At 45.8% G+C, this 247,462-nt stretch overlaps 5 protein-coding genes across 15 annotated transcripts in view; 3 read left to right on the plus strand and 2 right to left on the minus strand.

Moving 5' to 3' along the window:
* Positions 1 to 1,410, minus strand: part of LOC121271805 (nitric oxide synthase interacting protein) — a 20,299-nt gene extending 18,889 nt beyond the window's left edge. Inside the window, exon 1 of the mRNA XM_041178090.1 lies at positions 1,284 to 1,410. The gene's annotated coding sequence lies outside the window, so the exon portion shown is untranslated. The remainder of the gene's footprint in view (positions 1 to 1,283) is intronic.
* Positions 1,411 to 12,756: 11,346 nt separating this feature from the next.
* On the plus strand, positions 12,757 to 35,723 carry prrg2 (proline rich Gla (G-carboxyglutamic acid) 2). Of its 5 annotated transcripts, none has more exons than XM_041178148.1 (7): positions 12,757 to 12,980; positions 21,291 to 21,409; positions 21,954 to 22,117; positions 24,105 to 24,144; positions 26,097 to 26,226; positions 29,896 to 30,066; positions 33,206 to 35,723. In XM_041178148.1, exons 2-7 carry the CDS (start codon positions 21,301 to 21,303, stop codon positions 33,234 to 33,236), a joined length of 645 nt encoding a protein of 214 aa, XP_041034082.1. In that variant the 5' UTR covers positions 12,757 to 12,980; positions 21,291 to 21,300; the 3' UTR covers positions 33,237 to 35,723. The 5 variants fall into 5 exon arrangements, with proteins under 5 accessions (XP_041034082.1, XP_041034078.1, XP_041034079.1 ...); XM_041178144.1 differs by lacking the exon at positions 12,757 to 12,980 and adding an exon at positions 14,644 to 14,702; XM_041178145.1 differs by lacking the exon at positions 12,757 to 12,980 and adding an exon at positions 14,644 to 14,702 and having other exon boundaries at positions 33,209 to 35,723.
* A 6,093-nt stretch (positions 35,724 to 41,816) lies between these two features.
* On the plus strand, positions 41,817 to 107,771 carry LOC121271718 (proline-rich protein 12-like). Its single transcript, XM_041177903.1, has 16 exons — positions 41,817 to 42,141; positions 72,326 to 72,438; positions 74,029 to 74,190; positions 76,453 to 80,027; positions 82,337 to 82,856; positions 85,343 to 85,653; positions 87,934 to 88,050; positions 89,562 to 89,819; positions 90,896 to 91,012; positions 92,210 to 92,343; positions 93,663 to 93,865; positions 96,459 to 96,584; positions 96,982 to 97,079; positions 98,621 to 98,773; positions 99,988 to 100,083; positions 106,905 to 107,771. Exons 1-16 carry the CDS (start codon positions 42,047 to 42,049, stop codon positions 107,043 to 107,045), a joined length of 6,219 nt encoding a protein of 2,072 aa, XP_041033837.1. The 5' UTR covers positions 41,817 to 42,046; the 3' UTR covers positions 107,046 to 107,771.
* A 15,982-nt stretch (positions 107,772 to 123,753) lies between these two features.
* Positions 123,754 to 165,246, plus strand: med25 (mediator complex subunit 25). 4 transcript variants are annotated; one of them, XM_041177899.1, is made up of 20 exons: positions 123,754 to 123,912; positions 126,485 to 126,664; positions 127,355 to 127,400; positions 128,818 to 128,942; positions 133,369 to 133,467; positions 137,264 to 137,384; positions 138,737 to 138,893; positions 140,627 to 140,802; positions 141,475 to 141,583; positions 143,218 to 143,447; positions 145,324 to 145,443; positions 145,842 to 145,927; positions 147,396 to 147,453; positions 148,625 to 148,732; positions 152,461 to 152,649; positions 153,256 to 153,363; positions 154,798 to 154,881; positions 160,262 to 160,438; positions 163,068 to 163,272; positions 164,704 to 165,246. In XM_041177899.1, exons 2-20 carry the CDS (start codon positions 126,531 to 126,533, stop codon positions 164,805 to 164,807), a joined length of 2,436 nt encoding a protein of 811 aa, XP_041033833.1. In that variant the 5' UTR covers positions 123,754 to 123,912; positions 126,485 to 126,530; the 3' UTR covers positions 164,808 to 165,246. The 4 variants fall into 4 exon arrangements, with proteins under 4 accessions (XP_041033833.1, XP_041033835.1, XP_041033834.1 ...); XM_041177901.1 differs by having other exon boundaries at positions 160,265 to 160,438; XM_041177900.1 differs by having other exon boundaries at positions 145,327 to 145,443.
* A 7,447-nt stretch (positions 165,247 to 172,693) lies between these two features.
* Positions 172,694 to 229,808, minus strand: si:ch211-51c14.1 (protein kinase C and casein kinase substrate in neurons protein 3). Of its 4 annotated transcripts, none has more exons than XM_041178065.1 (10): positions 229,530 to 229,808; positions 204,924 to 205,040; positions 198,988 to 199,144; positions 195,188 to 195,423; positions 192,610 to 192,765; positions 187,521 to 187,696; positions 181,025 to 181,145; positions 178,913 to 178,998; positions 176,905 to 177,017; positions 172,694 to 173,649 (listed from the first exon to the last, which is right to left on the minus strand). In XM_041178065.1, exons 2-10 carry the CDS (start codon positions 204,981 to 204,983, stop codon positions 173,537 to 173,539), a joined length of 1,218 nt encoding a protein of 405 aa, XP_041033999.1. In that variant the 5' UTR covers positions 204,984 to 205,040; positions 229,530 to 229,808; the 3' UTR covers positions 172,694 to 173,536. The 4 variants fall into 4 exon arrangements, with proteins under 4 accessions (XP_041033999.1, XP_041034000.1, XP_041034001.1 ...); XM_041178066.1 differs by having other exon boundaries at positions 204,924 to 205,037; positions 229,530 to 229,802; XM_041178067.1 differs by lacking the exon at positions 176,905 to 177,017.
* Between the last annotated feature and the right edge of the window lie 17,654 nt (positions 229,809 to 247,462).

Below are 247,462 nucleotides of genomic sequence, written 5' to 3' on the forward strand. Positions count from 1 at the left end.
TCATTTAAATAAATTGTAGAGTTGAGGCCCCAGCACTGATCCCTGTGGCACACCACTCGTCACGTCCTGCCAGCCAGAAAATGTGCCATTTATGTGTATACTCCATTTCATGTTAGCTAGCCAATCTTCTATCCATGTTTCTCCCTACACCATGAGCTTTTATTTTCTGTAATAACTTTTGATGTGACACCTTATCAAATGCCTTCTGAAAATTTAAGTACAGTACATCCACCAGTTCCCCTTTATCCACAGTAACTCATCTTACTTCTTCAAAGAATTCCAATAAATAGGCTAATGTGGTGAAACTATGACACATATGACTCGAACCTCACAACTCTCCTACAACAAGATCCCTCGCAAAATGGGATAATTTATAAACTTTTACAGTCAGTATTTCATATCAGTTCCAGAATATAATTTAGAGGCATTCCCTTAACTATCAGTATCAGATAATTAATGAGAAAAAAAATGCCGAGGATGAGATACAGTTTGCTGAAACTAAGAAATGTTGTCAGCATATTGAACAATAATTTTATCACTGTTTAAAACATCATTGTTAGCTGGTAAGGAATAAACTTAAACATAATTACTCCACTTTCATGCACAAAGAAACATCCATATAGGAACTCATCACCTCTCAGAAACGTCCAAAGCACTTCCTATACATTGAACTTCAGAATAACTCACTTACATAGACAAACACACAGCAACCATTTTACCTAAAGCAGGGTCCTAGAAACTGCAAACGACCAGTTAAACTTTTTTTTAAAAAAAAACTTTTGGTTGGTTAAGGAATACATACTGGCCAGGATGCCAGGATGCAATAACCTTTGATGTGACACCTTAACAAATGCCTTCTGAAAATCTAAGTACAGTACATCTTTTTCGAATAGTGGCCATGGGATCTTTCGCATCCACCCGAGAGGGCAGACAGCTGGCTTAACATCTCATCTGAAAGACAGCACCACTGACAGTGCGGCACTCCGTCGGTACCCGCCTGGATTACGGGCTCCTTAAAGCTGGCAGTATCTCCAATGGGCAGCCAGAAAGATGCATTAAAAATCTAATGCAGAATAAAATACAGGAAGAGGCCATTCGGCCCATAGTATCTGTACTGGCTCTTTGAGCGTTATCCAATCCCATAGCCTTGCAAATCTTCCCCTTCAAGCGGATATTTAATTCCTTTTTCGAAAGTTATTATTCGATCTGCTGCCTCTACCCTCGCAAGAAAATATTTACAAAAATCCCCCCTTGTTAAATATTTTTTCAACCCCGAAATGTACCTTTAATTTTGGTCTCAGATTCTCCCAAACACGGGACCTCCAGACCGGAAGTGCGCAGGATTTGACCCGAACGGAAGGAAGGAAAAGACGGCAGGTTTCCTTCCGGCGTAAGCGGACGGAAGCAGATGAAAGGGTGGTGGCAGCCGCTGAGCATGCGCACACGCATCTCACTGCGTACGGGGTGTAAAATATCAATTCGAAACCCTCGCTGACGGGGCCTGATCGGTAACCGGGAGTGTGGCTAGGTTCGCGGCTGGTTTTAAAACGAGCGGATGGCCGGCCCGCTGGCCCGCTGTCAGCTAGCGCGCCCCCTACTGCTCAGGAGGACCGCTGACTCCCACCAGCCCTGTAGCCCCATCTGAAAAGTGGCCAACCCCCTTCCTAAATATCACTTAACAGCTAAAAGAAGATACAAAGTGGGATTACACAGCATCTGTCCATTAAACAAAATGGAATGCATGGAACAAAAGTCCAGTTTAGGTGCAAGCCCAGTGTTTTTTTTCTTTCCTCTGCTCTATTTTGCTTCAGATTTCCAGCATTGGCAGTTTCCATTCATCTCCAAATCCCATACACAGTTGTTAACAAAACCGATTCCTACACATTTTTTTTAATACATATGTCTATTTGGGGACCAGAGGAGGTCTTGTGGCGCACTGGGTAACCGCCCTGCCTCTGAGCCAGAAGCTCCAGGTTCAAGACCTAATTCAAGATTTTATGGCCACAGAACCATGACCAAGGAGGTTGATTATTAGTCTGTATATCCTTCCGTATCAGGCGTATCACCTGATGGCAGGCGGTGAGAGTGGGGGTGTTTCCTGGTCAGCCATACTGCAGGGCATCACTGGTATTTATTGCCCATCCCTAGTTGCCCATTGAAATTGAAAAGGTGATGTTGAACCCCCTTCTAGAATCACTGCAGTCTGTATGGTGCAGGTGCTCCTGCAGTAGTCTTAGGGACAGAGTTTCAGGATCTTGACCTGACGATAGAGAAGAAACAGTCACTATATTTCCAAGTCAGGATGGTGTATGACTTGGAGGTGGTGGTCTTCTTGTTCCTGTGCACATGCTGCCCTTGTCCTTCCAGGTTTTTGAGGTCGTGGGATAGAGAATTGCTGTCAAAACCTATTGTGCAGGTGTTGAGTTAGTTGAGCTTTGAGAGAGTTGCATTTGGGATACAGTTGGACTCAGTGCTTCTGGTTTATGAGAGAAAAATGCGCCAAAGCTTTCCCCTGCTGATCCCTATCTGTTGGTACTCGTTGGAAGCATGTGTATGTATGTGGACATTGACTCACAATCAGGCATGGCCTTATTTCACACCCCTTGGTCTTTTTTAAAATTTGTGTATGGGGTGTGTCCATCGCTGGCTAGGCCAGCATTTATTGTCCATTTCTAATTGCCCTTAAGAAGGTGGTGGTGAGCTGTCTAACTGAACCACTGCAGTCCATGTGGTGTAGGAACATCCACAATGCTGTTAGGGATAGAGATCCAGGATTTTGACCCAGCGACAGTGACAGTCGAAGAGAAACATTGAAAATAGGAGGAGGAGTGATCATTTGGCCCTTCGAGCCTGTTCCACCATTCAATATGATCATGGATGATCCTCTATCTCTACGCTGTACTCCCACTCTCTCCCCATATCCCTTGACGCCTATCAGCTTACTGACTGTCTGGAATGACAGGGGAAGAATGGCCAGTAGGGTGGGATACTGACATCCATGGGAATCTACGTTGCAAGAAAAACCAGAAGAGGTCGGAAAGTTATAAAAGAGCGTTAAAAAAAAGGTTCATGAAAAACCTTCTGATGGACCCACTTATTGCAGAAAATTGCACCATGACAAGCATCATGATGTCTAGACATTTCAACAATGTAAACCGGGTACCAAGGAATCTGGATTGTGAAAACAGCGCTTCTTTGTTTGAAAATACCTGTGTGTCTTTTAATGTGGAGGTCTCAGCATATAGAACCAAGTCAGCATGAGTCAGTGTCTAAAGAGGAGCAGGATTGGGGGGGTGGTAGTTGTGGGGTGGGGTGGGGGGGGGAGGGCGGTCAGTGGTGAGGGGGAAGGGGAGGACAAAGGGGCGGTGGGGAAGGGGAGGAGCAGAGTGAGGGGGGCAGGGGGAGGAGAGGGGGAGCAGGGTGAGGGGGTCGGGGGAGAGGAGCAGAGTGAGGGGGTGGGGGGAGAGGAGCAGGGGGTGGGGGTGAGGAGTAGGGTGAGGGGGGAGGAGCAGGGTGGGAGGCGGTGGCAGGAAGAAAATTGGGGAGGGATGCCATCGTAACAGGCCATGTTTTATACCAGTGAGCTACCTTCTGTATGAGAATTACTTGTCCTCAATTGGAAGTGTAGAACTGAAGACACGAGAGTGAGACAGAGATAAGGTTGGTCTGTGGTTAGCCTGATGACTGGAGTGAGATGGTGTGGTGACAGTAATTCATACACTGATTCATCGGAAAAGAGCTATTCAAACACTCTCGTTATCACAGCACGACACCCAGTTGCAGATAGGATCCCACCACTTCCACTTTTCATAACCTTTACCCATTATAGAAAAACAGCCTGCCCCCTCCACACAAAAATAAACCACTCATGTAATTTTGCATGACAAATTTAGCATGATTTTATATATATATATATGTGTGTGTGTGCGCTTGTGAGAGAGAGCTGGGGCTCAGTTGGTAGGAGAAACATCCTCCTCGAACAATACTACTGGCTGACAGCTAACAGAGCACTCCCTCCCACTGACACAGGACCTCAAAAAAAATAACCCCGTGCTTGTCTGAAATCACATAGTTCCAATTGGAACACATGCCACTCCCTGCAAACTGACCACAACCCCAACTCGTGCTGATGCAAACAAACATCATCGACTGCAACCTGGGAACTGGTCCGAGCAGCGAAGTCCCAGGCTTCAACCTTTCACACACATGCACAAAAAAAAAATCAAGCACTTGAGGACAGGCCAAGCAGGGAAGATGTGGTCACTTGCTCCACGAGTGGAACATGAGGAACAGCTCAAATTGTGACCGTGGTCATCCAAATCAGGCCATCGCCCACATACTGAACTCCTGCCCCGAGAGATCCACTCCTGGTGGCGTCGCAACCATTCACACTGCCTCAAGAATGGATTGTTAACCACAACGTTGAAATATAACTGCTTCCCCACCCATACAAATAAAATAAAAAGTTGGTAGCATACTCGCCTCTGAATCACAAGGTTCCGGATTTAAGTCTCACTCCAGGGCTTGAGCACAAAAATCTACATTATTTCAGAAGGTGCCATCCTTCAGATGAGATGCTAACCCGAGGCCCCATCTGCCTCGAAGAAGAGCAGGGGCGTTCCCCCTGGTGTCCTGGCCAGTATTTATCCCTCAATCAACATCATAAAAAACAGATTACTGGCCATTGTTACATTGCTGTGTGCGAGTTGCCTGCCCTGTTTCCTACATTATAACAGTGACTACACTTCAAGAGTACTTCATTGGCTGTAAAGTTCTCTGAGACACCATGTGGTTGTGAAAAGTGCTATATAAAGCAATTTTTTTTTTTTTGCTTTATATTTACAATCATCTCTTCTTAGGCAGTACCTCGGAATCGAGGATGACTTGCTTCCACTCCAGGTCAATGGGCTCTGAGGTGGCTGGTAAATCCAATGCATAATCTGCAGGCCCTGTCGCATGTGGGGCAATTGGTGCATGAAGGCTCGGCTAGATCAGTTGTTGGGAGATTTGTGCACTCCCTCCGACGCCTCGACATCGTCTCTGCACATTCCCGATGATGTCGCTCGATGTGGTCACTTCCTTCGCAAATGAATCTTCTGGTCGGTCACAGGCCAGCGTCTCCCATGGGCTAGCTGGGTATGTTTGATGTCTTCAGAGATGCTTGGAGAACGGCATCTACAATACTGTCTGTGGGCTACCGCTGATCTCTGCTGACTAACCAGTTGAACGTTACTCATGTGTGGCTGGACGTAGAGGGTTAGTGGGCAATTCGACAGAGGGGGGTTAGCGAGAAGCACATTTTGGAATCTTGGCTGATTGTATTCCACACACCTGACCCCCCACCTCACCAAACTCTTTAGTCCTGATGGTCTTGTAGCTAACCAGTAGGATTCCCAGCCCTCCAGGATTGGCCTGGAATCTCCAGGAATTGAAGGCCAATCTCCAATACACTGCTGTGTACAACCCTGCAGAAAATTATCGGGACGTTCAAAAAGATTTGGGGTTTTTTTTGTCACTTTCTTTGAACATTTCTCTTTACCAGATATAAAAATATTGAAAATGGGGAAAAGGCTGTTTAGCTGACAGTCAAACATCATCCAATTAGGTAATGAGTCTTCTTGCTTTCCAATTGGCATAGGAAGGCCATACGTCACAAGGATGGATGTGTCTGCCGACTAGTGGCTGGAGGGTGGGGAAAAGTCATGTGGTGAAACTCCCAGGAATACATTTAATCACAGTTGGCAATGCTAAGTATCAATGTAGTCGAAATCAGTTTATCTCAGATTAGGAATACAAGCTGAGGCTATAACGTCATGACTTGTATTTTTATTTCAGCCCACAGTTTTTTTTTTATGTAGCTCACAAGGAATTATAAAGCTGGAATAGCTATCGCCAAGGTGACAGGCAATGTCTGGTGCCGTAACTGAACACGACCAGCACAATTTTCTCCCTCATTTCCCCACTTAAATCTTAAAAGAAAGAATTTCATTTATATAGCATCCTTCCTCCATCCTGGAGGCATCACAAAGTGCTTAACAGCCAATTAAGTAGTTTTGAAGTGATAGCACTGTTGTAAGAAATTTGGCAATTTACAGAAAGTAAGCTCCCCCCAACAATGTCCTATTGACCAGATAATTTGTTTTTGTGATGTTGGTTGAGGGACAAATATCACCATCTCTGGTACCATGTCAGCAGGACTTGGTTTATGATCTTGTTCGAAATCCAGCACCTCTGACAATGCAGCACTTCCTTGCATTGGAGTGTCGGCCTAGATTATGTGCTCAATTCTTCAGAACGTAACTTGAACCCACAACCTTCTGACTCAGACAAAGTTTATTCCAACCGAACCACGGTTGATAGCAATAAGGGCCCCGACGCTTTCCTGCAGCTTGGTGGCAAAATTGGCAAAAAATGTTAACCACATATTACCCCCAGCCCAACTCATCAGAGAATAAGAATTTAAGGATTAGGGGCAGGTGTAGGCATTCAACCCCTCGAGCCTAACCCCTCTAATTGTGGCTGATCTACCTCAACACCATATTACGAACATAAGAAATAGGAGCAGGAGTAGACCATATGGCCCCTTGCGCCTGATCAGCCATTCAATATGGTCATGGCTGATATTGGGCTTCAACTCCACATTTCTGCCCGCTCCCCATATCCCTTGATTCCCTGAGAGGTCAAAAATCTATCTATCCCAGCCGTAAATGTGTTAAATGATGGAGCAGCCACAGCCCCCTGGGGTAGAGAATTTCAAACCACCTGAGTGAAGCAACTTGTCCTCATCTCAGTTCTAAATGATTGACCCTTTATTCTAAGACTGTGCTCCCTTGTTCTAGAGTTCCCAGTCAGGGGAAACAAGGCCTCAGGTGTCTACCCTGTCAAGCACCCCTTCATAGTCTTGAATATTTTAATGAGATGTCCTCTCATTATTCTAAACTCCAGAGAATATATACCCAATTGACACAGCCTCTCCACACAGGCCAACCTTCTTATCCTAGGGACCAGTGTACTGCTTCTTCACTGTACCATCTCTAATGCAAGTATATCATTCCTTAAATAGAGACCAAAACTGCACTCAGTATTCCAGGTGTGATCTCAACAAAACCCTGTACAATTGTAGCAAGACTTCTTTATTCTTGTACTCCAATCCCCTTGCAATAAAAGCCAACTTGCCATTTGCTTTCCTAATTGCTTGCAGTACCTGCATGCTAACTTTTTGTGTTCCTTGTACAAGCATACCCCAAGTCTATCTGAACACCAACATTTACAAGTTTCACATGTAAAACTCAGCAGGTCTGACAGCACCTGTGGAGAGAAAGACAGAGTTAACGGTTCGAGTCCACATGACTCTTCATTTACAAGTTTCACATCTTTTAAAATATATTCTGCTTTTCTATTCTTACAACCGAAGTGAACAGCCTCACATAAATAAAAGCCAAGTGCCGCAAAGGCTAGAATTCTGAAATAGGAACAGAAAGTGCTGGAAAAGCTCAGCAATTCTGGCAGCATCTGTGGAGAAAGAAACAGAGTTAACGTTTCGAGTCCAACATGACTCTTCTATGGAATTCATCAGTGTGAATAACCTCACACATCCCCATATCATAATCCACCTGTTCCTTGTTGCCCCCCTACTTAATCTGTCTATATTTCTTTGCAGCCCCTCTGAGTCCTCCTCACAGCTTCCATTCCTACCTAGCTTTGTAACATCAGCAAACCTAGATACATTACTCTCTGTCTAAATCATTGATATAGATTGTAAATAGCTGAGGCCCCAGCACTGATCCTTGTGGCAGTCCATTAGTCATAGCCTGCTAACTAGGAAATGGCCCATTTATCCCTACTCTATGTTTCCTGTCCATTAATCAATCCTCTATCCATGCTAATAAATCAACCCCAAGTCCATGAACCCTTACCTTGCATATTAACCTTTTGTGTGACACCTTATCAAATGCATTTTTGAAATCCAAGTCTACTGCATCTATTGGTTCCCCTTTATTTATCCTACTAAAAAAGCTCTAATAAATTTGTCAAACAAGGTTTCAATTTCTTAAGACTATGTTGACTTATTCTAATCATACTTTGCCTTTCTAAATTCAGTGATAGGACTTCCTTAATAATAGATTCCAGCACCTTCCCGATGACCGATGTCACGCTAATTGGCCTGTTTTCTCTTTCTTCACTTTCTTGAATAGTAGTGTTACATTTGCAATTTGAAGTTACAAAGCAGGTTAAATTAATCTGGGCAACCAATATTGCAGCAAGTGAGTGGTCAGTGTATGGGACAGGCTGCCGGAGGAGACAGTGGGAGCAGTTAGTATAATTGATTCAAATGCAAATTAGATGGATTGCTTTCAGAAAATAGCATTTTGCAATACAGTATATGGGTAAATTGAGACATGATGTGTGGTGAGTGTAGTTTGGGAGCAACAGGTGACTTTGGACCTATGGTTCCCAAAGGTCTCCACCGCTGGGGGTTCCCCTTGCCTCAAGACAGATTGGAGAAGTTGGGTCTGTTTTCCTTGGAGAAAAGAAGGTTGAGAGGAGATTTGATAGAGGTGGTCAAAATGATGAGGGGTCTAGAAAGAGTAGAAAGGGAAAAACTGTTCCCATTGGTGGAAAGGTTGAGAATGAGAGGCCACAGCTTACAGGTAATTGGCAAAAGAAGCAATGGTGACATGAGAAAAACCTTTCTCACACAGCAAGAGATTAGGATCTGGAATGTGCTGCTGGACAGTGTGGTGGAGGCAGGTTCAATCAAAGCATTCAAAGGGGAATTGGATTATTATTTGAAAAGGAAGAATGTGCAGGGTTACGAGGAGAAGGCAGGGGGAGCGAGTGGCATTAGGTAAATTGGTCACTCAGTGAGTCAGCATAGACACGACAGGCGAAATAGTTTTCTTCTGTGCTTTAACCAGTCTATAATTCTAAGCCTGGGTCTGTTGTGGACTCATTGAGAGAGATTGATTGCTGTGATTTAATCAACAACTCCATTATCATTGTCTCTATTAGAATGGTAGATGAACTAGATTGATCTTTGTTTCTTTTGCTAAGGTCAGGGCTTTATGGCCCCACCCCAGTGTCTCCCCCAGTGGATGCAAGGAGTCATTTAAATCTCCATTCAGTTCAGTGAGACCGTAATATCCCGCCGGGTGGGAAGGGCCATAAAATCATGGCTTTAGAATTCCAATGTCCCTATGTTCATACCAACATAGGAATGAGGAGCAGGAGTAGGCCACTCGGCCCCTCGAGCCTGCTCTGTCATTCAATAAGATCATGGCTGATCTGATTGTAACCTCAATCCCACATTCCTGCCTACCCTCAATAATAACCTTTCACCCCTTTGCTTATGAAGAATTTACCCACCTCTGCCTTAAAAATAGTCAAAGACTCTGCTTCCACCGCCTTTTGAGGAAGAGAGTTCTAAAGACTCACGACCCTCAGAGAATAAAATGTTCTTCACCTCCATCTTAAATGAGCGACCTCTTATTTTTAAACAGCGACCCCCAGTCCTAGATTCTCCCACAAGAGGAAACATCCTCTCCACATTCACCCTGTCAAGCCCCCTCAGTATCTTAAAGGTATCGATCAAGTTGCCTCTTACTCTTCTAAATTCCAGTGGATACGAGCCACTCACAGGGGAACTATTAGGACATGGAAGTGGGAAAGGATGGAATGGAGAGGAATTGTGTCAGATGGGACAGTGAAATAAGCTGTTGAAGTAAGGGTGAGTTGATGCACTGCATCAGATGGATCTGCAATACCACAGCCATAATGCATCAATACAGAGTGGGCTGATACAGTCCAGTGGCAGACACAAGCCATTCTGGATGGCATCAGGATTCTTGAATGTTTTTACAGCTGCACCCACTTACCTTGAGCTATGTAGGTAAAGAAGAAAGAGGAAAAAGAAAGTCTTGCATTTAGATAGCACCTTTCACAACCACCAGATGTCTCAAAACACTTTGCAGCCCACTAAGTACTTTTGAAGTGTTGTTACATAGGAAACACAGCAGCCAATTTGCACAGAGCAAGCTCCCACAAACAGTAAAGTGATAATGACCCAGATAATCTGTAAAAAAAAAGTATATCTTTAATTTTCAAAGTTTTAAAGTGAACAAATAATGGATCAGTGTTGTCCAAATGGCTTGCACCTGCTCAAAGTCGTATAGCTTTCTTCTGTAACGGAAGACGATGATGTATTTTTGATTTGTGGTATGCCCACACATTGTTACAGCCGGTGATACATATAAAAAATAGAATTATATACTGGAAATAATCTTTGAACTGGAAAATGATATCTCAATTTACACAATATTCAAAACATTCCTCACTCCTTATCTCTCAACATTCATATTAAACCCACTTACACTCTCTCGGTTAATGACCTTCCCTGATAGCTTAATCCCAGCTTGATTATCCTCGGGAAAATGCTGCCCCAGATTTTTGCCTCTTCTCCTTTTCTCACATGGGGTCCCCTCTACTCTCAGCAGATTTTTGGGGGAAAGAGAATTCCAGATTTCCACTAGCCTTTATATGAAGAAGTGCTTCCTGACATCACCCCTGAACAGCCTGGCGCTAATTTTAAGGTGAGACCATCTTGTTATCCACGTGATGATAGTGACCATGTTTCGATAGTACTTTATTAGCTGTAAAGCACTTTGGGATATCCTGAGGTCACAAAAGGTGCTATCAAAATGCAAGTCTTGTTTTCTTCTTTGTTCTCAACTTCCCCACCAGAGAATATGGATTTTCTCCATCTATCCAATCATAAACCCTTTCATCATCTTAAAAACTTCAATCAGGTCAGCTTCAAATCTTCTATACCAGAGGGAATGCAAGCATAGTCTAGGCAATCTGCCTTCATAATTTAATTAGTTTAGCCCCAATACCATTCTGGTGAAGCTGCATAGTACCCCCCTACTAGGATGGTGGAAGCAGACACAATCAATGATTCCAAAAGGAAATTGGATGGGCACTTAGGAATAAACTCACAGGATAACTCCAATAATTGTATACATGGAAAAAATGAATGTGAAGCTAGTCCTTTACCACAAGCAGATTTATTCTTCAGCCAACTCAGCAAAATGACAATATCCCAGTTTCTTTCCCCACTGGAGTGTTACAGCTGTACCCATTTATGGGCGAGCCAATACCCATCACCTGTTTTAACAATGCAATTGTCTTAACAATGTAATTGCTAGTCAACATGATGATTGTTATTGGACCTTGACAATGTAATTACTGATACATTGACAGGATAGAGTGGGGGAATGGGACTGACTGGATTGCTTTACAGATGTGATGGACCAAATGGCCTCCTTCTCTATGACTGTATAACATGGCATATAAAGGGCAGCCTATCCAGTATCACTGCCTTACACTTCTTGCTAAAGTTGGAAGTTGCATCCCAAATACTCTCCACTTGCCTGGATGAGTGCAGCTCAAACAGCACTCAAGAAGCTCGACACCCTCTAGGATGAAGCAGCTTGCTTAAGTGGCACCCCAACCACCACCTTCAACTTCACTCCCTCCAGCAGTGTGTACCATCTACAAGATGCACTGCAGCAAGTCACCAAGGCTCCTTTGTCAGCACCTTCCAAACCTATGACCTCTACCACCTAGAAGGACAAGGGCAGCAGATGCATGGGAACATCACCACCCGCAAGTTCCCCTCCAAGCCACTCACCATCCTGACTCAGAACTATATTGTATTTCCTTCACCATCGCTGGGTCAAAATCCTGGAACTCCCTTCCTAACAGCACTGTGGGTGTACCTACACCACATGGACTGCAGCGGTTCAAGAAGGCAGCTCACCACCACCTCCTCAAGGGCAATAAATGCTGGCCTAGACATCAGCACTTACAGCCCATGAATAAATAAAAAATAATCTAAGAAAACAAAATGTTACTCCAAAATTCTGGACAATATATAAAATCAAGGCTTAAAATCAGTACTTTATGAGGTGAGGGGGATCACTTCTAAAATAGCTACTGAATTTGGGGATTTAACCAAATATCGAGAGGAGCAATAGGACATATTTGAGGGACACTGCGTAATTCAGCAGCTTGAATTTAAAATGAAGCCAGAGGGAAGGGGGACAAAAAAAGGGGGCTGAGACACAGATTCCCCTTAAGTGCTTGTTATGGGTTGGTCACGTAGCCACTCCCTTAGAAAAGTAAAGCTTCTATGGTGAACTGGAGTCAAGGGTGTGGTCTTATGGTGGTCAAAGAAAGTGCTACAAGGACACTATGGAGGCTTCACTTAGGAGTTTTGATATTGACTTTGAGTCCTGGGAGTAGCTCGGCCAGGATCGCTGCACCTTGGCGCAGACAAATCGAGAAAAGACGCAGCCTCCTTCGAATGCGGACGCATGCCAGGGGCAGGGAGAAAATCCAGAGGCAGCAGCTCACCCAGAGCTCGGCCGCCTGCGCTATCCTGTCCTGGTCGCAGCTGAGCCTTCCGGGCACGGACCGGCCTCGGGCGGTCACCCACGTGCCCACCGGAAGGTGGCCGAAGGCATGGGGCGATGAGCATAGCCCTCTTCACCTTGAGAGGACGAATGTCCAGGCCCAAAGCAGAAGCAAGGCGATTGGTGGGATCTTGCTGTGCGCAAGAGGGTAGGCTGCCTCTTTCCCCGCCTCAAAGAGCAAGGGAAGTGCTTTGAGTCGGCGGAGAGCGCTGTGCAAACTTCAAGCCTTTGCTTTCTTTTTGTCACTTTTGGAGTGTTACTTTTCCTGGTTACCTGCAAGCACGTGATTGGCGGATGAGTCATCCAGTCATAGTCTTGTCCAATTTTCTCTCTCTCTCTCTCTCTTCCCTTGGCTTGTTTGTTTCCTCTCCTGCTACACCTGACTATTAGGGAGCGGAGGAGGGGGGGGGGGGGAGAAAAAGACAGAGGAAGAGGGCGATTCCTTTCATTCACCAGTTGCGTTAATCGCTGTGAAACTGACCAGAAACTGGACAAGACGTCAAGTTTGTAAGTTCCACACTTTTGTTTTGGGGAGGGAGGGAGGGAGGGTGTGAATAGTTCTGTTTCAATGCGGGTTTATTTTTTGTTTTGGCGGGGTGGGGTGGGTGCTGAAAGTGCCTACCGATCCTTCTCTCCTCGGGATCCTTAAAAGAAAATAAGATTTTGATTTTGAAGACGTTTGTTCTTTAGTTACTTTTTAACAGAGGAGAGAGACGCTGGGGATCGAGCCAGGCGAACTGACTCCAGTGTTACACTAGGTTGTCTAGTTTTTCAATCTTTACCCTCTTATTAATTGTTGCAGGCAATATGTTAAAGTTTACCCCCCTCCCCCCCGGGGGAAATTGAAAATATTTTCTCTTTACAGGTTACATTTTATTTCGTAAACACAACCTCCCCTCCCCCCTGCTAATGGACGGGGGTAATTTCGATTGTGTATATATATATATATATTTTTTTTTTAAATCCCCTGAAAGTTGGACCTCAGTAAATCTTGGGGAAGGCCGCGGATTTGTCTAAGGCAGCCAGAAACCCCCCCCCCCCCACCCCGCCCCCACAACAAACCCTGTGACTTTCCCTGGGCCACCCGGGTTCATATTCGACCCCCACAGGCTCAGGATCTGCTGTTGCTTCCATGCCCCGTTTCAACTGACAACAGCGCTCAACTGGCTTTTATTGTAAATTGCGTTTCCCTGTTCAGTTGTTGTGTAAATCGTGTTTGTAATGTGTGTGTCTGTCTGTGTGTGTGTGTGTTTGTGGGTGGGTGGGTGGGGATGGGGGAGTTCAGGGTTTGGTCAAAGAATGACTTGAGGATGAGGGAGGAATATTCATTTTTTTCACTCCATTCACAAGTGGATAAATGTCTGAAGGGGGAATTTTTACAGGGCTATGGGGAAAGACCAGGGCAGCAGGACTGATTCAGCTTGCCTATTTTTTTTCAAGGAGCTGGCATAGGTACGATGGGCTGAATGGTCTCCTGTGCTGTATAATTCTAAGATGCTTCAGGATTCTAAAGTCGTCTACTCTTGCCACATTGAATTGACACTTCAAGTATTCCAGGATATTCCTTTTAGCTGGGATCTTATTCCAATTGTCCATCTTTGCAGGGGAAAAGATTCACCTTTTTAAGGTGCAGTAGAAATGACTGCCCCTCTCCTGTTCCTGAGATTTAATTTAAATTAAATATTCCAGGTTTACCTTCCGCCACACCCCCCCCCCTCCCCCCACCACAATCTTCTATTTATTTGTTACCCAAGAAGAAATCGTCGTCAAATGCCTATAATCAGGCTGGAAGTATACGAAGGGGCCTATCAGCTGTGGCCTGCTGGGAGCCTGCTGAGTCAGGAGCTTGTGGGTATCGGAGACCTGAACATAAAATCCAGTCTGATGCTGGCCGCGCCAAACTGAGGGAGTGCCACACTGCCGGAATTGCGGCCTTTCGAATGAGACGTTAAGCCGAGGCCACATCTGCCCCCTTCGGATTGGTGTAAAAAATCCCATGGACACTATTTTGAAGAAGAGCAGCGGAGCTCTCCCCGGTGTCCTTGCCAGTGTTTACCCCCTCAATCAACATCACAGAAACAGAATAGCTGGTTATTACCACATTGCTGTTTGTGGGAACTTGCTAGGCACAAATTGGCTGCTGTGATCCCCGACATTACAACAGTGACTACACTTCAAAACATACATGATTGGCTGTAAAGTGCCTTGCGATGCTGTGAAAGGCTCTATGTAAGTGCAAGTCTTCTGATTATGTTTTTCACCTGGGGACCCAGGAGCAGAATCCCTGGCTGATTGCTATGGGGGGGGGGGGGGTGAGGGGGGCAGCAGGGATGCTGAGTCTAATTTTCGCCCCCTAAACGTGGGTTAACTGAAATTAGATAATTTGGTATAGTGAAGGGGAAGTCAAACATGAAGTGTTCATGCTTGGTTAGGCCCAGCGACTGGAATATACAGGATTGCACAATTCTGCTTTCAGTTTGTTCATGAGCCATATCCACAGTCGGTTTTTATACCCCTAGGTTAATGAGGGACTGAAGTCCATCAGCACCATGAGTGGTTTTGGTTGACTAACGGCTGAAGACGAGCATCAGGCTCACGATTGGAAAAGGTGGGCCAAAAGAAAATGGAAACCGAAACACTGTCCAATCAGATAATGAAGCTTGTTCAGTCCTGCCAAGAGTGCTGACAGCAGTAATGGAATATTTTGCCACAGACTAATTACAGATGAGGGTCGCCTTTTGACTCTTTCTTTTTAGTTCATTTATCCTGATGGAACCCTAACTCAATCCATTGCATTGGTTTTAAAGGATCCCATGGTTTTGACTTCCGCCTCTATGGAAATCATTCTGTCCATTGATCACTCTGTGGCAAACAGAGTTTTCCACCCCCAATCCTAAATTCACCTTCTAATAGCGGGAACCTATGTCTTATGCTTAATTTATTTTGTGTTAATATTCAGATGAAGTTTTTTTGCTGCATTCTATCCCTCTGTCAGACTGCCCTCTGAAAAAGGAAAAGACTTGCATTTATATAGCGCAGTTCACAACTTCCATGTCCTTACAGCAGTAATTTTAAAAGTACTTTATTAGCTGTAAATGCAGGGATATGCGGCAGCTAATTTGTGCTTGGCCAGCTCCGACAAGCAGCAGTGAGATAATTGACCAAATCATCTGTTTGGTTTGAAGTGATAAAACAAAAACAGAAACAGAAATACCTGGGAAAACTCAGCAGATCTGGAGTGTTGAAATGGCAAACGACAGGGAGGTCTGGGTAATGCTTGCGGACAGACCGAAGGTGTTCTGCAAAGCGGTCACCCAGTATGAGTTTGGTCTCTCCAATGTAGAGGAAACTGCATTGGGAGCATCGAATGCAGTAGACTAAGTTGAGGGAAGTGCAAGTGAAATGCTGCGTCACTTGAAAGGAGTGTTTGGGCTCTTGGACGGTGAGGAGAGAGGAAGTGAAGGGGCAGGTGTTGCATCTTCTGTGTTTGCATGGGGTGGTGCCATGGGAGGGGGTTGAGGAGTAGGGGGTGATGGAGGAGTGGACCAGGGTGTCCCGGAGGGAACAATCCCTACGGAATGCCGCCGGGGGGGTGAAGGGAAGATGTGTTTGGTGGTGGCATCATGCTGGAGTTGGCGGAAATGGCGGAGGATGATCCTTTGAATGCGGAGGCTGGTGGGGTGATAAGTGAGGACAAGGGGGACCCTATCATGTTTCTGGGAGGGAGGAGAAGGCGTGAGGGAGGATGCATGGGAGATGGGCCAGACACGGTTGAGGGCCCTGTCAACTACCGTGGGTGGAAAACCTCGGTTAAGGAAGGAGGAGGACATGCTATTTCAAAACTCCACCCTGCTCTCTTGCCCACATGTCTGTCCTTGGCTTGCTGCATTGTTCCAGTGAAGCTCAACGCAAACTGGAGGAACAGCATCTCATCTTCCGACGAGGCACTTTACAGCCTTCCGGACTGAATATCCGAGTTCAACAATTTTAGATCATGAACTCTCTTCTCCATCCCCACCCCCTTTCCATTTCTTCCACCTCCTTTTTGTTTTTTCGAATAATTTATATAGATTTTTCTTTTCCCACTTATTTCAATTATTTTCAAATGTACCCATCTTTTATCTATACCTTTTATGCCCTTTTAGTCTTATTTCACCGCACCCCCACTAGAGCTATCTGTACCTTGCTTGTCCTGCTCTTCACCCTTAATTAGCATATTCCTTTAGATAATATCACCACTTTCAACACCTCATTGTTCTTTTTGTCTGTGACATCTTTTGATTATCTGCTCCTATCACTGCTTGCTTGTCCCAACAAGCCAACCACCCCCCCCCCCCCCAAAAAAAACCAGCTTATATTTCACCCCTTTCCTATTTTTACTTAGTTCTGTTGAAGGGTCATGAGGACTCAAAACGTCAACTGTGCTCTTCTCCGCTGATGCTGCCAGACCTGCTGAGTTTTTCCAGGTATTTCTGTTTCTCTTTTTGTTTTGGATTTCCAGCATCCGCAGTTTTTTTGTTTTTATCTCTGGTTTGAAATGATGTTGGCTGAGGGATGAATATTGGCCAGGACCCCAGCACTTTTACAAAATAGTGGCCGGAGGATTTTTTATGTCCAGTGGAGATGCAAAATCTGTCTAACACCTGATTCGAAAGATGGGATGTCTGACACTGCAGAACTTGCTGAGCCTAGATTACGTGCTGAAGTCTCGACTTGAAGTTGAATCCACAATTTTCTGTCTTGGACGTGATAGTGGTACCCACTCTGACTCCAGAATACCAGATACTTCCTTTGCACGCTTTAAAAACCATTGGGAAATTTGTAATGTAGGAAACGTGGCAGCCAATTTGCACACTGTAAGCTCCCATAAATAGCAATGTGAAAATGACCAGATCTTAGTGACGTTGTTTGAGGGATAAATATTAGCCAGTTCACTGGGGCTAACTGCTCTCTGGCATGGCAGCATGAGACATTTTCCATCCACCAGAGAGAGAGAGAGAGAGAGAGAAAGCAGGCAAGGCCTCAATTTAGCATCTCCTCTGAAAGACAGCACCTCCGGCAGTGCAACACTCCTTCAGTGCTTCACTGGGGGTGTTAATGTAACCTTCTGACTTGGGGACAAGTGTGCTACCATCTGAGCCATAGTTGGAACCCCAGGGGGCAAGGTGGTGAGGGGGGGACGGTTTTGGCCTTGCCATGATGCCTTCCACAGAGGAACATTCACTGTCAAAAGTTCATTCATGAAGGACAGAAATTCAGTCAAGGTACTTGAAGCTGCTTGGTAAGTCAGAGTTTGGCAGAAAAGTATATATATATTTAAAAATAATATCTGGATGCGCTTTGGAGACAGTTCTTTTGTTTTGTGGAAACGGCGCAGCCTCTGAGGGTGTCTGAATGGGAATTGGAAATAGTTTGGAGTTGTCAGCACTAATGTCAGGCTAGGTCTGATAGTTTATTTGTGCCAGAGGTGAAAGGTCAGTGGTCTTAACTCTTGGCAACACCCATATCTCCATCAGAGAGAGAGAGAGAGAGAGATTGGATCTGAAACCAGGCACTAGAGGTGAGAGAAAGGTCTTTCAGCATCTGCTTGTTTGACACATCTTTTAAATTAATTTATCCTCCGTTTGTTTTAAAACTATTCTAATTCAGTTTGCGTGAGACGGCTGGGGAGATGCCTGATGAAATCTGCCCACAGTAACCGCGTTTGATAGTTGGTTGTTCTAGCGGCCTATTGGGTTGCAAACTTGTCTTTTTGTGGTTGGCCTCCCAGCCCCTCTCTGAATATCTGTCTGTCTGCACAGTGAGCCTTGACAACTGGACTGTCCAGGAAAACACTGAGCTCTGACTGCACCAGGCAGCTGAGTCAGTGGAGATGAAGCCATTGGCCTGAAGGGGCTAATGCAAGTTGTGTAATTTGGATCACCTTTTCTTTTGCTGTTGAGAACAATTTAAATGCATTTCTGTAGCACCTTTCACAACCAGGGGATTTTGACTTTTTTTTAAAGTGTAGTTGCTGTTGTACTGTAGTGAACACTGGGCTCAAGTATCCACCCCAGACACTGGAACAAGGAATGTGGAAAGGAAACAGAGGAGGTAGAACTGCACCTTCCCCTCCCCGCCATCTCTATCAGGAGATGCATCTTCAGCCTGTATCCTTCTCTCCTGCTGCACCACAGGATCTGACTGTCACAGGGCAACATTAAACCAGTTGCTTCATCCAACGAGGCAGGCATCCCATGTAATCCAGACCACCAATTTTTGTCAGGCTGCTTGTCTTTGCTCAGTTGATGTACAGGGACATTGAGGGTGGCTTATGCTACAATGTGATGTACTGATAGACTCTTAGCGAATTATGTTTTAAAAGTTGATGTACTGAGACCAGTCTTGGTATCGTAGGACTTGCCATAACTTGCTTGGTTATACGTAGTAGGCTGATTTTGATCGTGGTTAATTTCGGGGCGTGTCCCGAAAGAGTGAGTCATGTGTTGTGTGCAGGATCTCAAAACTTGAAAGCGATGACAGAAAGGAAACAGCGGGCAGGACATTTCAGTTTTACTTTCACAATTGTGGTCTTGACATTGTATTAGGACCTTATGGCGATCCATGTAATGTGAAAATGCAGAATTTTGCACGTTTGTTTAAAGGTTCCACCTCTTAATGCGGGGGAGACATTTTTTTCTCAATTTAAGGTGTGTATTATCCCTCCTTAGGTATGATAATTCAAAGAATATTTATCCATCAGCCAACATCAAAAGTTGACCTCGTCATTTATCATATTGCTGTTTGTGGGATCTTGCTTTGCACAAGTTGGTGGTCACATTTCCTACATTATTACAGTGACTCACCTGAAAAGCACTTCATTGGCTGTAAAGCACTTTGGGACGTTCGGAGGTTGCAAAAGGTGCTATAGGAATTAAAGTTTTTTCCTCTGTTAATTTCTTTGCTTTAGTTTCTTTCCCCTTTTCCTTTATCTCCGGTCTCTCACTAATTGGTTCATTTGTAATAGGCAGAGTACAGACCGTACACACCCAGCCCATGCTTACAAAATGTCTGCTGTTAGATGTGATTCTGTGATTGGGCAGCACTTGCTGAACAATCCTGAGTGCGCTAATAGCTACACTGACAACCAGTTTAAGATAATCAGTTGAACTTGTAACATGGCTTATTGTCACTTACTAGAAGTGACATACATTCATATGCAGGAACCTGTTCTCGTGCAAGCAAAAGGAATATGTTCAAGCCTTGCACCTTTTTTTTAAAAATCACCGGGGAGCCTATAGTGCCCTGTCGCTTTCTTCATGGCAACACCTCAGCTAATCAGAGTCAACTTGCCAACCTTTTTCTCTTGTGGTATAAATTGTTGTGATCGTTTGAAGTTTTGTAAAAAGCTTTGGAAATGTTCAAATTCTGTACTACAAAGTGACTACTTGGTTGAAATTTTAATGCGCTTTGTGGGTGGGGTGGGGGGGGGTATTTGTCAACCACTCGATTGTTCTTTAAAACAAATCATTACAAAGTGAAAAAGGCCCATCCCTGGCATGGAGTCCGGCACGGATTCAATGGGCCGAATGGCCTCCTCCATTGTCTGCCAGCTCAGGCTGCCATTGATCATCCCAAATTCACTGGGAAATAAAGATTAATCTCTGGGATCCTGTTGCAAGCCACCCAAGTGTAAAATCATAGGGCGTTTTTTTTAAAAAAGCACATGTTTTCATTTTAAATTTATAACATGTTTATTATTTTTAAAACTAGGGAGATGAGATGAGGGGAGGGGTATAAGATGAAATGAGAAATATGTGCAGCCAAACTTGGCAATCCAAAGCCAGAGCTTTCTGCCTGGCATGTAGGTGGAGACTGGCTGAAGGAGACTAGAGGTCATCTGAGTTTGGACAGTGGGAGACATCCAATTCTTTCAACAAGAACTTATAGCACCTTTACTGTAATAAAACATCGCAAGGTGCTTCATGGGAGTGTTATAAAACAAAACATGACACCAAGCCACTTTTTTAAAAATTTGATGTGGGTGTCGCTGGCTGGGCCAGCATTTATTGTCCATCCCTAGTTGCCCTTGAGAAGGTGATGGTGAGCTGCCTTCTTGAATCGCTGCAGTCCATGTGGTGTAGGTACACCCACAGTGCAGTTAGGGAGGGAGTTCCAGGATTTTGACCTGGCGACAGTGAAGGAACGGTGATATCGTTTCAAGTCAGAATGGTGAGTGGCTTGGAAGGGAACTTCCAGGTGGTGGTGTTCCCATGCGTCTGCTATTAAGGTGATATTGGGTCAGATGACCAAAACCTTGGTGAAAGAGGTAGGTTTTAAGGAGTGGCTTAAAGGAGGAATGTGAGGGAGAGGCGGAGAGGTGTGGGGAGTGAATCCCAGAGCTTGGAGCTCAGGCAACCAGAGGCATGATGAACTGATTAAAGTCAGGGATGCAGAAGAAGCCAGAATTAGATGGGTGTAGATATCTTAGAGAGTTGTGGGGCTGGAGGAGATGACAGAGATGGGGAGGGGGCGAGGCCATGGAGGGATTTGAAAACAAGGATGAGGAATTTAAAATCAAGATGTTGCTTGACCGAGAGCCAATGTGGGTCAACAAGCACTGGGATGAAAGGGGAATGTGACTTGCTGCCAGTTAAGACATGGGGTAACGAAGTTTTGGATGGTCTTGAGTCTCTGGAGGGTGGAATGTGGGAGAACAGTCATGAGTGCGTTGGAATAGTAAAATCTAGAACCTTTCAAAGAATAACCCAGTTTTCCTCGCTACAAGTAATCTAGTGTTAACATGTGTACCTTCTCTCACTTTTTGTCCGGGTCCAGGGCTTCCAGCATGGTTACAAATCGGTTACTGCACTTTGTATTTCTGAATTGTGCCCTCATCCACACCCGTTTGATCGAAGCACGGACTCTGTCACAGCAAAGAGACGCTCAAGATGAAGGTATGTTCCCTTTCTGTTTCCCTTCCCCTTCTGCACATGTTTCCCCAAATAAAATCTTCCAAAAAAGAAAGCTTAGGCATTTACTGATGCAGGACATTACAGAAGGTGTTTCAAAGAGTAGACGAGGTGAAGAAGTTTCCAATTGCAGATCTCTGGACCATAAAGATAAAAATCACTAAATCCAATAGGCAATTCTGGAGAACCCTCTTTACCCCAAGAGTGGTGAGAATATGAAACTCGCTACCACTTGGAGTTGAATAGCACAGATGCATTTAAGTGGAAGCTGGATAAACACGAGGGTGAAAGGAATAGAAGCTATGCTGATGGGGTTAAACAAAGAGGAGATGGGTGGAGGCTAATGTGGTGCATGGACCAGTTGGGCCAAATGGCCTATTTGTGTGCTGTAAATTCTGTGGAATTTTCCAGTTTTCGTAACCTAAGGTTTCTGTGACTCCAATCGCACAGACCTCAGTAAGACTCTGTAAAAAGTGTTTTGGAGTAAGAGTTTAAAACAGAAATTATTTTTCTCTCTGATTATGTTCAGTGTTCCTGGATAAAAGTCAAGCAGCTGTCTTCTTGAGCCGGAAGCTGATGTACAATAGCTGGGATTTTGAACTTATCACCCCTGGAAATCTGGAACGAGAATGCTATGAGGAAATATGCAACTACGAGGAAGCTCATGAAATCTTCGAGAGCGATAAGAAGACGGTGGGTATCATTTTGTGAGGTGAGGGACAATGAAGGCTTTGAAGGGCCAGCACATGGTGTCTTTTTGAGAAGGTGTCCTGTAGCACAATGGGCCCCACACTGGCACCTGGTGTGGAGGGGGATCTGGGAGGGAGGAGGACCTCATGAGGCTGCTCCTGGGCCTGGCCAAGTTGGCCATTAACAGGTCCAGGCAGTGGGTGATTGAGGGGGTCATTTGGCCTGATTGTCTGCCCCTCTTCCACAGCTATGTTTGTGGCCAAGTGTTCCTGGAGAAGGAGCACATGATGTCCGCTGGCACCGTGGCCTTCTGTGCTTGCTGGGGACTGGGCTGCTTTATAGACCATTTTGATTTAATGTTTGTAAGTGTCCTTTTCAGGTTTTGGTTTTCTTTTTGCAGCTTCCCTTTAAGGGGCTGCCTTTTTAATTTGTCACTTAATTTGTTAATTTAGTTTATTTTGTTTGATGCAGAAAAAGAGTTACGCAGCCATCAGCCAATCCACCGTTGGCCAATTTTGTTGTGATTGGGCTTATTCAATGGCAGCCCTCTGCTCGCCATGTCACAGGGTGTTGTAAAGTGGGTTTGTGTGGTTTTGAATGATGTAAAGGCACCATCTTCCATCCTGCCTCATCCAAAACGCCCTGCTGCTTTCCATGACTACTTATTCATCAGGAGAGGTCCTATTTATTTTTCAACCAGCTTCTGTTTGTGGCTGGCTGGCCAATGGGACGGGACCGGTGGCTGGCTGGCCAATGGGACGGGACCGGTGGCTGGCTGGCCAATGGGACGGGACCGGTGGCTGGCCGGCCGCTCAACTTACTAGATGTTGGGAACGTATCGATCGGAGTAATGCCTTTAACATCATAAAACATCCTGAGATGTCCCACAGGAGCTTTAACAGACCAAAAAAAATCACTCCCAGATAAAGAAGCAGATAATTAGGAGAGGTGAAAATGGTTGGTTTTAAGGAGAATCTTCAAGGTGGAGAGGCTTAGGAAGTGACTTGCAAAACTCAGGACCTAGACAACTGATGACTAGGGTTGCCAACTGTGATTAAACAAATTCCTGGAGGTTTCATCATGACATTCCGCCACACTCCAGCCATTAGTCGGCCAGCACATCCATCCTTGTGACCTATTGCCTTCCTACGCCAGTTGGAAAACAAAGAGACCAATTGGATGATGCTTGCCTCAGCCAAAAAGTGTCTCTTCCCCCATCTTCAATATTTTCATATCTGGTAAAGAGAAATGCTCAAAGAAAATGACAAAAGAAATGTTAATGTCCCAATGATGATTTTTCTCCAGGGTTGCACACACAGCAGTGTCCTGGGAGATTGATCCTCAATTCCTGGAGAGTCTATGCCAATCCTGGAGGGTTGGCAACCCTACTGGATGACATGGCCTCCCGTTGTCAGGCAAAGGAAGGGAGAGGGAGTGATGGACAAGAGGTTGGAGGAATGCAGAGTTCTTTGAGTGACCAATTCAAGTCAGTTGGGTTGGAATTTTATCGAAACTCAAACCCCGAAGATGAAGGAACAATGTCTAACCACAGGGCCCCATCAGCACAGGCGAAGACTTATATTACCTCTAGGACAAGCCTGGCATGACCAGATACTCAATTTCTCAGACCTTGAAAGATTGTGAGTTTAAAAAGAAGAAAGACCTGCATTTAAAAAGCATCTTTCACAACCTCAGGAAATCTCAAAGCGCTTTACGGCCAATGAAGTACTTTTGAAGTGTTGTCGCTGTTGTAATGTAAGAAATGCAACAGCCAATTTCTGCACAGCAGGCTCCCACAAACAGCAATGCGATAATGACCAGGTCATCTAATTTGAGGGATAAGTTTTGGCCAGGACACTGGGGAAAACTCCCCTGCTCTTCAAAATAGTGCTGTGGGATCTTTTACATCCACTTGAGAAGGCAGATGGGCTCTCTGTTTAACGCCACGTAATTTTATTATTAAAATTTACTTTTTTTAATCTTTTTTCAGCTTGAATTTTGGAAGAAATACACAAAAGACCAGAAACCAGGTAAGCAGCAGCAAAGTACAATGTAGCTTAATGTCTGTGTCTAGCTTCAGTATGATTTATATATGTTTCTGAACCTTAGCTAAGTTTAGACTGTAGCTGAAAGCAATTCCAGGCACCACACTCTAGGAAGCATATCGGAGTGTTGGAGAGGTAGAGAAGAGACTTACTGGAATGGTAGCTGGGATGTAAGTCTTCAATTCAAGTGGAGACACCAGATTAGCGTTGCTCTCCTTTTAAAGGAGAGGAGTTTAGGGGGAGATTTAATAGGTGTTTAAAATCTCGAAGAGCTTTGATGGAGTGAGTGAGGAGAAACTGTTTCCACTGGCTGGAGGGTCATTAACTAGAGGACACGGGCTTAAAATAATGAGCCAAGGAAACACAGGTGACATGAGCAAAACATTTTTATTGCAAAGCAAGTTTATGATGATCTGCAACGTGCTGCCTGATAACTTTCCCTTCCCTAAGTGACCATTTGAGTTGGATGAATAGTTGAAAAGGAAAGTTGGAAGGGCAGTGGGGAAAGAGCAGGGGAGTGGGGCTAAATTGGCGACCACCTCCTGCCATTCTGTTGGCCTGGTCGTCTGCTGCCACCTCGGAGTAATGGTCTATGGGTGGATCACACGAATTGGCTGGGATATGTCAATTAGCTTCAATGTTCCCATGGGGGGGGTTGTGGGGGAAAGAAATGAAATTATCTTTCTATAGTGCCTTTCACAACCTCAGGACAAGCAACATCACTTTACAACCAATGAAGTACCTTTGAAGCGTGGTCACTGTTCCAATGGATGTGACATCTAACTTTGCACACAGCAAGATTCCACAAACAGCAATGTGATATTGACCAAATAATGTCTTTTAGTGATGTTGGTTGAAGGGTAAAGATAGTCATTTGGTAGTACAGAACTTAGGTATTGCTGATTAAAAAAGAAACATGCTGTCGAAGCTTTTCACCTAGCACTCACCAGGACAGATGCAAGAATGCCAAATTTCAAAGGGAGCAGCAATTTGTGCTGCATGAGAAACGGGTGCTGATTGTTTAGCAAGTCAACTCTGGATGAGGCGAATGCACATGGAAGCTATTGTCCCCAAGGCTTTTGTTTAATTCTTAAAAAAGGCACAATGCCTGGACATGTTCCTTTTGCTTGCAGAGGACAGGTCCTTGTGTATGAATATATGTAGGATTTTCATATGAAAAGCTTGGACAGCATGGTTCAACATCTCGCTAGAAAGACGGTGCAGCACTCCCTCAGTACTGCAGGGGAAGCATTAAAAATTTTACGCTGAAGTCTCTAGAGTGGCACTTGAACCCCCAACCTTCTGACTCTGAGGCAAGAGTGCTACCCATTGAGCCATAGCTGGGGAAAATATTTGCCCTTCCTAACTAATTTCTGCAACATGACCCACCCTTTCTTTCACATAAAAGTACCTTTGATGTGGTTAACCATATATTGTTGCAATTAGGAAGAATTTTTGGGATTGCGCTTGTGTAACTGCACCTTTTTAACGTGAGTTTTGGGTGCCCTGGTTCCCCTCTTCCCTCCAGCTCTCCAGTCAAGCTTTGGATTATTTTTACCATTTGTTCTGAGTTTGTCCTTGAACAGAGTGCCTTGCTCGGCCACTTCAGAGGGCAGTTAAGAGTCAACCACATTGCTATAGGTCTGAAGTCACATGTAGGCCAGACCAGGTAAGGGTGGCAGATTTCATTCCCTAGAGGGCATTAGTGAACCAGATGGGCTTTTATGACAATTGATGACAGTTATCATGGTCACTACCTTTCAATTCCAGATTTTTATTAATTGAATTTAAGTTCCACCAGCTGCCATGGTGGGATTTGAACCCATATCACCAGAGCATTAGCCTCTGAATTGCTAGTCCAGTTACATTACCACTATGCCACAGCCTTCCCCTGAATTCCGACCGTCCTGACTGAGTCTGTCTTCTCTGTTCCTCAGGCAGCCCCACTGCCCATAAGTTCGACGTGGCTGGGCTGGTGGCTGGTCTGATCGGTGGATTCGTCCTCATCATTCTCATCGGGCTGCTTGTCATCTACTTCTGCAAACAGAGGGGGAAGAGAGCAGACAGGTTGGTACTGGGCTCCGAACTGGAGACAGATCACAGATCCCAAAGTGGGCTGGTTAGGGGCTAGAATACGGTTGCAAGCTGCACTTACTTGGATGGGGCGGGGGGGAGAATGTCATGAAGTCACTTATGCCCAGAAGGAGTCCATTCAACCCATCCAATCCATGCCAACTCTTCACAGAGCAGTCCAGTCAGTCCCACTTCTCCCCTCGATCTCTGCAGCCCTGCAAGTTTATTTCCTTCAAACTCCCCTCCTTTTGAAATCATTACCACCGCTCCCGTTGGCAGTGTGTTCCGGGACATTACCACTTGCTGCGTTTTTTTTTTAAAAATTAAATCTTCCTCACTTTCCTCCGGCATCTCTTGCCCAAAATCTTAAATCTGTGTACCCCTAATCCTTGACCAATCAGACAATGGGAAGAATTTTCCCCTGTCTGCCTTATCTAAACCTGTCATAATCTTGTGCACCTCAATCAAATCTCCCCTCAATCTCCTTTGCCGCAAGGAGAACAACCCCAGCTTCTCCAACCTAACCTTGCAGCTGAAATCCCTCATCCCTGGAACCGTTCTGGTAAATCTCTCCACACTGTCTCAAGGACCCTCACATCCTTCCTAAAGTGTGGTGACCAGAACTGGACCCAATATCCTAGTCAGGGTCTAACCAGAGCTTTATAAAGGTTCAGCATAATGTCCCTCCTTTTGTAATTGATGCCTGTACTTATGAAGCCCAAGACCCCATAACCATGCTCCCAAAATGTCCAGTCACCTTCAAAGATCCATGCAGCCCAAGGTGCCTCAATTCCTGCACACTTTTTATAGAATTGTGCCCTTTAGTTCATATTGCCTCACCCTATCTCTTCTGGCAGAATGCATCACCTCATACTTCCATAATAAGTTGCATCTGCCACTTGTATGCCCATCCTGCCAGCCTATCTATGTCCTCTTTGCGCTGTGATGGGCAGAGCAGAAGGCAAAGACCGACTCTGTTATAGAATTTTGCTGCACAGGAAGCTGCCATTCAGCCCATCTTGCCTGTGCTGGTCCTTGGGGAAAATTCCACCCAATTTGTCCTATTCTCCCTGCTCTTTCCCCACAGTTCTGCAAGTTTTTCCTTTCCAAGTATTTTTCCCAATTCTCTTTTGAAAGTTTTATTGAACCTGTTTCCACTGCCCTTTCAGGCAGCGTGTTCCAGATCACCACAACTCACTGCGTAAAAATATTACTCCTCCTTTAGCAAATTATCTTAAATCTGGGTCCTCTGCCGGAGTGAAACTGTTTGTTTCTCCTTGTTTACCCCATCAATACCATTTATGATTCTGAAATCCTCCATCAAACCTCCCCTTGATGTTCTCTACTCAAAGGAGAACAATCCCTGCTGCTCCAGTCTCTCTTTTTCTCAAGCTCATTCTTGAGATGTGAGCAAGGTTGGCATTTATTGGCCATCTCTCGTTGCCCTTGAAGGTCACCACCTTGAACCACTTCAGCTCATGTGGTGAAGTCACTCCTACAATGCTGTTGGACGAATTGGTCCAGAGTTTTGGTCCAGTGCTGTTGAACGAATGGCCGATTTTATATCATCCAAATTGGGATGCCATATTCCTGTGCACCTGCTGCCCCTTGTCCTTCTGGGCAATGGTGGTCCAGGGAATTGGGACTTTGAACTCCTGCAGTTTGCCAGTGCACACTTAGGCCACAGATCTGTGGAACCAATTTCTTAGGGGTTAACTAAACAAGGTATGTAACCCATAGGGGAAGAGCGAACCATCTATAATCTGGTGAGTTCTTTATTCTTTAATGGAATATAAGCATCACAAGTCAGCATTTGTTGCCCATCCCTAATTGCCCTTGAACTTAGAAACATAGAACCATAGAACACTACAGCACAGAAAACAAGCCATTCGGCCCTTCTAGTCTGTGCCGAAATATTATTCTGCTAGTCCCATTGACCTGCACCTAGTCCATAACCCTCCAGACCTCTCCCATCCATGTATCTATCCAATTTATTCTTAAAACTTAAGAGTGAGCCCGCATTTACCACGTCAGTTGGTAGCTCGTTCCACACTCTCACCATTCTCTGAGTGAAGAAGTTCCCCCTAATGTTCCCCCTAAATCTTTCCCCTTTCACCCTAAAGCCATGTCTTCTCGTGTTCCTCTCTCCTAATCTAAGTGGAAAGAGCCTACTCACATTTACTCTGTCTATACCCCTCATAATTTTGTAAACTTCTATCAAATCTCCCCTCATTCTTCTATGCTCCAAGGAATAAAGTCCTAACCTGTTTAAACTTTCCCTGTAACTCAACTCCTTAAGACCCGGCAACATCCTAGTAAACCTTCTCTGCACTCTCTCAATCTTACTGATATCCTTCCTGTAGTTAGGCGACCAGAACTGCACACAATACTCCAAAGTTGGCCTCACCAATGCCTTATACAACCTCACCATTACATCCCAACTCCTATACTCAATACTTTGATTTATGAAGGCCAGTAAGCCAAAAGCTTTCTTTACAACCCTGTCTACCTGTGACACCACTTTCAGGGAATTATGTATCTGAACTCCCAGATCCCTTTGTTCCTCCGCACTCTTCAGTACCCTACCATTTACTGTGTATGTCCTACCTTGGTTTGTCCTTCCAAAATGCAACACCTCACACTTTTCCGCATTAAATTCCATCTGCCATTTTCTGGCCCATTTTTCCAGTTTGTCCAGATCCCTCTGTAAGCTTTGAAAGCCTTCCTCGCTGTCCACAACGCCTCCAATCATAGTGTCATCAGCAAACTTGCTGATCCAATTTACCACATTATCATCCAAATCATTGATATAGACAACAATGGTCCCAGGACAGATCCCTGAGGCACACCACTAGTCACAGACCACCAGTCTGAGAAGCAATCAACCCCTACCACCCTCTGTCTTCTCCCACACAGCCAATTTCGAATCCATGGATACCAACTTGAGTGGCTTGCTAGTCCATTTCAGAGGGCAGTTAAGAGTCAACCACATTGCTGTGAATCCGGAGTCACATGTAGGCCAGAGCAGCCAAGGATGGCAGATTTCACTCCCTAAAGGGGCATTAGTGAACCAGATGGATTTTTATGACAATCTATGATAGTGGTCATGGTCGAATTTAAATTCCACCAGCTGCCATGGTGGGATTTGAACCCTTGTCCCCAGGGCATTGGCCTAGGCCTCTGGATTACAAACCCAGTGAAATTACCACTATGCTACCATCTCCCCCTAAAGTAGGACCTCTGCTAACTAAGAGGAAGCCAGTTTTGATGCAATTCCAAGTCCGAGCTCTCGTTTTACTGCTGTTGCCAATCTGTCCAAGAGTTGGTTAACTAGGCTTGCTGCAGATGATGTATTTCGAAGGGAGGCAGAATCAGTGGGAAGCCAATGGCCCAAGCAGTAGAATCCGGGCAAGTGCGTTGGACAACGGTGAGGATGAAACCAGGGTGGGCTGCGATTCCCACCACAGTCAAACAACCTGCCGACACTGGCATGGGTGAGAAACGGCTGCTCTGGTTACTTACTGGGGTGAGGGGCGAGTGGTGGATAAGGCAGCATGGGTTTATGGAAAATCTAAAAATGGAACAAGGGGGAAAAACATCTCCTCAGATCCATTACGTTTCCTCCCCTTCCTGTTTCTTAGCATGTGTTTCATTTTCTTCCAGACCACCTGAGTATCGGGGACAAGGCCCAACCCCAATCGCCCAACCAGTCAGTGTGCCAAGTGAAGAGGTGCCCCTGACGAATCTGGAGACCAACGCCCCAGGACTTCCCTCGTACGAAGAAGCATTGAGGAGATCAGGACATTATGACGCCCCTCCCCCACCATACACCGGGTTTGTACACTTACTCATCTCTCTTGTTCACAAGCAAATTTTTGTCTCCACAAGTCAAATAAGTAGATTCCCAGAACCTCTGTGACTGGATTGCCAAGTGAGAATGGTACATGTTAGGGGCATTCCTGAAAGTGATGTCACATGACCTCCTGCCTCATGCTTGTGCCGTTGGTGGCCAGACATGCCGATCATTGTGACACCCCATCTTTCCACAGCCAATCAGAAAGTGAGCAGATACTTCATCACCTGATTGGTTAACACAAATAAAAATATCTGAGATAAAAACAAAAAAACTGCGGATGCTGGAAATCCAAAACAAAAACAGAATGACCTGGAAAAACTCAGCAGGTCTGGCAGCATCGGCGGAGAAGAAAAGAGTTGACGTTTCGAGTCCTCATGACCCTTCGACAGAACTTGAGTTCGAGTCCAAGAAAGAGTTGAAATATAAGCTGGTTTAAGGTGTGTGTGTGGGGGGCGGAGAGATAGAGAGAGGTGGGGGGGGGCAGTGTGGTTGTAGGGACAAACAAGCAGTGATAGAAGCAGATCATCAAAAGATGTCAACGACAATAGTACAATAGAACACAGAGGTGTTAAAGTTGGTGATATTATCTAAACGAATGTGCTAATTAAGAATGGATGGTAGGGCACTCAAGGTATAGCTCTAGTGGGGTTTTTTTTTATTTTTTTTTTAATAATGGAAATAGGTGGGAAAGGAAAATCTTTATAATTTATTGGAAAAAAAAGGAAGGGGGAAACAGAAAGGGCGTGGGGATGGGGGAGGGAGCTCACGACCTAAAGTTGTTGAATTCAATATTCAGTCCAGAAGGCTGTAAAGTCCCTAGTCGGAAGATGAGGTGTTGTTCCTCCAGTTTGCGTTGGGCTTCACTGGAACAATGCAGCAAGCCAAGGACAGACATGTGGGCAAGAGAGCAGGGTGGAGTGTTAAAATGGCAAGCGACAGGGAGGTTTGGGTCATTCTTGCGGACAGACCGCAGGTGTTCTGCAAAGCGGTCGCCCAGTTTACGTTTGGTCTCTCCAATGTAGAGGAGACCACATTGGGAGCAACGAATGCAGTAGACTAAGTTGGGGGAAATGCAAGTGAAATGCTGCTTCACTTGAAAGGAGTGTTTGGGTCCTTGGACGGTGAGGAGAGAGGAAGTGAAGGGGCAGGTGTTGCATCTTTTGCGTGGGCATGGGGTGGTGCCATAGGAGGGGGTTGAGGAGTAGGGGGTGATGGAGGAGTGGACTAGGGTGTCCTGGAGGGAGCGATCCCTACGGAATGCCGATAAGGGGGGTGAAGGGAAGATGTGTTTGGTGGCATCATGCTGGAGTTGGCGGAAATGGCGGAGGATGATCCTTTGAATGCGGAGGCTGGTGGGGTGATAAGTGAGGACAAGGGGGACCCTTGTCCAAGGAAGACTTTACAGCCTTCCGGACTGAATATTGAATTCAACAACTTTAGGTCGTGAGCTCCCTCCCCCATCCCCACCCCCTTTCTGTTTCCCCCTTCCTTTTTTTTCCAATAACTTATAAAGATTTTCCTTTCCCACCTATTTCCATTATTAAAAAAAAAATTAAAAAAAAATTAAAAAAAAAACCCCCACTAGAGCTATACCTTGAGTGCCCTACCATCCATTCTTAATTAGTACATTCGTTTAGATAATATCACCAACTTTAACACCTATGTGTTCTATTGTACTATTGTCATTGACATCTTTTGATGATCTGCTTCTATCACTGCTTGTTTGTCCCTACAACCACACCACCCCCCCCACCTCTCTCTCTCTCTCTATCTCTCCGCCCCCCCACACACACACCTTAAACCAGCTTATATTTCAACTCTTTCTTGGACTCGAACTCAAGTTCTGTCGAAAGGTCATGAGGACTCGAAACGTCAACTCTTTTCTTCTCCGCCGATGCTGCCAGACCTGCTGAGTTTTTCCAGGTAATTCTGTCTTTGTTAAAAATATCTGAGATGGGTTCCATAAAATTAAAATTAACCTAGTGTACAAAGAAAAGAAATCTGAACACTTATTGTTGTTTAATGCCTCTGAGTTGCATGCCAACTCTCCAGGATATTCCTGAAGAGTCCACGGCAACCCCAGCTGTTTCAGACTCCACTCTGTGTTGATTAGCAGTGCATTACCATGGCAATTAGGAAAATCCTGAGGCCTTGACCCCAATGATCTTTTGCTGGTAGATATTTGTAGATGCCAGAGGAGGTTGGCTGTGATGCTCCCTGCTGGCTAAACTGGAGCATGATGAGGCAGTAGAGTGTGGGCCCTATGAACATGGAGATTTAGTCCAGCATGAGTCACTGCCCTCAGGCAAGGAGGACGTTTTGGGACCCTGACCCTATCGGTGGATCCATTGGATGATCTTGGAGAGATTACAAGGGCATTGAGTTTCTGAAATTATTTACGAACGGGCCATTTGTTGCTATGTATTGATCCTACACATTCTGTCACTAACATGAGTATTGTTCTGGGATGCCTGATGTTGTTTGAGTGTCAGCTGGTAGCACCGGAGTTCCAAGGTTCTGGCTTCAAGTCCCATTCCAAGGCTCAAGCACAAAAATCAAGTCTGCATTACCGAGGGAGTGCTGCATTGTCAGAGGCGCTGTTTGCTTTTTTGGTGCGCTTGCTCTGGTGGATGTAAAAGATCATTTGGCACTACTTTGAAGAAGAACAGGGGAGTTATCCCCAGTGCTCTTGCCAATATTTATCCCTCAATCAACATCAGATTATCCGGTATGACCACATTGCTGTTAATGGGATCTTGCTGTGTGCATATTGTGTTTCCCATATTACAGCAGCAGCTACAAAGTACTTCATTGGCTTTGAGACGTGAAAGGCGCTATATAAACGCAAGTCTTTTTCTTTACTTCAGAAGTTAGTATTGAGGGCTCCTGGGAGTGCCTCAAGCAGGAGTTCCCTGGGACAGTGTCAGTATTTTGTCATGGTCTGAAAGGGAGGGGAGATGAGGGTGGGGGACGGATTCCCAGTAATGTGTCGATATTCACAGGATGTGATCTGGGGAGTGTGTTGATGTTTCTGGGTGGTGGTAGGGGCACAAGGAGGTGAAAGGTGCTTGTATAAGACAAAGTGACTATCCCCTAACCTGCCCCCTCTCTCTGCAGCAGGTCTACACGTGAGTCACAGCCAAGTTGAAACCTGGGATGATACTCGTGCGTTTACGAAGCTGTGGACAAAGCCTTACCAACGGGGGGAAAGAGCTACCGGATAGTATTTCGAAGATCATAAAATAAGCGAAGACTATTTTTAAATTAAAAAAAAAACACCCTCAAATATCTGGGATCGCATTCTTCCGGAGAATCTTCATGAACCAATGAGCTCTTCTCCTGTCACCGGTTAAATTGTAGTTCACCTCTTTTTTCACTTTGTAGATAATTTGTCGTTCCAAAACTGAACACTGGACTTTGCCGATTTTAGGTTTGCTGTTGAAGTATCTTTCCCAGCATGACCTGTTGCCGGGGCAATGGGTCAGAAGCGTAGCTTTGTTAGTGTACAGTGAAACCAATCTGGTGACAGAAACCTCCATTGCACTCAAATGGAATTACATCCCTCGGGTCGTCTGGCTGCTCTTGGTCAAGGTGGCTGTACAAGGGGAGATACATTTGGAATTGGTGCCCTCATCCATTTCCCCCCCCCCCTCCAACAACCATCATCCTCCCCTAACTTAGGGGGAGTGAAATGGAATTGGGCGCATTTGGATATGGCAATGCATTTGTTTCGACTGTGATGCCTGCTCAGCTGGCAACATGTGCACTGGGCAACTTCCCCTGAGGTACCAAAGGTCTTCCAAGAGCTATAGGAGGTTGTTCCTCCAACCCCATCCACCCATGGGTGCAGCACCTTCAGGAGTGAAGGGTAGAACCTCATCACTCTGTGAGCAGACCTTTTTAATTTTTTGTTTTTTGGTGACTCAGGACTTCCCTCTATAGTGGAAGATTCAGTCCCTCTGGCTGCTGAATTGGTTAACTTGATGCCAGCTCACCTTCAACAACCCCCACCCCGCTCCACCACCCAACCTCCCTCCCTCAAGCTGGGAGGTGCACGGCAACCAATCCCAATGAAAGCTTCCCTCTTGATAATTACCTTAATAACCTGCTCTATCTATTGTGACTAGGATATTGCTGAAAAGAGAGAGAGAGGCTGCCAAAGCAAAACACAATACCTAATGTGGGATGTGGCTCTCCGATTGGACAGCACTTGCTGAACAATCCTGAGTGCGCTAATAGCAGCAATAACGACCATTTTAAGATAATCGGCCAAACTCGTAGCGTGACTCATTTATACTTGGTAAAGGAGACATACATAAAAGGAATATGTTTGAATTACCCCGGAGATCAGGGGGCCTATAGTTCCCTGTTGCTTTTTCCACGACAACACCATATGGACTGTTGTCGAGCACTTCCTAGGGATATGTTACAAGTGGCAGGGGCCTGGGATAGGGTGACCAGCCTGCGCTGTTGATTGAGCAGTGGGGGTTGGTAGAGGCGAGCAGAGAGAATGGGCCTGGAATCTCTTACGAGAATGACTAGTGTAAGACTGGTTTCACTGTATTTGAAGTAAAGTCTTGCTCAAGGTCTTTGTGTTGACACTGCCAGATCTAGTAACTAGATACTCAAAACACTCCACAGATACAAGGTAACGATGGCCGTTTAGAAAAAGTTATCATGTGCCCTCTATTTAATGCTATATTGGTGTCAATGATTCGGGTGGGGAGGGACAAAGAATCATCCAGCGAGATGCTGTGTATGCCACAGGCCTCTGTTTGGATCCACGGGCCTCGACTGAACTCTGAAATGAGGGCTTCTCGTGTGAGGCCTCCCCAGGGCATGTGGCATTGTCCACCAGGAATTAACTGGCAGAGCTGCTACAATTCTCCTCGGCAGTCTCATTCGAGCTGGGCAGGGACGGGTGGAAAATCAGCCAGAATTGCCGCTTCTGCTGAGGAGAAAACACATTTGTGGGCGTGGGACCAGAATGTAGAATTGGCTATGATACTAGGGTTGCCAACTCTGGTTGGGCCTACATTGGAGGCTTCATCTGACAACCCCCCAACTTACCCAGGAAAATATTACTTCTCCCACCACCCCCAACACCAAAAGGCTTATGACAAAAGTCTTCAAAGAATATGAAAAACAATGTTGTTTTCTTTGTCTTCTGTTATTTTTCTCCCAGGTTGCGGGCAAGAGGTTGATTTTTTTTTCAAATCCCTGGAGCCTCCAGGACAGTCCTGGAGGGCTGGCATCCCTACCTGATTCTTTGAATGGTTAAATAGAACAGTGGTACTTGCTGCATAAGCTCACAAGTGAATAATAACCTCTGGGTGTGGTATTAGAGGCTGGTAGTGCTTGTGGAACTACCTGATGGTGCCTTTTTACATAAGGAAGAGGGGTTGAATAGAGACTAAACCACTCTGACCCAAACTTGCACCAATCAGAAAGCAAATCGACCACTGTTAATGGCATTTGTCCCCGCAAGCAGAATTTAAATTGCTGAAATTTTATTGATTCAAGATTTCGGACTCTTCAAGAGAACAATCTGCATGTTTACAGAAAACAAGTGATTAACACTCTCCCGGCCAAAAAAAAAACCCCAAAAAGCCCGACTTGGACCTAATCCCGGAACTATAAGGGAGAAACCAGTGACTCTTGTGTATCCAACTGAATAAAGTTTTGGGGGGGTGGGGATGGTGTGGGGTTGGGGGGGAGGAGGAGACGGGGTTGGGGGGGCGGTGGAAGGTGGGCAGTGAAGCAAGGTTCAGAATTGTACCATAAACTGTGGAGGGACAGGGCCTCAATCTTCATGTTTGGGATATCCATGGCAACCAGTACCTAGCTCTTGCCAATAGATTGAACAGAGGTAGAGGAGCAGTTCTGAGGACTTAGACCAAGTGAGAAAATTGCACAAGAGTGGACTTTTTTCCAGAAATACTCCGTCAATAAGATGGGGGAATATAATTCGAGTGTGTTTTAAGTGATTGTTAAAATGGAAGGAGAGAAGGCTGCTTGGGGTTTTTTTTTTTGCTGTAATTCCACTTTCTGCCTACAGAGGGTGGGTTTAAACATGATGGCTCAGAGCAGGGTGGGGCTGGGGGCAGTTGGTGGGAGGGGGTGGGGGGCAACACTGCAGCTTATTACAACTTCAGTAAATCCTGCGAGTTATTTGTTAGACAGTACATTGTGCTTGGTGTCCTCAATTTTAACAGGGCATTGCGTAATTCTCACACATTTCACTGTCTAGCTTTGTTGGGCAGGAGGGGAGGGGAAGAATGCTGTACGAGAGACTAATTGCCTTTTTAATTAAAAAAAAAACCTTAAAGTGGTCCCACTGGTATGACTTTTTTTGATTCAAAATTTGTCCTCTGCATAAAGGTAACGTAACCAAGACTGCACTTCATTATCTGCTGCTCCTGAGAGCATTGGGAGTTGACCTGCTCATGTGGGCTAACCCTAGGCCAGACACGGAAACAAAATAAAAACTCACCATGAGAAATGAAAGAAACCAATCAGCCATGTTGGGAATTCTGAACTCTCAGCCTCTTGGTTGTAAGTGGTCCTACAGTTCACTCCGGAAGTCCGAGTTGCTGTGGCTTAAGTGCAATTTCTTTTTATTATTTGTTCATGGGATGTGGGTGTTGCTGGCTGGGCCAGCATTTATTGCCCTTGTTCAGAAGGCAATTTAAGTAGTCACCCACATTGCTGTGGGTCTGGAGTCACATGTAGGCCAGACCAGGTGAGCACAGCAGATTTCCTTCCCTAAAGGACATTGGGGAACCAGACAGGATGGGTTTTGGCAATGGTTTGGTGGTCATCGTCAGATGTTTTTATTGAATTCAAATTTCACTATGTGCCATGGTGGGATTTGAACTCAGGTCCACGGAGCATTACCCTGAAATACTAATCCAGTGACAATATCACTATGCCCCATATGTATTGTAAGCTGATGTGATGGATAGTGATGGCCAAAACTCCAACGTGTTTTCCTTCACATGGCTGACCAGGAATCTCTCTCGCTCCTACTGCCTGCCATAGGCGTGTGTTCGAAGGGTTTGCAGGTTGATACTCAACCTGCTTGGCCGAGTTATGAACGCACCTTCCTTGGCCGTCACATCCTGGGGTGAGTCTCAAACACTGGGCTTCTGGCTCGGAGGCAGAGACGCTACCCACTGTGCCGCAAGACCTCCCATGTTGTAAGGGCAAGACCATTAAAACTAAACCATGCTAGATGATCCACGTATCACTAATTCCATACAAAATGGATGAGCAGGAAAAGACCAACTGGTCCACTATGACTGGGTGCTCAATCCCTCATCATTCTGCCCTTCGCAATCATGATCTCCTGGAGGGGCAAAATAACTCGAGAGAGCAATGAGGGGGGAAATCTAGAGAATTTGAAACCTGTGCAGGTGATCGCATGCTTATCTGTAAGGACACTTGCCTTCCATACAATGTGATCTCTACCTCAGTAAGGAATCAGTCCAGCCACCTCTGAAAGGCATAATTCCTAAAGAATTTGTCAAAAATGAACTGGACAACAGGGTATCTTCATTTGAAACTGTTTGGTTGGGGAGGCGGGCGGGGGTGGGGGGGGCATGGGGTTGTGGTTAGGACCTTGGCTTGTTGCCTTTCTTGAAGGCTGTGGAACTAGCTGTGTCCAATGGCTGGTTGAGATCTTGGGGATAAACCAGTGCTTCCTACAGTGGGCCTGGTAGCTTAGTGGGTAATTACAGGGAACTGGGGCATACAAATTGAAGGTGTTGTCTTCCGTACCCAGGTTATGCCAAGTTAGCTGATCTCAGTTGTGTTAGCAGTTGGAATGCCACAGTTGGCCTCAGGACACCAGGTGTTAGGCTGAGGGAAATTCAGTCAGGCCTCCTTGTTGGATTTAAGTGGAGGCGCGATAAACCCATGAGGGAGGATAAATCAGCCAGGTTTCTGAATTCTGATCATTATCCTTTGACCTCCTGACAGATAGGATTGAATGAATATCGGGCCCTGGTTTCATGCCAACACTGGTTCGAGGCCCGCACTCACTCAGAGCTACCCATGAGACCGTACCCCAGCAAGAGTCAATGGGGGCAATTTTAATCTAACCTTCCCATTGAGAAACTGACTGGATGGGGTACAGCATTTATTTCTCACCCCCTTCTGATTTTACTGTCTGTTGAGGCCAAGGACGATTAAAATCAGCATTCCACCTAGCCCTGTGGGTTTTCTCCCTCTGTGAGTTCAGTTAAACTTAGCTGCCATGTCTCTGGGAGTGGAGGGAAGAGAATTATGGTGGGGGTGCAGGAATATGGAAACAAAAATTAAATAAATTCCAAGTAACTAGGCCTCAAAACAAAAACAGAACCACATTGCCTTGTACTTGTTATTATGTTAGTGTTTTATGTACTTTAATATATATGGAGTTATGTAAGGGCTCTGTAATAAAATGGCTTTGAACTTCACTTCTGTTGTTTAATAAACTCTTCAAAAAATATTCCAATACTTCCAGGGCAAGGATTACCATGAATGATTCCCAACCCTTCCTACTTTTCCCAAGGTGATCCCACAATTTCTCTTAATTATTCCGCTAGTGTCGGTCCAAAGCTGTCTTTGGAATTGATGACAATTATCGGTCTCAACTTGGCTCCATTAACACCCCAACTCAGAAAATCGTGGATTCCAGCTCCAAACCAGAGCTTTAAAATAATTTTTCAAAAATTTGTTAACGGGATATGGGCATCACTGGCTAGGCCAGCATTTATTGCCCATCCCTAATTGCCCCTTGAGAAGGTGGTGGGTGAGCTGCCTTCTTGAACCGCTGCAGTCCATGTGGTGTAGGTACACCCACAGCGCTGTTAGGGAGGGAGTTCCAGGATTTTGACCCAGCGACAGTGAAGGAACAGCCGATATATTTCCAAGTCAGGATGGTGTGTGGCTTGGAGGGGAACTTCCAGGTTTTGGTGTTCCCATGTATCAGCTGCCCTTGTCCTTCTAGCTGACAGTGGTTGTGGATTTGGAAGGTGCTGTCAGGAGCCTTGCTGAGTGCTGCAGTGCATCTTGTTGATGGTACACACTGCTGCCACTGTGCATCGGTGGTGGAGGGAGTGAATGTTGAAGGTGGTGGATGGGGTGCCAATCAAGTGGGCTGCTTTGTCCTGGATGGTCAAACTTCTTAAGTGTTATTGGAGCTACACTCATCCAGGCAAGGGGAGAGTATTCCATCACACACCTGACTTGAGCCTTGTAGATGGTGGACAGGCTTTGCAGAATCAGGAGGTGAGTTACCTGCTGCAGAATTCCCGGTCTCTGACCTGCTTTTGTAGCCACAGTATTTATATGGCTGGTCCAGTTCAGTTTCTGGTCAATGGTAACCCCCAGGATGTTGATAGTCAGGTATTCAGTGATGGTAATGCCATTGAATGTCAAGGAGAGATGGTTAGATTCTCTTTTGTTGGACATGGTTATTGCCTGGCACTTGTGTGGTGCCATTGTTACTTGCCACATGTCAGCCCAAGTCTGAACATTGTCCAGATCTTGCTGCATAAGGTGATAAGAAATAGGAGAAGTAGGCCATTCGGCCCCTCAAGCCTGCTCCAGCATTTGATAAGATCGTGCCTGATCTGATGTATCTTTAACTCCACTTTCCTGCCTGTCCCCCATAACCCTCAACTCACTTGTCAATCAAAGATCTGCCTAACTCCGCCTTGAATATATTCAATGACCCAGCCTCCACTGCTCTCTGGGGAAGAGAATTCTAGAGATTAACAACCATTTGAGCACAAAAATCTAAGCTGTCACTCTCAGTGCAGTACTGAGGGAGTGCTGCACCATTGGAGGTGATGTCTTTGAGATGAGACGTTTAACTGAGGTAAAAACAAAAAAAACTGCGGATGCTGGAAATCCAAAACAAAACCAGAATTACCTGGAAAAACTCAGCAGGTCTGGCAGCATCGGCGGAGAAGAAAAGAGTTGACGTTTCGAGTCCTCATGACCCTTCGACCGAACTGCTCAGTCGAAGGGTCATGAGGACTCGAAACGTCAACTCTTTTCTTCTCTGCCAATGCTGCCAGACCTGCTGAGTTTTTCCAGGTAATTCTGTTTTTGTTTAACTGAGGCCCTGTTTTGATATAGTGAATGGATCCCAGGGTACTATTTAAAGAACAAAGAACACTCTCCTGCTTATCTGGCCAACAATTGTCACTTCACTAACACACCCAGAAGAATCCCTTAATTATCTGGTTATTAATTAATTTTCTGTTTATGAGATATTGTCATGTGCAAACAGGCTCCATTAGCCCATTGGAAGAGGAAATAAAAATCAATTGGTTGCAAAACACCTTGAGACACCCTGTCGATCAGATATAATTTGAATGCAAGTTACACATGGGCATGGTGATTAGGAGCAGAATGGATGGTCCATCAAGCCTGTGTCACACTTATGGCGGTTGGAGCATCACAATTCAACACTTCCCACCCCACAGCCACATAATCTCCCGGATGAGTTGACCATCACGGCACAAAATATCGTCTGAAGAGATGGAAGGCTGCTACACCGTCTTCATCAATCACTCCCAGGACAGGTACAGCACGGGGTTAGATACAGAGTAAAGCTCCCTCTACACTGTCCCCATCAAACACTCCCAGGACAGGTACAGCAGGTGGTTAGATACAGAATAAAGCTCCCTCTACACTGTCCCCATCAAACACTCCCAGGACAGGTACAGCACGGGGTTAGATACAGAGTAAAGCTCCCTCTACACTGTCCCCATCAAACACTCCCAGGACAGGTACAGCACGGGGTTAGATATAGGGTAAAGCTCTCTCTACACCGTCCCCATCAAACACTCCCAGGACAGGTACACCACGGGGTTAGATACAGAGTAAAGCTCCCTCTACACTGACCTTAACAATGCAGACGAGATACAACCTCAGAACAGTGTCCCCTTCTGTGCCAGTTTAACACTTTTTTAGCCATTTCGCTCAGTGTGATCACTGACATTACTGAGTTAGCACAGGCCAATGAGGAAAAGGGTTGAATATGCCAAACCCATTCACACCGGCCTCCTGATTGACCGGGGGGGCCAAGAAGGCCCTGGTGGGCAATGCATGCTCACCCTCCGAAGCTACCTGAGCATGGACAAGACCATCAAAGTGATTCTGACACAAAGGACCCTTACACACCAGGTGTCCATCAGGTGAAGGGTTTTGAATGCACCAGAACACGGGTGTCAAAGCCACTTTGCACTGGTGCAGATTCTCCAGATGTTAGTCCAGATGTCAGAATCTAATCTCTGATTCCTGACATTTGACGTTTGCAAATGTTTCCCGTTTGTCAATCTAATGGGTGTTTTGTTTTTAAATCTCTGTGACTTGGTGTCGAATCTCACCTCCCCCCTCCACCCCCTGATTTGAATTTCATGTTTCTGTTTTATCTGGTTTCCTTGCTTTTGTTTAACTCTTGACTTGGGAGCGCGTGCATTTAAGGGTGTTGGATTTTTGTCTCCATTCTGCTGTGTGTGTGTGTGTGTGGTGCTGGGTGAATATTTTTGCATGTGTGTGTGTGTGTGTGTGTGTTTGTTCCCTGTTATTGGTGGGATAGCTCTGAGATATGTAATCCTCTTCCCCTCCCTCTTTCTCTCTGAAATGTATTCTGGGTATTCAGATCACAGACAGGCAGAGAGAGAGAGAGCCTGAAAGATGGCCGAACTGTGAGTTCCCCCCCCCCCCCCTGCAAGAATTCTTTTAAAAAAAAATATACACACATTGCAAATTTTTTTTTTGCTTTAAAACTAAGAGCAAAATAGGAACCCCCAGACGTACCAAAATAAAGTAGCATTAGATTCAGTCAGTCAGTTCTGGGGGAAAAGTGCAATCCAAGAACGTCTCGAAGGCTTGCAAAAAAAAAACCCGGGTTTCAACAATTTAAAAAGAGCAAAAATAAAACAACTCGAACTAAATTTAATGGATAGAAATTATCCTGCTTCTGGATTTGGAGATCCACTAGGCGCTGGGCAAGGATGGACTTACGACAGATCACCGTCAGGAGTAAAAGCCAGGTAAAAAAAATATAGCTTTCGTTTAATTACACCCCCCCCCCCCCCCCAATAAAAAGCCGGTGTATCTCGGATCTGAGGGGAGTTGGGGGTGCTAGTCTCTCCTGCGAGTCCATTTCAACTCGTTGGTCGCAAATATCGGCTACAATTTAACGAATGCAAAGTTAACAAGCGATACAAAAGGGGTTCTCTCTCTTTTTTTGGGAAAAAAAATATATAACGTAACACACAGACACACAAAGAATGGAATAAAGGGCCTTTAATGTATCTAAAGAAAAATCATGGAAGAGAGAATTACAAAAAATAGGAGGGGGGGTGGGGGTAAAACGAGGGGAATTGCAACAAATGTTCGACACAATGTAGCGCCTGTGAGCGGCTGGAAACTGATCAAAGGTGGAAGAGAAATAGATGCGAAATGAGATGGGAAAGGAATGGGATGTTATTGATAATAGAGCTTGGGGCCCAGCTTTGCTTCCTTAGCCTACCCCCTCCCCCCCCCCCCTCCACATTCCCCTCTCTTTCAATAACTGCAACCTTTCTTTTCCAAGATTGTGTGTGTATGTGTGTGTGTGCATGTTAAAAACGCAACATTTTTTTTTTGTTGCTTAAGCACATGCATTCTCTCGTGGTTTTTAAAATGTAGACATTTCTTTCCCTTTCTCCATTGCTAGGCCCCGTTGCAATCTCTGTGCCTGAGAAAGTCCAACCCACTTTCCCTCCCGCCCGCTTACCAAATGAGGTTCAAATGCTGCACTTGGAAATGGTATTACACCGTTAACATTTTGGAAGGGGCATTGGGGTGGGGTGGGGTGGGGTAGGTAGGTTTGGTGGTGGGGGGGGGGGGGTGGGGGGCGATGGGTGGTAGAATAAAAACCCCAAGTTTTAAAATTAAACATTGCAGCCTTGCTAGCGTTAAGCTGATGACGAGAGAGTTGGCAGATCTGAATAAGGATTGTAATAAAACTGGGAAGTTGGATTATTTGTGAAGCTGAGTTTGCTGCCTCTTTGTTGACTCCCTCCCCTTGTGATTTTTTTTTGGGGGGGGGGCGGTACGGCGGCGGGGGAGAAGGAGGAGGAAGGTGGGCAGAGGAAGAGCCCATCTGTCCTTGTAAGTTTCTCGTAGACTTGGTCAGTTTCAGGATGGGGTGCACGGTATTTTTAAAAAGTCGATGTGGGCCAGGTGGGTGCCGAGTTTGATCCTGTGCTGAGATAGATGGGCTCAGTTGGGATCGTGGTTTGAGCTCAGTATCATTGAGCTGTGGGTGAGCAGGGGAGGGGGTGCATGTTAGTTGAGGTTTACATTCTTAATCGCTTTTGGGATGGGGCCTCAGGTGAGGGATGGGACACAATCACAGTGATGCTCCATATAGCCAAATAGTCTTTCAGGAGTCACTGTCTGCCCTTGGATGTGAATAGCCCGAAGAAACTATCCCAGCGAGACACTGTCTTCAGGTGACCAATGGCTGTTGAGGAGCAGAGCCATCGACACTGAAACTGACCACAGCTTTGCTGTGTAGACAATGAGGAGCAGGGCTCGTCTGCTCGAAATGAGCAGGGTTCTTTAGCTAGTTTTGCAGTTAATTTCTCTTCCCAGTTCTTCTGATGCTCTATAAGTTTAGATGAACTTGAGGGCTGAGATGCAGCGAGTTGTTGAGATCTGGAACAGTACTGCCTGAGAGGCAGATTCAAGAGGAACTTTCAAAAGGGAATTGGATAAAGACTTGAAAAGAGCAGGGGGACTGGGTGTAATTGGGGAGAACCTGCAAAGAGCCGAGCACAGGCACAATGGGCTGAATGAGCATCTCCTGGGCTTTCATATTCTATTACCCAAGTTCAGTGTATTAATCCCCCTTTTTAATTGGACACAGGCTTAATTAAGGCATTATAGTTTTAAAAAAAAATCACTGGTCTCTAACTGAAGCCTGTGGTGTAAATATCCCACGCTCAGGGCATTCGTCACCCTGTAGTCAAGATTCAGGTGACAAAAGTGCAGTTGGATTGATTGCAAAGTAAGGCACCAGGAGCCAGTCTGCTGAGTTTGTAGTTATTCAGCAATGGAGGGCTTAATTTCTTGCACTGCAGCCCAGAGCCCTGGTTTCTTTGACCAATTTTGGGACCCCTGCAGCCTAGAAGGACGAGGGCAGCAGCTAACAAGGTTTTCCTCTAAGTCACCCACTGCCCTGACTTGGATAAATATCCTCAAAAATAGTGGCAGTTGGGAGAGGAATTTGTTTTTTTTCTCAGACAGGAAGAGCGAAAACAGGCAATTTAAAAATTGCCTGAACTCAAGTTGTTTGAGGTTTGAACACTCTGTCCAAACCAGGGTGGTGTATGTAAATGCTGCAATAATTATCCTTCATATACTCGGCAACTTAGGAATCAGTTCACCCAGGGAGACTCAGTGTTAGTTATTTATGGCAAAAGGATTAGAGGGGAGGTGAGTTTTTTTTTTACAGTGAGTTATGATGATCTGGGAAGGTCTTTACTAAGACTTTTTAAAAAAAAACATTTTTGGGATGTGGGCATCATTGGCAAGGCTGGCATTTATTGCCCAATCCTAGTTGCCCTTAGGGTGGTGATGCATCTTCATGGCAGTCTGTGGTGGTAGAGGTTAGCTAGGGAGCTCCATGATTTTGGCAATGAAGGAACAACAACATATGTCCAGATTGGCACGCGTGTGTGACTTGCATTTGGTGATGTTTCACCTGCACCTGTTACCCTTGTTCTTGTAGGTGGTGGAGGGTTGTGGCTTTGGAAGGCTCTGCCCAAGGAGCCTTGGTGAGCAGCTGCAGTGTATCCTGCAGTTTTAGTCCCTGCTTCAGCCACGGTGGTGGAAAGAGTGAAAGTTTAAGGCAGTGGGTGGGGTGCCCATCAAGGGGGCTGCGTTGTCCTGGATGGTTTTGAGCGTTTTGTAAGCTGCAGCAGCCACTGGCAAGTATTCCATCACACTCCTGACTTATACCTTGTAGGTGGTGAAGAAGCTTTGGTTTAGCGAGAGGGTGAGTCAGTCACTATTGAATGTCCAGTCTCTGAGCTCTTCAAGCCACTCTATTTATGTGGTTGGTCCAGTTGAGTTTTTGGTCACTGGTGACCTCCAGGATGTTGACTTAGCAATGGTAATGCCATTGGATAACAAGATGAAATGGTTAGACTCTTTCTTGCTGGAGATGGTCATTGCATGGCACTTGCCTGGCACAAATGTTGCTTATCAGTTATTATCCCAAACCTGCTCCAACATTGTTCGGGGCATACAGCATGAGGGCACAGACTGTCTCATTAGCTGAAGAGTTGCAAATGATAATGAATATTGTCCAATTGTAACGGAATATCTGACTTTATGTTAGACGGAAGCTCATTGATGCAGCAGCTAAAGATGGTTGGGCCGAGGACACGACCTGAGGAACTCCTGCGATTGTGATTACCAACCTCAAATGATCGCAGCTCTCTTCCTTTGTGCCAGCCAATGGAGATTTTTCCCCTGACTCCCATTCACTTCAGGTTTACTGGGGCTCCTTGATGCCACATACAGGCACAATGCCACAGGATGGTCCAATACCCTTGATATCAAGGCCAATGACTCGCTTCACCTGGACCAAGGTTGTAATGAGGTCTGGAGCAGAGTGGCCCTGGCAGACCCCAAACTGAGCGTCACTGAGCAGGTTATTGCTGTGGTAGTGCCACTTGATAGCACTTTCGAAGACCTCTTCCATCACTTTGCTGCTGGCCGAGCAGAGACTGATGGGGGGGTAATTGGCTGGAATGGATTTTGTGACAGAATGTGTCTGGGCAATTTTCCACATTATTGGGTGGATGCCAACGTTTTAGCTGTACTGGAACAGCTTGGCTAGGGGTGTGGCCGATTCTGGAGGACAGGTCTTCAGCACTATAGCCGGGATGTTGTCGGGACTTGTAGCTGTTGCCTTATCCGGTTCGCTTAGCCATTCCTTGATATCGTGTGGAGTGAGTTGCGTTGGCTAAAGACAGGCAGCTGTAGTGGCAGAGACCTCGGGAGGAGACTGACAGGGATCAGCTACCCAGCATTTCTGGCTGAAGATGTTTGTGAACCCTTAAGTCTTGTCTTTCATGGTCGTGTGATGGGTGCTGGCAGCAGATTGAATAATAACTTTCAGAAAGGGAGCTGGATATATATTTGAAAAGGGCTGGGGAGTGGGATTAATTCAGGGTTGTCAACTGTGATTAAATGAATTCCTGGAGGTTTCATCACATGACTTGCCCCCACACTCCAGCCATTCATTGGCCAACACATCCATCCTTGTGACGTATGGCCTTCCTATGCCAATTGGAAAGCAAAAAGACTCATTACCCAGTTGGAGGATGGTTGACTGTCAGTCAACCAGCCTCCCTCCCCACCCCCACACACCATTTCAATATTTTTATATCTGGTAAAGGGAAATGTTCAAATATGAAAACAATTTTTATTTAATGTCCTGATGATTTTTCTCCAGGGTTGCACACAGCAGCGTCCTGGAGATTGATCTTCAATCAGGCCGATCCTGGAGGGTTGGCTACCTTGGATTTATTGGATGGCTCATTCAAAGTGCTGGCACAAGCATGATGGGCTGAATGGCCTCCCCTTGTGCTGTAAGTTTCTATTCACAGCTAAACACCGCCCTGGTTTGTTGCTGTACATTGAATCAGGGAGTGGGCCACACAGCCCCTTGAGTCTGTTCCATGGCTGATCTCTCCCTTGACTCCAGTTACCTCCCTTTGATCCATATCCCTCGATGTCCTTACCCAACAAACTTTGGGCCATCAAAAGGGGGGGCAAATGAACCCTGTTTGCCTCCGTTCCCCTCTGTCACACAATCAAAGCTTCTTTGGTAGAGTCCCACAAACAAGGATTGCAAAGTGTCTGGATGAGGGATCCCCATCCCTCCCCCTTCTCTCCCAGGTTCCCTGGAAGTGTCACAATCCAGGGATGATACCCAGACCGCCGTGCTAGCTTCCTGGCCCCTGATATCACAGGCAGGCAGGCCTCCTGACTGCAATCCCGCCTCTTTCCCTATGCAGAGAGGTGGGTCTGCAATGAACACAAGCCCACCCAAGATCCCAACCTGTTGAGGTTTAACGGAAGTGATGGTGGGCCTGTGGGGTGCCTGGACAGGGAACTCTTGATTGAACACTGCTCGGGAAGCGTTGGGAAGGAGTGCATTGGGAGAGGGAGCCAGAAAACATTGTCCCTGACCAAGTTGACGTCTTTCCAGCACATTTTTAAACATTCAATCTTGGGATGTGGGTGTCGCTGGCATGAGTGACATTTGTTGCCTATTCCAAGTTGCTCTGGGAAAGTGGTAGTGGCATTGGCCTGGATTCTTGAAAGGTTTGACACGAATGAGTGGCTCGCTGGACCATTTAAGAGGATGGTTAAAAGTCAACCACATTGACATGGGACCGGAGTCATATAAAGTCCCGGAATGGGTGAAACTGGCAGATTTCCTTCTCCAAAGGGTATTTGTCAACCAGTTGGCTTTTTGACAACAATCCTGGCAGCTTTGTGGTCACTTTAACTGATGCCAACACCTTAAAAAACTGAATTCAAATTTTCAAGCGGCCATGTGAGTTTTGAGCTGGACGATGAGTCCAGTAACATACCCACGACTCTACCGTCTGCTTACATTACCACAGACAGACTGCAGACTGAGGTACCTTCGGGACAGACTGAGGCAGAGAGAGTTCCCAGTTCTGTTGCTGCTGTTTTTATTACTTTATTCCTCTATTTTAGCTGCTGGCAGTGTTTCTTTGAACAGCAGTTTGTAGTTTGCCACAGGTCAGAAGTTACGCCTGTGGATTAGAGGCAGGAGCAGCAACCCCAAGGTGAGCAGCTGCTTGTACTGAATTTAGACATTTTTAAAAAGTAAAATCAGTTTTTATCCCTGTCTCTCCTGAGGCTGTTGATTTGTGCAGAGGTACAAGGCTGAATGTCTGGCACCTCACACCCAAGCAGCAGCAGCATTCATCGTCTGCACACTGATACAGCAAGTGTAGGCAGGCTATTCAACCACAGAGTGCTTCACAGTTGTGCCTGAGATCTAGCCACATGTATGCACGCCATTGGATAGTAACCAAGAGTGGGAACACTCGCTGATTTTTCCCCTATAGTGACTACGTTGCCCTCCCACCGCCCCCCTCATTCCCCGCGCAGCAGTCCCCCTTTCCCATGTGGCCCCCCCTTCCCTGTGTGCCCCCCCCCCAACTCCTCCTCTCCCGTGTAGTCCCTCCTCCCCTGCACAGCCTCCCTCCCATCTGATTATCCTGTGATCAGGTGAATATTAACAAAATGCTGTAACTACAAAGCAGGAAATTCCCCCAGTTTGTACTCGGTTACCCAATCTCCCTCTCTTGGTCTGATGATTCGCAGCCATTGCACCCTGGGCTTAGGGAGGGGAAGAATAAGCTGAGTATTGCACTTCTAACCATAGGAACATAGAACTTAGGAGCAGGAGTAGGCCATTCAGCCCTTTGGTCCTGTTCTGCCTTTCAATAAAATCGATGCTGATCTGATAGTGACCTCAACTCCACTTTCTTGTCTGCCCCCATAACCCTTGACCCCCTTGTCGATCAAGAATCTGTCTAACTCAGCCTTGAATCTATTCAATGTCCACTGCTGTCTGAGGACAAGAATTCCAAAGACTAACGGCCCAATGAGAGAACAAAATTCTCCTCATCCCTGTCTTAAAAGGGAGACCTCTTATTCTTAAACTATGTCCCTTTGTTCTAGTCTACCCCACAGGCATCCACCTTATCAAGTTCCTCGAGGATCATGTGTTTCAATAGGATCACCTCTCATTCTTCTAAACTCTAATGGGTACAGTCCAACTTACTCGACCTTTCCCTGTAATATAACCCCATCATCCCAGGAACAACTTAAGTGAACCTACTCTAAACTGCTTCCAACTCATCTATATCCTTTTTCAAGTAAGGAGGCCAGAGCTCTTCGTAGTATTCCAGATGTGGTCTCACCAAGAAACAGGAGGAGGCCATTCAGTCCTTTGAGCCTGCACCACCATTCCGTTAGGTTATGGCTGCTCTGCGTTTCAACATGTCTTTGCCCTATCAAATCTTGTTCTCATCTTAAACCCTGCGATTAAATCACCCCTTTGATGGTCAAAAATCTTGGGAATGTGAGCCAAGTTTATGGTCCTGATAATTCAACCTTTTCAGTTCCAGTCCTGTGGCAAGTGTGGTTGCTGGTGATGTGAGGTTGGGTGGGGGGGGGGGTTGGGAGAGAAGAGATGGACTGGGCTGTGAAGGCTTCCACTGTTGAGCAGCTGTCTGGGGTCACTCATGAGGAACATGCTACTAGTGTGAGGTGCTCAGTACTTGTAGAGCTATACTTCAGGTGAGACAAGGCGGGGCATTAAAAGGACCTTTGAAGATGGTGCAGGACTGCGTGTGGATTTGAGTGTCAGGACATACCTCGATGCCTCAATCTCCCTCCTAACCAGTCATGAGATCCTGAATCAGCCATCTTCCTCCCCACACTGTGGCCCCCTCGAACTGTGCCCCATCCTGCTGTTCCCCCGCTCCCAGAGGAGTCCCATGGGATGTGGAAAAAAATTCAAACAAAATATCCCATCATGTTCACTGGGTCCCACAACACTGGGACCACTAATGGGAAAACAAGAATTAGGAACAGGAGTAGGCGTTTGGCCCATCAACCCTGCTCCGCCATTCAATAAGATCATGGCTGATCTGATTGTGGCCTCAACACCCCCTTCCTGTCTGCCTGGCATAACCCTTGACTCACTTGTCAATCTAAGATTTGTCTAACTCCGCCTTGAATATATTCAATAACCCAGCCTCCACTGCTGATGAGAATTCCACAGATTAACGACCCTCTGAGAGAAGGAATTCCTCCTCATCTCTTAAATGGGAGACTCCTTATTTGTAAACTGTGCACCCTAGACTCCCCCACAAGGTGGGGGGTGGGGCGTGTGTGTGTGTGTGTGTGTGTGTGTGTCTGGAGGGGAGAGAAAGCATTCTCTCAGCATCCACCCTGTCAAACCCCTTCAGGATCTTAAATGTTTCAATCAGACCACCCTTCATTTTTCTCAACCCCAATGAGCATAGGCCCAACCTACTCGACCTTTCCTCACACGATAACCCCTTCACCCCAGGAATCAGGCAGGCGAACCTTCAGGGCGAGGCCATTCAGCCCCTCAGGCCAGTTCCGTCATTCAGTTACACCGTGGCTGGGTTCCCACCTCGATTCCAGATCCCTTGATGCTCTGTGCCTGACAAATATCTCATCAATCTCAGTTTGAAATTTTCACTTTCCACTAGCCTTTGCGTGAAGAAGTGCTTCCTGACGTCACCCCGAGTGGCCTGGTTTTGCGGGTACCACCACCCCACCCACCTCACCCCAACCCCCCCTACCAGAGGGAATGTGCACCACGTGTGCATTTCAATAAAAGCGAAGTCTCGGATATCATTTCGAATCACCTAGGAGAAATAAAACCCACGGGATGCACCCAAAATCCCAAGTATTTGTCCCGTAATGCTCACTGGAAACTGGATCCCCGAGGTCCATTGAAATGCTTCCATCCGAGAGCTTAGTTGGGATCAGGTAGCTGAGCACAGACTAGGGACTTTCTGGCCAAAGCACAGATATAGCTGTGACAGTGTTTCAAACTGCGCAGGTTGAGTTTCCACCTCTGCGGCGAGACCATCAGAGTAAAAGAATTTGGGTCTTTTTCAGAAGAAGCCAAAGGAGATATGAGGGAAAGCTTTTTTTTAATGCGGCGGGTGGTTGCGGCCTGGAATGCGCTGCCTGAGAGCGTGGCGGAAGCAGGTCCAGTCGAAAAGCCCAAGAGGGAATTAGACGGTGACCTGAAAAGGGAAGAATGTGCAGGGTTACCGGGAAAAGGCGGAGGAATGGCATTGGGTGAATCGCCCTTTTGGAGAGCCGGTGCAGACATGATGAGCCGAGTGGCCTCCTTCTGCCCTGTTGACTATTGCGATTCGGTGACAGTGCTGGAAGAGTTCAGCATGTCGGGCAGCATTGGTGGAGAGAGAGAAAAACAGAGCTCACATTTCGGGTCGATGACCTCTCATCAGCCCGAGAACCCTCTGCTTCTGCCTTGAATGAAGGCCCAAATGGCCTCCGTCCAGCTCTGTCCTCCTCCACCTGCCTGAACTTGTTCTCAAATTGGACAACTTCTCCTCCAACTCCACTCACTTCCACCAAAAACTAGGTGCTGCTACCAGGACCCGCATGGGTCCTAGCTACGTCTGCTTCTTTGTGGGATGTCCGGAATGTTCTGTGTTCCAGTCCTACTCAGGTCGCCACTCTCACCTCACTGAGGTAAAGATGGAGGAGACATTAGGATGGCTGCCTCTAGGGGCACCTCTAGGTGACATGGTGACGTAGTGATAATGTCACTTGACTAGTAACCCAGAGGCCCAGGTTAATACTCTGGGGACATTGGTTCAAATCCCACTATGGCAGCTTGTGGAATTGAAGTTTAATTAATAAAAAAAAAATCTGGAACCAAAAGCTAGTTTCAGTAATGGTGACCGTGAAACATTGTCATAAAACCCATCTGGTTCACTAATGTCCTTTAGGGAAGGAAACCTGCCGTCCTTACCTGGTCTGGCCTACATGTGACTTCAGACCCACGGCAATGTGGTTAACTCTTAACTGCCCTCTGAAATGGCCTAGCAAGCCACTCAGTTCAAGGGCAGTTAGGGATGGGCGACAAATGCTGACCTTGCCAGTGACACCCACATCCTGTGAAGAAACAAGTAATGAAAACACTTTGCCAAAGAGGTTTATGGAACACCTTAAAGGAGGAGAGATAGAGAGAGAGGGGGGGATGTTGGTGGAGAGGTTTTGACAGAGAATTCCAGAAACTTGGGGCCTAGAAGGCTTGGCTGGAGGAAAAAGGGCAATGTGCAAGAGGCTAGAATTGGAGGAATGTGGAGATCTTGGAGGGCTGTGGGGCTGGGGAGTTTACAGGGACAGGGAGGGGTGCAAGGCCATGGAGGGACTTGAGCTGGAGGTTGAGAATTTCAAATTGGAGGCATTGCTAGAGCAGCCCAATAACACACGGATGATGGGTGGAGGAGATGTCGTGTGAGTTAGGATGTAGCAGCAGAGTCCTAAACGAACGGAAGTTTATGGATGGTGGAAGCGACGAGGCTGACCAGGAGAGCTTCGGAATAGTCTAAATAGGCGGTGAGGGTTTCATCAGCAGATGAGCTGAGGCAGGGACAAAGACAGAATATTGTGGAGGCCTTTGTGAAGCAGAGGACATGGGGTCCGAAGCTCGGCTCCAGGTCAAAGGCTCTTATCGTCCTTGTGATGAGAGTGTTGCTGGCAAGGCCAACATTTATTACCCAACTCTAGTTGCCCTTGAGAAGGTGGTGGTGAGCTGCCACCTTGAACCTCTGCGGTCCGAGTGGTGTAGGTACACCCACAGTGCTGTTAGGGAGGGAGTTCCAGGATTTTAACCCAGTGACAGTGAAGGAACGGCAATGTATTTCCAAGTCAGGATGGTGAGTGGCTGGGGAAGAACTTGGAGGTGGTGCTGTAGGTGGTTGAGGCCACAAGTTTGGAAGGTGTTATTGAAGGTACTTTGGTGAGTTACTGCAGTGCATCTTGTAAATGATACACACTACTGCAATTGTGCATCAGTGGTGGAGGGAGTGAATGGAGTGGCAGTCAACTGGGCTGCTCGGTCCTGGATGGTGTTTTCTCACGTGTTGTTGGAGCTGCACTCATCCAGGCAAGTGGGCAGTATTCCATCACACTCCTGACTTGGACCTTGTAGATGGTGGACAGGCTTTGGGGAGTCAGGAGGTGAGTTACTCTCCACAGAATTCCCAGCCTCTGACCTGCTTTTGTAGCCACAGTATTTATACGGCTAGTCCAGTTCAGCTTCTGGTCAATGGTAACCCCCAGGATGTTGGTAGTGGGAGATTCAGCGATGGGTAATGCCATTGAATGTCAACCGGAGGTAGTTCAGTTCTCACTTGTTCGAGATGGTCATTGCCTGGTACTTGTGCAGGGCGAATGCAAACAGTCTGAAGTTAAGTGTGGATGAGAGAGGCTATTTGGCTCACTTTGTCATCTGTCCATTCAGTTCTACAATTACTTTGCAAGCATAAGTAAATAAATAATAGGTTTTGAAGGATGTATAAATTGCATGGATGGAAGAGCAAAGCTGGAATGAAAAAATGTGAGTGGGAATGAATAAGGACATCACAAATTTCATGGCTCGCTAGTGATGAGATTGTTCACTCCCTGTAAGTACATGTTACCACGGAAAAAAATGGGATAAAAATCTATAGACAATTCTGGATAAAATTCCGGGGAATTCCTCTAATAAAATAGCAAAATACCGTGGATGCTGGAAGTTTGAAAGAAAAGCAAAAAAAAAGATGCCAGATGTAACTCAGCAGGTCAGATAGCAGCTGAGGAGAGAAAACAGAGTTAACGTTTCAGTTCAACAAACTTTCATCAGAACTCCAGAAAGATAGAGATGTAAACGTTTTTAAGTCAGTGGAACAGGTGGGCGGTGTGGGGGCCAGTAAGAGCAAAAAGGAAGGCCTGTGATAGGGCGGAGGGCAGGAGAGACTAACGGACAAAAGATTTCATGGTGCAGTAGCCCAGGAGAGTGGTAATGGGGCATAGACCAGAAAATAAAGTCAGGTCCGAGGGAATCCCTCTGACTCCCGAAAGGAACTGAACGGAGCACGGGGTTGGGGTAAATGGGACCCGGCACAAGTCAGGGCAAGGGCGGGATTATGATGGTCGCCCACATGATCATTCTCACAACTGGGGCCAACTGGGAGCTGGGTCTGTCGAACTGGAAATGTTCCCTTCACCCTGAACCTTGCCAAGTTCCCTTTGGAAGGACAGCAGCAACTCGACAGATGGTGCCAGAGGACAGTGACTGGGTGAAGAGTTGAGCAATGTTCAGACTCATATTTAAAATTATATTATAATTATTTAATTAATATTTTAATAATGAGATGGCTCCAAGCAGCTTTATTGTTTAAAGCATTTAAGGAGAAGCTAGATGAACGCGAGAGGGAGAAAGGATTAGGATAGAGTGAGGTAGAGGAAGCTCATGTGCAGCATGAGTACATAAGAAATGGGAGCAAGAGTAGGCCATTCAGCCCCTCGAGTCTGCTCCACCATTCAATAAGATCATGGCTGACCTGATCGTGGCCTCAATTCCAATTTCCTGCCTGACCTCCCCATAACCCTTGATTCCCTTGTCGATCAAAAATCTGTCCAACTCAGCCTTGGATATATTCAATGAGCCAGCCTCCACTGCTCTCTGGGGAAGAGAATTCTAAAGACTAACAACCCTCTGAGAGAATAAATTCCTCCTCATCTCCGTCTTGAATGGGAGATCACTTATTTTGAAATTGTGCCCCCTGGTTGTAGCTTCCCCCATGAGGGGAAACATCCTCTCAGCATCCACCCTGTCAATACCCCCTCAGAATCTTGTGTGTTTCAATAAAATCACCTCTGATCCTTCTTCAGGATAGGCATTAATTACTTGGGCTGAAAGGTCTGTTTTTATACTGTATGTTCCGTGGTTTGTTTTACTCTCTCTGCTTCTGACTGGAAAGATTTGAAAGAAAATCAATTGTGCACTGCGAGGGTCAGTAGGTCCCCCACTTGTGGCTGTCCCTATGCGCCCACTAGTTTGGGCCACATAGATCGAGTCTCCCAAGAGGTGGCTGGTCTTGGGTTGGGTGGGCAGTTGGCTGCATTAATTGGCTTCAATTCTGGCATGGAATGCGACTATAACTTTGCCTCTATTCAGGTATTTCAGGCCCACTACAGGACAGTAAAGAGAGTTGGCACAATTTTATTGTTGTGTTTATAGAGGGGAGAGCTGTCAATGCTGCTGCTGAATGCTGTTTTACCCTCTCAGGTACAGCATGGGGTTAGATACAGAGTAAAGCTCCCTCTACACTATCCCCATCAAACACTCCCAGAACAAGTACAGCACAGGGTTAGATACAGAGTAAAGTTTCTTTTCAGCTTCAGAAAAATCCCCTGCAAAAATGAATTTGACATTTCCAATTCACACTGCAATTATTGCAGCTGGTTTGAGTGAGTTTCCAATTTGTTGCTGAACTGAAGTGAGCCTGTCCTGTAACAGCAGCTAGCAGAAACACTTGCGTTCTTCGGTCAAGGCTGGATTGGCTCACTGGTCCTGAAGATGCAGTATTGTAAATGATATCGCCCTGTTCCTTAGATCTTGTTTCTTTGTCCCCTTCAAGTTCTAACCCCCATCACCTGATCCAACCCCATGGTCACCTTAGCCATACAGCCATGCAACATGTGGGAGAGTTTTTGTTTTATTCATTCTTGGATTGTGGGCATCACTGGCAAGGGTGGCATTTATTGCCCTCCCCATTTTCCCTCAAGAAAGGTGGAGGGTTAGCCACTTCATTGCAGTTAAGAGGCAGCCACATTGCTGTGGGTCTAGAATCACATGTAGGCCAGACCAGGTAAGGGCTGCAGATTTCCTTCCCTCACGGACCTGATGGGTTTCTATGACAATCCGGCATCTTCCTGATCATTATTACTGATACTAGCCTCTCATTTCAAACTTATTTAATTAATTGAGTTGCCCGGGCTGAGATTCGAACTTGTGACTCCAGACGATGAGTCCAGGTTGTTGGATTACGAGTTCAGTAATGTAACCACTGTGCTGCTGTATCCTTATTTGACATTGGAGCATCTCATTGGCACGCTTTCCTAAAGGAAGATGCAGCTCTTGTAGCCCGAATCACCAAACGATGATCAGTTGTAGGAACGTTGGCCATTCCCTTCCCATCATCCCCTGTTGGTATAGTGCTAATGTCACCCGAGTAAAAACCCAGAGGCTCCGACTAATGCCCATGGGGACATGGGTTCAAATCCCACCACGTGGCTGGTGGAAATTAAATTCAATTAATTAATAAATCTGGAATTGAAAGCTGGTCTCTGTAACGTAACCATGACAACTATTATCAATTGCTGTAGAAAACCCATCTGGTCCACGAATGTCCTTTAGGGAAGGAAATCTGCTGTCCTTACCTGGTCTGGCCTACGTGTGACTCCACGCCCACAGCAATGCACTGCCCTCTGAAATGGCCTAGCAAGCCACTCAGTTCAAGGGCAATTAGGGATGGGCAACAAATGCTGGCCTTACCAGTGACTCCCACATCCCATGAAAGAATTTTTAAAAAAAAGCCCTCAAACCCTTTCGCCCAACAGTGGATGAAATCAGGTAACTCCACAGGAAGGGAGCCTGTACCCTGCTTTCTGGTACAGTAAGGTAGTGCCCAGAACAGTGTCTTTACCAACTAGACAATTGGGGGAGCACCCTTTAATTATTTTACTTAAATAAAGAATCTTTAATTTATTTCGAATGTGAATCTGGAGGTGCAACTATCACAATTGTCATTGTTGCTGTTAAGATGTCAGCAAAGTGTGACAGTGGGTGTGTTAAACACTCACGCAATGCCCCTTTCAACAAAGCAAAAGCATTCAGCAGTATAATTAAAAATAAAAACAGAAAACGCTGGAAATATTCAGCGGGTCTGGCAGCATCTGTGGGGAGAGAAACAGAGTTAACGTTTCAGGTCGATGACCTTGTTATTCAAATAAATTTACCGGAGGTTAACTTACAAGGCGAGATTACTCAAACTCACTTTTCCAGAACCGCTTTATCCAATTCGGGGTCAGAGGGTGTCGGAGCCTATCCTGACAGGCAGTGGGCATGAGGCAGGGTACACCCAGGATGGGATGCCAGTCCATCACAGGGTGCACACTTACATGCACACCAAGGAGCAATTTACTGTCGCCAGTCCACCTAACCAGCACGTCTTTGGACAGTGCACCTGGCAGAAACCCACACCAAGACGGGGCGAACGTGCACACTCCACACAGGCAAACACCCGAGGTCAGGATCGAACCCAGGTCCCTGGAGCTATGAGGCAGCAGCACTAACCACTGCGCCACCATGCCTTATGTCGGAGCAGTATCAATGTATATTTCTCATTCTGAATTTAGGCTGTGCCCAGAGCGGCCCCTTGGGCATCCCCGATTCTAATCGCTCCACGATCGGTGACCCTGCCTTCGGCTGCCAAGGATCTGCCAAGGATCTGAGCTCTGGAATTCCCTGCCTAAAACCTGTCCGCCTCTCTCCTCCCCTGAAATCTACCTCCCTGACTAAGCTTTTCACCACCTGTCTTAATATCTCTGTGTGCAGCTCAGTGCCCAATTTTGCCTGATCCTGTGGAATTCTGCCACATAAATGGCGCTATATAAATGCAAGTTTTGTCGAGAGAGCATGTCGAGTTATGTGAAGTGTCAGTGGTTACAACTCTGTCAACCTGAGAGTTAGAAGAGTGGCAGCAATCTGTCAGGATAAATTAAGATGGTCGCTTGAGGCACAGCATTAGAATACAATACCATTGGTGTAAAAGAAAAAGAGAATTACCTGGAAAAACTCAGCAGGTCTGGCAGCATCGGCGGAGAAGAAAAGAGTTGACGTTTCAGAATTCAGAATGATTCCAAGCTTGGACTCACTCAAGTTCTGTCGAAGGGTCATGAGGACTCGAAATGTCAACTCTTTTCTTCTCCGCCGATGCTGCCAGACCTGCTGAGTTTTTCCAGGTAATTCTGTTTTTGTTTTGGATTTCCAGCATCCGCAGTTTTTTTGTTTTTACCATCGGTGTAAAACGAGTTGATGTCCCGTGGCATTGCTCCCTGGTGATGTGGCGCCTGGAGCACAATTATAATGCTTGGCTGTGGGCATGCTTTAACCTGGCCATTCCCTGTCAAATCCCTGTTCAAGCTACTCAGTGGGGAAAGTGGTCCAAGTGTGCACTTCCCAAGACTAGCTAGAGGCAGATGTTGCTGCTGGTTGACGATTGCTTGTAAGCCAAGACTAGCTAGAGGCAGATGTTGCTGTAGGTTGACGGTTGCTTGTAAACCAAGACTAGTTAGAGGCAGATGTTGCTGCTGGTTGACGATTGCTTGTAAACCAAGACTAGTTAGAGGCAGATGTTGCTGTAGGTTGACGGTTGCTTGTAAACCAAGACTAGTTAGAGGCAGATGTTGCTGCTGGTTGACGATTGCTTGTAAACCAAGACTAGTTAGAGGCAGATGTTGCTGCTGGTTGACAATTGCTTGTAAACCAAGACTAGTTAGAGGCAGATGTTGCTGCGGTCAACGGTTGCTTGTAAACCAAGACTAGTTAGAGGCAGATGTTGCTATAGGTTGGCGGTTGCTTGTAAACCAAGACTAGTTGGGCAGATGTTGCTGTCGGTTGGCAGTTGCTTGTAAATCCCCAGCTCCTGTTCTTGAGCAGAGGCCCAAATGATTGTCTCAAAAGAAACAGGAAGTGACTAGCTTTCTTTGCTGTATAACCTGTGTTGGATTACGATATGTTTCATGGTAATCTTGTGACTATGTTATTGGACTATTAATCCAGAGACTTTAAGTTCAAATCCCATCAGAGCTGTTTGAGAATTGGAATTGTCAGAGTAGCATTTGGAAAATATCAGTAAAAGTGACTGTTGCCATCAGATTGTTCTAAATTCCCGACTGGCTCACTCTAATGTTCTTAAGGGGAGTTGGTAGGCCCAGGCTAATGCTCTGGGGACACGGGTTCAAATCCCACCACTACAGCTGGTGGAATTTAAGTTCAATGAATTAACAATTCTGGAATTGAAAGCTAGTCTCAGTAACGGTGACTATGAAACCATCATCGATTGTCATAAAAACCCATCTGGCTCACTAATGCTCTTGAAAGAGAGAAATCTACCATCCTTACCTGGTCTGGTCTACACGTGACTCCAGATCCACAATAATCTGGTTGTCTCTTAAATGCCCTCTGAGATGACCCAGCAAGCCTCTTAAGTCCAAGGGCAATGAGAGATGGGCAACAAATGCTGGCCTTGCCAGCGATGCCCACATTGCATGAAGGAATAAATAAATATAAGGAATAAGGAAACCAGTCGTCCTAATCCGGTCTGGGTCTATAAGTGACTCCAGTCCCACACCAATGTGGTCGACTCTCACTCGCCCTCTGAAGGGGGCCAGTGAACCTACCTGATGTATCAAAAATTTTGACCAGCAGATTAAGGGGGCAGCTCATACCACTACCTCCCAACCCCTCTTTGGCAACCGGGGTGGAGGCAATAAATGGTGGCAATAAATTGCCACCATTACCCCAAGAGCGACTTAAATAAATGTGAGCCTGGCAATAGTGTAAATTGAAACTGGAATATTCTAGGCTGAATGGCTCAACAACCCATGACCTACTCCATCAAAAGCCCTTGCACAAGTTTGCTTAAATAGTCTTATCCATATTGGATTACCGTTTACAAAATTGTGACATGGTTATTAATTTGCTATATTTGCAGAAGTACTCAAGTCAGCCAGTACACACAGAATGGAATGGTTTGCCTCTGAGAGAGCGAAGTGTGTTCAAGCATCTCCCCAAGTGTCTGTTTGTCAAAACAACATTAAACTCTATGGTTGCCAACTCTGACTGGATGTGTTCCTGGAGATTTCATCATATGATGCCCTGATCAGTCAACATCTTTAATTCCCCACCTTCCAATATTTTTATGAGAAAAATACTTAAAAAAAGGGTGGTGGGGTAAGAAAGCAATTTTTGCTGCCTCCATGGTTTTTCTTGTAGCAGTATCCAGGAGATGAATATTGAACTCCTGGAGACTCCAGGGCAATCCTGGAGGGTTGGTAACACACTACCCAACACAGGTAGCTGTATCCCAGGTATCAATAGATCATTGCAAGACACTTTTTAAAAGAAAATAAACAAACCCTGCCCCCTCCCACTTGGGTAGACGTGAAAATCCACTGACTGTATTCAGAGAAGAGACTTGATTCTCATGGGGCTTACTGTTCACCCACAATCAGCACCACCAGAAACATTTCTGCCACTTATTCCCTTCTCTCACTGGGTGCAAAATGGCTGCCGCGTTTGGCCGAGGGAACAGCAGCAGTTTGTTGTGTATAAAGCGTCTCGAGGTGTTCCCCAAGGCTGTGCAACATGGCACCGTTTAACTGCTGGGTCTTCCTTTCAGAGTCTCTTCACAAATAAGGAAAAAAAAAGCTCCCTGAGCAACCGCTGAGGGGGGGGAACATCCTGTTGGCGCCGCCTCCCCCAGTCACTCAATCACACAGCGGGAAGAACCAGGGCTCAAACACTGGCCCTTGCTGAGTGAATCTCAGTGCACAACAGCATCTTGCACTTGTACAGCGAGTTAGCCTCTGCTCCAAGGTCAGGGTTGAGAAAGGACTACTGGGGTTCGACTTTCCTGGTTGCTGCCCTTTGACCTCCACTGGAAAGGACCAGTATGGTGGACATTTTGGGGCCTGCAAGGATTTGTAATGGAAGCTGTACATCTTAAAAACTTTCTGTGTTGTTGGTATGGGCGTCCATTGCAAAGGCTAGGAAGCTGTAAAAGACAGTCTCAGATACTTGAAAGGGTATTTGCCGAGGTTTTGGAGTATTGACAACAGTCAACACATACAGAGATCTGATAACCTCAAAGGCCAATGTTTGAAAGCCTAGGGCCTGACTCCCACCGAGGGCAGAACGAAAGGGCTGCCAAGGAAAAGTTACTCCCAGCCCAAGGTCAGCAGGGGTGATAAGGGTCAACAGTTTTGGAATCACCAAAAGTTGAAGGTTACTCTGGTATGAACAATTCTAGGAGCCATGAGAGAAAATTGTGTCATTTTAAAAATTATTTTCTTTAAACACTTCATAATCAATTTGCTAAAAATATTGGCCCAGCTCTTCCGGTCTCCAGATTGTCAGAGACCGGATATACGAGCCAAGGTGCACGTCTGGACCCTGTGGAAGTCCTGACATGCTGACCTAAATGGGAAGTTTGAACTTCCTATGGACAATTCCCCTGCTCCCTGGGACCCTCCAAATATTTCTGACTTACTTACCTGGATAGTTAGCCAGAAGATGTTAGACAGGAAAATCCTAGTCTGACTCCTGGGTAACTATAGAGCTGACCTCCCCAGTCACCCTCACTGAATCCTCTGACTACACCCCCCTACCCCGCCCCAAACCAATCCGACTACCCCCCACTCACCCGCTTGCCATCCTATTGCTTACCCACTTACCTCACGCACCCTAATGACCCTATCACCCCACACATTCACTAAAACTTACTCTGGACATTTAAACTTTCCTTATGGCAGCTAGTACATAAACAGCGAGTAAGAAACCTAAGAAATAGGAACATGGGGAAAACCATTCGGCCCCTCGAGCCTGCTTTGCCATTCAATAAGATCATGGCTGATCTGCTTGCGTTTCGAATTCCACATTCCCATCTACCCCCGGTAATCTTAGATTCCTGTTAGCAAAGGGAATCTATCTGCCTCTGCCTTAAAAATATCCAGTGACTCCACCTCCACCACCTCTTGAGACAGAGTTCCAAAGTCGCACAACCCTCTGCGAGAAAAAATTTTTCCTCATCTCTGTCCTAAAAGGGCGGCCCCTAATTTTAAAGCAGTGACCCCCCTAGTTCTGGACTCACCCACAAGGGGAAACATCCTTTCCACATCCACCTTGTCAAGGCCGTTCAGGATCTTGTAAACTTCAACCCAGTGACCCCTCACTTTTCCAGTAGAAACAAGCCCAGTCTGTCCAACCTTTCCTCATAAGACAACCCACTTAGTGGCCTCTCTCTGCCCAACGCTCTAGTGCTACGATGGAGTTCTGCATGCGACTATACGCCCTACAATTCCGAAGAAGCTGGCCTTGGAAGAGCCAGCCAGAAACGTGGAGCAACATTGGGGTGGGTGCAGATAAGTAGGAGCGGAGCGGCAATCTTACAGTGATTGCTGCTTCATGGATGAACCGGACCATTGGAGCTCCTCATCACCACCTCCTCCCCGACCCTTACTACCCCCAAAGACCCCACAACCCCCAAACAGTCAAGATTAATTGGGTGACAGAATCTGCCAGCTTTCCAATTAGCTGTGGGAAGGCAGTGGTGCGTGGAGGGTGGACCAATGGTGGGAGGGCGGGGGTGGGACCAGGAGATCATGTGATGACGCCTCCAGGAATGCTCCCAAGTAGAGTTGGCAACACTAGGGGTGGGTGACTGGAGATCTAAAATAACCGGCCATCAGTTGTGTTGTAAGATGTGCACTCAGTGAGTGTCGGTGCCCTCGCTCGGCCTTATCCCAATGCCTGTTTTATTCTGAACTCGATGAACTTGTGAAACTTCAGTGGTTGTTGAATTGTGTGTTTGCACGAAATGATCTCAGTGCAACTATAGCAACAAAATGAGACGGATCCATTTTTTTGCCGCCTTGTCCTAGGTTGTGTGCTTGTTTACTTAGACATGAGGGGAAGGGGGGGAAGATCACCTTGACACACAAACGAGTGTGTCTCCAGTCACGCTGTGCGTGCAGTTTCTGATTGTAGTCTTCAGCTGCAGCGGGGCTATAGAAGCGGATATAATTGGATCAGGAAGCACAAACTTGGGTTTGGCCCCATGTTGCAGTCAGCTGTGGCCCAGTGTGTAGCACTCCTGTCTCTGAGTCAGGTGGTTGTGAGTTTAAGTCCCAGTTCAGGGTTTTGGAGGTGCTATTTCTCAAATGAGATGTCAAACTGGGGCCCACCTACTCTCTGATCCCACTCTCTCTCAAAATCCTATGGCCACCATTTTGAAGATGTGAAAGGAGTGTTCTCCCTGGTGTCCTGGGGTCAATATTAATCCCTCAACCGACATGAATAAACAAGAGCAGATGATCTGGTCATTGTCACATTGCTGTTTGTGGGAGCTTGCTGTGTGCAAATTGGCTGCCAGGTTTACTGCATTGCATTAATGACTACACTAATGTACTTAACTGTAAAATCTTTGGGATGTCCTTAGGTCTTGAAATGTGTCATATAAATGTGCGCCCTTATTATACATTCCATTCTCATTGATTTAATGTTTGGATTTTGTTATTATTGGTAATAAAATAGTTAAAATTGGAGCCGCTTGAGAAGCATTGGAGAGAAGAAGCTTTTCTGAACTAAATGCTGAGGAGTATGGGGACGTTAAACTGAGGCAGTATTGCGCTACCTCTGCTGGGAGGCTGTAAATACAGTGTGACCTGTTTACATAGGTGATTTGTTATAAATGTGGGCACAATTATTTATAGTGGCAGTGCTCACAGTTGGAAGATTTCTAATATGGTAAAAAAAAACCAAATTCCCGTTTCCTGGAGCCAGTTCTCGCTATGGCACCTCACTAATACAAACTTAGTTGGTGAGCTGGCTGATCAACTGTGGAGGCCGTCAAGGCCGAGCCAGATCCACAAATGGGCCCGCTGTAGCAGAGAGCTGCAGGTTTGCGATTGTGAACAGCTGGAATTCTGGCTGCGTGCCCCTCTTCAGTCTGTGGGTTCCACAGGTCAGCTGACATGGCACGAACACAAATTGAATACAGGACTCTCAAAGCTCAGTATTGCACCAGCGTTTCCCACTGGTCCCCTTGGGAAAGGATATTCACTTAAATATAAACATTCCCCCCACCCCCCTCCAGGATTTATGCAGAGGTAATTTTAAGACAGACACGAAGACACCTTGAACAGACAGATTAAGACATAGACCACATTAATAATGTAGATCGAATTTGTTATTACACAAATGTCACAGAAACATGCCTCTGATTGTCAGGGCCTCAGAATAGTGGCTGATTATGTGTTTGTTAAGCAAATACATTTCCCAGACACACACACAACCCAGTTGGACCGTGCATTGTGGAGTTGTGTGAAGAAACTGTGGACACACTGGCAGCGAGGAAGATGAAGGATCGGAGAGGAGGAGGAGGAGGGAGTAACAAAGGCTCAGAGAGAATGGCTCAGCTGGAGGGCAGAAGAACATAGGAGCAGGAGTAGGCCATTTAGCCCCTTGAGCCTGCTCTGCCATTCAACAAGGTCTTGGCTAATCTGATTGTGGCCTCAATTCCACTTTCCAACCCCACCCCCCCCCCCAACCTTTGACTCCCTTCCAGATCAAAAATCTGAATTTACTCAATGAGCCAGCCTCCACTGCTGTCTGGGGTAGAGACTAATGACCCTCTGAGAGAAGGAATTCCTCCTCATCTCCATCATAAATGAGTGACCCTTTATTCTGAAATCATGTCTCCTCGTTCTAGATTCCCTCATATTGGAAAACATCCCCTCAGTGTCTATCCTGTCAAGTCCCCTCCGAATCTCCTATGGTTCAATAACATCACCTCTCGTTCTTCTGAACCTGAATGAGTATAGCCCCAACCTGCGCAACCTTCCCTCAAAAGGCAACCCCCTCATCCCAGCAATCAGCCTAATGAATCTTCTCTCAGTTGCTTCTAATGCAAGTATATTCTTCCTTAAGATCAAAACTGCACACACTGCTCTACATATGGTCTTATCAAGGCCTTGAATAATTGTAGCAAGACTTCCCTACTTTTATAGTTGGCAGGAGTAAGTTACCAAACAGAGGGCCTGGTCTGGAGGTTATTAGCTATGAGGAGAAGTTGGAGAAACTCGGATTGTTCTCACTAGAGCGCTGGAGATTGAGGGGCGACTTGATAGAAGTTTACAAAATTATGAGTGGCATGGACAGGGTAGATAATCAGAAGCTTTTTCCCCAGTGTGGAAGAGTCAATTACTAGGGGACATAGATTTAAGGTGAGAGGAGAAAACTATAGAGGAGATATGCAGGGCAAATTTTTTACGCAGAGGGTAGTGATTGTCTGGAATTCGCTGCCAGAGGAGGTGATGGAAGCAGGTACAATAGTGGTGTTTAAGAGGCAGCTTGACAAATACATGAATAGGATGGGAATAGAGGGATACGGACCCCGGAAGTGCAAAATGTTTTAGTTGACGGGCAATATGATCGGCGCTGGCTTGGAGAGCCGAAGGCCCTGTTCCTGTGCTGTACTTTTCTTTGTTCCTTGAAGGAATTGGAAAGATTTACAGAAAAATAACAGGGAGGTGCAGTTGGAGGTAGAACGATCTATATGTGGGGAAAGGGTATATTATGAAAGTTAACTTGGCTCAGTTAGTAACTCCTGTCAGCGTTGGAACTTTGCGGGTTCACCCTATCGTATAACTGCGGCTGATGAGAGCGTGTTTAGCTTCTGATGAGATGTTAAACGGAGACCATCCCTGGATGGTGCCTGCGGACGTCACTGTCCACCCTCACCCTGTTCCAGATTAACCAGTTGTTCATCCCGCTGCTGTGTGTGCTGTGCAGAAAGGGGCTAATCCACAACCAAGTAATTAAGAACTTTTGGTGGGGTTTTTTACTGAGCGTGCAATAAAGCACATGTACGTTTCCCCTTGTCCACATTGTACCAGATTAGTTGCCGCTGCTTTCTTGCACTAGACTGTATGTATGCGTTTGTCATCGATTGTACAGGGCTCCAGTGAGAACGCAGTACTGCATGCAGCTTTGGTCTCTATATTTATATATTCACTGTGCATTGGAGGCCGCACAGTGAAGTTGCATTAGGTTATTGTTGAAAAAGGCGACGTGTCGAAGCTTTTTGCCTTGCACTCATCAGGACATTTCGCAAGAATACCAATTACGGGAAAAATAATACTTTATACTGTATGTGAAGAGAGTGCTGATTGGTTAGCAAGTGGACTCTGATTGGTCGAGGCGTTACCATGGAGAGTGCACCAGTGATGGTGACTGATGTTTAACTGCCAAGCATTGTTTGAAATTTAAGCCAGGCAGCTTGACCCTGATTGGTCAAGGCATTGCCCCGAGGAATGAGTCAGCGAATGGCTGTCACGTATTTTGTTTAGCTGAAGCAGGCGCATTGTGTGTACATTTTCTTTCTGTCTGCAAAGAACAGGGCCCTGTGTATTCATATATGTAGCTTCCAGTACATGCAAAGTGCGCCTCACCGTCCGCCCGGCTGACAATCGTAAATTGGTTGTCAGCGAAATTCTCAGCACACTGAGGATTATTTAGTAAATGTTGTCTAATCACTGACCAAAATTAGAAGTGATTCTTTGTGTTTTTAAAGCATGGACTGGTTGGGTATGGTCTGCACCTTGCCTGTTGCGAACAGCAGCTGGGACATGCTGTTTGATGTGACCCACCAGTTCCTGGCTGGGAATCCAGAACATGGGGGTATTGTCGGGATTAAGGGATCGATTATTTAGGGCTGAGACGAGGAGAAATTTCTTCACTCAAAGGGTTGTGAATATTAGGAATTCCCTATTCCGGAGGGTTGTGGATGCTCCATCATTGAGTATATTTAAGGCTGAAACAAACTGATATTTGGCATCACAGGGAATCGGGGGATTTGGGGACTGAGCGAGAAAGTTGAGTTCAGGCAAAAGATCAGCCTTGATCGTATTGAATGTCCGAGCGAGCTGGAGGGCTGAATGCATCCTCCTATTTATGTTTGCATGTATGCAACATCTTCTATCACAACCAGCCATTAAACATGTTAGCCCCTCGACCAATAATGTTTGTAGGCTATTTGACTGTGAAGGAATCACAACCAGTGGAATCACTGTATAGAGACTACAAGCAAATTTTCTCTAACCCTGGGAGCTGGGGGTAAAAAGAAAGACTTGTATTTATGTATTAGTGTCGATGTGGGTTTGGAACACGAACCTGTAGAGACTGGGAGTTGAACCCGTGACATTCTGACCCCGAGGAGAATCAGGCGGCCTAGCTGAGGGCAGACTCGGGTGTCGGTGCTCTTGCAGTAGAGTTTGAGTTCTAAGTTCCACGAATGTTCCCAGAGAATTCAGCTCCCGGTGCTCTTATGGGGTGTGATGTCTACCCATGTTGCTGAAAAATCGTCGGTTTTATTCTTTGCCAAGTTTATTCCTGTCCGGAGTACACCGGCCCTTGCCGGGATGTAGTTCCATAAAGAATGCCGTCATCTAGTGCCTTAGCAAATGTGTAAGCAGGGGAATTCTCCCCTGAGTTCTGGCCAGCATTTATTCCTTAACCAATATCACCATTTTAAAAAAAAACAGTATTACCTGGATGTAATCACGTTGCTGTTTGTGGGAGCTTGTTGTGCGCAAAATGTCTACTGCATTTCCTACATCGCGACAGTGACTGCATTCCAAAAGTACTTTATTGTTGTAAAGTGCTTTGGGACATCCTGAGGTTGTGAAAGGCACTATAGAAATGCAAGTCTTTATTGGCCACTTATTAGACCAGTGGTGCTCAGTCCCAGCCTGTGTCTTCTTTCAAAGCTTCTGGCCTTGCATTTTGCAGTAGCCATCACTGGAAAGTGGCAGCGATGGCAGACTTTCTCTCCTCTCCCTGTAGCCTGGGGCACTGAGGCCAGTTGAGACTTTGGGGTTGACTCCTGCAAAGTGGCTCAATGAGTGGGTCATTCGCCTCGGAGCTATTGACCTGCGAGGCAATGATTAACTCAACGTGTCAACTGCTGTGTATAAGGGGCAGAGATCAAGACCGTGATGTCAAGTGGATAGCAAAAGGTGAGAGAGAGGTCCACAGACACCAGAAGTGGTTCTGTGACACTTGACTGCTGGTTTTGGAGGCTGACTGGATTAATCACACAGTGCAGCCTCTCTAGAAGTAATGTGAGGCTAGAATTGTGTTGCGTTTGCTGATAGCACTAATAGTAGTATTTAGCCTGTGCAGATCTCACCTACTGGAGTTGAGTGCCATCAGCCTTATCTTTCTGATGTTGTTGCCGTTGGACTCTGACACGGATCAGGCTGCCATCTCTGTGCTTGATCTCGAGGTTGGATGGACAGGACCCTAGAAAGTGGAGTTTCCTTAGAATGAGGGCCACAGTATTTCATTGGAGCAGGTTGTGGTTTCAAGCTCCACTCCAGGCACTTGAGCAGTTAATCTAGGCCGACACTCCTGGGTGGGGGGGGGGGGTGGGGTGTGGTGGTGGTGCTGCTGCACTGTCAAAGGTGCCGTCCTTTGGGTGAAGCATTAAGACAGGGCTCCGCCTGCCCTCTAAAGTGGACGTAAAAGATACTGTAGGGGCCTTGGCTTTTAACCCATAAAGCCAAGAAAAGATCTGGTCATTATCACGTTGCCATTTGTGGGAGCTTGCTGTGCACAAATTGGGTGCCGCATTTCCTACATTACAACAGCAACCACACTTCAAAAATGCTTTATTGGCTGTGAAGAGCTTTGGAACGTCCCGAGGACGTGAAAGGTGCTATGTAAACGCAAGTTTGTTCCAGACACAAGTGTGAGCCTGTGTATTATTGATAGACTCTTTGGAAAAGAAGGTTATAACCATCGAGGCTGATCTGGCCCTCACATGAACACCTTAGACAAAGGGGCTACATACCCTTCGAATCTCTTGGCCCTAGTGGAAGGAGTTTTCCCCACTTTCTCGGTGAAGATCCCCATTAGCCCGGACTGGTTTTGTGCGTTTTAAGCAAATAAACAATACCCTTGGGATGATGCCTTGGACTGAGGATAAAGAGTTGTCAATGGGATGATGGTGCATTGTGCAGGGATTAGAGAGTGACACAAAGCAGGAGGGGGTAACAGAAGATAGGGAAGAATTGAAGAGAGGCAAAAGCAACAGAGAGGAGAGACAGGAAGGAGCCACACGTGAAAGGGAGGGAGGGAGGTAGAGAGGTTGCAAGGAGAGAATAGACCCTTAGTTGAAGGGGCAGTCATGAGGGGACATAAGTTCAAGGTGAGGGGCAGGAGGTTTAGGGGGATGAGGAAATACTTCTTTACCTAGAGGGTGGTGACGGTCTGGAATGCACTGCCTGGGAGGGTAGGTTGCCTCACATCCTTTAAAAAGTGCCTGGATGAGCATTTGACATGTCATAACATTCAAGTGCTGGTCAGTGGGATTAGGTAGGTAGGTCAGGTGTTTCTCACGTGTCGTTGCAGACTCGATGGGCCGAAGGGCCTCTTCTGCACTGTGAGATTCTGTGAATAGTAAGTCTAAAGGAAGTGGATGTATATTCCAAGTGATGGCTTGGTTCAGTTGCTGGGTCTCTTATCTTTGAATTAAATTATTGTGCATGTGGACTGCACCCTCCACACCCAAGGCTGTCGCTCCAGTGCAGTGCAGGGGAAGTTCATTGTTGGAGGTTCAGGGGCTGTGTTAAACCAGGCAACCCTCCTCCTAATGGGAAAAAACTCCCATTGTTCTATAGACAAAGAGCTGCGACGTTTCTCCCTCAACCAGCACAGCCGAGAAAGGAGCTTAACTGGTGGCTCCCCTCGTTCTTTGTGGGATTTTGCTGTGTATTTTCCTGATGTAACTGTTCAAGGAGCTCGTTGTCCTCCTTTTACATTAAGTCATTAGGCAGCAAAGAGTGGGTCCAACTGGAACCAAGCAATCAACCTTCTATGTATATTTGCATAAAAGTCAAAAAGGTTTTAAACCAATTTTTTTGGCCACAAGTCATGCGGTCAAACTTTACACGGGTAATGTTTTCGAGGGGTTGACATGGGTTTTGATTTGGACCCAAGTGAAGCCCAAAAAGGAGCGTCGCAATGGAATAAAGTAAAAACCGACAACCTCATCTAAATTATCATTCATAATCTGATCACTAATCATTTGGATAAATAAAAAGCAAAACTCAAACATACAAACTTTTTGCGCATTTTTTTACCGGTCGCTTGGATGTACGGAATTAGCCGGAAAAAAATTGTTTAAGTCGAGCTCGTAACGTAGCTCGTTTATACCTACTAGAAGCAACATACATTCATTCTTAATGACCCGTTCTCTGCAAACAAAAGGAATATGTTCAAGCCTTGCGCCTCCGTGGCAACGCCTCGGCCAATTAATTAGAGTCGAATTATCAACCAATCAGCACTCTATCTCCTGTAGTATAAATTGTTGTAATTATTTGAAATTTGGCATTCTTGTGTTTGTCCTGATGAGTGCAAGATGAAAAGCTTCAGCGACACCTCTCTCTTATTTACCAGTATTCATTTTCATTGGTATTTATTCGTTCAAATAGTGCTAGGAGATCTTTTACCTGTGAGGGCAGACAGGGCCTTGGTGTAATGCTTCATCAGAAAGGCAGCACCCCAGATACACTTTGGGAACTAAACAAGGCTCCTTCAACATCACCTTCCAAACCCAACACCTCTACCATCTGGAAGGACAAGGGCAATGGATACAAGGGAGCACCATCACCTGGAAGTTCCCCTCCAAACCTCTCACCATCCTGACTTGGAAATATATCACTGTTCCTTCACTGTTGCTGAGTCAAAATCCTGGAACTCCCCCCTTAGCAGCACTGTGGATGTACCTACACCACATGGACTGCAGCGGTTCAAGAAGGCAGCTCACCACCAACTTCTCAAGGGCAATAAATGCTGGCCTCACCAGCAACACCCACACCCCAGGAATGAATTTTTAAAAACTCCCTCTGTGCTGTTATTGGGGGCGTCAGTCTAGATTATGGGCTCAAGGCTCTGCACTGAGCCTTGAACCCTTTGGGGCAATGTCCACCTACATGGAGCCTGACCAGACACCAGTCCAACTGCTTATTCCAGGCAACTGGGCAACACAAAAGGGATGAGAAATGGAAACTAAGTGAGTTTGACACTGGCAGTAGAGTAAACTGCCCAGTCTCATCTGAGGTCAACAACAGTCCAGTGTTTGTTGCAGTCAGTTCAGCCCAGTTAAATTGTTGCCTGTGTCAGGTCTGCTTTGTATCATTAATACAAGATGCTGAAATAGGCCAGAATATGTAGTCTGAGCATCTTTTTTTTAATTCATTCACGGGATGTGGGTGTCACTGGCTGGGCCAGCATTTATTGCCCGTCCCTAGTTGCACTTGAGAAGGTGGTGGGTGAGCTGCCTTCTTGAACCGCTGCAGTCCATGTGGTGTAGGTACACCCACAGTGCTGTTAGGAAGGGAGTCCCAGGATTTTGACCTAGCAACAGTGAAGGAACGGCGATATATTTCCAAGTCAGGATGGTGAGTGGCTTGGAGGGGAACTTCCAGGTGGTGGTGTTCCCATCTATCTGCTGCCCTTGTCCTTCTAGATGGTGGTGGTCATGGGTTTGGAAGGTGCTGTCAAAGAAGCCTTGATGAGTTCCTGCAGTGCATCTTGTAGATGGTAGACACTGCTGCTACTGTGCGTCAGTGGTGGAGGGAGTGAACGTTTGTGGATGTGGTGCCAGTCAAGTAGGCTGCTTTGTCCTGGATAGTGTCAAGCTTCTTGAGCGTTGTGGGAGCTGCACTCACCCAGGAAGGTGGGGAGTATTCTCTTGTGCTTCCATGTAAAAGGTGTGAGGTTGGACAAAGTTCTGACTGTGAGGCTAGGGTTGCCAAACCTCTAGGACTGACCTGGAATCTCCAGGAACTGTAGGTTAATCTCCACAATGTTGCTGAGAGAAAAACCCAGGAGAAAAGTCACAGAGGCTTTGAAAAATAATTTAAAAAACAGTGTGTTCTATTTTCCATTGTTGTTGAGCCTTTTTATTTATTGGTTGTAAAGATGTTGGGGGTGTGCAAAAAAAGAAGCCTTTTAACTGGCAGCCAGATGTCATCCAATCAAGTTGTGAGGAGCCTGCTTTCCAGTTGGTGCGGGTAAGCTCCGTGACAATGAAGATGTCGGGCAACAAATGGTAGGGTTGCCAACTCTGCAGGATTGGCCTGGAGTCTCCAGGAATTGGGGATCAATCTCCAGGACACTGCTGTGTGCAACCCTGGAGATAAATCATCGGGACGTTAAAAAAGATAGCTTTTTTTTTGTCATTTTCTTTGAACATTCCTCTTTCCCAGATATAAAAATATAGAAAATGGCGGGGGGGGAAAGTTGTTTGGCTGGCAGTCAAGCATCATCCAATTGGGTAATGAGTCTTTTTGCTTTCCAATTGGCGTAGGAAGGCAGTGCGTCACAAGGATAGATGTGTTGGCTGACTAATGGCTGGAGCATGGGGGAAAGTTATCTGGTGAAACCTCCAGGAATACATTTAATCACAGTTGGCAACTCTAACCAATGACAATGAGCAGGGACAGTTCAAGGTGGGAGGTCACATGACAAAATCTCCAGGAATTTATCCAACCACAGTTGGTGTCTCTCTGCTGGGGGGTGGGGGGGTTGTGGGGTCGGTGATGGGTTAACTGAGGCCAGTTCAAGACTCTTTCCTTCTTCCAATATGCCAATCTTTCGCTGCACACTTAATAACTGCTTAATTTTAAAAAAATTTAATTCTTATCTAGTCTGGTGTATGGCGGATCTCGCAGTTCACACCCAGAAACAGACATCCTGCATAGACAAGCGTATGCAACGCCCCATCCTCTCCAAGGCTATGCGACCAACCATCATCCTGCTGGTGAGTAGCCATTTTATTTATTTTTTTGCTTTGTTTGTCAGATCACTGGTTAGGCCAGCATTTTTATTGCCCGTCCCTAATTGCCCTTGAGAAGGTGGTGATGAGCTGCCTTCTTGAACCGCCTCAGTCCCTGTGGTGTAGGTACACCCTCAGTGCTGTTAGGGAGGGAGTTCCAGGATTTTGACCCAGCGACAGTGAAGGAACGGCCGATATATTTCCAAGTCAGGATGGTGTGTGGCTTGGAGGGGAACTTCCAGGTGGTGGTGTTCCCATGTATCTGCTGCCTTTGTCCTTCTAGATGTTAGTGGTTGTGGGTTTGGAAGGTGCTGTCAAAGGAGCCTTGGTGAGTTGCTGCAGTGCATCTTGCAGATGGTACACACTGCTGCTGCCACTTTGTCAGGGATGGAGGGAGTGAACGTTTGTGGATGGGGTTCCAGCCAAGCAGGCTGCTTTGTCCTGGATGATGACGAGCTTCTTGAGCGTTGTGGGAGCTGCACTCATCCAGGTACGTGAGGGGTATTCCAGCACACTCCTGACTTGTAGACGTTTGACAGGCTTTGGGGGAATCAGGAGGTGATTTATTCACATAGTGACATTGGATTAACCATTAAACGCGCAAGAACACTGGGTTGGGGCGCTAACCTGTGAAGCTAAGGAATAGAAAACAGCTTCTACCCCATCACGCACCACAGTGCTGTCACTTAAGATTTCAGTGTTGTCATTAACATTTTGCCTAACATGCAGTGAGGGATGTCCAATAGCAGTGCAGTTATAGATTTTGTTCTATGATTGGGTTTATGCCTTGAGGGCACATTTTGACTGTGTGAGACACCTCATTATATTGAAATATTGGCTACAGACCCATCATTGGCAATGGGAGCAATCTGAGACCAAAACTCTGCCGATGATTGTACATGGCCTGTTTTGCTCTTCACTATTTTTGCTTCATTGTGGCTATTAATATTTCCCCTTCCTGCCCCCAGTGCGAGTGTTAGGAGATTGAGTAGGCCTGGTGTCCAGAGGCTCATTTCCACTTCATTGCTGTGGAGGAAGTAGAGGCTTACGGAAGAAAAGCCGGTTATCAGCCATGGCTGAGTGGGTCGCACTCTTGCCTCTGACTCATACGGTTGTGGGGTTCGTGTCCCATTCTGGAGACTAGGCTGCCTCTCCAATGCAAAGTTGTCTGATGGAGTGCTGCGTTGTCTGAGGTGTCCCCTTTCGGATGGGATTTTAAACCAAAGCCCTGCCTCCTCTCTTGGGTGGGTCCCACAGCACTATTTCAAAGAAGAGCGGGGACGCTCTGTCCTGTGTCCTGGCCAATATTTATCCCTCAATCAACATTACAGAAAGTGGTTGTCACATTGCTGTTTGTGGGAGCTTGCTGTGCGCAAACTGGCTACTGCGTTCCCTACATTACAACGGTGACTACATTTCGAAAAGTACTTCGTCGGCTGTGAAGCGCTTTGGGGCATCTTGAGCCTGTGAATGGCGCTATATAAATGCAGGCTCTTTCTTTTCCTCCTACACACTTCCAACAAAATGCATTTGTGGTTTCTAAACTTAACGGATTTTTCATTTGTTCTGTCTTAGGCCTGTCGGGCTTGTTCGAGACCGGGCTTCACCATGCTGGCAGCACCACCCCAGACGCATCTGTCATGAACCTCATCTCCGCTCTGGAATCACGGGCTCCGCAACCTGGACCCTCTGCCTCCTCCCTCCTCTCACAGTTCCGAACTCCATCCTGGCAGACAGGTAAGATGCAATGTGAGGTGTTAACTGTCTTTCCTCTAGTACACTGCAGTGATGGTTTTCCAGCTCTTTCTCACCTCCCCCATTATTTACGAACTAGTCTCTCAGATAGGAGGTGGGGGAGGGGGGTGTGTGGTCAGCAATCTCAATAGCAGCAAGAGTCACTTGTAAACCAGTTAATAATCATATAAATATGTTTGATTGATAAGAATTAATGGTAAATCATAATGTGATTGGGCAGAGTCAACATGGTTTTGTGAAAGGGAAAGTGTTTAACTGGAACTTTTTGAGGAAATAACAGCCAAAGTGGATATAGGGGAACCTGTAGATGTGCTGTACTCAGATTTCCAAAAGGCATTTGATAAGATGCCACACGCAAGATAAGTGCACATGGTGTAGGAGGGCAATATATTAGCATGGATAAAGGATTGGTTAGCTAATAGGAAGCAGAGAGTAGGGATAAATGGGTCTTTTACGGGTTGGCAAGCTGTCACTTGGGGAGTGCCATAGGAATCAATGCTGGGGCCTCAGCTATTTGAGGAAAGGTTGAACAGGGTTGGGCCTATACCCATTGGCGTTTAGAAGAACGAGAGATGATCTTAGTGAAGCATATAAGATCCTGAGGGGACTTGATAGGAGGATGTTTCCACTTGTGGGGGAGACTAGAACTATGGGGACATGATTTAAGAATAAGAGGTCTCCCTTACAAGACTGAGATGAGGATTTTATTTTCATGTAGAGAGTTGTTCATGTGTGGAATTCTCTTCTTCAGAAAACAGTAGAGGCTGGGTCGTTGATTTTATTCAAGGCTGCGTTAGATTGATTTTTTTTTCTGATAGGCAAGGGAGTCGAGGGTTATGGGGGGTGTGGACAGGATAGCCGAGTTAAGATCACACCCAGATTAGCCATGATCTTATAGACTGGCAGAGCAAACTCGAGAGGCCAAATGGCCTAGTCATACTCCTAAGTCCTTTGTTCCCTTGAACTGCACTTGAGTCCTCAATGAGTCGCATGGGGGGCCCCTGCAGTTGCAGGTCGCAGACCCCAGTTCTAGGAGGTGCAATCTGATATTGCCCCTCCCCCACCCCCATCCCTCCTCCATCATCTGCCTTTGATCCTCAGTTGGTGAGTGCACTGAAGCAGCAAGATCTCGTCACCAAACCACCCTGGGCTCTGTCAAGTTGGCTCATCAGAGCCGAGGCATCAGTCGTAATGGCTTGGGGAGTGGTGGAGAATAAGGGTGAGGACAGGATGGGGCGCACTTACAGTTCCCTCCTTTGGAGATGTGGCTCACGAACGCTGGGGCCTATGTTTACTGGCCCCCACGCTGACCCACTAAGTTAAGTGGACCTAACGGTTGAAAGGTCTGAGCCTCAGTGCCTTCATCTCACCTTATCCATATGTCCTTCTATTCCTGTCTCGGCTAATAAAGGAACTCCTGCACCAGTCAAAACCTTCAGGACAGAAAGCATGAGCTAAACGATTATTTTACGTAGCACATTATCACCTGGGATGCGCTGCCTGAAAAGGGTGGTGAAAGCGGCATCGTTCATATCAAGGGAACTGGCTAGACACCTGGAAAGGAAAATAATTGCAACAAGTGGATCAAATTGGAAAAGCTCTTTCCAAAGATTTTAGTCGATGTAAAGACGATATTCCCACTTGTGGGAAACTGGAACGAGAGGCCATCAGATAGTCACTGATAAATCCAATCGGGAATTCAGGAGAAACTTCTTTAGCCAGAGCAGGGTTAGAATGTGGAATTCACTACTGCAGGGAACGGCTGAGGTGAAGAGGTAGACGCATTTAAGAAGGAGATGGATAAACTCACGAGTGAGAAAGGAATAGAAGGATATGTGGATAAGGTGAGATGAAGTAGGAAGCGGGGGGGATGCTTGTGTGGAGCGTAAACACCTGCATGGACTTTGTTGCATATTTTATATATTTGATTTTCAGATCAATGCAGAGATGGTTTCAAAGTGTGCAGGAAATTTATTTACAGAGTTTTATACAATTCTTTAAACGGTCTACACCATGCTTACAGCTCAGTATCTAATAGCTTCTCTGTGCCTGTTTACTTTGCTCTAAGTCAACACCCAGGCTTAACCAATCAAGCACAGAGAGCATAGATCAGTTAGACCCACATAATTAAACACAGAATATTTAACACCGCAGACCTGTTGGGCTGGAAGGCCTGTTTCTGTGTTGTAAAATCTATGCCAAATAATCTCTCTCTCTCTCTCTCTCTCTCTCTCGTCTTTGTAGCCATGCACACCCCGGGACCAGCGGAGTTATTCATCTCCGGGGCCATTCCTGGTTCTGGGACTTTTCCATCTTCATCTGCCCTCTCAGCCTATCAACACCCGGCTTCATTCAGTGGGCGGAGTTTCCCGGTGACGTCATCGCTGACCCTTCAGGATGCCACCTTCAGCCCGAGCTCCAATGGGTTGCTGTCACCTCACGACCCCCTCCTCCACATCAAGTCCTCACAGTCCAGCGTCCCGTCCTCGTTGACCTTTGACCGCCTCGGCAGCGCCGTCCTGGGCACCGGCTTGCCATCTCAGAGCTCGGCCTACCGCACGGCACAGGAGTCGGCCTCCCGGCACCTACAGTCACAGTTCAACCTGCTCTCCTCGCCGCTGGGGCCTTCGGAACAGGCCTCGCAGCTGTACAACACCTCGGTCTTCTCCAGCTCGCCGGCCTCCGGCATCGAGCGAGCCATCCCCCGCCAGGACAGCGTGATTAAGCACTACCAGCGGCCCTCCAGCGCGCAGGCCCAGCTGCCTGCCTCCCATCACTCCTTGCAGCACTACCTGAGCTGCGGAGGGAGCCACAGTTTCCAACAGATGCCGCGGCACTCGACCCTCTCCTGCAGCCCCCTCGGTGACCAGTCCCCGGTGAGCAGCGAGGGCAGCCAGAAGAGTTCCCAGGCACGTGGCGAGCACTCGCAGAGCTACAGACCCATCATTCAGTCGCCGGGCTACTCCTCGTCCTCCTCCTCCTCAAAATCGAAGAGTTACTCGGCTTCGAGGCAGGCCCAAAGGGCCACTGCCACCCCCAAGTGCCAAAGCATCTCCTCCAGCGGCCAGTCCCACAACTTCTCCTCCTCGACGCCCAAGGCCAGCTCGGTGATCTCCAGCCAGCCCCAGGCCTACTCCCCGGGCCAGTCGCAGAGCCTGCTGAGCATGAGCCAGTCGCAGAGCTACAGCGTGACGCAGGCCCAGAACCTGGCCGCCGTCACCCAGTCGCCGGGCTACACTTCCAGCCAGTCCCAGGACCTGACCACCGTGAGCAAGGCCCAGAGCTACTCCAGCGGCCAGTCGCAGGCCCTGCAGACGTGCGTCAGCCAAGCGCAGAACTACTCGCCGGAGCAGCTGCAGGGCCTGTCGTCCGTCGGTTCCATCCAGAGCTACGGTGTCCAGTCGGAGCCCCACTCGTCGGTCACTCAGGGCCAGAGCTACGTCCCCGCTCACTCGCAGGGGATGCCGACCGCCAGCCCGTCTCTCAGCTACGCCACCGGACATTCCCCTGCCTTGAGCTCCCACGGCCAGTCGATCGTTTATTCTTCAGCCAGCCACGTTCAAAGCCTGCCAGAGGCCAGCCCCTCTCAGATAATCCGGCCCCTCCAGTCCCCGACTGGGAGCAGGTCCCAAAGCGTCACCTCCCCGGAACAGTCTCAGAAGTACCTGTCCTCCGTTCTGTCCCCTTCGTTCATACAGTCGTCCCACTCGCAAAGCTTCCAGTCCTCCCAGCCACCGCTGGAGAGAACGCCATCTTACGGCAAGACGAAATCTGACTCGGACTTGCTCTCGTCGGAGAGGACGGAGGACGAGGACTTCCTCATTCAGCACCTGTTGGACTCCCAGAGCCCGCCCCGAGTCTCGACCCAGAGCCTGGTGGAGTGCGAGGACCGGGCCCCCAAGAGCATCGTTTACGAAATGTCCAAGTCCGAAGAGAGGTACCACCTGCAGAGCGTCATCAGGACGAACTCGAGCCTGGACAGTCAGGTTCTGGAGATGTCCTTGCAGGGTCTGAAGGAGAAAAAGAAAGGCGAGAGGCAGAAAGAGTACGGGCACAGCCGCTCTTCCGCAGACGCCTTGGTGACCTCGGTGGTACACTACAGCCATCAGCCCAACAGCATTGACAGCCTGGCTCAAGACATCAAGAAGTCAGTCGATCACCTCCAGACCCCCCACCTGGACGGGTCCAGCAAAGAGATCAACCCGGCCCACTCTTACCTGCAGAAAACGCCGGAGCAGAGCTCCCGGGCCCATCACATGGCGTCCGAGGCCTCCCAGCTGGAGCCGCACAGCATCCTGCAGAACCAGCAGAGCTCGCAGATGATGCTGGACACCTCGCCGGAGATGCAGCTGCCCCTGGCGCACCAAGCCCCCAGCCAGCAGTCCCAGCTGCTGCAGTCGGTGCTGACCCACACCCAGAGCCAGATGCAGGCGCAGCAGAGGAAGGTGCAGACCCCGCTGGACGTGCACATGATGGAATCGCAGCGCCTGCATTCCGAGGCCCAGTCACCCCAGCTGCAGATGCTGGAGGTCCACCTGCAGAGCCAGCAGATGCAGGCCCACGTGCGCTCGCAGTCGATGGACGTCCACCCGCACGCGCCACCCATGGACTCGCACCTGCTGGACTCCCACCAGATCCAGGCGGACCCCCAGTCACCTCAGCTGCAGGGGTCGCTCCAGTCCGAGCGCCTGCAGTCCGAGGGCATGGAGGGCCTCCCTCAGCCAGAGAGCATGCAGCCCCAGGAGATGCAGGAGTTCCTGGAGCCTGACCTCCACCTGGAGAGCCACCTTTCCCAGACCGGCCAAGTCCAGTCCCAGCAGCACCTGCTTCCCGAATCCGGCGAGACCTTGCAGCTGGATACCTCGGAGCCTTCCCAACAGGTCTCCCAGCAGCAGATGGAGCCCAAGGACCAGTTCAGCTCGGCCAGCCCCCAGAGCACCAAACAGAGATTTGTCCCCCTCACCTCGATCTGCTTCCCGGACTCGCTCCTGCAGGACGAGGAGCGGAACTTTTTTCCGGGAATGGAGGACATGTTTTGCTCTGCGCCTTGTGGCAACGAGGAGTACAGCAAGCAGCCGTGCGGCGATGAGGGCAACCAGGCGATGGACAGGAGCAACGGCATGAAGTCCAGCTTCGAAATGATGCACTCGAACCAGAGTTTCCAGGGCTACTGCGCCTCAGAGACCGGCAACAGCCAACAGAACGTCCACTTGGACCTCGACTCGGTTGCCATGAAGCCCGAGCTGGAGTCCACCGTTCAGACTGAGCACCTGGGCCTGACTCAGCCGAGCCACGGGCCTACGAGCGCCGATATCAAGTCGCCCCTGACGACCGCGAGCTTCTGCTCCATGAAGACCAAGAAGTTCTTGAAGACCTCCTCCCTGCATCTCCTGAAGAAGAAGGACTCTCCCCCTCAGCCGCCAAAGAAGAACTACGCCCAGGAGTACGAGTTTGAGGACGAGGAGAAAGAGGACGTGCCGGCCGACATCCGGCTGAACAACCGTCGGCTCCCGGATCTGCTCCCCGACCTGATTTCCAGCTGCCGGACCAGGACCAACATCAGTCCGGTCTCCGACATCGACTTCTGCTCTGGCAACAACCTCAACGGGGGCAAGAAGAAAACAAAGCGGGCCTCGAAGCCCAAGGAGAAAGGGCCTCCGAGGCCGAGGGGTCGGCCGAGAATCCGGCCCCTCGAGCCACCTCAAGGTGTGGCCCAAGATGGGCCCAAAAAGAGGGGGCGCGGCAGGGGAAGGGGCAAGAAGATTGCAGAGAGTGAAAACGAGGGCTTTAAAATGGAAAAACAAGTAAAATCCAGCAAGGTAAAGGCACCTTTCACTTATTTCCCTATTTTAAAGGCAGTTTGAACCAGGAGAGTGTGAAATTTCATGTTGAATAGCTTTATTAGAAAAACACAGGACATTTGTTTTTTAGCGTCATAGAGGTCGACAGTAATGAAAAAGGCCCTTCGGCCCATCAAGTCTGCGCCGGTCAAATAAGTATCGAACTATTCTAATCCTGTTTTGCAGCACTAGGCCCATAGCCTTGTACGCCATGGCATCGCAAGTGCACATCCAAATACTTCTTAAATGTTATGAGGAACGTAGCCTTTTATGTTCTGGAAGACGTTGCCTGAGAGTGTGGAGGAGGCAGGGGGGGTATTCGTGAGGGAATTAGACTGACATCCGAAAAGGGAGAATGTGCAGGGTGATGGGGAGAAAGTGGGGGGGGGGGGGGTTGGTGGTGGCATGAATTGGTCCTTTGGAGAGCCAGCGCAGACATGATGGGCTGAATGGCCTCCTTCTGTGCTGTAGCCCTTCTGCGTTGCCTGAAAGGGCAGTGGAAGAACTTAAGAAGTAGGAGTAGGCCGTTAGGCTCCTTTAATGCCCTGGCATCTCTGTAGGATCATGGCTGATCTGCCCTTGGCCTCAAATGCGCTTTCCTACCTGCCTCCCATAAACCTTTTAAATCAAAAATCTGTCTAATTCAGCCTGGATTCATTGACCCAGCCTCCACTGCTCCGTGGGGAAGAGAATTCCAAAGATTAGCGCCCCTCTGAGAGAGGAATTTCCCCCTCATCTTCACCTTAAAAGGGAGACACCTTATTCTGAAATGGTGCCCTCATGAAGGGAGAAAGGATCTACCCTGTCAAGCCCCAGACTGAATAACTGTCAAAGGGACATTGGATGAAAACTTGCAAGGAAAGAAATTGTGCAGGGCTGTGGGGAAAGCATGGGAGAAGTGGACTATTTGGCTAGCTCAAGAGCCAGCACAGGTATGATGGGCTGAATGGCCTGGGTCTGAAGACGTTTCCCACAGCCTCATCCCTGTGGCCCTTTTTCAACAACGGCTTTCATTTATATAGCGCCTTTGAAGTAAAAACACACCCTAAGGCGCCTCAGAATAAGGGGCTGATCATTTCGGATTGGGATGAGGAGAAATTACTTCACTGAAAGGGTTGTGTATCTTTGGAATTCTCTCCCTCCCCCCCCCAGAGGGTTATGGAGAATATGTTTAAGGTTGGGATAGACAGATTTTTTGATCTCTTGGCTATTTTTTGGGATGAGGGGAGCAGGCGGGAAATTGGAGCTGAGGCCCAAGATCAGCCACGATCGTGTTGAGTGTCTGAGGGCGCTCAAGAAGCCAGCTGTCTCTTCCTCTGACCTCTCGTTTTTTTATTGCTTAAAAATATTAAATCATGCCTCTCTTTGTGTGTGGACCACTCCCCTGTGAAAGTGTCGTGAGCTGAACCAGTGTGTTGAGTGGCTAAAAGCAAACTTATGACGTTGTTGCTAGCTTATTCTATTGGCCCCTGAGATGAGATTATCCAACGATGAGTAAACTGGGCCTATACTGTCTGGATTTTAGAAGAATGAAAGGTGATCTAATTTAACATACAAGATTCTGCAGGGGCTTGGTAGACACTGAGAGGTTGTTTCCGCTGGTTGGGGAATCTAGAACACGGGGGCATATTCTCAGGATAAGGGACTGATTATTTAGGACTGAGATGAGGAGAAATTTCTTCTCCTTTGAGTCTCTGGAACGCTCTACCTCAGAGGGTTGTGGATGCTTCATCGTTGAGTAAATTTAAGACTGGGATAGACATATTTTTGGTCCCCCAGGGAAAGAAGAACATAAGATGCCAGGGGAAGAGATGTTGCGAAACTTGGCCAAACACTTAGTCCAATAAGTAGATTTCAAGTTGTGTCTTGAGGAGGGAGAAGCAGAGAAATTTTGGGAGAGAGAATTCCAGAGCTTGGGGCCTAGACAGCTGAAGGCTTGGCCACCTGTGGTGGTGCAAAGAGGTGAAGAATGCCCAAGAGGCCAGAGTTGGAGGAACCAAGTGTTCTAAGGATGCAGGAGGACCACTTGTAATCTCGATTCACTGTCTTCCATCTCATTGCCTCCAAATGAAGACTCTTTCCAATGCCTCCTGTTTTTAACTCATTTTTTCACGGGTGCTTCTTATCTCCTCCTGTCCTCGAAGCTTAGCATCTGTAAATCATTCATTTTTAACTAGCCTGCTTCTCCTTGCTGTTTCTAGCCTTGTTGCCTGTCACGATAATCTTGCCTCATCACTCAATTTAAAAAATAAAAACATGGTTATGTGTGTATTTTCCCCCCTTTAAAGGGCAAGGTTCAAGGGTCAAAGGCAGGTGACCTTTTATCCATCGAGGCTCCAGAGTCTCTCCCAACGGAAGGTGTCTTAGAGAACAGTCAAACCCAAGAAAAGATCAAGAAGAAGATAAAAGAGGTTGAGGAGAAACAGCCGGAGATGAAATCAGGATTCATGGCATCGTTCCTGGACTTCCTGAAGTCGGGCAAGCGGCAGCAGCTGCCGGCCACGACCTCCAGCCCGCAGAAAGGGCGGCCTTCGTCGGTCATTAACCAGCCCTCGCAGGCTTCGTTCGGCCTGGCGCAGTCCATGCTGTCGGGGCCCCTGGACGCCTCGGAGAGCGACAGCCTCATGAGCTGCACCAGTCCCTGCAAGAGGTTCGACGATGACCTCAAGAAGAACCTGGAGACCCTGCCTTCGTTCTCGTCCGACGAAGAGGATTCCGTCAGCAAGAATCAGGACTTGCAGAAGAGCATCACCTCTGCCATCTCTGCCCTCTACGACCCAATGGATCGCAAGGAGAATGACGGCACAGGTAACGTGTTCTGTTTGGAAAAGTGAGGGAATCAAGGGATGTGGCGATCAAGCAAGAAAGTGGAGTTGAGTTAGAAGATCAGATCAGAGCAGGCTCAAGGGGCCCAAAGGCCTACTCCAGATCCTATGTTATGAGTACAAAAGCAGGGGAGTTATGCTGAACCTTTATAAAGATCTGACTAGGCCACAACTACAGCATTATGTCCAGTTCTGGTCACCATACTTTAGGAAGGACGTGAGGGTCTTTGAGAGGGTGCAGAGGAGATTTACCAGAATAGTTCCTGAGGTGAGGGATTTTAGTTTTAAGGCTAAGATTGGAAAGGCTGGGGTTGTTCTCCTTGGAGCAAAGGAGATTGAGGGGGAGATTTGATAGAGACGTAAAAGATAATGACAGGCTTGGATAAGGTAGACAGAGAAAAACTGTTCCCATTAGCTGATGGTACAAGGACTAGGGGATGCAGATTTAACGTTTTGGGCAAGGGTAACATAGCGGGATGCGAGGAAGAACTTTTTTATGCAGCGAGTGATAATGACCTGGAACTCGCTGCCCACGTGGGTGGTGGGAGTGGAGACGATCAATGATTTCAAAAGGAAATTGGATGGACACTTGAGGAAGATAAACTTGCAGGGTCACGGGGATAGAATGGGGGAATGGGACTTGACTGGGGTTGCTCCACAGAGAGCTGGCATGGACTCGATGGACCGAATAGCCGCCTCCTGTGTCCTAATGACTCTTTTCGTCAACCACATATTGTTTGCGCTGGGTTTCATTTTGGAGGGGAATGTGGTACATTTTGTGCTTCTGAATGTGAGGGAGGGGTGGGTCTTTTTTTAACTGCTTTCAATCAATTAACTATTTAATTGCCAGAAATTCTGGATGGGGTTCAGACTACTTTGGTCGCAGGCTTGCTCTCGGTAATTCTGGAGTGTGTGAGTTTAGCTTTAGGACTAGCCACAAGAACCAGAGTTAGTGTGAGAAAACTTTTTGTTTTATACAGTGAGTTGTTAAGTCCTGGAATTCACTGGCTGCAGTGTTGAAGGAATCAGGACTCACGAGTAACTTTCAAAAGATAATTGGGTGAATCCTTGAGGGTAAAAGTTACAGGGCTATGGGGAAACAGCAGGACAGTCAGATTCATTGGGTAGCTCTACCAAAGAGCCAGGACAGGGGCGTTGGGTCAAATGGCCTCTTTCTGTGCTCTATCATGATGAGTCTATGACTGTACTTTGTGTGATGGATGAACATTGGGCAAGAAAGGCTTGATTCTGTAAATGCAGTGCAGAGCTCTCTCGACACTGCCTGCCACTGATTCCGTAATCTAGCTGGCCCGTTTTGGCCCTGACTCCAAATGTTTCGCCATTTCTGTTTTGCAAGGGGCCGTTGACTGAGTAAGATGGGTAACACAACGCCAGCCTTGGTGCCTGGGAAGAAAATGGAATGCGTTGGCCCAAGCTTTCTCTCCTTTAGCCCGACCTGCCAACTTTACCTGGAGATGGTGCTGAAAAAGATTCACTAAAGGAACTGAGAAGTTATAGCTGTCAGGATTGACTGAATTCGCTGCAGAGCTTTGAGGGTTGTCCGAATTTAAGTCTTTAAAATTATGAAGCGATTTGAGAGGGTTTTTTTTTAGCAAAGACATTTAGACTCCTGGAGGAGTCCAAAACTAGAGACCCATCAATACAGAATAGCCGCTAATATATCCAGTAGGGAATTTGAGAGAAAACTCTCTACCTAGAGAGTTATGAGAACGTGGAACTTGTTTTCACAGAGAGTAGCTGAGGTGAATGGTGTAGATACATTTAAGGGGAAACTGGATGTTCAGCTCGGCTGGAGTTCGTGGGAGAGAAACAAATGGGTTTATGTTGGTGTGGTGAGATGAAGCTGGTTGGGAGGGTGCTCGTGCGGAGCATAAACACCAGCACGGACCAGTTGGGCTGAATGGCCCGGTTCTGTGCTCTAAATTCTACATAGAACACCATACCCTTTTGGAGATCACCTTGCAGATGAGGGGATTGAGTTTTTCCTGGTTCTGGTCCGTGGGGGATTTATTTTGCCATGGCACACAGTGAATGCCGGAAAATTGAGCAGGGAGGAATGCGCGCCCATAAGTAGTCCCCCCGCGCACACTTTGTTCCATCCATCGGCATTTGAGAAAACAGTTGATGCAAACCAAACTCGGAAGAAACCTCTTCACCCAAAGAGGGGTGAGAATGGGCATGATCGAAGTGAATAGTAGATATACTTAAGGGGAAGCTGGACAAGCATACGAGGGAGAAAGGAATAGAGGGTTACAACGATGGATTTAGACTAGGAAAGATGGGAGGAGGCTCAAGTGGAGCATAAAGACCGGCATGGACTGGGCAGGCTCCATACCTTTATATCCTATGAAAAATCAGGTTACTTCAAAGAGGAAAAGAAAACTAGGGAGACGGTAAGCCGCTCCTTCGATCTGACTGTTTCCATTTCAATCTGCGTTGCTTTGTCAGATAATATGGTTGTCGAAGATAAAGAAGTGAGCACCTCACCTTCTGAGGCCTCCCAGCCGGAGCAGGCCGCACCCCCATCCCCAGTCTTGCCTAAGGAGCCTATCCCAGAAGAAGAGCCTTCTCCTGCCCCAGAGTCCCCACCGCAGCCGGAAGAGAGGGAGGCACCTTCCCCGGTCAAGCTCGCCAAGAAGCAGGACTCTGTGGCCATTTGTGGAGAGACTGACGAAGATGACGAGGAGAGTGGCGGAGAGGGCGCCATCCGGAAGTGGGATGAGTTTGTCATCAAAATCGACGACATTAAAGAACTTAAGGTAAGAAACAATTTTCACACATGTACAACACTTAGCATCAAATTAACCAGTCAATCCAGCATTGCTTGTACCTCCTATTGACCACTCTTGATGACATCATTGATGGGGCGGAACTTCCTGCTTCTTGGCAGGAAGTAGATCAAAATGGCTGACATCCAGCAGGCAAAAAGGTGGAAGTAAGAACATATTTTTGTGATTCTAGCATTTTTTTTTTCCCCCATGTAGATACTGAGGGAAGAGCTTTTGAGTAGGAAATATTTCCTTAAATCTCCCGCTCTTTGCAAGAGAGTGCTGGGGCAGGCCCCTAGCTGCCGCTCACCAACCCCACCCCCTTTTAGTGGGGTATAATTTAGTCCTTCGGTAGTGTTTCCTATTGGGGCATGTGGCCCTTTGGGAATTGTATAAAAAGTCGTCATTATGGCACACAAGGAGGCTATTCGGCCCATTGAGTCTCTATGAAGGTTTGGAAGGTACCCAACTGCAAACAGTTTGTTATTTTCTCAATGTTAAAAACCACAAGCTAATCTCTCTTGAGATCTGCATGTTTGTGGGGTTGAAACATAGAATGTATTTTCATGTAGAAACATGGGTTAAAACTTGAAACCTTTAGCCCACTTATCGAGAGAGAAATCTTAATAGGGAGTGGCGGTTATGTTAGTGGGCTAGTAATCCAGGCGTCTGAGTGAGTCCAGAACTAGGGAGCACTGTTTTAAAATTAGGGGTCACCCTTTTAGGACAGAGATGAGGGGAAATTTTTGTGTGATTTTGGAACTCTCTGCCCCAGAAGGTGGTGGAGGCGGGGTCATTGAATATTTCTAAGGCTGAGGTAGATAGATTCTAAGGGAATCAAAGGTTGTCGGGAGTGGATGGGAATGTGGAATTTGAAACACAAAACAGATCAGCCATGATCTCAATGAATGGCAGAGCAGGCTCGAGATGCCGAATCTACTTCTGATCCTATTTCGTATGTATAAAACAAACAAGAATTCTAATCCCACCATGGAAGTTTGAGAATTTGAATGAAGTTTAAATAATCTTGAAAATTTAAAAAAAATTGGTATCAGTAAAAGCAAAGCTGTTGAATTGTTTGTTTGCAAATTGAATGAAGGGATTCGATGACAGGATGGGTTTATAATATGATCAGTGAGTAATAATATGAATTAAAAATTGCCTCAACCTCTTTTATTCACTCATTCCAAAAAAATCAATAGGTTCCTTGGTCTGGATTACTAGCCCATTAACATAATTACTATGCTACCATGTCCCTGTAGTTTTGAAGGAGAAGTAACATCCTCCTCAGGCAGAGGAGGTTACAGAGAAATATAATGGGAATGTTCAAAATTACAAAGGGTTTTGATAAGAGTAAATAGGGAGAAAGATTTTACCCTGGTTGGAGAGTTAGTAACCAGAGGTCACAGGTTTAAGATAATTGAGCAAAGAACTAATGGACTGGTGAGTACATAAAATAACATTTTTACAAACTGCTTTAAAGACATTGATTTTCTTATTGATATGATATATTACATACTAACCTATAATATGCGAACTATCGTGCTGTTTTGAGGGGAAAGGAAATTGAATAAATGCTTAGAATTTTACAGCCCAGAAACTGGTGTCACACAAACTTTCTTCTTTTTCTTTGGGATTTGGCAGTGTTGGCAAGGCCAGCATTTGTTGCCCATCACTAATTGCCCTTGAACTGCGTGGTTTGCTAGGCCACTTCAGAGGGCAGTTAAGAGTCAGCCACATTAGTGTGGGCCTGGAACCACATGTAGGCCAGACCAGGTAAGGATGGCAGATTTCCTTCCCCGAAAGGGCATTAGTGAGCCAGATGTTTTTTTTTTAAACAACAACAGATGATAGTTTCGTGGGCCACCATTACTGAGACTAGCTTTGAATTCCAGGTTTAATTAATTGAACTTAAATTCCACCAGTTGCTGTGGTGGAATTCGAACTCATGTCCGCGATTTCTAGTCCAATGACCACACCACCATCCTCCCGCCCTAACGCATCTCCTGGTTAAACTTGAAAAGGAATAGACTTGCAATGAGAAAAATATTATGTGGAAGGATCAGGGGTGTGGACTAGTTGGAAAGCTCTTTCAAAGAGCCGGCACAGGCATGATGGGATGAATGGCCTGCTTCTGTGCTGTTTCATTCTCTGGCCCAATGCCCCGTCGGTTGGAGGGCTTTTCTGTTGCATGGAATTGTTTGTTGCCCCCCCCCCCACCACCCCGAGTTTCGTTGTGGCTAACCGCTCAACCTACCTTCTGTTTCACAGCTCGCCATGCAAGCGGGAAGCGAACCTCCGCCAATTTGGCGGGTGCAGAAAGCCTCTCTACAGCAGTTTGTGCCTGAGGTGCGAGATGGGCAGCGCCACTTCTCTTCCAGCTCTCAGGTAAGCTCACCTGTCTCATTCTCTCTGAAGAAAGGAGAGCTTGCATGTCTTATGTCGGGCATGGCTCAATGGGCGGTGCTCCCACCTCTGAGTCGCAAGGTTGTGGGTTCAAGCCCCACTCCAGAGCACAAAAATGTAGGCCGATGCTCCACTTCAGTACTGAAGGAGTGCTGCACTGTCGGAGGTGCCGTTTCCCGGAATAGATGCTCAACCGAGAATCCTTTTGGCCCCTCAGATGGACGTAAAAGATCTCATGAAACTATTTCTAAGGAGGGCAGAGGAGACCTCCCCTGGCAAATACCTACACCTCGACTGACACTGCAGATACACAGATGGTCATTCTCACATGACTGATTGTGGACACTTGCTGTGCGCAAATTTGCTGCTGTGTTGGCTACATTACAACAGTGACAACACTTCATAAGTGCTTTGTGACACCCTGAGGTCATGAAAGGCACCATATAAATGCAGACCTTTCAAGCCTTTCCTTCTAGGGCTCCTTTCACAACCTCAGCGTTCCAAAGTGCTTTGAAGTATTTTCGAAGTGTGGTCACTGTTGTAATGTAGGGCATGTGGCCGCCAGTCTGCGCACAGCAAGCTCCCACAAACAGCAATGTGATAGTGACCAGATCACCTGTATTTTCAGTCGTGTTGGTTGAAGGATAAATATTGACCAGGACTCTGGGGAGAAGTTATTAGTTCCTTTTATGCCCAACTTAGAGGGCAGTTGTGGTGGGGCAGTGGGGAGGGGGGTGGGGGGGGGGGGCATTGGGGTCTGTGTAATGTCTACTTGCTCTTAAGGAGGATAGGGATGGGAGGGGCTTGGGGAGAGAATTCCAGAGGTTGGAGCAATCATTGGTCACCCTCTCATCCCTCCCCCAAACTGTGAGAAAAGCAGTTACTGCCAGCCGGGTTTTCAACAACAGCAGCTGGGCGCAGCAAGAATACTAACCTGATATGGAAATCCTACATTTTTGTCTCTCTCAGAGCCCATGGCTGCTGAGGTTTGAGTGCGGCTGATTGTTAGCCGGCCAGAGGCAGCTAACCCAGCGCAGCTGTGGGATCGAACCTGATGTCTGAAGTTTACAAGAAACAAAAAGAAAAATCATTCTTGGGATTTGGCTGGGCCAGCGTTTATTTCCCACCCCTAATTGTCCCGGAGAAGGTGGCGGTGAGCCGCAGTCTCGAGCCGCTGCAGTCTGTTAGGGAGGGAGTTCCAGGATTTTGACCCAGCGACAGTGAAGGAACGGCGACATATTTCCAAGTTGGGATGGCGCAAGTGTGGCTTGGGGGAATTTGGAGGTGGTGTTCCTGTGCACCTGCTGCCCCTGCCCTTCCTGGCGGTGGGTTTGGGAGGCGGTGATTGCTTGTTTTCTTTCTGGCAGTCCCAGCTAAGCCTCTGAGGGGAGGGGTGGGGGGTGAGCCCGTCTCGAAACGCTCGATGATGGGATTGTGAACCGAGCAATGAAATGTTCTCCCACCCACCACCCCCCGCTCCTCTTTCTCATTAGTACATCGAGTACCCGGATGAAGTGAAGACCGATTACCAGCGCCTGTACGTGAAGTTTCTGGAGAACATGGACAAGAAGGACTACGTGCGGATTTGCTCGAAGAAGCCCTGGCACAGGCCCCTGCACTTGGCCAAGAAGCAAGACTCCGTTGCCATCTCTGGCGAGACGGACGACGATGACGAGGAGAGCGGCGGCGAAGGGGTGTTCCGGGAGCGCGACGAGTTCGTCGTGAAGATCGACGACATCAAGGCACTTAAGGTAAAACCAAACCCCAGGTTAAAACGGCAACTTGCGCCCTTAACCCGGGAAGAAGCGACTCCCCCTCCCCCCACAACACACACAACGCACGTCCGACACAATTTGACGTAGAGTCACCGAGGGGGATGTTAGGGCAGATGGTGGTGGTCAAAAGGGGGAAGCATCTTAAAGAACAAGCGAGAGGCGGGGTGAGGCTTGGGGAGGGATTTGCAGAATTTAAAGCCTAGTTGAAGGCACGGCTGCCAGTGGTGTGACAGTGAAAGTTTGGGCATTTTCAACAGGCCATGATTGAGGCAGTGCCCATATCTCAGAGAGCGATAGGCCTGGGGGGATGACAAAGATAGGTGGAGGGGTGGCAGCATTGAGAGATTTGAAGACGAGCAGGAGGAATTTAAAATTGAGGTGCTGCTGGACCAAGAGCATCACTTCCGCCCCCTTGTGTCCTAACCTTCTACATATAAAGACCAGCGTTCCATTAGCCTTTTCGTGGGTCAGTGGGTTTGAACACTGAGGCAGTGATGGGGCTAATGGACTGTTCCTCGAGACGTTAAGCTTCTGTCTTAAAGGTGCCAACTCTTTGTTGGAATGTGGAGTTGGCGCTGGTGGCATATTCCGCTACAGCAGGCATCACTGCCTGCTTGGACAAGATATTGGCGGGGCGGCTCTCAACTGTGCCCCAAAACGAGTTGCTGCTTTCAGTAGAGAGGAGGAGGGGACATCTGGGGCTGTGGGACAATTGGAAAATCGATGAGTTTTTCACAGCTGGTGTTGCCAACCCTTCAGGACTGCCCTGGAGTCTCCAGGAGTCGAAGATTAATCTCCTGGACTGTGTAAGCAGCTTGGGAGAATAATTATCTGGGGAGAGAGGTTGTGTTTTTTTTTGTTCCATTTGCTTCAAATGCATTCGTTTATTTGTTTATAAAAATATCGGTGGTGGGATGAAAGGACGGTTAGGCGAGAGTGATTGGAGGCGGAGATAGTCATGTCATGAAACCTCCAGGACTATGTCTCAACTGGAGTTGGCAACCCTCTGACGATGCCCAAGAGGCGATTGATATGATCTTGTTTTTCCATAGCTCGCCATGCAAGCAGGACGGGAACCTCCTCCCATCTGGCGAGTGCAGAAGGCCTTGTTACAGAAGTTCACCCCGGAGATCAGAGATGGGCAGCGGCAATTCTGTGCAACCAGCAAAGTAAGGACGCCAGAAAGAAAAAGAGCTTGCATTTATGTAGCGCCTTTTGTGACACCCCCCCCCCCCCCCACCCCCCCCGCAGTGCTTTACAGCCAATGAAATACTTTCGGAGTGTGGTCGCTGACTTAATGTAGGGATTTGCATATCAATTTGCACGCAGCAAGCTCCCACAAACAGCAATGTGAAAATGACCAGATCATCTGTTTATTTGTAATGTTGACTGAGGGATAAATATTGGCCAGCACACCCGGGAGAACTCCACTCCTCTTTCAAGTAGTGTCACGGGGCCTTCTACCTCCACCAGAGAGAGTGACTTGACATCTCTTCCAAAAGATGGCGCCTCCAACAGTGCAACCCTTCAGTTCTGCACTGGGAGCGTTGGCCTAGATTTTGTGCTCGAGCCTCTGGATTGGGACTTGCACCCACGACCTTCTGAATCGGGGAGATGGAGTGTTACCAGCTGAGCCTCGCCTGACCCACAAGCCACTTTGCTGTCGCAAGTCAGCTAGCAATGGGCAATAAGTGCTGACTGCGCCACATCCTGAAGCAGGTTCCAGCCAAAGAACATGCTTTTCCTTAATTCTTTAATGGGATGTGAGTGTCGCTGGCAAGGCCAGCATTTGTTGCCCATCCCTAATTGTCCTTGAATTAAATGGCTTGCTAGGCCATTCAACGGGCAGTTAAGAGTCAACCACATTGCTGGGGGTCTGGAGTCACATGTAGGCCAGAGCAGGCCGAGGGTGGCAGATTTCCCTCCCTAAAAGGGCATTCGTGAACCAGGAGGGTTTTTGCGACAATCGATTATAGTTGTCGTGGTCACCATTACTGAGACGAGCTTCCTATTCCAGATTTATTAATCGAATTTAAATTCCACCAGCTGCTGTGGGATAAGCCAGAGCATTAGCCTGAGCCCCTGGATTACACGTCAAATGACATTACCACAACACCACTGTCTCCCCTGTGAGGTTTGGAAACCAAAATGAAAAGGCCCACTAACCGTATGGTAATTTTCCAAAATGGTTTCCTGACCTCCTTTATTTCCACCCCCCCCCCCCTCCCCCCCCAAAACACCCCCAACCCTCCAAGCATTCAGTGTAAACACCGTGGACAAGGTGATAATTCTACTCCCTTCCAGTTGACAACTGTTAAGCAACAGACAGATTCACAGGCCTAACATTCTGTCTTTTCCTGTTTCAGTATCTTGGGTACTTTGGTCATGCAAAAAACGAATACCAGCGGCTCTACGTTAAGTTCCTGGAGAACGTAAACAAAAAGGACTACGTCCGTGTTTGCTCCAAGAAGCCTTGGCATAGGCCGCAGCAATCCCTGAGGTACAGACATCCTGTCACCGGGACGACAGCTTTCGGTTTGCACTGGCGTTGGCGGTTGTTTGAGCTTCCTCCTTTTATAAAGAATGATTAAAGGATTGTTTGAAAAAGGGTTTTCGGGGGAGTGCTCGGGTGGTAGGCCCCAGTTTGTGCCTACAGGGGCTGTGAGGCCTAATGATAGCGTGGGAGTCAGAGGCCTTGATTAGAGCGTGAGAGGGTCTCACTGAGACTTCGACTGGAGAGTCCACACCACACATTCCAGTCACTGGATCAGGAGTGGGAACTCTTGTTGATATCCTCCTTCCACTTTACTAGAAAGAGAAAAAGAATTGAATTTATATACTGCTTTTCATGGCCACCCAGGTGTCTCAAAGCACTTTACAGCCAATGAAGTACTTTTTGAAGTGTAGTCACAATTGTAATGCAGGAAATGAGGCAGCCAATTTGTGCACGGCAAGCTCCCACAAATAGCAACGTGATAATGACCAAATAACCTGTTTTTTGTAATGTTGATTGAGGGATAATTATTGGCCAGACATCAGGGATAACTCAAAACAAAAACAAAAACAGAATTACCTGGAAAAACTCAGCAGGTCTGGCAGCCTCGGCGGAGAAGAAAAGAGTTGACGTTTCAAGACCTCATGACCCTTCGACAGAACTTGAGTTCGAGTCCAAGAAAGACTCGAACTCAAGTTCTGTCGAAGGGTCATGAGGACTCGAAACGTCAACTATTTTCTTCTCCGCCGATGCTGCCAGACCTGCTGAGTTTTTCCAGGTAATTCTGTTTTTGTTTTTGTTTTGGATTTCCAGCATCCGCAGTTTTTTTGTTTTTATCAGGGATAACTCCCCTGTTCGCCTTTGGAATAAAGTTATGGGATCCTTTACGTCCACCAGAGCAGGCAGATGGGGCCTCGGTTTAACGTCTTATCCCAAAGACGGCGCCTGTGACAGTGCAGCGCCCTTTCGGTGGTGCACAGGAGCGTCAGCCTTGATTTTTGAATTTTCCGCAGGTGGGGTTTTGCGGTTCCGCTGAAGTCAATAGACTTTTGAATGGTTTGACGCGTTTTATGGCCCCACCCCCACTGCAGTGGGGCTGTAAAGTTCCGCCCATGGAGTGGGACAAACCTGGGGAAGCGGAGAAAGGCGCCCCCCCCCCCCCCCCCCCCCCCCACCACCACCACCACCACCACCACCACCGGCTCCCCAGACAGTGAACTCCCTGGTTGAGATTGCAGAGCTTTGCCCTGATGGGGGCAGGGAAATTTTATCTGTTATGTAACATTACTTCTCTTGGTGCTAACTAGTCGTGCCTGGCGTTTTAGGCGGCAGAGCCAGACGAAGACCACTCCGAATCGGGTACCGGTCGTAGTTAAGCCAGAGCCACCAGCACGTCCGGCGTCAAAACCCAAGCAGAGACCGTCCAAAGCCAAGGCCGAACCCCCTCCGAAGAAGAGGAAAAAATGGCTGAAAGAGGTTGCTTCATCATCAGAATCAGACTCCACTCCCAACCAGCAGAGTGAAGAAGGTGCACGGCTTCGTTTGAATTTGATTTTCTCCGCCATTTTGTTTTTATGCTGTGTTGCGTTGACTGTTGGGTCATTGTATTTGGATTTTTAGGAGGAAGTTTTCAGGAGGTCACTGGTGCAGGTGTGGGGGTGAATGAAGCAATTTCTACTTTTGGGTTCCAGTCCTACTCCCAAGCAGTTCCAGCTCAGGAATAACAGTGGTTTTGATGCCAAGTTAAGTTTCCTTCCCATTGAACACGCACAGCATGGAGTTAGATACAGAGTAAAGCTCCCTCTACACTGTTCCCATCAAACAATCCCAGGGCAGGTACAGCACGGGGTTAGATACAGAGTAAAGCTCCCTCTACACTGTTCCCATCAAACAATCCCAGGGCAGGTACAGCACGGGGTTAGATACAGAGTAAAGCTCCCCCTACACTGTCCCCATCAAACAATCCCAGGGCAAGTACAGCACGGGGTTAGATACAGAGTAGTATATGTCTGAGTTGAAATGGTTTATGACTCAGAGGTAGTGGCATTCATATGCAGCTGCTGCCATTGTCCTTCTAGATGGTAGTGGTCATGGGTTTGGAAGATGCTGTTGAAGGAGTCTTGGTGAGTTGCTGCTGTGCATCTTGTAGATAGTACACAATACTGCCGCTGTGCATTGGTGGTGGAGAGAGTGAGTGTTTGTGGATGTGTTGCCAATCAAGTGGATAGCTTTGTCCTGGGTGGTGTCAGGCTTCATTGTTAAGAGTTGCATTCATCCAGGCAAGTGGAGAGTATTACATCACAATCCTCATTCATCCCCATCAAACATGCCCAGGCTGGTATAACCTGCTTTAAGCTGAATCTACATTGGACCAAAAAATACATTAAGCTTCCAACCTCAGAGGAACACTCCTCCGAGTGTAAAATCTCATTCCCACACCAGCCATCTTTATTTGAGTGTGAATGACAAGTTGCATTGAACTAAGGCCTGAAATGTGCTGTAGGCTTGTGAATGCTGGGCTGACCAAGCTCATGGAAGGTATGAATGGGCTCTTCTGAGAGAGAGAGAGAGAGAGAGAGAGGTATTGTGCAGTGATGCTATTAAGTAGTTTGGGGCATGGGCATTGAAGGGGAAACTAGACAAATACTTAAGGGAGAATGGAATAGAAGGTTATGTGAGTGGGATTAGACGAAGGAGGTTCGTGTGGAGCATGTACACCAGTATGGACCAATTGAGCTGAATGGCCTGTTTCTGTTCTGTAAGCACTGTGTCTGTAATTCTGTCTGAGGCCTATTGAACTCCTGAACTAACATTTGGTGTAAGAGTCCGTGCATTTCTTGAGTTATTGCAGGTGTTGCAGAAATAATCTCACCCTGGGGAATCATTTGTTTAAAGTCAACACCATAAACGGACTTTGAAGTAAAACAAAAGTTCCCCAGCGTGACTCGGAGCTCAGAGATAGTCTGTTGAAGTTGAAAACATTTTAGATTTTAAGTGTTGCTGCGCGTTTTCTACTCGCAACCATTTTTTGCGGGAACTCGCACAGAGACCTCGGAGCCAGCGTTCCCTCAGATTTTTCTCAGCTGCGCGTGACCTGTTGCGTGGAGGAACATTCTAGATTGCTGCACCAGTGTGTCTTAGGGTGGACATTAGGGAGGGGTAGTGTTGCAAGCTTCAGTGTCGACGCTCCTGGTTAATGATACCGCTGCCTGGGAAAATGGAATATGTAACTGGACACAGCTAGAATTATACAGCACAGAGGGAGGCCATTTGGCCCATTGTGCCTGTGCCAGCTTATTGACCATTCCACCCGATTATCCCCACTCCCCCTTCTCGTTCCCCATAGCCCTGCAATTTATTTTTCCTTTTCAAGATTAAAAACTACCACTGAATCTGCTTCCACTGTCCTTTCAGGCAACACACTCCAGCTCATAAAAACTCACTCTATTTAAAAACAGAAAAATTCTCATCTCCTTTCTGACTCCTTGCTATAGTAAAGTGAACTGTTGGGTTTAGCAAACTTTTACCAAGTGAATCAGGGCCCAGCAATTTGCAGGTTCCATCCACTATGGGCATTATCGTAGAATATAGGGCTGAAAATATTAATAATTCACCAGTAATCTGTAATGAAAATGCAACTTGACATCATTGTAAATCGGTGGCTGTGGTAATAGATTGCACAAGAAAGAAAGATTTGCATTTACATAGCCTCTTTCATGACCTTCGGGTGTCACCGCGTTTTACACCTGATGAAGTATTTTTAAATGTGGTTACTGTTGTAAGTGTTGGTGAATCGAGGGACAATTGAACCAGGTTGTGCAGAACTAAGATTTTTGACCATAAAATTCCTTGCAATATGAGCTGGGAAGTGCAAAACGGAAGCACTACAGCACCACCGCTGATGGGAGGGTGGAAGTACAGCGTGATGCTTTACATAGCCAGTTGCTATTGTAAATGTGGACACAGGTACTTATGTTGAGGAAACGTTGATCCAGGATGTTGGGACAGGGATTTGTAATCAGGAAAGGCACATGGGCAAAAGTTTTTTTTTTAAATTTCTTTCAAATATGTTATAAATTTGAAAATGGGCAATTAATCATGAATTGCTTCCTGTGCTGCAGAACGGATCCCCACAGGCCGCATTCTGAATACACGGGCAATGAAGGAGATGTACAAGAGCTACATTGAGTTGTTGGTCAGTGCGGCCCTTGACCCAGCCATGATCGAAACAATTGAGGCCAACAATGGTAGGAATCATGAACAACTTGCAAAGCCATGTCGATGTTTTGAGCGAGAATACTCAGCCTTATTCGGTTCCAAACTTTAGCTATTCCACTCCCACCGCGCCCCCCCCCCCCCCCCCACACTCCATTCTATTGTTTTCATTTCCCCGCTCCCTCGTTCCCTTTCTCCTTCCTCTTTGATTGCGCCCTTGAGCCCACCCCCCTTAGGCTCCCTCTGTCTCTTGGCGTCTCATTGGTTTTTTTTTTCCCCGTTTTGGTCTCTCCATTACATAACTGGCTTATTTGGTGTGTTTAAGACGGGAGTAGTAAAAGAAAAAAACATTGTCAAGGTTTCTGAAAATGCTACCAATTGAAAAGGCCCCTGGGGTTGGCCAACTTACATTTTTGCTTTTGGCTGCAGACGAACTTTATTTACCAACCATGAGGAAGATTGATGGCATCTTAACGGAGCATAAGAAACGAGTGACAAAAAGAGTGTCTCTGAGCTCCTCGCTCCAGGTATCTGTACTGACTGCTTATTTATATCTAACACCACTTGTGCGTCAATGCAGCCCTGGGCATTTTGTTAAAGCCCTTTGTTAACTGCACTCCCATTGTGGCACTGGCGCTGAATTTTTTGGGATGAAGGGGCTGCCTTATGAGGAATGGTTGAGCAGATTGGGCCGACACCCACTGGAGTTTAGCAGAATGAGAGGTAACCTTATTGAAACAGATAAAATCCTGAAGGGAGTTGACAGGGTGGATGCTAAGAGGATGATTCCCCTTGTTTGAGGGGGGGGAGGGGAATCTAGAACTAGGGGACACAGTTTAAAAATTAAAGCTCTCCCATTTAGGACTGAGATGAGGAGAAATTTGTTTCTCTGAAGGCTGAAAGCTTGTGGAATTCTCTTCCCCGGAGAGCAGTGGAGTCTGGGTCGTTCACTATATTCAATGTGAGATAGATTTTTGATTGACAAGGGAGTTAAGGGTTATGAGGGTCAGGCAGGAAAGTGGAGTTGAGGCCACAATCAGATCAGCCGTGATCTTATTAAATGGCGGAGCAGCGCCGAGGGGCTGAATGGCCTCCTCCTGCTCCTAATTCTTGTGTTCAATTCTTGGGAACGTTAGAGACAACAACAGCTTTATATAGCGCCTTTAAAACAGTAAAAAAGGCACCGCACATGATTCTGGGGCAAAATGCACAGTATTGAACACAATTAGCTATATTGTCTGCCTCTATATGAGAGAAGAGTGAATTAAATAAGTAAAAAAATTCAGACCTAAAGCACGTCATTTATACAACTGTAAGGAATATTTAAGCGTTGCCAGGTCAGTGTGATTTGATGTCCAGAGTTGGATACAATATTGGGCCAGATTTTGCTGTACCAGGCCATTTAATTGCACCTTCTGCTAGAGTTGCCCTTGCGCATTTAGGTTTTTAAAATAGTTGCCGAAAATGTGACTGACAATGGTGCAGCAAGGGAAATAAGGAGGAAGAAGTGTACATTAGAGTGGGTGAATTCAAATCAAATCAGGTAGAGGCAGAGAAATAGAGAGGGAAAGAAAGATTAGGTTAAGAGGGAGCGAGAAAGGCAAAAAGGAAAGGTTTTAAAAATGTTTTAAAGTTTGACATTTTTCTTAAATCTCCTACAACAATTAAAACCTGAAGGAATGAGACTTCTCACTTGAAATAGTTCATTTTCAGTGACAGAGCAGTCAACTGATAGTAATTAACAATTCCTACTTCATTAGAAAGATATTTAGGCTGGAATATATATAGGACTTAACTTTCTGTGGCATGTGTAGCTCATATCTACCACACAAATACAGCAACTTCACGCCACTCAATGCAAGGCAGACACTGAGATGCCATTTGCTAATGGCAGTCATCTCGGACAGCGATATTTGGATATTTGCATTTAGCGAAACAATTGCCCCTTGTGTGACGTTGCTGTAGCATTTGTACGTAACAGCAAGTGCTATGAGCCTCGCGGGTCTTTGGTTGGGAGAATCTGGACCACCAGGTAATACTTTGGCTGTGTGCACGCGGTATGTTACAGGAGGGGCTGCAGGCGTTTCCCCAGTTGGTCGTCGAGGACTGCGAGGCGGACCGCAAGGACAACCCAGCCAGCTCGGTGAAGTTAAAAGTGGCCGGTGCGCCCTACAACAGGAAGACACTCAACCAGCTAAAGAAGAATATACCGCGGCCACAGGTAGGGAAGCCCACTGGTTTGGCGCCAGTTTGGAGGAGCACATTGAGCGTAAAGGTGCCACCTGATGCCTTACAGGAGTTCTAAGGTGTGAGATAGATTGCTCTACCTATGGTGACCCCTTTCTTTTTTTTCGAAAAATGGGACGTTGGATAAAGTCACCATGGGAGGGTTTTGGGTGGGGGTGGGGGGTGGTTTGGGTGAAGGTTATTTCTAGGGTCAAAAAGCTGGCTGACCTGTCCCTCTCCCAACTTGAGACGCTGGAGGACTGATGGTTACAATTCCACGGGTACCAAGTCAGTGATGAGATATTGGAACGTAGGAACAAGAGGAGGCCATTGACCTCTTGAGCGTGTTCCACCATTCAGCTGATTTACCCAACTTTCGATTCCAATGCCTTGCCGCATCAAAAGGAAAGGTGGGAGGGGGGGAGAGAGAAAAATGAAAGGCAAGGGAGGGTCGACAAATAGGCGAGCATTTTCAGTCTGAGTGTGTGCAGCAAAGGGCACAGCAGCATTCATGTACTGACTGTTTGATCCTCCCTTGGTTACTTGTTCAAAGCAACTTGTGACCATCTTTAACAAATCCACACCATTGTTGGATGCTTTTCACTTGGGGACTTTCTGCAAAGGGACACAGCTCTGAACCCCATTTTGTAACAGTGATAACACTCTGTGTGTTTATCATACAAAAACCCCTAAACCGGGTGCTTTCGGGCTCTGCCTCTCGCTCTCACCAAACATTTTGGCCACCAATAGCGATAAGGGTTTGGACTGATTCCCAAGTGGGGCAGAGACTGCACCACATGGAAGACCAGTTACAGATAATATTTAGTAAAGTTACAGATAATGTTTAGTAAAGTTACAGAAAATGGTCAGTTACGCTCTGATCTCCTGGACTGGTTTCGATTGCCTGGGAGAGTCGGAGAGGAATTTTTCCAGAGTTTTTCTCCCTGAGTGGCTCTGGGTTTTTTTTGGCCCTCCCAGGAAATCAGGGAGATGGGGATGGGTGGGTGGGTGGTGTGGGGTTGTGTAGAATGCCTCTATTCATGATGGCCGTAGTCATCCAGAAGAGGAAGGTTAAAGCAACTTTTTTTCCCCCTGCTCGTGAGTGTTCAATGGGGAAGGGAGTTGGTCAATTTGCAGTGTGTGTAAGCTGACATTGCCCAGGCTGTCTGCCCTTTGATCATTTGAGAGCTTCCTGTGTTTGTTTTCCAGGACTTCCAAGTGGAGGCGGAGAAATTGCAGTTTTACACCTTGTTTCACTCCCTCCATCACTACAAGTACCACACATTACTGCATTGTAAGGAGCAGGTGAGTTGTTCTTCTCCCCGCCCCTCCCACGCCATTCTGGCCTCTCACTCCTAAAAGCAACAATAATCCGTTCTTATTACTTCCCCCTCCAACTGTCTCGCCACAGAAACGCCCCTTACCTACCAGAGACTGGAGAAGCTGGGATTGTTCTCCTCCGGGCAGAGGAGGTTAAGGGGAGGTTTCATGGAGGCGTTCAAGGTTACGAAGGTTTTTGAAAGAGCAATTAAGGACAAATTGGTCCTGCTGGTGGGAGAGTTGCTCATCAGAGGGCACAGATTTAAGGTGATCGGCAAAAGGACACAGGAGCAGGATTAGACCACACGGCCTGTCAAGCCTGCTCCACCACTCAGCACGATCATGGTTGACCTTGGGCTTCAACTCCATTTTCCCTCCAGCCCCCCCCAATCCCTTGATTCTGTGAGAGACCAGAAATCTGCCTATCCCAGCCTTAAATGTATTGAACGATACAAGACCAGGTAAAAGAACCAGAGGTGACGTGAGGGCTTTTTTTTTTTTTGTTAATGTAGTGAGTTTTTAATGATCTGGAAGCCGCTGCCTGAAAGAGCAGTGGAAGCAGATTCAAGAGTAACTTTCAAAAGAGAATTGGACACATAGTTGAAAAGCAAAATCTTGCAGGGCTATGGGGAAAGAGCAAGGGAGTGAGGCTACTTGGGCAGCTCTTTCAAAGAGCCAGCACAGACAAATGGGCTGAATGGCTGCCTTCTGTGCTGTAAAGTTCTGTTCAGCTCTGTAGCCAGTTGTGAGCAGATCTGTCAGAGCACCTCTTGAGGGTCGCCTACTATTGATTTCCACCCAGTGAAGCCGGTTCAATGGGCTGAATAGCTCACTGCATTCAGCGTTCTTTTATGGGGGAGTGAGTGTCGCTGGCAAGACCACCATTTGTTGTTGCTCGTCCCTAATTGCCCTTGAGAAGGTGGTGGTGAACCACCTTCTTGAACCGCTGCAATCCATGCGGTGTAGATACACCCACAGCGCTGTTAGGAAGAGAGCATCCTGCCACGGTTAAGAATGACGGTGGTTTGAGATTTGGAACACGCCATCTCATCTTGCGAGCTTCATGTTAGAACCTGTGTCTCCCCGAGGCTCAATCAGGGGTGAGATATTTCACCCAAAAGGAGCAGTGAACCCCATCCTAAACCAAGTTATGGGGTACAGTAGTGCAGTGGTTCTGGTAGTGAATTGAAGAGACGCGTCAAAAGTTTTTCACCTTGCACTCTTAAGGACAATCGCAAGAATACCAATGTCAGGGATCTTGCAGTTGTCCTGATGAGTGTCTCTGTTTTTTCAGCAATACTCAAGTTCTATACTATCAAATGACTATTGGTAGTGAATTAGTAAACCAAAGATTGTGAGTTCAAATCTGACCAAAATCAATCGTCACATTGAATTTGTATCTCTCTAGTAATTTGTCAGGGCTCACACTAGAAAATGAGCTGTAAAAGCAAAGAATTTTTTTACACAGGGACCTGGAACTCGCTACCTATATAGGTGGTGGAAGCTGAGGTGATGTCACAGAATGAGGCCATTTGGCCCATCGAATTCATGCCAGCTCTCTGTAGAGCAATCCAGTCAGTCCCATTCCCCTGCCCTACCCCCATAGCCCTGCAAGTTTATTCCCAAGTGCCCATCCAATTTCCTTTTGGAATCATTGATCATCTAAGCTGATTTCAAACCTGAGTGAGTGAGATCTGACAGGCTTGAGTGTGTCCCTTTAATTCAAGCCATCCTCTGCCTTCGTTCCCCTCAATCTCACCACCTGTGCCTGCCTACCTGCCCCCTCATGGTATTATTGACCTAGTCGGTAAAGGGGGCACATTGACACTGCAGGAGATTCATTTCATTCGTAATCAAATTTGCTTCCAGCCCTTGAGGAAGCGCCAAGTTGATGCTTAAAGGCTTTAACTGAGGCCTAAGGCATTCTAAAACTGCAGGAATCAATTGCAATTTTACCCCTGACCTTTTACAGCCGCAGGAATCGTTCACTCCTTAGCTTGCGGTTTAGACATAAGACTACTTTTAAAATCATGATGCCTTTTCATTTAAAAATATGGTGTCTCTTGAAGTTGCGCAATGGGAAACTGATTTCAAAATGGCTGCCCCAGCAACTATGGAGATCTGTTTTTTGAAAGATCTATCGTGAGGTAAAGTTAAACTGAGCTTTCATGGCAAAAAGAATGATGAGCAGGCATACGGTAGCATAGTGGTTATGTTAGGGATAGTAATCAAAAGGCCTGAGAGATCCAAGTTCAAATACCACAGCAGCTAGGGAACTTAAATTCAATTAATTAAATAAAATCTGAAATAAAAAGCTAGTATCAGTAATGGTGAAGCTACTGGATTTTTGTAAAACTCCACCTGCTTTACTAATGCCCTTTAGGGAAGGAAATCTGCTGCCCTCAGCCAGTCTGGCCTGTGTGTGACTCCAGACCCACACCAATGTGGTTGACTTTTTTTATTCGTTCATGGGATGTGGGCCTCGCTGGTTAGGCCAGCATTTTATTGCCCGGCACTAACTGCCCTTGCTCAGGAGGCATTTAAGAGCCAACCACATTGCTAGTGTGGGTCTGGAGTCACATGTAGGCCAGACCAGGTAAAGATAGCAGAATTTCCTTCCCTAAAGGATGTTAGTGAGCCAGATTAATTTTTACAAGAATCGACAATGGTTTTATGGTCATTGTTAGACTTTTAATTCCAGATTTTTGTTGAATTCAAATTCCACCATCTGCCGTGGTGGGATTCGAACTCTGGAATACCAGCTCAGTGACAATAACACTACGCCAGCACCTCCCTCTCTCTCTCAAATGGCCTAGCAAGCTACTCATTCGTATTCAACAAGGTGGCTCACTATTTTGTCATGGACAATAAATGCTGATCTCAAGATGCACATTCTGCAAGTGAATTGAAAAAAAACTCTCCAAACCAGTTCCCAGGATTAATGGTTAACAACCGGAAATCCTATAGGATCCTGACTCCACCCCGCCCCTTCCAACCCCAACAAACCTCACTCTTTCGAAGAGCAGAGGACATCAGAGCAATAGATAACAGGTTAATGCTTAATAGAATAATGAAAGATGCACAGTGGGGAGCTTAGGTTTCTCTCATACATATTTTTACGCCATTTGATAAGAGTAAGGACTTTTAGGTGATGGAGATTTTTACAATGTGATGCAAGGGATAGCGTGAATTTAGTGAGACACGCAGGATTTGGTTCTCTATCCAGAGCCAAGTGAGCTGCGATTGATGGTTTGGAGCACAGAGTGAGGCCATTCATACGAATCAGGAGCAGGCCATTCAGCCCCTTGAGCCTGCTCTGCTACTCAATAAGATCATGGCTGATCTGATTGTGGCCTCAACACTACGTTCTGCCTACACCCGATAACCTTTGACTCCTTTGTTAGTCAAGAATTTTGTCTCATCTGCGTTTTAAGTGGGAGAGCCCTTATTTTTAAACTGTGTCCCCTAGTTCTAGTCTCTACCACACAGGGACAATCCAGTAGCATTCACCCTGTCGAGTCCCTTCAGGATCTTACAGGTTACCACAAGGTCACCTCTCAATCTTCTAAACTCCAAAGGATACATGCCCAGCCTGTCCAACCTTTCCTTGTAATATAACACCCGCTCCGGCATCCAAGCTATCAGTTGAGTGAATCTTATCTGAACTGCTCCTAAGACATTTATATCCTTTTTTTAAATAAGGAGACCAAAGCTGTACACAGTACTCAAGATGTGGTCTCACCAATACTCTGTAGAACTGTAGCAAAATGTCCCTACTTTTATACTCCATTCCCCTTTAAATAAATGAGAATATTCCATTCGCCCACCTAAACATTTGCTGTACATGCATACCAGCTTTTCCTGATTAATGTACCAGCACATCCAGATCCCTCTGTACCTCGAATTCCACAATCTCTTTTACATTTAAATAATATGCAGCTTTTCTTTTCTTCCTGCCAAAGTGGACAAATTCACATTTTCCCACATTGTACTCCATCCGCCCAATTTTCACCTACTCACTTAATCTATCTATGTCCTTTTGCAGACTCCTGGCACCTTACTTTCCTGCCTACATTTATGTCATCAGCAAATTTATTCGGTCCATTTGTCCAAATCATTGATATAAATTGTAAATACTTGAGGCCTCCCTGTGCCACTCCACTCATTGCATCTTGCCAACCTGAAAAAGACCCATTTATCCCTACTCTTTGCCTCCTGTTAGCTAACCAATCCTTTATCCATGCTAATATGTTACCCTGCCCCCCCCCCACCAAACACCTTGAACTCTTATTTTGCATAGTAATGCATGTGGCACCTTGTCAAATGCCTTCTGGAAGTCTTAGTACAGCACGTCCATAGCTTCCCCTTTATCCATATTATTTGTTACTTCCTCAAATAAGCCTAATAAATTAGTCAAACATGATTTCCCTTCCACAAAGCCATGTCGACTCCACCTGATCCCAATGAGATTTTCTATGTGCACCTCCTATAACCTCCTTAATGATAGATTCCAGCAATTTCCCAGTGACAGATGTGAAACTGGCCTGCAGTTTCCTGCTGTCTGTTGCCCAACACATGGCTCTCTGCGAGAGCAGCTCAACTAGTTCCAACCCCCTTTTTTATTTCCCTCCATAACGGCACAAATGTTTATTATTGTGCTACCTTTTTGTTTGAAGTCAAGAAAACAAACTGGGGAGCATAAAAGAAGTGCTTGGTCGTACAGAACTTGAAAATTGCTGACAAGCCAGACATGTTGCCAAAGCTTTTCATCTTGCATTCACTGGGACAAATGCAAGAGTGCCAAATTTCAAACAGTCACAACAATTTATACCAGAGGAGAAAAGGATGCCGATTGGTTGGCAAGTTGATTCTGATTAACTTAAATTGGAGCAGCACCTCAGTCAATCAGTCGAGCTTATTATTACTTGCCAGAAGTGACATACGTTCATACGCAGGAACCCGTTCTCTGCAAACAAAAGGAACATGTTCAAGCCTTGCACCTTTCTCAATTAACCAGGAGCTTGGGGAGCCTATTAGCACTACACCACTGTTTTCCCCATAACATCTCATTGATGTTTTTAGCAGCTTGCTGTGTGGCAATTGACTATCGGGTTTCCTGCATTACAACAGTGATTACACTTCAGATGGGTTGTAAAGCACTTTTGGGATGTCCTGAAGATGTGAAAGGTGCTATGTAAATGCAACCCCTTGCTTACATTGACATTTCCAATAGCCTGCCAAGCTATACAGCAGCTTTTTCAAAAAAATAATGAGGCTCCCTTTAAGATACCTTGAAAGGGAAAGACAGTAAGGCTTACATTTATATGGGGTCTTTCATGCTCAGAATGTCCCAAAGTGCTGTACAGCCAAGTGAAGTACTTTTGAAATATAGTCAGTTATAGGAAACATGGCAACCAAGTTATGCACAGCAAGCTCCCATAAACCACAAGGAGATTATGACCAGATAATCTTTTTTTTTGTGCTGTCAGTTGAGGGCTAAATATTGGGCCCTGCTCCTGCTCCTCCTCAAAATAGTGCCCATGAAATCTTTTAAGTCTACCTGAGAGAGCCCTAGATTTAACATCTCGTATGAAAGACAGTACCTCATGTTATACTCCTGAAAGCCAGATGGTGAAGGAAGGAACCAGGGCCAATCTTTACTTGGAACAGATTTACTCACAGAGTAAAACATCACAGGTATATAGCTCCTGACTCTGCTCTGCTGCTAGTAAGTGTCTCTTTATATGTGCTCAAGTAACCATCCAATCAATGTATTTAACCTCAATTGATACAATTAACAACTCCGACAGGGCGACCTCCCTCAGTGCAGCCTGGGAGTGTCAACCTAGATTTTTGAGCTCGTGCTCGAGTGGGTCTTGAACCCATGACCTTCAGATTTAAAAGGCAATGGGCACCTTTAGGTAGAACTCTCCATCTTCTGTCACATTAGTACCCAGCTGAAAGTTTTTCCAAAAACTATTATTATTTAGATTATTGTCAAGGTGCCCCTTTTCCACCTTTAACTAAGCTTTTGGTTATTTGTCCTGAAGGATAGCTCCTTCACTGGTTATGTCAAAAATGTTCTTTTTTTTTTATGTTGCTCTTGGGACATTAAATGCGCTATATAAATGTAATTTGCTGTTGTAGAAGATGCGTAAGGAGGTCTTGTGGCATAGTGGGTAGTTTCCCTGCCTCTGAGCCAGAAGCTCCTGGTTCAAGTCCCACTCCAGGACTTGATGGCCAAGGAAGGTGCATTTATAACACGGTCAAACAGGCTGAGTATCAACTTGTAAATCCTTCCAACAAACGCCAATGGCAGGCGGTAAAAGCGGGAGAGATTCCTGGTTAGCCATATAGTGGAAAGAATGCTGGAGCCTCTACCCTCACGATAGGACAAGGAGGCAGGCCCCCAATTCACCCTATCCAGAATGGGGATCGAACCCCCATGCCGTTGGCACCAACCTGATCCCACACCCACATGAATGTGAAAATGGATGTTACCTCCGCAACTCGGACTCCTAGAAGTAGGAGGGGGTGGTGTTGGGGGGGGCCTGGCTGGCTCACTGGGTGTGGATCAGGTTCTGTGCACAACAGCATGAGGTTCGATCCCCGTTGTGGCTGGGGTGAATTGGGGACCAGGCTCTCTTGCCCTCCCAGTAATGGAGGGGGTGGGGTGGGGGAGGGGAGGGGAGGGGGTGGTCAGACCTGCCTTGGGGCAAGGAATTGGAGAAGAAGGGGAGGGTGTAGGGATGAAGGTGGAAATGAGTGACTTTTGCATTTGGCTCCCCACCCCCGCCCCCCAACAGACAGACACGCTGTCGGAGGTGAACGAGGACCTGGGCCAGGAGGAGATTGTGCAGCAGTGCATGCGGAACGTGGTGTGGCTGGAGAAACTCTTCGATTCATTCAGCGAGCTCCTCACACAGGTGCAGCAGCAGTGCGCGTGACACCCCCGACAGAGCGACAAGGCTGCCCAGGACTATCCTCTCTCTCTCTCTCTCTCTCTTTCTCGTTGTCTCTCCTCCCCCTCCCCCTTTCCTCCCCGCCCACCCCTTATCCCCTCTCACTGCCAACCCGCCATCTCCCTCCATCCCCCCCCCCCCACCTCGAATGCTGGACCCTACGCCCCAACCCAAACAACTGCGTAGGACGCGATGTCAGCGATCAGCGGAACTGGCCTAACCCTTCATTACTGGATTTATTATTATTATTTTTTTTCTCTTTTTTTTTTGGGTTGTTGTTGTTGCTGTGCGGTGATTTCAGTGCGAAAATATTCAGTTAGGAGTGTTGAACGACTTATTATTTTCTTCCTCGTCCCCTCGGTGAGAGCCTCACGGGCTGAGGCGGCCTGTCTGTTCTCGGGGGGGGACTAAAGAGGCATCGAGGCTTGTGAGGACAGGCTGAGGGCAAACTACTGAATTTAAAGCCTTGCAAGCAATAGTGTTTAATTCCTTTTGTTGCCCCAACCACCCACCTTCCTTTCAAAGACGCTCCCTGCCGTTTCTATAGGCGGAGTTGCTGGGGTGGGGGAGGTGCGAAAGATGGTAGCAGCCTACTAATTCATTCTCGGCCTTGAACGAGAGGGGACACCTAGTAACCTGCTCGCTAATGGTCTCCTTGCACTCTTATGGCAGTGTGTTAATATGTTGGGGGAGGGGGTGATAATATGTTGTGGGGTGGGGGTGGGGGGGAGGGTGGGGGGGAGGTAGGCAGCGACCATGTTGGCAGCGACCATGTTGGCAGCGACCATGTTGGCAGCGACCATGTTGGCAGCGATGCTGAGGTTTTTTTTAACCTAGAGCAGGGAACAGGGCCTGAGGCAGAGAAAGAAGGTGTGTTTGCGCGACAAGAAAAAAAAAACCACTACGTTGAAACCACGGACAGGTTTTCTACTTTTTAAAAAAAAAACGAGATATAATTTAGGTTGAGGTCAGACTGCCCATCACAACTTGTCTTTTTTTTTTTGTAAATTTTAATTCAGACCCTTCAGCAAAACTAACTCCTATCACGTTCCCTTAACCCACCCCGCCACCCCCCACCCCCCACCCCCCACCCCACCCCACCCCACCCCCACCACCACCCTGGCCATTTTCCTCAGTTCTCGAGTTTCCTGAGGGGTGGTCAGTGTTGGTTAGAATGCTCTCTCTCCCCCCGTTACCATGGTTCGATCCCACTTTGGGCAGACGCTTTGAAGGCCTCTCTTTAGTGAGCAGGACAGAACGTTCTCATCCGTCGTCTGCCACTGGCGTTGGATCAGAGAGACTTCGGTGATGGATGAGCAGCAGAAGAGGAACCAGGTGATGTTGCCATTTTTGGGTTACGTTCTTCCTGCCCTCCCCCCGCTCCACTTTGACCGCTCCCTTCCCCCCCCCCACCGCCAAACCCCGCCACCCACCCCCAGCTCTTTCTAACCCAGATGCTAGTAAGATTCTAGACAGTATTTAAGAGGCAAACTATTACTGACCCAGCCCGTTCTGTTCTCTGAAACCAGCTCCTCCGTCCTTCCAATACCAGCTCCTTTGGCGTTGTTTAAGCTTAACCTACTCCCTAATCCAAAGGCAAGTTCTTGGAAACAGCAATTTGGCTGAAAGATAAAAACAAAAACAAAAAAACTGCGGATGCTGGAAATCCAAAACAAAAACAGAATTACCTGGAAAAACTCAGCAGGTCTGGCTCTTTTCTTCTCCGCCGATGCTGCCAGACCTGCTGAGTTTTTCCAGGTAATTCTGTTTTTGATTTGGCTGAAAGTATTGGTTGTGGGGGAGGGGGCAGTTCAGGTGGAAGGTTGGTAATTCCCTTTGGAGGTGGCGATGGTGGGGGCCAATGTCAGAGATTAGCACAAACTCTCTCAGCCATCAGGCTATTTGACTGTCTCCCCCCCGGATGGAATGTTTCCGAACGGTTCATCCCACTTCACAGCCCATGGTTTCTCCTGACTGTTGGAATTCCGTCAAGTTCCCTAGAGACTGGAATAAATCGAGGGCACCAGCCCTTTCTATTTAATCGCCAGGTTTCTTTAGCTTGTCACTTGAGCTGCTGAAACAAGGGCAGCATCCCAGCTGTTTAGGCAGTGCCTTAACTGCAGTGTTATATTGTGGCTTTTCCCTTTGCCAACTGTCCAAGACAGAGTTGGGATGGGATATAAAATAGTCCGCTTGTCAATTAGCTAAATGTTTCCCCAGAGGGCTCAGTGCTTTCCTTATTTGGGACCTTTAAAATTTAATTCAAGTGAAGTTCTGTTTCTACTGCTAGGGAACTAGAAGCGAGAGGGGGTTGGAGTAAATTCTTGGCTCGTCTAGCTCATGCTGTCCTTAAATTGTCCTTAATTATCTGGTTAGAATTTTGAAAAGCCACAAAACCCGGTTAGGTAAAGCCTACACAATTGCCATAGCTACTGGACTTGTTTGCAGTTAGACCTGATCCCCAAGGTCTGATTTCCATTTTTGGTCCCCTCTTTTCCACTCCGCCCCCACCCCCACCCCCCACCCCCCACCCCCCACACCCCACACCCCACCCCCCCCCCACTCCACCAATCACAATACATAAGCAAAAAACCTGGAGGTTTCTGTCCATAAATTAGTGTTTTTAACAGGGTTAAATTAAAGCCAAGGTAATCACGAAATGTAGGTGTTTGGGGCTGCTTTTTGCTCCAAGTAAGTCGGTGAGTGGATTGAGAGACATTGCAAATGGCTGCCATCCTGGAGGACATGTGACCGGGCTCGGAAAATGGCTGCCATCCTGGAGGACATGTGACCGGGCTCTGCAAATGGCTGCCATCCTGGAGGACATGTGACCGGGCGCGGCAAATGGCTGCCATCCTGGAGGACATGTGACCGGGCGCGGCAAATGGCTGCCATCCTGGAGGACATGTGACCGGGTGCGGCAAATGGCTGCCATCCTGGAGGACATGTGACCGGGCGCGGCAAATGGCTGCCATCCTGGAGGACATGTGACCGGGCGCGGCAAATGGCTGCCATCCTGGAGGACATGTGACCGGGCGCAGCAAATGGCTGCCATCCTGGAGGACATGTGACCGGGTGCGGCAAATGGCTGCCATCCTGGAGGACATGTGACCGGGTGCGGCAAATGGCTGCCATCCTGGAGAAGAGGTGACTGTAAATGGCTGCCAACCTCCAGAGCGAGAGGCGGCCGGACTCAATTTTACTCTTGATTTGTGGTGTGGGGCGTGAATGGAAATTGAAAATGGCTGCCAGGCTGGAGTACATGATTGGACTTAACAAATGGCCACCAGTCGCAAGGAAGGAAAGAATCCATAGTCTGAAGAACGATTTCTTTGGCGACAGATCCCACAATCAAAGACGACAATCTTCCCCTACCAAAAATGGCTGCTGTAAATCTCTTTCCTTTGCCTGACAACTCACCCACCTACCCACCCCCACCCTGACCCCAGCCCCCTTGCAACAAAACAACACTTTAAAAAGGTGAGCAGTCTAACGTTAGCACTTGCTGCAAGTGAGACGTCCTTGGGTGTCCTGGACATGACTTTTAGCCAACTCTGGGTGGATGGGGGAAGTGGGGGGGTGTTGACACGGGGTTGGTGGGGGGGGGAGGGGGGAGGGGAGGGGAGGGGAGGGGGAGGGGGAGAGGAAGCCTGCTGAGAAAGGAATCCTGCAGGAGCATTTTCGAGCTTTTCTTAAAAACTCAGTAAGTTGAGGTTGAGTGACACACTGCAGCATGTTTTGGACCTATTTGCTTTTGGATTTTAATCAAAAGAAAAAGATTTTCTCCCTCATCCTTTTAACAAAAGAATTAACTATTTAAAGAAGGAAAAATACAAAAAAAAAACCTAACGCTGGCTGAATATAATTTAATCAAGTTTTCAAGTTATTTAAAAGCATTTTACTGATTCCATGTCTCTCTTTCCTTCCAGTAAAGCAATTTTACAAAAAAAAAATTAGATTCTGTCCTTTTCGGGTGCTGAGTTGTCCGAAGCGCTTTTTAAAACAGTGGCTACATGCCAAATCTCCAGTGTATATATTGTACAGAGCAAATGTCCATGTACTATATTATATTTGAGAGAGGTAATCGATACTTAACAGAGGAAAAAAAAAAGCAAGGTTGCTTAGCTGTGATGTTCAGTCTGACTGGACCTTATTAGTACCTGGTTTATATAATATGTTCTGAGACTTGTCAAGTGTCCTATTTTATTCAGAAAGGTAGTTTACGACAAAATGGAATGATGCCCCCCCCCCCCGCTCCCTCCCCCCCCTCCACACACCGGGTGAACGGGGCAGGATGGGTTCGAATGCGATAGGATCTCCCTAACTCCCTGCCCTCGTCCAGTGGGCTCAAACGCTTGAGCATAGTAGTCGCAGCCCACATGGGGCTGATCTCGGTTACTGCTGGGAGTTGCACAATGGGACCTCGTCCCTCGGGGGGGAAGGGAGGTTTAAAAAATGATCAGCCAGGGCTGCTGCTCCTGATTCCAGTGAAACCCCCATTGTCTGTGAGTGTGTGTGTGTGCGTGCACACGTGAGTCTGCGTGTGTGAAGAAAAGGATGGCGTCTGACGGCTACAATGCCTACCCTAGTTGAATTTCACGCGGGCGCCCATCAGCTGAGCCCGTGACGCCTGTCCCGGTTCAATACCCTGCTGGACTGGAGGAAACCTCTCAACGACTGAATCATTTTCTCTCCAGTTGCCACCCGCTCTGGAGGTCGGCCGCCATTTCCAGTTTGATGGCGTTTGAAGAAAATATCAAGCTGAAAAATTGTTGCCTGCCCAGCTGTGAGGTGGGCATCAAATTCTGAATGGAAAATTGTGAGACTTGCTCAAACTGTTTTCCAAAGATTGATATCTTTGCACCATTGGCACTGACTGGAATGTTAGGCCTGATCCCACCTCAGGAAGCCCCTAGTAGTAAGATTACCCCCTGCCAACCATGCGCTATCAGGATAAGAGTACCTCAGAGACACTCCTGTTTTCAGGTTTCTTCCTTCCCCAAGTTATGCCCCCTTTTGTACGCATTACATAGAAATTGCTGAGCACAGTTCTGACAAACTTGAGTCTACACTGGTGAAGTCTAGTCGCTGCTTTAATATCGGAACGCAGAGCCAATTTGCACACAGCGAGCTCCTGCAAGCAGCAATTTGAGAATGACCAGATAATCCGATCGTTGGGAGATCAATATAACCATGCTCTTGAAACTCCCATGCTCCTCTTCGCAATAGTGTTGCTAGACCTTTTTCACATCCAGCTGAGTGGCCTCAATACAATGTCTCATGCAAAACGTTAGCACCTCTGACTGTGCAGCACTCCCACAGTGCTGTGCTCGTAGTTTCGCTTCCCGGCTTGAACGTGATGTCTCACTTGTGCATCTTGCTTCCTCGAGAGCAATCATTGGTTTAAAAACCTGACAGGTGATAGCCCACCCTTCCCCCTGCACCAACTTCTCCTCCTCCTCCTCCTCCTATTGATCCCAGCCTGGCTGCAGTTTTTGGGTTTTTTTTTTGCCTTTCTTATGATTTGCGCTTGTGGGAAAGGCAGATCCCTGTCCCCCGCCTCCTGGTTTCTTTCTCTTGAGCTCCCTTCCCCTGCTCTGCCATGGGCTCACGCTGGGGTACTGTTCTATGTTTGCCGTCCAAGATTTTGCCTTGCTTATCTTAACGTCAGGACAGTGCGCTCCACCCTTGCTGAGGTGAAGGGGAATCAAACCTGAGCCCGAACTTTTACCCTCCTCATCACTGAGGCCCTGAAGATGGCTGATTTTCCCCCCCCTCCCCTCCTTTAACAAGGCAAGTTGCAGAATCCTTGCTGACGCTCTGGGTGAGTGGAAAGTTTGTCCATGATCTGCGATGTCTGAGGGTCCTAAGCTGTTGTTTTATTCCCGCATTCCCTTTATTTGTCCATCAACATTCCCTCCCCTCGCCAGTCTGCACCCTTTGCTGCTCCTAATTACCTGCTTGGCTCCAGGAGTTGGCAGACTCGGAGCTGTTTGAGTCAGCCTTGGCTGTGCACAAAAAGTAGGCTGGATCCGAACTGCCTGACAACCATCAGACTCAAATGGGGGAAAGGAAGGGTCCAGGTAAGGAACTAGGCCTCAGTTGGAGTTTAGGTGGGTGAAAGGAAGAACCTTCACAAACAAGGCCTTATTGCAGCTGACCATTCTAGAAATTGAAACCAAAGAAAGGGGAACCATCAGCCCAAGACCCTGGCCTGTTGCCAAGGGAATAAAGGAGACTCAACGTTGGATCCTCGAAATGCCAAAAAAATGGTTGTATACAGAACTGAGTATTGAGGTTGAACACTACAGAGCCATTGATGAAAGGGAAATAAGATTTAAAGTAACGTTGATTTTTTTTTTAACCCCCAAAATGAATATTTGCCGAGACTGTTTTCACATAGTCACTTACTATGGAATTGAGAGGTCAAGGTCCTCTGAGATGTAGGTGTATATGTGCGAGGAGAGACCATTCATTGTCAGAGCCATGGAGTCATAACGGGGCACATGGAGGCCATTCAGCCCATCGAGCCCATGTTAGCCCCCCCCCTCTCTCTCTCTCTCTCTCTCTAGCAATCCAGTCAGTCCCATTCCCCCTTGCCACCCTCCCCCCAGTCTAACCGATCGCTTTAGCATTGTCTCTTCTGGCCCTCCAATGTTTCACTTAGTGGTTTGTGTGTGCGCGCCCACAGTTAAATGGTGAGTAGGTTATTTGGGCTCGAGGGCACGTCATAATCAAGCTCAATCCCAACATTTGTGCACTCGCTTGCCAGCACTGGGGTCATTGGGTTGCAATCTGAAGCAGGAGCGCGTAGTTCTGATCAACTGCAGGAGCGGGGAATTCAGTTTGCTTGAGTCATAAGTAAGATGCTAGAGACTCCCATGGGTCAAAATAACTTTCAGGGCTCCCTTTCAACTTAAAATTACCTTTTGGATCAATTAAACGTGTGTTTGTATGTTTGTTCTGCATGCGTGTGTGAATGCAATGAACAATAGGGAACTATTGGATGCCGGGGCTGCAAACACCTCCTAGAACTTGCATTTATACACTGTATTGGGTCGCCAACTCTGGCTGGACATATCCCTGAAGGTTTCGTCACGTGACTGCTACCAACCAACCAACCACCTTTTATCTTCAACATCCCAGTGTTTCTGTAACACAAAAAAAAACCGAAAGCATTCAAACTGAAATGTAAAAATGCTCCCAGGTTTTAACTCTCAACAGCTATCCTGGAGATTAACCTTCAGTTAATCCTGGAGCATTGGCAACCCTAATTTGGTGATGCCATTTGTTCTACTCCCTGTGTGTCCTCACCTGTTATGATTGTAAACTGGGTTGCCAACTTGATCATTGATTCTTTTCCTTAAGAGCGCCTCAGAGATGCACATTGGTTTGGCAAAACTAGCTGGGACTTTTTGAGGGGAAGGGAGAAGGATTTTCCATTCAGAGCATTACTCGAAATTACTATTATCCTCGCCCCCATCCATTCCTCCACAAGGGGTTTTGAGCTGGTTGCTCCTCGCCATTTTCGTACATTCATTCACTGGATGCGGGCATCAGCTTTTAATGTCCACCCCCTAACTGGCTCTCTAGGCAACTTCAGAGGGCAGTTAAGAGTCATCCACATTGCTGTAGGCCTGGAGTCATATAGGCCAGACTCAGTACGGATGGCAGAGTCCCTTCCCAGCAGTGAGCCAGATGGGATTTTCCGACAGTGCAGTGGTTTCATGTTTACTGATCAAGCTTTTTATTCCTGCTTTTATTTTTAACCAAATTTAAATTCTCCGGCTGCCATAGCAGGATTTGAGCTCTTGCCTCTAAAGCATTAGTCCAGATCCCTAGATTATTAGTCCAGTAATTTGACCGGTGTGTTACCATTCCCATTGTGAGTGAAGTAGATTATCGAGAAGAACAAGTAAGAGGAAGTTGCTGTTAGAAGAAGTGTTACTTTCCTTTTTTTTCCTTGGTTTTTAAGAACAATAATCAAGGCAATCCTAAAAATGGCCGCTCCCACCCATTGTCTCAGTGAGCTAGCTACACTGACTGACTGACTGTGTTGCTCGCTGCCAATCAGGCACCACTTGGAAGAAGGCGATTCCTGAGCTGGGGCTTGGATAGCCAACTCTGGTTGGATACATTCCTGGAGGACCTGCAATGGCCCCACCCCTATTCGCCCATCATTGGTCACCTCCACGCCCATCCTCACGACTCACCACCTTCCCACAACCAATAGGAAAGCAAACAAACTCTTCTTGACCTATCAGGCGAGAGCAACCTTTTTCCTCCCTACATTGCCAATTCTTTTTTTTTTAACAATAACCAAAGACGTTGAAAAAATTTTTTTTGAACAAAAGCATACAATCGTACTTTTGATGCCCTTGTGATTTTCTCTTCCCCCCACCCCCCCCGCTTCTCTTCTGGGTGTACACTTGCAGCAGTATCCTTGACAATTAATCTTTTAGTTCTGGAAGTCTCCAGGATAACCCTGGAGGAGTTGGCGACCCCTAAGGAGAGGTGGGTACTGAAGGGTTGGAATGCAACACTGGGTGGTGAAGGTGGGGGGCGAAGGTGGCAGAGGTGGTCTGGTAAGGGCAGGGCGAGAGCTAACCAGTTAAGGAGAATCTCGACATTTCACAGAACCCCTCCCTGTTGGGGCAACACTCATGGCAACTGAGAGCATAGGCAGCCGCCTCGCGGACTTGTGCTCAATTTGGAGATTTGCGGCTTGCTTCTTAAAGGCAGCGGTATCGGCGCATCTTTAAACCCTTTTTGTCGTAAACTGCCTTTCTGAGTTGCAATGTTTTCATCCCTCTCACACTCTCTCTCTCATTATGTACTACTTATTATTGACTTTTTTTAATGACGTGTTTTAACTGTACAATGTTATGGCCTGAAAGGTATTGTTACTGTTTCTGATTTGTGTTTCTTGTATTGATGTTACATATATTATATATTTTTAATTGTTTAATAATGTCCTGCAAATGTTATTCTTTTCCTACTTCTACCCTCCCCTCCCCACCCACCTACCCCACTTCCCTCGCAAAATGTAAAACTTGCGTTGTATACTGTGTCCACAGAATGAAAAAAAAACACATTCTTCCTCTGTATTGTTTTTTTTCTAAAAAAAAATAGTTTAACCTCTTTCGTGTTTTAAATGATGAATAATTCCTATGCTGCTTTCTGCATTTTTTTGATCTGTTTAATCTGCTTGTGCGTGACTGTTGTCTGTGCTTGTGATTCATGAAGCTAAAAGGCTGATCTCTTAGAAGGATGCCTTGGTTTAGGAACTAGCCAGGGGTGTCCCCTTGTCCCCTAGACTTGTCTACACTCCAATGGGCACAAATGGTTAGATGCCAGCTGGAGTACTGCATTCAGTTGTGGGCACCACACCTCGGCAAGGGCAAATTGGACCTGTCGAGGATATAGCCCAGATTCGGCAGAACGGTACCGGAGCTAAAGCAGTGGAATTATACAGCATAAGAACAGGAGGAAGCCATTCAACACTTTGAGCCAGTTCCAGCTGCACCAGTGCTTACCCAAAACTGGAAAATTAGCCAGGTCTGTCCTCGGCACAGAAAGCCAGGACAAATCCAATTAGGCTAATTACTGTTCATCCTTCATCACTCTCAATCATTAGCAAAGTGATGGGAGGTGTTATCAATAGTGCTATGAAGCGGCACACACTCAGTAATAACCTGCTCACTGATACTCAACTTTGGTTTCACAGGGACCACTTGGCCACAGACCCCATTACAGGCTTGGTCCAAATGTGGACAAAAGAACTGAATGCCAGAGGTGTAGTGAGAGTGACTGCCCTTGACATCAAGGCAGCGTTTGACTGAGTGTGGAATTAAGAAGTCCTACTCAATGGGAATCAGGAGAAACTCTTGACTAACTGGAACCCTAGTGTAAGGGAAGATGGGATGTGGCTATTGGAGTCCAATCATCTTAGCCTCAGGATATCAGTGCAGGAGCTCCAAATGTAAGTGTGCTGGGCTCAACCATCTCCATCTGCTTTGCCAATGGCTTTCCTGCTATTATCAGGTCAGTTTGCAGATGATGGCACAGTGTTCAGTCCCAATGGTAACTCCTCAGATGATGAAACAGTCTGTGATCACACAAAACAAAGACATTATTCAGGCTTGGGCTGACAAGTGGCAAGTAATGTTCACACCACGTAAGTGCCAGACAATGACTATCTCCAAGAAGAGAGGGCGTAACCACCTTGCCTTGGTATTCAATGGCATTAACATCACAAAATCCTCCATCATTGACATCCTGGGGTGTCATCGTTGACCCAAAACTTAACTGGACCAGCCACAGCTATTGTTTCTAACGCAGGTCAGAAGATGAACATTCTGTATCATTGACTCACCTTCTGATTTCCTAAAGCCTTTTTAAGGCACTCCACCTGCCTTGATGAGCGTGGCTCCAACAAACTCAGAAGCTGCACACCATCCAGGACAAAGTAGCCGACTTGATTGGCACCCCATCCTCCATCTTAAATATTCACTCCCTCCATCACTGGTACACAGTGGCAGTGATATGTACCATCTACAAGATGCACTACAAACCAGCACCTCCCAAGCCTGTGAGCCCTAACATCTAGAAAGACAAGGGAAGCAGACACACCACCACTTGCAAGCTCCACGCCAAGTTGCATGCCATCCTGGCCTGGAAATACAACGCAGTCCTTTCATCATCACTGGGTCAAAATCCTGGAAGCTGCTCCGAGAGGTAGGAAGATGGTTCACCCGCAACCTCACGAGGGAAAATAGGGATGGGAAATAAAGATGGTGGCCTCGCCAGGGCTGCCTACACCCCACGAATGAATCAAGTTAAGACTTTCTTATGAACAGTGGCCACTTGAGTGTGCATTATGCTTGTGTATCTAAAATAGAAAATGACCATTAGTCCCTTGTGTGCTCTGGGGTTACCAACCCTCCAGGATTGGAGTCTGCAGGAATTAAAGATTAATCTGGGCAGCATAAAGGGCCCTCATCCTTCATCGTTGTACCAAATGCATCTGCCCTCCAACTCTTGGGATAGGCAACTTGCGATAATTTGGGAGCCTTGTGGTTCCTCTCCAACCATGGGGCAAGCAAGTAATAAAATCCAGTACCGGTGGGAGCAACCATGAGAGTTTTGTTGAGGGAAGGAAGCCTGCTAATCTGACTTGATACCTGTTACGTGTGACTCCTGGCCTACGTCAATGTAATGACTAAAAACAGGGAATGACAGGTCACTTAGCCCACCAATGGTCATCAGGAAAATGCTAGAATGGTCTTAAGCAGGTTTTAAAAAGGTACTTAGAACATCATAATATGATTAGGCAGAGTCAACATGGTTTTATGAAAGGGAAATCTTGTTGGACAAATTCTTTTGAGAATATAAATAACAGCAGATAGCGTGGATACTGGATGGAGTATATTTGGATTTAGAAAAGTCACTCAACACGGTGACACGTAGGAAGAATGTGAATGTCCTTGAAGGGTGCAGGGGAGATTTACCAGAATGTTTCCAGGGATGAGGGAATTTAGCTACAAGGTTAGGTTGGAGAAGCTGGGGTTGTTCTCCTTGGAGCAAAGGAGGTCTGAAACAGGTGTACAAGATCATGACAGGTTTGGATAGAAAAACCATTTGCTGATTGTACAAGGACTAGGGGACACATTTAAGGATTTGGGCAAGAGACACAGGGGAAATGGGACTTACTGGATTGCTCTAAGAGCTGACCTGGTTTCAATGGGCCAGATGCCCTCCTTCTGTGCTGTAACTCTGATTCTAAACCTTGGAAGTGGCCTAGCAAACCATCCAATTGTATCAAACCACTGCCTGGTGGTTCAAGAAGAAAGACTGCCATTAACTTCTTTGGCAACTAGGAATGGGCAATAATATATCAGTGATGGCCAGATTCCTGAGAATGAAGGACTAAATGGCAATGTCTCCCCCGGACACAAGGCCCAAACACATTCATCATTTTCCAGGACGATTTACTCTCAGTTACCATAAGCTGTCATCATGTACTTTTGTTTGTGTCCCTAAGATGTGAAAAACGTCAGCCGGCCCATGTGTACTGTCAGACTCCTGGCCTGCCAGTACTGTCCTGGGGCCAAGGAATTAAAAGATTCTTCTTTGGCAGGTAGTGTCCTCGATTATTTGAGGGTTGCTGAGCCATGACTTCTGCTGTGATTTTATTGCAGGGCAGGGCAAGGAGGCAGACTCTAAGTCTGTGTCAACTGGAGCAGGGATTGAGCTGTTTGTATCATTCTAAACCACACACTAACTATCCAGCCAACTGAGCTAACCAGCCCCCAATTAAAGATTAAATAATAAAAACAGAAAATGCTGGAAATATTCAGCAGGCCTGAATTAAAGATTAAAGAAAAATCATGTCATTAATTAATTTTATGTTTTAGTTTTCATTTTCTGTGCACATTTATTTATCTAAAAATATTGGAGATAGAATTTCATCTTTCACCTTAAGGGGGCACCCAGCCAACAGCCCACATGAGATTGAAGGGGGAAATTAATGAAGAGAAGGGATGATAAAGACTTTAAAACAAATACTTTTTCCTTCTTACTGTTCATTTTTTTCACATCATTTGGTTAGAGAGCATAAATGAAATTCTAATTCATATCAGAATGTGTAATCTTGATTGCAATGTACTGCAGGCAACCAGTAAATGATTCTTCAGTTTATATAACTTTATTTTCTTACATTTTATTGGCAGACCTCTTGCTTTGTTCCAGAATTTTATTTTTTAACCACACAAGTACACTTGGACCAACCAGCACAAGGAAATGGCCTGCATATGGTCTGCTGGGGCAAGAGGTTGTTAATGGTCCTTTGATCAAAATCACTAAAAGAAGTGATCTGATCACTATCTCATTGCTGTTTGTGTGATCTTGCTGTGCGCAAACTGGCTGCCGTCTTGGTGAGACCACATCTGGAGTACTGTGTACAGTATCAATCTCCTTAATTAAGGAAGGATGTAAATGCATTGGAAACAGTTCAGGGAAGGTTTACTAGATTAATACCTGGAATAGGCGGGTTGTCTTATGAGGGAAGGTTGGACAGGCTAGTCTTGTATCCACTGGAGTTTTGAAGAGTAAGAGGCGACTTGATTGACATATAGAAGATCCTGAGGGGTCTTGACAGGGTGAATGTGGAGAGGATGCTTCCTCCTGTGGGAGAATCTAGAACTAGGGGATCACTGTTTAAAAGGGGTGGCTCACTTAAAACAGAGGGCGGGATTTTCCAACCCCGTTGCCAGTGAGACCCACCGCGGGCGAGGCAGTGCCCCAACCAGAGGTCCATTGACTTGTGGCGGGACCGGAAGATCCCGGCAGTGGGTGGGTGTGGAAAATCCCGCCCAGAGATGAGGACAAATTTTTTCTCTCAGGAACTCTCTTCCTGAAAAGGTTGTGGAAGCAAAGCCTTTGAATATTTTTAAGGCACAGGTGGATAGATTCTTGATAAGCAAGGGGGGTGATAGGTTATCGGGGGTAGGCGGGAATGTGGAGTCAAGGTTAAAATCAGATGAGCCATGATCTTATTGAATGGCAGAGCAGGCTCGAGGGGCCAAGTGGCTGACTCCTGCTCCTTGTTCCAATGTTCGTATGCACCTTTCCTACATTACAACAGTTGACTAAATTTCAAAAGTAATTCATTGGCTGTGAAGTGCTTTGGGATGTCCTGAGGTGGTGAAAGGTATTGTATAAGTGGTTTATACCGTCTTTCCTAGTAGCATGCTCCTGTGTCCTCATTGGACCAGCACTTTGCCACGTGTCCAACAGCAGATCTTGACGAAGGGGAGACAGGAAACACTCAGGGCCTAGGCAATGATGGAGGGGGTATTGCTTTACATTATCGGGGTTTGTTAATCATTGCGAAAACCTCCAATTACTTTGGGAAGAGGCTCGTGGAGCATAAACAAACTGGAATTGGATAATTGTCTGAAGAGAAAAAACTTACGGGGAAAAGGCCAAGCATGGGAGCTAGCTGAGCTGCTCTTAAAAAGAGCTGGCATGGACTCAATGACCCGAATGGCCTCCTGTGTTGTAACCATTCTATGATTCTGTAGGAAACACTGGAACAGACTAGTTTGGTGTGGAACTGAGGCACATAGACCAGGAAGATCCCAGTGCAATTCTTGGAGAACACTGGAGCTTGGTCTCAATGTATATAACATTCAGATAAAGGAGACTATAAGAACATAAGAAATAGGAACAGGAGTAGACCTTTCGGCCCCTCGAAACTGCTCCGCCATTCAATAAGTTCATGGCTGATCTTCTTGTGTTTCAATTTCCACATTGCCATCTAACCCCAATAACCTTTGATTCCCTTGCCTAATAAGAATCTATCTACATCTGCCTTAAAAATATTCAATGACCCCGCCTCCACCACCTTCTGAGGCAGAGAGTTCCAAAGTCGCACAACGCTGAGAGAAAAAATTTCTCCTCACTTCTGTCCTAAAAGGGCGACCCCTAATTTTAAAACAGTGCCTCCTCGTTCTGGACTTGCCCACAAGAGGAAACATCCTCTCCACATCCACCTTGTCAATACAGTTCAGGATCGTACACACTTAAATCAAATCATCCCTCACTCTTCTAAACTTCAGTGGAAACAAGCCCAGTCTGTTCAACGTTTCCTCATAAAACAATCCACTCATTCCAGTTATCAATCTAGTAAACCTCCTCTGAACTGCCTGCAATGCATTTACATCATTTCTTAAATAAGTAGACGAACACTGCTAAAAGCAAACAGTGATCACAGCCCATTGATCTGTGAAAGGCATGTGACCATGAATTGTTATTGTCCTGTCAACCTGGAAGGTGGCAGTACATGTCCTTGGAGGTAGGTAATTAGCCATAGTCCATGAGGGCCTGTAGGCATCTCTCTATTATAGGTTTGGTTATTAGACATTTGGTTATATAGCTTAAGAGGCACCACTCCACATCAAAGCATGGGAGAGGAGGCAGGTCGCAGGTTTACCTCAGCCAGAATAGGAATTGAACCCATACTGTTGGTGTTACTCTGAACCACACGCTAGCTATCTAGCCAACTGAGCTTCACATATTTCACACTTTAAAAAATAACCATCTCCAATATTTAAATAGCTTTGTGGTGTGTCTTTATCCCTTTAATCATCGAACATTCTCACTCCAAATATTCCCTACTGCTGACCAGTTTTAATTAGCACACTGTAGTCCCCATGAGAGGTTAGACTTTAACCTGAGTAATGGAAACTGTTTGCCCCTGTCTGCTCTGTCCAGGCCCCTCATGATATTGAATATTTCCACCAAATCTCCTCTCAGCCTTCTTTTCTCCAAGGAAAAGTATCCCAACTTCTCCAATCTATCTTCATAACTGGAATTTCTCATCACTGGAACCATTCTCGTAAAACTGTTCTGCACGCTCTTCAGTGCCTTCACATTCTTCCTAAAATGTGGCACCCAGAACTGTATGCAATACTCCAGTTGATGTCTAACTAGATGATCTAACTCATTTAGGTGAACACTTGAAATGCCATAGCATACAAGGCTACAGGCCAAGTGCTGGAAATGGGACTAGTAGATACGGGCTTGATGGTAGGCACAGACACGATGGGCCGAAGGGCCTCTTTCCATGCTGTAAAACTCAATGACTCTGTGACTAGTGCCTTATACAAGTTCAACATAACCTCCTTGCTCTTGTACTCTATGCCCCTATTATAAAGCCTAGGATACTGTTGCTTTGTTGATTGCACTCTTAACCTGTCGTGCCACTTTCAATGACCTCTGCACATTTACACCCAGTTCCCTCTGCTCCGGCATCCCCTTTAGAGTAGTACCCTTTAGTTTATATTGTCTTTCCATGTTCTTCCATAATCGCTCCCGTGAAGTACTTAGGACTAGAAGCTTTATATAAATGTAAGATGTTGTATGATACTGGCGATCAAGATTTGTTCTGATGAAGGTATTTCCGAACTGTCTTTCCTACTCAGATGCTGAACGAGCTGCTTTCAGGAGGAGAGGTTGTAATTTCCGGAAGCTGTTCACAATGGCGGCCAAGATGGCGCCTCTTGTGACGTCATCGGAAAACGCTCTATCAATTTGCCTGTGAAGTGAGGAGGGCGCATGACTTTTCCGTCACGTGGCACGGCGGGAAGTCGGAGGGGGAGACGGAGGTGGGGTTTTATCACATGACGAGCCAGGGTGAGGAGGCGGTGCAGCTGCGTCACGTGATGCGAACGTGGGACAGGTGAGGGCAACTGTATCACGTGATGCATATGAGCGTAGCTACATGGGAAGGAGGCAGGACTTTGTCCGGTGACGCAAGGGGAGGGCGGACCTGTGGTTTTGTCACGTGACGCGGCTTGCGCCAAGGCGGATAAGTGAAAGCTCCGGTGCATGACGTAACATGAGTGACGTAGAGTGAAGGCATGGCGGCGCTGTCACGTGACACGTCTTGCGTGACGTAGGGTGAGGCGCATCTCTCTCACGTGATGTAGAAGGGCGGAACGGCGTGTGAAGGGAAGGAGGCGGGGCTCCGAGCGTCATCGGAAGGGGTAGGCGGGGCTGGGAATCCGTCACGTGCTGCTACTTGAGCGATCGCGGAGTCGGGGAGGGAGGGAGGGAGGGAGGGGGGGTGGAGGAGGCGTCGCTTCGCCGCACGATGTAATTTGAGTTGCGTAGGGCAAGGGGCGGGTCTGTGGCTCTGTCACGTGACGCAGCGGATTGCGCTCGAGCGGCTTTGCGGCCTGGCAGAAGAGGCTGAGGGAAGGCTGGGAGAGAGAAGCAGCTGAAGGGTGAAGAGAAGAGGGTTACGTTCCTTCACTGCGATGTGGAAAGGTGGCCAACCGCCTGCGAGGTTCGTTCATCATTTAAGCTGTGAATCTCTCCGGTGTGAATGGGCGCTGGGGGAGGAGCTGTTATTTATAGAAAGGGAAACTGATCCTGACATTATCCCTGTTCGTGCATTGGGGGAAATTATTTATAACTTTTATGTGTTTTTGCATGACATTTGCTGACGGTTTTTCTTCTTTTTGTGCTTTTGGTTGAACTTTTTAAATGCCAAAGTGAATAATTTGCTTGTATGTTTCTTGCATCCTAGCTGATGGTGGTGGGAGTCCCGCCCCAGTGATGTCTTTAGCTTTAAAGCCCAGAGGATAATTAGACCAGGATTTAGTCCCCATGCATTCCTCCCTCATATCTTCAACACACAGCTCAGTCAGAAGTGGGTTGCAGCCCCACTCCAAACCACCCTCCCCGTGCATTACTGAGGGAGTGCTGCACTGTTGGAGGTGCCGCCTTTTGAATGAGACGCTAAGCTCTGCCCTCTCAGATGCATGTAAAAGATCCTATGGCGCGATTTTCACCAACAGCAAGGGGAGCTCTCTGATGTCTTGGCCACTTTTTATCTCCCCCCCCCTCCCCCGCCCCCCCAACCAACATCATTTAAAACAAAAATAAAAACAGAAAATGCTGGAAACATCAGGTCTGGCAGCATCTGTGGGGAGAGAAACTCGAGTTAACGCTTCGAGTCCATATGACCCTTCAGAGCTTTTATCACGAAAACAGTGCCTGGTATTTTCACGTTTCTGTCTAGATGCAAATTGACTGCCGTGTTTCCTATTTTACAACAGTGACTACATTTCAGAAAGTACGTCATTGACTGTAAAGTACTTTTGGGTATCCTTGGGTTGTGAAAGGTGCTATGTAAATGCAAGTGTGCCGAGTTTTTTAAATGGAAACTGTGTAATTAAACTGGTCTCACACTAACACAGTGCCTCCATTGAGTGATGATGTAATGATAGTATGCCCCCTAGTTTACATACAGTTCATTCTATAAATTCACAGTGGAAATGTTTGATAGGAAGTGTATGCAGATGTAAAATATTTAATATTAAATATTGTTGTAAACTTAAAACTAATAGCATCTTTATATCGAGATTCAGTAGGGTGGAAGTTTACACCAAGGACCCTTGCATCATTATTTGATTGAAGAGATTTTAAGCCCAAGTTTCTACAGACACCTGATACAGTCTGCAATTGGGATGCACGTTCGTTATATATGCATTTGAGTCTAAACTGTGTGTGCAGGTAGGCAGCTTGACTGTGACCAACATCGCAAGAAAGCCACATGCACTCTCTTGCAGGAGTCATAGGATAGCAGCCAGGAGCAGGAGATCTGGCTGATAGTTCTAACCAGCTCAGGTTCATGAAGGAACAGAGACTGCTTTTAGTAACCCTATAGTTGCCAAGTTGGGAGACGTTAGTGTTTAAACCTGGTCTTTGTGACCTGGACACTACATATACATTAGGGGTAAACACTGTCAGCAAGGAATAAAGTTAACTTGTTACGTGGCCTAACTTAAAGTCATCTGCAATTATCTTACCATCAATAAAACCATCCTTTTCTCTTCCCCTGCCCTTTTCCCTTAACTGGGAATTGTGTGTCACTGAGACAGAAAGTCCCAAAAAAAATTTTAACTCAGATATACTAAAATCAAAACTACTCCATCAGTTTTGTCTTGTTACTTGTCATCTAGTGTTAAGTTATTGTGGGCTGGTAAGAATTAGTTTATGCGAGTGATTTCCCCATATTGTCACCCAGAATAGCATATAACTTAAGATCAAAGAATAACCTGCCACAGAAAAAGGCCATTCAGCCCATTGTGCCTGTGCCCACTCTTTGAAAGAGCTACCCATTTAGTCTCAGTCACCAGACAATTTTACCATAGCCCTACATGCTTTTCTTTTCCAAGTATATATCTAATCCTCTTCTAAAGTTACAATTGAATCTGATTCCACCATCTTTTCAGGCAGCATGTTCCAGCTAGTACAGTAACTCTGTGTTGAAACAAAATCTCTCCTGCATTTCTCTGGTTCTTTTGCCATTAACCATGTCCTCTGGTTACTGACCCATTCTGCTATTTACTTTATCAAAACCTATTATAATTTTGAACGGTTTGATCATCTCCATTAAATCTAGGAACATGGGAGCAGGTGGAGGCCACAACACCTTGAACCTGTTTTGCCATTCAGTGAGATTATGGCTGATCTGTGACCTCACTCCATATATCTGCCTTTGCCCCATATTTCTTAATATCTTTGGTAAACAAAAATCTATCAATCTCATTTTAAAAACTAACAATTGATTTGGCATAAATTGCCATTTGTGGAAGAGAGGTCCTTTCTTTAAACTTCTCTGCTTGAAGGAGAGCAATCCCAGCTTCTCCAGCCTCCCCATATTACTGAAGTTCTCATCCCTGGTACCATGCCAGCAAACTGTCCCCTGCCACCCCTTCTGCCCAGGGCCAGGAACATTTCTGTAGTATCTAACTATACAATCTATTGCATTAATTTGTGCTTAAGCCTGATCTCTATTAGGACTAGATGTGTTCACAAAAAATAGTCTTGCATTCTTTCTCTCACTACAGCTGCTTCGGTGTGAAAGCAAAGATTTCACAGTGACTTGCAGACGCCATGGTTGTGCCCCCCATTGATACACCCACTCCTCCCAACATGGTAGCTGATGTGGTTTTTGTTATCGAGGGAACAGCGAACCTTGGGCCATACTTTGAATCCCTCCGGAAACATTACATTCTACCAGCAATTGAGTAAGTGGAGCCTATCCTGTGTATGATTGCCTGAGTTAGACCATGTCAACTAAATACTTTTTCAATGTATGGGTATTGCAGCCTAGTAGTTATGGCATTGTGCCAGCATCCTAGAGGTCCTGAGTTCAAAACCAGCTGCTCATTATTATCCATAAAGAAAGGAAGTCTGTCATCACTATCCAGTCATGCCCGCTTGTGACTCCAGTTTGACAGTATGTGGTTGACTCCCCATGCCCTCAAAACAGCCACAATAAAAACTTGCAATCATATTGTTTATCACAGGGATTAAAGTGTGCTTCTCAGATGTAGAGGATCTGTGGATGCGAAAGCCAAGGAAGCGATATTATGGGGGGTGGTCAGACAGATTTTAAGAAGGGTTTTCAAGGCAGTGACCTTCCATCCATGAGTTATTGCTTCAAAACAAGCCCAGACTAAGGGAATTGATAGTTTGGTTTGTGACCTCCAGAGGTATATCGTGGAACTGAATCATATAGCTTGAAAGGAGGCCGTTTGACCCATTGTTGCTGCTCTTTGAAGGAACTGTCTAATTAGTCCCACCCTGAGGACTTCCTGCTTAGTCCTATAATTTCCCCTCATTCTTCAAGTATAGGTTTTTTTTTCCTCTTCAAAATAAATTGCAAAGGTTGCTGATTACATATCAATCTATAAAAAGTTATGTCTTTTTTGCAGGTATTTTAATGGTGGTCCTCCAGCAGAAACAGACTTTGGTGGTGATGTATGTAAGCTTGTTGAATGTTTCTTTGCTGTACTTGAGTGAAGCCTTGAGGTGCTGTTTAAGTTCTGGCTTGCCATAAGTTTTATATTAAATTGTTTAAAAAAACATCCTAGGCCGAAAGATGCGGCGTGGGGCAATGTCTCACATCACATCCTATTAATCTCTGCAATCGTCTTGTGTAGCAGTTTGCTGCCCAGCTACTGCAACATGCAGGAATGTTCGTGGAGGCAGTAGACTTCTTGCTTTTAAGAGAGGATTTAAATGCTAACCAAACGTGTGTCAATACTGATTCCACTGGAGGGTGATGTTGTTTATACAGGAATAGTCATCCTGAAATGCAACACAATATCATCAGTGGAACTGTCCATTGAGAATAGAAAGAAGTAATGCATGCGTGGTAGGAAAATTATCGGGATGGTGTGTGTGTATGCTTTTCCCAAAAGGGTTTTGTTTACTTTCTTGTTTTTGTCATTATGAAAAGAACTGCAAATGTTGGAACTATGAGGTAAAAAGATAATAAGCAGACAGCAAGCCCATAAAAAGGAAGGAGGAAAATAGTTTAAGTAGATTCCCTGCTCCATTTTCTGTCACCCTCTCCTGAAAGTGCTAATTCATGTTGAGTTGTGGTCCGATGTGAGTTCCTGGCTCCTCGAACCGCCCCACCACCCATTCTTCATATAAAAGCTAAAGCAATTGAGAACATGAGGGCATAATGTTAAAATTAGAACTAAACCTTTTAGGAGAGAAATTAGGAACTTTTTTTTCACAAAAAAGTTAGATCTGGAAACCTCTTCCTCTTTTCCCTCCCTCCCAAGATCTGTGGATTCTAGACAATTGGAGTTTTCAATACTGAGTTTTGTAGATTTTTGTTAGGTAAGGTTATCTAGGAAAATAGACCAAAGGAGGATAATTGTGGTACAGATCAGCCATGATCTAATTGAATTAAAATTACTTTTCCTTTCTCTCTCTTCTCTCTCAGATGTTCTTTCTTTCCCTCCCTTTATTTTTCTCAGTACCCAATTTGACATTGAATTCGTCCATTGTAGTTTACACTTCCTTTTCAGTCCCTTCACTGTGAATTGTTTTTCACTCTTCAGTCTGTTTGGTTGAGCAGATGTTCTGTTGTTTGCCCTGCTCACTTGGGTCTCACTGTTTCTCTCACTGCAATATTATCAGCTTGCATTTTCAGCATCTAATTTTTAAAGTCCTGAATATGCGATAGTGAGTCTAACTAACGGCAGACACAGTTAAATGCCCTGCTACAGCAAAATCTGGCCCAATATTGCATCCAACTCTGGGCATCCCACTGACCTGACAGCACTTAAGCATCAACACTCTTTATACTGGTTCATAGTAAGGAAAAAAAACCAACACTAATGCACATCGTTTATACTAATTTAATCCTTTCTTTCCTCAGTATGGAGGCACACAGTACAGTTTAGTTGTGTTCAACACTGTGGATTGTGCCCCGGAATCATATGTGCAATGTCACGCTCCCACCAGCAGTGCCTATGAGTTTGTCACCTGGCTTGACAGTATTCAGTAAGTAAAGAACATTTACGTCCTTTATTGGGTATTGCTGAGGGAACTTTGTCTTTAAGATGTATGTCAAGGTTTTGGAGAGGTAGAGAGGTTATTTACTTGAATATCAGGAATGAGGACTTCAGTTACTTTGAGAGGGCTAGAGAAACTGTAGTTTTTTAAAAATATAATCATTTGTGGGATATGAGCATCCTTAAATTACCTTTGAAAAGGTGGTGGTGAGCTTCTGCCTTGAACTGCTGCAGTCCATGTGGTGTAGGTACACCCACAGTGCTGTTCGAAAGGAAGTTCCAGTTTTCCCAGTGACAGTGAAGGAAGTGTCATATACTGCAGTTGCAGCTCAAGGTGGCATGTAGCTTGGAGGGGAACTTCCAGGTGGTGGTGTTCCCACACATCTGCCCTTATCCTGTTCGGCGGCAGAGGCCATAGTTTTGAAAGATGCTGTTGCAGGTGGCTTAGTGAGTTCTGCAATGCATTTGTAGATAGCACGCTGTTGCCTTTGTGACCTGGTAGTGGAGGGAGTGTGTGCTTGAGGTGGTGGATGGGGTTCTGATCAAACAGGCTGCTTTGCCCTGGATGTTGTTGAACTTCTTGGGTATTGTCGGCGTGCACTCATCCAAACAAGTGCCTTGTAGATGGTGGCAGGCTTTTGGGAGTCAGGTGGTGAGTTAATTGCCAAAGAATTCATACCCCCTGGTCAGCCATTGTAGTCTCAGTATTTTTATGGCTGGTCTACTTCAGTTTCTGGTCAATGGTAACCCCCCCAATATGCTGATGTTGGCGGAGGTTCAGCAATGGTAATGTCATTGAACCTCAGATTGTCTCCTCTTGGAGGTGTTCGTTCCTGGCACTTGTATGGTGTGACTGTTACAGGATGAGTATCCTTTATCTAAAACCCTTGGGGCTGACTGCATTTTAGACTTAATTTATGTTTTCAGATACTGTGTATGAACTTACTTTACACTAGCCCAAGCCTAGGCTTGTAATAGTCTAAAGTAAATAAAATGGGTAGTAAAGTCAGATACCACTGAATAGTAAATACAGTGTACCGGCAATAAGTTTCTTTTTGACATGATCACCTTAAAATTGCAAGGCAAACAGTGCAGATAAACAACTAGATTTCCCACTTTAAAGGTCGATGAAGTTCAAAATAAGTGTGGTTTTTGGATGTGCTCAGTTTTCGGATTTACATATAAAAGATGCTTGATTTGTACTTGCCACTTGTTAGTCCAAACCTGAAAGTTGTCCAGGTCTTTCTACATGCAGGCATGGGCTGCTCCAATATCTTGGGGTTTACGAATGGTATCAAATACTTTGCAATCATCATCTAGCCTCCGCACTCCTGACTTTATGATGGAAGGAAGATCATTGACAAAGCTGGTGAAGATGATTGGGCCTAGGACATTACCCTGAAGAACCCCTACAGTGTTGTCCTGGGCTGAGATGATTGATCTCCAACAACCTCAGCCATTTTCCTTTGTGCTGGGTATGACTCCTACCAGTGGAAGGCTGCTTACTGATGTCCTTTAGAACTCAGCCAGCTCGGTAAGCAGTGGTGTTATCGAGCCACTTTTGAAGTTCCCACCCAAAGTACATTGTGTTCTTGGTATGCTTTTTCTTTGTGGCGCTCAGTGTTAAATCCAGTATTCGTTTGCTGAGGAAAGAATGAGTCTGAAGCCAGCCAGTATCTTAAGGCAGGTTTATTTCCAAACCTGCAGAGTAAAGACAGATTCTTTCAATTCCTCCCAACGCCCAGTGTGAGCACCTTTTTATACTCTTGTGATGAAGCCCTAATACTTCCCTGATTGGGGACAGCTGCTCTTAATTACCAACTTAAAGCATTTACTCTATTTGCAACACAATTCCAACATTTAACACTCAGCACAGAGGAGTATTGATCCATCAGCTGAGGGGTGGTGGTGTGTGGTAATCTGCAGGTGGTTTCCTTGGTCAGGTTGGATCTGATGCCATAAGACTTTGTGGGGTCTGGGGTCAATGTTGGGAACGCTGAGGGCAATTCCCTCCTGACTGTATACCACTGTGCTGCCACCTTTGGTAAGTCTATGTTGCAAATGGAATCGGAGATGGAGGAGTTTGGCTGTAAGGCTTGATTCAGTGAATATGACCGTGGCAGGCTGTTGTTTTCCTTAGTGAAGGTTAATGGGAGATTTCATAGAGGTGTTCAAAATTATGAAGGGTTTTGAGTACATAAGGAGTAACTGTTTCCAGTGGTAGGAGAGGCAGTAACTGACTTAAGATAGATTGGCAAAAGAATGTGGGGAGATGTTTTTTTTTAATGCATCAAGCTATGATGGTCAGGAATGCATTACCAGAAAATGTGTTGGATCAGATTCAACAGTAACTTTTAAAAGGGAATTGAGCACTTGCCTAAAAAAGAAAGTTGTAGGGCTATGGGGAAAGAACAGGAGAGCAGAACTAATTTGATGGCTCTTTCAAAGAAGCACAATGGGCCAAATGGGCAACTTGATTGATTGAGGGGTCTTGACAGGATGGATGTGGAGAGGATGTTTTCTCTTGTGGGAGAATCTAGAACTAGGGGTCACTGTTTGAAAATAAAGGGTCATCCACTTAAGACAAGAGATGAGAATTTTTTTCTCTTGAGAGTAGTCAGCCTTCGAAACTCCCTTCCTCAAAAAGTGGTGGAAGCAGAATCTTTGAATATTTTTAAGGTGGAGGCAGATAGATTCTTGGTAAGCAAGGGGTTGAAAGATTATCGGGGGTAGGTGGGCATGTGGAGGTTACAATCAGAACAGCCATGATCTTATTGAATGGTGGAACAGGATCGAGGGGCCGTGTGGTCTACTCCTACTCCTAATTTGTATGTTTGTAAATGGTGCTGTAAAGTTCTATTGTTCTGTACATACCTTGAATTGTGTTCAGTGTTGTGGGTAAATGCAATAGCTGTGTTGCACACAGTCTCCTATTCAATAATATGAATGAATAGTTAATTAATTTCTGGTAGTGCTGCTTGAAGGTAGTAAGCTTTCCAAGACGCAAGAAAAACACTGATATTGGTACCTGGGCCTTTCTTAATATCTACCCGAATACGAAGATGGAGTCTTTGGTTCACACCTCACCCGAAGAATAAATCTCTTCACACATCCCTCAGAACTGCACAGTTGCCTGAGTTTCTGTGCTCAAGTCCTGAAGTGGATGACAGCTCCAAGCTAAAAAGCGAAGAGTGCTGCCAATTGTCCCAAGTTGGCACACGTACTGATGGTATTGTTTTCTTTCTGGAGTGACTGCCCTCTTCCCTTTGTTTTACGCTTATGCACCAATAAGTTCCTGTTAAAACATAAATTGACAGAATCAACCTGATTTCTTGTTTGAAATAAAAGGAAAGAATTGCATTTCTGTAGCACATTTCACAACCTCAGGACCTCCCAAAGCACTTTACTGCGCAGTTGTAATGCAGGAACGGCAGCCAATTTGTGCACAGCGAGCTCCCACAAACAGCAATGTGAGAAAGATGTTTCTGTTTTTGTGATATTGATTGAGATACCAAGGTTAACTCCCCTGCTCTTCTTGAAACAGTGCCAGATGATCTTTACATCCACCTTTCAAGGACAGCTGGGACCTCCGTTTAATATCTCATCTGAAAGAAGACACTGTTGGCAATGCGGCACTCCCTCAGAACTCTACTGGTTGTCTGCCGAGATTATTTTTGTTCAATTTCCTGGAACCTACAACCCTCTGACTCAGAGATGAGAGCACTTCCAGCTGAGCCTTGGCTGGCAGCTTTCATTGTGGCAATCTTAGTATGTCTTGCAAATACTAACCAGTTTTTGGTTGGGTGATAATTGAGACTTTTGGCCATGTGTATCTGATTTCATTTCACAATAACAGTCATTTCCAGTAGTGTGATGAAGATGATCACACTGCAGCTTTTTTAAAAACAAAAGTTACCTGTTGAAAACTGCTGAACCGTACTGTGAGTTAGTAACACACCTGGTGTGGCTATTTTACTATTAAAAACAAAGAGCGTGAAGCAACAGAACACGAGGAAAACGGTATGAGCACCTTTGTTGCTGATTTAAATCTGGAAAAATATGAAGTAATCTATTAAAGACTCAATGTAAGAAGAGAATGGAAAACTGTTCACTGTGTGTGACTCAACATACTATGGGACTGCAATAAAAGTTTGGAGTAAGAGGAGAAGTCAGGCAGAATATATGCACCCAAAGGCTAATGAACCAGTTATGAGTTTCTAAGGAAGGTGATCGAAGCAGATTGTTAAATGGACTGTTGGTGAAATTCTGCATTTGAGAGAGGTTGGGACTGGGTGAGGTTGTAGAAGTTCTGATAAAAAGATGGTCTAGGTAGACTAAATAGACTTTCCATGTTTTTTCCTGCCCCCCAAAAATTCTTGAGCTGTTTTTCATCAAAACCTATTTTGTGTCCTCAGGTTCATGGGGGGTGGAGGGGAGAGCTGCAGCTTGATTGCAGAGGGACTCAGCACGGCACTGCAGCTGTTCGATGACTTCAAGAAAATGCGAGAACAAATGTAAGATAAAAAATGATCTATTTTGTTTTGCGATTTTTTTTGTTGTTTTGAAAGGGGGTAAAAATATCCTTTTTGAACAGCACAGCGTGACACTGACAAGACATGGATCTGTGCCTGCTGTTCCTGTGCTGAGAGGTCTAATGTCTTTTCTAGTTCAGAATGGTAATGATTGCAAGATAGAAAGACTTGCATTTATATAGGACCTTTCACCTTGGGATGTTCCAAAGCAGTTTACAACCAGTGAAGCACTCTTAAAGTTCAGATGCTGTTGGTGTTGAAATGTGACAGCCAGTTTGCACATAGCAAGGTCCCACAAACATTAACGTGATAAGTGACCCAACAATCTCTGTTTAATGATGTTAGTTAAGGGTTAAATACTGGCCAAGTCACCGGGGAAAGCAGCCTTGCTCTCTCCTTTGGAATAGTGGCGTGGGATCTTTTACATCCATGTGAAAGGGCTGACAAGGCCTCGCATTAATATCTCATCCAGAAGATGGCACCACTGGCAGTGCAGCGCAACTTGGTACTGCTAGGGCTAATCCCCCTACATTTAATTTAATCTGCAGTGAGCTTAAAAGGACAAATGCATTAGCTATTTATTCATAATGTATAGAAATGTTATGTGAAGATCAAACTGCGTAACTATGTCCTGATTTCCTTGCAAGGTGGTTAAGGGCAAATTCTAAGTACCAAATAGTTTTTTTTTTGCCACAACTGTTCTGGAGGCTCTCAACTCCTGCTGGTGGGCAGCTTTGTAAGCGCTATTCAGCCTCTGGTTCCTCAGCTGAGTGGTCATTCCTTAAATATGACCTTAGACTGTAAGTATTGGCAGGCTATTGAACCATCACAACCAAGCCCAATCCTGACCTAGGTGAACTTGCAAACTTTTCACAGGGGTCACTGGATAATGATGGGAAGCTGCTTGAAGGATACACTGGCCTTGGAGGGATTGCAACTTAGATTTGCCAGGATGATAGATGAACCCCAAGGGTTAATTCATAAGGATAGATTAAACAAACTAGGGCTGTGTTGCCTGGAATTTAGAGGGATAAGGGGTGATCTGATTGAAGTTTTCAAATATTAAGGGGAACGGAAAGCGTGAATGGGGAGAAACTACTGCTGTTTTGGGGAGTTTAAGACCGGGGTGGGGGGGGGGGGCGGAGCCTCAAAAAATAGAGCCTTTCCGGAGCGAAGTTAGGAATTACTTCTACATGCAAAGGGCGGTACAAGTTTAGAATTTTCTTTTGCAAATTGATGCTGGGCCAATTCTAAACTTTAAATCTGTAATAGATTATTGCTAATCTAAAGTAAGGGATTTGGGACAATGATGGGCATATGAAATTAGGTCGCAGATGAGGAGGAACAGGCTTGAGAGGCTAAATATCCTACTCCTGTTCCTGTGTTCCTACCCCTGCTTGATTGTGCTCACGTACACCTATCTTCTTCCCGGACTTAGTTGAATGAAATCGACACAAACTGGGAAATCAAAGCTGAGGGCCACTGGGATAAACTTGACTCTCTTTACAAAAAAGAAATATAATGCTCCCTTTTTCTTTAACTCCCCCTTCCTCTTTCTGATTCTGTGGAACAACCAGGACCGCACAATCAGTTCTTATACCTTCTTCAAATCCTCTGCAGCAGTCCTGCCGCCATTCCAAAATATGGTTAGAGCCAGCTCCCCAAGACGGTAATGTTAATTTTTCCTACAACTATTACAGAAAATCTGAACCTATAATTCATGTACTTTGCCGTGAAACTTGCAACCGGGCGAGGCTTCCCCCAGTTTATGATCCCGGATGAGGTACCCCAAATTGTTGAGCACCCGGTGAGGAGGGATGAACCGGCTGCCCTTCTTTATTCAACCCTCTTGGTTGGTTGCAACAAGGTTAATATAAAAAAGGATCCCTTTCCTCGTGAATACCTTTTCCCAGCCCAAATGAAAAGGAGCCAATTTAATAAGGCTGATTTGAGTCAGAGTGAGTTTATTAGTTACTAAACGTGAGGAAGAATAATAAAAACGCAACGCACGTGCATTTGAAATAAGAAATTGAGTTCAAAAATATAAGGGAGAAAAGATAAACAATTCAATCCTTAGGCTTGTCTGTGAGGAGTGGATGTTGCGGCCATTAAGTCAGGGTGGTTCCGGTAGAGCTGACTTTGGCAGTTGAATAGTTGGTTTGGAGAGTCTTGGCTCTGCAAGTTAGCTGAAAAGGAACCTGTTTCCTTTTTGACAGTGGATTTGCTGACTTGTGACTGACTTCCAGCAATCTGTCATGAAGCTATTAATGTATATAATATTTTGAAAAATATTTTTCTTTTAAAATAAAGGTTTAGTCTGTGGTTGTCACAATTGGATAAAAGCTAGCTCGTCTGGGTGCTTTGAGTACTAGTTTTGATATGTAAGAGAGAGAGCGTACATTTGCATTTTTTTGAATAGAGCGTTCAAGAAGTAGGGTGAAAACGAACACCTATCTAGCAGCTACCAAGCAATATGTTTATATTACTAATAAAATTGGTACTATGAAAGGGGTTTTATTGTTAGAGGTTGTTGATACAATGAGAGTTAAGATTCAATGGGCAGGGGTAGGTATAACAAGATAACCGTTTTGGGTGTGCAGAGCAGAGGCAATGTGAGATCAAAAGACAGTTGCAACTCCAAGCCTCTAACTCCCTCCACAGGAACCAAAGTGAAAAGAACCTAATTTTGAATTTGTAAGGTGAAAATGCTTTGTCTGGTGTCTGGTTAAGTCTATGGGTTGCTGTTACCTTAATGGAGATTAGTTTAGGAATTTGTTAAAAGTTATGATAGTAGTAATTTGTAGCCAAGTGTATATATATTTTAACCTGTGTAAATTAATAAAATAAAATTAATAATTTAATGTAAAACCTCAAACTGGTGGTCTGATTCCTGAATTTAGAGTGGCATCTCAAACATAACACTTTAAACAACTGTCATAACCTATAATTTTAAGTTTCCCTCTGGGATTTTTAAATAACTCCGCTGTATCAACTGCTTCGGTCATAACAAATCAGGGAGAGAAGATTAATTTTGCTGCAAGCACAAGGATGCCTAGTTGGTGTCCTTCAGCTATGACCTTCACAGTGCGCACACACCAGACCAGAACAACAAGCGAGCACACCGAACTAGGGTTGCAGTTGGCTTTTTTAAACCCCTTCCCTTGTGTATTCCTGGAAGGGAAAAAAACAAAAATGTCTTTCGCCCAGATCTGTTTTCTTTCAACTCAATTTATGTTCGTAGTCTGGGATATAATTTAAATTACCATCTCAGCTGAACCTGTTTTTTTTCCATTATCTCCATAACCACAGGAGATTGCATATTGTATATTTTCCTTTGAAATACCCCTGTCTGAAGTAGGCTCTGTCACTCTTTTTAGGTGCAACATTCCATCCTGTCTGAACTAGTTGGTCAAGTAATCCACATTGGAATTTTCCAACAAGTGGTTATCTTAGTCTCAGTCAGCTTTTGCTTGTGTGTCCTTTTTTTAAAAAACACTTTTCTCACTTAAAAGTTCAATATATCCATAAGTAATTCAGGGATTGGATTCATGGTCATGACAACACGGTCACTTTTTGGGCACTGGAATCTGCCAAGATTAAGAAGGAACCAATGCTCTGCTCTTGACCAGTCTCCGATTGGGGGTGAACCAAATGTCTTGTTAATAGCAGATTGGAACAAATTTTGCATTAATCAAGTGAACTGAGAGATGGTCAGATATGAATAAAGATTTAGTTGGGTCTTTGTGCTTTTTTAAAAAATATCTTTTCTCTATTTCAGTGGGCAAACTCACAAAGTTTGCGTTTTGATCTGTAACTCTCCACCGTACCTGCTGCCGGCTGTGGAGAGCACCACGTACTCGGGCTTCACAACAGATAATCTGGTGCAGATGATTGGAGATGTAAGTGTTTTCACCGGGCTAGTGTGCAGCTGAAGAATTATGGTCACCGGGGAGGTGGTAGTATGTGACCTAAATCGGGAAAGGGACCTTCTTAAAGTGGTTGTGGGGAATACATTTTGTTTACCAAACAAGATGTTGCCAGTGGCTTCTGGAATGTACCCAGCTGTGGCTTTAAAGGGTGCTTCCCATTTATGGTGATTGAGCATTGTAGTGCTGAATGTTTGTTGTTCTCAGGCATATTTAACCACTGAGCTCCCAGATTTTGCACTACCTGTGAGAAACTTTTACCTGTAAGCCCGATTATTTCCTCTCCATAAGCTCATAAATCCGAAAGACCAAGAGCAGAAAAATGGAAATGACCAAATCACTGGTGCATTTTGCTCAGTAAATGCAGCCTGTTGTAACCCCTGGCGTGGTTAGTGGCTGGTAAAAATCTGCCAGTAATCTGACAAAAATGTCTTAAATACTTGATCTGCCTGCGACACTACTTTTAAATTTTAGAAGTGCAGGCTAGCTATTCAGGTTCAGATTAACTTGAAAATTAGCCAGAAAGATCTCAAGCTTTATTGGACGAAAAACAAGCAAGATTGATACAGTGTCCAACCTTTTCTTTAAGTTTTCTAAAACTTAGTTTTCATATATATTTGAAAAAAATTAGATTCCCCAAGCAAATTTTTCTTCTCTAGTAGATCTGACACAGGCACAATGGGTCCAATGATGACCTCCTGTGCTGTATCATTCTGCAACTCTACTTCTGCTTTAAAGCCGCTGACCCTTTGATAGAGGAAAGTTTCCTATGCACCATTCGCTGCTGCCCCACTGCCACCACCAACACACTCAGCCGATCTTCCCATGTGAGGCTAGGTAATAAGTGCCAGTGAACTGTTCTGTGCTGGAGGGAATAAGCGGCAAGTTCGATCCCATCCCCATCCACTATCCATACACTGCACTTTCAGCCAGGTTCACTAAATGGTCACCAGTAGCAGAAACCCTGATTCCTCCCCCCCCTGCTTTTTTTTATCTGGGTGCTAAGGCCTTGCATACTGCTTTGGCTGAGATCAACTAATTCATTACTGGTTCCTGTGTACTAAGCGTGGCATTAGTTTTTTCCCCTCTTTTAAACCTTGAACCTCTTTATTTAAGAGCCCAGTGACCATTGTATCAGTTTATTGAGCAATTCTACCTTCTAATAGGGCATCTTAACACATGTCCTGGAGAAAATGTGGCAGAGAATTGTGCAAAAGGTTCTGTTCTTGCATGTGTAGAGAAAGTATAATTGTCTCTTTTCCTCCCACTCATCATCTCTTATTACATCTAGTTTTAACATGTTGCGTCATGTCTTCATTCTGCAGAGAGGGATTCATTTCTCCGTGGTGTCTCCTCGTAAACTACCTGCCTTGCGTGTACTCTTTGAGAAAGCGGCACTGGGAAATGTCGTGGAGAGTCCGTTGAAGGACTACAGTCAGGACCCACGCCATATGATAATGATCCGGGGGATGGTGCTTCCAGGTAAGAATTGCAGCACAATTGTTGCTGTCCCTGGCTCCCAATTGTCTGTCTCCATGTTCGTCCACAATCCAAGCCACAGCAAAAGATTAACCTGCTATCATACCAGAACATGTGCACTGTAAGCTTTAAAGTCCAGGGCATCAACAGTATTAGAAAGGAACACGGCTGTATTTACATAAAGCCTTATCAGCATCCCAAACGCCTCTCAATGCTTTGCAAGCAAATGAAGTGGCTGACTGTCATGATATAAATAGACATCAAAAACAGTAGGGGAGAAGATGAGATAAAAGATTTCCCTTTTTTTTTCACAGCTTTCCCTCCCCTCTGAAGCCAGAGTTCTCTTGGGCTTCGGTTGATCCCTGATACATGGTCGTATTCATGTGTGAACCTTGGTGGTGAACATTGACAAGACAACTGATCAGGGAGAGCACCACAGCTGGCAGTCCATCCTGTCCTCGCTAGGCACCTTTACATGTGTGTTTTCCAGCAGAGGCCACTGGGCAGCCACCAGTGACTGCAGGAATGTTTTTGGAGAAAAATTCTGTCCATGCTCCCCATCTAATTTTAGAAAAAAAAAACTTACATAAACCAGATTTTAAACCCCTTTTTACAGTGAGGACTGAATGCCCTTTTAAAAGCTGGGTCTGTATCCAGCCTGGATAGTGAGAATGATGGCACTCTCTCTCTGAGTCACCTCTCATTATATAGTGCCCCCAAGGCACCTCAGATAAATGCATGTTATTACTGTTATAATTGGTTTCAAAACTGTTCTTTCATTGTGGGGACCTGTCTTTAAATCTAGTTCAGGATTTGGGTGGGGATTACAGTTTGGTGGATTGTGTTGGACCTTGGTCTCAGTTGGATTGGCAATGAGGTTCACTACATCTGGCTTCAGGAGTAAAGGGGGAAAACATCACCCTGGATTGCTGCCCTTAATCACTATCAAGGTGACCTGGCCTTGGAGGGAGGGCAGTGTGGATTTACCAGACCGATACCTGGACTCCATTGGTTAAGTAATGAGAGCTTACACAAACTTGAATGGTATTCATTTCAATTTAGAAGGTTAAGAGGTGACTTGATAGAAGTTTTCAAGAAATTGAGGGGGAACTGATAGGGTAGATTGGGAGAAACCAGTTTTGGCTGGTTGGGAAGTCTAGAACTGGGGCCATGTCCTTAAAGTTAGAGCTAAATGTTCCAGGAGCAAAGTTAGGAAACACTTCAACATGCAAATGATGGTAGAAGTGTGGATTTCTCTTCTGCAAGTGACAATTGATGCTAGGTCAATTGTTCATTTTAAATCTTGAGCTTGAGGAACTTAACCAAAGATATTAAGGGATATGAGGCAAAGGCAGGTAAAAGGAGTTTGGCTACAGATTGGCCATTATCTCATTGAATGGTGGAAAGGGCTGGAGGGACTAAGTGGCCTACTTCTGTTCCTGTGTTCCTACATCTGAAAAGTGTGGATAGGCAAGTGTACTGCTGGGCTCATCAATGGATTTGCCTTGCAGTTGAATAGCCTGTTGGTCACATGAGTAATAGTCACTAAAGGTACTGGAAGGTCTCCTACACCAGTGGAGTAACATTTCTGCAGGAGAGTAGGGTATTAAAGAGAAAGCAACTGTATGTTGCAACCTGCGCTAGGTTCCCTCACAACCACTAGTTCAAAGTTTGTAACTGGATCACTGTAAAAATGGAAACTAGCTACTATTTTGACCTATTTTGTGCTTGATTAGGTGGAGGAACAGTTGCAGTTAACACACTGCCACAGAAGCCAGCTCCACCACAGCCACAACCATCAACGCAGCAACAGCCAAGTCTGTTGTCGAGTCAACCACAGGCACCCCAGCTATCGCAATCACAGCCACCATCACAGTCCCAAGCGATGCCATCAGTCTCGCAGCCATACCAGGTAAATACACTTAACTGTTAATGATCAGCTGTTGGATGATTCTTTCCCTAGAGTGGGCTCCAGCGGATTGCCACCATCTGACAAAAGTTAGAGATACTTTCTGTTTGATCTGTGACTACTGACAAGTGTAAGAAATTTGTGTTGTGTAGGAGATAGTGAAGAGAGGTTGCAGAGACATGGAGGGATTTGAACATAAAAGATGAGAATTTTAAAACAAAGGTATTGCTGAACTGGGGGCTTATGTAGTTCCTGTTAAGCCCCATACCCTAAGATATTGATGGTGGCAATGATGATGCATTTAGATGACCCATGTTTTACTTGTCACTTGTCAGCCCAAGCTTGAGTGCTGTTCAAGTCCTGCTGTATACCGGAACAGGCTGCTTCATTATTGAAGCAGCTGTGAATGAAGCTCAACATCAGAATTGCTGGCAAACAGCCCTGCTTTGACAGATCTGTGTGCCCCTAGTCGGTAAACTCCTGCAGGTTTGCATACATTGAATACAAGGTACAGGTACTGTTAACGTTCAAATCGCATGGTAAGCATTATTGTCAGCAACGACTAGCAAGTGTATCCAAAATGGCTTTAAGAACAGAAAAACAAAATATAAACTTCAAAATTCTGCCCACTTTGCTTTAATATAGAATTTGCTTTAATTTCTTTCTTGTTTGCAGGGCCCGGCAGTGTCTGGCTCCCTTGCTGCTGCTCAAGCTGCTGCTCAGATTGCCGTGGAAACAGCGACCAATCAGCTCAAGGCAGCTGTTGTCCCATCAACCAATCGATGTACGATCAAAACAAGACTTTGTAACCGTAAACTGGATTTTGTAGTTCTGTAGACTTTTGTCATTTTGTGGCCCTGTTAATGGCCGGTGAGATGTTGTAGACATGGGTCCAAAGAGAGCAGGGTCAAAATTGCATAATTTAACTCCTGCACCCTCCCTCAATTTGTCATTTAGCTTGTTGTTGGCTTAGTAAACAATTAATGATGATGCAAAGGTGACCTTTTGTCCCCTTTTGGAACTGATTATACTCCTGAATTAGGAGCAGGAGTAAGCCATTTGGCCCATCGAGCCTCCTTCGCCATTCGATAAGATCGTGGTTGATCTGATATTAGCCTCGATGCCACTATCCTGCCTATCCCTGATACTCTTTGATTCCCTTGTTAATCAAGAATCTTTCTCCCCGTGCCTTTAAAAATATTCAATGACCCTGCCTCTACCACTTTCTGGGGAAGAGTTCCAGAGACTCGCGACCCTCTGAAAGAAAAAAATGTCTCCTCATCACCATCTTAAATGAATCTGACTATGCTTTGAGAACTGTTTCTAGAGCAACAAAATACAAGGCTTTATTAATTAACGTCCTTCTAATCCTGCTGTGAAGCTACAGGTTACACTTGTTTCCCTGGCAGTCTAATGGGGCATGGTGTGTTACGAAAATAGACTAACAAAAAAGTTTGAATGTTTGATTCCCAGCCTCTGCTGAGTCACCTGATCTTGGTCAGGGCAGCATTAGGCATATCAAATTTAACCTCTGTGTCCTGGGCTGGTTGAGACTGGGGAGGGTGTGTGCAGAATATCATCTAGGATTGCTATTTTTGATTGCTGTGCCGTGACTTTTACTGGAATAAATACAGATAAAGCTGGAATCATTCAACCTGTTGGACAGTATCTGTTGAGACAGAGCCAGGGCAAATATTTCAGGCTGATGACCAGAACTCCTTTAAAGACAGTAACTAGAAGGGATGTTGGTTAAGAACAGGATTTGACTTGGGGGTGACCTCCAAAATAACACCCGGGGAGGCAGTGGTATCGTGGCAATGCCACTAGACTAGTAATCCAGAGACTCAGGTTAATGCTTTGGGAACATGAGTTCAAATCCCGCCAGGGCAGCTGGTGGAATTTAAACTCTATTAACAATAATAAAAAAAAATTCGGAATTCAATGCTAGTCTCAGTAACGGTGACGCATGAAACCATTGTCGATTGTTGTAAAAAAAAAAACCTGATCTGGTTCACTAATATCCTTTAGGGAAGGAAATCTGCCGTCCTTAGCTGGTCTGGCTTACATGTGATTCCAGACCCATTGTATCGTGGTTGGCTCTTAACTGCCTTCCGAAATGGCCTAGCAAGTCGCTTAGTTCAAGGGCAATTAATGATGGACAACATATGCTGGCCTTGCTGGTGAGACCCACACCCCATGGAAAAAAATGAAGAGAAAAAACCTAGCCTGTGTGTCGGCTATTTAGGAAAGGTACTTGAGAGAGACCCTATGGAGTCATATTCCAATGAGAAAGTACATTTAGAAGAGCGAAGAAAATTGTTGGGACGTGATATATTACTGTATTCATTGACAAAAATGTTTAAAACCTTACTCTAGAGACGGCTAAACTGTTGTTTTTCACATTTTGCTCCTTCACAGTTCCCGCAGTCAGTCAAATACCTCCTGCTTCTGGTGTGGGAGCTATATTCAGCCAGGCCACTCCGCAAACATTAACAACCACCCCTGTGACCAGTATTGCCAAAGTCATCCCATCCACGGCTTCCATGATGACTGCAGCGGCACAGTCTAGCCTGGTATCCACAGTTACCACTGGCGTTCCATTACCACAGCAGCCACAGGCCGCACAGCAGCCCAGCCAGCAGCCCATGGTGAGTAACAGATCTTTTTACTATTTGTTTTTGGCAGGGCCGGCATTTATTGTCTGTCTCTATTTTCTCTTGAGAAGGTGATGATGAACCACTACCTTGAACAGCTGCAGTCCATGTGGTGTAGATACTCCCACAGTGCTTTTAGGGAGGGAGTTCCAGGATTTTGACCCAGTGAAAGCAAAGGAACAGCTAAATATTTCCAATTCAGGATGGTGTATGACTTGGAGGGATGATGTTCCCATTTAGGCGGTAGGGATTTTGGAAGGAGCCTTGGCAAGTTGCTGCAGTGCATCTTGTAGATGGCATATGTTGCTGCCACTGTGCGCTGGTGGTGGAGGGAGCAAATGTTTAAGGTGGTGGACAGGGTGCTGATCAAGTGGGCTGCTGTGTCCTGAATGGAGTTGAGCTTCTTGTGTTCTTGGAGTTGCACTCACCCAGACAAGTGGAGAGTATTCCATCACAATCTTGACTTGTAGATGGTGGGACAGGCTTTGGGGAGTTATGTGATAAGCTACTTGCTGCAGAATTCCTAGCCTCTGACTTGCTCTTGTAGCTATAGTATTTATATGGCTGACCCAGTTAAGTTTCTGGTCAATGGTAACCCCCAGGATGTAGATGGTGAGGAATTCGGTGATGGTAATGCCATTGAATGTCAATTGTTTGTTTCTGTCTTGGAAATGGTCATTGTCTGGCACTTGTGTGGCACAAATGTCAATTGCTACTTAACGGTCCAAGCCTGAATGTTGTCCGGGTCATGCTGCATGTGGGCACAAATTGCTTCAGCATCTGTGGAGTTACGAATGGCACTGGACACTGCAATCATCAGCGAACATTCACAATTCTGACCTTAGGTTGGAGGGAATGCCTTTGAAGCAGCTGAAGATGGTTGGGCCTAGGATGTGACCTGAGGAACTCCAGTGATGTCCTGGGCTGAAATGATTGGCCTCCAACACAAAACATCTTCCTTTGTGCAATGTATGACTTCAACAAGTGGAGAGTTTTTCCCAATGTCCTTCAAAGCTCTACCAGCTACGTAGTTGTGGTGCTACAGTGCCACTTGTACATTTGAAGTGCCCCACAAAGAGTGCATCTGTGCCTTTGCTACCCTCAATGATTCTTCCATGGTGGCATACTGATCCAACCGCTGAGAGAGGATGGTAGGTGGTAATCTGTAAGAGATTTTCTTGCTAGTGCCATGAGACTTCATGGGGCCTGGTGTTGATGTTGAGGACTCCTTCTCAATTATATACTACTGAGTCACCTTTGGGTCTGTCTGTTTTGATGGGCTGGGACATAACCAAGGATGGTTATGGAGTAGTCTGGGACATTGGCTGTAAGGTATCATTTAGTGTATAAGACTGCCAGAGCTGTTACTTGAATAATCTGGGACAGTTCTCCCAATTCTGGCACAAGGTCCCTGGTGTTAGTGAGGAGGGCAGGGTCCATTGGACAGGGTGCACCTTTGTTGTTTCCAGTGCTGAGATTGATGTCTGATGATTTGTCCGGTTTGATACAAGATGTTAGACCATTTCAAAGAGCAGGTAAGAGTCATGTCGGCTAGACCAGGTGAGACAGGCAGATTTGCTCCCCTGAAGGATATTAGAAAACAGGTTTTTTAAAGACAATTATTAGTGAGACTAGTTTCAGTAATTAGTTGAATTAAAATTCCTCCAGCTGCCCCGGTGGAATTTGATCTTTTCTTTCGAGTAATTGCCTGGGCCTCTGAATTATAAGTTCATTAATGCGACCAAACCTCTTCAAGAGAGCAGGAAAGCAAAATTAGATTGGGGGGTTGGGGATAGACAGGTCGGGAGAGGAACTTAGCACTCGCATCATCTCAGTTATTTAGTAATCGTATTTGGCTCTGTTCTTTCAGCAGACCGTGGGTGTTGGAGCTGGTGCTGGAAATGTCGTCGGAGTGACTGTGGCACCTCCACCTCCTGGATCGGTGGCCAATAAGATCCTAGCATGGAGTGGGGTTTTGGAGTGGCAGGAGGTGAGATATGTCTGTCTTTGTGTTTATTTTTATTGACTAGAATGATGCCAGAGGAGCAAATTAAAGGAGAAACTCTATCAGATTAAATCTAAAGGAGGTGTTTGGGTGTCTAACAAAGACATGACAAGTGTAGTTTGTAGTAATCCAACTGCTTGAAATGTAACACTTCTCTTTCGCCACCCACTCGAGAGAAGATTTTGAAAGGGAAAAATACATAATTAGCTTGAAGTACAAATGCACAGCCACTTGGTATTGCTGGATAGTTATTTAGTGATGGTTAAAAATACTCCGGCCATAGGCATGTTATAACTTCAGAAATCGAGCTATTTTTCAAAACTTGGCAACATTCAGCAGGGTGAAGCCCAGATTGAACTCTCTTTTTGCTCTACCTTCCAAAGAAACCCAAACCTGCATCAGTGGATTTAACTGCAAAGCTGACGAGATCGCTTCCATGTCAGGTGTACGTCAACCCAGGCGAGAACCTGTAAGTATAAGAGCAGAAAGATGCTCATATTTAGAAGTCTTACTCGAAATAACCCATTTTTTTAAAAAAAAATCAAGCATGATATTTTTTCCTTCTCTTTCCATGTTTCTTGTTGTCATTCATTGGGATGAGATTTCTCCGGTGTTGGTAACCCCCTTGCTACCTTACCCATGTGCCCTTCTTCTGAAAGTCTGGGCAGCATTGTTGGCAAGATTTGCTGTTCTACACAGCTGCACCTCACAGCTGAGCCCAGTTCCTCTCCAGCAGAAGTTTACTGCATGACGCTGGGTAGCAGGAAGCCAACTGTTTTATACCACCCATCGCATTCCTTTGTCCATGGGATCCCGAGACCATCATTAATACCATTCTAACTGAGATCAGCTACTGGCACGGACTTGGAGATTAAACCTCCAGCCTCTTTGATGCAGTAAAAGAAAGAAAGAAAAGCATTTATATAGTATTTTTCACAACCTCAAGATCTCTAGGTGCTTTGCAGCCAGTGAAGTACCTTTTCCAGTGCAGTCACCACTTTGAAACATTGCTGCTGAGTTGTTTGCAGTAAGCTCCCACAACTAGCAATGATGAGCTCTTTTTAGTGACGTAGATGGAGTGACGTAGATGGTTAGGACACCAAGGAGAGCTCCCCTGCTCTTCGAAAGTGTCTCCTGGGATCTTTTACATCCACCTTAAGAGGGTAGACTGAGCCTTTGTTTAACGTCTTATCTGAAAGGCAGCACTTCTGAGTACAGCACTCCCTCAGCACTTCATATGTATATCTGCCAGGTCTTATTTGTTAATTTCTATCAAAAGCTGCTGTGTTGATCTTTCAATGTTTCTGTTTGAGGGCTGTGTGTCAGTGACCTGATGAAGATAATTGATTTGTAAATGTTCCTGGGTTTCATAGAACCACAGTTCTTAAAGTTGAAGCACCTTTCCCTCTAGGCTAAAGGCTGCCTGTTAATATTGTAACTCCTTTGTCTGATGAACTCAGTCACTCTTTTTGGCCATTATTTAATCAGCATCATGTTTCAGCAACAAAAAAAGAATTTCTTAATAGCTGATCGGTTAAAAAAGAAAATGCTGGAAATAAATAGCAGCCTCATAAGCACCTGAAAACAAAAAGGTGGGTTAGCCTCCACTCCTCAAAAGATTCTGATGAAACACCTCACCTCAAAAGTCAACCTATCTCTTATCAGATGCTGATAGCCGCACATTTCATGATTTTTGTTTCAGATTTGCAACCTTTCTGTCTATTTTGTTTTTAAATTGAGTTTTATGAGGCTTTGACGGGTGAGATTTCCTCTTCCTATCTTTGCGAAAGAATTTTCAAATTCCATCCTTGTTAGCTAAGGGGGAGTTATGCCTGAGAGTATAAAATAACGCTGAACCTATGGTTTAAGGAAAGCGTACTCTGCTTTACTGTTGTTTTTCAACCCCCTCTTTTCTCCCTATCCCAATTCTTCTACAGGAAGACAGACCAGTGGCCTCAAAAACTAATCATGCAGCTCATTCCACAACAGCTATTGGTAAGCAAGTGAGGGTGGTTTGCCAGATTTTAATTGAATGTATTGGTCACAGGTAGTTCACTTGATAGAACAAACTGTGGTATGTTGTGAAGGGAGGGGAAAAATTAGGTAAGCAAACAGTGTAATCCAAGGTGATGCAACGTGTTGACATATTTACTCAGCAGTGCTGCTGCTTTGCACTTCAGGATCCATTTCCAACCCTCCCCTTTGCTGCCTCCATTGGCCTACCTCTCCCACCCCCCCCAAAACATACTCCAGTCTTAAAAGCAGATTGCCCAAGAGTCAACAAGTAGAAATGAAGCACTTTGTGGAAGGATTGAAAATTAAATTATCTTCTGTCTAGCTTGGCTATTCTTGCAGACATCTTGTCACATGCTGCAGTATTAAGATGAAGTCTGGAAGGTCTGACACATATGATGAGAGGGGACTGAAGTTAGGATGTCCTTTTTATCTTTGAATATTATGATTCTGCATTGCTAATAGGGAAATATGTATCTATCTTGCAAGCATACAAAATTGGCAGGCAGCAAAACTCAGCTTTCCCCATGTTCATGATGGTTGGAATATCATGGCTAGACACTTCCCATCCTTCCACTGCCATGTTTCCTGCCAGCGGATCATTGTTTTTTTTTAGTGTTCATTCAAGAGATGTCAGCTTCACTGGCAGGGCCAGGATTTATTGCCCATCCCTAATTGCCCTTGAGAAGGTGGTGGTGAACTGCCTTCTTGGACTGCAGCAGTTCAAGAAGGCAGCTCACCACCACCACCTCAATAAATGGGCATTAAATGCTGGCCTAGCCAGCGAAGCCCACATCCCTTGATTGAACACTTAAAACAAAAAAAGTGATTCGCTGGTAGGAAACAGCATGGCAGTGGAAGGATGGGAAGTGTTTAGCCATGATGTTCCAACCATCATGAACATGGGGAAAGCTTGATGGGCCAGTTAGTTTTTGTTGCCTGTCAATTTTGTATGTTTGTAAGATAGATACGTTCGATTATGTTTGGTCTTTTTTGCTTATGATACAGCTTCACCCAAGATCATGAAGAAAATACTATGGTTTAGTTGGGGGAGAAATGAAGGAAAGGGAGTAAGAAGCTTTTTCTTAACGGTTCTGATTTGCCATCTAACTATCTTGTACCTGTTTTTGTCCTTTCCCCCTCAACTACCCAGACAACACTCGGACATTTATTCCGTAATTCTCGAATGGTTCAGTTTCAGTTCACGAACAAGGATTTGGAGTCGTTAAAGGGACTGTATCGAATCATGGCCAATGGCTTTGTAAGTACCCAAGTGACCTCCTCCCAAGCTCTTTAACTTTTGAGTGACATTACTGGAAATCAGCTTTTTTTTTTTGCTGAATAATCTCAGGTCAGGAACCCAGTTTCATAGTGAGGGGCAGCACCAAGGGTGAAAAAGGAGCAGGAAATGAATGAAGTGGTGCTTGGGTGAAGCCAAGTTTGGGTTTCAATAGCCTTCAGGTTGTGAGAGGAAGTGAAAATTGAGTCAGTTTCATCTCTGAAAAGAATAAGTTGGATTAGGGCACCGTAATTATCCCAGCTATGAAGATGCAGCAAGGAAATACAACCTGTGGAATGGTACATATGGGGCTTAATAGGAGCAATAGGAATTCTGAGCACTGACCGTACTATTGCTGAGAGAGAGGAAAAGAGAGATGGAGAATGAAAATTGGAAGCACAGTGGATGAGGGCAATCCTGTAACCACAACTTCAAACTGGGTGTGTATTGCATTGATTTGTGGAATGTGGTCTTTTAATCACGTACAGTGTTATGAACACACAGTTAATCCCCAAATCTCACTTCTATTGTAAATTATTTTTCACTGACTTATTTAGTTAATTATTTTCCTGAGCACAGGTGGGATTTTGTCTCCTGTTTTCCCCACAGAAAGACTTGTCACAGATGAGTTGTTCAAATGATTTTACATGGTATGCCATGGAACTACATAGAATGGCCTGTTTCTGCTCTGTACTTTCAGCTAAACTGGTCTACGCTGGTGTTAATATTCTGCATGAGCCCACTCCCATTGTGTTTTGGAAAGAAGTTGGGTGGCGGGGAGGTGCACCAATTACTGGAGAAAGGCTAGCTAGCAAAGTGAGTGAACAGATGGACACAAATGCCAAATACTGTGGATGCTGCCTGCCCTGCTGTGTAGTTCTGTGTTCTGTTTTTTATGAGCCAAAAGGGAAGCAGCTGAGGAATTAGAAATGAAGATGTGCAAATAGAAACTCCTTTGAGCGAGACCAGTTGCAGAGCTGAAGTTGAAGGGTATGTGACAATTAGGAAGGACAGGAAGCTAGGGAAAGGTGGACGGGTGGCTCTGTTAATTAAAGATGATATTAGCACAATAGAGAGTAATGCCCTAAGTTCAGGATATAGAAGTGGCTTGGGTAGAGATGAGGAATGATACAGGCAAGAAGTCACTTGTGGGAATGGTCAACAGGCCACCAAACTGTAACCACATGGTAGAGTGGGTATCAAAGAAGAAATAGTGGGAGTTTGTCAGAAAGGTACGTGGGGAATTTTAAGATTGGAAAGATCAGGTGGGCAAAGGTAGCCAAGATGATGAGTTCATAGAATGCTTTTGGGACAGCTTCTTAGAACAGCATGTTCTGGCACCAATCAACGAGCAGGCTGTTCTAGACCTGATATTGCCCAACAAGATAGGATTAATCAGTGACCTAATAGTGAAGGCGTCCCTGTAATATGATTGAATTTTACATTTAGTTTGAAGGAGAGAAGAGTGGGTCCAAGATTAATAATTTAAGCTTGAATAAGGGCAGTTGTGAGGGCATGAAAGCAGAGCTAATGAAAGTGAACTGGCAATTCAGGTTAAGGGATAGGTCAGTAGAGATGCTGTAGAGACATTTAAGGGGCTATTTCAGAATATACAGAATAGATACATTCCAATTAGAGAGAAATTCCAAGGGGAGGATTCACCATCTGTGGTTAACTAAATAAATAAATAGTAAAATACTTATAAAGAAAAAACATATAATTGCACAAAGATGGGTGGCAGGTCAAAAGATTGGACAAAGTATAAAAAACAGCAAAGAATGACAAAGATTACTAAGGAAGAAAAGATTAGAGTACGAGAGAAAGCTAGCTAGAAATATAAAGATAGTTGCAAAAAAGAGCTAAAGCGAGCGTTGGTCCTATAGAAAGTGAATCTGGCGAATTAATAATGGAAAATAATGAGATGGCAGATGGATTGAACAGGTATTTTGCATCGATCTTCACTATAGAGGATGCAAGTAACACCCTAGAAATAGCTGTAAGTCCAGAATTGGAAAGGGGAAGTAGTACTTGTCAACCTGCAGTTCCAATAATTCGCTAATTCCCTGGGCCCTGACTTACTTCATCCTAGGGCCTTAAAAGAAGTGGCTAGTGAGAGAATTTTCCAAAATTCACTGGATTCGGCGAAGATTCCATTGGATTGGAAAATAGCCAATGTAACTCCTTTATTCAAAAATGGAGGGAAACAGAAAGCAGGAAACATAGGCTAGCTATTTTAACATCAGTCATAGGGGAAATGTTAGAAGCTATTATTAAAGATGATACAGCAGAGCACATAGATAAATTCATGGTGATCAGGCAGAGTCAGCATGATTTTTGTGAAAGGGAAATCATACTTAACCAATTGATTGGAGTTATTTGAAGAAGTAACCCTGTGCTGGGATAAAGGGGAGCCAGTGGATGCAATGCATTTAAATTTTCAAAAGGCATTTGATAAGGTGCCACATCAAAGGTTATTGCAGAAAATAAGAGCTCATGGTGTAGGGTGTAACATATTGACATAGATAGAAGATTGGCTAGCTAACAGGAAACGGTGGGTGGCATAAGTGGGTCATTTCCTGGTTGGCAGGATGTAATTAGTGATGTGTCACAGGGATAAGTGTTGGGGCCTCAACTCTTTCGACAATTTATATGAATGACTTGCATGAAGGGATTGAAGGTATGGCTGCTAACCTTGCTGATGACACAAAGATAGGTACGAAAGTAAGCTGTGAAGAGGCCATAAGGAGGCTACTAAAGCACATAGGTTATGTGAGTGGGCAAAGATCTGGCAAATGGCATATACTGTGGAAAACTGTGAAATTGCCCATTTTGGCAGGAACAATAAAAAAGCATATCTAAATGGTGATAGATTGCAGAGCTCTGAGATGCAGAGGGATCTGGATGTTCTAGTGCATGAATCGCAAAAGGTTAGTATGCAGATACAGCAAGTAATTAGGAAAGCTAATAGAATGTTATCGTTTATTGCGAAGGGAATTGGACACAAAGTAGGGAGGTTATACTTCAGTTATAAGGGCATTGGTGAGACCACACCTGGAGTACTGTGTACAGTATTGGTCTCATTTGAGGAAGGAAACAGTTCAGAAAAGGTTGACTAGACTAATACCTGGAATGGGCGAGTTGTCTTATGAGGAAAGGTTGGACAGGCTAGTCTTGTATCCACTGGAGTTTGGAAGAGTAAGAGGCGACTTGATTGAAGCATATAAGATCCTGAGGGGACTTGACAGGGTGGATGTGGAGAGAATGTTCCCTCTTGTGGGAGAATCTAGAACTAGAGATCATTCCATAACAACGAGTCCCCGTTTAAGACAGATGGAGAATTTTTGAGGTTCTGAAGTCTTTGGAACTCTCTTCCATAAAAGGTGGTGGAGGCAGAATCTTTGAATATTTTTAAAGCAGAGGTAGATAGATTCTTGATAAGCGAGGGGTGAAAGGTTATCATGGGTAGGCCAGGATGTGAAGTTGAGGTTAATATCAGATCACTCATGATCTTATTGAGTGGTGGAGCAGGGTCAAAGGGCCTAGTGGCCTACTCCTAATTTGTATGTTTGTGATGGGTGGGAATTGTAAGAGCAGGGCACTGAAGAACGCCTTGTGCACCTATTCCAGAATGGTTAGAATTTGCCAGATGCATTCTCATCTAGAATTCTGTTCAACATTGATGCTATATCCTGGATTCATGTTTCTTTCAGGCGGGTTGTGTCCATTTTCCACACAGTGCTCCCTGTGAGGTCCGTGTCTTGATGCTGCTGTACTCCTCCAAGAAGAAAATCTTCATGGGTTTGATCCCAAATGATCAGAGTGGTTTTGTGAATGGAATCCGACTGGTCATAACCAACCACAAGAAAGCGCAGCAGCAGAAAATTGAACAGCAGAGGAATGTAAGCAGCTTAATTAGAACTCTTTCGTTAATAATGCATCTTTCAACTTAGGCAATGGCTTTTGAGTGGGCCCCTATTTTAAGTGTATTTCTGTCTGTTTTATCTGCTTGTAGCTGAATGCTTAGTGTATTGGTATCCTTGTATGTCTGAGGATACCATTATTCAGGAAATGCTGTCAAATTCAAGTATATAAATCACTTTATCCGTAAGCAACATCCGGTTAATAATTCGAACTGTGGACTGCCTTCGAAAATATACTTTTAAGGTGCGCTACTATTCACTCAACTATTTGTGTTGAGTTATTGCACTACCATGGACTAGTAGAGCTAATGTATTCATTCGACTTGTTGCACAGATTGATATCCTGATTTTTGCAAGGGGGTCGGGTGGTTTGAATGGAGTTAAGATGCATATCCCTCAGTAGGAGGAAGGAGAAACTGGATTTCACTTCTGCAACCTATAAGATGGTTTTCTAGATTGAAGAGTGGTGCCAGCAAAACTTTTTAGTTCCCCTCCTCCCACCTCCCCTCTGCACTTTCTGCCAATGATCTCTCAAACTATGATAATAGATTCATTTGTGTCATCTTGTATCTTTTAATTTGGCAGCAAATGAGTGGGACACAGCCAATGGGGACTGGATCTATACCCACTCCAGCATTTATGCAGAAGCCACCTGGGGCAATGCCAGTGTCACAAGGAGTGCAGCAGCAACAGGTATGAATGATCACAGGTGAATGTTCACACATTACCAATTCATATTTTGAACATTGCAGGGTATATAGTAACTCTGCAGCAGTTTAAATAAAGCCCGTTTCTCATTGTATTTGGTACAAGGGACACAGTAAGAATAGTTGACTGATGCTTTGAGCGCCCTTCATCCTGAACTGAGGGTGGCCAAGGAAGTCACTTGGGTGTCAGTCTGGAGACAGGGTGATTTTGGGTATATAATCTTTTCCTCCTGCAATTCCCTACCACTTTTTCTGACTTGTACTAGAGCCTAGTTCTCTGGTGCCTCACTCGAGTAGCTATCCTTCATATGAGAATCTAGATACTGAAGAGCCGGTATGCTAATTGTTCAGAGCAGGCACTACAATCAAACTCAATCCTGTCTGCACTCAACATCAATGTACATACAATTTCCAAGAATCATTACTTAACACCCTTGAACCTTGGTTGACTTGTTTCCATGTCTAGCCCAGGGGCAAAGTTAATTAGTGCCTTGGCAGGAGATCAGTTAACTTGGTATATGGGTTCAAATCAAGTCATGCAAAACTTAGATTCTTATTGAGTTCCCTGCCTGAAGGTAGATCTGACCCATAGCACCACGACTTCCACCATGGATAGGGCAAGGGGACAGGTCCTGAATCCACCCCAGCTGGAATGGGGATCAAACCCTATGCTGTTGGCACCAATCTGATCCACACCGGCCTTCCAGCCACTGAGCCAACTGGCTCCCAAGGAGTTAGAGTTGCTGTGACAATGTACACTTTCACATGTATGTTGTAGTTTGGAATGATGGATTGTGATGGTAGAGGCTGCAGTGTTTTTTCCACCACATGCCTGAGCAGAAATCTCTCACTCTTTCACAGCCTGCCATTGGTGTGTGTTGAAAGGATTTACAAGTTGACACTCTATCTGCTTGGCTGTGTTTTCTGCTTGGCTGTGTTATGAACACACCTTTCTTGGCCATCAGGTTGTGGAGTGGGATTTTATCCCGGAGCTTCTGGTTCAGAGGCCTGGACGTTACCTACTGTGCTAAAAGACCTCCAAAAAATTTAGTAGCTGAGGGTAAAACTCCCTCTGCTCTGTTCCCAGAGCATGTCAACTCCAACTTCAGAAGAATTCACACCTCCCTGGACCAGGGAATACCTCACCCTCCCTGGACAAGATTGCTAATTTGCATTGAATTTTGAGCAGATTTGTCTTATGGGCTTGTACCCACAGGGACTGAGTAGGTACTGTCACAAGCTTAATTTGCTGCAGACTTTTGCAGAGAGGAGACTGAGCCCATTAGACCCAAAGATGAAAGAAATTATGATCAATCCTATCCATGTAATTGATCTTTTTTGTAAAGCATTGCGAGTCTATACTTTTTTTAAAAAAAGTGATTTTTACTTTCTTTCTACCCTCCCTCCCCCCACCATTCAGATACCAGGTCAGCCAGTGACCACCTCAATACCTCAGGTTCACACGGTAACGACAATGGACGACCAACAGCGGCAGCAGAATCTGGTGAGTGGACTGAGTGTTTTAACATATTTATTTTCTTGCTGCCTGGAAACATACACTTGTTTGGTGTTTGTGGCTTATCCATGAATTCAGTGCTTCACAAACCTTTTTCCTGTGAGACCCCATTTTAATGCCTCAGACTTTGTGTGACCCCCAGATTGAAAATTTGGGGAGTATGTGAGCTGTTGAGCAGCGGGACTGAGGAGAGGCGTCAGTTGTTGAGCGACATGAAGGGGAAGCATTATTTGTTTAGTGGAGGAGAGGGGGTTTTTATTTCTTGATTGAGGGTCGGGGGGGGACAGAAGTTGAGTGTTGTGTGAGTTGGTGAAAAAACGGGGTTGCTACAAAAAAATAACCCTAATTTTCACTTTTTTGCAGCAGCAATCGGGCCTCCGCACACCCACCAACCACAAAAATTAATTTAAAGGGGCCTCGCAGCTGCTAGCACTCAGTCTAAGCTCCATCATAGCCATTGCTGTCTCAGAGCTTGTGACCCCTAGTGGACTCGTGACCCACAGTTTGGGAAGCCCTGCGTTAATTCCCCTCTCTCATGTAATGTCTGGGGCCAGGCATTCCCACCACCTGAGAAACTTCAGCTACCCTGCATCGTTTCTGATTGTTGGGAGCACCTAAATTTGCAACTTGCATTTTGAAACTACTTGTTTGAAACCTGAAGAAAAAAACTTGACCTCACTATTAGCCACACTTTTATATCGTGCTTTTTTAAATCTTTTGCCCCCCCCTCCCTGCCTTCACAGTGTTTGACAGCAAATGAAGTGCTTTTGAAGTTCAGTTACTGTTGTAATGTAGTAGCAGCCAATTTGGGCGCAGCAAACTCCCACGAACCGCAGTGAAATAAATAAACTTATCATCTGTTTGAGCTGTTGGTTGAGGGGATAAGTATTAGCCAGCACGCTGGGGAGAACTCCCCTGATCTTCAAACTGGTGGCCGTCAGATCTTTTGCATCCACCTGAGATCAAGTCAGGCCTCTGTTTAATGTTTCTGGCAAACAGCAACTCAGTGCAGAGCTCCCTCAGTATGGCACTGTAAGTGTCAGGGAGGAGACAGTGGTTTAGTGGTATTGTCACTGGATTGGTAGTCCAGAGACCTACGGTTAATGATTTGGAGACCTGAGTTCGAATCCCACCACAAACTTGAATCCACTGAATGTCTGGAATTAGAACCTGATGATGACCATGAAGCCATTGTTGATTGTTGTAAAAACCCATCAGGTTCACTAATGTCCTTTAGGGAAGGAAATCTGCTGCCCCCACCTGGTCTAGCCTACGTGTGACTTCAGATCTGCAGTAATGTGGTTGACTATTAAATGCTCTCTGAAATGGCCTAGCAAACCACTCAGTTTTATCAAAACCATTAAAAAGCCAATAAAAAAACAATGAAACCGGGCGGACCACCCAGCATTGACCTAGGCACGGAAATGACAACGGCAAACTCAGTCCTGTCGACCCCGCAAAGTCCTCCTTACGAGTATCTGAGGGATTGTGCCAAAATTGAGCTGTCTCACAGACTAGTCAAACAACAGCCTGATATAGTCATCCTCACAGAATCATATTTTACAGATCATGTCCGAGACACCATCACCACCATTCCTGGGTATGTCCTGTCCCTTCGGCAGGACGTCCCAGCAGAAGTGGCAGCACAGATGTATAAAGTCGGGAAGCAGTTGCCCTGGGAGCCTCAACATCAGTTCCGGCCCCCATGAAGTCTCATAGTATCAGGTTAACATGCTGCTGATTACCACGTATCACCCCCTCCTCAGCTGGTGAATCAGTACTCTTCCATGTTGAACACCATTTGGAGGAAGCACTGAGGGTGGCAAGGGTGCAGAATGTACTCTGGATGGGGAACTTCAATGCCCTTCACGAAAAGTGGCTCGGTGGCACAAGTATAGATCAAGCTGGCCGAGTCCTAAAGGACATAGCTGCTAGACTGGGTCTGCAGCAGGTTGTGAGGGAGCCAGCAAGAGGGAAAAACATATTTGACCTCATCCTCACCAACCTGTCTGCCACAGATGCATCTGTCCATGACAGTATCAGTAGGAGTGACCCCTGCACAGTCCTTGTGGAGATGAAATCTGTCTTCACATTGAGGATACCCTCCATCGTGTTGTGTGGCAGTACCATTGTGCCAAATGGGATAGATTTCGAACAGATCTAGCAATTCAAGACTGGGCACCCATGAGGCGCTGAGAGCCATCAGCAGAAGCAGAATTGTACTCAACTGCAATCTGTAATGTCATGGCCCAGCATATCCCCCACTCTACCATTATCACCAAGCCTGTGGATCAACCCTGATTCAATGAAGAGTACAGGAGGGCATGCCAGGAGCAGCACCAGGCATACCTAAAAATGAGGCATCGACCCGGCGAAGTTACAACAGAGGGCTACTTGCATGTCAAACAGCATAAGCAGCAAGTGATAGACAGAGCTAAGCAACCCCACAACCAACAAATCAGATCTAAGTTCTGCCACATCCAGTTGTGAATGGCGGTGTACAATTAAGCAACTCACTGGAGAGGAAGCTCCACAAATATTCCTATCCTCAATGATGGAGGAACCCAGCATATCAGTGCAAAAGATAAGGCTGAAGCATTTGCCAAAATCTTCATCCAAATGGATGATCCATCTTGTCCTCCTCCGAAGTCTCCAGAATCACGGATGCCTGTCTTCAGCCAATTTGATTCACCACATGATATCAGGAAACTACTGAAGGCACTGGATACTGCAAAGGCCATGGGCCCTGACAATATTCCGGTAATAGTACTGAAGACTTATGCTCCAGAACTTGCTGCACCCCGAGCTGTACTGGAACAGCTTTGGCTACAATACTGGCATCTAACTGGCAATGCAGAAAATTGCCCAGGTACGTCCTGTATGCAAAAAGCAGGACAAATCCAACCCAGTCAATTACTGCTCCATCAGTCAATTCTCCATCAGTGAAGTGATGGAAGGGGCTACCAACAGTGCTATCAAGTGGGACTTGCTAGCAATAACCTCACTGATGCTCAGGTAGGGTTCTGCCAGGGTCACTCAGCTCCTGACCTCATTACAGCCTTGTTTCAAACATGGACAAAAGAGCTGAACTCCAGAGGTGAGGTGAAAGTGACTGCCCTTGACATCAAGGCAGCATTGACCAAGTGTGGCATCAAGGAACTCTAGCAAAACGAGTTAGTGGGAATCAGGAGGAAAACTCTCTGCTGGCTAGATCATAACTAGCACAAAGGCAGAGGGTTGTGGTTTTTGGAGGTCAATCATCTCAGTTCCAGGACATCACTGCAGGAGTTCCTGGGGGTGGTGTTCATGGCCCAATCATTTTTAGCTGCTTCATCAATGACTTTCCTTCCATCATAAGGTCAGAAGTGGGGACGTTTGCTGATGATTGCATGATGTTCACTATTCGTGGCTTCTCAGATTCTGAAGCAGTCCATGTCCAAATGCAGCAAGACCTGGACAATATCCAGGCTTGGGCTGACAAGTGGCAAGTAACATTTGCAACACACAAGTACCAGGCAAAAACCATCTCCAACAAGAGAGAATCTAACCATTGCTCTTTGACATTCAATGGCATTACCATCACTGAATCCCCTACTATCAACATCCTTAGGATTACCATTTACCAGAAACTGAACTGGACCAGCCATCTAAATACTGTGGCTACAAGAACACTTCAGAGGCTGGGAAGCCTGTGGTGAGTAACTTGCCTCCTGACTCCCCAAAGCCTGTCCCACCATCTACAAGGCACAGGTCAGGAGTGTGATGGAATACTCCCCACTTGCCTGGATGAGTGCAGCTCCAACAACACTCAAGAAGCTCGACATCATCCAGGCCAAAGCAGCCCACTTCATTGGCCCCCGTCCACAAACATTCACTTCCTCCACCAGTGAACAGTGGCAGCAGTGTGTGTACCATCTACAAGTTGCATTGCAGAAACTCACCAAGGTTCCTTAGGTAGCACCTTCCAAATCCACGACTGCTACCATCTAGAAGGACAAAGTTTGTCCATTAAATGTTGCATGTATAACCATTCTCTATGGGATAATGCATACTTGAGTGTGACTGAAAAAAGGAAATGTTAGAGAGAAAAACGATCTCTAAGGTTAAGATAAAAGCAAAAAACTGCAGATGCTGGAAATCAAAAACAAAAACAAAAATACCTGGAAAAACTCAGCAGGTCTGGCAGCATCTGCGGAGAGGAACACAGTTAACGTTTCGAGTCTGTATGACTCTTCAACAGAACTAAGTAAAAATAGAAGAGAGGTGAAATATAAGCTGGTTTAAGGGGGGGGTTGGGACAAGTAAAGCTGGATAGAGGGCCAGTGATAAGTGGAGACAGACAAAAGGACAAAGAGGTGTTAAAGGTGGTGATATTATCTAAGGAATGTGCCAGTTAAGGGTAGAAAGCAGGACAAGCAAGGTACAGATAGCCCTAGTGAGGGTGAGGTGGGGTGAAGGAATCGAAAAAGGCTAAAAGGTAGAGATAAAACAATGGATAGAAATACATTTAAAAATAATGGAAATAGGTGGGAAAAGCAAAATCTATATAAATTATTGGGGAAAAAAGGGGGTGATCGGAAAGGGGGTGGGGATGGAGGAGAGAGTTCATCATCTAAAATTGCTGAACTCAATATTAAGTCCGGAAGGCTGTAAAGTGCCTAGTCGGAAGATGAGGTGCTGTTCCTCCAGTTTGCGTTGAGCTTCACTGGAACATTGCAGCAGGCCAAGGACAGACACGTGGGCATGAGAGCAGGGTGGAGTGTTGAAATGGCAAGCAACAGGGAGGTCTGGGTAATGCTTGCGGACAGACCGAAGGTGTTCTGCAAAGCGGTCACCCAGTCTGCGTTTGGTCTCTCCAATGTAGAGGAGACCGCATTGGGAGCAACGAATGCAGTAAACTAAATTGAGGGAAGTGCAAGTGAAATGCTGCTTCATTTGAAATGAGTGTTTGGGCCCTTGGACGGGGAAGTAAAGGGTTTACTGTTTAAAGAAAGAAAGGGGAATCTCTTAGTATGTTAAATATATATATTGTTAAGATACACAGGTGAAGGATATTGTTTAAATAAGTACTTTGATCACATAGAAATAGAAGACAGCTGGGACACTGGGGTTTGAAGGAGAGGTACGAGGCTGAACAAAATCAATAAACTTGTAGTAAAGAAAAGCTGTCTTGGTTTTCACTTCTCCAACCGGCTTGGATTCAATTAACAATGCTTCGTCTAGTCACTTAGTTAAGAACTGAGTTAAGTGTTGCAGGGAAACCTTCAAGTTATTCATAGTTCTAATTGTTTGCTTTATCAAAATTTAGTGCAGCCCTGCTACCCTTTTGGTTTGCATTGTTTATAATTCTTTTTCCCCTCACTAACAGCAGCAGCAGATGCAGCTCAGAGTGCAGCAGCAAGCCCAGGCTGCGACACAGCAGCAACAATCAGGCGGCCCACCTCAGAGTCAGCCTCAGGCTCCGCAGCCGACCGGAGCCCTGCTCCGACCACCCAATCCTGGTGCTAACCCACAGCTTCGCAGCCTGCTTCTCAGTCAACAAACAGTGAGTGTAATCGCAAATGCAAATATCTGCTTTCATGAAGCACTTTTGCCTCATCTCTCTAATCTTGTGATATTTTTCAACCAAAGTGCCCTGCAAGACCTTTCAATGATGCAGCCTTGATTGTCACGAGATTTTGTTCTGTTTGTTTGTTTCACTGTCATTAAGAGCAGCAGAATTTGAATTTCTGAATGATGAAGTGGTGACACAATTGTTAGCAACTATTAAAAGTAGAAAATGTTGGTAAGGTAGCATCAATGGGGAGATAAACCCAGCTAAAGTTACAGGCCAATGCTACCTGACTGCTGAGTATTTCCAACAGTTTGTTTTAATTTCAAATTTCCAGCATCTGTGGTATTTTGGATTTTGCTTTAAGTGTTAGCAACTGTTGATTTGCTAAGATGAAGGAAATTATCTGCCTTGGTAGTTTTAATAGGTGCACAGCACAGAGCCACATAAAGTTTAAATTCAAGTTACTGTTAATTCTGTGTCTCAAGTTGTTAATGGTCCCCAGCGGCTACACTGTTCTATCATGATAACTATTTCGGACTCGTTAACTATTTATCATTATGATAGGAGTCGATTATGAGGGAGCTACGTCTAACACATTAACTGAAAGTAGCTTCACAAGTGCTTACCCTGTACACTCTCCTGTCGGATTTTAAAGCAGTTTTAATCAATTGTTTGCACCTGGGGATAAAGTGGATTTGCCATTGTGATGAGATTCTGGATGCAACTGCTAACAGTTGGGACAGTCAATTGCCTAGTCCTAAAAGAAGACAGAACGAATGTTGACACCACTGCGTCAGTTAGTGACTTCAGGTTGGGGTGGAACTGCAGTAATTGTTCTATGAGCTCGGCAAACAGTGTCTCTGCATTTATAACTGAAACTACAGCAAAGCCTTGAGCACAAGATTTTCTCCAGCAAAATGCAGAGTGGATGAATGCATTCTGTACATAAAACCAATCCCAGTTATTTACAGCAGTGATTGGGAAAATTACCCAATAATCTCCATTCTGCTAGGATTTTGAGTCACTAATTTTGCAACCTTTTTAAAAATTTATTCTTTTTTATAGGAATTGGATATCACTGTCAAAGGCCAGCATTTGTTGCCCATCCCTAATTGCCCTTGAGATGAGTGGTTTGCTTGGCCATTTTGGAAGGCAGTTAAGAGTCAACCACATTAACCTGACCAGACTCTCAGTAAGGATAGAAGGAATAGCCCATTCCCCACCAGAAACATTAGCAAACCAGATAGGTTTTTATGACAATTGATATTTTCATGGTCACTGCTAGCTTTCAGTCTAGATTTTATTAATTGAATTTAAATTCCACCAGCTGCCATGGTGGGATTTGAACCCATGTCCCTAGAACATTAACCCGGCCTCTGGGTTACGAGTTGAGTGATACTACCATGACGTCACTGTCTCCCCCTATTTTTAAAAATATTTTGATTAGTTGCCTATTGAATTTAATAGCAATACACTTACTGTAAGGCAGGGACTGTACCAACAGATTTTGGGATTCGAATGTAGGATTTTCCCACAAATGGGTTAACAGTATTAAGGACAGCCCTTTCAGAATCTCCTGGCCAACGAACTCCAGTTAACAAACCAACAAAAATCAAGTGCTGTAATGACTCAAGTTTCCATACTCACGATTTCTAGAACTCAAGACACTGGGCCGTCCTTCTGAGACTTGAGCAGTAATGCCATGCTTGGATTTAGAGGGTGTGAAGGATTGAGCTGCACCATTATAGCTCCCAATTCTCTGACCCGCATGTGGCTGTCAGCTGTGAATCTGGGACCAAGGTACTAATCCTTTAATGTTTGACAGGCGATGATGCCAATGCAGGCAATCCCAGGAGATGTGGCACCCGCTTGTACAGCAGATTTTGTCCTCTTTCACAGAACCAGAAAAACACTAGCCCAATGTCTCACTTGTGGTGTGGGGCAAAAGACTTGAAATGCTGAATATTTTTGGGTGCAGTTTTGTGATATGGGAAGGTCAGCTTATTGTGTGTTGGCAAGTGAGTCAAATTGGACTTGCTGTGACTTGCCTTAATTGAGTTGCGGCTGGTGGTGCCTGTGTTACTTATAGCCAAGTGGTTATGGTACTGGGCTTGTAACCCCAAGATCAAGAGTTCAAATCTCATAATGGCAAACTATGAAACAATGTAACTTCATCTGAATAGGAACAGATGGAAATGTGTTTGTACTCGAAAGAGTTACTTGGAGGAAGTGACAAACAGTTACATGTGACTACTTATGATGGGGTGTTTCAAAATCCTTCATAACATCAGCTCGGGGAGAGTTCTGAGGGAATTTCCTGATGTGCCAACGACCTCGCCAAAACTTAATTTTTGTAAAATCAAATTAGAAAAATGTTCACAAATTCTTGGCCCCAGAATAAACCAGAAATGTAACAAGATTATAGATATTTTAAAAGATGGATTTTGACGTATGTAATGGCTAAAGATGATGCATGAGTATTGTGTAAGCCAAATAAAGCTTCCAATCTGTCCATCTGCTCCTCTGCCCCCACTTCCTTCCCTTCACATGAATATTTGATTTTCCTGGTTTGTTTTGGCTCTGTAATTATTATTTTTAATTCTGTTTTTTTTTGCCCTAGTCGCAGAGTGGGGTTCCACAACCTCAGCAACCCATGCACCATATCCAGCAGCAAGCCTCGCAGATGCTTTCCCATCAGTCCATGGGTCAGCAGATGCCCCATCACACTCAAGGACAACAACTCCAGATGCAAGGGCAACAGCTAATGCACCAAGGTCCGGGGCAGCCATGGGGCAGCCAGATGGCACAGCGCCCACCTTTACAAGGTAAGATATTCCAAAGTCCCAATGGCTACAGTTAGTGGGCATATGGATTATCTCGTAAAGGGAACCAGGCCACGGCAGCAAAATTAGATGGATGAATGAAAGTTGTGTACAAGTACATGGGAATGCATGAGTTTACCAGTCATAAAGGATCAGAACCCATCTGGATGAATGTTATTAGAGATCACATCAACAGTCACCTTGGCATTGAATATAACCCTAAATATACAATTTCTCATTGGGTAAGTACATCATTGGCAAATATTGGTGAGAAGAAACCAGGTACGCCTGCAAATAAGCTTTTGTCGCTTTCCAGAGGACACAGTCTTATGTGGGAACCATAGAATAAAAGTCTGTGGCTTGGTGATGAGATGGAGGAGGAGCAATGATGGGGGTTTTGGTTAACAATAGTAATCGAGACCAATCAGCAGCCAGGGAATTAAGGAATCACCAACAACTCATAGGGCGAAATACTCTAACCTTCTTGCTGGAGGGTATCTGGGAGAGTCTTCTGCTAGCTGTTTGCAAGTAAAGGGAGCCTAAGTCTGTATGAAGAATTCCTGGTTTAGCCAAAGAGGGCCTGTGATTCTTTTAGATTGAATTATCACTCCATTGTGTCTAAATCTGGACAGGTTCTGCTTTTCATAGCTGATGTGTGACACATCCATTAAACCAGCCTCCTAAATACTCTTTGGAATTATAAACATTCCTTAAAGTTTACCTCTTGCCAAGCTTTTTGGCCTTTGCTTGGCTCAGTATCAAATTTATAACACTCCCAAGAAGCACTTTGGGATGCTTTATGTTAAACTAATACTCATAATCTCTTCAGCGTCCAGAGACACACGAGGCAGACAAAGTTTTTGCTTATGTCTGTTTTTGTAGCTTGTTTTTTTTTCCAGGAACTGGTTGCTAGCCTGAAGCCAGAGGCTATAGCCTGAAGCCTATCATCCTGCATCAAACATGGCTGACCAGGGGTCACTGTCACCCTTCTTCCTCCTGTAGGAAGGACTTGCAGGTTGCTACTCAACCTGTTTGCCATGTTATGAGTGCACCTTCCTTGGCCATCAAGTCTTGGAGTAGGACTGAAACCTGAAGCTTCTGGTTCAGTGGCAGGGACACTACCCACTGAGCCACAAGACCACCTCAACATAAATACAAATAGTTATAGTTGAATGAATAAAAAGAAACTGAATCGATTAGAGTTACTGCCATACAAAGATCAGTCAGCCCTAGTGTAAGATCTTTCAGACAGCAATGGTTTTAGAACGGTAATGCCCAAGATCCAGTGGTTGATATTCTTTGCGTTTGAAAAGTTCTTCCCAGCAGTTATCTATTGCTTGTCCCAGATTCTGGGCACAAGATGTGTTTGCACCCCATGGCTCATACTTGGCTGTGGCGTTAATGATTTCCTTTTTGTAATTTTTAAATCTGCAGGCCAGATGATGATGAATGCAGGCCCGCGGGGCCCAGTCCCTCAGGGTGGGTTGCAGCAAGGCACGAGTCTGTTGGAGGAGGAGATTCTGATGGATCTCATTTAAATGCTTCTCGAGTTTGACTTCCCTTTGTGCAAGGTGTGGACATGACGTATGGAAGCCCAATATTGAAGTCAGCGAGATGAACTACTTCCCGACCTACAAGGGAAAACAAAGAAATTCGCATTTGACTTGCTGTCCTTTTTGAATGGGTTAGTGGTAGGAACTGGAAGACTCTGTGTTTGTTTTTTTTTCAAATATATTCGGCTATCTCAGAAAATCAGAGGGGATTGGGTGGATCAGACAACCCAATTGGTACTGAATCCCTTTTTTTAAAGGGACGGGTTGAGTTTGAAAGTTACATCTGATATAGTTGGAAGGTTGCTTTCAGTATGTTGGTTTAGTTTTGCTCAGTATGTATTGATCTGATTACTGCAGTTTTTTAATGTATTTAATTTTGAACAGAGGCAACCTGGCATCTGTTTTTGTTTCTTTTTTTCACATCTCCCCCCCCCCCCCCCCCCCCCCCCCCCCCCCCCCCCCCTCAGTCAGCAGACCTGAAAGTAACCATCAAGGAATCGACATTGTTACTAGGATTGCCAGCTTGAGCCATGACATGGTGGGGATCATGCTTTCACCTCTGAGGCCTGCTCTGTCGACAATGCAAGTTCACTGAAACCTGTTCTTAAGGCTACTGAGGTTGTCTCCACGTCACAGCATACATTTTGCAAGCATGAAAAAGGACATTTTGCTTCCCCCAAGAAAATAATGAGAACCTCCCGTTTTTGTTTTTAGAAAATTTCGGATGGGCCGTGAAAAGTTCAAGTTGTTGTCCCCATCCGGTCTGGTGGAAAAACCTTGCTGCAACTGGGATTCAAAGTTGCAAGACAGCAAGGAGTAAGCTGGTAAAGGACAATTGGATGCAGGGGTATAAGTGGGTGGAGTGTGTTGAATGGGTGGAGCTTTGTTTGCAGACTCAGCTGGTTCCTTTGCCTACATCCATTTAAGTTGAACTTTTGGTAGTTGCCTTTGTTTTCAGTACCTTTTGTATGATTAAATATGGCTTTGATTTCCCCTCTTCGCTCCACAGTGCTCCATAAAATTCCACAGGCAGATCACGACAAATGAAGAGGCGCTTGAAATTGCAAGAACAAAAAAGAGTTCTCTCTTTAAAAAGTGACATCCAGAAGAGAGAATATCAGTATTTCAGCCATTTGATCAGATCTGAAAAGATACAGAGACCTCTCCTAGGGGGCAAAGTGGAGGGCAGCAGAAAGAGGGGTCGACTTAGGGGTAGTTGGATAATGGACGTCACTGAGTGATTGCAGATAAGTTACAGAGCGATTGCAGATGAGCCACAGTGGATGTGTTAGGATGGCGCAAGGTAGACAAGCGTGACATACCATGACAGTAGAACTCCTGGAGTAGCTACAAGCAGCAGGAGCTGCGCAATGCCTCCCATTTTTACTCCACCCCCACACACACAGTTGAAATTCTGGAACTCCCTCCCTAAAAGCACTGTGAGCCTACCTACACTACATGGACTGCAGCGGTTCAAGTGCAAACCACTGCCTTAAGGGCAGTTGGGGGTGGGCAATAAATGCTAGCCAAGCCAGCACCGCTCACATCCCGTGAATGAATTTTTAAAAAAAAAAACACTCTCTCGCTCCTTAGTCAGCAGGTTGTGGGTTCACCTCCCACTCAAGACTTGAACACAAAATCTAGGCTAGCACTGCTGTACAGTTCTGAGTGAGTGCTGCACTATTGGAGATACCGCCTTTCAGGTCAGATGTTAAACTGATACCCTGTCAGGTGGCCATAAAAGATGCTGTGGCATTATTTAAAAGAAGCACAGGGGAGTTCTCCGATATTTACTAAAACAGATGATCTGGTCTTTTATTTCAAAGCTGTTTGTGGGCGCTTACTGCATTATTTGGCTACTACCTTTCCTACATGACAACAGTAACTACATTTCAAAGTACTTAATTGACTAAATTGCTTCAGGATGTCCTGAGGCCATGAAAAGGTGCTATATAAATGCAAGTTTGTTTGTTCTTTATCCCATGACAGTGAAGGTGTTTACAGTTGGAAGTTCCTGGATTCTGAGTTTCTCTGTTCATTTGGAAGACTGCACTCAATTACTTCTACTGCCATTTTCTCCCAGCAAGTCACCCCGTTGGCTGTTGTATCATCTGGGAGGAAGCATCCCTCTCAACAGATCCTACTTTACCCAGGATATCCTGGCATTAAATGGTGCTACTCAGAAAAGCGCAGATCTCAAACTAGCAAAGTTCAGTTGGTTTTCCACTTCTGTTGGCAAGTTCCTAAGCATCAGCCCTAATTCCACCTTTTTCTTTACCAGTCACTGAATTACTTCATATAGTCTCCCATGGGTATTGATTCCCTGTTGGCCTACAGTGCCAGCAGGTGTGTACACCCTCCAGTACCTCAGTCAAGTGCCAGCCATTTCTGGATCAGTATTGGCAGGCCATTTGGCCTTTGTGACCTGGGGCACTAAGACCTGTTATTTGCTTCTCTCCTGTGGCACTGGCTTGGATTAGCCAACTCGACACAAACTGTCCACCAAACCCAGCAGCCTTCTGTTCTTCACACCTCGTTATTCACTGTCTGAACCAATTCAGCCATCAGAGGAGCCTGAAATCCACCATTTCAGCGCAAGTGCTCACCCTATGAATTAATACAAAGAAAAAGGAAGCTAAATGAGTTACGTTGAGTTCAGTGTAGAAACAGGCATCCAGTCCAGACGATGCTGCTGTTTATGCTCCTCCTCCACCACCTTACTTCACCCCCTTCTGTCAGCATATCCTTCTGTTCCTCTCTTCCACCCCCCCCCCCCCCCAATTACTTATCTAACTTCCCCTTAAATGTTTCAGCACCTTGCTTCCCGTCAGAATGGAAAACACAAAACAGCCTGTCTAACTTGAGTGGATGTTCTTTAAAATTGCAGATGTGTCAGTGTGTGTGAGGCCTAGCAGTTTGCATTTTTAACTTGGAGCTGGGTTTTTTTGGATGGATAATGACTTGCCTTAAGAGTTGTGTTTGAAGAGGAGAAGAGAGAGAATATCCCTCTCTGTTCAATTGGCCATCCCAAGGCACAAACCTTAAATGGATCGCACCACAATGTATATCGGTAATCATTCATGATGCTCTAAAATTGAATTGGTGTTCTAATTGATCTAATTATTGCATTGATTATGAGAATAAGGCAAAACCAGTTTGTTGCAATTGTTACGAGTTCCACATTTTAACACTGACAGAAGAATGGTACCCAGTGGTGTACTGCCATACATAATGTTGAGAGGAGGAGTGAGTTGATCCCAATCCCTATCCACCTCTCTCCCTCCCCTTCTACCTATTCTTAACTGACCTTTTTCATGATTTCAGTGAGATGGATTTTTATTAAATGCAACTTCAGTTTTGTCAATTTATATCTCAACAGTGGCGTAGAGGTTTTATATCCTTTCAAATGTTGTATAGAAAAACTGGAACTGTGCAATGTGTATCGCGGAATGAACGGAGGAATAATGTGTTTAATGGATGTTGTATAGTTTCTTTTCACATTATAAATAAATTTATTCTCAACAGTTGCTTGTTTTCTTCCAAGTTTGTGACTTTCATCTCACCACTGCTTCATAATATAGGTCATAATATCACTGGCCCTCTATCCAGCTTTTCTTGTCCCACCACCACCCCCACCCCTTAAACCAGCTTATATTTCACCCCTTTTCTATCTTTCCTTAGTTCTGTTGAAGAGTCATGCGGACTCAACATTAACTGTGCTGCTCTCCACAGATGCTGCTGAGTTTTTCCAGGTATTTTTGTTTTCGTTTTGGATTTCCAGCATCCGCAGTTTTTTGCTTTTATCTTCATAATATAGGCCCTAGGGTAGAAACAAGAGTAAGGAAGGAGCTAGGGGATGTGGTCGAAGGGGTAGGTTTTATGGAGGCTTTTGGACGCTGTAGTAAAAGGAATTTAGAAGGTGTCCCAGAACGCAGGGCTGTGATAGCTGAGAGTCTTACCCCTGACGGTGGGATGGAGGGAGTTGGAAGAGCAGAGGGTGTGAGCTGCGGGTGTGTGGGGCCAGAGATAGTTGCAGATAGGATGGGGTCAAACTGCAAAGAGAATGTGTAATTCTGAATGACGGCGTGTCAAGTGCAGAGAGCCAATGGAAACAGACAAGGTCTGGCGCATCCAGATTCTCCGCTGCCTCCAGACTTCTCCTTGGGGCACTTCCAAAAACATTCAGTGGCACCTTACTCTTACAGATTGCCGAATAGCAATGCAATCGGAATCACAAGCAGAAAATGTTGGGGAAAAAACTCAGCTGGTCTAACAGCATCTGTGGAGAGAAAGGTCGAATTAAAGTTTGGAGTCCATATGACTCTTCAGAGTTCTTAAGAGTCACATGGACTCAAAACGTTAACTCTGCCTTTCTCTCCACAGATGCTGTTAGACCTCCTGAGTTTTTTCCAACGTTTCCTGTTTCAGATTTCCAGCATCTGCAATATTTTGCTTTTATCTTAATGCAAGCTGAGTTCCGGATGACCTTATGTTTATCTCCCGCTTTTCTTCCTCTCCCTTCACCCATAACATTGAAGTCAGTTGTAGTGCCCTAAAAAAAATGGCCTTTAGATATTAGCAAAGGAATTAGATCTCTACCACCACCTCCCCCCAGCCCTGTGAGGATAGAGGAAAGCAAATCAGCAGCCGAAGACTTCTCATTTTTTTTTTAAATCAAGGTGCTTTATTGCCAGAACTTTTACAGTAAAGCCCCACCATTCGCAACTTTCCTCTTTTGCGAATTCGCCTATCCGCGCAGAAGTCTTCGCCCATCAGTGCACCCATTGCGAACCCAAATGTTCACTTATCCATGGTTTTAAAAAAAAATAGAAGCCATCTTTAGAAAATGCCGGAAGGAAGAAAAGCCGCCTAAATTAAAGTTTTTTTTGAAAAAAGGAAGGCATCCATAATATATTGCCTGCGATAGAAAGTGCGCACTGTGCAGGTGTTTGCTGTTGTCTGAGTGTAGCTGTTCCTTTTTTTTTGGGCTGGTCACCTCCTCTCATGTAAAATACTGTAAGTGTGACAAATTTTACTCTTTTTTTGGTCCTCTTGTTAAAAAAAAAATTCTCTAGTAAGTTTTTCTTAATTTTTATTATAAACAGCTTTTCTTGCCTTCGGCCCTTCTGCACGTGCAGAATTTTAGGCTGGCCGGGACCATCTAATTGACTCCCATTGTGAAGTACGTTCGTCATTTGCGAGGTTTCGCAGGAACATCATCCCCGCAAACAGCGGGACTTTACTGTATTCAACAGCATTCGCAGTGCTGATAAAGAGAGAATTGGAAATGTAACTTCCTATTTGTAACCATACTTCATAATAATTGAAATATCCTTCGGATGTTTATGTTGTACAAGGGAGGGGACAAAACAGAGAGCTGTAACAATAGTATGGTCTTGCTTAGCCAGTCTGATAGCTATGAAGCTGAGCTGGGACAGGAGAATAAACCTTTTATAACTGGTTTGTAACTGGCCTTAGATGAATAATTATAGATACAGTATAAACTTGTCCCTGGAATTCCTGGGCAGTTTGGCTATTTTTTTTGAGGGGTGCAAAACGCTCTTTTGAGGTTTGTTCAGATCTCATGCGTATAAAGCTCCCTTTAGCAGATTGGCCAAGTGGCACTGCACTAGCTCTCTGGAAGGAATCATTTTGTCGAGATCTGTCCCTCAATTTAAAGTGATTTGCAAACGTGAGGTGAGAAAAAAAACTTTTCCTCTCAGCGAGTGGTTCGGGTCTGGAATGCACTTCCTGGAAGTGTGGTGGAGGCAGGTTCAATCGAGGCATTCAAGAGGGCATTAGATGATTATTTGAATAGAAACAATGTGCAGGGGTATGGGGAAAAGGCAGGGTAATGGCACTAGGTCATAATGTTCATTTGGAGAGCTGGTGCAGACACGATGGGCTGAATGGCCTTCAGTGCTGTTAAAATTCTGTGATTCTGTGAATTGTCTCCTTCCCTGACTCTAGTTTGGGCGCACAGTTGCATAGACAACAGCGGCTCTCTGGTATCTCATCTAACTGGGCTGCCTTCAATGTCCATGTCTCAACAGTGAGCATTGGCACACTGTTCACCGTGGAGTGCAGTTAATTGATCCTGGTCCCACCCCAGTATCTATATGCTTTCAAGGAGAAGGTACTGGAAGGTGACCAGTTTTTTTTTCTATCCCCAACTCAGTATGTCTTCAATCTAAGTGTAGCTCCTCTTAATGGCTGCATCTCACCTGGGGGAGTTGAGCCTGGAAGCTTTCTGGTGGGGTGAGTGGCCCTTTTTGTTTAAGGAAAGAGAGTCAAATAGTGGACATCTGAAATAAAATCTGGGAATGGCTGGAAAAACCACTAGCTATTGAAAAGAGATGAGCTGAGTTAACATTTGAGTGTCAGAATTGATGATTTTTGATTTTCTTTCAGAAGTTGACTGGGTTGTGCATTCCCTGCATCTTTGGTGAGATTGAGTTTAGATACATTCCATGAAAGAATAAAGATTTTTTAAAAAAAGGATGCCCAGGCAACTGTGAAGCAAGAGGAGGCAGACCTTGGACTTAAAAGCACTTAAACACTTGGACTTAAGCACTTAAAACAGTGCTTAGAGCTGATCTTTAGTTGCCTGAATTTCCCGATTTGCCACATTAATTCTACTTTCTCCAGAGGGCATTTGAGGCATCTCAGGGATATAATCTTGCTTGCTTGTACATGTGTGGAAGTCTGACTTCAAGTGCAATGGGCTGTAGTAAGTCTTGTGGATACTATATAGAGCACTGCCTTTTGTAATGACTGGTGTTGGTATTGACAGATTTTTCTGCTTTATTTTAATGGCCTGTAAACCATAAATAACAGTGTGCATTCTCGCAGTATATCATCTGATTAAGGTAATGAACAACCCAGTGATTCAGGATAGGAAAAGCTCCAGATGCTATCCGCGATATGTTGAATCACCTGATTTTAGTTGGAGCGGTGGATACAGCTCTATAAAATGGCCTTGGGCTGTTGAGGGAGGGCAAATTGCTGAGGCTTTCTGATCTCTTTTCAATGAGATGTGGGATATACAGGGTAGCGTTAGTGAGGGATGTGGGAATGTATCAGTGTGTTACAGTGAGGGGGATATGTGGTTTTTTTTATTCGTTCATGGATGTGGGCATCACTAGCTAGGCCAGGCCAGCATTTATTGTCCATCCCTAGTTGCCCCTGAGAAGGCGGTGGTGAGCTGCCCTCTTGAACCGCTGCAGTCCGTGTGGCGTAGGTTCATTCACAGTGCTGTTAGGAAGGGAGTTCCAGGATTTTGACCCAATGACAGTGAAGGAATGGCGATACATTTCCAAATCAGGATGGTGAGTGACTTGGAGGGGAACTTCCAGGTGGTGGTGTTCCCATGTGTCTGCTGCCCTTGTCCTTCTAGATGGCAATGGTCGTGGGTTTGGAAGATGCTGACTAAGGAGCTTTGGTGAGTTTCTGCAGTGCACTTTGTAGATGGTGTACACTGCTGCTCCTGTGCGTTGGTGGTGGAGGGAGTGAATGTTTGTGGATGTGGTGCCAATCAAGCAGGCTGCTTTGTCCTGGGTGGTGTCAAGCTTCTTGAGTGTTGTAGGAGCTGCACTCATCCAGGCAAGTGGGGAGTATTCCATCACACTCTTGACTTGTGTCTGGTAGATGGTGGACAAGCTTGTGGTGGAGTCAGGAGTGAGTTAGTTGCCACAGGATTCCTAGCCTCTGACCCACTCTTGCAGCCACAGTATTTATATCGGGGAGTTTTACAGTGAGGGGCATAGGGTATATCGGGGAGTGTTACAGTGCAGAATTTGGGTTTATTAATGTTACAGCGATACATATGGATATATTGGGGAGCATTTAAAAAATTGTAGGGTATACCAGAGAGTGTTACAGCATTATATTTATTATACCAAGTGTTTACAAATTTTTGCAAGCAATTTATTTGTGCTTCTGCCCATCCCACTACATGAATTTTCCCTGCTTTCACCTATTTATTTATATACAAAGTGTGCTCTTTCTTTGAAAATTGCATACAGTATTCAAAATAGCTTAAAATTCACCTTAAATGTAACTGGTCTTTTGAGAGTTGAGGGAGTTCCAACATCAGGGAGCTTTTATATTTTGTATCAAGTCAGTCACAAGAATTCTCCTATCCATTTTTGTCTCTTGTTAAAACAATGACTGGTGATAATTTTGCTGGGAAGCTGGCTATGAGTTATTGCTGATATCCTGTCAATGGAATTGAATTGACATCAGTCAGGGATACATTTGTTTAACCCAGGTTTGTCATTCCCATTGAAATTGTTAATACAGGTCCCATTTCCTTGCACTGCCAAACTCAAACTCGGTTAAATCACTAACCTGTATTAATGGCCTGTGCCTTTACTGATGATCCAGTTCCTTTGCAAGATTAAACTCGTTAACTCTCCCTGCCTCTCAGTGAGCAATCTACCTGTGTGTCTTGGGCTCAGTAACTTCCCCTGTCCAACACTTGAACACCTAGCTCCCTTGAATTTAGCAGACACTGTCCTCCCAGCTAAAAATGCTGTTGACGTTTGCAGGCTGAATTTTAAAAAAAAAGTTAGTCATAGTAATGGAAAACAAATTTTAAACTTTTTTTTAAGCAGTGGCGATGGAGAGACGAGGTCTTTAATATAGGTCCTGGTGGTGATGCCTTCATCTTAAATATCCACTTTCTTTTTTAATTAAGCAGTTTAATCTGCTTTCTACTGTATAACTTCTACATAGTTTGCTGGGTATAGTCCAATCCGGCCTCCATCAAGGTAACCTTTGCACCATCCTTGCTCATCCTCGTCCTCCACTTTAGTCAGCTCCTGACCTGAAAATTAAACAAAAAAGCATCCAGTCAAAGTGGTATAAAGGACTAGAAAGGCAATCCATAGCAAAGTTTGAAATGTACCATGTTATTCTTTATAGGATGAACCAGCACAGGAAGATGGTTGGCCCATTGTGCCAGTGCTAACTCTTTGAAAATGTTATCCGATTGAGTTCCACTCTTTCCACATGGTGAGGCAAATCTTTCCTTTGCAAATATACATCCAATTCCCATTCAAAATGCATTCTAGATCATAACAGCTCACTGTGTTAAAAGTTCTCATCTTCCCTCTGATTCTTTTGCCAATTACTTTAGATCTGTGTCCTCTGGCTACTGATCCAGTAGAAACTGTTTCTCCTTATTTGCCCTATCAAAAGCCCTCATAAATTTCAAGACCTTTAACTCTCCCTGCCTCTCAGTGAGTAATCTACCTGCGTGTCAAGGACTCTCTAAACCCTGTCTCTTCTAAGCAGAACAATCACAGCTTCTCTAGTGTCCCTGCATAGCTGAAGCCCTTTAACCCTGGAATCATTCTGTTAAATCTCTGCCCCCTCTCCTCTCTTGAAGAGTGGTGCCCCAGATTGGACACACTACCCTAGTTGAGGCCAACCAATGTTTTTAAGAACATGGCGAGATTTGTTGTCGAAATAATTTAGCACTGTTCCGACAATCGAGTGGATAAATGTGCCGCTAAACAGCACGGACATGAAGGACCCAGGTTCAGTTCCTGATCTGCACTGTGTCTGCTGATGGTCTCAGCTGGGAGAACTGGGGTTGGGTGGCTCCCATTGACCTCAGCGCACTTGGCGAAATGGAAGGATGGAATCAAGCCAGAGTTCCAATCCACATCACTATCCACTGACCACCCCCCCGCATCGCAGGAAAGTGCACACGTGTGGGGACTACAGGAACCCTGGCTCGGTGTGATGTGCACCACTGCCGAATAGCCCACCACCATTTCTGAAGCTCACACATAAGGTAGGGGGTGTGTTAGGAGATGGGTATCACCATCTGTACCCCAACAAGTCTGAGGGAGAAAAAGTTTGGGGGGTGCAGGTGGGGGACAGGGAATATAATTTGATAAAAATTTGGAGATTGATCTATCTGGTAATCTAAATGGGATTGGTGCAGACTGACATCAACCACTAGATGTCAGTCTTGGTTGGTAAATATACCCAAGTACTTTTGTAAAGAGCTGAGTCCTGTTCAAGGGTTGCTATAAAATAATTGTTTTTTCTTAAATGTACTCCTATTTTATTGTTTTTGTCTCTTCCTCCCATTCTGTCTTCACGACCACCGTCAAACTCCAGCTCTGGCAAAAGCTGACAGGCAACTGGAGAGGCAACGAACTGAGAGAATCCCCCCTCGCGCCGCCCCACCCCCCCCCCCATCCACCCCATCTCCCCCAATTTCTTGTCCATATTGTGAGCCCCATTTACTGTCAATTGAAGGGGTTCACTGAATATGCATCACTGAATACACAGTCAATAAGGCTGGAGTTGAGCTACCTGTGGCTCCTACCTTGAATGTCACCTGTCTCCTTGTATTAAGCTATTTTGTTTTTGGGTGCTCATCAAAGTGAGAATTATTAGTGCTTGGGAATGGGCTGCACTCCCTCCTCAGTCTCCCTGGGCTAGCATTAAGTGCTCCTAGCCGAGGTGTAGCATAGGTGCAGAGTAAAGCTTGCTTACTTTTCCCTAGCAACCTGCTTCAGTCCCAACTTAAGTGTGCCCCTTAGTGTGACACTTTTGCCCAGATACATTTAGCAGTTTTTAGTGGCCCATGCCCACAATATTAATGCAGAAGACTTCCTACAGTGCTCGTCAGAAAAAGCATCCCACCAACAACAATATGCATTTATATGACGCCTTCAGTAACAAGAGTCTCATGCTGCCTTGCATCAGAGAACAAGGACACTAAACAGTAGAAGACTTCGGAGAGGTGACTGAAAGTACAGTCAAAAGAAAATAAGATCCTAACAAAAGCTTTCAAAAGTGGGAATGAATCAGGAAGGCAGAGAGAATTTAAGGTGTCAGCTCCAGGGGAGTAGGATTGGGTTGACTGAAGATTCTGCCAATGATGTTGAGTGATGAGGCTAAGACTCGGAGAAGCAAAGAACAGACTGGGATTTGGGGCTGACGGAGGTTGTAGAGATTAACGAGTAAGACTCTCTAAAGGGAAATTAATTTGAATTTGGTGTGCTGAGGGGATCAGCGGAGGTTGGTCAGGGCAGGGGTTGGTGGGTGAACAGAACTTAACACAGGACGTGAGATGGGCTTTCTGTAGGAGTCGGAGACTCATTAGGGGAAAGCCTCGGAGAAAAGCTTTGGAGGAATTGAGTCCTGAAGCAACAAAAAATCTCTAGAAAGGAGGTAGAGATCAAACTGGGAAGGAAAGGGATTAAAAACGGAACTGAGAGAACTACAGTCAAAGAGAGAGAGTTTTGAAAGACTTTGACAGTGGATATAGAATATTGGTTGGACCACATTTGGGAGTACTGTCAATAATTCTGGGTGGTCTTGTTATAGAAAGGGTAGAGAGGCACTGGAAAAGGTGCAAATGATTTACTAGGATGATACCAGAATTGAGAGGTAATTACTATCAGGAAAGATTGAATAGACTTGGGGCTTTTCCCTTTAGAAAAGAGAAGACAGAAAGAGGGTGGCCTGTTAGAAGTCTTTAAGGATTATGAAAGGGTTCAAAAGGATCGATGCAGAGAAGATGTTTCCCCTTGCGGAGGAGACCAGAACTAGGGTGTCATAAGTATAAGGCAGTCACTAATAAATGCAGTGGGGCACTCAGGAGCAACTCCTTAACCCAGAGAATGTTTAGAACGTGTAATTCGCTACCTCATCGAGTAGTAGAGACAAATAGCTTAGAAGCATTTAAGGGGAAGCTGGATAAACACATGGGGGAGAAGGGAATAGAAGGATATGGTGATGAGGTTAGATGCAGAAGGACAGGAGGAGGCTCATGTGGGCACTAGCATGGTGTAGTTGGGCTGAATAGTCTGTTGCTATGCTGTAAATACAATATAAGGAGGAAGCAAGACTGGGAGTTTAGAGAGGTGTATAGCAACTGAAAAATGTGCCCTGACAGTGAAGCAGAAAAATATGGGGAATGAAGACTAATTCAGCCATGGAGGGATGTGCAGTGTTCTGTCCTGCTCCTCCCTGTCCCACTTAAACTACTCTTGGGGACTCCTTGGAGAAACGTCAAGATGGGACAGTTTGCCAAAGTTTATGATGCAGTGCTTACCCGCTTTGAAACTGAGCTCGTCTGATTCCTGGCTGGTGTAATCGTACAGGGCTCGGATTCTGATGCCAGGGATGTTTGTGCCATCCTCACCAAGGGAATACCCTTTACTTAAACTGTGAAACCAAAAAACACAAGAGTGGAGTGGCTTGAAAAGAAAATTTCAGCTGCGAACCAGTGGCGACAAAGGAAGCTGAAATGGTTAAATAAATACTTCTCCTGCTCACAGTCCCCTCTTCTGGGTCACTGTTCAGATCTAAGGCACTAGAATTGGACATTCAGCATCAAGACGTCCTAACTTGGGTTTAAGTAGCGGTTTTTATTTGGGTTTGTTCATACCTCCCTTGCCTCTTTGGTTGAAGGTTCCTTGTGTGATCATAAGAAACAGGAGCAGGAGTAAGCTATTCAGCCCCTTGAGCCCTCTCTGCCATTCAGTACGATCGTGGCAGATTTGATTGTGCCCTTAACTCTTATTTTCCTGCCTCCCCACCCACCCCACCCCACCCCAACATAGACTTTGACTCTCCTGTCGATCAAGAATCTGTCTAACTCAGCCTTGAATCTATTCAATGACCCAGCCTCCACTGCTCTCTGGGGAGGAGAACTCCAAAGACTAACAACCCTCAAAGAAGAAATTCCTCTTCGTCTCCGTGTTAAATGGGAGACCCCTTCTTTTGAACCGTGCCCCCATGTTCTATATTCCCCACCAGGGGAAGACTATCAGCATCTTTTCTATTAAACCTCCTCAAAGCCTCATTTGTTTCAATAAGATCACCTCTCATTCTTCTCAATTCCAATGAGTATAGACCCAACCTGCTCAACCTTTCCTCATCAGATGAACCTCTCATCCCAGGAATCAGCCGAGTGAAACTGCCCTGAATTGCTTCCAATGCAAGTATATCCCTCCTGAAGTAGAAAACTGCATACAGTACTCTAGGTGCTTGTAGTGGCTCCAGTACCTCACCTTAATGATGACTCTTCATCAATGAGTGTCGATTGGAGGGTACCACAGCTGAGCCCAATGCTGAGTTCATCTGAGATCCAGTTGGGAGTCGCTAAATGGAATTTTGGAGTGGGAACTTTGGCTGAGTGTCCCAAGTATAATCTTGACTCTCTCGATACTGCTTTCACTCATTCACTGTTCTTTTTATCCAAAAAAAAATCCAGTGTCTGATCTTGAGCTTATGAATTTGAGTTTACTTACACTTTTTTTTTGGAATAGCTGATTTTCAAAGTGCTCGGAGATAATATCTCCATTTTTTGGAGACCAGGAATGATTCAGATTTTATCTCCTGATCAGATCTGAGCTGAGCTAGCCGCTTTTAGCTGGCAGCAGTGCATACTGACTTGTGTTTGGTGCCTTTCACAACCTAAAGACATCCCAAAATGTTTTACAGGCAATGAAGCAATTTTTGGAGTGTAGTCACTGTTGCGATGTTGGAAGCGTAGCACCAAATTGCACACAGCAAGATCCGACAGGGTCAGCTGACTGCACTACGAGACCTTACATCTCAAAATACCTTTGGAGAGGGTGATGTGAGGGATAATTATCAAGCACACACTGCGTCCACTGAGGGCTTAGCAAGTGGATAGCTGAACAACCTCAGAGTAGCTGTTGTCACTAAACAGCAGAGGGCCAGGGTGCTACGGATGGTCATTCTACTCTGGGGGCGAATTTAGCCATGGCTCATGTCCCTGATTATTATCCAGCAGCCCCACCTAGAACTGTGAGCACCAGGTCAGACTTGGCTGGGTACCCTGCAGTGGAAGAGCCTGCTTACATGTACTGACGCTCGCATATAAATACTGGTCATAAGTGTGGAGGTATCGCAGGGGCACCCAGCTTACATTGGGATGATCCATCAAGAGCCTTGGGAAGGGAAGGGAGAAGATTGGCAGAGAGAGGGGAAAAATACACCACGTTTGTACTCTGAGTGAAATTGATCATTGGAAGTCACCCCTTAGCATCAGGAAGTGACATCTCTAACACGTTACAACTCTAATGCTTCACCTTAAGCTCTGAAGAACAACCTTGTCTCCTTCCTTCTTCCCTTTTGCCTTCTTGTCTGTAATCTTTTCTCTCTCTGGGCTCCATTCCTGTGAGGTCAAAAGTCAGTGATAGATGCTGAAAATAAACTTGGACAAGCCTAGTCTTTATTGAATTAAAGTCAGCCATTAGTCACATTAATTATCATATTTTCCTTGACAATCTGGAACTGAGATAGGGAATTCAAAGTTAAAGCCTCTCCTAGTACTGAAATATATTAACGTAAACATCTTAACTAGAATAAGAATTATAGAGTTGTTACAGCACAGAAGGGGTGGTTCAAGAAGGCAGCTCACCATCACCTTCTCGAGGACACTTTGGGATGCGCATTAAATGCTGGCCTAACCGGCAATGCCCATATCCCATGAAGGAGTATTAGAAAAAAAACTTGGCCAATCCCTCTCCAAGAGTTACTTAGCTAGCCCCAACCCTAGACCTTTCCTGTAGCTCTGGAGATTAATACCCTCCAGTGCCCTTTTGAAACCATGATTGAATCTGCTTCTGCCACATTCTCAGGCAGTGCATTCCAAATCATAACCACTTGCTACTTAAAAAAAAAAACTTTTCCTCATTTGATTTTCTTTATTATGATGTGGGTGTTGGTGGCAAGGCCAGCATTTGTTACCTGTCCCTGATTGCCCTTGAACAGGGGGCAGTTGTAAGCCAACCACATTGCTATGGGTCTGGAATCACAAGTAGGCCAGGCCAGGTAAGGACAGCTGATTTCCTTCCCTAATGGACATTCATGAACCAGATGGGTTTTTACAACAATTGTCATGGTCACTGTTACTTGTTTTATATTCCAGATTTATTAATTGAATTCCAATTCCACTAACAGAAGGGGTGGGATTTGAGCCCATGTCCCCAAAGCATTAGCCTGGACCTGTAGGTTATCAGCCCAGTGATAATACCACAACGCCACCATCTCCCCACAGCCTCATGTTGGCAATGGCTCTTTTGCCAACCACTTTCTATCTGTGTCCTTTGGTTTTCGACCCTTCCATCGACGGGAACAGTTTCTCTTTATCTTCTCTGTCCCTTGTGACTGAAGATTTTATTTTACCTTATGAATCATGGGCTATGCCAATACTGACAAGGATAGAAAGCACTTGCATTTGTATAATGTCTTTCACATCCTCAACAAGTCCCAAAGCTTTCCAAACCATCTAATTACCTGAGAAGTGTGGGCACTGTTGTTTTGTGGGCAATGGTGGTAGCCAGCTTGCAGTCATATATGGAATGAACATTGGCCAGAAAACTGGGAAATTGCCCCCTTCTATGCCATACCAGGTCCAACTGAACAATTGAAATAGGGTCTCAGTTTCATGTTGCATCTGAAAAATGGCAAAGCTGGTAATTTGGCACTGCCTTACTAATGCAATAGAAGGTCAGCCAGCCTATGGGCTGGAGTGGGGCTTGAACCCACAGACTTTTGACTTGGAAGTGAGAGAGCCAGGTCGAGCTTAAGTCAAATTTGTGATGCTGGCCATGATCCCACTGCATTCTGAACACAACAGGTAAAATACCGCACATGACATGTTGGCTGAAAGATGCAAGCCTCAGGTATATTTTCAAACTGAAAGTGCAGCCACTTCTGTAATGTCGTAAACACGGAAGTCAGTTTTGCGTTGTGTACAAACAGCTCCCACAAACAGCAACGTGACAATGACCAGATGATCTGTTTTTGTGATGTTGGCTGAGGGACAAATATTGTCCGGGGCACTGGGGATAACCCCCCCTGCTTATCCTGGAAATAATATCATAGGATCTTTTACGTTCACCTGAGAGAGCAGGTTTAACATCTCATCTGAAAGACAGCACCTCTAACAGTACAGCATTCCCTTAGTACTGCACTGTCAGTCTAGATTGTTCTCTGCAGTGGTACTTGAATCCACAACCTTTTGATTTAGAGGAAAGGATGCTACTCACTTCAGTCATAGCTGAACACTTAATTACAAATAGAGGATTAAGATTCTGACTTGTGGGAGGTAAAACAACGAAAAAGATTGTATTGATTTGGAGATAAACTGACACCTGACGGGATTGTCCAAATGGACAGAAAGATTGTGCACTCACCTGAAAATGTGGCCAGCTGGTGGGCATCCCTGGACCATGTGTGTTGCGCCACCATTTCAAATCATTCTGCTCATTTACTGATAGCACGTTCTGGTGTAGGTCATTAAATATAGACCGGAAGCTGGAGAGAGAGAGTTGGGGGGAGGATTGTAAATTTATTAAGAAATTTAGATCCCTATCCTTCCCTTGAAATGAGAGGCAGTCTTCCTCTAGGAACGCCCATGTGCTAGCCAATGATGCACTTACTGCATATATAAGCAGCCTGGAAGTCTAGATGACTTGAGTGCCCCTCTTGTACCCCTGGTATGTTTCCAAGGTGAAACTTGCCCAACTTGGAATGGACCCGGAAGTTAACAATTACTGAAGCTCCACAAAGGGCAATGACCCAAATCAATCGGACCCCTTTTTAAGTAAATGACACCCTTGACCTTCAGCCAGCTAAACCACAAGGGTGTTACCAAATTATCTTGACTCTAAAACAGCCAGTTGTTTCCAACACATGTTTAGCCAAGTTCAGATCTCTTCTGCAGGTACCTTGTGGCCAACCTGTAGAGTGACTTCACAAAATGTAAGTACAGCATCTTTTATCTGATCAAGAAATTGCTGAACGGAAGAAGAAACGAGTTGGCCTGTTGAAACTTTAATGTTGAGCATTACTGCACCTTCATTTTAGAATTCTCATCCTTCTTTCCAAATCCCTCCCTATCTCTTTAACCTCCTCCAGTCCTTCGATCCTCCAAGATCTGTGTTTCTCCAGTTGCTAAGGAAGCTAATGGAATGCTATCCTTTATTACAAGAGGGGATGAACATACAAGTAAGGATGTTATGCTTCAGTTATACAGGGCATTGGTGAGTCCGCACCTCAAATACTGTGTGCAGTTTTATTCTCCTTATTTAAGGAAGGATGTAAATATATTGGAGGCGGTTCAGAGGAGGTTTACTAGGAGGCTTGATACCTGGAATGAGTGGGTTGTCTTATGAGGAAAAATTGGACAGACAGGGCTTTTTTCCACTGGAATTTAGGAGGGGGGATTTGATTGAACGGCCTTGACAAGGCGGACGTGGAAAGGATGTTTCCTCTTGTGGGACTAGGAGGCACTGTTTTAAAATTAAGGTTGCCCTTTTAGGGCAGAGATGGGGAGAAATTTTTTCTGTCAGAGGGTTGTGCGACTTTGGAATTCTCTGCCTTAGAAGGCAGTGGAGATGGGGTCATTGAATATTTTTAAGGCAGCGGTAGATAGATTCTTGTTAGGCAAGGGAATCAGAGACTATCGAGGTTAGATGGGAACGTGTAAATCAAAACAGAAGAAGATCAGCCATGATCTTATTGAATGGCAGGGCAGGCTTGAGGGACCGAATGGTCCACTCCTGTTCCTATTTCTTATGTTCTTATCTTAATTGCTCCAACATGGACTACCCTGCATTCAGCGGCCTCAGCCCTATGTTCTGGCATTCCCTTTCTAAACTTCTCCACCTCATTCTCCTTCCTGAAGACAATCCTTAACACCTACCTCTTTGACTAGGCTTTTGATCACCTGTACTATCAGCTCCATTTATGGCTTAGTGTCCTGTGAAGCACCTTGGAAGGTTTGGCTATGTGGAAAGCATGATACAAACACAAGTTGCTGTCCTCAACTAAAGTGTTCCTAAGTTGTATCTCTGGTGTAACTCTTTCGAGTACAAACACATTTCCATCTGTTGCTATTCAGATGAAGTTACATTATTTCATAGTTTGCCATTGTGAGATTTGAACTCTTGATCTTGGGGTTACAAGCGCAGTACCATAACCACTTCAACAAAAACAGAATTACCTGGAAAAACTCAGCAGGTCTGGCAGCATCGGCGGAGAAGAAAAGAGTTGACGTTTCGAGTCCTCATGACCCTTCGACAGAACCACTTGACTATTTAGGCCAAGCCTTGTATCTCTGGTGTACTGTATGACTTTCTAGCTCCATGCAAATTAGTATTGAGAAGGCATCACTGCCTGCTAGATTTTGCTGTTAGCCGATATCCACATTAATATGCTGTTAACCTATTGATAGTGATCAGGAACAGGGAATGTGCTTGTTTTTTTTGCCTTTCCTAACCCAAGATTTTTGGAATTATAGATAATTGTATTTATATAGTACTTTTGCCCTAAAGGCAAATTGCTCTACAACCAATTAAATACTTTTGAAGTCTACGCATTGTCTTATAACAAGTGTGGCAGTCAATTTTCACACAACCAGCAATTAAATAAATGACCATCCGTTTTTAGTAAAGTTGATTGAAGGATAAATACTGGCCAGGACACTGTTAATTATATTAAGATACACAGATGAAGGGCATTGTTTAATTAAGTGCTTAGAGCCCTTGTAAAGGGGGACTTGCCCCTTTAAGGGGCTGTTAATTTGTTTACATTAGTTAATTTGATTAACTGTTTTAAATCATGGATACTCAAAAAGAGACACCACCAATGGGCACCACAGGGAATGGAGTGCATCATCAGCCTTGGGAACAATATTTTAATTTATTTAGTTAATCCTCCTTCAAACATTGTCTTTTGTTACAGTGCCCGCTGAAGGGGCTACCGCTTTATTTAACTTGTTAAATAGTCTCCTCTAACTTTCTCTTTATACTCTTCTGAGTACAACAGTGACTGCTGGGACACTGGGCTAATAGGAAGTAGATCGGTAGGTAGAAAGTTTTTGAAGGTCAAGGTAGATAGATTTTTGACTACCAAGGGAGTCTATTGTTATCGGGGGCAGGTGGGAATGTGGAGATGAGGCCACAGTAAGATCAGGCATAAACTTACTGGCTGGTGGAGCAGGCTCAAGGGGTCAAATAGCCAACTCCTCTTAATTCATATGTTTGTACATATTTGTAATGTTCCAGTCTGTGAATAAACCCATCAAGAAAAGTATCACTAGCTTGCCAGTGAGAACTCCCTTGCTCACCTTTCTGATAGTGCCCTGGGATCGTTCTGTGTCCAGTCCAGAGGACAGACTGGCCCTCAGTTTAATATCTCAGTTTAATATCTTATCCATTAAACAGAAAATAAATAATTCTTTTTTAATGCATTCATGGGATGTGGGTGTCGCTGGCTGGGCCAACATCTATTGCCCATCCCTAGTTGCCCTTGAGAAGGTGGTGGTGAGTTGCCTTCTTGGACCGTTGCAGTCCATGTGGTGCGGGTACACACACAGCGCTGTTAGGGAGGGAGTTTCGGGATTTTGACCCAGTGACAGTGAAGGAATGGCGATATATTTCCAGGTCAGGATAGTGAGCAACTTGGAGGGGAACTTCTGGGTGGTGGTGTTCCCATATATCTGCTGCCCTTGTCCTTCCAGATGGTAGTGGTCGAAGGAGCCTTGGTGAATTCCTGCTGTGCATCTTGTAGATGGTACATACTTCCGCTACTGTGTGTTGGTGGTGGAGGGAGTGAACATTTGTGGATGTGGTGCCAATCAAGTGGGCTGCTTTTTCCTGGATGGTGTCAAGCTTCTTGTGTGTTGTGGGAGCTGCACTCATCCAGGCAAGTGGGGAGTAATCCATCACACTCCTGACTTGTGCCTTGTAGATGGTGGACAAGCTTTGGGGAGTCAGGACGTGAGTTATTCGTCACAGGATTCCTAGCCTCTGACCTACTCTTGTAGCCACAGCATTTATATGGCTAGTCATTCAGTTTCTGGTCAATGGTAACCTCCCAGGCTGTTGATAGTGGGAGATTTAGTGATGGTAATGCGATTGAACATCAAGGGGTGATGGCTGAATTACCTCTTGTTGGAGATTGTCATTGCCTGACACTTGTGTGGTGTGAATGTTACTTGCCACTTGTCAGCCCAAACCTGGATATTGTCCAGGTCTTGCTGCATTTGGATATAGACTGCTTCAGTGTCTGAGGCGTCGTGAAAGGTGCTGAACATTGTGCAATCATCAGTGAACAACCCCACTTCTGACCTTAGGAAGGAAGGTCATTGATGAAGCATCTGAAGATGATTGGTCCGAGGACATTACTCTGAGGAACCCCTGCAGTGATGTCCTGGAGCTGAGATGACTGATCTCCAACAACCACAACAATCTTCCTTTGTGCTGGGTATAACTCCAACCAGTGGAGAGTTTTCCCCCTGATTTCCATTGACTCCAGTTTTGCTAGAGCTCCTTGATGCCACACTCGGTCAAATGCTGCCTTGATGTCAAGGACAGTCACTCTCATCTCTGGAGTTCAGCTCTTTTGTCCATGTTTGAACCAAGGCTGTAATGAGGTCTGGAGCTGAGTGGCCCTGGCGGAACCCAAACTGGGTGTCAGTGAGCAGGTTGTAGCTAAGCAAGTGCCACTCGATAGCACTGTTGATGACCCCTTCCATCACTGATGATTGAGATTAGACTGATGGGGCGAAAATTGGCTGGGTTGAATTTGTCCTGCTTTTTGTGTACAGGACACACCTGGGCAATTTTCGACATAGCCGAGTAGATGCCAGTGTTGTATCTGCACTGGAATAGCTTGGCTCGGGGCATGGCAAGTTCTGGAGTACGTCTTCAGTACTATTGCCAGAATATTGTCAGGGACATAGCCATTGCAGTAACCAGTGCCATCAGCCATTTCTTGATATCACGTGGAGTGGTGGTGATCTGACTTCTGTCCTAGCTGAGATCAACTAATTGAACAAAGGCGGTGATGGAAGACTGGGACTAAATCAAAGCCAACCATTGTTCATAAACAGTGAACAGTTCAAACCAAAAATCATAGAATAGAATCACGGAAAACTTACAACACAGAAGGAGATCGTTTGACCCATTGTATCCCTGTCATGAAGAGCAACCCAGCCTAATCCCACCTTCCTGCAAGTCACTGCTCTATAGTCGACATCCAAGTACTTTTTAAATGTGATGGGAGTTTCAGCCCTGACCACCCTTTCAGGCAGTGAGTTCCAGGTCCCTACCTCCCTCTGCATGAGAAAATATTTCCTCAATTCCTCTCTCATCCTTCTACCAATTGCTTTCAATCTATGCCCCTTGATTTTTTTGATCCCTCTGCTAAGGTGAATAGGTGATCTCTATCTCAACCCTTCATAATTTTATATACTTCAATTAAGCCTCATCTGTTCAAGGAAAAACCAACTTCAGCCGATCCAATCTTTCCTCATAGCTAAAATTCCTCAGTCCTGGCAATATCCCCGGAAATTTGCAGAACCTGTTGAAGATTGGAGTGGTGAGTGACGTCTCTTTAAGAACTGAAGTAAGCGCGGAATGGGAAAATGCCATTCAGCCTATCAAGCCTTACACCTCATGCACAGCTGATATTCACACAGCAAACCATTCTGTCATGGCCTCAACCCAACTGTTTCATACACAATTCAATCTGCGCTTACAGTCTCCAATTTCATAACTCGTCTAATATCCATCTGGGCCATTTTTTTTTTCAAAGGAACTTAATTGGCTCACTAATGATTGCTGTAGCTGGGAATAACATGTACGAGGGGAAAGTAACTCTCTTAGTCTACTCGAAGCTTAAATCCCAGAACCTCCATCCATTCTATTAGGTGTTAGTTTAGCCAGCTGTGCAGGAGAATGGGAAGCTGGTTTATAAGTAAGACCTGAATTATGTTTCCTTTTGGCGTGAAAAGGTCCTGAAAACAATTTTGTTTAAACTTCTCCAGTTTTCTTCCCTGAAGGATCTGACTTGTTGAGGTGCACGGACACCAATTGTACTATGGGCACCACAACCGAGTGACCATTCTCCCACATGTGGGCTTGGGCAGAAGTATCCGGGCCTTAATTGACCCACCCACTCAAAATGGCGGTGGGGCCAGTTTTGGCGGTAGAATCGGCTACCCGCCCACCATCGAGCCGGTGGGTCCCGCCCACCAAGGGCAAAATTCTGCCCTGTGTATTTGACTAGAGGGAGGCCTGATCTGGCCCTTATTTGACACCCATACATGTTTTTGCTAGTCAAAGTCACTAAGATCCAATTAGGAGTGGGATCAGAAACCAAACTGTAGCTCCCATGGCCCACTTGAGGTAAATTATCTCAGTATACACAAGAATGAAACTTGGTCTCTGATGACTTAGTACCGCGTTGGGTGGAACTGTTAACCACTAGCCCTGCAAAATGTTTATATGCATCTTTAAATCAGTCATCAACTTATTGCTTGTCACACATAATCATTATGGTGCAGAAGTCCATTCAGGCCATTGAGTCCATACTAGCTCTCTGTAGAGCACTCCAGTCAATCCAGTTCTCCCACTCTATCTGTAACCCTGCAAATTTATTTCTCTCAAATGGTATCCAATTTCCTCTTGAAATCGTTGATTATCTCTGCCTCCACCACCTTTGTCGACAGGAGTTCCACTCTGGGCCTTAGAAGGTTATTCCTCACATCCCCCCTGTGTCTGTTGCCTAAAATCTTAAATCTGTGTCCCTTAGTCTTTGCACCATCAGCCCATGGGAACAGCTTTTCTTTTACATAATATGGTAGGGATGATATGGAGGATTGGAATGTACATTTAACCTCACCTTTCATTGTTGGTGACATCAAGGTGCCGGTGAATGGACAAGAAGATCTGTTTGAGAAAGATTATGCGTTTCTGCTCCAACTGCTGGCTCTGGTCAAAGACCATCTCCATCTCCTCCATGTATTTTGGATTGTACTTGTTTAAGTCTTCTATTGTCTTTGTGTAACGCTGCTTAACCTTGATGTGGGAGAGAATGGAGAGGACAGGAGATGAATGGACAAAGCGACACACACCCACCCCACCCCCCACAACAAACACACCCCACCCCACACAACACACACACCCCACCCCACCCCACACAACAAACACACCCCACCCCACACAACAAACACACCTCACCCCACACAACACACACACCCCACCCCACCCCACACAACACACCCACCCCACCCCACCCCACACAACACACACAACCCACCCCACCCCACACAACACACACACCCCACCCCACACAACACACCCACCCCACCCCACCCCACACAACACACACACCCCACCACACACAACACACCCACCCCACCCCACACAACAAACACACCCCACCCCACACAACACACACACCCCGCCCCACCCCACACAACACACACACCCCACCCCACACAACAAACACACCCCACCCCACACAACACACACACCCCGCCCCACCCCACACAACAAACACACCCCACCCCACACAACAAACACACCCCACCCCCCACAACACACACACCCCACCCCACCCCACACAACACACCCACCCCACCCCACCCCACACAACACACACACCCCACCACACACAACACACCCACCCCACCCCACACAACACACCCACCCCACCCCACACAACACACACACCCCACCCCACACAACACACACACCCCACCCCACACAACACACACACCCCTCCCCACACAACACACCCACCCCACCCCACACAACACACACACCCTACCCCACACAACACACACACCCCACCCCACACAACACACCCACACCCACCCCACACACACACACCCCACCCCACACCCACCCACCCCACCACCCCACCCCACACCCCACCCACACCCACCCCACCCCACACACACCCCACACAACACACACCACCCCACCCACACCCCCCCCCCACACCCACACCCCACCCCCCCCCCCACCCCCCACCCCACCACACACACACACCCCACCCACCCCACACAACACACACACCCCCACCCCACACAACACACACACCCCACCCCACACAACACACACACCACCCCACCCCACACACACACCCCACCCCACACAACACACACACCCCACCCCACACAACACACACACACCCCACCCACACACACACACCCCACCCAACCCCACACAACACACACACACCCACCCCACACAACACACACACCCCACCCGACACAACACACACACCCCACCCCACACAACACACACACCCCACCCCACACAACACACACACCCCACCCCACCCCACACAACACACACACCCAACCCCACCCCACACAACACACACACCCCACCCCACACAACACACACACCCCACCCCACCCCACACAACACACACACCCCACCCCACACAACACACACCCCCCACCCAACACAACACACACACCCCACCCCACACAACACACACACCCCACCCCACCCCACCCCACACGACACACACACCCCACCCCACACAACACACACACCCCAGCCCACCCCACACAACACACACCCCACCCCACCCCACACAACACACACACCCCACCCCACACAACACACACACCCCACCCCACCCCACACAACACACACACCCCACCCCACACAACGCACACACCCCACCCAACACAACACACACACCCCACCCAACACAACACACACACCCCACCCCACACAACACACACACACACATCCCAGTGGTGTCAGTAGTGGCTCTCTCACCTCTGATTTCAGAAAGTTGTGGGTTCAAGCCCCCAGTACCGAGACTTGGGCACATAATTAAGGCTGACATTCCCACTGCAATACTGAGGGAATGCTGCACTGTCAGAAATGCCATCTTTCAGATGTGATGTTAAACTGAGCCCCTGTCTGCCTCCTCAAGTTGAGTAAAGATCTCTGATGCTATTTCAAAGAAGAACAGAAGACTTCTCCTGCCGAATATTCATCCCTCATCTAAAATATCACTAAAACAGTCTATCTGGTCATTACTATAATGTAGGACCTTTCTAAAGTCTTTCATTTAGCTGTAAAATGTTTTGGGATGTGTTGAGGTTGTGAAAGGCACTATAGAAATGCATATCTTTAAAGACTTTTAGTTTTCAACAGTGAGTACAATAAAACCCTGAGCAAATCCAGCGCTACATCAATCACCATGCTCAATGTCACCAATTGTGCCATGTGTGATTGGGATGGGTTGTGTGTGAGCATTTGTAAACTTTGTACATTGATCGATTGGAGACACGTTTCCAAGCATTGACAATGTAAGCAACCCAATGATATTGGTGGTATCTTCCTCAGTTAGCCTTTAGTAACTGAACATTATTATTAGCTAAATTTCAATGTTATGTTGGTGGAGCTGGAAGTGGGACCCCTGCAAGACACTTGCATGATATAATCGAAATCTATGCTAACCCTTTGATGACTCAGTAGCGCAGTACGTTGTATGTGGAGAGCTTCCAGGTTTGGATACCTGAGGCCAGATTTTCCAAGCCTGATGTGGACAGACCAGAGGCACACGGGTCCAGAATTACCCCGATCCTGCCCCCAAGCCATTTTGAGAATGGCTGGGTCAGCGACAAGACGCAAGTGGCAGATACCCGGTTGGGGCAATTAAGATGCCCATTGAGACCCCTCTCCCATGCCAACTGAGGTCAGCAGTCAGGCCCCCAACTGCAGTCGAAACGTGGCTAGGAGGTGGAAGCGGCCATGATCACAGCCCAACAGTTGTGGCCTTCATTCATTTAAATTTTTGTACCTGCTCTTCAGAGGACGCCTCCATCTTTCTTAATCTCAGTCTCTCTCTCAACTGCAAGGACAGCTTCCACCTCTAAGAGTGGGGTTGTTGGTCTTTCATTGCTACAGGGATTCCTATTGGTCCTCCAACTTTGGGAGCCTGTCCACCATCCTTACTTGGACAGCGAGCCTGCTCGACCCCTATCCACTAACTGGCTCAGCAATGAAGAATCGCGTCAGCTGTATCACACCTACAACGTTTGGTGTCAGGTCCCAGAACTGATCCTCCCATCAGGGTCCTGACTCCAGGCTGAAGATGTTGCCCCTGGTCTGTGCTGTCCTCTTATTTTTGAGGAGAATCTGTTTCGACCCAGCTGATTGGCTTGTCTTGTCACCAGGTTTGACTCCAATCACCCACGTTGTGCAGTGGTCCTTCTGGGGAAATAATTCTGGTGATGCAGAATAAATACCTGCACTGGCTCACTGGGTTGACCTGCATTCTGCATGTCAGCCAAAATCAGTCCCAGAGGTGACCCTTGATCGATGCCATACTAGCCAATAGCAGGTAGGGTGGTTGTTGGGTGCTAAAATTCTTCACCAGTGGGGCTGCAAAGGTTCATAAAGTTGGCTCACCACTACTCCCTTAAGGGAAATTAGGGAAGGATGATAAATACTGGCATCACCACCGATGCCAACATCCCAGGAACTGTTGTAAATGTTTGTTTGGTTTCTCACAGAGAGGCCTGGAGGCCTGTTTGGTTGAACACAAACCATTTATCGGTAACCTGTAACTGCATACATATCCAGGCTGGTTCCATGCCTGGTCCTTCCAGACTCTACTCACACAGTCTACTATCATGTGACTCTCTACACCATACTATGGGTGGTACTGTTCTCCAGCCCCACATTAACCGTTGCTCTGTCGAACATCCTTATACAACAATAGCATGTTGCTGTCTCTTAAAGGCATAAACAACAGGTTTCAGCACCTTTCGGTTAAGGAGATGAAAAATAATTCTAACTCCTGGTTGCAATCCTGGGATTGCAACTGGGAACTGCTTGTGTGTGGGCCTCACAAGTGGATCAAAACTGGGCTGGGGTTTATTACATAGGATATACGTTATTCAGCCCAACCAGTCCATCCTTCTGTTTATGCTCCACTCAAGCCTCTCCCGGTCTTTCCTCATCTAAATCTATCATCATAACCCCCTATCCGATGGCCCCTGACCCACCAGTGGTCATCGTTTGCTCAGTTATAGAGAATGGTCACTGGACAACACGTTGGACGGGGTTGGCAGTGTCTGCGGCGGTCCACACCTTCAGGAGTGGAGGCAAGGTCATTGCCTGGGGGACGAAGGTTTGATCACAGGCACTGAGCTGTGGAGGTCAGCCGTGTAAAGTAGTATCAGCCATCGTTGTGGCCTTGCCTCTAAAAGGCTGGAGTTTCAAGCCCCAATCTGGGATTTAAGTGCAGAATCTATGCTGATACATTAGGGGAATAATATAACAATAAAAGTGCTGTCTTAAGCAGACAGCAGGGGATGTGGTTTATGTAGATGTAAAAGGGGAATCTTTAAAGAAGAGCAATAGATTTCTCCCACTGCCCTGGCCAACATTTATCCCTCAATTATCACCAACAAATTGATTGAACATTCATTTCAGTAGATTTGTGGGAACTTGCTGTGCAGAAATTGGCTGCTGTGTTTTGCTTAGGGTGTCAGTTATGGCTCAGTGAGTAGCAGTCTTGCCTCAGAATCAGAAAGTCGTGGGTTCAAGTCTCATAATCCGGGCTGACCCTCCCAGGGCAGTACTAAGGCAGTGCTGCAGTGTCAGAGGTGCTGCCTTCCAGTGTTAAACCGAGGCCCCATCCGTCCTCTCAGGCGGACTTAAAAAAAAGCGGATGAATTCTCCCCAGTGTCCTGGCCAATGTTTATCCCTCAGTCAACATCACTGAAACAGGCTGTCTAATCATCATCACATTGCTATTTGTGGGAGCTTGCTATGTGCAAATTGGCTGCTCCACTTCCTGCATTACAACAGTGGCTGCACTCCTAAAGGGCTCCATTGGCTAAAAAGCAATTTGAGTCATTCTGAGGATGAGAAAGGTGCTATATTAACGCAAGTTTCGTCTTTCTTTTACGACCCACACACACACAACACTGAATTTGCCTTCTCACCTTTTCTGCTTCCTGGTTGCACTTCTCTCTCTCCCCCTGCAGCTTGCGGTGTTTTGAGGCGGATGTGGCCTGATTGGCCCTGGCATTGCTTTCCCGGGCGATGGCCAGCCGCTCCTTTTTGCGCTTGGCATGGTACAGTTTCTTCAGCTTTTCCGTCTGTTAGAAAGGATAAAGGGGAATCTAGGTTAGCAGCCCCACTCAGTGACTAAGTGACAGAGCAAAGGAGATTGAGGGGAAATCTAGCTAGAGATGTACAAGATTATGACGGTTCGGATAAGGTAGACAAAGACATGCGGAGTAGGGGACACAGGTTTAAGGTTTTGGGCAGGAGGTAAGGGGGTGGGGGGGGAATGTGAGGAAGAAACATTATTTAATGCAGCCACCTGGAACCTGCTTTCCACGAGGATGGTGGAAGTAGGGACGATCAGTGATTTCAAAAGGAAATCAGATTTGGCACTTGAAGGAAATAAACTTACAGGGGAATGGGACTGACTGGATTGCCACTCCCCTGCTCCAACCCGTAGCCCTGTAAGTTTATTCTTGACAGGCTAAATGGCCTCTTCCTGTGCCATTAGAACTCTGAAACATCTCCTGGCGGTGCACTGACCCCACAAGCACGTTGAGCTCCGAGGGATGGAGTGGGAGAGATGAATTTTACCAGGGCTGACCCAACCTAAGTCTCCATGCCCTGGGAAAGGGATTAAAAGAAAAAAAATCAGTCTTGGCTCATGCTCCTCACCACCTAAGCATCAGTTACCAGGATGGTCCCAGGGCAAGGGACTTCAGTTATGTGGAAAGACTGGAGAAGCTGGGACTGTTCTCCTTGGAGCAGAGAAGGTTAAGGGGAGGTTCAAGAGAGGCGTTCCGAACCCTGAACTGTTTTGATGGAGTAAGTAAGGAGATGCTGTTTCCATTGGCAGTGGGGCCAGTAACCAGAGGACACAGATTTAAATTGATTGGCAAAATAATCAAATTGTTACGATGTGGAATGCGTTGCCTTAAGAGGGCTTTGGAAACAGATTCAAAAGTAACTTTCCAAAGGGGGTTAGGTAAACACTTTGGAAATTAATAATTTGAAGAGCGTTGCAGGAAAATGTGCAAGGAGAGTGGGACAAATTTGGGTGGCTGATTTTTTTTTAATTAAACAAAAACCAGCACAGGCATGATGGGCTGATTGGCCTCCTGCTGTGGTTCTGTGAGTGACCACCCCTGGAAAGGGGTGGACAGCTGAGAATGGGAGAGGTGGGGTGGGGGGGGGGGGTGGTCAGACTTGCAGCCTCGTTTCGCAGCCTCACGCACCAAGAACTTGGGCTAACCCAGAGGGCGCGCTCCAGCACCCACCAGCTCCATAACCCAGAGTTGGGGGTGAGAAAAGCTACCTCCAGAGGACGACCAAAAAGAGTGAAAATGCAAGCCTGTAATAACTTGAATTGTCCAATAAGTGGTGCCACAAGCTTTAAAACGATCAGAAAAAAGGGGGAAATTTGTTGAAAAGTCAAATCCAGCACCAGGCAGCATCATGGAACTAAATGAATTTGTCATCGTCAGAAGCCACACAGTTAAGTCTTTCGACACTCCCGGAATGATAAGTCGAGAATGTTGCTGTGTGGGTGCCAGAATTTCAGCTTCACATATTGTGTGGGTGCCGGGTTTGGTTGGGGGGGGTTGGGGGGGGGTGGTCGGGAGGACTGGTTTGAACACGGACATGGTGCCCCTCTGACACTGTCATTGACTGGAATGGTGGCAGGCTGGAGGGTCTTCAGTTACGTGGAAAGAGGGGAGAAGCTGGGACTGTTCTCCTTGGAGCAGAGAAGGCTAAGGAGAGATTGAACAGAGACGTTCGAAATCGTGAACTGTTTTGATAGACTAAATAAGGAGAAGCTGTTTCCATTGGCAGTGGGGCCAGTAACCAGAGGACACAGATTTAAATTGATTGGCAAAAGAACCAAATTGTTACGATGTGGAATGCGCAGCCTAAAAGGGCGGGGAAAACAGATTCAAAAATAACTCTCAAAAGTGAGTCAGGTCAACACTTTCAAAAGGAATCATTTGAAGGGCATTCAAAAAAAAACCAGCACACGCGTAATGGGCTGAATGGCCTCCTCCTGTGGTTTCCATGAGCGACAGTTCCTGAAGGGCAGCGGTCAGCTGGCTGTCCTCCGGACACTCCCTATCTGGGCTCCCACGTGTAGAAGGACCATTTTGCACAAGATGTAAGTGGTTGCCAGTATCCGCTGAGCTGTTCACACGCCAATTATCAGCCACTCAGCAGAGGACCGGAGAAAACTGCCTTTTTTAAACCAACAGCTCTGGGATGGCTGTGTATTTTTAATGGCGGGAGGTGGTGGTGGGGGGGGTGGGCGGGGGTGGGGTTGGTAGGGGTAGGGCTTTTAATTGTGGGAGGAGGGGGTTGTGGGGGTTGCTGAGAACGATGTATTGTAATGGGTGACGTATCACCAGTGCGTACATTTTATATTTATTTAATGGTGCGCACACCTCGTTCCCATTTAAAGTGATGACACAGACTGTTGTGTAACGCCTACCCCACGCGCCCGCTATCATCTCAACCATGACGTACTTTTTTCAGTTTCTTTGTCCAGGGCTTCTGCGCTTTTCGGAATCCGCTCTTCACCTCGTGGGTCTCTTTGAAGCCTCCGAAGAATTTCTTGTGGTACATCTCCCTCTGCCAGTTCCGAATCTTGGCTGTATCCTCGGTCACCAGCGACTTCTGGATCTCCACATGGAGCTCGCTCAGGCGGTCTGCAGAGGTAAGGAAGGCATGCCACGCCTTCAACAGAGTACCGTACATAGGACCTGGTGAGTATGATAGACAGGCTGGGTATACTTGCTATGCAGTTAGTTCTGCTACAAACTCTGATACAGTCCTTTTACAGGCTCGGTCATTAAATATCCAGTCAGTCTTCTTGCAGATACAGTCATTAAATAGGGCCAGTCCACTCACAAATGGAATCAGAGCTGGGTTCTGCTCCAGAAACAATTACACCTAGGGCTGTTGATTGTGCCGTAGACAGTGCCAGTACCTAGACTTGTTTGTCTTCACTATTTTTCAAGCAAGGGCCACTTTAGTAAAAAACCTGCAGTGTGAGAGCCACTTCAACTACTAAAGTATCATCGCTTACTACTCCAGTAACTCACTTGGGCCAAAAAAATACATGACACCAATGGTTGGACACTCTGCTAGTTCTGTGGTGGTTGCTGTGGTAATATAACTGTTACTATACAACGCACATACTTAGATAAACTTATTGGTGGCGCACATTGTACCATGTGGTCAACGTGACATGTAAAGAAGGCTGAGGTTTGATAGGCTCGGTGCACATTTTTATTGCTGAAGATAAAATAAACAGGAATATAATGCTGGGTTGGGCTCTGGAACACTGTGACCCTCTGAGGATAAAGCGGTTACTGAAATTGAATGGATGGAGTTGGGGAGCCGCACTTAGTGTTGTTGGGAACCGCCTTTGGCTCAAGGGCCTTGCAATGAAGAGCACTGACTTAGGCAATCAGCTCTAGGATAGACATAAAAGAAAGGACTTGCATTTGTATAGTGCCATTCGCACTCTCATGTTGCCCCACAGCACTTTGCAACTAATGATGCACTTTTTGAAGTGTAGTCACTGTTATAATTTGGGAAACACAGCAGCCAATTTACACACAGCAAGCTCCCACAAATAGCAATGTGATAATGACCTGTGTGTTAACTGGGTGACCGCTTTGCAGAACACCTGCGGTCTGTCCGCAAGAATGACCCAAACCTCCCTGTCGCTTGCCATTTTAACACTCCACATGCTCTCTTGCCCACATGTCTGTCCTTGGCTTGCTGCATTGTTCCAGTGAAGCCCAACGCAAACTGGAGGAACAACACCTCATCTTCCGACTAGGGACTTTACAGCCTTCCGGACTGAATATTGAATTCAACAACTTTAGGTCGTGAGCTCCCTCCCCCATCCCCACCCCCTTTCTGTTTCCCCCTTCCTTTTTTTTCCAATAAATTATAAAGATTTTCCTTTTCCCACCTATTTCCATTATTAAAAAAAAACCCCCACTAGAGCTATACCTTGAGTGCCCTACCATCCATTCTTAATTAGCACATTCATTTAGATAATATCACCAACTTTAACTTTAACACCTATGTGTTCTATCGTACTATTGTCGTTGACATCTTTTGATGATCTGCTTCTATCACTGCTTGTTTGTCCCTACAACCACACACCCCCCCTCCACCTCTCCCTCTCTCTATCTCTCCGCCCCCCCACACACATACCTTAAACCAGCTTATATTTCAACTCTTTCTTGGACTCGAACTCAAGTTCTGTCGAAGGGTCATGAGGACTCGAAACGTCAACTCTTTTCTTCTCCGCCGATGCTGCCAGACCTGCTGAGTTTTTCCAGGTAATTCTGTTTTTGTTTTGTTTTTAAACAATGTTGCTTGGGCGATAAGATTTGGCCAGAACACCAGCAAGAACTACCACTGATCCTCCATGGAACAGTGGTGGCATAGTGGTATTGTCACTGGGCTAGTATTCCAGGGACCCAGCGGAATGCTCTGGGGACCTGGGTTTAAATCCCACCATGGTAAAATTTCAATCCATGAAACCATTGATGATTGTCGTAAAAACCCATCTGGTTCACTAATGCCCTTTAGGGAAGGAAATCTGCCACCCTTACCCGGCCTGGCCTACAGCAATCTGGTTGGCTCTTAAATGTCCTCTGAACAAGGGCAATTAGGGGTGGGCAATAAATGTTGACCTAGCCAGTGATGCCCACATCCCATGAATGAATGAATAATAATAAAAAAAAATTGGATCTAGACAATTTAGGAGTGAAATCCCGGAAGCACTTTTCACACAAAGGTTAGTGGAAATCTGGAAAATTGGATGCTGAGGGGGGAAGAGTTAGAGCTTCAAGACTTTTGTTGGCTAAGAGTCCAAAGGATATGGAGAAAAGGTTGGTAAATGGAACTGAGGTATCAATCAGCCATGAATGAATTGAATGACGCAGCAGGCTCAAGAGGCTGAATGGCCTCCTGTTCCTATGAGAAGCCCTGTGGCTATTTACTCCTGTCAACTATTAATTAGATCAGGTTTTCTCAGGTACAGTAGTTTATTTATAGGCTGTGATGGTGACAGCACTGGTGGAAAAATATCCTGCACACCAAACTGACAATCTTGGCCTGGCCACCTCCTGATCTGCAGCGGAACTCTCACATACACTCCATTACTAAGGATCTGGTTTCCGATTTCATGCCAAAACCATTCCTCTTTAAGGTTCTAGTCCATCTAAGCTCCCAAATCTAAGGGAGATCTTCTAAGACATCTCTCCCACTGTTGGACGCAAGGCAAGGAAACGTTTGACACCTGATCGCGAGTGCCCTCTCTCCCCTCTGGCTTTCAACCTCCCATCTCTCTTCCTGTATCTCTGTATCAGCATCGCTGTGGCCAGTGGTGCTCTGAACTGCTTGCTTCTCCCCGCTGAGCTCCAGGCACCCTTTCCCACTTGCTTATCAGCTGTGGCTCGGAGTCAGAAGACTGTGGTTTCGGCTCCCACTCTTGGGAGCTTGAGCACAAAATGCTTCATTGGATGTAAAGCGCTGTGGGGACATCCTGAGGTTGTGAAACATGCGGTACGAATTCAAGTTTTTCCTTAAGGACAAGTGGGAAAAAGTGGAACCATTCAATGTGGACAGGTAATGTTGGGGGAAGCCTTGAATAGACAGCTACCCCTGCCTACCCTTCACCAAGAATCAAAGAATCTGACAGTACAGAAGGAGGCCATTTGGCCTGCCTTACATACGCTGGCCTTTTGAGACAGTACCACCACATACCCCTGTGCACTAGTCCTCTTCAAGTACATGTCCCTTCTGAAAATTCAGTGGGATCTGATTCTACCACCCTTTCAGGTAGTATTTTTTAAATTAGTTTATGGGATGTGGGCATCGTTTTCTGGGCCAGCATTTATTGCCCATCCCTAATTGCTCTTGTTCAGGGGGCATTTAAGAGTCAACTACATTGCTGTGGGCCTCGAGTCACATGCAGCCCAGGACGGGTAAGGGCAGCAGATTTCCTTCCCTAAGGGGCATTAGTGCCTAATAACTGTTAGATGGAAAAAATATCTCCTCTTAGGTCTTTTCCCAATTATTTTAAATCTGCGGCCTTTTGTCACCAACACATTTGCCAGAGGAAACGGTTTCTCCCTGCTTGCTCTATCGATGCCCCTCAATTTTGAATAACCATTAAATCTCCCCTTAATCTTCTCTGCTGCAAGGAGAACAGCCCCAGCTTCTCCAATCCCTCCACGCATTGATTGATCTCCAAGGAAACCTGTGACTCCATCACTCGCCCTTACTGATGCGCTTACTTGCTTCGACCAGTGGTTTCCACTTCCGTGACCAGGCTGAAATCTGCAGGGCATACTGTCTCTCGATCTTTGCTCTCTCTTGGAAACACAAGATGATGTCGTTGCAGATTTTATAGCCATCGTCCGTGCGCTTGGTGGTGCTTTTATATTTATCTGGCTGGGGAGAGGAAATCGAAACGTTGCTATTTGCTCATGTGGGTGCTCCTGGTATTTCAGTATTACTTACTGTACCTGTCACCCCTGTGCTCACTTACTGACATTGGCTTCCATCCGCAAATGACTCAATTTTAATATTGTTATCTTAGCGTTCAAAAGTCTTCGCACCTGTTCCTGTCTCTGTAACCTCCACCAGCTCGACAACCCTCCTCAAAATTTGAGCTCCTCCAACTCTGGCCTCTTGCACACCCTGCTTTCTTTTCACCCCACCATTGGTGGCCGCACCTTTAGCCAGCTAGGCCCTAAGCACTGGAATTCCGTTGCTAAACCTCTCCGCCTTTCCTCCTATAAGACTTGGGTTAAAACCCTCCTCCTTTGACCTAGCGTTTTGGTCACTTGCCCTTAAGTCTCTTTTTTTCTTCTTTGGCTCGGTGTCAATGTTTGCCTGATAACGCTCCCATGAAGCACCTTGGGTTATCAGAACATGTTAAAGACGCTATTCAAATGCAAATTGTTGCTTTCTGGGATTGACCTTTGGCCCAGAGAAGCGCCACAATGGTTTGATGAGTCAACATCATGTGTAATTGACCAGTGAATTGACGGCTGTGATTCCTTGGGCAGTCAGTGTGGAGCCTCTGCTGTGCCATCTGAAGGAAGTAGCAATTTTGACCCTTTTTCAAAGGGAATGGGGTACATTGGTCAGTCATTCATTTTTGCTTTTACAAATTTAAGAGAATCACAAAACGAGGTTTGAAAAGAATTCTTTCCACACAACTTGGTTAGGCCGTAGGGCACAAGTTATCTGAAAAGGGAATCAGGCATTTGTTGAATGGAGAGGAATAGGGAGATAAAAGCAAAATACTGCGGATGCTGGAAATCTGAAACAAAAACAGAAAATGCTGGAAAAACTCAGCAGGTCTGATAACTCTGTTTCTCTCTCCACAGATGCTAACGTTTCGAGTCCGTATGACCCTTCTTCAGAGCTGAAGAAAAGTGGAAATGTGATATGAAATTTAAGGGGGGGGGCGGTGGAGCAGATGGAGCTGGATAGGAGGCCAGCGATAGGTGGGGGCAAAGGAGAGATTGACAAAGATGTCATGAATTAAAGGACAAAGGGAGTGTTAATGGTCGTGGTTAGTGCTAAAAAAAAAGGTGCTGATAGTGGGAAAGGTAAGAAAGCAGAATGTGATAACAGAGAACAAGGGCCAGCACTTTGAAAAGAACACCAAGTAACAGACGATCCTTTTAGGGATGGGGTGAGGGGGAGGGGGCAGTGGTGGGGAAAAAAAGAATAGAAAATGGGATAAAAAAAAGGGGATAAAACAATGGATAAGTGAATAGAAATAAAAATAAGTGGATAAAAAATAAAAAAATGAATGTAGAAAAAAGGGGATTAAAAAAGGGGGTGAGGATAGAGGAGAGAGTTCATGGTCTGAAGTTGTTGAATTCAATGTTAAGCCCGGAAGGCTGTAAAGTGCCTAGTCGGAAGGTGAGGTGCTGTTCCTCCAGTTTTCGTTGGGTTTCACTGGAACAATGCAGCAGGCCAAGGACGGACATATGGGCATGAGAGCAGGGTGGTGTGTTGAAATGGCAAGTGACAGGGAGGTCTGGTTCATGCCTGCGGACAAACCGAAGGTGTTCCACAAAGCGGTCACCCAGTCTGTGTTTGGTCTCCCCAATGTAGAGGAGACCACATTGGGAGCAGCGAATGCAGTAGACAATGCATAAGAGGAAACTGTTTGGGAACTGAACTGGATAGTGGGATTCGACTAGTCGTGACACAGACGTGATGGGCCGAATGGCTGGTCTCTGTGTTCGTGTGGGTAATTTTAACTTCTGCCACCGGGTGAAAATCAATTAATGGCCTGGATATCACAGTGGAAATGATGGGGGATCTGTCAGTGTTCACCATCATTACTTGACTAAGATTGACAGCAGCTTCTGGAGTCCACATATGTGCAGAATAATGCAGAAATCCAAAGGTAGGCTGTCAGTGATTCTACACTCCTCCTTAGGATGCACTGTTGAGGCACCCCAGACTGCAATCAATGGGAAATCACTGGCCCTCTATCCATCTCTTCTTGTCCCAAACCCCCCCTTAAACCAGCTCATATTTCACCCCTTTTCTATTTTTATTTAGTTCTGTTGAAGGCTCATTCGGACTCGAAACGTTAACTGTATTCCTCTCCGCAGATGCTGCCAGACCTGCTGAGTTTTTCCAGGTATTTTTGTTTTTGTTTTCGATTTCCAGCATCCACAGCTTTTATCAATGGGAAATCAATTGGATTAACAGGAACTTCCACTTTTGCTGTTAGCTTTGCTGTGAAAACCCTTGGAAAAGTTATACTTTGTTGAATGTGCCGACCTGGGTTTTTTACCAACACACTAACTTCAGAGTTAGTGTTAAACACTTTCACTGGCCCTGAAAACCTAATTTAATTTTTGCGTAATGTCAAATTTCTCCACGATTAGGGAAAAAAAAATCACAGTTCTTTTTTTAAAAAAAACATCTTTTGTTTTAACTTTATATTAATCCAATCATAATCGCTTATTTTGTGCTCAGAAAATTTTACTTAAAAAGACAGGATTTTAAGTGCTTTTAACTTCCAGGTTTGCTATGAATACTTTGATATGATTGACTTACCTGCTCACTGGCATCATTGCCGTTGGATACCTGGCAATCCCCCTGACTTGGTGCCTGATTTAAACTAGTGTCAGGGAAAGGGAAAGTTGTGAACAGAAACAAGAAGTGCTGGAAAAACTCAGCAGGTCTGACAGCATCTGTGGAGGGAGAAACACTGTTAACGTTTCGAGTCCGTGTGACTCTACTTCAGAGCTAGTTTTTAAATTGAGGAGAGAGCAAGTGAGGCGCTGCTCTGCTTGAAAGGAGTGTTTGGGCCCTTGGACGGTGAGGAGGGGGTAGGTAAAGGGGCAGGTGTTGCACCTTCTGCGATTGCATGGGAAGGTGCCGTGGGAGGGGGTTGAGGTGTTGGGGGTGATGGAGAGGGTCCCGGAGGGAATGACCCCTACGGAATGCTGACGGGGTGGTGAGGGGTCGGGGGAGGGGGGGGGGCGGTTGGTGGGGGAAGTGGGGGTGAAGGGAAGATGCGTTTGGTGGTGGCATCATGCTGGAGTTGGCGGAAATGGCGGACCTAGCTCTGAGGAAGTGTCGTACAGACTCGAAACGTTAACTCTGACTTTCTCTCCACAGATGCTGTCAGACCTGCTGAGTTTTTCCAGCCCTTTTTGTTATTGTTTCAGATTTTCACCATCCACTGTATTTTGCCTTTAAGCTGTGAACAGAGATTGCTAGATCTCTGTAGGCAGCTTTCTTGGAGGTCAGGGGTGAGCGCTCTGCGCAGTGACTACAAAATCCAGGCCTGGGAGGGTGGTGGAGTCGGGTTGCCTCACATCCTTTAAAAAGTACCTGGATGAGCACTTGCCACATCATAACATTCAAGGCTATGCGCCAAGTGCTGGTCAATGGGATTAGGTAGATAGGTCAGGTGTTTCTCACGTGTCGGTGCAGACTCGATGGGCCAAAGGGCCTCTTCTGCGCTGTGATTCTGTGATTCTGAAAATCAAACCGACCGGCCCTTTTACACCTCGCCCGATTTCTCTCTTCCTTTGATTTGAGTAAAAGTCAATCCAACCCCAACTTCTGCTCAATTGGATGGATTGATCAATTTAATGGAACGCATCCAGGTAAAGATTCTTCCAAAACAAAAACAGAATTACCTGGAAAAACTCAGCAGGTCTGGCAGCATCGGCGGAGAAGAAAAGAGTTGACGTTTCAAGTCCTCATGACCCTTCAACACAACTAGGTGAATCCAAGGAAGGGGTGAAATATAAGCTGGTTGAAGTGGGGGGGGGGGTTTGGGTGGGGAGAGAGAAGTGGAGAGGGGGTGGTGTGGTTGTAGGGACAAGCAAACAGTGATAGAAGCAGATCATCAAAAGATGTCACAGACAAAGGAACAAAAGAACACATAGGTGTTGAAGTTGGTGACTTTATCTAAACGAATATGCTAATTAAGAATGGATAGTAGGGCACTCAAGGTATAGCTCTAGTGGGGGTGGAGGGAGCATAAAAGATTTAAAAATATTTAAAAATAATGGAAATAGGTGGGAAAAGAAAAACTATATAATTTATTGGAAAAAACAAAAGGAAGGGGGAAGAAACAGAAAGGGGATGGGGATGGAGGAGGGAGTTCAAGACCTCAAGTTGTTGAATTCAATATTCAGTCCGGAAGGCTGTAAAGTGCCTAGTCGGAAGATGGGGTGCTGTTCCTCCAGTTTGCGTTGGGCTTCACTGGAACAATGCAGCAGGCCAAGGACAGACATGTGGGCAAGAGAGCAGGGTGGAGTGTTAAAATGGCAAGCGACAGGGAGGTTTGGGTCATTCTTGCGGACAGACCGCAGGTCCATGGAGACCAAACGTAAACTGGGCGACCGCTTTGCAGAAGACCTGTGGTCTGTCCGCAAGAATGACCCAAACCTCCGTGTCGCTTGCCATTTTAACACTCCACCCTGCTCTCTTGCCCACATGTCTGTCCTTGGCTTGCTACATTGTTCCAGTGAAGCCCAACGCAAACTGAAGGAACAGCACCTCATCTTCCGACTAGGCACTTCACAGCCTTCCGGACTGAATATTGAATTCAACAACTTGAGGTCTTGAACTCCCTCCTCCATCCCCACTCCCTTTCTGTTTCTTCCCCCTTCCTTTTGTTTTTTCCAATAAATTATATAGATTTTTCTTTTCCCACCTATTTCCATTATTTTTAAATATTTTTAAATCTTTTAAGCTCCCCCCACCCCCACTAGAGCTATACCTTGAGTGCCCTACCATCCATTCTTAATTAGCACATTCGTTTAGATAATATCACCAGCTTCAACACCTATGTGTTCTTTTGTCTGTGACATCTTTTGATGATCTGCTTCTATCACTGCTTGTTTGTCCCTACAACCACAACCCCCCCTCCACTTCTCTCCACCCCCCCAACAACAACCCCCCCCACCCCCACCACACACACACACACACACATACACACACACCTTAAACCAGCTTATATTTCGAAGGGTCATGAGGACTCGAAACGTCAACTCTTTTCTTCTCCGCCGATGCTGCCAGACCTGCTGAGTTTTTCCAGGTAATTCTGTTTTTGTTTTGGATTTCCAGCATCCGCAGTTTTTTTGTTTTTATATTTCACCCCTTCCTTGGATTCACCTAGTTCTGTTGAAGGGTCATGAGGACTCGAAACGTCAACTCTTTTCTTCTCCGCTGATGCTGCCAAACCTGCTGAGTTTTTCCAGGTAATTCTGTTTTTGTTTAAGATTCTTCCATCATGACTGGAAATGCTGTTCCAATATAGGACCCGTACCCCCACGGTTTTGAGGCAGTGACATTCCCCTCACCGAAGGATGTTCAGGGTTTCCAGTCAAGCGTATTTAAATGGCCTGAATCCAGCTCTCAGTAAGCTTGAGTACAATAACCATACTTGACAGAGGAGACCATTCATGAGCATTCCCGGAGCCTGGGCCTATTTTTGCTGCTTCCTTGGCTGAGGAGGGCTGGATTATAGTTTCTTAACACCATCCTGGAGCCCTCTGTCTGTCTGGCTTAAGTCTTTTCCCTATTTGGATTTTTTTGGAGACCTATTTTTTTTTGTCTCAAATAAAATGCTAAACTTGAATCATCCCTCTGAACTAGATATCAGAGGAGCATTATGTACTAAACACAAGTCACATCGCTTTAAGGTAACCTTTGATCTTGTGAAACTCACCATCCAGAAACTGTTGCTGGTTGCTTCTGGCCCCGGGGCATCACTGTACTTCAGAGACATGGCAGCACAATCTTCTCTCTCTCTCTCACTCTCCCTCTGTCTCACTTCAGCTTCCTTCTAGGAGTCAGGATAAAAAGGAATTGCTGTGTGAGAAACGCTTGCAGCTTCCATAATGTGACACCTTGAGTTGAGAGAATGCTGTTTCATATTGATTGATTTACCTGATAGCATGCACACCAGAACAATCCAGGAAGGAAAACTTCCACAGTCTCTGCTTAATTATCATCACCAGTGATAGCTAGAAATAGCAGGGTGCATGTCTAATGCTTCTATGGATGTAACACGGTCGGTGTTTGGTTTGGCTCCATAAAGAAAGACTTGCATTTATATAGCACCTTTCACCACCTCTGGATGTTACAAAGCACTTTACAGCCAATGAAGCGCTTTTGAAGTGTAATAACTGTTGTATAATGCAGGAAACGCACAGCCAATTTGCGCACAGCAAGCTTCCACAAACAGCAATGCGATAACAACCAGGTAGTCTGTTTTAGTGACGTTGGTTGAGGGATAAATATTTCCCAGGACACTGGGGAACAGCAACCCCACCCCGCAGCAACCCCACCCACCCTTCTTTGAAATAGTGGCTTTTGCATCTACCGAGAAGGATAGCCAGGGCCTCAGCTTGATGTCTCTTCCAAATGAGGGCACCTTCGACATTGCAGTGCTCCCTCAGCACTGCACTAAGAGTGTCAGCTTAGATTTTGTGTTCTAGTCTTTGGACCCAGTTAAGCTCGTCTCCACCACCTTCTGAAGCAGAGATTTCCAAAGTCGCACAGGGAGAAAAAAATTCTCCCCATCTCTGTCCTAAAAGGACGACCCCTAATTTTAAAACAGTGCCCCCTAGTTCTGGACTCGCCCACAAGAGGAAACATCCTTTCCACGTCCACCTTGTCAAGACCATTAAGGATCTTGCAGCAACTTGCCAGTGCTCCTTCAACAGCAGCTCCCAAACCCGCAATGTCCAGGACAAAAGCAGCAGGTGCTTGGGGGGGGGCACCGCTGGCTGCAAGTGTCCCTGCGCACCACACACCATCCTGACTTGAAATGATGTCGCCGTTCCTTCACTGTTGCTGAGTGAAAAATCCTGGAATTCCCGCCCTAGCACTGTGGGTTTACCTGCACTATGGGAAATGGTGGTGCAGTGGTAACGTAACTGAGCTGGTAATCCAGGACCCAGGCTAATATCCTACCATCACAGCTAGTGGAATTTGAATTTAATTAATAAATTCAATTGATTAGTGAAAAAAACAATTGGAACTGAAAGCAAGCTATCACTGATAGCGCCATGAAACCATCTATCATTGATTGTTGTAAAAACCCACCTGGTTCACTAATGCCCAATAGGGAAGGAAATCTGCCATCCTTACCTGGTCTGGCCCACATGTGACTCCAAACCCACAGTAACGTGGTTGCCTCTTAACTGCCCTTTGAAATGCTCCAGCAAGTCACTCAGTTCAAGGACAATTAGGGATGGGCAACAAATGCTGGCCCTTATCAGAAAGAATTAATAAAAACATGGGCTGCAATGGTTCAGGAAGGCAGCTTATCACCACTGGGCAACAAGGGATGGGCGATAAATCCTGGACCTTGCCATCGACATACACATCCCAAATAAAATCCATCCACAGGCCTTTTTGAAGTGTGGGAATTAGATTAGATTCTAATGGCACTGGCAACCTGAGCTAAATATGGCTTTGTAATTTAATATAGGTGTGATTCAGAGCAGGTTCCCAGTTTATTATCCTGTTTCCAAAGCCCCAAAGCGAGAATAAATGCTGCCAGTAATTGTCTTCTGGCTTCACCTCAGAGGTTATTCACAATGTAGAACAATTCTCCCCTAGATTTTCATGAAATGAGTGCAATCCTGGGGCTGCGATGATCCCTTGGCAGATTAGAAAGAAAAATAAACTTTTTAAAGCACCTTGTCACATCCTCAGGATGTCCTGTAAGGAAAAAAAAACTGCTTCCACTGGCAGTAGGGTCAGTAACTAGAGGAAACAGATTTAAAATAACGGGCAAAAGAACCAAGAGAGGAGAGCGGGAGAATCATTTTTTTTAAATTAAACACAGCAGGTTGTTATCATCTGGAACACACTGCCTGAAAGGCAGCCGGAAGCAGATTCAGGAGTGACTTTCAAAAGGAAATTGGGTAAATAGCTGAAAAGGATAAAGTTGCAGGGACATGGGGAATGAACGGGGGTTGGGGGTGGGGGGGGTGCGTTGGTGGTGGGGAGGGTGGTACTGGGTGGGGTGGGGGAAGCTGGGAGAAGGGACATGATGCCAGACAATTGAAGAGCTAATAACAACCAAACTCGAACGACGTGCCGGTAGCAAGCAGCAGAATTCAGCAGTGACTCCAGCTGATTTAGAAATGGCATAATTTAGTGAGAAATTATTGATGTGGTCCACATATCCACATGATCAACAAGCCAATGTGTTTTATCGTGGTTAGTTTTCATGGGTTAGTTTTTTCAAAATGGGTTTTATACTGTCACATGTCTAACTGTCTTCAGTTCCGAAGAAGAGTCATATGGACTGGAAACGTTAACTCTGTTTCTCTCTCCACAGATGCTGCCAGACCTGCTGAGTTTTTACAGCATTCTCTTTCAGATTCCCAGCATCTGAGGTATTGTGCTTTTATTTTAGCGTAACAATGCCCTACTCCAAAATAGAATTTTTAAAAAATTCTTTCATGGGTTTAGAGTATGACTGGCGAAATCATCATTTATTGCCCATCCCTAATTGCCCTTGAGAAGGTGTTGGTGCTGTAAGTTGAGTAATTGTCACCTTGGCTGATTGTGGAAATCTTGCTCCTGAGTCAGCAAGTTGTGAGTATAAGCAGCACCATCTCCTCCCAAAACCCCTTACTGGACCTGAGCACTTCACTTGGATATAACACTAACCCAAGCCCGCCTGCTTCCACCATTTAAAGGATAGGAAATTCTCCCAGGTCCTAACCAGCATTCAGGCCTCAATCACTTCTCCTCGAGTGCTCCGCCTGTAAGGCACAATCCACAGCTCCATAGCCGGTAAGGCAAGGAGGCAGTTCCCAAATCCACCCCAGCCAGAATGGGGGTCAAACCCCATGCTGTTGGTACTGAACTGATCTACACCAGCCAACTGGCACCCCCTCCCCAAGTAGTCCGGGTTTGCCCGTGACAACACACACCTTTACATGCATGTTGATGTAGCCTGGAGTTATGGATAGTGATGGTGGAGGCTCCAATTACTTTCCATGGCTGATCAGGAACCTCTGCCACTCTTACCACCTGCCATTGGTGTGTGTTGAAAGGATTTACAAATTGTTACTCAACCTGTTTGGCCACGTTATGAATGCACCTGGAGTGGATCTTGAACCCGGAGCTTCTGGCTCAAAGGCAGGGACACTGCACCACAAGACCTCCACAATGCCTCAACTAACACCACGAGAAAGTAGATTGTCTGGTCCATCTCATTTGCTATTTCTGGGACCTTGCTGTGCACACAGGCTGCCATGTTTGCCCACACTACACTTCAAAGATAATTAATTGACTATGAAGTGCGTTGGGGTGTCCTGAGGATACGAGAAGTGCAAGTCCTTTCTCTCCCTTGACTGTTGACCCTGAAGGTTCAGCGAAGGGTGTCGAGGTGCTCAACCTAGTGCGATAATCAGCTCTGTCTCACTCTTTAAAACAGTTTGTTGCTTTTGGCTGGATAAGTTACAGCAAGTCACTCAAATTTGACCAAAGGGAAATGCATTTCTCTAAACCTAAGGCTCCAAAACATCAATGCCACTCTCTTTTCTTGTGTGTTCTAAGAGTCTGAGAAACCCAGAATGGTTTGAGTTGCCCTTGATGTTTAGTCGTGTTTCTCATTAAATAGTTTATATACTCATTATGTGCTCAAAGTACCCATTTATCCAAACACGCCCCACTTACTGGTTATAGTATCACTGCTGTTGAAGGCTGGACACACCAGATAGAAAGGCTAATGGTACATTGGCATTTATTGCTAAAGGGTTGTGGTACAAGAATAAAGAAGACTTTTGCTGCAATTGTACAGGGCTTTGGTGAGACCACAGCCAGGGTACTCTATAGTTTTGGTCTCCATACTTAAGGAAGGATGTACTTGGCTTGGAGAAGGTATAGTGAATGTTCATTGGATTAATTCCTGGGATGAGAAGATTGTCCCTTGAGGAGAGGTTGAGTTGGCTGGGCCCATACTCTCTGGCGTTTTGAAGAATGAGAGGTAATCTGATCCTGAGAGGGCTTGACACGGTAAATGCGGAGAGGCATCTCCTGGAGAGCCTAGAATTACAGGGCATAGTCTCAGGATAATGGGTTGGCCATTTAGGACTGAGATGAGGAGAAATTTCTTCACTCAGAGGGTTATGACTCTTTGGAATTCTCTAATCTGATGATTGGTACGTTATTCTACCATTTTTTTCTTATTTTGCTTGTAACGATTGTAAAGTTTGCCTCAATTTGGCCCTAGGCTGTGCTGGGAGTAAATTTTTAAATTGAATTGAAATACCGCTGAGGGGTGTGGATGCTCAGTCATTGAGGGTATTTACTGTTGAAATTGACAGATTTTTGGAGTCTAAGAGAATCAGGGGTATGGAAAAGTGGAGTTGAGTTCAAAGATCAATCACAATCTCATATTAAATGGTGGAGCAGGGTCAGAGAGCTGTATGGTCTATTCCTCTTATTCTTATGTTCTTAGATGAACTCAGTTGGGATGGTAGATGGGCCAAGTCAAGACTTGAAGATGGTGGACATTGGCACAAACAACTGGGAGACAGTCACTGACGGCTGTGGACTTTGGAGACTGACTTTTCGGAGGGATGCTGGAAGAAGCGAGGAGATACGGAAAGCTCAGCTAGCTGAGCCCAGAGCAAACAGGGGCTGCTAAATCATGCACCTTCTCAGTACACTGTCTTCCTCTGCAGCAAATGCGGCAGAGACTGCCCTGCCAGAGCGGGGCCCCTGAGCCATGCCAGGAGATGTTGACCACAAGAGTTGACCACCAAGGCACAAAACATCATCCCACGAGACAGAAGGCTGCCGAATAAAGAATGAAAATGGGCCAACACAATTAGCCCATGGATTAAGGAAGGGACAAATCAGCCAGGATTCCTGCTCCTTATTAACTATTCAGTAACATCCCCGCACTACTTCTGGAAAGGTGCCGGTGTATGAATATTGGATAAGAACAAGACTGGGGTAAGGCTGCAATGATCTCCATTGTTCAATAGGCTGCTGATGCTATGTTGACTGAAACGAAAGATGAGATAAGATGGGATGAGCTACTTATTCTAAAGCAATGTAGACAGGCAACTAGATCAAGGTTTATGAAAATAATGAAAGGGTTGGATAACGGGCCTGTTGACAGATTATTCTGACTTGACAGATTGATGAGGATCTAAGGACATGAGTTTAGATTATTTAAGTGTAGGAATAGACTGGATGTTGGGCTGTTCTTATCTTAGAGAGCAGTGAGCTCCTATTGCTGGCTAGAGCAATAGGTGCAGACTCTCTGTAACTGATTCCTGACTGGGGTAGAGTTCAGATGGTGAGCGGGGTAGACTTGATTGACTAGCTGATCTTTCCCTGCCAGTTATTTTCATGTTGATAGAGCTACCTCTATCCCAGAGAGCTGCTGCTGAACATGGAACATTATCATCTTCAGCACATGGGGGCTGGATAGAGGGCGAGAAAGTTGAGGATGGCGGGGGGATAACAGAGTTAGGATTTGAACCACAAATTTGATGCTCCCCACCCTGCAACTTTAATTAAGGAGGCACATGGGTGACACACCCTTTTTGAGCCATCAACACACCACACAGGAATGCAGAGAAGTATTTAATGTGTTTCGGAATGTCACGTTGATATACTATCCCTATCTTTACTTCAGGCTGATGTTGGCTTTGTGTGTTTAGCAGATAGCTACAAATAGCTGGGGCCTCTTGTCTTTCAACTATCGATACTGAGGGCACAAACTACTTATTACCAGACACAGATCATCATCCCAGCAACACAGCTCCTGCACCATCTTCCCACATTGCCAGTTGAACAGTCAGTAGAAATTCTGCTCTTAAACCCTTTGCTCTGGATACTGAATGACTGAAAGGCTTGTGGAATGACTCTGCTTCTGATTGCTCCATGGTGACATGGCTGAGGTTGTGCACCTGGTGTGTGAAGGATGGACTTGTACCCCCGTGCTCTATTTGAGTTCTGTACTGTCCTGTAATGAAGAGGGTAAGAGTATTAAGGGGTTATGGAACCAAGGTGGGTAGATGGAGCCAAGATATAGATCGACCATAATTGAATTGAATGGCAGAAAGCCTCAAAGGGATGAATGGCCCTCCCCCGACGGTCTAAGTGGCTAAATGCACCAACCAGTGATGTGCCAAAGCCACAGCGTAGGAAGACCCATGTGCTGAGTAAACTAGTGTCATCCGGGTGATGCTCAGGAGGCTGACATACCAGCTTATCTGGGCTGGATCTGAAGAAATAAGCCAGGCATTTCTTCTCATCTTTACCTATCCTGCAACTCCTGCAGGAAAGCACATGTGTGTACGGTGAAGTGGGATCAGTCTCAGGTGAAATGTCCAGTCTCTAACTGCGTGGAACCTGCCAGCACTCACTGCAGGCTGAAGATTGGCCTCGTGGATGAGATAACAGTAAACCATATACCCAAGGAAATCATATCCTGTACCCTGCACCTCATGCCCCAAAATGAGTCAGCACTTGCATATTTTTAAAATTCTTTCATGAGATGTGGGTTTCGCTGTCTAGGCCAACATTCATTACCCATCCCTAATTGCCCTTCAGAAGGTGGTGGTGAACTGCCTTCTAGAACCTCTGCAGTCCATGTTGTATAGGTACACCCACAGTGCTATTAGGTAAGGAGTTCCAGGATATTGACCCAGTGATAGTGAAGGAATGGCGACATAGTTCCAAATCAGAATGGTGTGTGACTTCACAGTATCTTCACAGTGCAGAAGGAGGCCATTTGGCCCATTGAGTCTGCACTGGCTCTCTGAAAGAGCACTCCACCCAGTCCCACTCCCCTGCCTTATCCCCATAATTTTGCACATTCTCTCTTTTCAGGTAGCAATCCAATTCCTTTTTGAATACCTCGATCGAACCTGCCTCCACCACTCTTTCAGGAAGTTTGTTCCAGGCTCCAACCACCCTCTGGGTGAAGAAATTCTTCCTCACATCACATTTACTCCTTTTGCCAATTATTTTGAATCTTGGAGGGGAACTTGCAGGTGGTGGTGTTCCCATGCATCTGCTGCCCTTGTCCTTCTAGGTGGTAGAGGTCGTGGGTTTGGAAGGTGCAGTTGAAGGAGCCTTGACGAGATGCTGTGCTTCAGTGATGAATACAGTGAAGGTTTAAGCTGGTGGATGGGGTGCCAATCAAGGGGGCTGCTTTGTCCTAGATGGTGTGTACCTTCTTGAGTGTTGCTGGAGCTGCACTCATCCAGGCAAGTGGAGAATGTTCCATCACACTCCTGACATGTGCCATGTAGATGGTGGACAGGCTTTGTGGAATCAGGAGGCGAGTTACACACCACAGAGTTCAACCTGTGCCCTGTTCTTGTAGTCACAGGAGCTATATGGCTGGGATAGTTAACACGCAGGCAATCCCCCCACCCCCACCTCCACCTACCCCACAGGATGTTGATGGTGGGGAATGCAGCAAAGGTAATTCCATTGAATGTCAAGGGGAGATGGTTAGATTCTCTCTTGCTGGAGATGGCCATTGCCTGGTAGTTGTGTCAAGATAGTAACAATAATAAGCATTTCTTTCCCTAGGCATAGAGTTAGCCCATGTGTTACTGGGGCAGAATGTACATATGTGATGTCGATTGATCACCAGTAGCTTTGCACAGAGCCGGTCAGGTATGGTCTTCAGCTGAAGTAGGATATAAGGTCAGGGGTTAATTGGACCAGACAGACCAAAATGGAATGATACAGCACTGAGGGAGGTCACGCAGTTCGCCGAGCCTGGACTAGTGATTTGAAAGGGCTATCCAATTAGTCCCACTGCCCTGCTCCTTCCCACAGCCCTGGGAATTTTTCCTTAATTAATTATCTTCAATGTATTAGAAAGCTCACATCTGTGAGAAGTTCCAGGCAACTGTATCCATCATAAGTTGTTGTGTTATGGTGGAAACAATGAGTCACACTGTAATTACACCCTCCCACCCCATTGGAAGCACTGACACTGGTGGACGGTGTAATGTACCCTGAAAATTTCGCTGAGGCTAAACAGATAATCGGTTTATTGATAAATCCTCGTGGCAGCAGGTGCTGAGTTGTCATGCCAGTAAAAATAAAACGAGTAATCATAATTTATCACAAAGCTATAGGCAATCATTAAAATAAAAATAAAGTATAAAATAATAGGCTAGTGCAATTATGAGCATTTCAGTATAGAAATGACTACAATATGTTGCAAAATGCAGGTTAATTTCCAAAATAAAAATGAAAGGCCTACTCTGCATTTTGCATTAAAGTCCATAGATCATATGTTGTCGGTTGAGTTTGTTAAATTCTCAATCGATTACATCGTGCTTCCATTGTAAACAACAGCTTGCCTTTATGTAGCGCCTGTAATGCAAAACATTACAAGTGAGGTAGAATTTGAGGGAGGGAGTGTTGGCGATCAGGAGGGATTGGGATCGGAAGGAACACTCCTCCTTTCACATTCAGGTAATTAAATGTAAAGTGAAGTGCTGTATGGATTGCAGCAACTGCCAGGGCCCACTCTCCGAGTGTTGTTCATGTTGGTTTAATCTGAGATCACTAATCCTACAGTGGGGGCCTCAAACGGCGATAGGCCTTAATTTTCAGATGCAAAGGCGGCATTTTTCCTAATACAACAATCGGCGCACTTCCATCCGGAAATTTGAGACTTAGTAGGCCACGTAGTGCCCAAATAAAGGCCAAATATAGAGACCAGTAACTTGCGGAAGAAAAGCCTTTTGGAACAATTAAACATTCTGAGCAGCCAGCAGGGCTCTGGCACATGTATAGATTCCAGCAAACAGATCCCAAATACACAGCCAACCGTCCTGAGCCAAGGAGCTGTTAATGCAACACAGCAGCTGCTCCAGTGCACCCCACCCTGTGACATTGCGTGCTAGGCAACGGGAAAATCTGGCTGGAGACAGCTTGATGGCATCTACTAGCTTAGAGCAGGAATGCCTGAGCACATCGGCCCTGAACCCGTGTTATCAGGGAAATATTCCTGGTAAGACTGTTTAGTCTCAGTGAAATTTTCTGCCTCCTAAACGTATCCTACCAAGCAGCGAGGGCAATGTTTCACTTGACCAGCGGTAAATGCTGTAACTCCATTTTCTGAAGGGACTGACCATTTCTGGCACTTCACCAAAGGACCCATTTCTCAGGAGCTCGCAAGACATTGAGGGACCAGAATTTTTTTCCTCTTCAACACACCGGCGTGTTAGAGCTCGGTGGAACCTGTCCCGAGATCAGACTGCCCTTGATTTTCTGTTTTTTATGGGTCGGACATTGAGAGCATCCGGCGCTTGATGTTAAGATGAGGGCTTCTATCCAGCCCCAAATAACTATACCCTGGCGTTGAAGAGGACAATCTATCCCTCGGCATCGCTAGTCCCCAGTCTAATCGCAGGGCCACTTACCACCCTCACCCCAGTGGCCATGGTTCCTTTGAGATGATGAACGGTAAAGGTTCACCTCTCGGACAGCATAGACTGAATTTTGCAGCACTGCTGGGGCTGAGATGGCAAACGGGAGGGGCTGTAATACTGGGCACTATGGCCAGCAGCTCGCCGAACTGGGACCGTCCTGGATGGCGTGGAAGGCTCGGCTTGCGGCCAATAATTGGCGATGGGGCGAGACGGTCAAGTGGAGATGGGCTCTACTCCAACGTTTACGTGGGGGTGTATGGACCCCGCCTCCAGTGGGAATGGATAAAATTCAGCACCCATGAGTCCGAGAATCTGCATTATAGTATTATAGGGACCAGCTGGGGCTCAAGTGGTTGGCACTTTCTCTCCTCATTGTGGGTTCAAGTCCCACTCCAGAGACTTGAGCTCATGATCCAGGCCAACACTCCCAGTGCAGTACCTGGGGAGAGCTGCACTGTTTCAGGTGCCATCTTTTGGATCAAATATTAAACCGAGACCACATCTGGTAGGCAGGCATGAAAGATCCCGCAGCTCTCTTTCAAAGAAAAGCAGGGGAGTTCTCCCTGATGTCCTGGCCAATATTTATCTCTCAAAAATAACCATCAAAAAAAAGATTTTATGATCATCTCAATTCTGTCGGATCTTGCTGTGCACATATTGGCTGTAGTGTTTACTACATTACAACAATGACTACACTTCAGGAAAGGACTTCATTGGCTGGAGAACGCGATACAAAAGCAAGTATCTTTTTCTTTGTAGCTCTATTTTGACCCATGCTCCTTTTAAGCACAGCCAGCAACAGTGATAAGACTAGGCAAATGATGGACAGGACCCCAAGAATATCCAGTGACAGGACACTCACGCAAAGATAATAGCTGCTCCATGATCATTCTTTTAACTACTTATACATCACCGGTTACAAACACCCATTACAAGATCATACATGTGTGAATTTGAGACTAGATTGAATTGGTCTTGTTTATCAGTGTGCAGCAAAAGGTCGGGGGTTCAAAGGCCATCTCGGAGGTCCACCACCGCCCCCCCCCCATGCCACTGTGCTCCTGAGGAAAGCTCCTAGCAGGAGGTGCTTCCGACCAATTCGATATATCACCGCCCCAGTGATGAGTTTTGGCACAACGGACAGCCAGAACTTTAGAAGCAGATTCTCCCAAGGGCTAAACAAGAGGCTGCAACCTCTGGCACGATACAATAAAAAGTATGGTCCATTCCACAGAATGGGCAGGTAGTGAGGAATAATCACCAGGTGGCTCAGGAATTCCTTGTGTCCCACTGAGCCATGCAGCACTCTCCATGCCCAAGGCCCCAGGACAGCACTGGATGGTCAAACTGGTGGGAGGCTGCTGTTGCCAGGTTTAACAGCATTCTGCTCACTGGCTACTGCATGAAGTCGCTTGTGACGTGGCTGACTGACTGACATTTATCATGCGCTGTCCCCCCCCCACCACCTCCTGAACTTGGAATGGCTTTGCACCATAACCGCTGAGCTACTGAGCTACCACACTGCATGTGTTTTCAATCAGACACTATTGTATCCTAATGGACCCAGTTGGAGCTTTTTGAAAATGATACTGATTAGAAGCAGACTCTCAAAGCCACAAGAATACCTCCTGAGCCAAGGCAGACAAAGCAGGGCTTCAAATTACAACGAATATGAGCCACTCTGCCAAAAACAAACAACCTTTACACTCCTGATGCAGAGATTGGGAAGCAAGGTAACACCAACAACTTACGTTAAAAGTGCTAGATGAATGCAATAAAACATCTCAAGGTGTGCCGCAGGAACGTTATAAAACTACATATCTCCTTTTGCGGTTTGGTACCTTGTTAGGTCAGATTGTTCAAAGAGGTAGGATTTAAGGAGTGTCTTTAAAGGAGGATCAAGAGGGGGAGGTGGCAAAGCGCCCTGGAATTCCAAAGCTTAGGGCCCTGGCAACTGAAGGCGTGACCACTAATGGTGGAGTGGTTGAAATCAGGGATGCTGAAGAGGCCAGAATTAGAGAAGTGCAGATAACAAGATAAATATAGATGTTAGGCCATTCAGCTACTCTTCCCATTCAGCTACTCTTGATGGCATCCAGCTGTTTCCTTGATAATCCTGGGGCCTTGCCTCCAACAGTCTGTCAGAACGCCCTTTCTATATATTAATCCTTCATCATGTGCAGAACTTCCTCATATCCATGCTAAATGTGCCACTTAATTGTTTTAGCCCAAGCCCCCATATTTCGCTCTCGTTATTTAGTTTTGTGTCATTTTAAGGATTTACCTCTATCCCATACTGCTTACTGCCTTCCATACCTTTATAAAATCACCCCCTCCCACCCCCAGATATCTCCTTGCAAGCTAGAGAATCGTGGAATGCAACTATCTGCAAAATCAACTCAGCCAGTCCCACTCCCCCGCCCTCGCCTCGTAGCTCTGCAAATGTTTTCTCTACAGGTACTTATCCAATTCCCTTTAGAAATTCCCATTGAATCTGCCTCCAGGCAGTGCTTTCTGGACCTGTAGAATGTGTAAAGAAGTTTTTCCTGTAAACCTAAGTTTCTCCAGGTTTCCCTTATTACTCGGACCTTGTGACATCAACCATCATCTTTATGGCTCTTCTCTGAAATGCCTCCAATGTTTGACTTTCTTATCTATGTCCCAGCAACCAGAACCAGACACAACACCTAGTCTGACTAGAAGACTAATAGATCTGCAGTTACTCAATGGAGGTCTTGTGGAGCAGTAATAGTGTCCTTACCTGTGGGCCAGATGCTTGGGGTTCAGGCTGCACTCCAGGCTGTGGAAGGTGTGTTCATAACCTGGCCAAACAGGCTGATTATCTGCCTGTAAATCCTTCCAATATGCCTGACGGCAGGCGGTAAGAGTGGGAGAGTTCCCTGGTCAGCCATCCAGCAGAAGGTAATGGCAAACCACTGCAGTACTTTGCCAAGTGCAATCATGGACCAATCCAATGGAAGTCCATGGTCACCAATGCCCTCTTAGAGCCTGGTACCTGGAGGAGGAGGAGTTACTTAATATGAACACTGTTGTTCTGTTTCCTAGTGTTCATTGGCTGGACAGAGTAGATAGGGAGTAACTGTTCCTGCTCGTAAAAGGATTGAGAATGAGAGGGGACAGATTTAAAGTGATTTGCAAAAGAAGCAAATGTGATGCGGGAAAAACTTTTTCACACAGCGGTGGATCGGTTCTGGAATGCACTGCCTGGAGGTGTGGCAGAGGCAGGTTCGATCGAGGCATTCAAGAGGGCATTAAATGATTATTTAAATAGAAACAATGTCTAGGGGTTATTGGGAAAAGGCAGGAGAATGGCGCTAAGTCATAATGCTCATCTGGGGAGCCGGTACAGACACAACAGGCCGAATGGCCTCTTTTTGCATCATAACCAATTCGGTGATTTCCTCATAATCATGGTCAATGATTCACAATCTCCTCCTTAGTCTCTCTTAATAAGTAACAACAGCATTTATCTAGCGCCTCTAAAAGCATAGAGATAGGAATCCGAGCAAAATTCTGTACCCACCCTAGCCCTGTTTTAGCTAAGCTGGTGTCCACCGGAACTGTTGCACCGGCAAGGTCAGCACCAACTGGAAATCAAGCCTTGGATCCTTTAGCTTTGAACGTTTCAATACTGTGCCAAGCTTATTCACCAAAGCAGAAGGAGAATAGTATTGGGCTTGAATTAATGCATTCATACAGGCTTGTTAGTTGGGTGCAGTTGTGTAACGACTACACTGATTGACTAGCAACTCAGAAGTTGTCTCACAGAATCACACAGTGCAGGAGAGGCCCTTCCGCCCATCGAGTCTGCACCGACACGTGAGAAACACCTAACCTACCTAATCCCATTTACCAGCACTTGGCCCATAGCCTTGAATGTTATGACGTGCCAAGTGCTCGTCCAGGTACTTTTTAAAGGATGTGAGGCAACCCGCCTCCACCACCCTCCCAGGTAGCGCATTCCAGACCGTCACAACCCTCTGGGTAAAAATGCTTTTCCTCACATCCCCCCATAAACCTCCTGCCCCTCACCTTGAACTTATGCCCTCTTGTGACTGACCCTTCAACTAAGGGGAACAGCTGCTCCCTATCCACCCTGTCCATGCCCCTCATAATCTTGTATACCTCGATCAGGTCACCCCCCAGTCTTCTCTGCTCCAACGAAAACTGTCTGAGCCAGAAGGAGGTTCAAGTTCTGCTCTAGAAGTTCGATCACAAAACCCATACTGAGGGAGTGCTGCACTGTTGGAAGTGCCATCCTTTGAGTGAGATGTTAAACCGAGGCTCTGTTGGCACTGCTGGGAGGTGTGGTGGGGGGGGTGGGGTGGGGCGGTGGGGGTGGGACGTGAAAAATCCCATGGCACTATTTCGAAAAAGAGTAGGGAAGTTCTCCACCGTGTCCTGGCCAACATTTATCCCTCAACCATGCCATGAAAACATTATCTCCTCACTGTCATATTGCCGTCTGGGAAGCTTGGTGCGCACAAGTTGACTGCCCTGTTTTCATACACGACACAAGTGACAATACGTCAAAAAGTATTTCATTAGTTGTAAAGTGCTTTGGAACCTCCTGAGGTTATGAAAAGTATAGATACAAGTCTTTCTTTATGAGTTTAAGGCCTACCATGGCATGTTTGTCTAATCGACGTAATGAGTAGAGTTGTAATTGAGTTATAATCATTTATGGCTAACAACAAAAAATTGATGATAGCTAGTTGTTGGGATGACTAGAATAGGGAACCTGCCATCCCTACCTGGTCTGGTCTATAACTGACTCTAGTCCGCACTAAGTAATTCACTCTTAATGCTCCCTGACGTAAGCCATTCAATTGGTTAAAACAAACAGTGCTAAAACCCTTCAACATCTTCTCAAGCCAACTGGGAGAGACAAAGGTCGTGAACTGGCCAATGTCACCCACATCCGGGGAACAGAAATCCTGAAAAAGTGCCAATGACTGACTAGTGTAGAATTGAAGGTTTCGACTATGTTGTGGTGCTTACGGAAGAGCACCTTTAGGCTTTGCACCTGTCACAGTGTCTTTGTGCTTGTGTGAAGTTGTTAGCCAGTGGCTGGCCTTTAGACTCCCTAAAGCAAGTGAGCTAGGATAAGCTGTGACCTGTTTCAGTGCTTAATTGCTTCTTTCAGATTCCTCACAAACAGCTTCTAGGAAGTGCCTCTCTGTTTACATTAGTAAATAGTGTTTCGTAGGTCTGCAGTTCTGCTGCCAGGATAAGGAAGACTGGATTTGTGGTGCAAACACAGTGGGCCACCTTATAAACACTGGCCTCCCCAGTGCCTTTAGTTAACACCTCAAGTGGTCCTAGCCCTATATGGCTGCCTCTAGTGACAAATTCTGGATTAAAAAGAAGAACTTGTATTTCTATAATGCCTTTCATGGCCTCAGGATGTCCCAAAGTACTTTACACCCAATATAAGTTGATTTCAAGTTAGTCAATGTTGCAAAGTAGAAAACGTGCCACCCAATTTGTACACAGCAAACTCCCAGAAACTGCAACGGGTTAACGACAAGATAATCTCGGTTTTTTTTATGTGGTTGGTTTAGGGATAAATAATTGGCCAGGAGATTGGGGAGAACCTCCTTGCTATTCTTCGAAATAGTGCCGGGGGATCTTTTATGACCACCTGAGAGGGCAGACAGAGCATTGGTTTAACATCTCATCCAAAAGACAGCCCTTCCAGCAGGGAAATAAAGGCCATTTTATGGGCGCAGGGAGTAAGTTCATTCTGCTCATATCCTGTTTTGCAATATCACATTGAAATCTTGTCACACAAGATGGATAGGATAAGGAAGGCCATGAGCTCACCCATCCCTAGCACTGATCCCCCACCACCTCCTGCATTCAATAATTCAAGAGGGTTTCCGCTCTCTCTGATCTACCCAGAAGTCTATTCCAAGCGCTTGTCGCTCTTCCTCTGAAGAGCTTCCTGACATCAGTCCAAAGCACAATACTTGGCAACCCAAACAATCCCAGTGTCAGAGTCAGGGATTTAGCAGAAAACTTGATCTAATGCTGCTCAGAGGTTTCAAGCAGAGAAAGGAATAAGCCAGTCGATCATTGATTTCTTACAAGCTGCTGGCTTTATTTTGGCCAAGAACAGGAACGCAGTATCAACAATTGTCCTATTTCCAATGGCATATTGGAGCTGAATTTTTTCTGTTGATTGAGATTGCTGAACCCAGCAATTATGCAGCAACCCCCCGCCCCCCCCCCCCCGCCACCCCCCCCCTCCCCCCCCACCCCCACCCCCCACCCCCCACCGCACCCACGCCCTACCCAACCTTCAACTTGAACTGATTTCGGATGGATTTTCTCTGATCTTGCTATTTGCCTCTTGTTGTTCAAAGTCTTTACCCTATTCTCTCTCTGCACTGGTCTCGCGCTCCTCTGATTTCACATTGATTTTGCTCACAGATTGCCACTTATTTTCTCTGATTGCACTGATTTTGTTTTCAATTCATGCTGATTTCACTCCATTCTTGATTTTACAATGCTTTTCCCGTCAGATGTGACACCAGCGCATTCTAATCCCACCAATTTTTGCGGTTCTCGTTGATTTTGGCACAGTTTTGTTCTGATATTTAGGGTATGATGGTGTGGTTATGTTATTGCACTAGTAACCCTGAGGCCTGGACTAATGATCTGCAGACGTGGGTTCAAATCCCACCAAGGCAGCTATGGGAATTTACATTCAATTGATTAAATAAATCTGAAATAAAATGCTACTCTCAGTAATGGTGATTGTGAAGCTACTGAACTGTCATAAAAGCCCAACTGGTTCACTAATGTTCTTTAGGGAAGGAAATCTGCTGGTCTTGCCTAGATGTGACTCTAGAATAATAAGGTTGACTTTAACTGCCCTCTGAAATGGCCTAGCAAACTACTGGGTTGCACAAAGATGCTACACTTGCAGCCACATCCCATGACTGAATAATTTTTTTTTAACTTAATGCCACTTTTTAATTCTTTCATGGGATGTGGGCATTGCTGGCTAGGCCAGCATTTTTATTGCCCATCCCTAATTGCCCTTGAGAAGGTGGTGGTGAGCCACCTTCTTGAGTCCATGTGGTGTAGGTACACCCCCAGTGCTGTTAGGGAGGGAATTCCAGTATTTTAACCCAGCAACGGAAGTGCAAAATGTTTTAGTTGACGGGCAATATAATCGGCACAGGCTTGGAGGGCCGAAGGGCCTGTTCCTGTGCTGTACTTTTCTTTGTTCTTTGTTCTTTGTTCAACAATGAAGGAATGGCGATATATTTCCAAGTCAGGATGATATGTGACTTGGAGGGGAACTTGCAGGTGGTGGTGTTCCCATGTATCTGCTGCCCTTGTCCTTCTAGGTGGTAGTGGTCGCAGGTTTGGAAAGTGCTGTCTAAGGAGCCTTGATGACTTGCGGCAGTGCATCTTGTAGATGAAACACACTGCTGTTTCTGTGTGTCAGTGGTGGAGGGAGTGAATGTTTGTGGATGTGGTGCCAATCAAGCGGGCTACTTTGTCCTGGATGGCATTGAGCTTTTTGAGTGTTGGAGCTGCACTCATTCAGGCAAGTGGAGAGTAACTAAGAGTTTAACTCTGGGACACTGTATTGACACAGTCTGGAATCTCGCTGAAGTGAATGGAGGAGAGGGGATGAGAGGACGGGAAGGTTTAGTGTTTAGCTGAACTCATATGCTGATTTATCTGGCATAGATCTACATATCAGCTGTTGGAATTACGAAACTGAAGCAGAAAGTGCCAGAGATATTTGAGGGAAAAGACTAAATTGACATTTCAGATCTAACCCTGAATTGGTGCTGATGCTTTTTACAGTCATGTGGTCTGCCAACAATCACTGCACACGCTCACTTATAAACCAATGAAGGATCTCCACCCAAAACAATGACCCATTTTATTTCAGACACTGACTTGCTGTGGATTTTCTGTTTTCATTTCCTGCTCTCCTTCCAGCCCTGTAATAAGAGGCTGTATATTTTTTGCGCTTACCACAGCCCTGGATGCCAATAAAAACTGGCTTGGAACTAAATCTGCTTTGATGAAGAATATTCCCCCTCACGCACCCCCCCCCCCACCCCCTCCCCCTCGTGTTGCTGCAATGCTACTAATCAGTTCAGGGCAGGGGCTAGAAATTAAACCTTATAGGAGATTCCTGGGTTAATTCTTGGCCCAAGTTCTAAAACATAAACACTTACGATTGAAATGAAGAACTACACTCAAAAGTTTCCAGTGTCCAATAAATGCTGCCAAGTGTAATTTTGTGTTGCACCCCAGTTTTCTCCCCTCCCAAGGCTCGATATCACATTGTGAGCCTGAGCCACACTCTGTCTAAACCCATCGCATCATCCAGTGCAGCAGCTAATTTCGGCAGAGGTGGAACAACGTAATCTTGGCTTCAAAACTGACAACGTAGACCAGGGGCTGTGGGAGGCTTGGAGACTGACTTTTTTTTTTTGCTCTTGCCAGTGAAAAGGCCCTGGTTCCACGCTGGCCTACATCTCCAAGCGGCACTGACAGCCTTCCCAATATCTCACCCAGCTGGCCACTGCCTGAGTGTTAAGCAGCCGGCGTTGGATATCTACACTGGTGGCAAAGGACTTCACAGCAAGACCTGACCCTTTCCTCGCCCATTGTCCACATCCTTTCACTGGACAAGTGATCCGCATTGAGCAACAGATGGGGAATAGAACCTGAGACCCTCTGACCTCATTGTTGAACACTACCGCGTGCTTTTGTCTCTCTCTTTTTGTGATTCTTCCTCGCTTCCTCCTTGCTGGGTCTCCCACATTGGCACCATTCCAACTGCGGAGGACAGAGGTGAGAGGGAAGCGGATGACCTTGCCTCACTGGCTCCTGTGAACGCTACTTCGAAACTGGTTACCGGAAGATTATAGACTCATAGACGTGTACAGCACAGAAGGAGGCCATTCGGCCCATCATGTCTGCGCCAGCCAACAAAGATCTGACTACACTAATCCCATTTTCCAGCGCTTGGGCCCATAGCCCTGGAGGCTATGGCAACACAAGTGAATATCTCAATACTTCTTAAATGTTATGAGAGTTTCTGACTCAACCACCATTTCAGGTAGGTTCCAGACTCCCACCATCCTCTGGGTGAAAAAATTCTCCTCAATTGCCCTCTTAGCCTTCTACTCTTAGCTTAAATCTATGCCCCCTGGTTACTTACCCCTCTACTAATGGAAAAAGTGCCTTCCTATCCAACCTATCTATACCCCTCATAATCCTATATATCTCTATCAGGTCCCCTCTCAACCTTCGCTGCTCCAAGGAAAACAACCCCAGCCTATCCAATCTTTCTTCACAGCTCAGACCCTCCAGCCCAGGCAGCATCCTGGTGAATCTCCTCTGCACCCTCTCCAGTGCAATCACATCCTTCCTATAATGTGGTGACCAGAACTGCATGCAGTACTCCAGTTGTGGCCGAACTAACATTTTATACAGTTCCAGCATAACCTCCCTGCTCTTATATTCTATACCTCAGCTAATAAAGGCAAGTATCCTATAAGCTGTCTTAACCACCTTACCTACCTGCTTCCAATTCCCTCATTCCTCGAGTGGAAGTTGCTAACCTCTTATATTAGCACCTTCCCTACCAGCGATCCTGCAGCACTTTACTCAAATGCTCACTGTATGAGCCTAAATCAGTGATTATTAACATGTCCTCATTGACCATAGAGGACAAGCATCTCAGCCAATCATAGACTCTGTCCTTACCACCCAATGTCCACACATGTACACTGTGATGGTATGATAATCTGGATTGGGAGCAGATAGAGACTTGAACCAGAGCCTCAATCATTTACCACTTGAGAGTGATAGAAGTTAACTATCGTGTGCCAAGGTCAAAGGTCAAAGCACTGACTCTTGCTGTCACATCCAGAGAGTGGGGGAGGTCACAGGCTAATGCTCTGGAGACACGGGTTCAAATCCCACAACGGCAGCTCATAGACCTTAAATTTAATGAATAAAATTAAATTTTAATTAATAAAATCTGGAATTGAAAGCTAGTCTCAGTAACGGTGACCATGGCACAATCATCGATTGTTGTAAAAGCCCATCCGGTTGATGAATACCCTTTAGGGAAGGAAATCGTCCATCCTCACCTGGTCTGGCCTCTCTGACCTTACCTGGTCTCTCTCTCTCGCTCTCTCTCTCTCTCTCCTTCCTTTAAGTCACAAGAACACAAGGAATGTCACTACTTAAACTCACTCCTTAAAACCTGCCTCCACCTGTGCACAGGTGCCCGATTCTAACTGATGAAGCTCCTGCAAAGCACCTTGAAACGTTTTACTACATTGAGGGCGCTGGGTAAACGCATGCTGTTGTTGCAGGAGCTACACAAGGAAATTCTCTTGTTTGTCAAACACGTGACTCCAGACCCACAGCAATGTGGCCAACTTTTAAACTGCCCTCTGAAATGGCCGAGCAAGCCATTCAGTTCAGAGGCAATTGCGGGTGGACAACAAATGCTGGTGATGCCCACATACCATGAAAGGATAAATTTAAATAAAGGTGTGAACCTGGACTCTGCTTTGGCGAATGCTGTGCTCCCAATGTGTTGAACCTTCAGAAGAAGCTGAAGGAAACTTCTAACTACACTCGTGTGCTAGTTTCCATGGGAGATAATTGGACAGTGTGTCAGATTGGGAGGGGGGAGGAAATTGTGGAAGGGGGGGGGGTAAAACTAATGTTCTGCCTTGTTCCATCCTTGTTGATCACCTTAGAAAGTGGTTGATGAGGTGCAGCAAAACTGGAGGCTGAAAGTGCTGGCTCTTTCCAAAGCGTCACTCAGCAGCTCTATGGTGTTATTTTTTTATTTTTTTAAATCATTCACGGGATGTGGGTGTCGCTGGCTGGGCCAGCATTTATTGCCCATCCCTAATTGCCCCTTGAGAAGGTGGTGGTGAGCCGCCTTCTTGAACCGCTGCAGTCCATGTGGTGTAGGTACATCCACAGTGCTGTTAGGGAGGGAGTCCCAGGATTTTGACCGCCTAGTCAGTGATACTCACATGAATGAATAGAAAACAAACCCCAATGATGGTGCACACATTTTCATCCTCTGCACCCTGGAGACACAGAACCCTCTCACCAGCAGCCCCCCCACCCCCCACACCCACGTATAAGTTATGGCACTCTTGCCTCAGAGCCAGAGAGCGGTGGGTTCAAGTCCCACTCCAGAGACTTGAACACAAAATCAAGGCTGGCACTCCCCTGCAGTACTGAGGGAATGCTGCACTCTCCGAGATGCTGTCTTTCGAATGAGACATAACCAAGGCTCTGTCTGCCCTCTCAAATGGACATAAAAGACCCCATGGTACAATTTGAAGAGGTGCACGAAAATTCTCCCCTCTGTCCTGCTCCAGCACATACTCTCATCGCAAAAACAGACATTACAATGCTGTTCATGGGAGCTTGCTGCATCACACCAGTGTCAATGCTTCAAAAATGTATTATGTTTGAGTGCAAATGCTTTGGGACATCCTGAGGCTATGAGAAGTATGATAGAAATGAAAGTCCTTTCTTTTATACCACCTATGAGAGCAGTCCACAGCACAAATCTGGCACTTTTCTGGCCAGTCTGGCTCAGTTCTACACCATGTGATGTTTGTACCCGATGAGTCATTGGGGAAACTTCCACCATGTTACAACAGATTGATTGTCCTGCAGTGTCAGCCTTGTTGCTTCATAAGTCTCCGGGAGCATTAAGACTATGAGGAATGTCAGAGATGAGAATAAGCCATTTGGCCCATCCCAGAACAGAGACAGAAACAGACTCTTAGCATCTTGATGTCCTTTGATGACGAGACAGTGATGCCCTTTGTCAACATGTATAGGCGCTTTGATACAGTGTTAACAGCGTGTGTGAACACGTTAACATGAAGAATGTTGAGGCCCTGCAGGAAAACGGTTGAGGTTCAGAGAATGAACGTCTGACAGTGATATAAGGATGCCTAAAGGCAAAGGATATAAATACAGTGATGGTGGTAACCAAAATGAAAGCATAAATTTAACTTGTTGCATTCCTTATTATTGAAGTTATGATTTCATCTTGACATGAAGTATCTGGAGTTATTTGACTGAAGTTCATCCTTATGATGAAGTTGTAAGGCACCTAACCAGTTCCAGCTATAGTTGGAACATAAGTACCAAGCAGACACAGGTGTGAGAGCGCATGTATACACAACAGATACTGCATGCACACTCAGTACAGGCTTGAGCCCACAAAAGCAAACAGGCAAAGTGCCTCTTGGCTCACTGTAATTACAGATAATTACTGGATACTACAATGGGGAAAATTATTTTGACGTTGGAAGGGTTAATCCTGCTCTTCATCAGTGGACTTTGAGGGTTAAATTCCGTTAGTTCACATCCCTTGATGGCCTTGCCCCTCCCTATCTTTGTAACTTCCTCCAGCCCTACAACCCAAGGGATTTCTGGGCTCCTCCATCTTGGATCTTTTGACCACCCAGATTTCTTTGCTGCACCATTGGCATCATCTGCCAAGGCCCTAAGCCCTGGAATTCCCTCCCTAAAACTCTCGGTTCTCTCTCTCTCTCTCACCTCCACCCTTCAAATCACAAGAACGCAAGAATTATCACTCCTTAAACTCACTCCTTAAAACCTGCCTTAAGTTCACCTGTGCCTCAGTGTCCGATTCTTACTGATGAAGCTCCTGCAAAGCACCTTGGGACATTTTACTACATTGAGGGCGCTGTATAAATGCAAGTTGCTGTTGCAGGAGCTACACAAGAAATTCTCTTGTTTGTCAAACTTAATGCTTCTTGAACGAGGTTTCGTCATCAATGGCCTTTGAGCGTTACATTCTGCTAGCCTAGTGTTCAGAATAAATGGAGCAGTTTGGTGCCGACTCTGGGCCTCAGGAAACTGTAGGGGGCGCAACTCTGTGATATTTCTGTCTGTTGAAATAAATGATTGGGAAAAGTCCCAATTGGGAGCGTTTCAGGAGGTGCTCCCACCGGGAATGCATGGCTGCCCACTGAGAGTGCTGAGTTGCGGGATGACCCCGAAAATGTATAACTGAGAGGAAGTGTCAGGGCTTCTCCCCCCTACTCCCCCGCCATGTAACTATTTCACCCAGTCTGAGTATGGTGGAGAGGTCGGGGGGAAGGGGGAATGAGGTGGAGAGGCGGATGGGAAGATGGGAGGGACAGCTTGCATGATGTCACCTAGCTCACTAAAGGCTCCCTTGATGACATGCTGGGTAGATGCACCATTCATGCTGGACCTGAGCAACACTCAGCAGGTTCACTTTTTAAAAAGTTCATTCTGAGGATGTGAGCGTTGCTGGCAATGTATTGCCCATCCCTAGTTGACCTTGAGAAGGTGGTGCTGAGCTGCTGTCTTGAACTGATGCAGTCCATGTGGTGTAGGAACACTCACAGTGCTCTTAGGGAGGGAGTTCCAGGTTTTTGACCCAGCGACAGTGAAGGAACGACGATATATTTCCAAGTCAAGATGGTGAGCGACTAGGAGGGGAACTTCCAGATGGTGGTGTTCCCACATGTCTGCTGCCCATTTCCTTCTAGGTGGTAGAGGTCGTAGGTTTGGAAGGTGCTGTTGAAGGAGCCTTGGTGAGTTGCTGTAGTGCACCTTGTAGAGGGTACACACACTGCTGCTACTGTGCGTCAGTGGTGGATGGAGTGAATGTTTAGGGTGGTGGCTGGGGTGTCAATCAAGTGGGCTGCTTTATCCTGGATGGGACTATTTAGGTTAACATGGGAAAAAATTGACCAATACTACCGAGTGACCTTTGTTGGAAAGAGTACATGAATGGACTCAGTATGAGGACAATTAAACTGAGATATAATGCCCCCCCACCCCCCAGCCATTGAAAATGGTTGTTGGGCCAAATGGCCTCTGTCTGTGCCATATATTTTCTATTTTTAACGCCTTTGTTTCCACAAGCCAATACTGAACTTAACACCGGCAAGGAGGGCGTCCGATTGGTTTCGGGTTGCTTCTGCAAAGTTCAAACAGGAGATGGTGGTGTAGTGGTAATATCACTGGCCCAGTAATCTAGAGGCCTAGGCTAATGCTCTGGGGGCATGGGTTCAAATCCCACTGGGGCAGTTAGTGGAATTTAAACTCAATTAGTAAAAAGTTAGTCTGGAATATAAACTTGGCCTCAGGAGTGGGGACCATAAAACTATCATTGATTGGCATTAAAAAACCCCTCTGGTTCACTAACTGTCCTTCAGGGAAACAATAAATCAAAAAAAAAACAGGAATGGAAATCCTCCCTCGTTTGGTGGATATCCAGCAGTACTTAAAGTTTATTTTCACACAGAGGGAATGTCCCTTTAAGAAATTGTACTTCACTGTGGAAAAAGAATTTGTTTATTTTCCAACACATCAAATGCAGTCGCCACTAAAAACTTCTCCAAGATTTATAATATGCTGCACAATTCCTGGGAAAAGAGGGAAGTATTCCCTGCAGACCTGGCTGGCCTCCAATCTGTAAAAGTCTTGACAAAGGCTGCAAGCTGATAGCCGAACCATATGCTTGGCAGAAACAGCAGAGGAATTATTGCTAGTCCCGTAATGCCCAATGCAGCCACAGATAAAACCCATTTATTTATAACTGTGCAGCGAGCTGCTTAGATATGTGCTCACGGACACTGACACTGACACAGACACACACACACAAACAGCGAGCGAGAATTAAATAGGGACAGTCTGTTTTTTTGGAAGACCAGTTTAAAACTTTTTCTTTCCAAAAAAAAAAGGAATATTTGTCACAAATTTAGAATTGACAGTGACAGAAAGGATCAGCACCAGACGCATAAATGTTTAACAAGACTCACCTCAAACGTTCGCCAACTCTCTCCAAATTAACGTGTTTGCTGTGATTTCTATTTTTAAAAAGCTAATCAATGGGACAAAGCGCTTTCTTTGGAGTTGAAGATCAAAGTGTCTTCTAAATCCTTGGAGCTGGCTTGAAGACCAGAATGCCTGCACTGTTTGATTGACTCTGTCCTGTCGATCTCTCTCTCTCTTATTTCTCTCTCAATCTCGTTCTCTCTCTCTCTCTGATCCTTCAGAGGGAAACTTGAGGAGTGTCCCCCTTGCATTGAGCATGTGCAGAGTAGTAGTAGCACTGGAAAAGAAACGTCACTAGCCTGTGAAAGTTTCTGGAGCCGGGAGGGAGGTTACTTCGCAAAGCTTGGTTGTGTTTTTGTTTTCAAGGAACACACACTCAAATGTTCTCCCTCTCCTCTTCTGAAGGTACTGGCTCACACTTAACGTGCAACTCTACAGTCCCTTTATATCTCTCCCGAGTTACCCATTTTTCATGTGTGAAATGTCCGGGAATTCCATCCCCCAAATCTCTCTCTCTCCCTCTCTCCTTTAAGATGTTCCTTAAAACCTATGTCTTGGACGAAACTTTGGTCTCTTCATATTTCCTTATGTGGCTTTTTGTCAAATTTTGTTTCATTATACCCCTGAGGAGTGCCCTGGGGTGTTTTATTACATTAAACGCCTTATATAAATGCAAGTTGTTGTTGTGTGAGCCTGGAAAATACTTGGGACAGCATGCTATTTGACTGTATGGGGCATCACATACTGACTTCACCCAGAATACATGCTTTCTGATTGGGCAACTTGGACCATTTCTGCCCTCCCCACTTTGTCATGGACCTCTAAGTGGTGTCCCCAACAACCAACCCAGCCATATAACTGACCACAGAACAGCAATCCTCCTGTTATTTTTGTGTGTTTGTGTGTACCATGCCAGGTACATTATAACAGTGAGTACACTTCAAAAGCTCTGAAGCACTTGGGGCCTTTGGGAGTTTGCGAAAGGCGCAATAAAAATGCAAGTTGTTCATTCAGGAGGTGCATTTTGTAATAGAGTCATTATGACCGCACAGAGTTAATGTGTATTGCTGGAGCTGGACTCTGGGTCTGTAATTTTGATCTTGTTTATTTTATTGTTTCTACTACTGCCTCCTCACAACTTTTATTCATCCATTAGTCTTTTGAAATAAGGTTGGTCAATCCAGATTTTCCCTTTTGAGATCCATACTGACTATTCATTACTTCTGCCACTAAAAGTGGGTGGAAGTAATGTTTTTCTCCTGTTAGTCTGCTTGTGTGTAAACAATATGCCTCTAAAACAAATGGACAGATTTCAACGAAACTTGGTGCACAGATGGGGTATGGCCCAAGGAAGAACTGATTAGGTTTTGGCAAAGATGCAGATCCAGATCCAGATCCTGGAATTTTTAAAAAGAATCCGTTAAGATTGGGGCATAGGGCGAATTGACTTTTTTTTAAGAATGTTGTGGGTTGTTTAATTTAGAATGTTATTGATTGTTTTAGAATGTCTCAGCTACTGTGCTGCAATTTGTCACACCTGTCAAAATGTGAGCAGAGTTTTCAGAGCAGGTTGTTGGTTTGCGAGTTGGCCTGAATCCTCCTCAGTGAGATGGAAGCTCTTAATAAAAAGGTTTCTTTTTTCAGCTTTGTGGCTACAGAGCATCAACCTCAAGGAAGAGCTAGGTGATTGTAATAACGGTGAGTTAACACAGCATGGCGGAGTAGTGCTCTACTAAATACGCTCTTCATTTGTTATATTTTTCTTTACTAGATGTTCTTCTATTCTCTCTTTTAGTAGGGATTCTATTATTTTTCCTACCACCGATGCTAAGCTGAAAAAAATAGAGGCTGAGGGGTGACCTTATAGAGGTCTTTAAAATGATGAAAGGCTTTGATCAAGTGAATACAAAGAGAATGTTTCCTCTTGTGGGGAAGAACATTACGAGAAGCTGTAAATATAAGATAGTCAAAAAGAAACCCAGTAGGGAATTCAGAAGAAACTTTTTTTAACCAAGTAGTGGTGAGAATGTGGAACTCGCTACCACAGGGAGTGATTGAAGTGAATAGCACAGATGCATTTAAGGGGAAACGAGACAAACATATGAGGGCACAGGTGATAGGTGATCGATGTGGATGAGGAAAAATGGGAGGAGGCTTGAGTGGAGCATAAACACTGGCATGGACTGGTTGGGCTGAATGGCCTATATCTGTTCCCTATATCCTATGTAATCCCGCTTCAATCAATAAGTGAGTGAGCTGGAAGCTTGGCAGACATCTCCACGCCGGCTGTCAGACTGACGTGCTTTTGGATTGAAGTCAATGCACCCAAAAACACTTGATGCTCCACCTAGTGGTCACATTAACAATCAATGGAGCCACTTTCCAAAAGCGACAGGCAGCTTCGGAATAGCTGCTGAACTGTATAGTATGGTGGCAATTGTTGTTATGTTACTGGACTAGTGACCCAGCAACTTACGATCCAGAGAATGAAAGTTCAAGCCCCACTGTAGCAGTTCCAGAACTTGTATTCAGCTTGAAACAAAACTGGGAAATTAAAAAAAAAACACAATTGATATAAGTGACCACAAATCTGTCAAATTTTCATAAAAGATTGAGGGGTGGTCTCATCAAAAGTATTTAAGATGTTAAAAGGATTCAAAAGGGTAGATCTTCTTTGGTTTGCTGCCCAAAGGCAGTCCAACCCATAGTGCCACAACCTCCACCATGGGTAGGACAGGGAGGCAGGTCTCAAATCCAGAACAATGATCGAATGCCTTGCTGTTAGCATCAATCTGATCCACGCCAGGCATCCAGCCAGCTGAGCCAACTACCCCCCCACCGCCCCCCTCCCAAGAACCCTGAGTTGCATTTTTCACATGCATGTTGTAGTCTGGAGTTACGGACAATGATGATGGAGTCTCCAACTTGCTTTCCTTCACATGGCTGACCAGGAATCTCTCACACTCTTTTTTTCATTGATTTGCGGGATGTGGGCGCCATTGACTAGACCATCATTTATTGCCCATCCCTAACTGCCCTTGAGAAGATGGTGGTGAGCCGCCTTCTAGAACAGCTGCAGTCCCTGTGGTGTAGGTACACCCACAGTGTTGTTAGGGAAGAAAGGAACGGCGATATAATTCCAAGTCGGGATGCGATGTGGCTTGGAGGGGAACTTCCAGGTGATGGTGTTCCCATGTGTCTGCTGCCCTTGTCCTTCTAGATGGTAGCGGTCATGGGTTTGGAAGGTGCTGCCTAAGGAGCATTGGTACCACCTGCCATTGGCATGTATCAGAAGGATTTGCAGGTTGATACTCAACCTCAGTTCCGAAGAAGAGTCATATTAGACTTGAAACATTAACTCTATTTTTCTCTCTCCACAGATATTGCCAGTAGACCAGCTGAGTTTATCAAGCACTTTCTGATTTTATCTCAGAACTCCAGCAGCCACGGTATTTTGCTTTTGTTGATGCTCAACTTGTTTGGCTGCATTATGAACACACCTTCAATGGGTTAGATTTGTAGAAACTATTCCCTCTGGTAGTGGAAATCAAGAATGAGAGGGCACAATCTTAAAATTAGAGCTAAAGCCTTTTAGGTGTGAATCAGGGATCACTTTTGTATGCAAAGGGTAGCAGAAATTTGGAATTATCTCTCTGCAAAAGGTTGTGGATATTGGAGGAGCAATTGGAGAGCTCAAGACTGAGATTTATGGATTTCTGTCAAAGGATATGGAGCAAAGGCAGGTAGTTGAAGCATCATGATCTCCTTGAATGGCAGTACAGGCTCAAGGGCCCAAATGATCTACTTCAGTTCCTATCCCCCTAGAAACTGTTTTGTTGTGTTGTCAGGATCTGGACAGGCGTTTGGGGGGTTCCCTATTCTCCCAAAGTATGATGCTTATGTCTGCAGTTTCTCAAAACCATTACTTTTTATTTACAGCAAGTATTTACACAACTGGATCTCTACACCAGGTTGGAGTTTCTCCTCCTTCCAGATCTCTCTTATTTCTGAGTCATGTGATCTAACATCATTATTCGAGCAGCATCATGTAGACCTCTTTGCCCTTTACACTTTACCATACCGAATCAGGTACTCAGAACAAAATACTGAACCATATGGAAGAGGGAGATCCCAAGTCCAATATTCAGTTTCTGACAAGTTTCCTAACTTTCAGCCAGGGCAACAATTGGTTGCCGTGTCCTTTGGCTAGAGATAAAAAATCAACTTGGACTCCTGCTCCTGATGGCTATCCACTGGTGAAATACTTTGTCTACAACCACGCTCTGGGCTCAAAAATGAAGAATGCTCACTTAGCGGTAATAAGAGTGTAAGAGGATTAGAAGTCAACCATTTGGCCCTTTGAGCCTGCTCCGCAATTCTGTGCAATTATAGCTGATCTGCTATCTCAATCACAGCTTCCTGCATATCACCATATCCCTTACTTTCCTTAGCACCCCAAAGATCTATGACTTTCTCAAACTTTGACTACAGTTTGCCTGAAATTGTGCCTGCTGAAAAGTGCTGAAAAGCATCAAGGAGGAGCTAAATGGAATTCTGTATCCATATGCAGTGCCACTGATTGGCTGAGGAGAGATCACGTGAACACTTCATGGGGTTGGAGGTATTTAAAGGGCCACCATAAATTGGGAGGGTAGAACAGGAGCAGGTAGAACAAAGAAAATCAGACAACTTACACCTTGTGCTCACCACAGGATTGGGTTAGTATCCATATTTCATAATTACTGCCTGGTTATTGCAGTAACCACCAACCAAAGCCAGCATTTAATATCGTTTTCATATTAAGACATCTCACCTTTGAAGTCAGGAGTGTGATGGAGTGCTTGGATGAGCGTAACTCCAGCAACAGTCAAGAAGCTCAATACCATCCAAGACAGAGCAGCCCGCTTTATCAATATCCCACCCACCACCTCAGAGACTCACTCCATCCACCACTGACGCACAATGGCAGCAGTGTGTAACATCTGCGAGATGCACTGCAGCAACTTGCCAAGACTTCTTCAACAGCACCTTGCAAACCCACGACCCCTACCATCTAGAAGGACAAGAGCAGCAGATGCACAGGAACACCACCACCTGGAAGTTCCCCTCCAAGACGTTCACCATCCTGACTTGGAACTATGCCGCCATTCCTTCACTGTCGCTGGGTCAAAATCCTGGAACTCCCTCCCTAACAGCACTGTGGGTGTATCTACACCACGTGGACTGCAGCGGTTCAAGAAGGCAGCTCACCACCATCTTCTCAAGAGCAATTGGGGATGGGCAATAAATACTGGTTTTGCCAGCAACACTCACATGCCAAGAACAAATAAAAAATGTAGTATTGGACTCTGCTAATCATCTGGGTTTCTTAAGCAAAAAATAGAAGCCTTGCCCTGGTGTAGCGCTGTGTATGAATGGGTCTATTGGTGGGATTTTCCAGTCCCACTCGCAGCAGGAATTGGCACGGGCTGGATGGAAAATTTGACGGACCAGCAAAAGGCTTTTTTGACTCCGTGCGGGAATTTTGCGGGACTGGAAAATCCCACCCTATGTTTTGCATAGTATTCAGCAGCAGCGCTGAACTGTGTTTACCAACACACATCAGTCCTCAGTCTCACAGCAAGTCCTTTTTAAAAAAAAAAATTCCTTGTTCCAATCCAATTTGAAACATTACACTCTGCTCCATCCAGCTGTTTCAAGCCATTCCCAGTGTACTGTATATATTACATAACAAGCTGCGCAGCAAACAGGTCAAGATGCCGTAGGCTTCAGCCTTCTCTGGCTTGTGTTATCATTCTGTGACAGTCCAGCAGATGAACTGATTTGAGTGTGTGGGAACAAAGAGGTTTCATGGCTTCAAGAGATTAAAAACGTTTACACCGTCTTCAAAGAAAGACTTGGCATTTTTACGGCAAGTTTCATGGCCTCAGCCAATTATGTTGTGGAGGCTGCTGTAAATGTAGGAAACGGGGCGGCTAATTTGTGCACAGCAAGCTCCCACAAACAGCGATGCGACCAGATGTTGTTGTGCCTCAGTTAGTAAAAGCTTCATCTTTTGTGAAACTGAATGCTTCACATCAGGAAGGCCCCAGTCTTAGAACCCGCACCCCACCCCCCCCTCGGTTAGAGCAGGTTAGCTGGTCCCAAGAGCGTTGGCCATGGTAACTCAGCATCTCTGAGCCAGAGAGACGGAAAATCAGTTGGAGTTCTTGCTTCTGTTCGCTGTCTGATGATTCCCCCCCCCACCCCCCTAGAAAATGTGCATATGTGGACATTGGGCGAAAACAAGACATGTTTGAGCTCAGCTGTGGCGCTTCCCATGGTAGAATGGCATACTAATCCACACTGTATAGGCTCACAGTGAGGTATGGGTAGAATTGTAACCCATCACCACCCTCAGGAAAGAAAATTGCTCTGGGAGGAAATAGAGGGGGTTGTTGGGGGGCGGGGGGGGGGTGGTGGTATTGGTGGGAGAAGGAGACAAGTGATTGCTGATCAATTTTTCCCTCCAAAACTCTGGATGAAAGCTAAAAATCACCATCACAGGGCAAGCAAGTGTGGGTTATCATTAAATAAACCCTGCTTAATTGTGGCAGACAGATTGGAGTAGGTGATGGGAGGAACCTATGATGGAGGAACATTACCCCTCCTCCACCACCACGACCCCTGCCATCTCCCCCACCACCCCCCTCCCCCAGCAACCCCCCTCAGCAAGTAACAAGAATAACGACTTGATTTATTAAAGCACCTTAAAGGGAATAAAACATCTCCACAGAAATGTTACAAAGCAAAATTCCGAACCGAGACACGTATTTGAACAGGCAACCAATAGCTTGATGAAAGAGGATGGACTTAAGGAGTGCCTTAAAGGAGGAAAGGGAGGCGGTGAGGTTTATGGAGGGAATCCCAAAGATTAGGACCCAAGCAGCTGAAGGCACGGCCGCCAATAGTGGCGCGATGAAAGTCCGGGATGCTCAAGGAGCCGGCATTGGAGGAGCACAGGTACCTCAGAGGGTCGTGGGGCTGGGGGACGTGACAGAGATATGCAGGGGCGGTGCCATGGAGACCTTAATAAGATAGATCTGCCATAAAACTGAGTCGATTTCACTCCAGTGTCTGTCAAATTCACTCTAGCCTTGTCGGATCCATATTTAAATTTAAGGAGCAGGTCCCTCCCAGCTCCATATAATCTGTGGGCAGTATCTCCAATAATATTCCAAACAACAGCTGTCAATCTAAAAATAAACATGCATCTTTCCAGTAACCAAATAGCCACCTCCTTGGATCACTTTTCAAAGAGGGTAGTTGAGAGGAGGGGGTGGGGCCATTAATTTCTCTGCCAAATTTGGCAAGTGATCTGTTGCCTTGTTCTCCAGAGCGAAAATGACGAGGGGAGAAATTGGTCTCTGTCACACTCGTTATTTCACAGAATCACAGAATTGTTACAGTGCAGGAGGCCATTCAGCCCCTCCGTGGCTGCGTTGTCTCTCTGAGTGAGCAAAGCACCCAGTGCCATTCCCCCACCTTCTCCCTGTAATCCTGCACATTCTTCCTTTTCAGGTAATAATCCAATTCCCTCTTGAACGCCCCCTCAGGCAGCGCATTCCAGATCCTAACCACTTGCTGTTTGAAAAAGCTTCTCCCCATGTCTCCATTGCTTCTTTTGTCAATTACCTTAAATCTGTGCCCTCTTGTTCTCGATCCTTCCCCCAGTGGGAACAGTTTCTACCTACCTACTCTGTCCAGACCTCTGATGATTTTGAACACTTCTATCAAACGTCCTCTCAACCTTCTCTTTAAGGAGAACAGCCCCAGCTACTCAAATCTACCTCCATTAATTGAAGTTTCTCAACCCCGGAACCATTCTGGTGAATCTTTTCTGATGTTGTGAGTTTCTCTAATGTTTACTTGCACCAAAAATATAAAGCTGTGTGTGTCAATTATCAGGTCGGACTTCTCACACTGGTTTCTCCCGCAGAATTGCATCAGTTGCCAAAATGGAACATAGCTACTGCCAAGTGCCCAGGGAACCTGCTTGAAAGCAGCACTATGCCCCTTGAGCATAAGAATGAGACAGGTCCTCTAAGCACCTCTTTTAAGACACTAAATCCAAATTTGGCATGAACAGGCCCAGCTGAGTTTTTCCCAGGACAATAGTGGCCAAACCAGTAGTCATTAAAGGGCCACTGAAGGCTGCTAATGAAAAGATAGGTGCACTATTATTTTGCTTCCCTGTTTGTGGAGCCAGGAGGTGCAAGAATCATTGTGAGGAGTATAATCAGACAAAATGTTGACAAGCTGAACCAAAGAAGGAGACATTAGGACAGGGTGAGGGTCAAAGCAGTAAGTTTTAAGGGACACATTAGCACCAATGCTCTCGCCTGCACTCCCATTGAGCAAAGCTCTCCATTGGTGGTGCATTGGTCATACAGGATCACTAAATTAAACCCTTTGATTTCAACAATTGAAGCAGCTTTTTGTCTGACCTTTGTCTGTATATTATGGGCCAACGTAGTTTGAAGCTTGATGGCCTATGGAATCAGGGAGACACTTCCTGAAGTTAGACACAAGGTATTCTTTTCCTTTTTCCATTGTCTCACCCAGGAGTTACCAATATTACACATTGGGTTGAAAGTTGTGTGAGATTGCACCGTCTAGTGGATGAGGTTGGCATTGTTGGGCCTCGTGGCCCTTTCTCCCACTCACATGTCTGTCCCCTTGTCTGTCTTCCTGTATAGGATAGATCCTGACTGTGAGCAATATTTTAAAACAATTTTAATTTTTTTTCCAGTCAGTTGAAAGGAATATAACATTCAAACATACAAATTAGGAACAGGAGTAGGCCATTTGGTCCCTTAAGAGCCTTCTCTAACATTCAGTCAGATCATAGCAGATCTGATTATGGCCTCAACTCCACATTCCGCCCATTCCCAACTGTACAGTAAAGGGTTAATGGTTATGTTAATTAGGCAATGATGTTAATGATGGTGTAAGCATGACATCAGATGACCAAGAGGCTCCAAAGGAGCAAGACACAGAACTATCTGTGTTCAGAGAACAACATACTTACCATGAGGTCTTGGATGTAAATAGCTTTAAGAAAAACTTAATACTGATTATCTCCAAGTCACTCATAGAGTAAGGGAAACATCATCCAGCCAGAAGACACCACAAGTCAAGGGCAACAAGTCAAACCATGTTTAAGAAAACTGAGACCACAGATTGGTAACCCACGGTGAAGACCTAGGGACAGTTTGATTTTGCAGAGAAGAAGAACAAAAATTAAAGGTACATTGGTAGTGGACAGTGAGTGAACCACTCAGGATGTCTGTGACCACCGAACAGTCACTACCCCTTCCACGGCCCTTCCAACAAACAGGGATCCACAGCAAAGACAATGATAGGTGCTCTGGAGACACCAGTTTGAAAGGTACAGAACAGTTATGGACTCACAAGAAAAGGCACAAAAACACCAGGTAATTACCCTTCTATATGCAGTTGGGTACATAGCTGATGAGGTCCTGGCAAGACAAGGGAGTGGAGGAGCCCTCGGTGTCTTATGAGAAGGTTTTGAGGGTCCTTAATAATTATTTTAGCCCCAAGTAAAATCTGGTTATTGAACGGGTGAGATTCAACCAAAGAAGCCATAGGCTGGGTGAATCCATCAATTCATCTGTTAATGTCTTGTAAAGGCTGGCCAGTAGTTGCAGCTATGGAGCTTTAAAATGTGAGTTAATCTGTAACCACATTGTAGTCAGTGTGCCTGATGAGGTGCTATTGGACTTCTTGCAAACCCGGGAGGATTTAATGTTCGAGAAGGCCAAACAGTTTGCAAGGCAGGGGGAGGTGCGACAGCAGAATCTGGGTATACTTCGGGGAGATGTCAAGGCTTGGGAGGGGTCGATCCAGTATGTTGGCCCAAAGTTGGGAGCCTCGCTCACCGAAAAGCCCCACAGAAGAAACTACAAAAACTTCCAAAGGGATGGGAAGAACCCTTCCACCTATTTTAAAATGTTCCAGATATGGTGCCAAAAAGAAACAGCGCTGTGATAAATGCCCAGCAGGGGGCACCGAATGCTTTCTCTGTGGTAAGACCAGACATTTTAAACAATTCTGCAAATCTAAAGCACAATTTAAAGGAAGAAAGCTGGAACAAGCTTCCAACCATTTTACGATCCAGGAAATTGGAATACAGCATTTCAACCAGATGATTTCCTAGGAGAAATAAAAGATCCTGATAAGCAGCTCTGGTATGTAGAGCTGGAAGTCAAAGGATACAGAACAGAATTTAAACTGGACACGAAGGCTGGGGTTACACTCTTATCAGACAATTTGGGCTGGCTTAATAATGTTGAGGTCCAGCCATTTAAAATAAAGCTATAAGGGCCAGGATGCACAGACCTCAAAATGCAGGCCAGATCACTACAACCCTTAGACATAAAGATAAAGAAATTAACTAAACTCCTTATTTCTTACAGAACAAGCAAATTTCTCTGCTCAGCAGATCAGCATGTACCATGTGGGTCCTTCGCCTACTCCTGATAACCTTTGACTCCCTTGTTAGCCAAGAATCCATCTACCTCTGCCTTAAAAATATTCAATGACGTGTCTAAAGGCAAGAAAATAAACAAAATGCCAGAGCTATTCAGCAGGTTTGGCAATATCTGTGGAGGGGGAAACAGCGCTAATGTTTCAGGTCATGACCTTTGATCAGAACTGGGAAAAGTTAGAAATGTAATAGCTTTTGAGTAGGTGAAGTGGAGAGGGTGGAAAAAGAACAAAAGTGAAGGTCTGTAGGAAGACGGAGACATTAAATGCAAAAGAGTTGGTGGTGCAGGGCCAAAGGGAGTGGTAATGGGGACAAATAAAGAAAGAAAAGATGGGTCCAGAGGAGGTGTGAATGGCAGAATAATGGACAACTGCCATCCAAAAACAAAAGCAAAGAAAACGAGATAAAGACCAACACATGCAAAGGAAAGGAAATAAAATGGAGGCAAAAATTATGGTCTGATATTGTTGGACTCATTGTTGGGTCCAGAAGGCTGAAGTATTGTCCCTCAAGCTTACATTGAGTTTCAGTGGTACAGTGGGGTAGACTATGGGCAGAGATGTCAGCATGAGAGCAAGGTGGAGAATTAAAATGGCAGGCCACTGAAAGCTTGGGGTCATGCTTGCAGACTGAAAAGACATGCTCCGTAAAGCAGTCACCCAATCTGTGTTCGGTCTCCCCAAGATTTACCCCACCTCTCTTGCTGGAGAGCTGGAAAGACCCCTGCATTGCCTCTTTTAGGGAAGGTCTGCTAGATTAAGTGACAATCGGGCACTTAACTGGGCAGTGGCAGCCTTTCTCCAGGACTAAGGGCCCTGGGGACAGATGCCCTGCACACCAACCAGGGGCCGGCAGCTCTTCATTCTTTGGCAGCGCCACCAGGGAGACGGTAGTGCACCCGCCTGAGGCCCAGGATTGCCAAGGGATCCAGGCCACAGGTGAGTAGCTGGTGGGAGAGGGGATCACAAGGTGGGAGTCATGGGGAGGAGGGGGCTCGACAGCAGGGTCAGGGACAGCTGTCAGAGAGCCCCTCCTTCCCAAAGCTCGGTCCCTCGATCAGGCACTGAGTGCCTATGAATGAGGGACTCTCCCCCACGCTCTCGAAAGGCCGCAAGCAACCCCAACATGGTTTGCTTTTCAGGCTTCCAGCATGACGAGTCCCCTGACTGCCGCTGAGTGAATACCTCCAGTGGCGGGGTGAGGCCCCTTAAGTGCGCATTAATTGCCCACTTAAAGACCTCAATTGATAGCAAGGTGGGACCCATCCACCACCCACCATCCCGATTGAATGCCCCTCCCACAGCCAAATTTGCCACAGGGATGGGCATTAGATTTTTCCCAGTAGGTCGGCCTGCTTTGTCCCTTTTCATCTGTTAGCAAATCTACACGCGTGTCTCAATCTTGCCCCTGTCAGTCTCCTCTTTTTGTTCCCTGTGTCTCCAGCGGCCTGTTTACTAGAGTCACCGTACGTCTCGATATGTTTCCATCTCCCTCTCTCTCTCCCTCTCTCTCTCTCTCCCCCACCCCCCCCCCACATCGTCGCCTCTTTAAGTCTATCTATTTGTTTGTCTCATTCCCGCTGTTGCCATCTGCTCTCGTTGCTCTTCTGCCTGTGAGAAGGAATGTCTTGCTATTGCTGAGCTTGTGCTTTGACGCTGTTTCACATGCAGTATGGTTGGAACACCATCCCTGTTTAGTGTGCAGCTTGTCATAAGCAATATGGTACATTGGAAGTAGATCTAAACAGCTGGAAGATGTGTGAAATTTCACATTTTATCTGAAGGATTAAAAAAATTCTCCCAAGAAAACACTAAGAATGCATGAAGGTACTGATTAATGTGTTGAGATCAGTGCAGCTAAATGTCTCGGTTGATAAAGGCTCGATTTCAAATCTGGATCTATAGAATGACCCTAGCTTGAGCCTAACATACCATCAGGACAAATACAACCACAAGTGACCCAGTCAAGTGAAAAACACTTCTCAAAATTCATTGTTGATGTGGGCGTCGCTGGCTAGACCAGCATTTATTGCCCATTCCCTAACTGCCCTTGAGAAGGTGGTGGTGAGCTGTCTTCTTGAACCGCTGCAGTCCACCTGGTGTAGGTACACCCACAGTGCTGTTAGGGAGGGAGCTCCAGGATTTTGATCCAGTGACGATGAAAGAATGGCGATTTATGTCCAAGCTGGGGTGGTACGTGACCAGGACGGGAATGTCGCAGTGACAATATTCCCATTCAACTGCTGCCCTTGTCCTTCTAGGTAGTGGAGGAGGCTGCAGATTTAGGAGGTGCTGTTGAGGAAGCCTTAGCAGTGCTTTTGGGTTAGTAAAGGCAGTGCTGCACAGATCATGAAGGTCCCATATTCAACATCCACCTTGTCCCTGAGCTGGAGAGAGTAAAATCAACCAGGCTGTTGAATGCTCCCTCATTAGTGATCTCAGCTGGTGAGGACGGAATAGCGCTGACATGTGATGCTACTATTGGCAAATAGCTTTCTGATATTTATTAGCTAGATTCATGCATACAGGGTGGCAATCTGCATTAAGCTCCAGAAGATAGCTATCATGAGTAGAACTTTACTTCAGCCGGACTCAAATGAGTTGAATTGGAGGAGGGAGATCACTGGTTCCGTTGTATTACCTGACACAGCATACCTTTGTAGTAATAGCTGTTTATGACATCTTATGATACCTCCTGACTGTGATCAGGTAATTCGGCACAGAGCTGTAATGAAACTGAGAACACTTCTGACCCATTTCTACACGCGGTTGTGCAGCTATCATGTGAGCCACGGGTGCAGCAGAGAGCACACTTTTTAAAATATGAACACAAGGAAGATAGAAGGGAAACTATTTGGGGAAAAGAAACAAAACATTGTGCTTACCAGAAATGTCAGGAAAGCCAAAAGTGAGAACTAATTTTACCCAGAGCCTTCAGTTGTTCAAACACATAGGAACATACCTTCTAAACATCCTTATTCCTTGCGCTGGAACACCCAGGAATACAATTGTACCTTTCACATAATGGTCTGGGGATCACTGATGTAATATTAATCTGAAAAGGAACAGAGAGAAAATTTACTGCACAGAAACAGGCCATTTGGCCCAACTGCTCAAGACTGGTGTTTATGTTCCACACAAACCTTATTTGTGGCTGCACCTATCAAATGGGAAACTGGATTAAAAAAAAGCCCAGGATATTTCAGGTTCCAATCCTCTCAATATATTCATGTAAAACGGCATAACTCCCATCACAAACTGTTGTATGGTGTTGGATACTGTTCGGTAGATCTCAATGAAGACTTTGTAGTCTTAATTAGGTTAACTGTATGTATTTATTAACTACAGGAACTATGTCCAGTAAAGGGCTGACCTAATGGGTAATGCACCGGCTTCTGAAGCCAGGGATTGTGGATTCAAGTTCCATCTAGGATGGGGCAGATTGGGGCTAGAAGCAAATATCAAAAGACCTTCCCTGATCATTATTCTGTGGCATGCCAGCAGCTTTCTTCCACAGCTACGTTTACGGCCAGGTGCTCTTGGAGAGGAAGCACGTGGTGTCCACTAGAATGATTGAGGCCTTCTGTGCCCAGTGGACACGAGGGACTTTGGGGTGTTTCATCAACCTCTTTAATCACATTTTAATTTGATGTTTATGAGTTTCCTTTAACATTTTGCTTTTCCTCTTGCAGTACCCTTTTAAGGGGCTGCCTTTTAATTGATCCCTCATTTTTATTAATTCAGTTTAATTGGTTGCTCGAAAGAGTATACAGTAAAGGATTCAAGCTGGGAGCTGTCTCCATGCTTGCTTGTGCACACAGCTCTGTCCAACATTAGACTGACGCCTAGGTTCAGGTCATTTGTTCTCTGACATCACTGTGTGGGCGGTACTGTACTGATCCCACGTTAACCCTGTATGTGCTAGACCCTTATATTACACAGACCAGCACAGGTTTCAAGTGCAGATATATGGAATAAGTCACTGTCTCGCTACTTGTACTTTCAAACAACTATGTAGCCCAAAAAGAAAGTGGTAACCAATTCAAGAGCAAGACTGGGTTACTAATGGCTGCTCACAAATGCCTATACACCATTATTTAGTACCTATCTTTTCAATGATTTGGGGGAGACTGTAGGATAATGGTAATGTCACTGGACTAGTAATCCAGAGGCCCAGGCCAATGCTCTGGGGATATGGGTTCAAATCCCACCAGGGCAGCTGGTAGAATTTGAATTCAATTAATAAATCTGGAATGAAAAGCTGGTTACAGTTATAGTCACCATGAAACCATTGGAGATTGTTGTCAAAACCTATCTGGGTCACTAATGCACTTTAGAGAAGGAAATCTGCCATCCTTACCTGGTCTAGCCTGCATGTGACTCCAGACCCACAGCAATGTGGTTCACTCTGAAATGGTCTAGCAAGCCACTCAGTTGTCAAACTGCTATGAAGTCAAAAAGAAATGAAACTGGATGGACCACCCAGCCTTGGTTTAGGCATCGGAAATGATAACAGCACATCCAGCTCTATCCACTCTGCAAAATCCTCCTTACTAACATCTGGGTGCTTGTGCCAAAATTGGGAGAGCTGTCCCAAAGAGTATTCAAGCAACAACCCGACATAGTCATACTCTCGGAATCATACCTTACAGACAATATCCCAGACACCATCATCATCGTCCCTGGGTATGTCCTGTCCCATCAGCAGGACAGGCCCAGCAGAAGTGGTGGCACAGTAGTATTTGGTCAGGAGGGAGTTGCAATGAGAGTACTCAAAATTGACTCCGGACACCATGAAGTCTCATGGCATCAGGTCAAATGTGAGCAAGGAAACCTCCTGCAAGTTATCAACCACCAGCTGCCCTCAGCTGATGAATCAGTGACCCTACATGTTGAACACCACTTGGAAGAGTGGGTGGCAAAGGCACAGAATGTACTTTGGGTGGGGGACTTCAATGTCCATCACCAATAGTGGCTCGGTAGCACCACTACTGGCCGGGTCCTAAATGACATAGCTGCTATCATCCCAGATTTGCACTAAGTGCGGTAGCAAGAAGAAAAAGAACATTTTACCCGCCGGCCGCAATGGTGGCTTTTCACATCGTATCACCCAAACCCTGCCATAGTTGGCCTCCAATAGTGCCAATGTGAGAGGGGTGCCAGGCAGCTTGATCTCACTCCAGCTTCTACTTCTTCTCAAGGAGTCAGCCAGAGGTCCTTGGGCACCGATAGGGAGGAGGATCAGCAGGTGCACACCCTGGGGCCATCCACCCAGGTGACTTCAGGAGTGTCCGGCCCATAGAACCATAGACAAGTTACAGCACAGAAAGCAGCCATTCAGCCCATCGTGTCTGCCTACGAGGGAGAAGGGAATAGAGGGTTATGATGATAGATTTAGATGAGAAAAGATGGGAGAAAGCTCGAATGGAGCATAAACGCCAGCATGCAGTGGTTTGGCCGAATGGCCTGTTTCAGTGTAATGTATCCTTTGTAATCCAATGTAAGTCATTCTTTCTTCTTTCTGTCATGTTCTGGGAAGCCAAGGATTCAATCTGTCATGGAGGTCTTGCTAAAACTATACAAGGCACTAGTTAGACCACACCTAGAATACTGTGAACAATTTTGGTCCCCTTGTATAAGGAAAGACATACTGCCATTGGAGGCAGTCCAGAGAAGGTTCACTAGGTTGATCCTGGGGATGGAGGGATTTTCTTATGAGGAGAGGTTGAGTAGGTTGGGCCTGTACTCATTGGAGTTTAGAAGAATGAGAGGCGACCTTATTGAAACACAAGATTCTTAGGGGCCTTGACAGGGTAGATGCTGAGAGGTGTTTTCCCCTCGTGGGAGAGTCTAGGACCAGAGGGCTTAATCTCAGAGTAAGGGGTCGCCCACTTAAAACAGAGATGAGGAGGAGATTCTCCTCTCAGAGGCTAGTGAATCTGGGGAATTCTTTACTGCAGAGGGCTGTAGAGTCTGGGTCATTAAGTATATTCTAGGCTGCAATAGATAGATCTTTAATCAGGAAGGGAATCAAGGGTTATGGGGAAAAGGCAGGAAAGTGGAGTTGAGGATTATCAGATCAGCCATGATCTCATTGAATGGTGCAGCAGACTCGATGGGCCAAATGGCCTACTTCTGCTCCTATGTCTTATGGTTTAAGCTCTGCCACTGCGTTCACTGTTTGTTGGAGCTTTTATGTGTTTAGTGCTGAGGTTTGAATTATTTTCCTTTATTCTTTCATGAGATGTGGGCATCACTGACAAGGCCAGCGTTTGTTGCCAATCCCTAATTGCCCTTGAACTTAGCTTGCCAGTTAAGAGCCAACCACATTGCTGTGGGTCTGAAGTCACGTAGGTCAGACCAGGTAAGAATTTCCTTCCCTAAAGGACATAGAGCCATAGAAAAGTTATGGCACAGAAAGGGGCCATTCAGCCCATTGTGTCTGCGCCAGCTGAGAAAACTAGCCGCCCATTCTAATCCCACCTTCCAGTGCCCGGTCCATAGTCTTGCAGGTTACAGCACTCCGGATGCAGATCCAGGTACTTTTTCAATGAGCCGAGCGTTTCTGACTCCATCACCAATCTGGGCTACGAGTTCCAGACACCCACCACCCTCTGGGTGAGAAAGCTTTTCCCTAATATTAGTGAACCAGATGGGCTTTTAAGGATGATCAGTGGTGGTTTCACGGCCACTGTTACTGAGACCAGCTTTATATTCCAGACTGATGCATTCAATTAAAATTCAAATTGGACGACAGTTCACATTAGCTGCGGGGGAAGAATGGCCATCAATTACGCCGGGGGGGGTTGCTGGAGGAAGTTGGGGACTGTTGGAAGATGTGGCGGAGGGTTGGGGAGGTATTGGTGGGGCGGGTGGGGGAGCTGTTGGACAGGTGGGGGGAGAGTTTGGGGGGGGTGTTGGAGGGCAGGGGTGACGTGGGCCACTCCTTTTCTGCCATTGCAGTTTCTTATTTATTAATTACATCATGTGGCTCATTCTCATGCACACTGAAAAGTCTCAAGCTCGGCTGTTAATTGGCTGATCCAGGCTGCACCAAAGAAGCTATTCCGACCTGAGATGCCCAGCACAGGACAAAACGGGGTTGGGTTTGAGCAAGGGAAGAGCAGCATTGCCTGTGCTCATAGAACTGTGTCAGCACCTTGAGGGGAGCAGGGATAGAGGGAAAAATTGGTGGAAATTTTGGGGGAGAGTCAAAAACAATGAAAGAGACTTAAAAGAGATCCATTCAACCCTCGGAGATAATTCTAGTCTGTTTTCAATAATCATCAAGAGACTGGGTGGGGTGGATCTAATTATAAGCCAGGAAAAGCTCTGCAAACATATAATTATAATGGCAAAACTAAAATTA

Source organism: Carcharodon carcharias, chromosome 31 (assembly GCF_017639515.1).
Source record: "Carcharodon carcharias isolate sCarCar2 chromosome 31, sCarCar2.pri, whole genome shotgun sequence".
Taxonomy (NCBI): domain Eukaryota; kingdom Metazoa; phylum Chordata; class Chondrichthyes; order Lamniformes; family Lamnidae; genus Carcharodon; species Carcharodon carcharias.

Bases quoted from the DNA above. Each gene is read 5' to 3' on its own strand.
- si:ch211-51c14.1 (XM_041178065.1), bottom strand. From the start codon at position 204,983: ATGTCTCTGAAGTACAGTGATGCCCCGGGGCCAGAAGCAACCAGCAAC. The intron at 199,145-204,923 runs GTGAGTTTCACA...TCCTCTCCCCAG, and splicing joins CCAGCAACAGTTTCTGGATG to CCAGATAAATATAAAAGCAC. The intron at 192,766-195,187 runs GTACGTCATGGT...CCTTTCTAACAG, and splicing joins GGACAAAGAAACTGAAAAAA to ACGGAAAAGCTGAAGAAACT.
- med25 (XM_041177899.1), top strand. From the start codon at position 126,531: ATGGTTGTGCCCCCCATTGATACACCCACTCCTCCCAACATGGTAGCT. The intron at 143,448-145,323 runs GTGAGTAACAGA...CTGTTCTTTCAG, and splicing joins AGCCCAGCCAGCAGCCCATG to CAGACCGTGGGTGTTGGAGC. The intron at 154,882-160,261 runs GTGAGTGGACTG...CCTCACTAACAG, and splicing joins AACAGCGGCAGCAGAATCTG to CAGCAGCAGATGCAGCTCAG.
- prrg2 (XM_041178144.1), top strand. From the start codon at position 14,659: ATGATTGGCTGTAAAGTGCCTTGCGATGCTGTGAAAGGCTCTAT. The intron at 21,410-21,953 runs GTATGTTCCCTT...GATTATGTTCAG, and splicing joins AAGAGACGCTCAAGATGAAG to TGTTCCTGGATAAAAGTCAA. The intron at 26,227-29,895 runs GTTGGTACTGGG...ATTTTCTTCCAG, and splicing joins AGGGGGAAGAGAGCAGACAG to ACCACCTGAGTATCGGGGAC.
- LOC121271718 (XM_041177903.1), top strand. From the start codon at position 42,047: ATGGATAGAAATTATCCTGCTTCTGGATTTGGAGATCCACTAGGCGCT. The intron at 88,051-89,561 runs GTAAGCTCACCT...CTTTCTCATTAG, and splicing joins ACTTCTCTTCCAGCTCTCAG to TACATCGAGTACCCGGATGA. The intron at 93,866-96,458 runs GTGCACGGCTTC...CCTGTGCTGCAG, and splicing joins CAACCAGCAGAGTGAAGAAG to AACGGATCCCCACAGGCCGC.